Genomic DNA, 239,552 nt, shown 5'->3' on the forward strand with positions numbered 1-239,552 from the left:
GATTAAATCAGCATAGTAAAATTGTATGCCTTCAACATAAGAATTCTCACCACTCAACTAACAATTGTAAAAATGTTTTTGTCAAAACTCACATGCTGAAACATGTATGTATTGTATTATTCAGGAAAAATCCTGTGGAGTGAAGTTGTGTGTCAAGCTCTGGACTGACCATCTTCGCAGAAGGTTGATTCCGTCACAAAGTGGCTTATGTTAGACATAACCAATAAGTTACCCAGCACCAGTGACAAGCAAGGTTTTCCTCCTGGAAAGATGCCCCTTACCTGGCAAAGACCCTCCTAGACTGAGAGCTTCCCAGCTCTAATTGAGCATCTCCCTATCCATCGTTCACCAGGCTGCTGGGTGCCTTGCTCCGCGGATTATAGAAATCTCCAGGTAAGGCATCTTCAGAGTAGGTGTCTGTAGAAGAGACAGCTAAAGAAAGGGGCTGGTCAGGGTGTATGGAAGGGAGTTAAAGGAGAGGAAAGCAAGTCTGAAGGGAACTGACTAGAGGGAAAAGGAACAGTGCCTAGGAAGGAGGTTGTGGGATTAGCATCAGGTTTTTAGGAGGGAGATGGAAAGCCCAGAAGCTTCTCCAAAGTCTTAAACAAGTGTGACCCCAGTACGGGGCTCTCACCCTGGAAGTCTGAGCTGAATAGGGGGTGGTCTGTAGCGGGTATAGATGGAGCCTATTGGCATTAGGGCCACTTGGGACCAGAGGTGGAAGAGCTGCTGTGAAGGGCCTTGGAAAGCAACTCCGTGCCCCATTGTTTCCCCAGGTGGCCCAAGTCAGGGACCATTATCCCCCCAGTGCAAGGTAGGATCATATAGGAAGGCAGTAGAAGGCTGACTCCCTTCAGGAGGCATAAATTAATCAGAGACAGAGCCTGGGGGCCTGGCCATGCCACAGGAAGACCAGGGCCAATGGGGGTTAGGAAGAGGTCAGGGCCCCAGACTCATCACTAAATGTGAGTAGGGAAGAGAGTGGTTTGTCTGAATTCTTTACCAGCAGCGTGGTGTGCTCTATGTGTCCCCGAAGCAGCCATTTCAAAGGGGAAGAAGATCCACAACTAGAAAGGCTTTGGGGCTACCGGGAGACTGGGAGCCGGGGTGGTGATGCCCACGGCTCTAATGGCAACTGGTACATGAGAGGCACTCGCATAGTGAACGGAGGTGTTAATAAAATTCCAACAACTCACATTTGTATTAGTTTCTCTTCCTTCTTCCTCTTTGCTTTTTCCTCTCCAGCTCTTCCCTTTTTTCTGTTTTTAGGTTTAAAAAATATTTTAATTATAAAATATTTCAGGCATACAGAAAAGTTCAGAAAATATAACAAAAGTACGTTAAAACATTTTGCCATATTAGCATCAGGTTTTTGTTTTAGTATGGAAAGAACAGATTGAACTGCAGCCCCATGCTCGGTCTTTTCCCTCAACCCTGCCCAGAGGTAACCATTATGCTTAAGTTATTGTATATTATTTCTGTGTAGTTTATTACTAGTGTGTCCATGGTATCTACATATACACACACACACACACACACACATATATATGTATATATATGTAATTTGCTTTATGCCCCAAACATTATATTAGAGATTTTTTTTATGCTGATATTTTATTTTTTTTTTTTAAATTTTTTTAATGTTTACTTTTTTTTTTTTTTTACAAATAGTTTATTGTCAAATTAGTTTCCACATAACACTCAGTGCTCATCCCCAAAGTGCCCTCCTCCGTGCCCACCCCCCTCCCCCCCACATCCATCAGTCCTGTTTTTGTCAGCATTCAAGAGTCTCTCATGGTTTGCCTCTCTCCCTTTCCCCCACCATTTCCGCCCTTCTTCTCCCCCTTGTTCCTCCGTCAAGTTCCTCCTAATCCTCCTATACGTGCAAACATATGATATTTGTCCTTCTCTGCCTGACTTATTTCGCTCAGCATAACACCCTCAAGGTCCATCCATGTTGCTACACATGGCCAGATTTCATTCTTTCTCATTGCCATGTAGTATTCCATGATATAGATAAACCACATCTTCTTGATCCATTCATCTGTTGATGGACACTTAGGCTCTTTCCATGGTTTAGCTATTGTGGAGAGTGCTGCTATGAACATTGGGGTACATGTGCTCCTATGCCTCAGCATTTCTGTATCCCTTGGGTAAATTCCTAGCAGTGCTATTGCTGGGTCATAAGGGAGTTCTATTGTTAGTTTCCTGAGGAACCTCCACACTGTTTTCCAGAGGGGCTGTACCAATTTACATTCCCACCAACAGTGTAGGAGGGTGCCCGTTTCTCCACATCCTCGCCATATGCTGATATTTTAGAACTAATTAAGGGATTTCAGCTTCTGTCATCTTCTAAGCTATCAGATAATCTTTTCAATAGGTTATTTGTATGCCCCTGTGCCAATAATAGATTTTTGAGTGATCTAGCTTTATAAAAATCATCCTGGCTAGTTACAGCCCTTTATTCTTTCATGTAAGTTGTAGAATCGGCTTGTCAAAGTCCTTGAAAAATTTGTCACATTGGGATTTTGGGGGTTTCTTCTTTTGTTCCTTCCATTGGATTATTTTCTTCTATAAGATTAGTAGTTAAATTTTATCTTTTTGTTTTCTCTTAACATTCATAAGAGGCATTAATGCAGACTTTATTACCAGTAGAGGCTAGAACACTCACTGTGCTTCTCCTCCTCCCAGATTACATGTTATGGTTGTATAATTTGTCATTAATTTTGTTGTAAGCAGACAGTGCAAGTTTGGATTAACCTGCATGTTTGCTAGCTTCTTACCACAGCTTCTTGTATTTCCTCCTTCCTTGTGAATTCCATTCCTCAGCATCTCAGAGCAGAGGCAGTGTGAGCAGTGTGGTCAAAAGCACCAATGCTGCAGCCAGATGGCCTGTGGTGGATATGCAGCTCTGGTGTTGATTGCTAGCTGTGTGACCTTGGACCTGGATTCCTGAATTTGTCTCAGTTTTTCTATTTATAAAAAATAAGGATAATAATAGTATCTACTTCATGGAGTTATTATAAGGATCAGATGAATTAATATTTGTAGAATGGTTACAGTAGTGCTTGGCACATAGCCTTATAAAAGAGTTTCTTATAGAAGTTTCTATAGAAGTAAATTAATCCCTCAGGGTGTCTATGAGTAGTAAGTTCTTTATTTCTCCCTTACTCTTGAATTATAGCATAGCTAGGTAGAGAATTCTAAATTGACAATTACTTTTACTTAGCAGTTCTTTAGTCTCTGGGGCTGCTTTTTAAAGTCCATAATCTGGGCACCTGGGCTCAGTCAGTTGAGCATCCGACTTCAGCTCAGATCATGATCTCACGGTTTGTGAGTTTGAGCCCTGCATTTGTCTCACTGCTGTCAGCCTGTCTGCACCGAGCCCACTTCAGATCCTCTGCCCCTCCCCTACTTGTGGTCTCCCCAAAATAAATAAATATAAGAAAATAAGTTAACCAATTTATTGTTCCCTTTGAGACCATGTGTCTTTTCTCTGGTCAATTTTCAGCTTACCTTTATAAGAGGTTATTTTCAGAGTCATCTCTGCACCCAATATTTGGCCTGAACTCACAACCCCAAGGCCAAGAGTGACACATTCCACCAACTGAGCCATCCAGATGCCCCAGATTACCTCTTTATCTTTAAAAAGGCTTAGCAAAATCCTGAGAAGTAGAAAAGTATTCTGCCATTTTATGAAATGTGTCTAGGTGAGGGTTTACCTCTATTTTTTCTAATCAGGACATTTTGTGCTTCTACATGCTATTTTCTATTCTATTTTTTTATTCTTTATTACATCCATGTAATTCTTTGAGGTTTGTCATTTTTTTCCAGCTTCTTGAATTACATGTTTAGAGTTTATTTTTAAGCCTTTATTTTCAAATATTTTCTCTAGTTCAGTGGCTTAAATTTCTTGTGAATACTTTGGCACCATCTTTTCCAGAGTACAGAGGCCTTTAAGATGTTTATACCATTTGATTCCAATTTCACATCTAAGCTTCTATAGATGTTTTTTAAATTTAAGAAAATGTTTATTTTGAGAGGAAGAACATGCAAACGCAGGAGAGGGGGGGAGAGAGAGAGAATCCTAAGCAGGCTCCCGGCTATTAGCACAGAATCCGACACAGGGCCCAAACCCACAAACTCAGATCATGACCTGAGCCGAAACCAAGAGTTGGATGCTTAATGGGCTGAGCCACCCAGGTGCTCCTCTAAGAATCTATCTTAAGGACATAAACAGATGAATTATATATAAAAGGGTATATCTTGCCATGTCATTTCTACTGTTTTTTAAAAAGGATTTATATAATGCAATATTCAACAAGAAAAATGTTCTGGGTCATTTTTAATGACTTAGAAAAGTGCACACACTATAGCAGATGTAAAGACACAAATAGTTATTGATTCAACTTTTTCCCCCTCGAAAATATTAATAGTATAAATGGATGCTTTTTCTTTTCTTTTTTTTTTAATTTATTTATTTCTAGGAGAGAGAGAGACAGCATGAGCAGGGGAGGGTAAGAGAGAGAGGGAGTCACAGACTGAAACAGGCTCCAGGCTCTGAGCTGACAGTCAGCACAGAGCCCGACGCAGGGCTCGAACCCACAAACCGCGAGATTATGACCTAAGCGAAAGTCTGACGCTCAACCGACTAAGCCACCTAGGCGCCCCGGATGCTTTTTATTTTCTATTGTGTGCTTTTCATTATTTTGCAAGCTGTCTCTAATGCTTCCCAGTCCCAAATGCTGGTTCTTTTAGTTACAAAATGATACATGGCTGTCGTAAAATATATGAAGGAAAAGTAACTGGCTTATTATGGAGTGTCAACTCAATGGGGCATAGAAGATCATGAAATGGTTTTATTTTTCGCAGTCACGGTCTTCATTCTGTGAATTCTTCATTCATTGAATTCTGTTGAATTCCCCTGATTGATTGCTTGATTGATTCAATACTGAGTGGGAAAGAGAGACCCGGAGGGCTTTAGGAAAGAGGAGGATTCTCTACCTCACCAATTCCCTGAGGAAGAGTCCTAACTAGGTAAAGATTATAAACTGGTGAGAGTATCTGGTGAAATATTTGCAATCCATATCACAGAGGGATTCATCTCCCTATTTATGAAGAGCTCTTAGAAATCAAGCAAAACACAAAAACAATGGAAGAGATTATTAAGGGTCATTTATATTTTCTCTAAAATGTGCAGAGGTGTCAGACTTTTCTCATAGGAGAAATGCAAATCTAAACCATGCTGAGATACCACTTCTCAGCTAACAGATTTGCAAAAAAAAAAAAAAAAAAAAAAGGCAAAGTTAAATTCATTGTTAATGAGTCTATAGAGAAACAGGCATTCTCATACATTGCCTTGGGGATTACAAAATAGAACTCCTAGGGAGAGGCATTTGACAGTATCTACCAAAAATACAGATACTTTTACCTTTTCCCCCAAATATCCCATTTCTGAGAATCTGTCCCACAGATACATCTGCATGTGTGCCTTGAAAATATTTGGCATTATTTCAGTAGTAAAAAATGGAAAACACAAATGTCCATCAGTAGAGGATTGGTTTAATAGACTGCACATGCACCAGTAGCATAGTGTGCAGCTGTAATGAAAAGGAAAATTTTGTATTGAAATAGAAAGATCTCCAAGATAGAATATTAAATACAAGGTGGAGACAATGTATATGCATGTATATATAAATACATAAATTGTAGTGTGTTATATAGTTTATTAAAAAGAATGAGTATATCCATATTTGCATAAGGTTCCATGAAAGGCTAAACAAAGGGCTAATGAAATGGTTGTCTGGGGAGCCGGGGTCAGGGTGAGGGTCTTCTGTATTTTTTGTATTTTTAAATGTAGTTTTGATTTGAACATGCTATTTAAAAACATTTTTTTAATGTTTATTTTAAGAGAGAGAAATAGACAATAAGCAGAGGAGGGTAAAAGAGGGAAGATGACACAGAATCTGAAGCAGGCTCCAGGCTCTGAGCTGTCATGACACGTGTCATGACAGGCAAGGCTTGAACTCATGGACCACTAGATCAGGATGCGTAACTGACTGAGCCACCCAGGTGCCCCTGAACATGCTGTTTTTAAAATAATGCTGAGGGGCACCTGGGTGGCTTAGTCGGTTAAGCGTCCGACTTTCGCTTAGGTCATGATCTCGTGGTTCGTGGGTTCGAGCCCCGCGTCGGGCTCTGTGCTGACTGCCAGCTCGGAGCCTGGAGCCTGTTTCAGTCTGTGACTCCCTCTCTCTCTGACCCTCCCCTGCTCACGCTGTCTCTCTCTCTCTCCTAGAAATAAATTTAAAAAAAATAAATAAAATAAAATAATGCTCAATGGGGACGCCTGGGTGGCTTAGTCGGTTAAGCGTCCGACTTTCGCCTAGGTCATGATCTCGTGGTTCGTGGGTTCGAGCCCCGTGTCGGGCTCTGTGCTGACTGCCAGCTCAGAGCCTGGAGCCTGTTTCAGTCTGTGACTCCCTCTCTCTCTGACCCTCCCCTGCTCATGCTGTCTCTCTCTTTCTCTCTCTCCTAGAAATAAATAAAACATTAAAAAAAACAAAAACAAAAACAGAGCCTGGAGCCTGCTTCAGATTCTGTGTCTCCCTCTCTCTCTCTGACCCTCCCCTGCTCACGCTGTCTCTCTCTCTCCTAGGAAAAAAAAAAAAAAAAAAAATTAAAACAATGCTGAATGAAAGCCAATGGTTTTCAGCATTTATTGATATTACATTAGCTTCCCTATTTTATGTTATTTTTAATCAAATATTTTATACATAATTTTTGCACCTATAGGTTTGTCTGGGTGTTTGTTTTATTTTAGTCAGGATTTGTTGTTATGGTTTTACAGTCTCAAAAATGGGGTAACTCACCCAAGTAACCTATAAGAACAAATGTAAAATATACTCAAAAGCAAGCAGGAAAAAATAATAAAGTCCAGAAATCAATGAAATTGAAAACAGAAAAACAAAAAAATCAAGGACACCAAAAGTTGATTATTTAAAAAGGAGAGAGTTGATAGGTGTCTAGCCAGACTGACCTAGGAAAAAAAGACAAATTGACAAAAATGAGAGGACATTACTATTGTCCCTACAAACATTAGAAGAATAAGGAAATACTATGAACTCTACACATACATGCAACAAATGGAATGGACCAGTTCCTTGAAAGACACGAATTACCAAGGCTCATTCAAAGAGAAATAAAGCAAACAGTACTAAACCTATTACATCTAATTCATGGCTTCCAGAAAAGAATACTCTAGGTCCAGATAATTTCACTAGTGAATTCTACCAAATGTACAAGGAAGAATTAGCAGTCCTTTGAAATCTCTTCCAGAAGACAAAGAGGCATTTTATAAAGCTAAGAGTACCTTCATATCAAAATGAGACAAAGAATACTATAAGAAAACTGCAGACCAATTTTTACATATAGATGTAAAAATTCTTCAGTAAGTTATTAGCAAATCAAATTCAATATGTAAAAAGTAACACAAAACAACCAAATGGTATTTATCTCAGGAATATAGGACTGGTTTCACACTTGGAAAATAAAATAAATGTAATTCTCCACATTAACAGACTTTTTTTTAAAATTTATTTCTGAGACAGAGAGAGATAGTATGAGCATGGGAGGGTCAGAGAGAGAGAGGGAGACACAGAACCCAAAGCAGGCTCCAGGCTGAGCTGTCAGCATAGAGCCTGATGGGGGGCTCAAACCCACAAACCATGAGATCATGACCGGAGCCGAAGTCAGACGCTTAACCGACTGAGCCACCCAGGCGCCCCTCTCCACGTTAACAGACTGAACAAGAGAAACCACATGATTAGATCAATAGGTACAGAAAAAGCATTTGACAAAATTAACATCCATTCATAATAAAGATTCAGCAGACGAAGAATAGAAGGGAACTTCTTCAATCTGGTAAAGATCATCTGCAAAATAAGACAGCTAACATACGTAATAGTGAAAGATGGAATGCTTTCTTCCTATGATTGGAAACTAAGGCAAAAATGTCTACTGTCACTTCTATTGCATATTGCCCTGGAAGTCTTAGCAAACGCAGTAAGGCTAGCAAAAAACAAACAAACAAATAAAAGGCATTCTGGTTGAAAAGGAAGAAGTAAAACTATTCATAGCTGATGCGATTACCTTTGTAGAAAATCCCAAGGAATCTATAAAGCTTCTGGAACTAATAAGTTTAACAGGGTTGTGGGATACAAGATCAATATACAAAATCTACTGTATTTCTGTGCATTTCCAATGAGCAAGTGAAAACTGAAAAACTTAAAACTACTATTTGTAAAAGCTCCAAAAGAGAAAGAGAAATACTTAAGGATGTAACAAAATATGTGTAGGTTCTACACGGTTAAAAATACAAAGTGCTAATGAAAGAGGTGACAAAAAACTTAAAAATAAAATGGAGACATATTATGTTCATAGATGGGAAGACTTAATAAAGTAAGATATTGGTTCTTCCCAAACTAATCTATAGATTTAATGCAATCCCAAACAAAAATGTATATAGGGAGGTGAAGGGACTAGATTAGCCAACACAATTTTTCTAAAAGAATTTTTGTTTATTTTTTTAAAATATTTTTATTTATTTCTAGGAGAGAGAGAGACAGCGTGAGCAGGGGAGGGTCAGAGAGAGAGGGAGATACAGACTCTGAAACAGGCTCCAGGCTCTGTGCTGGCAGTTAGCACAGAGCCCGACATGGGGCTCGAACCCACGAACCGCGAGATCATGACCTAAGCAAAAGTCGGATGCTTAACTGACTAAGCCACCCAGGCACCCCTCTAAAAGAATTTTTAAAGTAATCTCTACACCCAGTGTGGGGCTTGAACTAATAACCCTGAGATCAAGAGTCTTATGCTCCTCCCATCTGAGCCAGCCAGATGCCCTTAGCCAAGACACTTTTTGAAGAACAAAGTTAAAGCACTTGCATATGATTTTAAGACATACTATAGATCTACAGTAGTCAAGACAGTGTGTTATGGGCAAAATGATCATATAGAATCATGGAAAAATAGAAAATCCAGAAATAGAGTCACATGAATATAATCAATTGATTTTTGACAAAGGTACAATAATAATTCAGTAGAGAAAGGACAGTTTTGAAAAAAAAAATGGGGCTAGAACTGGACATCTATATGCAAAGATATGAACCTTGATCTACACTTTACACTGTATACAAAAACTCAAAATGGATCACAGTGAAACCACAGTGAGATACCACTTTACAACCACTAGCATGGCAAGAGTCAAAAAGGCAGTAACAAGTGATGGTGGTGGAATGTAAAATGGTACAACCACTTTAGAAAACAGTTTGGCAGTTCTCCAAAAAGTTACCAAAAGACCCAGTAATTCAATTCCTAGTACATCCAAGAGAAATGGAAATATATGTCCACACAAAAAAATTTGTACACAAGTGTTCATAGCAGCCGCATTCATAAGAGCCAAATGGTTAAAAGGACCAAAATGTTCATCAACTGATGAATAAATAAAATATAGAGTATTCATACAATAGAATATTATTCAGCTATAAAGAAATGAAGTACTGATACACATTACAAGATGGACTTTGAAAATATGCTAAGTCAAAGAAGTCAGTCACAAAAAGCCATATATGTATGATTCCAATTACATGAAATGCTTGGAACAGGCAAATTTATACAGACAGAAAGTAGATTAGTGGTTGCTAGGGCTAAGGATGGGGAGTGGAGAAGGGAAGTGATTGCTAATGGACAAGAGGTTCTTTGAGGTGGGGATGCAAAGGTTCCAAAAGTAGATTTTTGTGATAGTTATAAAAATTGAATATACTAAAAATAAAAACTTGTAAACATTACATTTACACATTAAATGGGTGAGTTGTATGGTGTGTAAATTGTACCTTAACAAAGCTATTTTTTTTAAATGGAGCAGAGACCTACATGTAAAGCAGAAGATTATAAAACCCTTAGAAGAAAACATAGGAGAAAATCGTCATGACCTTCAGTTAAGAAGAGTTCTTAGATACGGTACCAAAAGCATACTCAAGAGAATCCTTGCTATCCTCAAAATTTTAAACTTTTGTTCTATGAAGGACATTGTTAAGAGCATATAAAGACAAAAATCACATACTGGGAGAAAACATTTGTAGGACATATAACAAAGGAATATATCCAGAATACATCTTTTAAAGAACCTCCCAAAACTCAACCAAATAACTCAATTTAAAAAGAGAGAAACAATATGAATGGACAGTACACCAGAGAAGATACAGATGCTCAGTATCATTAGCCCTTAGGGAAATGCTAGCTAAAACCACAATGAGCTACTATGCCATACTGTCTTAGGGATCTATTGCTGTAACAAATTATCCCCCAGTTTAGCAACTTCAAACAACATACATTTATTATCTCACTTTCTATGGGTCATGGTTTTAGGCACAACTTCACTGGGTCTTCTCTTTTAGTCTCTCATAAGGTTTCAATCAGGGTATTGGCTCTGCTGGAGGTGGAGGCAGCCTCAAATGGAAGCTCCACTGACAAAGGACCTGCTGCCAAGCATGGTTACTGGTAGGATCAGGTCACTTAACAGCTATTGAACTCTGGGCCTTAGTTCGTGCTGGCTCCTGGCTGAAGACTGCCTTAATCCTTTGCCAGGTGGATCTCTCCATCAGGGTAAGGTCTCAAGAAAAGCCAGAAGGAGAAGGTCAGCAAGATAGAAGTCACAGTCTTTTGTAATCTAATCACAGAAGTAATGCCCCTGTTACTGCTGCCATAATCATTAGAGAATATAAAGGGAATTAATGTTGTTAGTATTTCTCGTTCTGTTTGTTAGCAAGTTATTAGGTCCAACCTAAACTCAAGAGGAGGGGAGTATCCAAGGATGTGATTATCTGGAGAATGAACACCACGGGAGTCATGGCAGAAGCATCCTTCCACATACCCTTTCTAGAGGAGCTACAATTTTTAAATACTGACAATACTAAGAGCAAGCAAGGGAGGAAAGCAACAGCACTTTCATACATTGCTGGTGGGAATGCAAAATGTTACATCCATTCTGGAAAACTGACAGTTTCCTACAATGTTGAACATACAGTATATGACCCAGCAATTCCACTTCTAGACATTTACCCTAGAAAAATGAAATGAAAAGTTACACTCACACAAAACATGTACCAAATGTATAAAGCAGCATTCATAATTGCCCAAAGCTGGAACCAATCCAAACGTCCCTTAATGGGTAAATGGATAAATCAATTGTGGTATCCACAAAATACATACTATCCAGCAATAAAAGAGAATGACATGAACTATTGATGTATGCAACATGGATGAATCGTAAATGAATTATTCTAAGAACTCAGTCTCCAAAGGTTACATACTGTGTAATTTCATGTAAAGGACATAGGATATCCTGGAAAAGGCAAAAATAAATAGAGAACAGCTCAGTGGTTGCCAGGGTTAGAGGTGGGAGGAGGAATCTGAATACAAATTAGCCAGGAATAGTATATTTGACAATAAAAAGCACAGAGATGGTTTCTGAACCTGAAGAGAAAGAGGTAGTACCCAGACACTATAAGGAATCTTCATGTGGACTGACTGGACAATAGACAAATACCTCTTCTCTACCTGGTCTAAATCTTCATCAGTATATCACTATGCCTTACATGAACCCATGAAATTGTTGATATATTCCAAAATGAAATTGTTTATAAAGACAATTATAATTGTCTATGCAAAAAATATTTGCCAGGACAGTTGCAAATCCTAGATAGGTACTTCTCCTTGATGGAAGCAGAGCACATTTGCTGGGAGCAGAGAGACACAAACTTTATGACATAAGGAGCCCTACCTGAAGTACATAGAGACTTTGTACAGGGAAAGATTCAGTCTTCTAGACACTGAGAAGTGAATATATTTTTTGTAATAGACATAGAAGAGAAAGGGTAGAGACAGCAGTAGTAAAAAGTTGAAAATCATAGTTGCATCTATTGCTTGCTAACTACATACTCAGAATGATTTGAAGTGTTTTACCTATATTAATTAATTTAATCCCCCCAACAATCCCAAAAGGCAGATACCATTATTATCCATACTTTACAAATGAGGAAAATGAAGCACACAGAAGTTATACAAAATAACACAGCTAATAAGGATTTGAGATCAGGAAGACCTGGCCACAGAACCATGTTCTTAATTCCCCTTCTGTACTTCCTTTGCAATATAAGAAAATGAAAGGGAAATTGGTATTGTTAGTATTTCTTATGTACCAGCCATTGTGCAATATGTTTTATAATCAAACCATTTATTGTCTTCATTATGGCCCTAGTGGTGGAACCAGGCTGCTATTCCTTTTTTACTGAAAAAGAAATCCAAGGTACAGAGATTTTATACCATGTTATACTGTATAGTGATGGTTTCAGAATTTGAACCCAGGCCTGTCTTTGAAAGTTCATATCTTCCTATTCTCAAATACTAAACTCTGGGGGGTTAGGGGACAGGGGGAGTGAGGAAGGACTTACTTGCCCTCATTGATTCTCACGTAAGACTGGAATTAAAATTGTCTAGGAAATCCTCAAGTACCTTTAGGAGGTTTTACAGATACAGCTTTCTTGCCAGCAAATCTAGGGAAAGGTGACAGTCAAATAAGTCACAATTACATTATGACTCTTCAAGGGGAAGGATTTTAGGAACATAGAACAAGACCTTGCCCCCATTACAGATGGGAAGGAGAACTTGCAGAATCAAGAACATGTAGTGTCTGCAAGCTGATTCTAAGAACCTAGAAAACTAAGAGTATCTACCTTGAAAAATAGAGATCTGCCCACCCAGGGCCTTGTGTAAAATCCTATGTGACTAAAGATTAAAATCCATTCTTCAGGCAGCAAAGATTACTTTGGGACCCTGAAAAACTGTTGAAGGAGAAAATAAAATGGGGGGTAAAGAACATCGCTCAGAGAAGCTCCAAGGTCAACTGTTGCCTGAGTTTATAGAGCAAGACTCTTCATTGCATAATCGCTAGGTAACCTCATTCAGCTCTATGTATATCAGTATATGAACATTTGTAACTGAAAATCATAATTTATCATAAATAGGCACTCAGAGCTCACTTGGAAGGGAGGTCCTAAGTTTTTAATAACCGTGGAAAAATCCTTTATAATAACTCAAACTTAGGATATAAAATAATTCATAGAAATCATTATATATACACACAAATTGTATATATAATTATATGAATTATATATATATACATGAATGAATGTCTTGAATATAGCTGAGCCCCTTAGCACATATTTTCAAATTTAGACACTCCACAAGTGAGAAAAACACTGCAAATGTTTGAGTGTGGTAAGGGCTTTAGTTAGAGTATAGATTTTTTATTACATCAGACAATCCACACAGGGGAGAATGTGTTAAGAGCTTTAGCAGAATTTATCCTAGTTTACATAGTAGAAGGGCCTTACAAATGTGATGAGTGGGTTGTGGATGTCAGAAGTATGAAAATATTTGCAATCATGAAAGTGCCATGGGGGAAATGGTGGACTAGGAGGATCCCGAGTTCACCTTGTCCCATGGACATGCCGAAGGCAGCATCTACATCTATGCAACTCACTCTGTATAGGATCTGAAGACTGACAAACAGATCTTTCATAGCAAGTTGTAGAGGGAAAGCCATGTGGAAAAGAGTAGAAGGGGCAGAAGTGTGGTCAGGAATCCAGCCCCTCGCCTGACTAGCTATAAATTGGAAGGATACCACAAACATAGAAACAGGGGATCAGACTACACACTGGGAAGCCCTGGCCCTGGGAACCTATGCTGTGACGACTCCCTATAATGTCTGACTTTGGAAATCAGTAGGGCTTAACTCCAGAAGCATTAGAAATTGGTGCAGCTTAATTCAGGGAGAGCACAAGGGGAATAGAAAACGAAGTCCCCAACCTTTAAAGAGCCAGCAAGCTAAATAACTCAGCCTAGGGGACAGCACAGAAACAGCAGTTTGAAAAGTGCCTGGGATACAGGTGAAGGAGGTTTATTGACTCATCTTAGAATGTGTCAGATTCCAAAGATCTGCAGGTTTCTCGGGAACAAAATTGCTGGAAGGTACAATTTTCTTCTGCCCTCCCCCAGCCTAGATGGATGCTTACAGAGCCAGCTCTAACACTCTCCATCCACTGCTACCTTGCTTGTACTGCATGCCCTGCCCCAGCATTCCCCTACATACCCACCCTACCCAACCTACCTGAAGGAGCAACCATTCTTCTAAAGTGGCTTCTGCCCCGCCACATCTAGCAGGCATCGCTGGCCAGGACTAGCAGCGCTCCAAAGGGACTCCTGCCCGAGGGAAGAGAGGAGGTAACCTCATATACCAGTGCATCTTTAGTTCCTGCCCTTCCATGTACCTTCACCTATGGCAGAGAAGCTAAATGCAGATGACCAGGCTGAGTGCTGACCCCATCCACCAAAGAGCCCATGGCAGCAGTAGCTGGGCCTCTCAACAGTAAGGTGAATGAATCCTCTCAGTGCACCCATAGCAGACAAAGTTGGTCATTGCAACTAGGTGAGATGAAGGCAATCATGCCTCAGCCACAACAGGAAGGCACATGCAGCCCACACAGGGCACACCCCTTGGAAGCCTGGTGTTGGTGACCAGAAGGGATTGTGCTACAGGGCACCATGGGAACTGTTCTATGCAAGGGCACTACTTTCAAAACTAAGAGATGTAGCTGACCTACCTAAGTATGTAGAAACAAACAGAGTGTCAAACAAAATGAGGAGACTAAAGAATAGGTCTCAAATGAAACAACAAGAGAAAATCATGGAAGAGCTAAATGGAAGGGAGATAAGCAATAAACCCAATCAAGAGTTCAAAGTAATAGTCATAAAGATACTCAGTAGACTTAAAAAAAAAAAAAAAGAGTAGACAGGGGTGCCTGGGTGGCTTAGTCGGTTGAGCGTCCGACTTTCGCTTAGGTCATGATCTCGCGGTTTGTGGGTTCGAGCCCCACGTCGGGCTCTGTGCTGACTGCCAGCTCAGAGCCTGGAGCCTGTTTCAGTCTGTGACTCCCTCTCTGACTCTCCCCTGCTCACGCTGTCTCTCTCTCTCTCCTAGAAATAAATAAAACATTGTAATAAAAAAAAAAAAGAGTAGACAGAAAATACAAAAATAAGAACCAGACGGAGTTGAGGAATACAATAGCTGAAATGAAAAAATACACTAGAGAGAATCAACAGATTTGAGGATGCAGAAGAAGACAGGGTAATAGAAAGCAACCAAGCCAAACAGCAAAAAATAAGAAATGAGAATAGGTGACATCATCAAATATAATAAAATTCACAATATGGAGACAGACAATGATAAAGATTTGAAGAAATAATCGCTGAAAACTTCTCTTATCTGGGGTAGGGAATAGATATCCAGGTCAAGGAAACACAGAGACCCTAATATGAAGCCAAGGAGGTACATGCCAAGACACAAATTAAAATGGCAAAAAGTAATGATAAAAAGAGAATCTTAAAAGCAGCAAGAAAAAGGAAAACAGTTACATTTAAGGGAAACCCCTTAAGTCTGTCAGCTGATTTTTCATGAAAAACTTTACAGGCCAGAAGATATTGGCATGATAGACACAAAGTGCTAAAAGTAAAAAATCTGCAACCGAGAATACTCGACCCTAGAAGGTTATTATTCAGAATTGAAGGAGACATGAAGAGTTTCCCAGACAAAAGTTAAAAGAGCTAATCATTGCCAAACTAGCCTTACAAGAAGTGTTAAAGGAACATCTTAAAGTGGAAAGATCATAACTAGTAGAAAATCATGAAAGGAAAACAATTTTTAGGTAAAAGCAAACATATTGTAAAGAAAGTAGATTCATCACTTAAAAGCCAGTATGAAGGTTAAAACACAAAATTAGTAAAATCAATTACATCTACAGAAATTAGTCAAGGGATACACAAAATAAAAAGATGGGGCACCTGGGTGGTTCAGTCAGTTAAGCATCCAACTCTTGATTTTGGCTTAGGTCATGATCTTGGGGTTGTGAGATGGAGCTCTGCATTGGGCTCTGTGCTGAGTGTGGAGACTGCCTGAGATTCTCTCTCTTTCTCTCTCTGCCCCTTCCCCACTCATATGCTCACTCGCTCTCACTCACTCTAAATAAATAAACATTAAAAAAAAAAAAAGATTTAAAACATGACATATATAAAACATGGATGGGTGTAGTAAAATTTTAGTGCTTTTAGAAAGTTGTTCAAACGTAAGTGGCCATCAACTTAATAGAGGCTGCTCCCTACATAGGATGTTATATATAAATCCAGTGGTAACCAAAAACCTAAAATGTATACATAAAAAAAATAAAAGGAATTCAAGAGCATCACTAGAGAAAGCTATTAAGTCACAACGGAAGAGAACAAGAAAAGAGGAAATGAAGAGAAAAGGACTACAAAACAACCACCCCCAGATTAACAAATGGCAATAAGTAGATATTTTAATTACTTCAAATGTAAATGAACTGTACAAATACATACAAACACACACACACTAAAAACATTTTAATAAAGTGGACCAATTGCTCCAAAGACACAGGTGACTGAATAAAACACAAGACCCATATATGTGCTGCTTACAAGAGACTCAATTCAGACCTAAAAACCACATACAGACTGAAAGTGAAGGGATGGAGAAAGATATTCCATACAACAGGGGGAAAAGAAAGCCAGTATAGCAATACTTACATTGGGCAAAATAGACTTTAAAGACCGTCACAGGAGACAAATAATGACATTACATAATAAAGGGAGCAATTCAACAAGATATAGCAATTGAAAATATCTATGCACCCAACGTAGAAGCATCTGACTACATAAAGCAAATAGTAACAGACATAAAGGAAGAAGCCGACAGCAATACAATAGCAGGGAACTTTAACACTCCTTTTCCATCAATAGGTACATGATCCAGACAGAAAATTAATAAAGAAATGGTGGCTTTGAAAGACACATTAGACCAGATGGATCTAACTGACATACACAGAACATTCTATCTAAAAACAGCAGCATAGACATTCTTTTCAAGTGCACATGAAACAATCTCCAGGATAGAGCATTTTAGACCACAAAATACATCTCAGATTTAAAGACTGAAATCATATGAAGCATATTTTCTGACCCAAATGATATGAAATTAGAAAACAAGGGAAAAAAAACTGGAAAAACAAACACATGGAGACAACCAATGGGTCAATAAAGAAATCAAAGAGGAAATTAAAAGAAAAAAAAAAAACCCACACACCTAATGAAATGAAAACTAATGAGAGACTAATGAAAATGAAAACACAAGGTCCAAAATCTTTGAAACGCAGCAAAAGTAGTTCTAAGAAGGAGGTGATAGCAATACAAGCATACATAAAGAATTAAGAAAATTCTCAAGTAAACACTCTAACCTCACAGAACAAACAGAACCAAAGTTAGTAAAAAGAAGGACGTAATAAAGATAACAGTGGAAATAAATGAAATAGAGACAAAAAATAGAAAATATCAATGAAACCAGAACTAGTTCTCTGATAAACAAAACTGATAAACATTTAGCCAGATTCTTTAAGAATAGAAGAGACAAAGGGCGTCTGGGTGGCTCAGGCAACTCTTGATTTAGACTCAGGTCGTGATCCCAGGATTGTGGGATCGAGCCCTGTGTCAGGCTCCTCGCTGAGCATGGAGGTTGTTTAAGATTTTATCTCTTGGGGGCGCCTGGGTGGCTCAGTTAGTTAAGCATCTGACTTCGGCTCAGGCCATTATCCCACAGTTTGTGGATTCAAGCCCTGTGTTGGGCTCTGTGCTGACAGCTCAGAGCCTGGAGCCTGCTTCAGATTCTGTGTCTCCTCTCTCTCAGTCCCTCCCCATGTGTGTTTTCTCTCTCTCATAAATAAATAAACTTTTAAAGATGTATTCTCTCCCTCTCCTCCCTCTCCTCCCCCCCCTCTCTCTCAGCTCCTCTCCCCACTTGTGCTCTCTCTAAAATTAAAAAAAAATTTTTTTTTAATTAAGAATAAAAGAGAGAGGGGCACCTAGGTGACTCAGTCGGTTAGCATCTGCCTCTTGATTTTGGCTCAGGTTGTGAGTTTGGGCCGTACAATGGGATCGGTGCTGAGAGAGTGGAGTTTGCTTGGGATTCTCTCTCCCTCTCTCTTTGTCCCTATACCATGTTCTCTCTCAAAATAAACTTAAAACATGAATAAAAGAGAGAGAACTCCAATAAAATCAGAAATGAAGGAAAAATACCAACACTATAATTATGATACTACTATAAAATTATGTACAAAAAAATTGGATGTCCTAGAATAGAAAATTCATAGATACATAAAATCTTCCCAAACTGAATTTGGAAAAAATAGAAGATCTGAATGGACCAATTACTACTAGCAGAATTGAATTGGTAATCAAAACACTCCCAACAAAAAGTCAAGGACCAGATGGCTTCACAGGTGAATTCTGCAGAACATTTAAGGAACAGTTAGTACCTATTCTTCTCAAACTGTTGCAAAATATAGAAGAATAAGGAAAACTTCTAAATTCATTCTGTGAAGCCAGCATTACCCAGATACCAAAACCAGACAAGGACACTGCAGAAAGAAAACTACAAACCAATATCACTGATGAACATAAATGTAAAAATCTTTAACAAAATAGTAGCAAACAAAATTCAACAATACATTAAAAGGATCATTCACCACAACCAGGTAGGATTTATTCTGGGGGTGAAAGGGTGGTTCAATTTTTGCAAAATCAACACAACACAGCACCTTAACAAGAGGAAAGAGAAGAACCACATGATTATCTCAATAGATGCAGGAAAAGCATTTGACAAAAGAAAACATCTATTTGTGAAAAACTCTTGACAAAGTAGATTTAAAGGGAACATACCTCAACATAATAAAAGCCACATATGACAAGCCCACAGCTAATATCCTAGTCAGTGGTGAAAAACTGAAACATTGTCCCTAAGATCAGGAACAAGATAAGTATGTTCACTCTCACCACTTTTATTTAACATAGTACTGGACGTTCTTGCTACAGTAATCAGATAAGAAAAAGAAATAAAAGGCAACCAAGTTGGTATGGAAGAAATAAAACCTTCACTATTTGCAGTTGACATGATACTATATATAGAAAACCCTAAAAACTACACCAAAAACAACCTATTAAAACTCAATTTTGCAGGTGGCAAATTCAATATACAGAAATCTGTTGCATTTCTATACACCAATAAGTGTATAGATGTGTATAGAAAAGTGTCAGAAAGAGAAATTAAGAAACAATCTTGTTTATATTTGCACTAAAAATAAAATACCTAGGGATGAGCCTAACCAAAGAGATGAAAGACCTTCACTTTGAAAACTAGAAGACATTGATCAGAGAAAATAAAAATGCAAATAAATGGAAAGATAGAATGTGCTCATGGATTCAGAGAACAAGTATTGTTAAGATGTCCACACTATCCAAAGCAATCTACAGATTCGATGCAATCCCTATCAAAACACCAATAGCATTTTTCAAATGTTTTTGAACCAATAATCCCAAAATTCATATGGAACCACAAAAGACTGAATAGCCAAAGGAAACTTGAGAAAGAACAAATCTAGAGGTATCACAGTCCCAGATTTCATGATATACTGCAAAGATGCAGTAATCAAAATGGTATGTTACTTGCATGAAATTAGATGCAATGATCAATGGAACAGGACAAAGCCCATAAATGAACCCAAGTCTTCAGGGCCAATTAATCTAAGACAAAGGAAGCAAGAATATACAGTGGGGAAAAGACAGTCTTTTCTTTTTTAAAAATAAAAAGGTTTTTTTTTTTTTATGTCTTTATTTTGAGAGACAGAGAGCAAGCAGGGGAGGGGCAGAGAGAGATGGAGACACAGAATCTGAAGCGGACTCCGGGCCCTGTGCCGTCAGCACAAAGCCTGACGCGGGGCTCAAACCCACGGACTGTGAGATCATGACCTGGGCCAAAGTCGGACACCCAACCGAGCCACCCAGACACCCCAAGACAGTCTTTTCAATAACACAATGGTAGTGGGAAAATTGGACAGCTACATGCAAAAGAAGGAAACTCAACCCCTTTATTACACCATGCATAAAAATACACTCAAAATGGTTAAAGACCTGCATGTGAGACTTGAAACCATAAAACTCCTAGAAGAAAATATAGGCAATAATCTCTTAGACATCAGCTTTAGCAACATATTTAGGAATAGGTTTCTGAAGGCAAGGGAAACAAAAGAAAAAGTAAACTATTAGGCCTACATCAAAATAAAAAGCTTTGGCTTAGGAAAATATACATAGAACTTATACAATTCAACACCAATAAAACAAACAATAAAATTGAAAAGTAGACAGAGGACCTGAATAGACATTGTCCCAAAGAAGACATCCAGATGGCCAGACACATGAAAAGATGCTCAATGTCACTAATTATGAAGGAAATGCAAATCAAAACTATAATGAAGTGCCCCCTGGGTGGCTCAGTCAGTTAAGTGTCTGATTTGTTATTTCAGCTCAGGTCATAATCTCACAGTTCATGAGATCAAGCCCCGAGTTGTCTCTGCACTCAGCACAGAACCTGATTGGGATTCTCTCTCTCTCTCTCTCTCTCTCTCTCCCCCTCTCTCTCTCTCTGCCCCTTTCCCACTCCTGTGTGCCCTCTCTCTCTCTCTCAAAATAAACAATAAAACATTCTATTAAAAAACTACAATGAGGGGCACCTGGATGGCTTAGTCAGTTGAGCAACTGACTTCGGTTCAGGTCATGATCTCACAGTTCATGAGTTCAAGTGCCAGATTAGGCTTGCTGCTATCAGATCTTTTGTCCCCCCCCCCCCCCCCTTCTGCCCTTCCCCTGCTCATGCTCTCAAAAATAAAAATAAAACATTAAAAAAAAACTACAATGAGCTATCACCTCCCACCAGTCAGAATAGCTAGTATCAGACAAGAAATACAAGTGTTGTTGAGGAGGCAGAGAAGAGAGAATCTTCATACACTGTTGGGGAGAATGTATTTTTGTGCAGCCAGTGTGGAAACCAGTATGGAGGTTCCTCAAAAAATGAAAAATAGAACTACCTTATCATCCAGCGATTCCACTATTGGGTATTTACTCTAAGAAAACAAACACTAATTCAAGGGGTGCCTGGGTGGCTCAGTCAGTTGAGTGTCTGATTGTTGATTTCGGCTCAGGTCCCAAGCTCACAGTTCATGAGTTCGAGCCCTGCATCCAGCTCTATGCTGACAGTGTGGGGTCTGCTTGAGGTTCTTGCTCTCATTCTCTCTGCCCCTCCCCTGCTCACACTTGCCCTCTTTCTCTTGCTAAAAATAAACTTTATTTTTTTTTAGTCTTTTAAAATATTTTAAAATATTTTTTTTACAAATAGTTTATTGTCAAGTTGGTTTCCATATAACACCCAGTGCTCATCCCCACAAGTGCCCCCCTCCGTGCCCATCTCCCCCCTTCCCCCCAAACCCATCAGTCCTTAGTTTGTTCTCAGCATTCAAGAGTCTCTCATGGTTTGCCTCTCTCCCTTTCCCCCACCATTTCTCCCCTTCTTCTCCCGCATGGTCCTCCGTCAAGTTCCTCCTAATCCTCCTATACGTGCAAACATATGATATTTGTCCTTCTCTGCCTGACAAAATAAACAAACTTAAAAAAACAACAACACTAATTTAAAAATGTATGTGTTCCCTATATTTATTGTAGCATTATTTACAATAGCCAAGATAGGGAAGCAATCCAAGTGTCCATGGATAGATGAACAGATAAAAAAGATGTAATATGTGTACACACACACACACACACACACACACACACAGGAATATTACTCAGCCATAAAATAGAATGAAATCTTGCCATTCGCAACATAAATGGACTCAGATGGTATTATGCTAAATGAAATAAATTAGAGAAAGACAAATACCATATGATTTCACTGATATGTGGAATCTAAAGAATAAAACAAACAGCAACAAGAAAAACCCCAAAGACTCTTAGTTACAGAAAACAAACTGGTGGTTGCTGGAGGGAGACTGGGTGGGAGGATGGGTGAAATCGGTGACAAGAATTAAGAGGTTCAAACGTACAGTTAGAAGATGAATAAGCCATAAAGATGAAAAGTACAACATAGGGAATATAGTCAATAATATTATAACAACATTGTATGGTGACAGATAGGGACTACACTGGTCATGGTTTGCACTGACCAAGTTATTTTTTAAATGATATCAGTAGAGGAAGTCCTACATAGAAGTCAGCTTTTGTAGTACCACATGGCTGGCCCTCTCTCCCAGCCTCCTCCCCCCACCCTTGTTTTTTAACTTTTTTTTTTTTAATTTTGAGAGAGAGAGAGAGAGAGAGAGAGAGAGAGTGTTTCAGTCAGGCTCCATGTTCAGCACTGAGCCTGACGTGGGGCTCGATCTCATGAACCAGGAGACCATGACCTGAGCTGAAATCAAGAGTCAGATGCTCAACCTACTGAGCCACCCAGGTGCCCCTCTCTCAGCCAGTTCTGAATACAATTTTATTACATCCCTACAGTTGGGATACTGAGCCAAGCTTTGCTTAATTTAGTCATATTATTCTAAGTAAATGAATTGCAACCCTCAAAATGAATTTATGCAATCCTGATACTCATTTAATTCCAAATATTGTTAACCTCCCAGCCAGAAAGTCTTTGGAGCCACTTTACTCACTTGCTCTTAAAATGTCCAGAGCTTCAGTTACCCATTCAAATGGACTTAAATTCAACCATGGATTGTCCTTGACAGTCTAATTGGATGGATATATTTAGCAAATGTTCCTGCACTGAAAGCCATTCACGCATGTAACAGGCATTCATGGAGTGAGCACCAGTCCCGTGCCAGGAAATCTAATGGGTAAAGGCTGGCCTGCTCATTCCTCCTCCGTGCACCCCTCTGTGTGGTCTGGAAATGCCTGTCCTCTCTGTGAGTTGGCTAAGGTTGGCAAGTACGATGCAGATCACTTGGAGCATTCTGGAATTTCAATAAGAATTGTCATTTTTGCAGACATCAATAAGGATCAGTTACAACAGGATTCCATTTATTCATCTTCTATGACTGACTAGAGCTCAGATTTCATGGAAGGCGCTCAGGAGAGCGGGATAAAGTATGGATGGCCTAGAAAATTAGGTAGAGGTCTGTGACTTAAAGCAGCGAATAGGGAACCGCTTAAGGGTTTTATAACAGGTGTGGAATAAACAAAATTGGATGTTTCAGGTAGAAGATTTGGCAGAGACATTAAGATTACTCAGAAAGGGTGTGACAGCAGGAAGTCCTCCCAGGAAGTTGCATCTTTCCGTCATGGACTGATAGAGACCCAGCTCAGCTGCGTACAATAGGAAAGGACAGGATTTCCCTAGAAAAACTATAGAAAACGAGAAGAAAATTGAGGTGTACAATGTAGTATTTATTCAAGCCAGCCCTATGGTTTCTAGGAGAGAATGCTATGAAGATAGAAAGGTCAGAGTTATTCCAAGCATTCTGAATAGCAGACGGACAATGAACAAGAGACCAGTCTGCTGTCAGTTTACCAGCTTTCCCTCTTGGTGGTTCTAGGACTTTACAGAAGTTACTGGACATCACAGACGACCACCTCCTGTCTTTCCAGTTTGGGTTCTCTGGTATCCACATTCCAATAATTTTTCAATCTCAACTGGGATTTCCAGGACCTGACACCCACTGCTTTCCACTAACTGTCCTTCCCCTCCTGTCTCCACTTTCTACATTTCCCGGCATAGATTCCATGGTCCGCCATTATGGATCTTTTTCAACAACTTCAACCCTCTGCCCTGCTCCGCCCATCCTACCAATCTAGAAAAGCTCCAACCCTTGATTAGCCCAAATCTGACTTCTGGGCCTGTACTGAACCAGCCGATTGTTGCAGGAGAAAGGCCCACAGACCAGTGACGGCCTTCACCTTATCTCCCCAACTACAGATAGATGGGTAAGTACCACACACGGCATAAACAGATTCACCTCTTACCATCCCTTTAACATTTAGTGGGGGTAGTCTCCTTTCCTGGAAGAGAGTCCAAGAGACCTGTAGCTTTTCTTCTCTTAGCAAACAGACAGTCCTACACTCATTTCTGGCCCCAAACCCAGGCTGCCTACAGTGCGGAGAATATCCAGACATGCCGTGGTGTGGAGTCTTCCCACCTGCCCCAGGTGGGAACTGCTTCTGGTAGGAAGCTGGCCACAGGAAAGGGCTTCGTCACTGTGCTTTCTCCTCTCCTCCTGCTCACCTCCTCCCCTATTTGTTAACCATTGTTGGGGACCCACCAGAGTGTAAGAACAGAGGAGGAGGAATAGAAGTAGTATGTGAAGGAATGCTCTTGAAAACGGGTTTTAAGCCCTTGGGTGCAGCTGGCTCTATGGTGGGTCTGGTAGATGAAGAAAGCCAATGCTCTCATGGTGCTTTGGTTACTCAGAGAGGTTTCACATCACTGACGCTTCTCTCCTTCAGTAAGCGTGACTCTGGAATGCACTTCTGTTCAAGGTGGCTGCTTATGATTCCTTCCTCAGCCCTGGCACTAAGCACCACTTCTCAGCCTCTTTCCACCTCAGCCCTGGCACCATGCACCACTTCTCAGCCTCTTTCCGCTGAGGTCTCTTCATCCCTCCAGACTATGCTGTTGATGGGGACCCAAGAGAACACTATGACGGCTCCTCTCTAGCTTCTGGCACAGGAAACATTTGTATCTTCTTGCCATGGCACATCCAGGCATGGGATCTGTCCCAGTGCAGCAAGATGCCCTGACCAGTGCTGTCAGACAGACCTCCTCTGGCCCTCCAGACTTCCATGTCCACGGGCCACCGCACTGGGTGTCCCTTTCCCCAGGTGCGCCCCCCCCCCAGCTTCTTTGCTCCTGGCTCAGGTGGGGGCTTCAAAAGCATCAGAGGGGCATCCTCCCACCCTGCTGCCAAGGAGGAGGGAGAACCTTCAGCTTTGCCCCAAAGAAGACCCTTCATGGGTCTCCACTCTGCCTCCGTTTTCTTTCAGAAGGTGTGAGGAGTTCTGGGATAGATCCTTCCATCACTTTCTTTGTAGGTCTTCATAGCAGGACTTGGGCCCTCACTCTGGGATCTCACATGTCTTGCATCAACTGGACCTTGTTGCCAAGTCAAAACACCCATTTTAACAACTCAGTTTGCGTAGCAGAGGCCTCAGCACCCCCTGGGGAATTCTACAGCTCATTCATTAGCGTGCTGCCAGCTTTCCAAGACAACTGGAGAGTCGGGACAAAGGTGTCTGAATTACAGGGCTCTCTGCCCGCTTAGTTGCTGGCTCACCTCAGGCAGCTTATTTAACTTCTCTGTGCCTTATTTCCTCATCTGCAGAATGGGCTCAAAATGGCACGTACTTCTCAGGGCTGTTAGGAGGATTAAAGGAGTGGATGCTAGCAGAGTGCTTAGAAGACCACCTGATGTCTAGGGTGCCCCCAGTGCCAGCTGTTACTACGCTCTGCTCTTCCCGGCACCCAGCTGCAGCTCTTCCCTGTCTCCTGACAGCTTTCCCTCATTTTCCTGAAAGAATAAGGCAACTGGAAAGGGAAGCCCTCCTCTTCCCGCCACCAAATCTACTGGTGTGCCTGCGTCTGTGCGGATATTCTTTCCTTCCTCTGCTCATTAAAAATATCCCTGCTAAATCCCCCCACCCCAACCTGTGCTCAAGACCCCACCCTGTTTCCCTTCAGGGACCTGACTCACCCCTCTCCCCTCCAGTGGATGCAGAGAGAACTTTCAGAACAAGACCCAAAAAAACCCAAGCCCTTCCTCCACCCTGCATCCCATCCCATCCTCGGCAGCCTCCGTGGAATGGAGGGAGGAAGAAAGCAGGAGAGCCCCCCATCTCCCCCATGCGGTTACTGAAAAAAGAATAAACAATGTCAAGTCCTAGACACACAGCACCTAGCTTACAAGCAAGAGCATAAACGTTAGCCGCTAGTGTTCTCAGTGCTGTTATCATGGTCAACTTTGACATTGTGCTTGCTGCCGGGAGCGGAGCGGAATCTCTTCAAAAGACATTTTTTTAAGGCACGATTAGGAATCCACATCTGAGATACAATTCACCTAAGTCACTTCAGTATTTCCCTGTAGTAGAGCCAGTCCCACTTGATCAACCAGACGCCTCCATCTTCTGCCTGCCAGCTGGCTGGTTCTAATGAGCTCCCCTTCCCCCTCTTAGTATTTTTTTTTTCCATTAACGTGTCTGCTACTCTTTCCACCCTGACAAGGAGTAAACACTTTGGCACAAAAGAAGAGGTGCTTAGGGACAAGTCCTCCTTCTAGGTTGGGGCGCCCTCCTTGCTATCTCTGCCCCAGCACAGAGAAAGGTCCCCATGACCTGGGTGCTTTTCTCTCAAACCCAACTGACTGTTGGCGGAGGTGTTGGGGTGGGGGGCCCAGAGTAAGCAGGTTCCAGACCTCTATTTTGGGGTGCAGGCAGAGCAGGCCTGCCTGGAGGCTCCTAAGGCCAGAGATGGCACCCCCTCCCCCTCCCCCACAACTCCAATACCTGCTCTGCCATGTTTTCTCAGGCCCAGTGGAGAAACCTTCCGGCTCAGTTCAAATCAAATCCAAATCCATGCAAACCAGAAGGAGCTGAGAACTTATATTTCTTAAGATAAGCTCTCTCCTGCCTCAGGCAAGGAGCAATCTAGTGCAGAGTGAGCAGAATTCTAGAAAAGGAAGCCTCGGAGGAGGGAAGGCCCTTCCCCCGGGCCAGCACTCACCAAGCCGTGGGGGGCTCTTACACAGGGGGCGGTGGAGGCTGAGCAAGGGCTACATCTGCCTCCCCAGGCTGCCTCCCTTAAAAGTGGGAAGCGCTCTCTTCGATACACCTGGGTTTCTTGCCACCTTCTGGGAGTTCCTTGATTGGGTCTGGTTACTGCCAGCCTGAGAATTTCCATCACCTTGATTCGATTAGGGGTGAAATCTCCCCTAGCACACCTGTGAGGGCGGGCGCTCCATGGGTTATTTTATCCACGGAACTAATTTTCTTTAACTGTCCAGTGCAGGGTGGGTTCAAGTGAAAGGCAGGGTGCTTTCTGCTCACAGAGTAAGGTCACAAGATGCAGGCATTCTGAGGAGTTATGGGGATGTCACCTCAGCCCCTGACTGATTCCACCATGCACTGAAATTGCCTACTGTCCTCTGGATACAAAAAGTCCCTATTTTACCTCTCTGGTTACTCCTTTCATCTTAAAACACTCTCTTGCAGGGATGCCTAGTTGGCTCAGCTGGTTAAGCATCTGACTTTGACTCAGGTCATGATTTTGGGGTTCCGAGTTCAAGCCCTGCATCGGACTCTGTTCTGACAGCTCAGAGCCTGTAGCTGCTTGGGATTCTGTGTCTCCCTCTCTCTCTGCCCCTGCCCCGCTCACGTTCTGTGTGTGTCTCTCTCTCAAAAGTAAATAAACATTAAAAAAAAACAGTAAATAAAAAAAAATAAAACTCTCTTGCCCTGGTTCTCATGACACCCCACGCTCCTGGGTTTCCCCACTTCCTCTGGGGCTGCTCATCTCCAGTCCACTTTGTGGGCTCCTCAGTCTGTCCGGAGCCATAAATGCTCTTCCTGGCTCGTAGGTGCTGTCCCTTCTCCCTTAATATGCCTTTTGAAGAGTATATATTGGCAGAAGCCTCTCAAATGACAGCATCGCTCTGTTCTCTCCCCTGAGCTGCCAGCAGACCACCCAAATGCCAATCCATGTCCTACAGCGTGCTTGATTCTTAACAGCTCGAAACCGGGACCCTCCACCTTCTCATTGCACAAACCCGCTCTTCTTTTTTTTGTTTTTAATTTTTATTTATTTTTGAGAGAGAGAAAGAGACAGAGAGAGCAAGAGTGAGAGCTAGAGAGAGACAGAATCCCAAGCAGGCTCCATACAGTCAGCATGGAGCCCGATGTGGGGCTCAAACTCACAAACTGTGAGATCATGACCTGAGCCAAAACCAAAGTCAGATGCTTAACCGATGGAGCCACCCAGGTGCCCCAAACCTGCTCTTCTAATTCCCCATGCACCCTGGTGCCCAAGTCAGAAACTTGAGTGCTATGTGTCTCACTCCCAACACGTAAGTCCCACCCATTCTGCCTCCTTAATTTGTCTCACTGCCCCCTCCATCCTCACGTCCTGCGCAGCGGGGACCATACTACAAAGTCTGATTCTAGGTCCTGTGCAATAGCTTCTCACCTGCTTCCAGGCACTCCTTGCTTCCTCCTTGGGTGTAGCCCGCACGCAGGATCAGAGCAGGATTTCCAAGACACGATTCTAACCCTGTCTTTCTCCTTCTCACAAGCTTTCAGATTCTCCTACATTTCTCAAGATAAAGTCCATTCTCTGTAAGGGGGCTTTCAGAGCCCCGCCGAGGAGAGACCACAGCTCAGCTCCTCAGCATCACTCTTGCAGAAACTCTCCAGCCCTCCCCTGGCAATGACCGTGTAACCACAGGGCACTCTCTCTCTTTTTTTTTTTTTTTTTAAATATTTATTTCTAGGAGAGAGAGAGAGAGACAGCGTGAGCAGGGGAGGGTCAGAGAGAGAGGGAGACAGAGAGAGGGAGTCACAGACTGAAACAGGCTCCAGGCTCTGAGCTGGCAGTCAGCACAGAGCCCGACGCGGGGCTCGAACCCACAAACCGCGAGATCATGACCTAAGCGAAAGTCAGACGCTTAACCGACTAAGCCACCCAGGCGCCCCCACAGGGCACTCTCTTGATGCCAGGTCTTCTTCTGTGCTGTTTCTTTCCCTGGACATTGATGTCATAACCCCACCTCTTTAGCTCTGCTAGTTCTGCACCTCCCCCCCTTAATTTTGGGGCCCAGGCGAGAACTCCAGATGTGCTCCCGCCACTGTGTGCGCTCCACCCCAGCCATGTGTGCCCCACTCTCATTCTCCTTACAGGTGTCCCTTGGGAAGTCTCTGTCTCTTTCCAGAGCCACCAGTCTGGCTTGGCACCCTCGTATGTGCTTCTAACGGCACCCTGACACCACCCCCCCATCAGAACTTTTCACAGGGTTTCTGATGACCTTTTGCTTGTGTCCCATTAGATGGTAACCGTTTTGTGACCATAGAGCATTGTTTTCCTCTCAGTTCTGTTTCTCTGGAGAGCCATGACTCACACAGTCTATTCCGAGTTCAGGAGTTCATGCACAAACGTACGTACAGTAGTAGGACAGAGATTTAAACTCTGATAAAGCAGAGGTTCCGGTCCGAGGTGGGAGCCTTAGTAATTCTATCACCTCCCACTTCTGTCCTGAATCAGAGGAGTGAAAGAAACACGTATTTTTTAAGATTTTATTTATTTTGGAGGAGAGGACAAGCACAAGTAGAGGAGGAGCAGAGAGAGAGAGAGAGAGAGAGAGAGAGAGAATTCCAAGCAGACTCTGCACCAGAGCCTGATGAGGGGCTTGATCTCACAAACAGCAAGATCATGACCTGAGCCCAACCAAGAGCCACAAGCTTAACTGACTGAGCCATCTGGCCTTTCTTCCTCTGGAAGACCCTTAGAAATGGCGACTATTGATATCTTTGTTTAAAAAAGAAGTGCTCATGGCACAAAAACAGACACATAGACCAATGGAATAGAATAGAGAATTCAGAATTGGACCCTCAGATGCATGGCCAATTAATCTTTGAGAAAGCAGGAAAGAGTATCCAATGGAAAAAAGACAGACTCTTTAACAGATGGTGCTGGGAGAACTGGACAGCAACATGCAGAAGAATGAAACTAGATCATTTTCTCACACCATGCACAAAAATAAACTCAAAATGGATAAAAGACCTGAATGTGACACCGGAAACCATCAAAACCCTAGAGGAGAAAGCAGGAAACAACCTCCTTGACCTCAACCGCAGCAATTTCTTACTTGACACATCCTCAAAGGTAAGGGAATCAAGAGCAAAAATGAACTATTGGGACCTCATCAAAATTAAAAGCTTCTGCATGGCAAAGGAAACAATGAAACTAATAGGCAACCAACAGAATGGGAAAAGATAGTTGCAAATGATATATCAGATAAAGGGCTAGTATCCAAAATCTATAAGGAACTCACCAAACTCCACACCCAAAAAACAAATAATCCAGCGAAGGAATGGGCAGAAGACATGAACAGACACTTCTCCAAAGAGGACATCCGGATGGCCAACAGACACATGAAACGATGCTCAGCGTCCCTCATCATCAGGGAAATACAGATCAAAACCACACTGAGAGATCACCTCACACCGGTCAGAGTGGCTAAAATGAGCAAATCAGGAGACTCTAGATGCTGGCGAGGATGTAGAGAAATGGGCACCCTCCTACACTGCTGGTGGGAATGTAAGCTGGGGCAACCCCTCTGGAAAACAGTGTGGAGGTTCCTCAAAAAATTAACACTAGAACTCCCCTATGACCCAGCAATAGCACTGCTAGGAATTTACCCAAGGGACACAGGAGTGCTGATGCATAGGGGCACATGTACCCCAAGGTTCATAGCAGCACTCTCAACAATAGCCAAAACATGGAAAGAGCCTGAGTGTCCATCAACGGACGAATGGATCAAGAAGATGTGGTTTATCTACACAATGGAATACTTCAATGGCAATGAGAAAGAATGAAATCTGGCCACTTGTAGCAACGTGGATGGAACTCGAGGGTGTTATGCTGAGCGAAATAAGTCAAGCAGAGGAGGACAGCTACCATATGTTTTCACTTATAAGTGAATCAGGAGAAACTTAATGGAGGACCATGGGGAAGGGGAAGGGGAAAAAAATAGTTGGGGAGAGGGAGGGAGGCAAACCATGAGAGACTCTTGAATGCTGAGAACAAACTGAGGGCTGATGGAGGTGGGGGAGAGGGGAAGGGGGGTGATGGGCATGGAGGAGGCCACTTGTTGGGATGAGCACTGGGTGTTATGTGGAAACCAACTTGACAATAAACTAGGAAAGAAAAAAAGTCAAATAATGTTTAAAAATAAATTAATTAAATTTAAAAAATTAAATTAAAAAATAAAAATAAATAAAGAAGAGGTGCTCAGGGGCGCTTGGGTGGTTCAGTCAGTTAAGCCTCTGGCTCTTGGTTGAGGCTCAGATCATAATCTCACGGTTTTGTGAGTTCGAGTCCTGCGTCAGTCTCCACACTGGCAGCGCAGAGCCTGCTTGGGATTCCTCTCTCTCTGCCCCTCCCCCACTTGTGCTGTCTCTGTCTCTCTCAAAATATTAAAAAAATTTTTTTAATATATTATAATGCTGGGAACCAAGAAGGGGTTTCCTCAGTGCATCAGAAATGATTAGGAATCCCTGAAAGCCAGAGTTAGATTGGCTAACAGGGATGCATCTTTGACAAAGATGAGTGTGTGAGAAGCCCACACATTTGAGGAATCCTAAGATCATAAAAGAGAGAGGCACAACGGAGACAGAAGGGGTGGCTGAGGCTGCTGTCATTACATCCATGTCCCCTTATACACCCATCCCATTTCCTGATGTAGCCATTTAATGAAAAGAGCACAGAACCAGGTGTCCGGATTCTGGTTCTGGGACTGTTCCAAGGCTGTGTGGCCCTGGGAAGCTGTCTATCCTTCTCTGGGCATAGTTTCTTCTTCCTTAAAATGGAGGTAACACCCTCTCCCTGTGAATTTCTAGTGGGACAGAGTGAGAATGGTATGGGAGCAGCTAATGCGATGACCAGAGAGAAGCTCTGAAGTCTCCTCGATCCCTTCTTCTGCTCCAGGACCTTCTTCCCCCACTCCCCGTACCCAGGCCTGGACAGGAGCTCAGTGGCTCCTCAGTGAGTGGGTCAGTATTGCTTTTCCCTTCATGTTCAGTCTCTTTCCTGGGCATACGCAGCAGGCTTTCTCATGGTAGGGAGGTAAGGGGCTTTTTCTAAATTCTGGCAATGGCTGGGCAGGGACAGAAGGTGCCTGTCAAGGCTCCTTACAGGATGACAGAGAGTGGCCACCTCCCTCGCCTCCTAGGTTGGACCCTAATGGGCAGAGGGACCCCGCCACTCCCTGGAAGAGCCCTGAGCTAAGACCCACTGCCAGTCTGCATGGGACTGGTTTTGTGAGCCCTGGATTGGGTTCTGCCCAAACCGTATCCCTAACTGACTGGTGGGTGACTTTGGACCACCCTCTGGGCCTTTGCTTCTTAATCTGTAAGATGGAGAAAGCTGTACTCAGGGATCTCAAAAGCGCCTTCCATGTCAAAATGTTGTAGAACCTTGGACTCTCTTTTGATGGAATCTGAGTCACAGTGGAATCAAGCAGAGAAAGAATGCAGAACACGGAAGCCGTCACCCAGGCCCCTAGTTCTCACCTGCGAGCCGTGCAGAAGCTGCCTTGCCTCGCTCCTGCCCAGCGTCCTCCTCTCACACCTCCCCTGCCCCCTCGCTGCCCCCTGTCCTGCCTCTTGTCCCTAGGACTTCCCCGCCTCTCCAGGCTGTGTCTGCCTCCGTCGCCAGTCACTCAGACCAGCCTGCTTCTCTTCTTTGCCTCCTCTTACCAGTTTCACCCCTTCCCACCTCCACGCCTGGGGCCCCTCTGCTCCTCGCAACACTTGCCTCCCCCCCTCTCCCTCTCACCTGCATCGCCCCTTCCGGCTGGCCCCCCCTCCTCCCACACCTCTCCCCTTACCGCTGCCCCTCCTCCTCACCCTGCTTCTTCCCCCACCTGCACGGGCCTTGGATAGGCCTCCCCCCCTCCTGCTCGGACACGTGTCCCAACCAGCCCTCCCCAGGCCCAGTGATTCCCTCACTCCGTCGTGGAGGCCTCATGTCCTTCCCAGACATCCTGGGAAGGTGGTGCCCAGCATCCTGGTGAACATGGGGGACACTGGATGTGACCGGCAGGGACATTCCCCTCAGGTAAGGGTCTCTCTCCCTGTGCCCTGGTTATCTTGCTGCCTGAGGACAGCATAGGCCTCCGTGTCCATTCCTTACATGATATAAAATGAGGATCTTATTATTCATCGCAACACTTAAGTCAAGGACACTGGTACACACACAGGTACCTGTGCACACCCCCGGGGCCAGGTCAGCACGGGATCAGCACGGGAGGTCCAGGCAGCTTTGGCCTGATGATGGTGTGGATGGAATGTTCTGAGGCGTTCTGCTTTCCCGTCCTTTTATGCGATCTGAAAAACTTGGTGCTGCTCTCTCAGTTGGCTTCTATATCATGTTGATGGGTTGAAGTCCATTTGGTCATAGAACACATTTTTCCTGGGATGAGGAAGCTTTTTTTTTTTTTTCCAAGTTTGTTTGTTTGTTTGTGTAGAGAGGCAGAGAGACAGAGACAGAGGCAGAGAGAGAATCCCAAGCTAGCTCCACACTCAGCGCTGAGCCCATCACAGGGCTTGATCCCAAGAACCACGAGATCATGACCTGAGCCGAAATCAAGAGACGGATACTTAACCCACTGAGCCATCCAGGTGCCCTGAGGAACCTTTTTTTTTTTTTTTTTTTTTTTTTTTTTTTTTTTTAGGGCTGAGTTTTTTATTCTCTTTGGTCCCTAACATGCTTTTATCATTGGCCTGAGGAAGGCCCCTCTCTTGTTCTATTTATTCACTTTTATGCCCATTTCTCACTTCTCCTTCCCTCATGAAAACACTATTCAAAATATTTTGACACGTATGTGTATGTATTCTCACAAAATCTGTAGTGCTATTTTGTGAGCCATATTTTTAATTTTCATACGTGAGATTAGGCACGAGGCTTCATTCTGTTTACTACCTTTCACCCAGCACTCTATTTTCAAGATGTGCCTATGTTGTGTGTGTGTGTGTGTGTGTGTGTGAGAGAGAGAGAGAGAGAGAGAGAGATCTCCGCTTCTAACTTCTGCACTGTCTCCTGCCCAGCATCTCCCCGATTACGCTCATGCATTTCCCCAGGGGCAGCCACACGCCCAGATGCTCTGACTCTTCACCACTGTGGACAGTTCCAAACCAGCCATCCTTGTACAGGTACCACTTGTGGCACCATGTGAGAGTCCTCGGGGACGGGTGCCCAGCACTAGGAGCACTGAGCTAAAGGGTCTAATCTCCCATCATTCACATACAAGTGTTCTTGTCGGGATGAGAAATCGTTCATTAAGTATATTCAGAAGGTGAGTCCAGTAAGCTCCTTCTGGGCCGTTCTATGCCCAGGACCTAGGAATGATTTTATCAAACCTATGAGATAATTTTTGGCCTTTTAGAATCAGCCTATATTTCACAAATTTTCCTGGATCTCAGGAGACTTTTTTTTTTTTTTTTATAAGTTTCTGGAGTTTTGAGGCAAGCACACACACATATGAATCAAGACTGTTGACTCTCTACTTGATCGCCAGCACCGGCCACCATTAGCTAAGGGGGCTAACGCCCTATTGTCCGGCTTTATTTATACAAGAGCGGCTTGTCAGACACCTTCTGCAACTTCTTTGCAATTTGTTCTTAAAATTATTAGTCTTACTGATTACAGTCATTGCTGGCATTATGCCAGTCCATAATGCCTCACGCTTTCAGAAGCTGTCCGGATCTTTAGTACGTTCCTTTTCCTCAGGCAGGTTGCTTTCCCTGTGTCCCTAATCCTTGTCTGGTTGGTTGGCCCGTCTTGAAGGGCACCTCCCTTGGTAACTGTCCTCTTACACCACCTGGGCCTCTGGCTAAACCATGGAAGATGCAGGACTGGTGATGGCTGAGCTGGAGCGAATGCAGGGGCCCACCCTCAGAGAAGGCTGGGGGTTCCCGGGAAACTTCCTTCCAAGTGCACTGTCTCATCTGTATCCCAGCAAAATCCAGAATGATCCTCTGTGACCACCAAGGCTTTCGCACTCTGAGAACGCACCTGTTTCAGGAGGAGGGAAGGTTTCCAATGTTTTTTATTTTATTTTATTTTATTAGTATTTTATTTATTTCTGAGAGAGAGAGAGAGAGAGAGACAGCGTGAGCAGGAGAGGGTCAGAGAGAGAGGGAGATACAGAATCTGAAACAGGCTCCAGGCTCTGAGCTAGCTCTCAGCACAGAGGCCGATGCAGGGCTCGAACCCACGAACTGTGAGATCATGACCTGAGCCTAAGTCGGACGCTTAACTGACTGAGCCACGCAGGCGCCCCAGGTTTCCAATGTTTTAACCAAAGCTGTGATCTTTTCAAATGGCCCTTACCCGGAAATGTGCAAGGTAGCAGTGCTAAATGTATATGCATATGTAATTGCTACCACATCCAGATACAGGATTGCCCCCAAATGTCTTTGTGACCCTTTGCAGTCAATACCATCCACCCCAAATCCTCAAGAAACACCGATTGGCATTTTGTCCCTATATATTAGTCTCGTGTGGTCAGGACTTTCATATAACAGGATTTACCCTTTTGTATCTGATTTCATTCATTCAGTATACTGTTTTTGCCATTCATCCGTGTTATTTTGTATATCAGTAGTTCACTCTATTTAGTGCTGAATGGGATCTCATTATATTAATATACCAAATCATGTTTCCATTGCATTTGTTGCTAGATGTGACAGTTATTGATTCATTGCCTCTCAACTCCAAATCTACCCTTCATTACCTGCTCTGCAGTAGTAAGATAGCTCTTTGAAGCATTTCTCACTTGCACCGAGAACAATATTGAGTGATGGCAGTAGGTGGCGCTGGAGGGAAGCGGCAGGAGGAAGAAACTCCCCTTCCCAGGCCCAGGGTGCTTCTGTTTGCTTCGGTTCCTCTGACTGCACCTGCTGCCAGAGATGAATGCGTGGGGACATTCTCCGCCCTGCCCCAGGTATGCATCCAGAGCACACAGTGCCTGTGGGCTCACAGCCTCAGGCCTAGCCCAGAGCCCACTTCACTGCAGCCCTCCCATCAAGGACTCTGCAAACCTCAGGCCTCACATGCCCTGCTGGAGAGCAGACCATTGACTCCCCTGTGCGCAGGCCTGCTCGCCTCAGCCCTCCGGCTCCCGGTGGCCCTCCAGACACGGGCACATGAACCCCAGGCTTTCACCACTCTGCCTGCAAGTAGGTTCCTGACTCGGACCCTCCCGGAGCCCTCCCTGCCAGCCTCTCCCGCCAGCACCGCAGAGGGATATTTGATGCTGACCTGGAGACCATCAGCCAGACCTTACACATTTTTCAACAAGGTGTGAATCCCAGCTTGAAGGAGAGGACCCTCTTCCCATGCGTTCCCTCCCTGGATACTCTCCTGCCTTAGAATGATCTGTAGAGTTCTCTTAGCATGTCTCCAATGCTAGGGTAATAATTTTTAAAATTAAATTTTCCTTATTCAAATTACTGTGTGGTTCCTGTACTCTGATTGAACCTTGACCAGATATGTTAGATGTTTGTAGTGTTTCACATTTTTTGATTGTTATGAATAAAGCTGCCACGAACATTTTTGTCTTTGGGTGGACATACGTAGTCATTTCTCCTGATAAACACCTACAAGAGGAATTGCTAGGTCCTGTGGTAAGTGTATAAGAAATTTAAAAGAAATGGCCAAACCGTTTTCCAAAGTGGTTGTACCATTTTATATTTCCAGCTAAAATGCTGCTCACATCCATTCCAGCACTTCGTATTGCCAGTCTTTAATTTGAGCTATTCTAGTGGATATGCAGCTCCCTGATGAATAATGGTGATGAGTGGGGTATTTTTTTTAATGTTTATTTTTGAAAGAGAGAGAGAGGGAGAGAGAGAGAGAGCAAGTGGGGAAGGGGCAGAGAGAGAAGGAGACACAGAATCCAAAGCAGGCTCTAGGCTCTGAGCTGTCAGCACAGAGCCTAATGTGGGGCTTGAACTCACAAACTGTGAGATCATGACCTGAGCTGAAGTTGGACGCTTAACCAACTGAGCTACCCAGGCACCCCTTTTTAAATTTTTTTTAATGTTTCTTTAAGAGAGAGATAGAGTATGAGGAAGGGAGAGGCAGAGAGAAAGAGGGAGACACAGAAACTGAAGCAGGCTCCAGGCTCTGAGATGTCAGCACAGAGCCTGATGCAGGTCTTGAACTCACAAACCGTGAGATCATAACCCAAGCTGAGACTGGCTGCTTAACCGATGGAGCAACCCAAGCACCCAGATGATGAGTATCTTTTTATGTGCCAATTGGCAATTTGTATATCTTCTTTTGTGACACATTTGTTCTGACCTTTTGTCTGTTTTTACTTTGGTTCATTTATGAAATTATCATTTTATTAGGAGCCTTAATGGTGTCTTTCAAAGAGATTTTAGTTTTGATGAAATCCAACTTATATTTCAGGGTTAGTGCTTCTTATGTTCTAAGAAACCACTGCCTACCATAAAGTTATCAACATTTCCCCCCCACATTTTCTTCTAGAAGTTTTGAACTTTTACGTTTAGATCTATGACCGATCTTGAGTTAGTTTTGGGTACAATGTGAAGGGTCAAGATTCATATTTTTCCATGCAAATGCAGCACCATCTGTTGGAAAGATTTTGAACTATTTTGGCATCTTTGTAAAAGTCCATTGGCCATGCATAAGTCTATGTCTACACACTGTTCTGTTCCATTGGTCCATCCTTACGCCAGTATGCCAATACACTGTTACTTTATGGTAAGTCTTAGTCAGGTCACATAACTCTTCCAACTTGGTTCTTCTTTTTCAAAATTGCTTTAGCTATTCAAGGTCTTTTGCATTTCCAAATAAATTTTAGTATCAGTATGTCAGTTTCCTCAAAAAGCCTGTTGAGACTTTTACTGAAAGTGCAATGAATCTGGTGATAAATGTGGGGAGAATTGACATCTTCATAATTCTTGTGCCTTTCAATCCATGAACATGGTATGACTTACTCTCCATATGTCTTTAATTTCCCTCACACCACCCATCTCTGACCATTCCTCTGTAATCACCTCACTTTGATGACAGCTGGGATAAACTTCCACTTTTAAAGACCCAAGTGATTAGATTGGGCCCACCCAGATAATCCAGAGAGCAGACGTGGAAAAGAAATGAAAGGCAGAACCCTGGGAAGCACAAGGGCTCATATAGTGAGCCTGGTCTCATGACCCTTCCCTCAAGAGAGGGTTCCCCCTGGAACTGCAAGGTCACGGACCAGAGCCAAGGCAGTGGTCACGCTGGAGGACCCTTGGGGTGGAGGATGCCAGCCTTGCCCCTGGCAAGCATGTGACATTGGGACACTTCCTTTATCCATCTCCTGTACCCACAGACCCAGCCCCTGGAGGAAAATGGTACTGCCCAGAAGTGATTAAATATTAACATACCTTTCTGTCCCTTCCTGACAGGGAGGGGAAGGGGTGCTCCAGGGGTCAATGACTGCTGTAGTTCACAGTGTAGAGGTCAACTGCTATGTCTACTGCTGGTAACGAGTGTGGCTGAAATAAACAAGACTGTCCCCACCATATGCCTGAGCAGAGCTCCTGGACCTGAGAGCTCAGAAAGAAATGTACGAGGGGTCAAAAGCAGTGGTCTTAGTTCCGTCTTACCTCCCCTCTATTTGACTCTGCGCCTCCCTTGTGGGGTCTGTGGGGACAGAAGGCTTTGAGGGCCTGTAAGCAGGAACGCTGGGAACCAGCCAGGAAGCTGCCCAGCCCAGGCTCATGCCATGGCCCACGGACATCCCTGTGGCAACAGAGTTCCCACACGGGACTCAGAGGCCCAGGTTGAGGTTTCAGGCCCTTTTCCCAGACGTTCTGCCCTCTCCTGCCTCTCAGCCTTCGCAGCCTCCTCATTTCAGTCACCTGTTTCCTCTCTCCTAGAATGAAGAACCATCTTCAGAAAGGAACACACGAAACCATTTTCAAACTGACTTTAATCATGTGGTTTTTTTTTGCTGCCCAAATATTGTACATGCAGAAGCCATGTGAAGAATTTTCTCCTCAAGGGAATTGGCAAGAATGTTGGACGAAACAGCTGGCAGTCTTCCCAGCCGTCCACCTGCCACCTAGGAGCCACTGCAAGTTTGGGAAGATGCTGCACATAGAAAATGTATAGAGCGCAGATATAAAAGGCTAATTGCTTCTTATCTAAACAGTGTGCTTGTCAGTCCCTATCAGCTATCTCTTTCTTTGCAGGATGCATTTGGAAATTCTAAAAAAGGGGTTCCTGCCTCCTGTGAATTTACATTCTAAAGGAGTGGATGGAATAATCAGGCCAACTTTTCCTAAGGAAGCAGCCACTCTGCCTGCGGAGACGATGTCTGACGAGAGATTCTGGAGAGAGGAGCGGTTTTAAGAAGCAAAATACTTGGATGGGAAGTTAACTGCCCTCTCTCCTCCCATCAGAGACCATCGCCTTCAACATCCTCAGGTGTTCAACTCTCCCATGGATGTCATTCTAGAAGGGGAAATGAGGACTGACCCGGTCTCATCTGCTGGTGGGGATACTGACCTACGCAGGGTGCAGCTGAGGTCGTGACATCACATCAGCACCGTGAAAATTGTCCATTGTAGACAACCCTTAATTATTTCTCATCATTAGGCAAGAAGAAAAGAGGGAGAAGAAACCACGAAGAAGTGGGAGCAGAGTCTGATAGGATTCCCAGAGTTCTTGTCAGAAGCAGCCTCTGGGCATGGACGGGTGAGGACCTGCACCCGGCTGGGGCACCAGGGGCTGGAAGGTTCCAGCCTGTGGAACCAGGTGCACCAGGCTCCAAACCCTCCTCAGCTCCAGATCAGACTTTTAAAACCTGGAAGGAACCACGGAACAACTAGCAAATGCTCTGATTTTGCGGATGAGGAAGCTGAGGCCCAGAAAAGTGAGTCTTGCGCAAGGTCACAGTTTTGGACAAAACTGTATATAACAGCCTTTGTGTCCCTGTAGCCAGTCGTCCAGGCCATTGACCTGCGTGGTGGATGCTCTGTTGCCCCTGGATCCCCAGGGCCCGTCTCTGTTAGCCAAACTCTCTGGGCCCCAGTCCCACGGACCCTTGTTGATAGTGGGGTGAACTCCTTGGGAGGGGGGGCGGTGGGTAAGGCCCCTGGTCTTACCAGCTAAGTTTCCAACTAGAGCCCTGGAATGTTTTCCCCAAGCAGTAACACCCTTTTCAACAAGCACTTGCCCCAAGCTAGTCTAGGCCCCTGACAGAGTTTCTCTTACTGGTGTGGTTTTCCTCACAGGCACAGCCATGCTGGGCCCACAAAAGCCCGAGCTCAGGGTCGGGGGGAGGGGGGAGTTGCTTTGCTACATGGAAAGATTAAGCCCTTTGTCAGAGAACAAGGTCCCACCATGAGGCACGCCAACAGCCGCGCCGCGTGGGTGCAGGCCACGCGGGCAGAGTCGGTGCCCGGGGAGACCGAGTTGCTCTCTTTGGCATCACTGACATTGCTCTGAGATGCTCAGGCACTCTCAAAAGAACCCTTTCCCAGCCAGACCAGGCCAATCCAGCCGCCATCAGGCCTCACCAGATTGGGCGGGACTCCCCACCCCCTGCCTTCAATCATGAGAGTTTGGTTTTGCCCCGTCCTCTTCTGACCTGAGTGAAAAGCAGACTTGATGGAGAAGGGGGGGGGTCTACACACCCATCTCCTCCCTCTTCGTTCAGTGAGAGAGAATCCGGTACAGGAAGCAGCATTTTAAAGAACCTCCATACGGGTCAGGGTAGTGGAGAAAACGCCGAGGAGAGGGAGATGGAGGGAGGAGTCAGCAGGGAGGCAGGCCTCTTCTTCTCCTTCTCCTTGGAGACGCCACGGAAATGCTTGCTGGACACCCTGGCCCTGAATGATGCACCGTCATCTCCCTGCGCCCGGGCGGAGGGCAACGCATCTACATCGTCAAGCAAAGGCAGCCATGTCTCGCGCAGAGTTTGCACAGTGCAGGAAGCAATCAGAGAAACAGAAGAGCAGCCTTGCTGAAGCTCTGCTGCTTTCTGGGCCGAGGAAGAGAGGGAACGGGAGGCATCAAGAGGCCTGGAGCCCCAGGGTGGGTCGGTGGCGGGGTGGGGGGGGGGTTGGGGGTCGCTCAGCATCTCCTGGGCAGCAGGGTGCGGAGCAAGAGCCCTGGTCGCAGGTCAGGGCTCCTGGTAACGCAGTCTAAGATTGTGCTACATTTCATTTCCAAAGACGGACCTTGGAGGTCTCTAATGTCTTTAAGGTGGGGGAAGGGGCCTGCTCTCCTGGAGGCTGGCAGTACAGGGGGGCTTCGGCATGCTGGCCCTGGCAGGCGTCACGCCCCTGGGGGAACCAGCGATCCCACTCTCTGGAGCCCCGGGGCTCCGCCTCATGCCCCTGGAACGCCGGCGTGCCCCAGAGCACCTCCTAAGCCCTCCGCTCCTTCCCTGGGAGAACTGGGAGGTGGGAGAGACCGGATGGGGAGTCGTTTTGGAGATGGTTCTTCCCTGAAGGATCAAGTCCCCCTAGTCAAACCTAGACTTGGCCCCCATTTACTGGAGCCTGATTCATACCAAAGGCCCTCAGACCTTCCTGTAGGGAAGGTGTCTAAGAAGGAAGTAAGTAGGACACACTGAACAGAGCAGAAACGTGAAGACAGCTGCTCTGAGTCATCCGTCATGGTTCCTGCCCACAGCCCAGCCACGCCGCAGGGCCACCCCCGTCTCTGCCTCCATCCGCCAGGAATCCTGCCTGAGCAGAGGAAGGGGAATGACACGGAGTCCCGTCCTGTACTCAGCTCTGGATTTCACCTGGGGCGAGCAGGCCTTCAGAGCCAGGAGACTGCACCTGGCAGCGAGCCGGGCCCAGCTTAGGGAGGACTCTGGAGGAGACCCTTCCTTCCTTCCCCACCATCCCATCCTCAAAGATGCTGCCCTCCCCAGGGAAGGCCAGGAGTCTCGCACAGGCTCCCTCCTCTCCTGGGACACGCTACTCCCAAAGGCTTCTTGGACAAGCCCCTGGATCCAGGAGGATGGGAAACAAACCCTTAAATCCAGCCATTCACCATCACACACCCATCAGCCTCACATGACCTCACCATAATGGGGGGAGGAACCAGTGGGGATTAGTAACTTATTTGGTGCAAAGGGTTAAAAAGGATAATTCCCTAAGGTCAACCTGGGGAGAATTACTTCTCACTAGAGAGGTGGGAGAGTGAGTGGCCCAGTTCTTGGGCAGTTTTGGCAGCTAGGGACTGTAGGCAGGTCAGCCTGAGTCACCACACATCGGGCCGCATCTCTGGCTAGAAGTTCCACGGTGCTAACCAACCTTCCCCCAGAGGTGAGAGCACCGTGGCCTACAGCTACCCAGAGGTCATCGCTCTGCGGGCAGCCCTCCACCTTTTCTGTCTTCCTGGGCCCCTAGAGGAATGAGGGTGATACCCTTCATTGATATCCCCCATACCCTGGGGATGACTGCGTGATCTGGGTATCACCACTCAATGCTACATCAGCAAATGTCTACACTATCCTATGAATCGCTATGAATCCCACCATTCCAAAAGTGTAGAGTATATCCACACCGTCCTGAGGGAGACTGCTCTAAAGGTGAACACATCATAGACAAAACATAAAAACACCCTTCTGTGAGCGAGTTTCCTCCCTCTGCCCACCCTAGGGTCAAAGAGTACAGAGCCCTTCACCTTATTTTTAGAAACATGAAAAATGCATGCATTATCCGGTCCCGACAACGGGAGAGAATTTCTGCCTAACGAGAAAACTCGACCCAGCTGCCTCCTCCCTCGCTCTACGCCCACAACAGTCCTCATCTGGGATCAGACAAGAATGGGGGCTCCGGCGGGAGCCAGGAGCCCATTCGGTTCGTTTCTAACTGCCCTTACCCACTTTCTGTCTGTGAGCAGGACCGATGGGGCTTTCCTGGGAGAGAGGTTACCAGCCTCTGGCTTTAACCTGATGTGGGGTCCTGCCAGGAAAGGAGGCCCTTTGGGTGGAGATGCTTCTATCTCCAGGGAGTCTCCCCTCCAGCTTCCCTCAGAATCTGCCTCTCTGTCCATCCATCTGGCTTTGGTTACAAATGGAGCCCAAACACTCAGGTGCAGAGACCTCTCCACTGCTCGGCTGGGTAGCTCCCTTCCACCTTGAGTATGTGTGTCCGAGTCATCGCAGCACATAGGGCTGATGGCTGGGGAAGAGGCAGAGGGACGGTCTTCTCCATACCTTGACACCCCCCCCGCCCCCCCGCCCCCCCCCCTTTCCTCCCCTCCAGACACGGACCCAAGAGCTACCGTGTCCACCTCCTGGGCAACCTCTAGCCTTCTGCCCTAGACCTGAGGAGGAAGAGGACAGATTTGGGCATTTCTGAGCAGCCGTCTCACAGGGTGAGTCCAGGCCCTGGTCCCCGCCCACAGGGCCCAGCTGTCAGATGAAGTCAGGGAAGTGGCTTTGGGAAACTCCAACCAGACAAGGGTAGAAAGAAAGCAGAGGCAGGTGAGGCGCCTAGGGCAGGCCAGGACACTCTCCAGAGGACAGCTGGGGAGCGCAAGGAGGCAGGGGGGCAGAGGGGGAAAGTATTGCTTGTACAGAGCTGGTGACTGTAGCAGTCTAGCTGAGTCCAGAGCCAGGCTGTCCATGGGGCCAGAAGGCTGGAACCCAAGTGAGTCTGAGCTCCCACACAGGGACCCTGGTCTGGAAATGAGCAAACAAAGAGAGACCCAAATGATCAACCTCGTGCAGCTAATCCCCAAAGGTCAGACAGGATACTCAACAGGGGCCCAGAGCAGGTCAGCCCCAGCCCTCCTCATTCCAGTAAGCGGCCCCACCCCCAGAACCTCCTCCACAAACCAGGCCCGCCCAGGATGAGCCCAGGGGGACAGGGCCACCCCCAGGGCCTGGAGAGGGCACAGGTGCCTCCAGGGACCATCTGCTGTGGCAGATAACATCCCCCTCTGAGGCCAGCCCCCTGGACGCCAAGACCCTCCAAGTCTACACCTCCTGGGATCCACTGGGAGAGCTCCTTTGGCATGTTGGAAGTGAGGAGGTTCAGAGGAAGACAGGAGGTGAAGGACAATACTAAGGGAGGTGCCAGCACTTCCCTCTAAGGGGCCTGGCCAGCAACCCTGGGAACTAAGGCTTCCTAGCATCTCACCTATAGGAAGGAGGTGGCTCCGGCCCAAGGGAGAAGATGATCTCCAAGCCCTCTGCTCCCCGGCATCCTCTGCTCCCCAGACCCCTGGCCAGGGCCCTAGATGAGCATGCTACATGCTGCAGATGCATTCAGTGGGAAGAGCTGCTAGGGCGCTCAGGTGGGGAGGAGGGCGTCGGGTCCCCAAGGGGCCTCGGGGTGGCCAGCTGCAGTGGTCACTACATTCCTCAAAAAAGAGCAGCGGTGCTGGGAGAAGCCAAGGTGGAACAAAGGACAAGACAGAAAACTAAGCAGGGACCGCCAGGAGGCGGCCCCGGCGGGGGCATGTGGGCTCTGCCCCGGGGCTCAGGGCCAGGCAGGACGGATCGGCGGGGCCCACTTTCACCCCTGGACTCGGGGGGGATTGGTGCCCACACAACACTCCTTTGGGTTTCTTTTCAACACGACACAGAGAGATGTGGATTGTGGCCCATGTAGTCACCAAGACTGACTGTACCCAGACCAACAGACAGATACAACATGGTCACACACAGACATAGACGCACACACACACGCACGCACACACTACAGTCTCCACTGCCAGCTGGGACGGGCCCAGTAGCCAACAGGCATGCAGCAGGGCTAGGGGGCCGGAAAGACGCGAAGACTATGTACAGGGGAGGGGAGGCCATCAGGCACCCCTTCCCACACTACATCCTGGCCTCTTCCTGAGGTCCTTAGGAGCACGAGGGGCTGGTGGCACTCTCCAGGGAGGACTGGGACAGGCGCCTGGTGAGGGATCCGAGTGTAGAGTCTGCCACCGAGGACGTGGGGAAGAGTTTGTACCAGCCGGCAACCACGGCACTCAGGTCCAGCTCGTCCAGCATGATCTGGGCCATGCCCATGAAACATTTGTGGTCCATGCGGCCGTAGTCTCCCCAGACAATCACCTGCCGGAAAGGAGGTCAGGGTGGGTGGTGAGACAGGCACTGAGCCAACTCCCCGACGCCAGGGCTCCACAGTGGGCCCAGGAACCTGTGGACTTCATTAGAGCACTGATGAGACAGAGAGCTGGAATGGAGACTGCTCTGGGACAACAGCTTACTGGGCGCTTATTATCTCAATTGTTACAACCATCTAGGTAAAGGTGTTGTGCATCATTATTTTGACGAAGAGGACACTAGAGCTCAGAGAGGTTAATTACCCCAAAGATACACCGTAAGTGGTGGCGAAGCTGGGATTGGAACCTGGGTCCAACTTCTAGAGCCTCCTGGTATCCCAGATGACAGCCTTGCCCAGTAAGGGGTGGACTGAGAGTCCAGGACCTGAGTCATGGCTCCCAGTCTGCTGCTGTCTCATGGTGGAGCTTGGGGAGGCCCCTTGCTCTCACTGGACCTCAGTGTTCCCATCCATAAAACTGGAAGAGGGAACTAGATGAGCTTACTGATTTTCGCACTTGTATTTTTATCAGTGGATCCTTTTTTCAAAATGGAATCCTGATGTGTGTGTGTGTGTGTGTGTGTGTGTGTGTACATGTGAAAACAGACACCCAAGATCACCCCTTCCCCCCCCCACAGAAGCCTAGAATTCCACAGTCTTTGCCATTTGCAACTCTGAGGGCCGTTGCCACGCAACCACCTCAGCCCAGAGGAATAGCCCTAGATGAACAGTTGCGCAACCCAGACCGTCCCTGGCTCAGGCCTCTCCTCTGCCGTCCCCATGGCCTCAGGCAAGGCCAACAGCCACAACCACCACTGCTAATACCTAGCGAGTAGCTGTGTGTGTTCCAGGCGATATGTGAGGCCCTCCCCGTGCACCTCTCATTTACTTTTTGCAACATGCCACCCGCAGACCGTGCTGGAGTCAGGACTTGAACCCAGAGCCCAGCCCCACCATGATCTATCCCCACTTAACCTCTTGAGCACCTCAGGTGCCTCATCTGGGGCTGGAGGTGATGATCCCTCCCTCCCAGTTGTAGAGAGCACTGTACACTCCTGCAGTTGGGGTGAAGTCACCTTGGCCCGGGCCACCTTGACTGTGCAAGTCACCAGCTGAAACCTCACACGAGTCACTTCACCTTCCTGAGACTGTAAGATGGGGAACATCACACCTACTTCCCAGGACCATCTCAAGCATGAAAGGAGGTCAGGACTGTAAAGCACTTAACACAGAGCCTGGCATGGAGCCGATGGGCAATAAACATTAGCGCCGGCCAGAAAGAGAAGGCGAGGCAGTCACACCCTGCTTCTACCTACCAGCTGGGCAACCTGGGGGATGGTGGTTATCCCCCTGAACTCTGGTTTCCTTATGAATCAAGCAGGGGCAATAACACCTCCCTGGGCTGTGAAAACAAATGTGTAATGCCCGTGGTACAGCGCCCGGCTCGGGGCACATTGTATGTAAAAGAGATTTTAAATGACGACTTGCCGTTTTTGAGAATCACCCCATCACACTCACCTGCAGCACCTTGCCCTGGGGCCCCTCGTCGAAGAGCAGAGCCTGCTGGTATAGGGGGTCACAGGTCTTCTTGGCGACCTTTGTCTTCTTTTTGGCCAAGCAGGCTCCATTCTCAAGCAGGTAAACCTTGATATAGGTGGCTGCGGGGCGGGAGAGAGCACAACGGGAAGGGTCTGGGAGAGAACGCTATGCCCTGCCCCACCCCTTAACACCCAGCTGGTCCTGGAGGTGAGCAAGGTGAGTGGGATGAGCTGACCAGTGGACAGCAGCAGGAAAGATGGACTCAAACACTGGCTCATCCATCCTCCCCACCCCACCCTCAGCCCTGTCCGCTGGCCTTCTGGGCAACCTAAGAGTCAAGAATGCTACTCTAGGTCAAGGGGCAACTGAGGATGCGCTAGACCCGGAGCTCAGTCGTGCACCCCTCCCTGGCAGGACCCCGGACCTAAAACCCCTCTCCCTGCTGCTCTGCCTTACCTGGGAGGGATTTGGAGCCTGGTTTGGGGGTCAGACCCCGGGCCTCAATCACTTCCACCTCCAGCTGGCCGCTCCGGTCCGTGATAGCAATGTGCACGTCCCCTGAAAGGGAGAAGAGGGACGGTCGAGGCAGAGGCAGAGCCAGGGGCAGGCTGGCCAGCTGCTGTACAGAGGGCTGTCTGCAGAGGATGCTACGGCACCAGAAAGGGCACAATATGCAAAAAATTGCGTGTGCCAGGGCTGCCTTTGGGAAGCCACTTGAGAGCAGCTGTGAAATACTTTGACAGGTCTCCTGGGGAGAGAGGCAGGTGCATGGCCTCAGTGGGCATGCCTGAGTAACAACAAATGGCTGCTGGTTCCCGGGTAAGGGCTGCTTTCCTGGCGGAGCTTCTGTCTTACTGAACAGAACAGCAAGTTTGGGGACAGAACTTCCTGTGTCAGGAAGAAAGCGAAGGAGGCTGTTGGACTTAGAGGCTCTTCTTCTTCTTCTTTTTTTTTTTTTAACATTTATTTTTTTTTGGGGGGGGGGGGCAGAGAGAGAAGGAGACAGAGAATCGAAAGCAGGCTCCAGGCTCTGAGCTGTCCGCATAGGGTCCAATGCGGGGCTCGAACTCATGAACTGTGAGGTCATGACCTGAGCTCAAGTTGGATGCTTAATGGACTGAGCCACCCAGGTGCCCTGTAGCGGCTCTTCTCCGCCTTCTACACAGCAGCCCTCTGCCACTCCCGTAAATCTATTTTGTCAAACAAATATTGACAAAAGATCAGTTTGAAAAGATGCCAAGATGGGAGCCTGTGCAGGATGGGAGGCACCGCCTGGGGACCAGGGTCTGTCCGTTCCCTTGTCCAAGGAGAGAGGGAAGGCCTGCTTTCCCGGAAGCAGAGAGCTGAGAACTCCTCACTATGCTCCCACAAACGATTATCTCGCTGAGGCAAGTTCTGTGTGAAGTCATGTCAGTTATTTCTAGAACCCTTGTTCAACACCAGCTAGCAGCATTTGAAATTATGCATTAGTCACTTAGAGCATCCTTCAAAGGAGTGCGGAATCATGAGCCTGATGCAGAGAAATTAAAACGGGACAGACTTTGGGTTCAGGCACCCATTTTAGACACACTGAGCTATCGTGCAATTGTTTGTATTTGCATATTTGGGAAGATGGGGATTTATTACTTTCAGGAAACATCCTGGAAGTCATCGCCCTCCCTCTAGCTATTTCTGACCTCCCCATGGGGGAGTGGGGAGGGGGAGGTCTCACTGTAACATCCTTAACAGGATGAGCAAATGCAAGCCTGTCCTTACTGCTTCCAGACACCAGGGGGCACCACACACAAATGTTCTAGGCCTTGATGGTGCAAAAGCCTGTGGAGGTGGCTGGCTCCTCTCACTGTCCCCCAGCCCCCAGCTGGGCCTAGGACCGGGAAAAGCAGATTCTCCAGGCCTTTAAGAGCCTGTAAGCAAGGGCTGGGAATTAGCCAAATCCTACCCAAGAGCCAGAGGAGAGCTGATGCTCACCCTCTGAGAGTCCCCATGGAGCCCTCTTCCAGCAGACAAAGGCTCCTGTGTAAGCACATTAGAGCGAGACAGGGCAGTATGGTGGGATAGAAACCGGCTCCACAATTTGGTTTCCAGCAGAGCACTGTCTGAGCCCAGCTCTCTCATGGGCTGTGAGGTCAGCACTTTGGACCTCAACTCTTTGGACCTGTGAGGTCAACATTTGAACACTGTTCCAGTGAAGACTGAGTCCAGATGTCTGGGTCAGACTCCTAGGTAGGACTCATGGGGAAGCTAGTTCCTGGGAGGAGCTGCTTAAAGCCAATACGGTATCTAAGAGACAGAAAGGGGGGAGGGGAGCTCGAAGTGCAGCTAAAAGGATCAAGTATAGACTCCGGGAAATAGGTCCTAGCTGCAAGGAGAGGGGATGAAAAAGTCACTTAAAAGGCTTTCAGGTGCCAGGAACTGTTAATAACAAGTCAAAGAAGACACATCTTCCAAGGAGTAAATGAAATACTTCATTCAAAGCACCGAATGAATTGTTGTTAGATTGCAGAATGAAGGCAGGTATTATTATTATTCCCATTTTACAGATGAGGAAATTGAGGCTCAAAGAAGGGAACTGACATGGCCAAGGTCACACAGAGCATCAGTGGCAGAATGGACTTGGTGGACATCAATGCTGTGATGATTTTTGTTCACCATTTTCCACCCAGCACCTAGCACCGCCCAGCAGGCGGTGGGAGAGTGGGTGGGTGTGTGGTGAAGTGAGGGAGGGCATGTGCTGTAAAGCTGTTGCAGGGTAGACACCAGAGCAAGGCTGGACCCCCTGTCCCCTCTGAACTGAGGAGTGCCGGGCTAACTCCTTCTTGTGGCACAAAAGCCGGACTGAGGGCTCCCTTCTGCAGTTCACACTGCATCAAACAGGGCCCCCACTGGGCTCACCCCTTCCGCCCTACTTGCTCTGCCCTCGAGGAGACTCACCCATTGGTGGTGTCGCCAATGTCTGTCGCCCCACAATCTGGGCTGGTCCCAGCCCATCCAGGAAATCACTAAACTGGCTTTCAGCCCCGAGCCGGGTGGTGGGGAAAATGAACCTGGAGAAAGAGGCAGAGGAGTATGAGGTGGTCTGGGTGGTGAGATGTAGTGGCCTTGCCCCAAGGACACTGGGCTGTGCTCCTCTGTGCCTCAGTTCCCCCACACATAGTATGAGAGCACTACTTTAGCTGGGGACAGACAGAACTGCTCATCTCTGCACACTAAAGAAAAGTACTTTGATGTCTCTTGAGAAATAATAAACATAATAATGCTATTCAATCCTCAAGCACCAGGATTTCTAAGATAACCCTTAAAAGGCAGGGCTTGCTGGACACCTGTATCCTCCCCAGGGGATATGAATGCCAAGAACCAGAAACACAGGCCAGAAATTTCAGTGCCTGGAGCAAGTTCCAAGAACTGAGGTTTCGTTGACCATATGTTTGAAATCCAAGTCAATAATCTGAGGTGGTGCCCAAAACAGCAGCCGAGACCAAAATAACACAATTACAGGGTTGAGATAAAAGGCGAGTGATGGTGGGTGGTCCCTGGTCGTGGGGGCCTGGCAATAGTAACAAGCAAAACTGACAGTGATTGAAACTTGGCCAGACGCCAGCAGCACGCTGAATGCTCAGCATACATTATATCATTTCGTCCTTATAGCGATTTCCGTGCTCGAGGGGCTATTATTCAGTTTTACAGATGAGAAAACAGAGGCTCCAAGAAGTAAGAAACAGAGAGGATATCCAACTCATAGGGTAACGGTGGGGATTAGGGCAGATGAGACATGAAAAGCTCCAGACAAACAGGAAACGATAAAATGGTAGTTATTACGTTGCTGCCGTTAACATCAAGGGGAAGTGCTACTTGTTCATGCCCTCAAGCCTAGATGTCCTGGAGGTGGCCAGCAGAGAAAGGACAGATAATGGAGGGCTGGCGCCTGTCTTCTCAGAGGCTCAAAGGACCAAAGTTCTAAGACCTCCTAGCACAGCCTCCAATCCTGGCCTGAGAGATCAGACTGTCCCAGAAACGACTCCCTGTTGGAAAGTTTGGCCTTGAGTTCCCCTTGGCCAGTGACAGACAGGGAGAAAGGCACACTGCATTCGCTTGTTGAAGAGGGCCTGTATCTTCCTAACGAGGCTGGGCTCCACTTCGTGGGAAGGGGCTTGGAAGCCCACCCACTCTGACTGGCGAGCCAGCAATAGTCTCATGCCGAATTCTGGGGAAAATGGGATCTGCAAAGGTTACATAAAGTAACAGACTCTCAAGGTCACGGAATTACAGGGAGTGGAGAGGTTGTGAACAAAGGTTATAGAGTCCAATGGCCTTAATTCAAATCCTGACCCCACCACCACTGAATAGCTGTGACCTGGAGTAAAGTACCTCACCCTCCTCCAGTGCCTCAGTCTCCCCACCTGTAAAATGGAGACAATGGTACTGACATCCCTCAGTGGTGGTGTCGTGTTAAATGAGATACTCTTTTTGCTCTGATAGTGGCTGGTAGATCCCAGAGTAAGAGGCACTCACCTGACGCCCTGCATACAGTAAGATGCAATAAATGTCACTGGCCATTTGCATTCAGGGACGAGACCACTAGGGAAGCAAGACTGAGAGAGACCACTAGGTTGGCCTGAATTGACCTTGGCTGAGACCACTAGGTTGGCCTGAATTGACCTTGGCTCTGGAGAGGTCTGCAGAAGAACCCCAGAGGCCAGGCAGTGAGATCACAGAATTCTAAATAAGAGAGCCACAGGGTCCTAAGGTCAATGGGCCCTGATGAAACTGAACCAGAAAACCTTCGTCATACAACCCATTGCATAGATTTAGGAAAGACCAAGGAACTATCTAACCCGGGGACTTTCATATTGTTAAGCGTAACCCCCACACAAGGGGAGAAATACATTTAACACCACAGACCTCTGTGCATCTGTATATTAAAAAACCAAAAACAAAAGTTCCCAAGGTAATTCATCCTCACTCCACAGGATCTGTTTGAATTGCCCATTTCTTCTTCTAATGTTGGTTTTGACCCACTAAACTGATTTTACTTCCTGCCTGAGTCACCGCCCACAGTCTGAAAAACACTGATCTGGTCCAACCTCCTCCTCTAAGCCCCAAGCAAGACCACTTGCTAGAACTCCATTCATCTGAGCCATAACAATGGTTTCAGAGAGAGAAGAATTTTAGGACCACATTTCCCTTTCAGCCTCTCCTCTGGAGCAGGGCAGTGTGTAGGTGCTGGGGGGCGGGGATAAAACATACAGATACACTGCCCGGGAGCTGCTGGCGCCGGGTGGTATTGGGAGGGGAAACAGGCAGCCTGGAGCCATAGGAAGACGGGGGGCCCAGGCGGGGGATGCCCAGGGGAGGCGGGGACCAGAGGAACCCAGACCTCCGGACTGGAAACCCAGCAGGAAGGTGACCCGGCTCCGCCCCTGGAGGGTGCAGGAGGGTGGGGTGGGGACCGCAGTGGGCGTGGGCTGCACGCACGTGCCCTCGGAGCTGTTGCTGTTGGTGCTCCCGTCGGTAGACTCGCGGCTGCCCTGGCGTGTGACCCGACTCCGCATTTCCACGGCGATGCCTGTCTCCGTGCTCCGCCGGATGTTGCTGCGCAGCTTCTTGGTGGCCCCTTCTGTGACCCCCCCCCGAAGCACAGAAAGGGAACAAGGTCAGATCACTGAAGAGGCTTCTGAGAGTGCTGCCAAAGTCACCTCCTGGCAGGGGGCGGGATGGGCAGGGCTCTGCTGAGCTGGGTCAGCCCCGCAGTGCCTCTCGGCCTCATCCCTGCCAGGCGGCCTGATGGCCATCTTGCCAACTCAGTTCCAGCCTTTGCCCCCAAACGGTTATGTGCTCCTTTCTCTTCTGGAAAGTTTGCTTTCTCTAGCATTCCCAGATTTGCTTTCCCTCTTCCAGGTATCCTCATGAACCCTATCACACCAGGACCTCACAATCCACCTCTGTGATTCCTTCACAGAACCAATAAAAAACCCACGTGAAGCTTAGCCACCCTCAAATTAACCTACATTCTCAGTGCAAGTCTGAATGTGGAGAGGGACACGTGTGGCGGGCTGGAGAGGCCATTAGGGAAGCAAGACTGAGAGGGACCGCTAGGTTGGCCTGAATTGACCTTGGCTCTGAAAGAGAGGTCTGCAGAAGAACCCCAGGAGTGAGGCAGTGAGAGCTTACTCCACATCTCTGTACCTCTTGTTTGGAGGGCCCTCTACCCTCACCCCAGCCCCCCTCTTGAGCCTCGCAGGGAACATGGGGCACTTTGCCTCTCCTAGCAGCGCACCATCCTGCCTGGGTTTCCATGGCAACCTCCTCAGCATTGCAGCGAGGTCCCTCTAGACACCCTCTCCTCCTGGGCATGGGGGAGCAAGAGACGGCTGGAAGGTTTGCAGGGCTTTCCCCTGCTGGAGCCTTGCTGCCTAAGGAGCTTCATAGGGAGGAAGAGGCACTCAGATAAGGACTGTACCAAAGAGCCATTTGCTGTCACTGACTAGAGGCCTGGGCCAATTAAGAGTGGAGTTGCCGACAGGGATGGGGAGGCTGGGAGTGGGACCAGCCACACAGTCTCCAAAAGCAGTGGTGGGGGAGGGAGTTGGCTATGCTGGCAACCCCCTCTCCTGGTCACACCCACTGGTAGGTTGGGGAGAGAAGGTTCAAAATACCAGCCTGCAAAAAGGGGAACTTAATTCCTTCTGCTTGGTCCTACTTACCTTTCAGGAAGTCCCACTGGGAGAGGGATGGCTGAGAGGGAGGGCCGGCATCACTAGCAGATGGGATGGGGGTCCTGGAGTATGGAGGGGCTGGCAGTAAGGAGGAATGTCTTCTCAGATACCACCCCAGCTTCTGGGATATTGGAATAGCTACTATCCATGAGTCAACGAGACCACTGATATGCCTGTCTGCCTGCCTGCCTGCCTGTCTGCCTCTCTCTGTCACACACACACACACACACATACACACACACACACACAGTCACTTTAGCTCATACGTATTTCTTTCACAGACATAAGCAGATGTACACGCGTGCTAATGATCACATGTATGAGTACAATGATCTCACACACCAGGTCATGTATGTTCATATAATGGGCACACAGTCACAAATGGTCCTACCAGGTCTTAGTCATACATACACATGACATACTCTGCCACAGATATGTGAGCTTCATGCCCTAACACTTGGAGTTGAACCCATCTACTCGATCACACACATAGATACAAACTCATAAATGGTGTGTGAGCCACCACACACAGAGGGCAATAGTAGCGGGTGTAGGGGACTCATGCTGTCCCTAGCTCCTAACTGCCACATCTCCTCTAACCCAGTTAGGAGACAGAGGGTCTGTGGGAGCTGCACTTTACCCTCCCTTCTCATATCCCCCCCTCCCAGCACACACCCTGAGCTGAAGCCAGAACCTTACCACCCATGGCCCCAATGCCCCCTCTTCTAGAGCTTCAGAAAGCTTTGACCCACTTGGGAGAAAATTTACCTTCTTTTCTACGAGCCCCTGGGTAGGGGTGTCACAGAATCCTGAAGTGTCGGAAACACCTCATTGATCTCTCACTGCCATTTCATAGATGGGGAGCCCAAGGTCCATGTGCTCATAAGGCTAGGGCCAGACCCCAGGCCCACACTTTCCCAGTCTACTGATAGCCTACTTTTCACCCTCTCCATCAACCCCACATTGGTTTGAGAGGTGATTCAGCAGAGATTAAGTTCCATGTCCTCTGGGTGGGAAGAAAGTTCTTGCAACATCAGAGAAAATTCCTCTACTGGTTTGATACCTGTCCAGTCTGAATTCTGTCAATCTGGGAAGAAACTTTATGTAGTCTCTCTCTAGAGAACTGAGCCAAGTTGCTTGCAATAGTTCTGTGGTCCCTGAGGACTGAAAGACTAAAGGAACCAAACCATCTGTCCCACCAGATATAAGGGAGAGCTAGTCAGAGCCCTCAGCAGCACTCACAGGGCATTTCCTGGAGGGTCCCAAGCTCTCTCTCGACCCTGACCCAGAGCCTTGGTGGGAAGAGCTGCTGTCCCTGGTACTGAAAAGAGGAGCTCCATTTAGGCAGAGGCTGGAATAGCCCAGGGTGGGCCCTGAGTAGACCCAGCCTAATGAGAGGCCATAACCCAACTAGGATCTAGGACCCCAAAGCTCTGGCCCTATCTTCATCATTGCTCCCACAACTTAGAGCATGTTACATATAGCCAGAAGCTGGGAGACAGTCTTTATAGCTCCATTTTACAGAAGAAGAAATAGAGACCCAGTGGAAATGTGACTTTCCCAAGGACCCATGGAGAGTTACAGAGCCAGAACTAAACTCTAAAGTTTCAGAGTGAGTTTCTGCAAGGTCACTTTAGGCAAATGTGAGGAAAAAACTGGAAGGGGCAGGCAGGAGGCAGGAGAACTAGAGAGGAGGCTGGGGCAATAGTCTGGCTAGGTATCACAGGTCCTGAACTAGGACAAAGGCTTCGAAACAAAGAGAGGAGATGGGAGGGGCTGGACCAATGCAGAATATGGACAGACCAGGGGGAAGGAAGCCCCTGGGAAGGACAGACCTAGAGCTCAGAAGCTGGGGTCCAGGAGAGGAGTTCTCCCCACTTCACATAGCCCAGCCCTGCAGGGAGGTGAGCCATCCCATCTGGGGGCAGCAGGGGCACCCTGCTAGGATCTTTTCCCAGAATGGAGTTTCCAGGGCTAGTGTGAGGGAGCCCAGACTGGGGGCTCCAGCTCTGGGGCCAGACTCTCCTACCCAGGAGGGGGCTCCAAGCTGAAACACTGGCAACCTCAAGGCTGGGGAGAAAAAAAAATGGAGAGCAAGAATTACAGATCGGAGTATGCTACAGGTGAGAGGCAGAGCTGTGAGGGCTAGAGAACTCACTTCTTGTTTGGTCCTACTGCGCGGCCATGGGTAATAATAACACTGACAATTTACCAAGTATCTACTATGTGGCGGCATGAGACTGAGTGCCTTTGCATATCTGTCTCATGTAATTCCCAAGAAGTCTGCAAGACAGGTATCACTGTCCTTATTCCACAGTCAAGGAAGCAAGCCCAGTCAAGGGAGCAAGCTTGGAGAAGCGAAGTAACTCGCCTGAGTCACCCAACTAGCAAATGACAGGGTGCGGCCCTCAAGGGCAACTTGAGGCTGTTCTCCAGGAAAGTGCCTTCTCCTCTCCAGGCTCAGATGCCTCATCGATAAAATGAGTGTATTAGACTAGATGATCCCAAGACGCCCTCCCCAGTCTCACATTCAGAGGTTAGATGATTCACAGAGACTTTCGGTTAAAAGGGCATCTGGGCAATTTTCCTGGTTCAGGCCCCAGCTGTACCCACACATGCCACGGAGACAAGTGATCCAGAAGCCTCATCGTCATACATCTCCCCTCGAGGTTTGAGGTCTCCTTGGTGTTTACTCCAGTCCCTGCCTGTTGATTGTGGAGTCTGGGTAGGTGGACAGCCCCAGGCAGATCACCAGAACGTCTCCCAGTGACTCAGGCCTCGGCCCTGGCCTTGGAAAACCGTCTGTCCAAATCACTTGGGGCATGAAGAAGCCTTTGGGTCTGAAGCTGCATCAGCTGGATTCCTAAAGCCAGACTCCAGGAGCCCAATACTTCCTCAACCTCCTCATCTCAATCTTCCAACCTTGATCCTACCCCTTCGTTCTGCACCAGCCCAACTCCTGGGTCCCCATCCCCCTGATATCCTAGCACCAGGCCCACATTGTATACACAGAGGCCGTGCCCATCCCAGGCCACTGATAACCTCAACCCCCTCCCCATCTAACATTTCCCTGAACCAGAAAACACACTGCGGCTTGATTGCTGGAAAAGACCACGTGCTCCTGTGAAGGGCTTTGTAAAAATCTATTTTAAGGCCTGGAAAAGTCTCCCACCCTCAACCGGGAGTCTTGATGAGCATTCTCTCTGGATCCTCCGGCGCCCCCGCCCCCTCACCACCCCCATCCAGCTGCCTATTTGAAGGTTTCCTGGGGAAGTTGTTACTCTGAACAAAATAAGCAGGAAGAGATTTTAAAACAAAACCAGCTGGTGTCTGGGCCAATGCCACAAAGTGAGGAGGTCTTGGGAGGGGAGGCTGGCTCCTCCTCTGTGATGTGGGGTCCAGTGTGACTGTGTGTGACAAAGTGGGTCACCCCCCAAGTCGGAGCACCACTAGGATTCCAAAACCAGGTATCTGGGAAAATACGTTTTTCAGGATGTAGCTGTTTAGGTGTGGGTGAAGGTGGCTTCGTGTGGTATGTGCATCTACGTGTGCAACATGCTTCTGTGACCGTGGGCCGTTGTGTGCATGTGTATGACTGTGCTTTGGTGATCTGGGTCTGTGCACTAGTGCTCAGAGGATTCGCGTGACTGGTTTTACTGTGACCATGTACAGGTGAATGACTGAAATATGATTTGTGGCTCACCTGAGCACACTGTATGACTATACACAGTGTATGTGTCTCTCTTATAACTTTTTAATGTAGAACTGTAACTATATTTCCATGGTTATTTGGACTTGGGATTTAGAGAATACAGGTGAGACTGTGGATATGTGTTTGTGAAGCTGTGTCACTTAGCGTGCTGTCAGGAATATGATGGCTGTTGAATGTGTCAGTCTGTGCATGGAAAGAGAACCGTGGAAAGTTTAAAGTTTAGGAGCATAAAGCCAGAAGCTTGGCTGCTTTGAATTCAGGCTCCCATGACCCACTCGCTATGTAGTTGGGGGCATCTTACTTCCCTTCTCTGTGCTTCGGGATCTGCTTCATGGAGTTTGTGGGGATTCAATGAGTCAGGATGCGTACTGGACCCAGAATAGCACCTGCTATGCAGCAAGTACTCTATAAGTATTTGTGGGCATGAGGATACCCCCCAGGTACCCTGTCACTGCAAGGCACCCCACCCCACCCCCTCCACGTCCCACGTCCCCTCACCAGACTGGGGGAGCTGGAGCGTGCTCTTGCTCCACTGAGTCAGGCCCACGATGGCCACCATCTTGGCCCCAAGGCTGCTGCGCCTCTTCTTGGCTGTGGTGGTCCCGGGCCCACCCCCAGCCTGCTGGGAGCCACAGATCTCACCACTGATGCTGGAGCTCCGGACCACATTCCTGGAGGCTGCGGCCGAGGCCGGACCAGGCTCCCCGTTAAACATGGTCCGAGGGGCGGCAAGGCCTCAGGCAACCCTGTGGGGGGAGGGCAGGAAACAAAGGGGTGCCACATCAGGCCCTGGGGCCACTCTTACTGCAGCCCCCCACTTCCTAACCGTGTGACCTTGGGCAAGTCACCTGGCCTCTCGAGGCTGTGAGGATTAAATGAATAAATAAACGTAGAGTGTGCACAGGGTCTGGCTCAATCAATGGAATTATTCTTTTTTTAAAACTTTGTTTAAATGTTTATTTATTTTTGAGAGAGATAGACAGAATATGAGCTGGGGAGGGGCAGAGAGAGGGAGATACAGAGTCTGAAACAGGCTCCAGGCTCTGAGCTAGCTGTCAGTACAGAGCCCGACGCAGGGCTCGAACTCACAAGCCGTGAGATCATGACCCGAGCCGCAGTCAGATTCTTAACTGACTGAGCCACCCTGGAACTATTCTTATTAGCACCTGATTATCCTGGTAAGTGACCTGGTTTGACAGTCAAGGCAGAGGCTGTGGAGTCACATGGCCCACTCTTGAATTCCAAAGGCCTCTACACACTGGCTGTGTGATCTTGTGACCAAGCACCTTGGGGTTTCAGTGAACACCTCAGCAAAACAAGAAATAAAAGCACTCACCTCAGGATTGTGGTAAGGATTAAATTAGAGCATGTGAAGGCGCCAAAACAGTGTCAGGAATGGAGTAAATAGTAAGTGTGATTACTGTCATAGCCAATAATAAGAACAGAGATAGCAAGACTGGCCCCAACCTGGGGAAGGGGGGGCGGCGGCAGCGCTGGCGGCTACAGAAGGGGACCTCCTGCTTGAAGGGGTAGCACAGAAAAGTAGAAAGAAGCAGGCTCAAGTCGCCCTTAAGCGCATCACGGAGTGGTGGCCCCTGGAGGTGTTTTAATCTGATTTCCTCCCAGTCTTTTTTCTATGCATTTTTAAAAATAACTGAGCTCATAGTGCAGATACAATTTTATATCCTGGTATTCCTCATTTAACATCATATCACGAGCATTTCCCAACATCACGAACACTTGGTATAAATGTTTTAACACCACCGTAATATTTCATTGCATATAGGTAGCATAATAGACATGTATTTCAATATCGTGACCTCTTAGATTAGATCTGACTTCCTCCTCTCTCTCCTGTGTTTTTTAAATGTTTATTTATTTATTTTGAGAGAGGGAGAGAGAGAGAGAGAGAGAAGCAGAGAGAAAGAGCGAGAGCGAGAGCGAGAGCGAGAGAGAGAGAGAGAGAGAGAGAGAATCCCAAGCAGGCTCTATGCTATCATCACAGACCCCACACAAAGCTCAATCTTACAAACCATGAGATCATGACCTGAGCCAAAATCCAAGAGTTCGATGCTTAACTGACTGAGCCCCCCAGGCACCCTATCCTGTCTTTTAAATAATACGGCAATAAACATCATTCTACACTGCTTTGATCCACTTATTTCCTTAGGATTGATTCCCAGAAACAGAGTGACTGGGCTGGATTGGATACTGCAAGGAGCCTCCCCAACATCCACGCTCCCTTCCTGCTTCCTGACCGAGCACTGGTTTTGTGCAGGTACCACCCCATCCCTTTTCAGAGGCAGATCCTGATTAGTTCAAGCCAATCAGTGAGTGGCACTCACCTCAGTAACTCGTACTGGTACAAGGGCAGGCATATGACTAAGTTGGCCCGACTGACTTAAGGGGAAGAGTTGGATTCCATGCTTACCAGAGAAGTAGGGTCTCTCTCACCCCACTCCCCTCAAGACTCTTCCCCCTAGAGAGGGCCCAGTCCAAGGAGGAAGCCAGTGTGGTTGGGTGCAGCACAGTACAGAGACAGAAAGAACCTTGGGCCACCCTGGAGCCTGCCTTTCTTTGGCCTTCCAATTATGTGAGATAATGTGTTCTCTGTTGCTTAAGCCAGTTTGAATCAGTGTTCTCAGTTACATCGAAAGCATCCTACCTGATACCGAGGACATAAACATCTCATTGATTCTTGTAAGATATTGCCGAATTCCTTTCCAAAGCTGCATTCGACAAATATGTAAGCCCCTAAAATTCCAAGGCCTGTGCAAAGTGTGGAGGATACAGCAGTGAGCCAGGCCAACTTGCCCTCTCAGAGCCTCCAGTCCAAAAGAGACAGATGGCAAGTAACTGATTACATAATTAAATATGAACTCGGATTGTTCTGATGAGTGCTAGGGAAGACAGAGGGCGCTGGGAGCCACTCTGGGGGAGCGAGTGACTGTTTTGCACAGAGATGGGATCTCTGGCTGTCGGCCTCTACAACAACTTGGCTGAAGGTCAAGGAGGTGCCCTCTGCTCAGAGTCTAGGAAAAACGGCTGCTCTAGCAGGCTCTGCATGCAGCCCTTCCCAGCTCCATCTCAGCCTACAGAGCTCTTCCCAGGGAAGCCCATGCCAGGGCACAGGTCACTATGCTTGACCCTCTGCCCTCAGCCATGTCACCCTGAGGGAATCTGCCTTTCAAAAGGGCAGAGTTGGAGTGTCAGGTCGGGGGAGAAGGAGGGAGCTAGGAGGGGGCCACTCTAGAGGAGTTCAGTCCCCAGATAGCTATGAGTGGTGGCCATTTGGCTTCCTGTTCAGCAGGGCTCCTGCCAACCAGGTAGATGAGGACTGACTGTGGGGATGAGTCAAGGCTGTGTTCTCCCTTCTTTGTGGTTGTCTGGACTGTTTTCTCTCACCCTGCGATGTACGCAGAGTCCCGGATTGTATTTCTCCATCCATCCCCCATTAACCTTGCAGCTAATGGAAAGTCCCCCTGGACTTGGGCCTATGATGATCTCTTCTCTTCAGTTTCCAATTCTAGTGCCAGTGTGTGTGGTTTTTTTGGGCACCTGAATGGCCTTTTGGTGAATGGTGGGAGAGGGCTTGCAGCATAAGTCTAACTTACTCTTTAAAGTATTTTTGTTAAGGGCGCCTGGCTGGCTCAGTCAGTTAAGCGTCTGACTCTTGGTGTCGGCTCAGGTCATGATCTCATGGTTTGTGGGTTTGAGTCCCGCGTCGGGCTCTGTGCTGGCAGTGCAGAGCCTGCTTGGGAGTCTCTCTCTCCTCTCTCGGCCCCTCTTCCACTCATTCTCATTCTCTCTCTCTGTCAAAATAAATAATAAAATAAACTCAAAAAAAATTTTAAAGTGTTTCAGTTAGGTGTGTGGTAATCTCCATGTCACAGCTGAGAAACTGGAGTCTCAGAAAAGTCAAGGCCTTGCCCGTCCTACTCAGCTAAGAAATGGCAACACCTGGACTTGAACCCGGGTCTCCTCTTCCCACAAAGATGCAAGGACACTCAGCAGCTCCTGCCCCCTCGACCCAGACCTCACCCAAAGGCATGGGCCCAGCCCTCCCACTCAGGCTTTGCCCTGGGTCTCCAGCATTTTGAAAACCCTGCAAGAAAATGATCCCCGATGAGAAAAACCTCTCTGGCCCTGGTTTCCGCAGCTGGCATGAGCATCTGAGGGCAGTAGAGACCCCACCCAGACCACAGCTGGAGAAGCAAGCACTTCCCTAGTGCAGCCTACAGGAAGCTCACTCCTAGGAGTTGAGAAGGGAAGAAAGTACGGGACAAAATTCCTGACCCTGCCAACCCAGGGGCTCATGTTTCCTCATGAATAATGAATGACATTGACAAGCAGATGGTTTGACATCCAGGGCTCTGTACCGTCTGGAGCTACTCTCTCATCTTTAACCACCCAGGCATCACCCAGAGGGGACTGGAGAGCTGGTGAATGCTGCAGAGGACCCAGCCAGGCAGGCCACCCTCATGGGGACAGGAAGAACCAGACCCGAAGCAGTGGACCCAAGGTCTTAGGGCATGACGTCTGGTGCAGGGCAGCCTGGGAGAATGAAGAATCAGGAGTGGGATTAGAATGTGTACAGATTCCTTGTGTCACTTTCTCTGGGCCTTGGTCTCCTCATCTGTGTGTAAAATGAAGGGGTTGAATTAGGTGATCTCTACAAATCCTTTTAACTAGAGAGCAGAGCCTGTGAACACACTGCATTGGCAGGCTCAGAATGGGGGCTCCGGCTGTTTCTCTGACAGTCAGTCTAGCTCAGGAGGGGTAAGACAGAGGGGCACCTGGATGGCTCAGTCGGTGAAGTGTCTGACTCCGGTTCAGGTCGTGATCTCATGGTTCATGAGTTTGAGCCCCACATGGGGCTCTGCGCTGTCAGTGCAGAGCCTGCTTGGGATTCTCTTTCTCTCCTTCTCTCTCTGTCCCTCCCCCACTTGTTCTCCCCTCCCCAAATAAATAAACTTAAAAAAGGGGGTAAGACAGAGAGAGAGAGCCAGCCACCTGGCCCCCATGAGGAGGAAGTCCTCCTCACAGCGCCCTCTGAGCCATGAGACCACAGGGATGAGGAAGGGGCAGCTGGGAGAGATGGCGACAGAGCGGTGAGGGGCCAGCAAGCCATAGAACACAGCATCTCACATACTGGTGGTTCCAAGAGATTGCTAAGTGACCTATAGCCTTTCTACAGAAGTCACTTCAACAATTCCCTGCCCCTGAGCATGACTGTCCCTTTCCCAGCCCCGTTCATGGCACCCTAAGGAAGGGAGCCCTTCCTCGTCGGGTCATAGATACTGCATTCTGGAGCTCTCTCTGCTGACTCCCATCTACTGCCACAGCAGCATCTACTACTATGGCTCAGATGTCCCCTCCAGGGACGAGGACTACTGTCCCCACTCCTGCCAAAGTTCCATGCCTGCAGATACCTTTCAAGCACCCCAAGCAAGGAGGCGAGTGTTTCCTTTCCAGCTATAGGTGTTTGGCCTCTACCCTGGAGTCACAGCACCCTAAGCGCTCCCCAGACCATCTCTTGAATCCTGACAGCAGAGGTTTCAGAGCTCTGCCAGGCTACCCACGCCCGTCATGTGTCTAACCAGATCATAAGCCTGTTTTGAGAGTCATTGAGGCCATCCAAAAGCCCAAGATAAGCCTCGCTTCCCACTCTTTCAATAAGAGAGACCAAGGAATCTGTCATAGGGTGATGGACTGGTAGGTTGGAAGGGATGGCAAATAACTGAGGCTCTTACCAGCTCTCCCCATCTTCCACCTGTAGGAGACATCACTAACCCTTTTCTCTTTCCCACCAAGGACAGATTTAACCTCAGAATCCCTCTCAACACAGCTCCAGGACCCACTGGTGAACACTGGCCCATGATTTAAAATAGAGTTGTCATCCCCATCCCAGCCTGAGTCTTTCATTTTGCAGAGTGGGAAATCAAGGCCCAGGATGGGAAGGAGACACACCCAGGGTCACATAGAAAGTTGGGGACAAAACTGGAGCTCCAACCCAAGCCTCCTAACTCCCAGGTCCCACGTCACCTAACAGGTGCTTCCTCCCCACTCTGAAGAAAACCCAAACTCACCAAACTGATGAATCTGAGCGTGGTGACCACATCACAGGGGGCTGTGCCCCTACCAATAGCACACCCCTAGGGCATTTACACGAGGCTTCTGTTAACTTCTGCCCAGACACCAGTCTTCAAGAAAGGAGGTGAAGGCAATCAGGGTAGCTTCCAGGAGGAGGTGATGTAATACGAGTCTGGAAGGAAAGAGGGGAGTTTAGAGGAAGGGCGAGCGAAAACATCTGTCCTTAAGGGCTTCCAGGAGCTTGCAGAGTTAAGAGACAGACTTTCGAGATAGCTGTGTGATGTTGAGCAAATCACTTAAACTCTCTGATTCGTTTCCTACTTTGTAAAAAGCATCTCACTCCTGGGTCTCCTAATCTGCCTTTAGGCACTTTAAATGTCGACTAGCTGCTGAAGCCCCACCCACAACTTTAAGGCTTTTAACACAGGAGAGACTAGGGAGGTTCAACGGCCAGCCTAGGAGCTCTAGACCCTATTCTTCCTTCCTCAGTCCTCGATATGACTGAAGGGTTGTCCCTCCCCAGACACTGTGAGATGCCAGGAGGGGAGGAGGAGCACTTCTGGCTCCACCCCCACCCATGGGACTCTGAGCAAGTCATTCAGCCTCTTTGAACTTCCATCTCCTCTTCTATGTGAGGAGCCTACTCGCCACCTGGACGCAGCCCCACTCTCCAGGCTGGGCTCGGTGTCAGACGGGATAATAAAGAGCAGGCAAACACTGTGATTAAAAACCCAGGCTTTGGAGGCAGACAGACTTGGTTCAAAACCTAGATCTGTCACTTGCAAGCCGTGTGACGCAGGGCAATCTCCTTAACAAACCCTCTGAGCCTACTGTTCCTTATCTCTAGATGGGGATAATAATGCCTGCCTTAGGATTATTAAAAAAATAAAATTAAGGATCGGCAACGTGCTAAAAGCTCAGTTGGGCAATTACACTGTTACTACTCACAACGGTGCCTTAATGTTAACAGGGAAGGACTGCATGGGGCCAGTGCCCATTGGTCTGGACTGCACACCAGGCGCAACCACTTTGTGGGAAGGCTCAGAGACCAACAGGATCACCTCTCACCTGCTCCCACCCAGAGCGCAGGATAGTGTGGGATGCGTGTGGGGCCCTGTGCCTCTCAGTTGAGGTGGAGCTGGCACGTGAAGCTTGTTCTTCTCTGCCAGCATCTCAGCTCCTGGCCCCTCACTGGATGCTGGGTCTGACTTTGGAAAGCCTCGACCCAATCCTGGTCCAGCACCAGGGCTGCCCACTCCATCTCCCATACCAATGTGTGTCCATGTCAGAGGCCAGTGTCTGCATCCACAGAACGGGAGAAGGGTTCTTTTTTTTCTAGCCTTTCTTTATCCCGCCCCCAGGAAAAGATGGGTGGGTGACAAGGCTGGCATATGCTGGGGGAGGTAGGCCGGGCTGAGGGAGCACACCCAGCTTGCGTGGGGAGCACTATGCCAGGTCTCCTCCTTATTATGTGGCCTTTGTCTCCCCCAAGCCAGACACACATGCACAACACTATACACACACAGGGAGGGACACAGGGCACTGAATTTCAAATGTGTGATCACACACCACGCAGACCCAGACAGATGACACACACTTAAAGACATAATCACCTACGTACACAGATACACACATGCACCCACAAGACAAAGGCACACAGAAGCAGACACACTGACAGTCACAGGCGTTTGCAGACTCACATATGTGTACATACCCACACACGCTCAAACACACACACCCCCCTCCCTGGCCCCTGCCCAGCCCAGAGAGGCGGGAAGAGCCCCACCCCTTCAGTAGGCAGGGAAGTGGGAAGAGTCATACCTGGATCCTGGGTTCCCTTGGCTGAGGCACGCACACCAGCTCTGAGCAGGTGCCCGTGTGAGCTTGAATACGTACTTGCTCATCCCGGCTCCAGCCCCGCGTACCACCCTCCTGGCCCCCATCCCTGCAGGCCGGACAAAAGAGCTCATCGGTGAGGTTTGTGGTGAGGAGATGAGAAGGCTGGCAGGGAGCAGCTGCTGTCACCATGGCTACCAAGCTGACCCACTTCTCCTCCACCCAGCCTGGCCTACCCAGCCCAGGCAAGGGAGGAAAGGCAGCTCTGGGCAGGGGGGCCCTCTCCTCTCACACACAGTAAGAGTCTCTGAGGGTGTGGGAAGGGATGGGTTGGGCACCAGACTGGGTCCTGCATAGAAAGGCAAGAGCCAGACATTCTTTGAAGGGAGCTAGGTGCTCAGGAGATAGCCCCTGCAAAACCTAGCCCCCAGCCTTCCTCAGCTTTGGCACCTCTGGCCTCAGGGATCTACATGGGTCATGTGTCTACCCTGGACACATTCTCAGACACAGTCCTCATGGCAAGGTAGAGGGTGGGGCAGCCAGGCCCAAAGCTCTGTCCACAACTCCACAGGCGCGGGACACTGAAGGGCAAGATGACAGACCCAGAGCTGGTTGTGCCCTGTGTCCTGCTCAGATCGAGGTTCCTGAGGGCAGAGCTTGTCCTCCCCATTTGGACCAGGGGCTGCTGAAGACGCAGCCATGCCTTCATTCCTCAGACAGAGCTGCCATGTGTCTTTCCTCAGCCAGGGGGCTCCTGAGGACATGGCCATGTGTCTTCCCTCAGAACTGGGGATACAGAGGAACCACACAGCCTTCAGACAGCTCAGTTTTGTGAGGTCACTCACAAGGCAGAATGAATCACTCCTGTACAACAGCTTTCCGTAGCTCCCTATTTCCTTCAGGAGAAGGTGAAAACCCCTCGCACCAAGGTGCACAAGCCCAGTGAGCCAGCTCGGCCCATGCTCTCACCCCTCTTCTGTATTCAAGTGGCACTTGTCTTTTTTTCCACTCCTCAAAAGTGCCCTGTGTCCCATCTGCCTAGAATGCTCTTCTCCAGCCTGCCCCCTCCCTCGTGTTCTGATGCCCTGTATTTATCTGTGTGCCGCTTTTGCCTGGCTAATCCCTATGCATTGCTCAGTCCCAGCTGGAATGTCATTTCCTAGGAGAGTCTTTCCAGACAAAGCGAGTCCCCCTGTCACGCTCTCCCAGACTCTGTATTGTCCCTGCCCGTTATGGGTTGAATTGTGCCTCCCCCACGCCCCCACACCGAGAAAAGATATGTCAAGGTAGTAACCCTAGTACTTCAGAATCTGACCTTGTTTTGGAATAGGGCCATTGCAGATGTGATTAGTTCAGCTGAGGTCATGTTGGAGTAGGGTGGGTGTGGGTCTCTAATCCAATATGACTGGTGTCCTTATAAGAATGCAACGGCATGAAGGCAGAGGTGCACGGGGAGAATGCCACATGACAACGGTGGCAGAGTGTGGACTGATACAGCAACAAAGTGAAGAACGCCAAGGATTGCCAGCGGTCACCAGAAGCTCAGAGAGAGCCACGGAACAGCACCACCCTCAGAAGGAACCAATCCCACCAACACCTGTCTCCAGGACAAAGTTCTACTGTTTTGACCACCCAGTTTGTAGTACTTTGTGATAGTTGCCCTAGGAAACACATATACTGCTATTCTTAATTTGTTCAGTGGCTGTCTCCCCACACCCCAGCCCCTGGCTGCAAGCCATCTAAAAACCGAAATGATGTCTTCTTTGCCCTGAACCTCCCGTGTCTGGCATCGGCCTGGCACATAGTAGGGCTCTGTAAAAATGTGTTGAATGAATGACTGACAATCTCCAACAAATATTAACAGTATTTATAGCTGGGTAGTAGAATTATGAGTAATTTTTATTTTCTTCGTGTGACATATTGTGTTTTTCTAAGTCCCCACTTTAGAAACTGTATTGACGCTATCATAAAGAAAAACTAAAACACATATTTTTCTTTTCAAAACATACATTAAAATAAGAGTCATTTTCACCAGTATGTGTTTTGTGAAGAGGAAGAAATTCTGCTATATGCTTGATAACTACTTTTTCATTGATTAATTGATTGCTCGTTGTGTCACTAGAGTACTTTCTGGAGTCAGATTTACAGAGCTCGAGCTCTGGGGCCTTGGGGGGTATAGATTCCAGGCAGGAGGGGCCAGGCAAAGTATGCATGCTTCACAGCCATCTCAACCACCCACCTCTTTTCATAGCTCATGGGATCTGGTCAGATGTGCCACCTGTCACCTGATGGGGGCTGCTAGACTTGGCACTTAAGGACACTACAAGCCCCGGCTGGCGGCCATTTCCAAACAGAAAGATCTTACCCTGAAACTTAAATATTCACACAAATCACTTGGGGATCTTGTTGAAATGCAGATTCAATCCGATGGGTCCCAAGGGGAACCTGAGATTTTGCATTTCTAACAAGGTTTCAGGTGATACTCATGTTGTTGGTCTATGGGTGACCCAAGGCACTGAAAGTTAAAAATTAAATACTTTGGTTGTTCTGCAAGAGTGAATACTTCAGGGGGTGTCTGTGTGGCTCAGTCGGTTAAGCATCTGACTTTGGTTCAGGTCACAATCTCATGGTCCATGGGTTCAAGCCCTGCGCTGGGCTCTATGCTCACAGCTCAGAGCCCGGAGCCTGCTTTGTATTCTGTGTCTCCCTCTCTCTCTCTCTGCTCCTCCCCCACTCACGCTTTGTCTCTCTTTCTATCTCAAAAATAAATAAACATTTAAAAATTAAAAAAAAAAAAAGACTGAATGCTTCAGGATGAGGAGACCAGAAAAGACACATTGGGAAGTGCATTGCAGAATACCTCAAAAGATAGGTAGTATCAGGAGAGTTAGAAGTGACAGGAAAGAAATGGGAACTGCCTGGGAAGGACTGGAGAGGAAGTGTTATGTCCACAGGATGGTGAATAGGGCAGTGCAGTTGGAACAGGAGGTAAGTATAATTGTGGAAGAGAAGGCTAAAAAAGCAGGCTAGGAACAGCCAATGAAGGGCTCTGGATGCAGGGCTAAGAAGCTTGACTTTAATCCTGTAAGAAGTGAAATCTGACATGACTTAGATGTAATGTTTTACAGAGATCAATCTGACACTGACTGCAGAATCAGAAGAAAGCGTGACAGAAGGAAGAACAGTCAAAAAGCAGATAAGAAGGCTGCACTGCTTCAGATAATGCAAATGGGAAGAGGAAAAGGGTGGCTAGGAGTCATGAGAGGGCTTGGGGAGTTGCCTAGAGTTAGTGATGGGACGAAGTTGGGGAGAGGAAAAAACAGAATCCAAAGTGATTTATAGGAAGGGTAGAGACAGAGAGGTGCTATCAGCAAAGCTTGAGGTTCCAGAGGAAAACACTGGCTTAAGGGAAGGATGACTCCCATCTTAGATGTGATGAGTCTGAGATAATACTGCAACTCCCACAAAGAGGCATTGGGCAGGTAAGCAGATTCACTGGAGCTCAGGAGAGCAGTGTGAGTGGGCAGGATTTAGATGTGTGCCCTGAAGGGAAAAGTGGTGTACGGAAAGGAAAGAGAATGCCCAGAGGGGAGTACAAAGTGAGCAAAGGGCGAGGGGTAGGAGGAATATAGAATTCACTGAAAAAAGAAGAATCAGCAGAGAAGTCAGAGAAAATGCCATGAGTATACAGATGGCCAACCTGGAGGCCCTACCACACTGTGATATCAAAACCAAGGAAAAGCTTGCCCCGCCAAGGATGTAGGAGGGCAAGGGAAGCCTAGGCCTGAAAAAGCACAGCTTGAATAGACAGCAGGATTTGGATTGGTGGAGAAGAAGACCGGATTCCCTGGTAATGTCTGGGCTTCAGCAGGATCCCAAGGGGCCTGGGGCTCCCAAGCACTTATTCCAGATCAGCCTTAGCACAGGAAGGACGATCCCCTCACCTGCAAACACACACACATGACGCGTTCACACCCCCAGAACCTACAGAACCCCTCTCCCACCCTGGGGCAGAGAAGGTGAGAGAAGAGGTCTTTGGCGCAAAGCCTTATTGTGGGGACGCACGGTAATTTATCATCCAACTAAGACTCTTTTGAGATTGAGCAGAGATGCTACAGAGATGCAACAATAAAACTAGGACCACAGGTGTATATTAGAATTGTTTCTGCCAAATCCAACCCTACTCTTACCCTAGCCGCGGGGGGGGGGGGGCGGGGGGGGCAGCGAGGGGAGGGATGGGGGAAGGATGATAGATCCCCCAAAATGCCCGTTTGCTCCCTGTTCTCCCTTCCTAGATGGAGTGGCAGAATTGAGAGCCAGGCAGTAGGAGCCGGCAAGCTCATCCTCTGAGGCAGGGGCCCCCGCCATGGGATGCTGGTGGATGGGGAGTTTTCGCTCCCCTCTCCCGGCAGCACCATGGACAGCGGCCGGCCCAGCTCGCTCCCCGCCCCCTGGCCCCTGCTTCTCCAGAGCTGCTGCGAGGCCCGATCAATATTTCATGGGGGAAGGGGCTCCGGTTACCAGCCCCGCGCCTAGCCGGAAGGCGCCGCCCGCTCCCTCTGAGCCCTGGGGACCGTCCCCAGGAGCCCAGCACATCCGCGCCCCGGGCAGTCTCCACCTTCAGGCACGCTCAGCCTTCTTGGCCCACCGTGCCCTCCCCCGAAACCCTGCCCGGGGCACAAAGACCCGCGCACCCGCCACTCGGCTTCCCGCGGCCACTCAGACACACCACGTATTCAGATGCGCGCTGTACAAAGCCGGCGGCGACACAGAATAACAGGCACACGCCGCACCCGGCAGCAGGCTACCTAGACACACGGCACACACACAATATGCCTCACAGACACGCACCACGTGGAGACGGGTTCACCACAGACTCGCATGCACATCACAGCCTGCCACACATACACAAACTCACATGCTGCACAAAAACTCCCTCGCAGAGAACCTCAGATCTATACATTCACCACAGACGCACCTATCACACGCTGTGTGCGCACACACACGTAACACATGCGCTCAGAGTCCTTCAGATGTATTGTTCAGAAGTACATCACCACGGAGAGCTACATTCATCACACACAGAAACTTACTCTCTGTTACACACTCACATGCGCACACGCACACACACATAGTATGCCAGAGAGCTACATTCATCACACACACAAACTTCCTCTCTGTCACATACACGCACGCGCACACACACACACACACACACACAGAGTATGCCGGAGAGCTACATTCACCACACACACACACACACACACACACACACACACACACACACACAAATTTACTGTCACACACGCACACGCACACAATATGCCTTCATAGAGACCCTCAGACATTCACCATGGATATAGGAGCACACGCCTCACGCTACCCAGGCCCCCTGCCCTCTTGCAGCCCAGGCCTGCCCTCCTGCTGTGGACATGGGACTGGAGAGGGGTCAGGCGGGACCTCCACCCCTCCTGCCTGGCCCTGGTGTTGACTCTTGTGGATAAATCCTGTGCGTCCTCCGAGGACTCCCAGGGTTGCTGCCCAATCCCCAGGGGCAGCCAGACAGCAGCACAAAGGGATGGGAAGGGGGTCACAGGGGAAAGGGGACCTTTGAGACTCCAAAGCCTCCTGGCTATGTGGCCCCCGGGCCCCAATCTCTGGGGCATGAGGCTCCAGGGATGGCCTTGCCCTCACCTGCCACTCCCACAGCCTCTGTGCTCCCTGGGACTCCTGCCCTCTGGGAGGCCCTAAGGTTTGTGTTGTGCATGGGGACCAAGAGAACCATGGACTCTATAGCTGCTGCTCCCCCCAGGAGTGCCCACGTGCTGCCTCAGAGATGAGGGGGCATCCTACGCCCAGACACCCCAACTCCAAGAACCTCCCTCTAGCGGACTGAGGGGAAAATGGCACAAATTCTCCTGTCTGAAGAATAATCATGGCATGATTTTCTGAAAGAAACCCAAGATGAGGCATGCGGTGAGAAGGAAGCAGGCTGGCAGAGCAGGAAGAGATCCCTAAAATTTCCAGGCAGGTGGAAGGCACCTTCAATATTACCCAGGCGGACAGTCCCTGTTTCTGACGTCCCCATGCCACTTCCCAGCTTTGCACTATCCACATAACACTGTGTGCCCCCTCAACGATTTCAGCCAAATCTCCATACTCTTGTACTGCTCTGTATTTATCGTGCTGACATTGACACTTTTAACTTACAAGCATTTATAGTAAGTAGAAATTTTGTGTTCCCACTATAAATGCAAAGGCTATTATTGCTTTTAATAAAGAGAAAATGCAAGTACAATAAATACAGTAAAAACAAAGCTGTATTAATAAATTTTAGCTACACAGAGTTGCCAGTCAAGGCCTCTTTGTTAAAAAGGGAAGGGCGGCAGTGTTGGAAAGTTGTTAAAGACACACTGGCACTTTCTCCCTGGGACAGGTTTGGACCTGACGGAGTGGAAAGGGAACCAACTTTCTCACTACGGGAGCCAAGGCTATGTAATGACAGGTCCGTGAGCTCCTGAAAGTCACCTCGGGTCTCACTGAAGGTGCTACGACCCACGGGGGGAAGCTCTAGGCTTGGGCACAGTGGCTAGCTGGAGGCCTGTTGCCACAATCCAATCTGGTAACAACAATCCTTAGAAATCGCTCAGTTCTTTCCTGTTTACAAATTATCCTTAGAGCCACCATCTAGTATGAGCTGCACACCGGGAATTATCATCTCCATTTCCAAATGAGAAAATAGAGACTCTAAAAGATTAAGAGATTTGTCCAGAGTCACATAGCTACACAGGGCTGGTCCACAAGTGGGAGACCTTCAACTCTACCTGTCGCCATCTGTCCCCGCCCTTGTTCTGGGCTGGCCCCGGGCTGGCCAGTGGAGAGTAGAGGGAGAGTGGTAATCTTGTATCTGCTTGTGAGGCCCTCACAATCCTGAAAGGCAAACAGGCAAGCAAGTAGGTAGTTGAGAGTAAGAACTTTTACTCTGGAGTCACGCCGTTGTGTGTCCCTAGCCATAAATGTCACCTCTCTGAACCTCAGTTTCCTTGTCAGCAAGATGGGGATAATATCTTAAAGGGCGTGAGGATTCAATGAAATAATGCATGTGCATAGTGTTTGGCACAAAGGACTCAAAAATGTTTATTATGAGGGAAGTACAAAGAATAGAATTAATTCAAATAAAAAATGGCTGACGGTGGGGGTGGGGGGAGGTAGTCATGGCACTGTTCTTCCCAGAGGAGAGGAAATGAGTTCCATCTTAGAGAATGAATATGATTTTGGTAGAACTATCCTGTCTGCTCCTACCCTCCTCTTCCTTCTCTCCCCACTCCAAAGACAAGTGAGAAAATTTTGGGTCTCATCTATCTCTCTGCTCCGGCCTTTGAATGACAACTAACAGGCTCTTCAAAGCCTGCCCTGGCATTGCTGCCCCAGGAAAAGAAAGACAGCCCTTTAAGCCACAATGCCTGGGCTGTTTTCTCCAGGTGCTATCCAGATGGAAGGTTGGGGGCCAGGCACAGCCTGGAGCTCTAAGGATTCTAGCAGATCCTAGTCTTTTAAAGTACTTGCCCAGATAACAAAGACCCTCCCCACCACCACCTTTCTCTTAGGGGGTCAAGAGCGAGGTCTGCAAGTCTGACTTTGAGATCCTTCCCAGCAGGCTGCAGTTGATTGGACCAGGGTAGGCACCTGACCCACTCCGAGCCAATCAGATCCCCTCACACAAGTTTGGCTTTGGATCTGCCCAACCCTGGGCTCTCTCTCTGAATGTGGCGGGATCGCAGGACACAGTACAGGAACTATAGGTAGAGTAGGGCCCGGTAAAGCAGAAAAAACCCAATCCGTGGAGAAAGGTAAAGACGGCCAGCAAGGTGCAGAGAATGGCTGCTTCAATTTCTCCTGGCCTCCAGTTTCTGCCTCCCAGAAGCTAATGATTTTTCTGCCCCTCTCAGTTCTCAGGAATCTCTTGCATCCTGGTAATAAACCCTTATTTATTACTGAAGCTGGCCTGAGTGGGTTTCTATATACAAGCAGAGACCTAATTAAGACAGGGGAGAAGCTGGGCGCTAAGAGGCACAAAGATAGACAACCCTGGAGAAAAAAAAAAATCACTGTGCCCTCCCTGGGTGAGTTCAGCTGAAAGGAAGAGTCTACATCTGTAGAGATAAGGAAGAGCCTGTTAGAGATGTAGACTCTGTACAGATGTGGCCAAGGGAGGGTGGGTTAGCTCTGTCCAGGGAAGGCCAGGAGGCAAAGGTGGTAGCTAAGTCAGTTTTGAAGAGTGAAGGACGTTCTCCAGGGAGAGGAAGCTGGGGTGGGGAGGCATTGCAGGCGGAGGGAACAGAAAGTGCAGAGGCGCAGAGGCACAAAACAGCCTGACGTGTTAGAGGAACTGCCAGCAGTTCAAAGTGTGGTGGGGGAGCAGGGAAGACGAAGCTGGAGAGGCCGTTGGGTGCAGATCACAAAGGGCTTTGAATTCCATGCTAAGAAGATGAGGCCTTTCCTGTCAGCAATAGGGAGCTATTGAAGTATTTTAAGTAGCAGGGGGTGACAGGGTCAGTCCTGTGCTTTAGAAAGATCGCTCTGGGGCCACAGGAAGAAAGGGCTCGAGAAGGCAGGCCTGAAGGTAGGGAGGCCAGTTAGGGTACTGCAGCAATGATTCATCTAGTCCTTTCATCCACCAAGCAGCTCACTGTGTACCTACTGTGGGCAGGGGCCAGGAAAAACAGGACCCCTGATCCCACGGAGTTCACAGGCCAGCAAGACAGAGAAACAAGGAAAATGCAACTCAAGTGTGCTGAGCGTCCTGAAGAAGTATGAGGTCCTAAGGGGGGGTGGGGAGGGGGTGGCGTTCAGGCTCTGGTTTTTAGGCTTCACTATGGAAATGCTGAAGGGTAAGTAGGAGTTAACAAGGCACTAGGAGGAGTGCATTCCGGGATGAAGGAACATGTGTGAGAGTCCTGCTGCTGAGAGAGAGGAGAATGGTGCCAGATGATAGAAAAAGGTAGGCAAGGACCAGATCACACAGGGCCCTGTAGACTACGTCAGAGTCTGGCTTTGATTCCAAGAAGTCTTGGAAGGGTCTTACACAGAGAGATGATACACTCGAGCGCTGGTCTTTGGAAGATCACTCTGGCCACAGGGTGAAAAATGAAAGAGAGCGGGGCAAGAATGGAAACACGCGAAGCCCAGTCTAGGAGGCTGTCGCTGTGCTTTAGGTGGGCACCGACGGTGGGCTGGCATGGGTGGGCAGGGAGAGAGACACAGGAGAGCTAACACGACTTGCTGAGCACGGCTGTGGGCTGTGGGGGTGAGGGAGAGGGAGGTGTCCAGGAGAACTTCCAGCTTTCCAGCTTGAGCAAGTGGGTGGATGGTGGCAGCAGAGACGAGCTGGAGATGCTGGAGGCAGAGCAGGTGCTCGCAGGCGGAGCTGGGGACCTGGGTTTGGACCCTAGGCTGATTGTGAGACATCTAAATGTGGTTCGGCAAGCAGTTGGACCTGCAGGGCTTGAGCCCCGAAGAGATCCCTCAGCTCAAGAGAGTGAGGGGATTACTGGGCAGTGAGGAGCAGAGGGCAGTGCAGTGAGAAGGGAAGGACAGTGGCGAGGAATCCTGGTGGCATCAGGGCCTGGGGAAGAGGGTGACCAAGAGCTCGGAGCTTGGCAAGTCAGAACCACAAAATCCAGAGGTTAATGCCCTCAGCCCCCACGGGGCATCCAGCTTTGGCTCCCACTCTCCCGGCCAAGCCTCGGGCCTCAGCACAGACACTTTCCAGCAAAAACAGCCCTCTTCTTCCTCCGTGTTACCTTCAGACTTGCCGCAGGGGGCGCCTTCTCCTAGGGAAGGCTTCCCTGGTCTGGGCATGCATGGTGCTGTCCAACACCTGGGTTTGAATCCCAGTTCTGCCTCTTGATAGCTGTGTGGCTTTGGCCAAATTTAACCTCCCTCTCCTCATCTATATAACGGAAATAATAATAGGACCTACCTCATAGGGCTGTCTGAGGATAAGTACTTAGCAGAGGACCTAGCAACACAGTAAGCACTAAATAAATGTTACTTTCTTTTATGTTTTATTTATTTTTGAGAGAGAGATCACCAGTGAGAGAAGGGCAGAGAGAGAGAGAGAGACACAGAATTGGAAGGAGGCTCCAGGCTCTGAGCTGTCAGCAGAGAGCCTGATGTGGGACTCGAACCCACGAGCTATGAGATCATGACCTGAGCCGAAGTCGGACGCTTAACCGACCGAGCCACCCAGACGCCCCAAATGTTACTATTATTAACATCTCACCGACCTTGGGATAGTTAGTCATGCCTTTCACCTTATATCTCCTCCACTTGGGAACTATTTCCCCGTGTGTGTTTCTCCCTGCCTCTTCCTATCCCTACGTAATTTGTAGGGCTACATAAGATGGAGGGCCCAGTGCTAAATGAAAATGTGGGACCCCTTGTTCAAAATTAGGAATTTCAAGATGGTGACCACAAAACTGAGCGTGGGGTCCTTCTAACAGGGGGCTCTATGCAACCAGGCTCTTGAAACCAGCCCCGTCCCTGCCCCCACAGGGCCCTGGGCCTGGCCTGGAGCAGCTGTCAGCGCCATGCAACAGAGTAAACATGCAACTGACATTGGAATGGGTTCTGTAATTTCCATCTGGAATTTCATTTTATCCTTCTTATAGAAATGACATCGATTCTGTTTTATGGTTGAGGACACTGAGGTTTTTTGAGATGGCCGTGCCTTGCCAGAAGTCACCCACCTCGTGAACTGCAGGGCTAGGATGTGAATCTAGACCAGCTTGGTGCCAAAGCCCTGCCTCTCCGGGAGGCTGGTGGGGGAGGTAGGGAGAACCTGGCCCCAAGGGGCGAACGTCGTCAACAAGGCCCGGAGAGAGGGAGCTGGAGGGACTGGGACTGGCCCCCTCCCTCCTGGGGAGAGCCACATAAACAACCAGCTCCCTGGGCACCAGGGCTGCTACACAGAGAAGGGAGGGTGAGAGGGCAAAAGGGCAGGCAGTCCCAAGAAAGTCCTGCCCAAGGGCCATAGACCTGAGCCCACACTCTCTGGAAATGAAACCCTGCCTTCTGGTCTTACAGCCCTTTAGGGGTCATCACTGGCCTCAGGATAACTCCCAAGCCTTTAGTATCCTGCTAGACCAGGGAGGTCTGGCCTCTGCCACCTGAGCACTCTCTACCCTCTCTCCTCCACTGCTGTCCTCCCTTCCCCCATACCAGGTGCCTCCTGCCATCACCCAGGCATTACCCCACACTGCTTCCTCTCCTCATCCCTGCTTCTTTGCCTCAACTCCTGGTCACTCTAGGCTCCCTGAATCCCTCCCTTTGTCACACGATACAGGTGCAATCACCTGCCCTGGGCCTTCCTGGGCTAATACAGGTTCAGTCACCTGCGCTGGGCCATCTTGGGCTAGAATGCAGGCTCCACGGAGGCAGGGCTGCTTGGCTCACAGCACTTGGCACATCAGGTGTCTGAAGCATCCCCCTACAACAGAGGCAGGAGGGTCCTGCGCTCCGTCTCCCCTCCTCTCCACTCCCCACTCATCCTCTTTTTCTTGTCCAAGCATCTTGAGCTCAAGGTGGGAAAAGCTCAAACTTGCAAAGGAAAGAGAATCATCATAGAGTATCTTCCCCCTGCCACCCCAACCTGCCAGGCCTGGGTTATTGTATCTAATCTCCACACGCCTTCCAGATGGGGATGGGCAGTAAATTATTCCTATTTTCCAGAGGAGTCGGAGACCACCTGCCTCAAGCGGCAACAGAGCCTGTTAAGTGAAGAATGCAGGATTTGAACCCAGGTCTGTCTGCTGCCCAAATACCTGGTGTCCCCTCTGCCCGTGACTCACTGTTCAGAGCCAGCTCACTTCCAACCAGGGAGTGCTGTTTCTCACCCATGCCTTCAGTTCGCACACACCCCAGCAGCTCAGCCACCCTGTTGGATCAGCAAAAACCATAGTGCAGAAAGCAGCAACCCCGTCAGTGGGAGGCCAGTGTAGAAGTCATCCCTCCCCTGGGTCAACAAAATGCCAGTGCGGAGAAATGCCACCCCCCCTCCAGGTCAGCCAAACACTAATGGGGGAGACACTCCCATGGACAGCAAAATGCTGGTACAGGAGGTATACCCAGCACCCCAAGTCAGCAAAAAGCCAATGAGAGAGAAACTTCCCCACCCCTCTCTGCCCAGGGCCCATGACATGGGCTGGGGGTGCACAGAGTCCTCCAAGGTGGTGCTCTTGGGGTGGGGCAGGGGGAAGCAATGGGGCGGGGGCTCCCACTGCCTGGGGGAGGAGGCTGCAGCTGGGGACCAGGGCAGACTCGGGTGAGAGTTCTCACATGGCACTAATGAAATCAACCACCAGCCTGCCCCCCACTTCCCCAGGGACCCTCCAGGCTCCAGCTGATGCAATGCCCAGGCCAGATAATTGTTTTCTTCCCTCCTTAAAGGGCCAGCTGCTGTTGCAGCTGCAGACACCACCCAGACCCCTGAAAGACCCTACAGAGCGTAGCACCTGGTTAGGGAGAGGGGGAGCCCTGAAAGTAGCAGCTTGGCCCGGGCTCTGCAAAGGAAAATCCAATTAATGTCCGAGACCAGAAACGTCTGTGAGCAAGGAGGGAGAGATGAGAGTTAAGACAGAGCCAGCGCCTGGCCCACAACCACATGCCCCGAGGGAAGGGAACCTGGTCCCGGGCTGGGTACTCAGCACCTGGCTTCTGCCTGCCTGTCCTGTCAAGTCCTTGGCACAGGGGTGGCTAGTGAGTTCAGTAGTTCTCTCCCAAGCTTTCCTGAGTGCCAGGTACTGTGCAAAGCAGCTCCAATCCACCATTTCATTCACTTCTCCTGGCAGAACGGGAAGGTGGGTCTGTTTTACTGAAGGAGTGTGTGAGAGGGGAAGTGATTTCCCCAATAGCACACAGCCAGAAAGTGGCAGAGCCCGGGTCTGAAGTCAAGTTTGCCTGACTCTGGGCTTCATACCCTGCAGAAGGTCGAGTAGGTGTGGAACCCCAGGGCTAGAGGTCAGGTGGCCTGGTACTGAGGTCAGGAAGGGGGGGATGTCTATGGGCCCTAAACAGGTTCAGAAGGGCACAGTGCTTGGTTTAAGCACAGATTTCACGGACCCCTTCCCCAGTCGTCACCCCCACCCCCAACCAGAGAATGCCCCATTAGGCTGCCCACATGCCCCCAGGGACAGTTGGCATCTGCCTGATTACAGACTAATTGGTGGCTGGAAGCAACTGTTGGGGGGGGTGGTACGCGAGGTTAATTAACCCTTTGGTGACCAGGCCTAGCCCAAAAAGGCCCTCTCCCTGCCACTTCAGGCGTCAAACCCAAGGGCCCTAGACTTAAGAAGGCATCATAGGCAGAGGACAGGACCAAAAGGGAATCAGGCTTCCTCTCCACAGTCAGACAACATCCCTGGGGCTAGAGGTGGACACTGACATTCACCCAGGCTCCCCGCCCCAAAGCAGCAGCGCCGACCAGCACCCCTTGTTCTCTGGCCTTGAATATGGCATTGCCTACTCCATCAAGACCACAGGAGCTACGGGCCCTCCCTGGATTTCCAGGCCCAGGATACTGGGAAGAAACCCAGTCCTCTGGGCTGGATTGTCCAGACAAGGGGATGTGGGCATGGGTCCAGGCAGCCTGGAGGCTAGCCCGGGAAGTTACCCTCCCCCTCAATGAACGGGTGTCCACGTTGCCCACCAAGAGTCTGCCAAGCCTTCCTGAACTCCCCACCGTGGATTGACCAACTGCTTTTCCCAGTTCCCCAAAAGCACTCTCTTCCCCTCCTAAGGCCGGAGTGAGCACCATCCCTTTTCTTTCATGGACTGAGGGGGTCCTCTGGACACCACAATGGTGTTTCATTGGGAGGAAAGAGTGGCTGCTTTTCAACCAGGGCACAGGCAGGAGGGAGAAAGCAGGCTGCCTTCCAGCTCCCTTTCCAGGAGAGATTTTAAGCACTTTCCAAAAATGCCATGCGAGGCAATGCTGTTGAAGACCAGGGCCCCAGGTGCTCTGAGAATCAGCAAAGAACTCAAGACTCTGGGGTCCTCTACCCCATTTTCCAGGCTTCCTCAAACACCCCACGTTCCCCTCTCATACCGTAGCCCCCACCCCAGAGCCATCAAACACACTCTGCTCATCCCCTGAGCCTCCCCCCGCCCTCCAGACCCTGCACACTCACATCCTTACGTGGCGCCTCACGGCCCGAGCCCCCGCTCCCCCGCTGGTAGTCCCCCAGACCTCCGCAGCCCCCTCCCCACGTCCACTCCCAAGCGAGCAAGGCCTACTGACTTACCCGGAGGTGGGTCCAGGGTCCAGACAGGGAGGGGTCTCCGCCGGGCTTGGCGGCTCCACAAGGCGGGGCAGGTGCTGCCCCGGGACCCCGCCCCGCGGACCCGGCGGTGGGCGCGGCCCGGTCCCAGGCGGGCGGCGGACTCCGAGGGGTTAGGGGCGCGGGGCGGGGAGGGGCGGCGAAAGAGGCTCACGGGGGCATCGCCCGACACCGGGCCGGGCAGCTCCGCTACGCCCGCCTGCGCTGCTGGCTCCGCAGCCGCCACGGTTCTCAGCCGCCGCCGGGTGCAAAGCCCAAGCCCCGGCCGGCGGGAGGCGAAGAGGGAGGCGGGGCCTGACGGGGGCGGGGCCTCGGTAGACGGGTGGGGCCACTGGAGGGGCGGGGTCAATGGGGGCAGGGCCTTTGGTGGTGGGCGGAACCTAGGGGAATGGGGAGAGTCTGGGTTTGGCCAGTTGCAGGCCACCCAGGCTAACAAGACCTCCCTAAAAGGGCTGGGGTCTAGAGGACGCCTCAAGCCTCGTCTCTAGGACACTCTTGCTTCATGACTGGCCCTCCTCTCCACTACCATTTATATCTGCACTATTTCATCCTTCCTCCTCTCTGGGGAACCTCGCAGGACATCACTGGCACCATGATACCTCTACTCCATGCTGGACCAGATCCAGGAACGTCAGATGGTGGGAGATGGAGGAAATGACTTACAAACTCAAATCCAATGTACAGGTGGAAAAAGTGAGGCCTAGAGAGGAGAAAAGGCTTGGCCAAGTGCCTGCTGTGAAGAAAAAAACTTTACGTGACCCTAAAATGTGGAAGGCCTGAAGCTGGATCCCACAGCTGGCCGGAGGGGAACCCAGGACTCAATTTCATTCACCTGTTAATTAAGCTTTTGTTATCTAATCTACATCAGGCCTAGAGCCAGGGCCTGTGTTGTAGAATGAATGCTCTGAAGGAGCAAAGGGGATTAGATTGGAGGGACAAGACGGAGACCAGGGATGGGGCGCCTGGGTGGCTTAGTCAGTTAAGAGTCCGACTTTCGCTTAGGTCATGATCTCATGGTTCGTGGGTTCCAGCCCCGCGTCGGGCTCTGTGCTGACTGCCAGCTCAGAGCCTGGAGCCTGTTTCAGAGTCTGTGACTCCCTCTCTCTCTGGCCCTCCCCTGCTCACGCTGTCTCTCTCTCTCTCTCTCTCTCCTAGAAATAAATAAAGCATTAAAAAAAATTTAAAGACGGAGACCAGGGGAATGACTGGAACAATGGTAGAGATGAAGGACGGGGAGAGCAGAGCAGGTGAGGATGTGGGAGAGGAGGAAGAAATCAAGATTCCCTTGTGCTCTTCCCATGCACCCTGTCACAGAAACATGGAAACCAGGGCTCCCTTTGGAATCATGGTCCCTTTGCACAGTTGATGAAAACTTAGACAAATGTGCAAATGTACACTTTGCAAGTGATTTTGGGGACTCCAGGGACAAAGGATTGGGTGGAGGCTTTGATTCTTAAGTGCATATAGAAGAATAAACATGCAGGAATTTTTAAAAATCTAGAGGAAAAAGGAGTGGAAAGAGATTTTGCCTTACCTGATATTAAAACATAAAGTCAACGTATTTAAAGCAATATGGTATTGAAGCAGGACTACATGAATCCGTGGAACAAAATGGCTGAGATAAATGGATCCAACTACACAAAGGAATTCGGGTATGATAAAGATGGCACTTTAGGTAAATGGAGGAAACAGGCCTTTCAACAAATGGGTGAAATAACTGGCAAGTCATTTGAGGAAATGAGAGAAAGCTGTGTCCTTACCCTAAGCTGAAATAAATTCCAGGTGAAGAACATATTTATATAACAACACCAAATGTACCAGAAGAAAGCATGAATGAATGTTTTAATAATCCTAGAGATGGAAAAGACTTTCCTAAACATGGCAAAACCTAGAAGCCAAAGGGAAAATATCGATACATTTTTCAAATTTGACTATAAAATCTTATACAGAGAAGAAACTGTCATATTCAAGCTTGAAAGGCGAATGACAAACTGGAGACACCGAATCCCAGCTGCCCTCTACTACTATCCCCCGGAGAAGGGGGTGAGCAAAAGGGACGGCGGCGGCTGTGAGAGGGCCAAGCACATTGCGGAGGCTCCTCCCACAGCGCCCTGGCCAGCGCCCACCTGTTCAGGGGCCGGGAAGCCCCGGAAATCCCAGCCTGGCCATCTGGGTCCACAGCAGGTGCCTTAGCACAGCAGAGCCAGTCAGCCCTGTGGCTGCTCACCACTTCCCTCGTGTGGCCATCCTGGGAACTGTAATCCTGTAATCCTCGGTTCCAGTTCGTGCAGCTTTCAGACGTTAAGGCGGGATTTTTTTTTTTTTAAAGATTTTATTTTTAAGTAATCTCCAAACCCAAGGTTGGGCTTGAAACTACAACCCAGACAGAGATCAAGAGTCGCACGCTTCACCGACTGAGCCAGCCAGGCGTCCCATGGGATCCTTTTTTCTTAAAATAAATAAATAAATAAATAAATAAATAAATAAATAAATAAATAATAACTAACAGCTAAATTTTTGAGGACGCTAACGATGTTCCAGGCATTGTACCAAACACTTAACATACAGCATTTCATTAACGCTCAAAGCTGCTCTTCAAGGTCTGCTTTATCATCACCTCCATTTCACACACGAGGAAACAGGATTTGAAGAGAAGTGACTTGTCCGAATTCTAAGCAGCAGCATCAGGATTCAAAGCCTGACTCTTGGTCCCACTCGTGATATAACGAAGCCAGGGCCTTGGAAGAACTCAATAAAACAAAGTTTTTGTAAGTTAACCTTGATCCAGGCTTTGTCCCAAGTGCTGAGGATTCAGAACTGAGAAAAAGTCGTTAGGGGAGGCAGGCCGAGAAACATTTCTGACACATTTCTGAATCCTGGGAACAGTTAAGGACCTGTTAGCCACGGGAAGGGGTATGGGGAGAGAGGAGAGGTGCAGGCCCTTGAAGCTGAGTCTTGTGGAGTTTGAGGGAGGGGTGAAGGAGTGGGGCAACACTTCCAAATCTGGGTGGATGCAGAGTGGGGCTTGGGGGGAGGAGCAGCGGTCTGAGCCTGAGTCTGGGATAGGTTAGAGATGAGGCTGGACAAGTGTACTAGAGCCAAGCTCGAGTTTGGCCACAATGATTTTGAGAACTTTTCTGTGGTTCAGTAGACTTTGTCTAGGGGTCACCTGCTCTGCTGACCCAACCTGCCTCTTTCCTCCCAGATAGTCCCCACCTGAGTTCAAGGTACCAGTTGCTTCTGTCAGAAACCTGGGAGTCACCCTTGACTCCTCCCTGTCCTCACTTCCATCCAGTTAATTATCAGGGCCTGCCCGGTCTACCTCTTAAAGACGCCCCAGGTTCACTTGCTGCTATCCACCCCCATGGCCACTCCCCTTGTCCACACTGCTCTCCTCTCACTCCTGAACCCACTGCTGGCAGTGACTTGGTTTGGAGGCCTCAGCATCTCCCAACTTTCACACAAGAGACATCCTTCTAAAACAAATCTGCCCACATCTACTCTCCTACTGAAAACCCTTTTCATTGATCCAGTCAACAAATATCAAGCAAGCATTTGTTACATATTAAATACTGAGGACGCAACAATGAGCAAAACACAGAATTTAAAGTCTATTAGGATGGCAGACATCAATCAAATGACTCCCACACCAAAATAATACACAATTACAAACTGGAATATGTGCCCTAAGAGGGCTTGACCTAGTAAGGGAGGTGTTAGAATGCTCTCCAAGGTGCCTCATCTCAAGTGAATAGCAGTCAATTGGACCAGAGTCAAGGATAGGGTAAGAGCTTATGCAAAAAAGCCCTGAAGGTGCTTCTCTGACTCTCAGTTTCCTCATCTGTACCATGGGGATATTTATAGTTGTGAGGATTAAGTGAGTTAATATATAGAAAGTCCTTAGAACAGGTCTTGGGACATAATAAATTCTCCGTGTTAGCTATAATAACAGTAATTACTATTTAAATTTGCTTTAAGTAGAGAGCATTGAAGGTTTATCAGCAAAGGAGTGAAACCACAAAGAAGTATTTTTTAAGGGTCATTCTTGCTGCAGTGAGGAGCATAGTTTGGAACAAGGAAAGAAAAGATTGGGGGAATTAATGAGGGCAATTTTGCAGGGGCCCATTGAGAGCTGTGGGGCATTTAAGCCAAGGAGGCAGAGAGCATTTGGAGACATCTTACGATTTTGGTGGGCGAAACCACTGGCCTTGGTGTTTGGTGGTAGGAGGCTGAGGGAGGTGGCAAGGGGCTCCCAACATCTCGGCCCTAGCAACAGGGTGGGTGGTGATGTTCTTCGCCAGATTGAGAAAGCTTGGAGGAGGACCAGGACTGGGGGAGGTGCTGAGGCCAGTTATGGATGTGTTCGGGCACAGGCACTGTGGGGTGTCCTGGATACGGGCATGCAGAAGCAGCTGACTGGGTCTGGAGTCTGGCTGGGGGAGAAATAGTGGCCAGGGACACAAAGTTGAGAGTGTTGGCAAATAGTTGGAAAACTGGACCTCAGTCATCCCATCTGTAAGATGCTAGGAGGAAGGAGATAGCTGGATGTTTTTTTCTTTAAATGTTTTATTTATTTTTGAGAGAGAGAGAGAGAATGCAGAGGAGGGGCAGAGAGAGAGGAAGACAGAGGATCTGAAGCAGGCTCTGTGCTCACAGCAGAGAGCCCGACATGGGGCTCGGGTTCATGAACTATGAGATCATGACCTGAGCTCGATTCGGACGCTTAACTGACTGAGCCATCCAGGCGCCCCAATGGCTAGATGATTTTTAAGGTTTCTCCAACATGAGTAAGATTCCAATTGTTGAGGCTGGTAGGACCACAGAGACAAGGGGGAAAAGATCCACGGGGCCTGAAAGATTTGACAGAGGCTCTTTGGAGGTTCTTTGTTATTCTTTCCTCTGACTATCTTTTACCAAGTGGCTACTATGAGTCAAAGCTCTACTGGAGTTGGAAGAGTGAGTAAGACCTTGCCCTTTCCCGCAGGGAATTCAGTCTGGTGCTGGGACAAAGCAAAGAGCAATTACAAAAATGGAACCCAAGTACCCAGAGGCAAGCTTGGGAGACCAAGAATGCTTCCTAGAGGAACTGACATCCAAGACAACACCTGAAAGTCAGGCAGAAGAAAGCTGCGTGGGGAATCTGGGCTGGAGAAGGTTGATTATGTGTTATTTTAAAGATTTCCATCCCTCCTGAATTTTTCACTTTGGACTCTTCCCTGAGAGTCTATTTCAGGTGCAAGGGCCCAGATACTAGCAGTTGCATTTCATAGGCTATTTTGAATTGGTCTTCTTTGAGATCCTTCTCCTCGATGCTCCTTATGGTTTCAACTCCACATGCTAGCATTTGCTAGGGCTTGGATGAAGGCACGGCAAGAGAGGCACCTAGGGCACAAACTCAGGGAGGCACTAACTCTCGAGGGTGTGCAACGTGCCCCTGGCCCTGCTCCCATTCACACCCCCACTCCAGCCTCTAAAGTGCTCCTATCTTGCTGTCCACACACATGGCTCTGTTCACAAAGACCCTCCCCCACCCCCACTGGCCTGGTGAAAGCTCACTCCTGCTCCAAGGCTCAGCTCCTCCTGGAAGTCTACTGCTCTCACCACCCATCCCTGCCTCCACCCCAGGCCAAGGTGGTCCTCTGTGCCCTAACAGCATGGTAACGGCTGCATTGTGCAAACCAGACTTTGGCATCAGAGCCCCGCTGTGCTATTTATCATCTGTGAACCACTCTCTGAGCTGGTTTCCATGTGTGGAAAATGTGGTGCCGACTTCACAGGGGAGTTGTAAAGATTAAATGAGAACATGTATATAAAGTGATTGGTACAGAGCACTTAGTAAGCAGTAGGTATTAATATTTTGTTTATACTTCTTCTAAAGCACTCATGTATTCTAATTATTCTCCTGCCTTTATCTTCACTATACCATACATCCCTTGGGGCAGGGAGGAGGAGGAGGAGGAGGAGAGGAAGGAGGAAGAAGATCTTTATGAATGACATTGAACAGGCACTAAGTCATATCTGCTGCATAAATCAAAGAAATAACCAATTCTATGGAAAAAGTTCTGGGCAGGAAATCTGGAGCCTTGGGCTCTAGTCTCACGGTCCCAGGGATGGTACAGTGCCTGCCCAACTTACATTCACTTGGAAGAAAAGCTGCCCAAACCACAAACCCCATTGAGCCCGTGCTTTAGACCACTTGGCCCCTTCAGCTTCTAGACTTGAACAAATGGGGCCAGCACCAGAGCCAAGGGTTACCGTTTCAAATATTAGCTCGTGACCTTTAACTAATGGCCTACCACAACAATCTGAGAGAGGCCAATTAGAGACTCTCTTGAACCAAGGAACAGAAAGAAGCTGTCAGGTAGCAGAGGGAGTTGGATCAGGGAGGTCAGAGACAAGTGAGCCTTGGCCAGTAAAGCCATGTGCAAGCCAAGATAAGAGGGCGCAGAGACCAAGCAGCAGCAGAAGCTGGTTAGCAGGAAGAGGAGAAAAGGGCATCTCTGTGTAGAGATGGGGTGTCAGGGGAGGGAGAATGATTAGAATAGTGCATCCTAGAGCTGCCTCATTCCGCTGGCATTTCAATTCCAGTCCTTACAAGAAAATCCCTTATATTTGAGCTACATTGGGTAGATTTCTGTGCCTTGCAGCCCCATGAGGCTGACTCTACTTGTTATCTTGTTCAGTCTCTGCCCCTCCCTGCGCCTCAGTTTGATAGACCCTGTCTATGGTTTTCTCCAGATCAGTGTTTGCTTTGGACACCATGTAGAGAGAATGAATTTTAGGTTGTTGGCAACTGAGTTCAGTATTAGTTACAGAGTTCCATGACATCCTGGCTCCCGAAATAGCTTGGTGACCGGTTAAAGAGCCTGTGGGAGGATCCAACACGTACCTGACTTTGAACCTGAGCCCTGCTGATAGTCTGCCTCCCCCTGTCCAGTGCATCCTTTGTTGGATCACAAAGGAACTGAGAAACCAGGGCTGGTGTTTCTCCAGTGTCTTTGGCCGCCAAATGCCCTACCTACTGCCTTAACGCTTTCCTGGACCCACTTCAGCATTTCAGAGGAGTCCAGTGCCAGGTCTGCGCCAAAGAAAGTGCCACTCCAGGAAGATTGTGAACAAAGAAAGTTTCCTTCTTTGGTGCTAAGATTTCCTGCCTTCCAGCTGTTTGGCTCTCAGCCTGTGCCCTGCCTTCGTCTTTCTAAGCTAACAACTATGTTGATAATACTTCCTTGCTTTTGTGTGGTGCTTTGTACTTTTCAGAGCATTTTCATGCTTGTTGTCTTATTTGATACTCACAGAAACCCAGGGAGGATGGGCCAGAAGAAGGGCATAGAGGATAATACCTATCATTTCTCTCATCCCAACACCCCCCCTTAAAACAATTTATTTTAAAAGAACTTAAAAAATGATCCCTCCAGTCTCTTCAAAATAGAAGAAAATAATGAGACTGAGCCTGATTAAGTGACTTGCCCAAGATCACAGGGCAGGTAGATGGCTGAGTTGGGTCTAGAAAGTTTCCAATCATGGATTACACTTAAGTGGGACACGCCTTGCAAAACAATACTGGCCATGGCAGGGCACCTCTGAGAGACGTTGTGTTGTCCACTGCTCCCCACCCCCATTCTAAGGTTTTATTTACTTTTGAAAGAGAGAGCATGAGCGTGTAGGTGTGGTGGGAGGAACAGAGGATCCAAAGTAGGCTCTGTGCTGACAGCAGCAAGCCTGATGTGGGGCTCCAACTCACCAACTGCGAGATCATGCCCTGAGCTGAAGTCAGATGGCCAACCAGCTGAGCCAGCCAGGCGCCCCCACACTGCTGCCCTCTTGAGACCTCTGGGGACAATTTACCATCTTACCTCTCTTGTCCCTGCAGAGACCTGGCTACCCTACACTGGCATGGGTAGTGCCAGGAGCACACAGGGTTAGAATGCAAGCATTTGGTAACGGTTCCTTACATATTGGCAAAGATAAATGCTTTGGGAAGAGTCAGTGTTCTTGGTTTGATTACAGAGCGCTTCATGGAAGGCAAGACAGGAAAGGTTGAGAACCATGAATCCATCCTTCAACCAGCGCCTCTGAAAAAGAGGAAGCAGAAGTAATAGTTCCTGCCCATACCCCTTTCCTAAACTCTACTCTGCAGTGAGGACACCCTGCCCTGGCCCCTCCGTTTGGGGCCCCTTGCAAACTGTCCTCATTGCTGCACTGTCACCCGGTCAGAATGAGCCCACTCCCCCCAATCACAACACGGATTCAAGTTATCCTGGGAGACAGCAGTAAGTTCTCACCTCACAGTTCCAATAGTCAGGGGTAGGCGAGGAAGCAAAAGGAGTGGGAAGCTTTTTCTGTATTTTCTCCAGGCTCTGCCCTTGTTCCTTCCCCAGTGCCCCCAAGAGAGTAGTGTGCTTCTCTTGTGGCATCACCCAGCCCAGCAACTCCAAACAGCACAACTAGGAAATGAGTCAAGGCAGCCTATCCAATTGAACACAAGAGAACAGAAAATGTACTTGGAATTTCTAACAGAGGGAATTAATTCCAGGGGACAGCTTAGAAACCTGTTGGCTTGTAGGAGCAAAAGGGTAAGGTGGGGCAGACTAGAGATTAAGAGCTGCAGGAAGCTTCTACCAGGCTGGGAAGGTCAAATGGAAGGGTGTTCTTGGATCCTGAAGTGCACTTGTTGCTGACAGTGTGGGAGTTTAGCTTTTGAAATGATGCTGCTGGCAGAACTGCCAGAGGTCACTGGAGGGACCCACTGCTGACCCTCCAGGGCCACCAACACTGCTGGAGCCTGTGGCAGGAACCCACCACTGCTGGAAATCCCGACTGTCTCTGAGCCCATAACCACAGCTGCTGCCAGAGTCTCCAGTGGATGCAGAGAGAAAATGACTTTGTCTGTCCTGCTGCCGTCCCATCTCTTGCCATACAATTTCTCACCTGTACTTCCCGTTCTGACAGGAAGCCAGCTGGCAAAGGGGAGTCTGGGAAATGTAGTTTTCAGGGCCCAGCATTCTTCAGTACAAAGCAGAGCATGGAAAGGCTAGAGCAATAGACAAATGACCAGCACAAACGCTACTGAAACTTACACCTCATTTTGGCACCTTAAAGGCCATAGGTATTGGACGTTAGTTGATTACCTCATGACTCCATTTTCCCTTTTTTAGGATCCATGTGTTTCTAGGAAGCTGGCTCCCTGGGAGCAGAGCAGGGCTGAGCCAGTCAATCCCACTGGTCAGAATGGTTGTTTCAGGGTGGTCATATGAATCAGCCAGTCCAATCAGAGGGAATCTCAGGATTTTTGCTGAGAAGTCTGGCACACGGACTGTCTCTTCCTTGCTAGCAATGAATGAGGAAGAGGCAGGCTTGGGAGCTGTTGGCAGTCATCTTGGGACAATAAGAGGAGCAGGAACCAGGATGAAAGAGCAGCCTTGAAGACGACTGGGAGATTAATTTAGGGGCACATAGCCCACATGCTGTGGCCACTGCGTAGGAAGGTCTGGCATAGTTGATCAGTCTTGCGCCCTTTATGGTGCCTATTAGTAACCACAAAGCAAGACCAATTTTTGAACATCATGCAAATACCTGGGAGAGAAAGAAAGTTCCAGAAATCAGCCTCTTTTCCCATGGTCACATCTTGGACCAGTGGCATTTAAGCATTTTTTTTATTGTACCTTCAATAAGAAATCAATTCAGTACACATGTAGCTGTACACATCACTGAAATAAAGCTTCACAACATTTTTCACTGTCTTTGCCCTGCTATGTGCAATTAATTCAACTTTTTCAATTCTAATCCATTTTTAAATAAAGCTTCTCCTAAACTTCTAAATGATTTCATGATCTAAGGGTTACAACCTGCAGTCTGAAAAACATTGCCCTATACCATCCCATTACCTCTTGATTTTAAGCATGCTAACTTTCGTTAACTTTCCTGCTTTTGTACCCATAGTCCCTGTCTTCCTTTGCTCTGAAGGAAAGTTACAGTGTCCCATCACTTATCAGAGGTGAACCTCTTTCCAACCTGAGACAAGAACACCAAGGACTTACCTCTGTAGATAGTCTTGTTTGCATTGCCAATTTCTGCCTCTCTACTGGAACGTTTAGTTTATAAAAAAGCTCTAGAGTCTCTCTTTTTTTTAATTTTTAAATTTCTTGTATTTTTGAGAGAGTGAGTGAGTGTGGGAGGAGCAGAGAGATGGAGACAAAGAATCCCAATCAGACTATGCACTGTCAGCACAGAGCCCAAAGCAGGACTCGATGTCACAAAACATGAGATCATGACCTGAGCCAAAATCAAGAGTCGGATGCTTAACCAACTGAAGCCACCCAGGAGCCCCTAGAGTCTCTCTTCTTAAAACAAAACAAAACAAAACAAAACAAAACAAAACAAAACAAAAACAATAAATAAAAAGTCCCCTTTGGTCCCATATCAACAGGCACTTTCTTAAGTCAACCCAGAGTAGATACGGTTGAGTGGAATAGGAAGTAGAAGGGTGACCTAGGGGTAAACTCAGTAGAAGGGATGAAGACTCTGTCAAGAAGGCAAGTAGTGGGTACGGAAGGGAGGAGAAGGCATCACAATTTATGTGAAGAGATAGAAATCAGAAATTGAATTTTTTTTGAGGGAGAGAGAAAGAGGGAGAGAGGATGAGTGGGGGAAAGGGAGAGAGAGAATCTTAAGCAGCCTTTATGCCCAGTGCAGAGCCCAATGTGAGACTCAGTCTTATAACTGTGAGATCAAAGAGCTGAAATCAAGAGTTGGACCCTTAACTGACTGAGCCACCCAGGTGCCCTGAAATCACAAGTGAATTTTGGCTCAAGAACTGCCTTCCTTAAACTCCACATTTGAGAATCCTGCTCCCTGGCTCCTTTGTTGGTAGAGCCTGAAATCTGGAGTGATTAAGCTCAAAGTTCAATACTAGCTCTGCCATTTCTGAGCTGGCTAAGTTTGGATAAATTACACCTCATCTTTAATTTTTCTCATCTGTAAGATTAGTCTAATAAAATCCACTTTATCAAGTTGGCTTAAGGATTAAATTAGGATCACCTGAGTGGCTCAGTCAGTTAAGCGTCCAACTTGGACTCAGGTCATGATCTTGCACTCCGTTAGTTTAAGCCCCATGTTGGGCTCTGTGCTGACAGCTCAAAGCCTGGAGCCTGTTTCAGATTCTTTTTCTCCCTCACTCTCTACCTCTTTGCCACTCTCTCTGTCTCTCTCAAAAATAAATAAACATCAAAAAATTTTTAAAGGATTAAATTAGATAAATACATGTTAGCTCTTACTATGATTGAGGACTTTTCCTGTCCTTATACAAAACCTTACCTCTCCCCGTCTACTAATAATAATTACCATAGTGGCCACTTGTTGAGCAATTAATTCCTCTGTGCCAGGCAATATGCTAAGGACCTTACCAACTGCTTCCAAGCCAGGAAGTATTCCCTGGCCATGTTCTTACTGCAGAGTTTTCTTTCTTTGATAATGTACTTAATATTTATAGAGTATCTAACATGCATCAGGGAGTCAACTGGCTTACTCACATCTCATTCATTCTATAGATGTTAGGTATGCTCCTACTATGGTGCCAGGAACTTACTAGATGTTGTAGATACCAAGATGAACAAGGCTCTGAACCCTGAAGGACTCACAATCTAGTCAACAGTAAGTGTTATGTAATGAGGGGATGTATAGGAGATGTTCATTCCTTGTGGCTTCCTTGGTCTAGACAGCCCCATCTTTGACTGCAAACCTAATGACTGATAGTGTTTGATTCTGTGTTTCTGGCTTGACTTTGGAGCCCTACTTTCAGAACATGCCTTTCAGTTCTCAACTGTCCATGGGCCACAAGGATTAAGAGTAAATTTTTGTGTTTCTTATCTCTCCCTGCCTGCGATCCCCCTCCAGAGGAAAGAAACTTACCAGATGTCTAAAGGACAGGTAAATTGCTGGTCTGGATTTTACCCCATCATACTTTTAACACTTTCTGTCTGAATCCACTCAGTCTCCTAATGGCCAAATTCAATGGACATTTTGTGCCTTTGCAGATCTTTCTGGTATCACATATCATGTACTGTTCTTTGTATCTTTCACCTCTATAGCTCAGAAAGGTTAAGTAACCTGTTCAACTTATACCACTAAGAGGTAGAGTTGGGACTCGAACCCAGACTAGGCTGACTCCAAAGCACATGCCTCAACCAACATTCCATACTCCCTTCCCAAGCAGACCAGCAGTCTAGACCTCAGCTGTCCAGTATGTAGTCATTAAGTCATATATTATTTAAATTGAAATTAAAATAAAATGAAATAAAAATTCAGTTTCTCAATTGCAGTAACTTTTGTCAAGTGCTATGCAGCCCTATGTGACTGATGCCTACTATGTTGAACAGCATAAATAGAAACCATTTTCACCATTGCAGAAAGTTCTATCGAACAGCGTTGGTTCAGGAAAGCATAGGGTAGCAATGGGTTAGACTCCATTCTGTCCTCTGACTTATTCTCTTTACCCTCTGCCCCCTTATTTATTCTCAGAGGGTGGGCAGCCATTCTTTGATCTGCCCAACTCTCTACTCCCACTTTTCTGGGAAGTGTTATTCCATCCCTTGCAATCACATCGTTACTCATAGGGTCACAGTATAATGCGATCACATTATAGCCATGTTCTACATGACCCTGTGCCCCTCTCCACAATGTTGATTGCTTCAGGGGTGGACACCTGGCCAAAGCTATAGCCCAAGCAGCAACACCTCTCCCAGAAATTTAGAATGGAGCCTAAAAGCTTAGTCCCTTGGCTGATATCTTGAATGCAGGTGACCCGGGATCCACTGGTGACCATGTTTTCTTTATTTTTTTATTTTTATTTTTTTAAATATTTTTATTTATTTCTAGGAGAGAGAGACAGCGTGAGCAGGGGAGGGTCAGAGAGAGAGGGAGTCACCGACTGAAACAGGCTCCAGGCTCTGAGCTGGCAGTCAGCACAGAGCCTGACGCAGGGCTCGAACCCACGAACCGCGAGATCATGACCTAAGCGAAAGTTGGACGCTTAACCGACTAAGCCACCCAGGCGCCCCTGACCATGTTTTCTTTAATCTTGGTCAGGAAAACCTGTCTTCAGAGAGATCAAGAAATGACAAAACAGTGACACAGATTGGGGAGAGTTGGATCTAGAAACTCAGAGGATGTCAGGGCTCTCTGTCCCTTCTCTCTCTCTCTCTGAGCTTTGCCTTCCTCTGTGATCCCTTCATGCCCATGCAGGCTCTCTTCATGAAGCAGAAATGATGGCCACCCACAGATCCTTATGGCTCAAGATCTCCAGAAGAAAAGTCCTGTCTCTACTGTATCTATATTTCACATCTTTTAGAGGGCTTGGCTTTGCTTAGTGTGGGTTATGTGCTCATCTGTTCAGAAACTGTGACCTGTCTTAGCAAGGGTTCCTAGAAAACAAAGCCTGAAGAACGGATTATGTACTAAAGGCTTTTGTGGATGCACATTTCTAGGGCAGCGAGAATGAGGGGAGAGGGGAAGCAGGAAAAGATGGGAAGTCATGCAAGGAAATGTGTGCTACTTATTCACAATCACAATGAGCTGTGAAGAGACACGGCTACTCTCTTGAGAGGTCCACCTACTTGGCCATGCGGAATGTCTCTAGACAGGTTGTAGAGAGAAATTCCATCTTAAAACAGTCCATCAGAAGAAGGAAAAGAGAGCGGATTTTTCTATCCTGCCAATTCCTGTCTCGTCTCCCAGTGATCACTTTGCCCTATGGGTAGTTAAATCTCCTGTACTTCTAGGTTGCTTCATCAGCCCCTTCAGGAAGCCAGAGCTTCTGTTCTGTGAGGAAGTGTGTCACCAGGGTCTGGAAGTTGCAGAAGCCATAGAATACACGTTTGTGATTAGTTGGCCTCAGGTAGCAGAGCTGTGAGACCTCACTCAGAGTTGATCAGCTGTGCCTGTGGGTGAGGTGGACCAAATAACTAATGCCATGAGAATGGATGACACTGAGAGACTGAGGAAGCACTGGGCCAAGATGTGGGGATCATTGTGATCAGTCAGACTGGGTCATATGCCTGTCCCTATGACTGATGGGATATGGAAGGTACACCGTGGAAGGAAATATCCCATCCTCCTTCCCCTTATGCTAGTTCAGATCCTCAGAAAATCAGATATCAAGGCAGGATTAAGTGCAAGTAATTTATTATGAAAAAACACCTGTGAGAGGAAATGGGGCAGAAGCTGAGAAAGACTGAGCGAGGACCACCAGACAGTGATGTAGATCTGACCCTGAGGGAAGGTGAGAGAAGGAAGGGGTTCTAGGTGGAAGAGTTTTAGTCTGCAGTGCAGTTTTCAGGAAAGTGTGCCAAGGCCATTGAGGAGTCCTCGAGCCAAAGTCACTCATCAGAAGAGTATCCATTTATCCTGGAAAAAAAAAATCCCATCCTGAAACTCCTGCTGGGGTGTCAGTGGCCAGGACCAGCCCATGGGGAGTGAAGCCTGGGAGTGAGGGGTGATAGATTTCATAGCTCAGCAGTGTGGCTGCTGCTGAATTATATTTCTCCCAGTTGGAGATCTGAAAAGTGCATTCTCATAGCCACACACTGACCCAGCCCAGCACTACGTGCAGATAAAGAAGGATGGTTCTACAGTCTAAAAGAAGAAAAGATGTACAGGGCCACTCCAGTTGAAAGGGCAAAGACCTTGAGCAGGCAAGATGACGAATGTCCACCCATAGCCTACAATGTCTCATTTATAATTCAAATTCTACATGTTCCAACCTGAACTCATGACTTCTCCATGCTCTGGAAAAGACCAGAAGTCTTCATCTGGCGACCTCCATCCTCCTAACTGTGAAACCTAGAAGTCATACTAAACACCTCTTGATCCCCTCTCCCCCATCCCCTGAAATAGGCAATCAGAAGTCCAGTCCTTCCAATCCTACCTTGGAAATATCACCTCTACACTTATACCCTCTTCCCTCCATTTTCATTGCTACTGATGTATTCAGGAGCTCATTGCATCTTTCCTGAACTACTGTGAAAGTCTCCAGTGGTTATCTTACAATCCTGTTCCCCGTTCCACCTTTTTTTTTTTAATGTTTTTTAAAAAATTTATTTCTGATGGGCAGAAGATATGAACAGACACTTCTCCAAAGAGGATATCCAGATAACAACAGACACATGAAACGATGCTCAGCATCCCTCCTCATCAGGGAAATACAAGTCAAAACCACACTGAGATACCACCTCACGCCAGTCAGAGTGGCTAAAGTGAGCAAATCAGAGAACTCTAGATGCTGGTAAGGATGTGGAGAAACGGGCACCCTCCTACACTGTTGGTGGGAATGCAAACTGGTGCAGCCCCTCTGGAAAACAGAGTGGAGTTTCCTCAGGAAAGGGATACAGATATGCTGATGCATAGGAGCACATGTACCCCAATGTGCACAGCAGGACTCTCAACCATAGCTAAAACATGGAAAGAGCCTAAGTGTCCATCAACAGACGAATGGATCAAGAAGATGTGGTTTATCTATACCATGGAATACTACATGGCAATGAGAAAGAATGAAATCTGGCCATGTGTAGCAACATGGATGGACCTTGAGGGTGTTATGCTGAGCGAAATAAGTCAGGCAGAGAAGGACAAATATCATATGTTTGCATGTATAGGAGGATTAGGAGGAACTTAACTGAAGACCAAGGGGGAGAAGAAGGGGGGAAATGGTGGGGGAAAGGGAGAGAGGCAAACCATGAGAGACTCTTGAATGCTGAGAAACAAACTGAGGACTGATGGATGTGGGGGGGAGGGGGGAGATGGGCATGGAGGAGGGCACTTGTGGGGATGAGCACTGGGTGTTATATGGAAACCAACTTGACAATAAACTATTTGTAAGAAAAAAATAAAGATTAAAAAAAGAATAATAAAATTAAATTAAATTAAAAAAATTTATTTCTGAGAGAGAGAGAGAGAGAGAGACAGCATGAGCAGGGGAGCAGGGGAGGGTCAGAGAGAGAAAGAGCTACAGAATCTGAAACAGGCTCCAGGCTCTTAGCTAGCTGTCAGCACAGAGCCTGACGTGGGGCTCAAACCCACAAACCGTTAGATCATGACCTGAGCCAAAGCCGGACACTTAACTGACTGATCCACCCAGGTGCCTCAATCCTGTTCCATCTTCTTATCTCTGCCAGATTGTCTTTAAATGCAGATTTGACCATGTCAATCCCTTTGTAAAAGCTTCTATTACTGGGATGTAAAATGGTGTAGTCATGGTGGAAAATAGTATGGCAGTTCCTCAACAAATTAAACAGAATTACCATATGATCCAGAAATTTCACTTCTAGGTATATACCCCAAAGAGTTAAAGGCAGGGTCAGATAATTGTACACCAATATTCACAGCCAGCATTATTCACAGTACCCAAAAGATGGAAACAACCCAAATGTCCACTTAGGGATAAATGATAAACAAAATGTGTTATATATACATAACAAAAAATACTACATTCGGCCATAAAAAGAAATTTTGGTGTGATGTGGATTAGCCTTGAATACATTATGCTAAGTGAAATAAGCCAGACACAAAAGGACAAATATTGAATGAGTCCACCTACATGAGGTATCTAGAGTAGTCAAATGCAAAGAGATGGAAAAGAGAACAGTTGTTACCAGGAGCTGGAGGAAGGGAGGATGGGGAATCACTGTTTAATGGCTGTAGAGTTTCAATAGGGGATGATGGAGATGGACAATTCTGGAGATGGATAGTGCTGGTATTTATAGAACAATGTGAATGTACTTAATGCGAATGAACTATATACTTAAAAATGGCTAAAGCGGACATAGCAATGAGAAAGAATGACATCTGGCCATTTGTAGCAATGTGGTTATTATGCTAAGTGAAATAAGTCAGGCGGAGAAAGACAGATTCCATGTTTTCACTCATATGTGGATCTTGAGAAACTTAACAGAAGACCATGGGAGACGGGAAGGGGGAAAAAAGTTACAGAGAGGGAGGAGGCAAACCACAAGACTCTTAAAGACTGAGAACAAACTGAGAGTTGATGGGGGCTGGGGAAGAGGGGAAAGTGGGTGATGGGCTCTGAGGAGGGCACTTGTTGGGATGAGCACTGGGTGTTGTATGGAAACCAATCTGACAATAAATTATGTTAAAAATTGGCTAAAGTGGTGAGACAAACAAAAACAAAAAAAATTCCACACTAACTCTACTTAGCAGAAAATAAAACCCAAGAGCCTTACTCTGACCATATGTAACTTTCCAGATGATTCTCCTTCCTTTTCCTCACACTCTATGTTTCCTCAAGTGATCTCCTGCTGCCTATATTTGCTCCAGGGGCCACCTACAAAGAGCATGCTCTTCCCCTAGTTCTCATATTTTCAAGACCCCGTTCAAAGGTCACATCCTTGCAAATCTTTACTGAACTCCTCTCTCTGTTTCATACAAAGTGGAAATAATCACTCCCCTTTTTTGAACTCCTATCGCTTGTGAATTATGTCTGTCTTTAACACTTCCTGCTTTTCTTTTCTTTTTAAAGTTTATTTATTTATTTTGAGAGAAGCAGAGAGAGAGAGAGAGGGAGAGAGAGAGAATTACAAGCAGGTCCCTTGCTACCTGCGCAGAACCTGAGTGGGGATCCATCCCATGAACGGTGAGATCATGACCTGACCCCAAATTAGGAGTCAGACGCTCAACTGACTGAGCCACCCAGACGCCTCATACTGATTTCCTTTTGGGTCACAGAAGGCACACAGGGAGATAGAGAGGTAAGCAGAGGGTAGCCTAGCTGGCCCTCGAGACAGGTCACTCTATAGGGCTATAACTGCAAAGAATTTACCAACATCCTAGAACTGGTCTTCAACTTTGCCAGTCCAGAAGCCTGATTTTAATAATTAAGCAGTGTGAAATCTCTCTCAAGGGGCCTCTTGTATCCACCAAGTTCACAGAAACTGACACTTATAGAAGACAGAATCCAATAGATAAATAGAAAAATAGAAAAATGTAATTATCCTCTAGGTAGTAGATCACGAAATTCTGTCCCCACAGGTGAGATATTTGCTGGGTGAGCACAGAATCACATCAGGGAAGCACGCTGACCTTAAGAATTTCTTAGCTGAGGCAGCCTGAGATACTCTCACCCACTGTAGGGATGACATGGACAAGGAAATCCTAATGTATTGGTCAGCGTGATGGAGGTAGGGCTTAGAAGGGCAGTGCTAATGTTCCCTTCTGTGACTGCCTTGTTTTGGGCTGGCATGGCTGATTAAGCCCTTTGATTCACAGAATCTGTCTCCAAATAGGATACAGAAAGATTGGGTGATGAGATTGACTAGGCATATATTTATTAAATTACAATCACATTTGCCTTCACGAGATTCCTCCTGTATGACCTGGCCCAGAGTTTGGTTTGCTTTTTGATCATGTTTGTAGAGAAGCTCTCCGCTTACTGCCAGAGAGCTAATTTTAGGGTTGTATTAGTCAGCTGAGGCTAGCTAGATTCTGCTACAGTAACAAGCAGCTAAACCAGTTTCATTGGCTTACAACAAAGGCTTATTTCTCACTCACCTTACATTACAGCTCATGTATATCAACTGTGGCTCTGCACATCTTCAGTCTGGGACCAACCCTGGAGAAGCAGTTCTATTTGGGACACGCTGCTCTCATGGCAGAAGAAAATAATATGGTGGAATCATTAGATGGCCCATACATTTCTGCTCAGATGGATTCACATTTCATCGATCAAAATAATGCCAAGCTTGATGACATTAGTGTGAGAAGTATGATCTCCTAGGGACAGACCTGACAGGCAGGGTTTTAGAAAGGCAGGGGCAGAGAATATTGATGATAATAGTCTACAAGGACTAGTACTCAGTCTGTGTACCAGTATGACTGGTACCAGTTGTACTACTATTAAAATACTGAAATGGTTTTGTACTGACAAATGCTTGCTGTCCCAAGCCCCCAGAGAACTCCCCACTCCTGGGAACTACTATTCACAAATTAGCAACTTTGGTTAATATCTAGCACAGAAAGCTCTCTCCAGGATGGTTTATGGACTGCAAATCTGCTAGAGCAATGCTTGAGCACTACTTGTCGTTCAATATGTTTATGATTACCTTTGGCTGATTTCTTCTACTATGGAAATTCTTATTAGTTTAATTCTCAGGGCAACCTGATTTCCAGGTTCTTGGAGAGAAACTGACTGCAGCCCCTATGTGCTGTCAATACTTAAACAATATCTAATAATACTAATTTATGCTGGTTCCTACACATATTTACTTTGCAACAAAGTATATGTAATAATTAATAGGTATTTGTAGAAGGACTCACTTAGCTTTTTTCCATTAGCTAAGCTCATCTTTGTACCATCTTAACATACTGTTTATTTTGGATCTCTCTGTTTTGAAAATTTTTAAATGTTTGCTTATTTTTTGAGATCCAGAGTGCCAGTAGGGAAGGCACAGAGAGAGAGGGGGACAGAGGACCTGAAGCAGGCTCTGTGCTGAACCCAGAGAGCCCCAATGCAGGGCTTGAACTCACCAACTGTGAGGTTATGACCTAAGTGGAAGTCAGACGGTCAACCAGCTGAGCCACCGAGGCGCCCCATCTCTGTTTTGAATTTTTAATGCCATTTCTCATGTCTGAAAATGTCATCATTATCACTAACTTCTTTATGACACTTCTGCAATTTGCAAAGCACTCTCCCTTACACTATTTCATTCAATCTCCCCAACACTCCCAGGAGATAGGAATTAGATCATTTTACAGACAAAGAAATTGAGACTCAGTGAAGTCAGGTGTCTTCTAGCTAGTTAGGTTTTGTTCATGCATTCATCAAATATTTATTGAGTGCTTGAAGTGAGATTTATTCAGGTTGGATCTGAAAACAATTTTCCTGAATTCAAGTCAAGGGCTTATTCCAGTACACTCAACACCTTTATCACCAGGGTCATACACTCAAAGGGAAGAAATAATAATAGTGTCTTGATTATATTGTTTGAAGACCCCTGCAACCCTAGTCTCAGTAAGGCTCCAAGGTCATTTATAAAATTCAAGGTAACTACTAGCACGAGTAGTTTCATTTCTCTCTGTGCTTACACCTAACGCGTAGGTTCAATGTACATAGTTCCATTCAATACATATTTGGTCAATTTATCTACAGGTATTGGAGCTACTTAAATTGAGTTTTGACACTTACTAGATGTGGGACTTTGATCAAGTCACCTGACCCTTTGAGTATCAGTTTTATCATCTGTAAAGCAGAAATACTAACGCCTTGGGATCCAGTGGTTATGGAGATTAAACGGATAAAAAGATGTAATGTCCACCGAAGTTGGGGTTTTCAATTGTCTTGATGAAGTTTTAAACTGCATTTAAATGAGAAAAGCAGTGTCTATGTCGATGTACGGTTACAAGCTAACAATTCCTGGGAGGTGCTGTTCTTTACTCTGGAGTATAATATTTTAGTTTGGGGGATAAATCCCCTTTTTGGTACTGGTAGCTATCTTCTTTACCCGCGCACGTAATCTGGCATCCCCATGTCGTTCTTCGTCCCCCAGCTCTCTTTCCTTCCAAATTAAACAAACCCCAAAAAACAAAACAAAAATACCCTCCCGTATTTCCTAACATTCAAGGGCGCGAACCACATCAAAAGTCCGCAAGCTTAGAACGCTTAGTGGAAGTCACCAGGAGACGCCTCCGTATCCCCTAGAAAGGGGTGGGGTCAGAAGGCTCTCGGATCTCACTCCGCCCCCCAGGTCGTCGCCCCTTCCTAATTCTCGCGAGATTTCAAACAACTCAGCTTCTGCGCATTTCAAGATAGAGGGAGTCAAGGCGCCAAGGGAGGGGGAGGGGAAGAGGGGTAGACAGTGCAAACGGCGTGGCCGCCATCTTGTTTGTGCCCCCGCTTCGCGCGCGCTCCGTTCTCGGTGACGCACGCTTCCCCCTCCCCTCCGCCGTGCCCAGGCCTCTGCACTGCCCGACTCCGTAGGAGCGCGGGGGCGGCTCCTGCTCTTTCCTGGACTCCTGAGCAGAGGCGTGTGAGTGTGCGGGAGCGTCTGTGGGAGGGAGGGTGAGAGGCGAGCGGCGGCGGCTGGGGGAGGGGCAGCGCTTCCCGCCTTCGGTGGAGACCTCACTTCCCTCTCGCGGCCGCCGCAGTAGTTCGGTCCGGCCTGCCCGCCGCCATGTTGTGTTCTCGCCAGGCCCGCCGCTGTCTCCGCCGTCGCGCTCCTGGGGTCCGTGCGCCTCGTCGGCCCGGCCCGCGGGCTTTCTCCCATTGGCGGATGGCGACTGCGGGGGGGCTCGCTCGTGATTGGTCGGTGGCGGGGAGGCCGCGGACCTGGCACCTTATTGGTCGCGCTGGCTCCGGCCTGGGGGGTGATGAAGGAATCGGAGGCTGCGGGGATCCGCGCGTCTCGGGCTGGGGCGGCCGGGAGGTGACCCTCTCTGATGCAGGCGTGGGGTGGAGGCCCGGGGGCGAGCCTAGAGACCTTAAGGGGAAGACTGGGTGATGGCCTGGCAGGTGCTGTGGGGGTAGCCTGTGCACGGCCCGGAGTGGGAGGCACTCCTAACCTCAGAGGTACCCTCCGTGGAACATGCGTGGCCCAGTAGAGTTGCGTACAGACCCCGAGGGTGCCATCTTTGGCAACATTGAAACCTCAGTTAGGGGCTGAGAGGGTCTTTGAGATCCAAGAATGCTAGACTTGGAGATGTTTTTTAAAAAATTCTAGTATAGTTAGCATACAGTGTTACATAAAGTTTCCCAGCACCCAGTGCTCATGACGGGGAATGCACTTCTTACTCCCCATCACATAATTCACCTATCCTGCCACCTGTCTCCTCTCTGGTAGCCATCAGTTTGTTCTCTATATTTACCGTAGACTGGAGTTTAACACAGTCTGTGAATGACCTTGATGTCCATGGTATAGGAAGAAAAGGCATCAGGGCCTTAGGGACCTATCTAAAGGATAGGATGAGATCAAGGATTTTGCTGCAGAGTGCCAGCATTGAAACTGAAGTTTCAAAGTCACCAGACCTGGGATGCGATATGAGGAGAAAATAAACAGACCCAACCCGAGAGATGGATCCTGTTAGATGAGTGTGCTGAGTGTTCACCAAGTCTAAGAGGCACAGCATTAGGTAGTGACAGATCTAGAAGAATGAGGAAGTGCGAAGCATTGGGGGAACATTTTCAGACTTGGGAATTATAGTAAGGGAGCAATTATAGATTATTGGGTCTCAGGACCATGCAGCTAATTTTGAGATGTTATTATATGAAGTTTTCCTGTATTAGGAAGGGTACATGTCAGGGCTGAGTTTCTAAAGCTTCACTTGCTAACAGATATTAGATACTTGGCATTTATTTGTTGAATAGATATTGATAGGTTCCTCTTTAGTGGAAGAGAGCTTAACAGAGATCCTGGACCTTGGCTTATTTGTTTTCTTTCTTTCTTTCTTTTTTTTTTTAAAGTTTATTTTTGAGAGAGAGAGAGAGAGCAGGCGCATGCAAGTGGGGTTGGGAGAGAGAGAAAGAGAGAATTCCAAGCAGGCTCTGCACTACTCGTACAGAGCCTGACGCAGGGCTGGAACTCACGAACTGTGAAATCATGATCTGAGCCCAAGTCAGACACTTAGACTAAGCCATCCAGCGCCCCTGTTTTCTTTCATATATACCTAAAAAGTATAATCACCTTCATGTGCACTTAAAAAAACTTTTTTTAAAGAAATAAGCAGACTGGAAGGAGAATAAACTAGTGCATAGTTTCTTGCATCTTGTTTTGAGTAACAGGACTTGTCAGCCCTTTCTGGATTGTATTTCACTTTTGTTCTAATCAAGGGTTTAGGTTAAGCTTGTTGGAAGTATTTTATCATTTTCCATTTTACTATTATGACTTGAATTGTTCTACATTTGCTCTTCCCAAGATTTAGGGATCATGGAAACACATTTATGTTAAACCTCTCAGTTTCCTAATTTGTTTTTCCTTGTCTATGTTAGGTGGTCCTTTCTAGTTTCTAGTTTCTAGATGGTACACATCTGTTTTTGTATCAATTTCAAGAAATTTCTCCGTTTTTGAAACTTGCTCAGTTTATGAATGCAACAAAATTTTCAAGAGAGAAGGGGAAAGTAGTAGAGGAAGGGAATTGACATTTGGGGGCACATTTTTCCTGTTATGTAGGCATTATCATTTACATACTGCAGAGGAGAAAATTGAGGATCTGAGAGGTTATGTAGCTTGTCTAGCGGCTGTGTGGTTGAACTGGGATTCAAATCCAAGTTGCCCAGTGGCAAAGCCTATAGTATTATCTGCTATGTCGTGTTATCAATATAAACCTGATGAGTCAAACTTCCAGATAGCATTCTATTTATTTGTTTGTTTATAAAATGTAATTTATTGTCAAGTTAGCTAACATACAGTGTATACAATGTGCTCTTGATAGATAGCATTATATTATAAAGTGGGTCATCTGTCTTTGATTGCTGGGTGTTAGGAGTGTATTGAGTGAGGAGAATATCTTTAACAAGAGTTTGTTGTACTGTTTCAAAGATTCAGACCACAGAGTAGGAGCCATGTAGAATTTAGGTTCTTCAACTAGGTATTTCACTATCTCTTGTCTTGTTTTCTATTGTGTAGAGAAAGCTTAAAAAAATAAACTCTTGGAGTTTTTCTGAAGTCAGGTAGATAATAAGGATAAATATGTACAGAAAGTTTAAGAATCTGCATTCTTTAAAACCAGGCTTCAGAATATTGCTGATACAGTCTTTCTATATATAGAAGTGATTAATGCCAAGGAGTGAGGAACTATAAGTATATAAAGAACTCACCTGGGAGCTTTTTCAAATATCACTAGTTCTTTAGATGTTTGTCTCCAAACCCTGAGATCTGTCCAGAAGCCTAGTGCCTTCTTCAAAACCATGGGATAGTGACTCTAGTATTTGCTTATCCTAAATGATGTGTAAAACTAAAACTGGATGCAAAATATTTGCAATCCCAATTTTACATGGAAATCTTTAAGTAATTCAGGTTTCGAGGGAAGACCAGTGATTTGGAAGTCTTGAGTTGCTTTGTGACTTGATGCAGTTAGGTGTGGGTCTCCTCCCTTTTATTTGCAATTACATTGCAGTGTAGGAGATAGAGTTAAAAGAACAAGGGGAGTTAGGACTTGCCATATTTTGGACATTGGTCATCTCAAGCTTCATTTGGCTCAGTCATTAAGTTAGCCAAATATGAAGAATGTTATGGCATCCATAACTTAGTTCTCTTTTTAGTAAGTCTAGACAAGGTTGCAAAACCAAACATACACATATTCAGCAAGCATTTCTTAATTACCTGCCCTTCAACAGTGGCGATCATCTTTATCCCCATTAACTCCTTACATCCATGGCCAGTTGCTGGGCCTTGTTATCATCTGGTATTGACCACCCTAGAAATCTGGAACTCCCAGGAGGTCTGAGTAGATCTGAGTTTGTGTTAAAAACTTGAGAACATCAGCTTTGTCTTCTACGCAGACATCATACTAATGTTTAATACTTAACAGACTGTGTTCATGTCTTAATATCTAAATCCTTATAACAGATAATTCTGTTATCTCATGTGTACATATTTTCCATTTGGTCAAAACTGATTCATTGTATTAGAAAAGTACAATGATACAGGGTTTCTTGTCCCCATTTACAGAGATGCAGAGGCAAGGTGAAATGAGGAGCCAGGCTAGGTGTCTCTTTGAGGCACTTTTGAAATTCACATCTCTTTTAGTTAAGAGGCACTGAGCCACTAAAGATCTATGAATCAGGCTCAGGAATAATATCATAGTTACTACCTTTCATTGAGTGCTTACATTGTACCAACTAGGGTTTAAGTGTATTATATATATTATCTGCACACTGTATGTGGTAGATACTGTTTTACCACCTTTATTTTTATGTGTGAAGAAACTGAAGCATTAGGTAATTTGCTCAAGGTCGCACAAAGTGGCAGAGACCAGCTTCAAACTTAGGTCTGTAACTCTCTCTCTCTTTTTTTATTTAAAAATTTTTAAAATGTTTATTTATTTATTTATTTAGAGAGAGGGAGAGAGACAGAATGCGAGCTGGGGAGAGGCAGAGAGACTGGGAGACAGAATCTGAAGCAGGCTCCAGGCTCTGAGCAGTCAGCACAGAGCCTGACATGGGGCTCAAACTCACAGACTGTGAGATCATGACCTGAGCCAAAGTCGCTTAACTGACTGAGTCACCCAGGCACCCCAGATCTGTAACTCTTAATTCCTAGAAAATTTATGGAACCCTTACTTTTAAACACTGGGTTCTTTTGTCACCATAAAATATTATGAGAAAAGAATAATTCCTGCATCTTTGATCAGGAAGTGACCTTCAATTTCTTTCAGGCAGGTACTTTTTTACTGAGCCCTAGAGTGTGATGACCTTGACAAGGTCACTTGGCTATTGCAAGGGGAGAGCCAGGTCTAACCCAGATTATTGGATTCCCAGACCCATCTCATTGCACTGGACAGCATTGCCTCTTCTGTGGAAACACTGACTTGATGATAGGGATGACTCTAAGGCACCTTTTATATTTTGACAAGTTTGCCTCATTCATGGGAAGGAGAATGGCAGAGGACGTTATTAAAGACACAAATGACCTTCTTGAGGTTTATTCTAGCCTCAGGCATACAACCTAGGAAGAACATTCCTTAGCCAGCAAGTTGTTCTTTTCCATTCAGTTTCTTGTACTCAGAGCAGACTGATTATGAGTTATCTGATGTCTTCCAGTCTCTCTTTTCATTTTGTTTATTCAGTTTTTCATGCTTGTGCTGTGACTAGTTAGGAAGGCTACAAGGTCACTTTAGTATTTTCCCAGCGACTCAGAATACCTAACATAATTTAAGTGTATTAATTATAGGAGGAAGTGGATTTAAAATACTTTGGCCAAAAAATGCCATTGGGAGGGGGTAGTGTAGTTGCTGACGCTGGAGTCAGACCTGGGAAAGAATTCTGTCTGCAAAGCATTTACCCTCTGTGTGAGCTTGGGGTCAGGTTCTTAACCTGTCTGAACCGTAGTTTCTTTCTATGTAAAGTAGTGGTAATGGTGCCTCTCTTACAGAGTAGTTCTGAAAAATGAATACAGTAGCATATGGTAGGTGCCTGTCATCAAGTAGACCTTAGTGAGGGAGCACATCACTTTCTTTTTAGCACAGCATAAAATCTGTCAGTCTGGTAAATCTTCCCCAATGAAGAGGCCTTTTGTAACTGTCTATTCTTTCATGTACAGTAAGATTTCTACATGGGAGAGCAACCACTTGATGTGAAAGAAATAACCTAATTTAGTTGTGTTGTGATTCAGAAGCTGATTTATAGTGGATCTCTATTATTATTAGTGTGTATTACTTATGAATGCACAAAATAGTAGGGTCATCTGTTTCAGAGTTAGGTTGTCTCCTGATTGCCTCTGTTCATTCTCAGGTGCCGAGTGGTAGTGATTTTGATGAGATGAGAACTTTTCCACATTTGCCAAGTAGCAATAATTACTAAAATCAGAACGACCAGTTTTATCCTTCAATCCACAAAGATTTGCATTATAGTCATTTAAGATTTTTTCTAGGGGTGCACGGATGGCTCAGTCTGACTCTTGATTTTGGCGCAGGTCATGATCTCCAAGTTTGTGAGCTCGAGCCCCATGTCAGGCCCTGCACTGATGGCGCAGCGCCAGCTTGAGATTCTCTCTTTGCCCCTCCCCTGCTTGCTCTTTCTCTCTCTTTCTCTCTCTCAAAATAAATAAATAAACTTTAAAAAAAATTGTTTTTCTAATTGTAGAAGTTGTCAGTTGAAGTAGGACTGTCAGTTTGGCTTGTCGTCACCTGGTAACATTTTCTTTGAAGTAAGCAGGAAGACAGCATTGTAGAATGGTTCAAGAAAAAAATCTCTCTGCCTGCAGAAATTTTTTTGCCAGGTTGCGATATTTGCTGCACCCTTCCCACACTTTTCCATGTTTTAGCAGTGATGTACCTAATAACAGTGAGACAACATTTGTGCTCATTTTCAGTGTGAGAGTTGTATTTTCTGTTTTGGGTTAAGTCCTTACTTGTTTGCAGGTGGATTACTTCTAAATTCAGTGTACTTTTATACTGTGAGAGCTTTCTAATGGATAAACTTCAGGTGCAGTTTAGAGAGAAGGACTAGGCTAACCTTTGCATTTGAATATTTCTAGTAGAATAGGTTTACCTTAAAGGTTCAGATCTTAATGTCTACGGTATATAAGGTGTCCTAGTTAGATGAATACTCTCCACTTAAAATCAACAGTATATTATTATAGATCAGATTTAAGAATTAATCTTAAGTGCATTCATGGGTATGAGCTATAAATAGTGATCTTGACCAGTGCTTCAGTAAATGCCTCAGTGACTCATAGGGAATGACATTGGAGTATAGAATATTTTGTATGATGTCTTTACTTAAATCTATTAAAGTAGTCCCACCCATTACCTGTGGTTTCGCTTTCTGCAGTTTCGTTACCCATAGTCAACCATGGTCCAGAACCAGATGGTCCTCTGACTATTGTCAGAGGATCAGTAGTAGCCTAATGCCGTATCACAATACCTGTCCTTCACCTCACTTCAGCTCATCACATAGGCACCTTATCATTTCACGGAATCACAAGAAGGGTGAGTGCAGAACAATAAGAAATTTTGAGAGAGAGTGAGAGAGACCACATTCACATAGCTTTTATTACAGTATATTGTTATAATTATTCTATTATTGTTAATCTAATTTATAAGTTAATTTATAAGTTAAACTTTATCATAGGTAGGCATGTGTATATGTATGGAAGAAATGAATTGTAAATAGGGTTTGGTACTATCCGCAGTTTCAGGCATTTACTGGACAGGGGCCGGGTAGTGTCTTGGAATGTATCTCCTGTAGATAAGGGGGAGTACTGAAGGTTTTCACACTTTCTATTACTGCTCACCCTTTCCTCAGGAGCTGCAAATTGTCCAGTGATCTGTATGAAGTGCGATTCATTGCCCAGTGTTAAGAAGACCTGTCACCTCACTAGTGGCATGATCTATCCATTTAAAAGAGGAAAATGAAAGTATGCGCAATCTGCACTGTTGAACATCTTTGTCATTTTTAACTGTCTTAAAAATTATTGCTGGGGCGCCTGGGTGGCTTAGTCGGTTAAGCGTCCGACTTTCCGACTTTCGCTTGGGTCATGATCTCGCGGTTTGTGGGTTCGAGCCCCGCGTCGGGCTCTGTGCTGACTGCCAGCTCAGAGCCTGGAGCCTGTTTCAGTCTGTGACTCCCACTCTCTCTGACCCTCCCCTGCTCAAGCTGTCTCTCTCTCCTAGAAATAAATAAAACATTTAAAAAAAAAAATTATTGCTGTACCCTGAAGGGTAAGTGGCTTAGAATTTGCTCATTATCAGCTGACAAAGTTGTGGCCTTTTTAAAAAGCACAGCACACTTGGTTGGCAATAATTGGGGAGGCAGAGGATTGCTATTTATGGTGATATTTAATGTCATTTTTAGTAGGACTAAATTAAAAGGTAAATACCATAATGTGTAAAACTCCAGCCAATTTGGAAGGTGGTCAGAATAGAGTTGCCTGTAATCTTTTCATTCTACTAAAATCTGTAAGGCAGCTTAGAGCAGCATTTCCTAAACTGTTTCATTGGACATTAGTTCTTACACAACGTAATAAATGTCCTCTGGAGTTGAAAAAAGGATCCTTGACAAAATGATGGCTAAAGTGAAATGCGTTTCTTTTCTGCAGAATTAGTATTCTGGGCCTTTGTGTTTATATGTCTTATGACCCTTCCAGAGAGAGGATATATAATGCAGTGTTTCTTGAATATATTTGGCCATGGAACCCTGTTTATGAGACCATCTAAGTATTTCATGTTATGACTGGTGTGTAGTGGGGCCCAGTTGAGCAGTTCTGGTACAGAGAGTTTATGAGTAAAATATGAATCTTTTTGTATAGGGTGGTGTGGCCAGTAGTGGAAAAAGATTTTTCTGGGAATGTACAACACAGGTCTCCAAAGTAAAATAGACTCTTAGGGGCGAATATGATTTCAAAAGTCATCTAACGCAGTTGCCAATATAGGTAATCTTGGGGGACTAAATTGTCATTGAATTGAATTGTCAGGGTGGTTAAGGCCAACTTCTGCCGTAACTCTGGTCCTTCAGTCGTTGCTCAGGATGGCAGATCAAGAGCTGTTCTGGCATCAACTTTTTATGTTCAGGACCTGGCTTTTGTTTCTCTCATTTACTCTGAGGCTCTTGCCGCAGTGGACTAGTATTTCTCCATGGCCTTAGTCAGTTGGAACTGAATAGTAGCTGCCCCTTTAGATGGGACATACGCTCTCCAGTTTTCCTCAATCCCCATTGCTTGTTATTTCATTGACACTGTGGCTAAGGTTGGGTTTGATATACCAGGGATATATGTGGATAGAAATGAAACACAGCCACTGACTTCAAGAAGGCTTCCTCTGGTAATAGAGACATGGTTAAAAGTAATTATAATGTGTGATAAGTGCTATAGTCAAGTGTATATTTAGGCATTGAGTATCTACCACATGCCAGGTGTTAATGCTGAGTGCTTTAACCTTATATTGTTTAAACCTCTACACTCCCATGGATTGGCGTTATTTTTTTTTCCATTTTATACATGAAGAAGTGAGCTCAGGATGGTAAGTAACTTAGTCTGGGTCATACGGCCAGTAAATAGGTAGCTGTGATTCAGAACCGGTTTTCTGACCAAGAGCATCATTTCCCACCTTGAACCAGGTAACCAGAGGCCGTCATTTTGCCTTATAGTGATCTGGGTGTTTTTTAGGGGAAGACAATGCAGTTCTCTGTTATAGAGGGCTGCTGATATCCAGGGCCAGGGAAGAATGTGAGTTGGAATTACAGAGATCCCATGAGGCTCTTAGTCCACAGTAACAACAGGCTCTAGAAGGGAAAGCTATAGTAAGTAAGTATAGTATAGTGAGCCGCCAGATGGAAATTCTAGGATAAATTCAGTTCTCTTCCCACTAGTAGCTTGAATTCTAGTAACGTGGCTGTTGATGATGAGATGAGATGAGAAATAGGGGTTGGAGTGGTTTTCTTACAAACTTTCTAAGAACTAATAAAAACTATGCCAAAGGCATTCACAGAGTATTAAGGGACATGTTTGGGGGTACATCAAACACAGAATCAGACGATAGGCATGTGGAATAATAACCAAATCAATGGGTGGTAAAAGGCATGGGGAAGACTTTGTAGCAGCTGGGAGTCCTCCCACACTGCCCTTTATGGCTTAGTAGCTGCTTCCTGCAGGGCTGCAGGCTAGGCTGGAGATAGAAAAGAGACAGGCCCTCCTAGTAGCTTTGGGACCTTAAGGAGAGAGACCTTTCTGAATAAAAGAAGGAATTTGGACTGGATGACTTCTAGCACTTTACAGTTTTTCAGTGCTTATTAGGCACAATACAGTGTACTTTACATGTATTAACTCATATAATCCTTACAGTGGCTCTCTGTGATACAGGTGGTAATATCCATATATTACAGATGAGGAAGCCGAGGCTCAGGGTTAGTCCAGTGTCATACAGTTAATAAGCAGAGGAGTCAGAGTTTGAAATGAGCTCTGCCTGATTCTATATCTGACTTATACGGGGTTAAGATTCAGAAAGGTCTCTCTCTTTAAGGCCCCAAAGCTACTAGGAGGGCCTATCTCCAGCCTACCCTGCAGCCCTGCAGGAAGCAGCTCCTAAGCCATAAAGGGCAGGTGCTTAGTTGCTTTGCCATAGTGATACTAATTGTCAGCGGCATGAATGTTCCCCCTCTTCCTCTGCTTTCCACCTCTCCTGTGAGCTTCTTTGCTTCCTTCCAGCTGACGTGACACACACCCCTGTCCGTGTTGAGGGGTTCAAAAGACTCTAGTGTGGATGAGATACACAACTGGCTTTTTGGCCTTCTGCCTTCTCTTCTCAGGCTGGTAGCTATTCAGAATGTGGAGTCTAAACTTTTGAGCAAACAACTATATATAATACCTGTAGCTTCGTAGCTTCAGCCCCTGTCCTACAGTGCACCTTGTATAACTAAACTCTTATTTAGAGCCATAGTAACATCGCCACACAATTCCTTAACGTTTTATTTTATGTGTTAATGACTTTTTAAAAAAATATTTATTTCTAGGGGAGAGGGAGAGAGAGGCAGCGTGAGCAGGGGAGGGTCAAAGAGAGAGGGAGACACAGACTCTGAAATAGGCTCCAGGCTCTGGGCTGGCAGTCAGCACAGAGCCCGACGCGGGGCTCGAACACACGAACCGTGAGATCATGACCTAAGTGAAAGTTGGACACTTAACCGACTAAGCCACCCAGGTGCCCCTGTGTGTTAATGACTAATCATTAGTTGTTTCAAGTCCTGATAAATTATAAGTGTGATTTGCTACCAGTTAAATGTTCCAAATACTTAAGTAGTAAAATGTGTATAAATTTATAGGGTGCTATTTTGTCACATACTCGGCAAGGTCTCTGACCATCAGGTGAAGTTCAACATCAGTCAGATTTCTAATTTTTAGATTAATGAATTGGGTTTAATGGTTTATGCTACCTGTACATATATGTGACCCCTAAGAATTTCCTTGGATGTGCCCTGGGATGCCCCATGTCTTGGTGTCAGCCTTGTAGTAGAAATAGAAAGAATACCACCCTAGGTTGGGACCTGAATTTGCATTCTAGATGTATGGCTAGGGAACAGTTGTCCAACTTTCTGAACCTTACTCTTTCTTGCATAAAAAAAAAAAAAGGATAGTGAGGATTGGAGGGGGATAGTCTGTAAAATACCTAGCATAGAACCTGGCCCTAACTGGTGTTCAGAAATTAATTCATTGCAGGGGCACTTGGGTGGCTCAGTCAGTTAAGCGTCCGACTTCGGCTCAGGTTATGATCTCACAGTCTGTGGGTTCGAGCCCTGCGTCAGGCTTTGTGCTGCCAGCTCAGAGCTTGGAACCTGCTTTGGATTCTGCATCTCCCTCTCTGCCCCTCCCCTGCTCGCTCTCTGTCTCTCAAAATAAAGACATAAAAAAAAAGAAAAAGAAAAAAGAGATTAATTCATTGTAATGTATGAGTAGAATGTGCGTAGAGAAGTTAATATGGCAAAGTGATTAGGTGGACTACCTTGCTTTTTAAAAAATTCTTTTTAAATGTTTGTTTATTTTTGAGAGAGAGAGAGCACAAGAGTGAGTGAGCACTGGGGAGGGTTAGAGAGAGAGGAAGACGCAGATTCTGAAGCAGGCTCCAGGCTCTAGGTTCTGAGCTGTCAGCATAGCCCAGTGTGGGGCTAGAACCCATGAACTGTGAGATCATGACCTGAGCTGAAGTTGGAGGCTTAACCAGGTGAGCCACCCAGGCACCTTGACCACTTTGCTTCTATTTCAGGACTGTGCCAAATCTCTGCATATGCCCATGATGACTTTTCATGTAAGGTCAGCTGAGGTATTTCTAGAGAAGGTCTCCTTCTGACAAAGCAGTTTTGTTTAGTCCTGGGATGCTTTGTTTTTATGGGACGAAGCTGTTCTAAGGAGATTGTTAAAAACTTTCGGTAATAGTGCAGTGTTTCTTTTGAATATTTTGTAAAAAGAAAAGAAAAAAGACCTTTTTAGGAGGCTCCTCTTAAAAACCTCAACAGTTGGGCCCAAAATCCATAAGCAAATCTTTGACCACCGCTGGTAAACATTAGCACCTCAGAATGTCTTCTGTGACTGCAGTTCTTACAGTATCTCTCCTGAGTTCACCCCTGTTACTTACTTTTGAAGATGTGGTAGAAAACTTTATCTTCCATGATATCAGAACTCTAAGATTAAAAGCTAATCAATATTTTATGACCATCCTAAATAAATTAATACAAACTATAATGTACTTTAAACCATATAATCACTGGTGTTCCATCTCTGCCAGTGGTCCCTGCCCTTTATCATTGTATTACTCTCTTGGGTTCAGCATAGACTTTTTGGAAATGCCACTGCCCCTGTCACTACCTTCTTACATTACCGCAGAGTTTTCCTCTTTAGGTTAGTTTGTGTTTCACGGTAAGGTGATTTATCCTAGTACTGATAAAGTGGTTTTAAAATTACCAGGGACATGATGACAGATGCCTTTTTAGAAATCCTACACAAGTTGTATGGTATCACTCTTTGTTACAGTTAAAGAGGTTTACATTTTCTTTGGAGCTATTCGATGAGCCCACCCTGGTTTCTTTTTCTTCTTTTGTTAATGCTCAGCAGAAAACTGTAGGTAGTTAAGTCACAACTTTCAGATCTTGTGCACATTGCTTCTCTGGTTTACTGCCATAGGATACTGTAGCAATATCTTACAGACATCTTTGGTGGCCAATCAGAAGCAGTTAAATTACCTTAAATTTTTTAAATGGAACTCTGACAGCCAATAAGAAATCCTTTGGGTGGGAACTGTAACAGCCCTTTCATGTGATTTTAAGAACAATTGTAAATGTGCAGTTTCCTGTGTTTTGGAAGCACAAGAGGCCCTAGTGCATCTGCTGTGTGCGTTTGCCAGGCATTTCCAAGCGGTAAGTCCCCTGTAGTTTGAAGTCTGGATCTGACCCCTGTTCTGCTTCTCAAGGTAACTTTAAAACAGGAAGTGTACAAAGGAGGTAACTGATGACGTGAACAACCAATCATGGCTTTGTGTTCTTAGCTGATAAAGCAGCTCAGCCAATGGGACCACTCCGGAGGCAAGGTTTGGTGTCAAATAGCAGGCTAGATTGAATGCCTTTGACTGTTAAAGTGGAAGGAGGCTGCAGGGCTTCATTGGAGCCTCGGAGTTTTTCACTGAGGCAGGGGTCAGCTGAAAGACAAAGAAAAATGGCGAATAGTTTGCTGGGGGGTGGGGGGACAGCTGTTCGGGTTTTCACTGGAGTGGACATTCCAGACTCAGGTTTCTGCATCTCCTGCTGCCTTTTGTTTCCTCCGTCCTTTTGGGGGGGAGGGCTAGGAGTGACTTAAATTCTCCCTGTCCGAGGAGATATAAATAACTACATGTAAAATTAATGCAGTTCCCGGTAAGTTTAATTCTTTGTTTTGTGTTAAAATGGTAGAAACTGTTTAGCTTCAGAGAGTGTAGACAAGTTGCACTGTTTCAGAAAATGGCCACTTTACATTCCATGCATACCTTTTGGTGCACCTAGAATACCTTGCTCTGTTTAGATTTTGCATGCCCTTCACCTAGGATTTCTTTTCCTAGTTGAGTATTGACAAGATCAGGTACATGAAGAAAGGCTGATCATTTTTCAGGGGCACACAGAAACAAGGCACTTTCTCTTTGCATTGGGTAAACTTAACTGTTTTCCAAATAATTTTCCTTTGTTCAAGTGCACTGAAGCTTTCCTACAGAATAAGCTGAGTTGTTGTTAAGACTTTTTCTGTTTCCATGCACTTTGTTGACATCTGTGTTTTCAGAGGTGGAAGCAACACTATTGCTGTTCTGAATTTGTGTGAAAATATGGTTTGCACGAATGCAGCTTCTAACGGTGAAGGCCCACATGCCACTGTAAAATTCTCCTGGTAACTTTCTTGATTTACCTGTCTGCTTCTATTCTGATGCGTGGCAGTTAATTAAATAACAATCTTTGTTTTTAAATGCACATTTGAGCTTAGAATGCTCGTGAGGAACATACTTTTCCACTATATTGGCAGTGACAAAAGCAAATCTTTTTCTGTCAATTTCACACACTTTTGTCAGGCATTGATTTGGTTCTTTAAAATGATGTGAGCAAAGTGCTTTTCATTTTCTGTATGAAATATTTCGAATCCTGATTTACCTGCAGTTTGTGAATAGGAAAGTTAAGAGTACAGGCAACCCTATCTTTTTGCCCTTGATATATTTCCCCCCCTCTTTTAGGGATACGAAACTAACGCTGGTTGCTAATCGGTAACCAGCCAGTTTTTGTGAGTAGTGCACTCTTCTGTCCCATGTACTAATATCTATAATACACTTGATTTTAAAAAGCAGTTCTTTGTTTTCTTCTTGTTTGCAAATATGGAATGAAGGTCATTGGAACATTTCTGCAGCAGACTCAGCGTGGAGCAGTGAGCCAGCAGTACTCAGTCTCTGGGTAGGGAAAAGGAGCAGGCCCTAGTAGAGAAGTTTGGAGGGTGCTGATTTGCCTTCCCCTGGCTTCCCCTCCTGTAAGGGATTTACCTGAGAGGATCGATAGGGTTTTAGATTCTCGGGGCTCTTTGAATGGGAGTGGTGTAGCAGTCAAAGTTGCTAGATGCAGGCCTCTGTCGTTGCTTGCAAAAGTGACCTTGAAAAACTGCCGAGGAGTTGAAAGATTGAAGGACAAAGTTTGTTTATACAGATTTAGACTGAAAAGCTCTATTTAAGATGAAAAGAGACTGTACTTCTGATGTACAAGTTGAGTGGTTAGTAGGAATATGTTATAGATTCAGATTAGTTTTCAAGCAATAAGACAATGGGGCTGTATTCATTCTCTCTCCCACTCTTCTCTGTTCCTTCCCCCAGAAAAAAAATTCTAAATCCTTTTGGTATGATAGTTGAGTGAACTGCCTAACAGATTCAGAATTCCTTGCACGCTACCTTGTCTTCTGTGTAATCTAGAGGGTTCTTAGTGAAGAATGGCATTTCAGGAGTTCAAAGCAGTTAGTTATGTTTGTAAAACTTCTTTGGGAGAATTGGAATGCTTATGGTAAGAAGACTGTCATTCTGGGAAGTTAAGTCATAAGAGAAAGGAGTATGTGTTAAGGATTACATTTTAACAGGTAATTAATTTCCATTTATTTTTTATAAGTCATTGATTTATGTGTTACCAGTTGCTCCAGGTTTTATGTATGATTTAAAACTCTTGTTAGCCTGGAGAAGGCCTGGAGCAGGCAAGGCAGACCGTAAGTGGGGCACAGTGTGAAGCCTTGATAAAAACTCTTCCTATTGAGAACTTTGTGGATTTAGCTTCTTGGAAAGATATCTAGCTATTGCCTCTAGTTTGGGTTCTTAACCTTTTCAGAGTCATGGACTCTTGAGAATCTGACCCAGTACCTGGAAAAATGCAAATAGGCATGCCTGTGCAGAGCCCCTGGTGACTAAGAAATCTTCCTGTATATGCCAAATGGTCTTTATGTGATCTCCTCGTTTAATACTTTAGCCAGATAAATGTTTCCCAGAAAAATGAAGGAAACTCCATAGCTAACTATAACCTAGACTAGGGGTGGGTGTGTTGGGATGGGGGAGGTTTAGATGGGGTCTTAGATTTGGGCATTTGTTTACTCTGATTACAGTATATGAGGTAGCATGGTACAGTAGCAAAAGCAAGCTATTTAAAGTCAGAAGACCTGTGTTCAGGTTCCACTCAGCTATCACCAGCTTTGTGAGCTTGGGCAAGTCAGCCATTTAGTGTCAGCTTCCTCACATGTAAAAATGGGGCCTAAAAATAGCACCTTCCTATTTAGTGGTGAGTCTTAAATGAGCTCATGTATGTCAAAAGTGCTTTGCAAATTGTGAATTGTTACGTAAATATGTTGTTACTAATCCAGACCATTGAAGGGGGGTGTGTGTTAAATATTCAGGAAGATAGATGGGGCATCAGAGAAGAGAAAAGAAATGCCAGTATTTTGTTAGGTTTACAAAGGAGTTTGCTTAAATTGGACACATGTCTTTGTAAGCTGGTTCCACATGCCTTCACATGCATATCCCTGTTTGTGCTGACATGATCCTGTGTAATTCATATGTTGAGACCATCCAGCCTTCCCTTACCAGGGTTCCTTTGAAAAAATTTTTAACCCCTTTGTCAAAAATTAAGAGTCTCTCCGAGTAAGATGAAACAGGAATGCTGATTTTTTAAAAACCCGTACCAGATTTAGGAACCTTTCAGAGTAAAAACTGGGAACCTGTTCTGATTTGTGTTATAATGCAGGTAAGTTCTTATAGTTAGTTGCAGATGTTTACTAAGCAGAGGTTACATTTTTAGTTTGTGCACCAAATATTTATAAAGTAAACAGGAGCCATTTTTTTGTTGTTTGCTTTGTGGTCATATGATTTTATTTTTTTGGTCAGTTTTCAAGCTTGGGAGGTAGTTCTAGCTTGCAAAGTAGTAGCAAACCAGTAAACGTTGGGATAAAAGCTAAAAAAAATATTGGTCTCTCATCAAAATATAAACACTGGCATGAATTTCCCATAGCTGATACATATTGTGACAGAGATGCATTTCCAAGATAAATGGTGGAAACCGGGGGTGGGGGGAGGGGGGGTTCTTCCTCACCCATTTTACTTGCCTGGTGTCATCTATTTTTAGCACTCTTTTTCTTCCCCTGGGGTGGGGTGGATATTTTGTGATCTGTTTGATTTCCTGTCCTATTAAGTCACTTCCTCTCAGGCGTGGTCAGTCAGCATTGATGTCTGCCTCCTTTCTGTGCATTGAAAGAATCATTCACACAGAATAAGGTTTGCCAAAGTTGGCATTGGCCTCTCCAAATAAAAGTCCACTTCCTGGGATGTGTATATTTGAAAGCAGCAGTCATGGTCACTGTGGGCTTTTTGTTCCTAAAACAGGATGAGATCTCCTTTTAGAGAAGCTATATACTTTTGTGGAGGCATCAGTAACCCCAAAAGCATTCTTAAAGCTAATCATGTATACATGGTCTTCTTCATGAATAGATTTATTTTTGCCTATTTCTATCCCCAATAATATAGGCATACAAAGTTTTTATACTCTTAAATTAAGCTGATGGAAATCATTTAGGGATCTAGTCTACTTCCCTTCTTGTAAAGTGGGGAAGTTGATGCCCAGAGAGGTTTGGTGCCTGCGTCTGTCAGCTTTTTTTTTTTTTTTTTAAATTTTAATGTTTATTTCAGAGAGAGAGAGAAAGAGAGCAGGCAGGAGAGGGGCAGAGAGAGGGAGACAGACTCCGAAGCAGGCTCTGCCAGAGCCCTATCCGGGGCTGGAATTCAAACCATGAGATCACAACCCGAGCCGGAGTCAGATGCTTAGCCAACTGAGCCACCCAGGTGCCCCAGTCTGTCAGCTTTTTAATGACTGGCCTATACAAATTCAGAGATTCAGCTCCCATTTTAGTTCATTCCAAGTTTCTTTTATTCCTCTAGGTTGTTTTTACTTTTTATTTTTCATATTTCTCTTCCTTTTGGCATATCCATACAGGTTTGCTGTTTGAACACAGAAGAACAGAAAATGGGCTAGCTAAGAGGTCCAGAAGTCTCCATATGGAGTGTGTTGGTTAGAAAGTCTGCTGTGGCAGCAGACTTACAGTCCCTTCTGGGATATGAAGATTTCTTGCCTCAGCCAGTTGCTTATTCAGAAAGTAGAGAATCAGCTAGGAAGCTAATGGTGTCCACCTGGCTGAGGTGTCCCAGAGAGCTGGGCTACTTCTATATATTACAAGGACATAAACTAGGGTGTATAAACACAACACCTGCAAGCCAGTTAATTGGGGTTTTGTTTTGTTTTTGTGGTGGTGGTGGTTAATACATCTTACGAACAAGCTAACTCCCAAACAAGTTTGGGCCTGGTTTTTCAAGTGAGTCAACCGTATTTGACAAACAAAGGTCTCAGGATCGTTTTATTTTATTATTTATTTATTTATTAACTAACGTTTATTTATTTATTTTGAGAGAGAGAGCATGAGCAGGGGAGGGGCAGGGAGAGAGGGAGAATCCGAAGCAGGCCCCATGCCATCAGTGCAGAGCTGTGGGCCTCAACTCAGGAACCATGATCATGACCTGAACTGAAATCAAGAGTCCTACGCTTAACCAACTGAGCTACCCATATGCCCCTCAGGATCATTTTAAGCATTTGACAAGACTGAAATAGGAATCGTTATCTATACACTCCCCAAATAATAGTTTAACTATATTGACACTAATCTTTACCACCAACAGAGTCGTATTGTGTGTCTGCACATGTGTGTTTGGGTAGTTGTGGATTTGGTTTTGTTCTTATTTTGCATATTCTCTGATAGACTGTAATCTAATTGAAACTTTCATTTATATATTTTGAGATGTTTGTTTATATTTTTGAGGAAGAGAGCACGCGCAAGCAGGGGAGGGGCAGAGAGAGAGCGGGTGACACAGAATCTGAAGCAGCTCCAGGCTCGAAGCTGTCAGCACAGAGCCCGACACGGGACTTGAACTCGTGAACTGCGAGATTATGACCTGAGCCACCCAGGCACCCCTGAACCTTTAAAAATTTTTTCTTTGTAGTTGGATCTCTTTTCACCACCTACCTATATTTGAACTAAAGTTACAATTCGTTGAAAGACTGAGAGCCTGAATGATGTGCATCTTATGTAATGTTTAAGTGCTGAGGCGCACCGTGTCTGAGAATTAGAATAGACACAGCTGGGTAGTATAGTATCTTCCTCGTGTCTGAATTTCCCAGAGGCTTAGTTTTCTTTTAATCTCTTCTCCCTGCTGCCTCACTGCGGGACCCAGGTGTCTAGAGCGCGGTCAGACTCTGTGTTATCACCCTTCTCTGCCGTCCCTTCCCTTGGTGTCCCAAAGCCAGCCCCCACTGTTCAAAAACGACCAAAAGTTTTCCTCTGTTGAGTGTTTGCTATAAATTAAGTTACAGTGCTGCACTCTAGTGAGAAAGGGCACTTGAAGGATAAGAAATAAAGGTAAATTCCAGTGTAAATGTAAAACTAAAGAAAAAAATTCTAGTGAATGTTTAACTTTAAAGTGGCATAACAAAGCTTGTGACCTTGTGTTCTTTAGTTCAAAGGAGGAAAGGAGACAAACCACAGCAAACAGCAGTGCTGATTCGCTTGGTTACCTTTTTTCTTGGAAGTATTATCATTTGGTCTGTCTTCATCATTTCATTTACATAGAAAACTAAAGCAAGACCTGCTTGACTGAAAATACCCAGATAAAACGAATTTTTTCCTTTATCTCTCTAACCTGTATAGTTCTTACCTATGAGGAAATGCCGAAGGTGTATGCTTTACACTTTCTTTCACTAATACAGTACGCACACATGTCTTATATATGGAGACTTAAAAAATGTGCGCAGGGGCACCTGGGTGGCGCAGTCGGTTAAGCGTCTGACTTTGGCTCAGGTCATGATCTCACGGTTCGTGGTTCGAGCATCGCATTGGGCTCTGTGCTGACAGCTAGCTCAGAGCCTGGGGCCTGCTTCGGATTCTGTGTGTGTCTCTCTCTCTGACCCTCCCCTGCTCATCCTATCTCTCTTTCAGAAATAAATAAAACATTAAAAAAAAGATGTGCACAAATAACATTTTACTCCAGAATCGAACAATCTGGTAGAAGAGACAGGGTGTGTATCAAGGATATGAAACTGCTATGGAAAATACAGGCAAAGTACACAATTCAGAGGAGGGGAGACCTTCTTTTACTTCTGACTTAGGAATGAAGGAAGGCAGTGTAACTGGGCGTTGGACTCAGGGAGGTAGGGACAAGGACATTCCAGGCATGGGGAAAGGAGGAGCAAGGTCATTGAAAAAGTGCAGCATGTGCTGCAGAGAGCAGTAAATGGTCCAGTCTGCTTAGACCATATAAGGAGATGAGTTAGGGACTGGAGGGAGTGGAAAAAGAAGTCTGGAGAAGTAAGTTGGGGTCAGCCGTTGGAGGGCCTTGACTGTCAAGTTAAGAAATTTGAACCATCTCTGCTTGAATTGGTGAACCATTGAAGATCTGGGGTAAGAGGCTGATGTGGCATTGTCAGAGGTGTGCTTCTTTAAGACTTATTAAGAGATTTATTATGTATTTATTATGTAGAGATGAATAGAATTTGATAGAAGGCATCAAGAACAGTGAACAATGCAGTGAGTTCACATACTGGGTGCATGACCCTTACAGGATTGTTATGAGGGTGAAAAGGGAGAGCAGAGCCAGTATCTGGCACACAGCACTAAACGAGTATTAGGTGTATCATCATCATTTTTGTTATTATATGGAGATGGTGAAGGTCTGAACAGAGATAGTGGCCGTGTGAAGAAAGGTCAGGAGATGGACACTGTTACTACAGAATCTAGAAGTTGATTAGAATCGAACAGCAGAGTCTAGGACGGCTCTGAGGTTTCAAGCCTAGGTGACTGAAGGATAGAAACTGAAAAGTTTGAAGGAGTAGGTTTGGGGAAAGAGCAGGAATTTGAACACATGGAGTTTGAATTCTGGGTGGTGGTCTAGTTGGAGAGGTCCAACATGCAGGACTGGAGAAATAGCAGAACTGGTAATGTATATTTTGAATTTAGGCTATAACGATTGTAGCTGAATGTGGGGAATAGGTAGAAGAGAATTAAGGGAGAGAATAGACAGAAGGACCAGTAGAATACAGCTTCATGTCAAAATTGGAAATAAAAGGTTGGACCCTCAAGCTGAGACCCATAGAAATGAACATAGTGGAGTCCTCTAGGTCAGTGTTCTGTAAGCTTTTTTGATTGTGCACCCCTGTTATCTGAGCGTGCAACTCCCATATATGCATTAGTATTCTTTAAAGTTGCTTGTTTCTTTTTTGAATGTTAGTTTAGTTAAAATGAGAGAATATCTATAGCTTCCCTATTCCAGGCCTACATAACGAAGTAAGGTGTCATTGTTAGCCCACATTTTTCTCAGAATATTTAGAGCACCATGCGTGATACATGATCTTGTGACAAGTTAAACGGAATGAGGGCGTCAGTATCAGCCCATAGCTTAAGTATTCAGAAAGCTAATATTAACATTTTCAGGGTGTGCTTTGATATGTAGAAGATTAGAAATACTGCCCTAAAATCTGGTGGCCTTCCTTTCGTCTGAAAATATACAAGTATTTCCTTGAAATGTTATTCACTAGTTCCTTGATGTTAGATTTATGTTTCTGTATATGTGTGTATATATGTATAGCCTTAAACTTTCTTGTTTAAGTTTTAACTATATACACACTTCTATCCAGTACGAAAACTAGGTCATTCAGGTGCCTGGTGGCTCAGTTGGTTAAGCATCTGACTCCTGGTTTCGGCTCAGGCCATGATCTCACAGTTGGTGCGTCCAAGCCCCACATCAGGGTGTGTGCTGACAGCATGGAGCCTGCTTGAGATTCTCTCGCAAAATAAATAAACTTAAAAAAAATTTAAAACAACAACAAAAACTAGGTTGTTGTTTTTTCTGAGTTGCATGGGGCTTCATCTGCACTGGTGTTAACTTTATAAAGTCTCAAATGGCAGCCTGTGCATGAAGCATAAACACGCATGTAGGAATTTGGGAGCATTTACTTAGCAAGTGATTTATAGCCACATGCTCATGGTAACACTGATGAGCAGCGTCCAATATAAATTACCAGCAATAGGATAGCCTTACCTATAGGATTTAGCAGAACTTTTAATATAAGGCACCTATATTTAGTGTCTAGGCTAGGTATGTTGTAATTATCCTCAATTTAAAATAAAGGTAATAAACTTTTCACTAGAGAAGTGGTAAATTTCCAGCCATCCTATCTGATTATTAATTTATATCCTGAATTCCATGATTATGTCTCTCCTGGTAATTAAATGGCCAAATACCCATGAAGCTACCCCTGAAGGTAGTTAAGCAATGTAATAGTATGTAATGTTTATATGAAATAGTACTTTATGGTTAATGGAGTGATTTTATATTCATTCTCTCACTCGGTATTTACTTAAGGTAGATAAGACTGAGAATTATTATCCACATTTGGTGGGTGAGGAAACAAGAGGCGGAGCCGAGTGACATAAGCCCTGTGCTCTTTGCACTACACCTTGTTACTGTGTGTGACAAACAAGCTGTAGCTGTGTACATCTTACAGGACTCATTCTTCCTCTACCTCCCCTTGTGTGCGCTGCTCTTCCCTAGAAAGGAGACACATAAAAAAATTTTTTCCCCAGAAATCACACATGAAATGACTAAACAGGTTGATCACAAAAGGAACAAATATATAGTCAAACTGAATTATTATTTTTTAAAAATTTAATGTTTATTTTTGAGAGAGAGACACACACAGAGCATGAGTGGGCAAGGGCCAGAGAGAGAGGGAGACACAGAATCTGAAACAGGCTCCAGGCTCTAAGCTGTCAGCTCAGCCCCAGCGTAGGGCTCAAACCCATAAGCTGTGAGATCATGACCTGAGCCAAAGTCCGACACTTAACTGAATGAGCCCCCTAGTGCCCCGTGAGTTATTTTTTTAAGTTTATTTATTTTGAGAAAGACAGAGACAGTGTGGGTAGGGGAGGGGCAGAGACAGAGAGAGAGAATCCCAAGCAGGCTCTGTCCACACTGCCAGCACAGAGTGTGACTTGGGGCTTGATCTCGCAAAACTGTGAGATCATGACCTGAGCCAAAACTGAGAGTCAGACACTTAACTGACTGAGCTACCTAGGCACCCCTATTATTTAAGTATTGTCAAACATAGCCACCTTTCTTTTATCTTTTTTCTTTTTAAATGTTTATTCATTTTGAGAGAGAGAGATAGAGCATGAGCTGGGGAGGGGCAGAGAGAGAGGGAGACACAGAATTTGAAGCAGATTCCAGGCTCTGAGCTGTCAGCACAGAGCCTGACGTGAGACTTGAACCCACAAACAAGATCATGACCTGAGCCAAACCAACTGAGCCACCCAGGCGCCCCAAAACATAGCCACCTTTTCAGAACACAGCACAGTGCAAATAGATAGGTACTAAATGAGTACCACCAATATGGTAGGAAATTGTCTTTCCTGAATCCTAAATCCACTAAGGTCAGGTAGGTAGTTGAAGGACTTTTTCCAAATGCATATGAGGTTAGAGTTGTATTATGTGGTGTTCCTTAGTTGTGCAAATGCACACATTATGGTATGTATTGGGCACCTCCTAGATTTGTGTTCTTATTTGGAATGACAGAGATTGGTATTTTTAGATGAGTCGTGGTGTTCTTAGATAATCAGTTGCTTTAAATTTCCTAGCTGGGATTTATAATCCTTGCTTTACCCCTAGTGAGGTAGTTAGAACAAAGGAGTTTTGATTTCTTGGAGTGATGGCTGCACAAGTAAAATAACATTGTCATCATGTTCACAGTGTGGCAGTAGCTATAATTTTGCAACACTGAATAATACTGAGTCAGGTGATGTCTCCTGTGAGTACACGCCTATGGAAACACCTCCAGCCAGAGGACTAGGCTAAGGCTATTCCTCTGAACTAAAGGGAAAAGATAGAGTCATTCCCATCACCAGGCCCCCAGAGAGTTAACTTGACCTGCCAGACTTTTTCATCCTCACTCTTGGTTAGTGACCAGATAACCCCAACTACCAGCCCCTGTGGGCATCTGCAGCGTTAATAAGCTTGAAAACCTTAAGCTCTCCACTTTGAAGTGTGTAAGAATCTAGGATCGTGGTCTTTTGGGGTACTTCTTCCAGGAGAATGATGGACTTCTTTATGTTGCAGGCTTCGAAGACCCATGCATTCTTAAGTTTTTGGTCCTCTGCTGAATTATTAATTCTACAGGGGGAGGTGAACACACGGTGTCAGAGCACAGAACTGAGTATCGGGATGTGTGGATTTTCATTTGTGCTCTGGTGTGTACTTGCCCTGTGCCCTCTGACAAGTCCCGCAGTCTGTCTGAATGAAGTGTCTCTGTCAGATGGGAATATTAGTACCTGTGCTGTGTTTATAGTGAAAAACAAATGAGATGACAGAGAGCTACTGTACAAAGTGTACTTACAGCATGTACAGATGGAAAGGATTAGCATTACCATCTCAATTGCTTTCCACTCTGAGGTTGTCTTTACATTCTCACTTCTGACAGCTATATACCTAGAGGTAGGAGGGTCAGTGCTTGTTGGGTTGGAGGATTTGTTTCTTCTCCTGCTCTTTTCATTTCCTTCCTTCCTTTCAACATTTAAGTCAGTGATAAAAGACACTAAGCAGAGGGCTGAATTTAGTGTGTCTGTGAATCAGCAGAATCCATATAGCCAAATCAGTACAACTAAGCTCACATTGACATTCTTACAACACCCTGCAGGTTTTTAATTAAGAATTCTTCACTCACCGGCCCCCCCCCCCCCCCCCCCCCCCCCCCCCCCCCCCAGTTTTTAGGTGGATTAACTCATCGGCACAATCTCCCATTTTCCAGTGGAGTCTGTGAATAGAGAATTATCTACTTTCATGGTACAATTTCTGAAGAATGGGTTTCTCTCCATCCATACTCTTTTTTTACTTTTCTGTTGGATTATTGCACAAAAGTTATTGCACAGCAGAGTACAGGTGCTTAAGAAGGGGGTTCCCCATATGAACATTTCAGAGAAAAGGACCCAGAGTGAGGCCAAAGATACTTAGAGTCTTAAAATAGTTCTTGGGGAGCTTGTATTTGTTAAGTAGATTTGTGTTGAATTCCTACTATGAGCAAGGCATGTTTCCCTTGAGGATGTGCCAGAAACAGACAATTACATAAGAACTGGGGAGAAAATAGGAGCAGGGAAATTTTAGGCTTAGGAAATAATGTGCCAAATAATAATAGGCCACACAAGTCTGAAGAAAGTGAATATGTTAATTGTAGAAATAGATTTCATTGGATGCTGGGAATGGTTTCTTGGGGAGAAAAAAATTTAGTGGTCACTAATTAGTGAACATGTATATTTAGTTTAATTTGTTATAGTTGTGCTGTAAAAAGCAAGCTTCCTAACAGTGCTGTTCCCAAAAAAACCTTAGAAGATTGGTTTCAGTCCATGAGATAGTCTGAACAGTTCTTGCTTTCAGAACATGTTCCCTGCTCTAGGATTTGAGATGGAGATGGAAGGAGCCAGAGGTCTCTTTAGAGCTCACAACAGAATCTTTTTCTTAGGCCATGGGGCCAGGTAGGGTGGAGGCTGCCTCGACTCTACGTCCCGTCCCCTCTAAAGTAACAAGATTTCTTCTAAAGGACAAAGCAGCCACACACACCCCTATCTTAAGAAGTCTGAGGTGTCCAAGGAGACATGTTCTAGGAATTTAAATGTTTTTGGCTTAGTCTGGAGAGGACACCTGCTACTGGTCATTGACATTCTCAGGGATTTAAATTTGGAGCACTCCTAGTCATTTCCATTTGAATTCTTTGCTTATTTGGATCAGTGTACTCATTCTAAATTTAATAGTTTAAATTAAAGTTTAAAGGGCTTTACAGTTTATTTCATGTCTACTAAAAGAGACGGGAAAAGATTTCTCTGTACTTATTTCCACATATCTGAAGCTGGACTTTTAGAAAATATATTAAAAATGAAGTAAGTCTAAATTAGAGGATGAAGCAAGTTGGGTTACTTGCTACTACAGTACCTAAGGGAGATTGGACTTTGGACTTGATGTTCTGTATGAGACCATTCAGGCCAGGATAGATGTCTTATGTAGCTCTGAGAAGTGAAGATGATATATCATCTAGCATTTGTGTAATGCTCGGTATTTTTCAAGTCCTTCTAGCATGTATTGTCCCATTTGTGTGCTGCAGCTGCCCTGTAAGGTGCTCTTGCTGGTGAACAAAGGCCCCCAAGAAGTTAAGAGATTTGCCCAAGATCATAAACATAGCAAGTTAGTTGTCAGAGAGGCAGGACCTCCAGGTCCAGTACGGTTTCTTTATGTATTTACCTTGTACTTTACTGCCCCCCACTGTTCACAGCTGAGTATTCATAGGTGCTACTGACTGACCTGGAGACATGCAAAGGGGAAAGGTAAAATAGGAAAGGAAAAAGCGACAGAGCTTGGAAAGAGAGAACAGAAATAAGAAAAAGATGTTTATAGGGGCGCCTGGGTGGCTAAGTCGGTTAAGCGTCCGACTTCGGCTCAGGTCACGATCTCACGGTTCGTGGGTTCGAGCCCTGCATCAGGCTGTGTGCTGACAGCTAGCTCAGGGTCTGGAGTCTACTTCAGATTCTGTGTCTCCCTCTCTCTCTGACCCTCCCCTGCTCACGCTGTCTCTCTCTCTCTCTCAGAAATAAACATTAAAAAAAAAAAAAGATGTTTATATGGTAGTAGATAGGAGTGCTATTAGCATCTTCTATTATTGTCACAGAAATGATGGGAACAAGTGGATAAAAATGATCATTTGGCTTAAGGATTTGAGTCATCGATTCAAGCCAAGACTACTTATCTCTCTGAACAGTTTGAATATACACATACCTTAAAACAGTGCAAAAAGTGAGGATGAACAAGCCGAATTAAGGCAAGAGCAGAATTTTAGAGCTCCACCGTTAACTATATTGTGACCTTGAGCAAGTAACTTAAGATAACTAATCCTCCATTGTTTTTTTTTTTTTTGTAAAATTGAAATAATATTGATACCTTTATCACTGAACTGAGTGAAGGTCAATTGAGGGTAATGAATGTGACAAGTACTTTGTGAAGTCAACAGCTCTTAAGTTGGCGTTGAAACGTTCTTCAGAATCCTACTTCTCACCTCTCCTGGGCACACAACAGCACACAAATATCAGATCCTGGTGGTTCTCAGGGTTTCTGAATCTCAGAAGGAATCCAGTAAGCAAAATGCCTCTTTGTTTTAGGATACAGTTTAGTAGCTCGGGCTACTGGCACTGTTTCTGTCTCCAGCTCATGTCAGAATTCTCTTTCAGGCTCAGAACCTGAAAAACCAGTAGCTCCCCATTCTTCCTGCAAGAATTTATTTACTCTCCAGAGGTTGGAGAGCCAGAGATTAACAAATATTCTTGTGGGGCGGAGGGGGTTGGCCCAGCTCTCTCCTTCCTGATGGAGGCTGAATAGGTGAGGGAGCTGAATGACAGCTGTGTGATCTAGGGCAAGTTTCCCCACGTCTGGTGCTCAGTTTCCCCATTAGTAAATGAGGGCTGACACTCTTCTGTCATGGAAGGATTCATTGAAATAAAACACTTAACAGTTTCAAACGGAGTTCTAAATGTTATCTGATCCTTTTTGTGTAAAGGGCCAGATCATATTTTTGGCTTGCAGGTCATAAGGTTTATGTTGTAACTGTTCAATTCTACTATTGTAGCATGAAAGCAGCCTTAGACAGTGTAAGTGAATGAGGGTGCAGTCTTCCAATAAAACTTATTTTATGAGAACAGGCTGCAGGCTAAATTTGGTCTTTAGAACTTCACTAAAATACTTGATTTTTTTTTCCCCTCCATCATACAAAACTGTGTTTTATTGCTGTTTTATATGCAGGGATGGTTTAAGTTGAACATTAATGAAGAAATGAGGAAAGTATGTGAAGTAAGATGTTTACACATCGTTTTCTGTTCCACAGAAACAAATCTTAAAATGTGTTGTTCATGCCTTCTATCTGTTTCATTGCTTATGTCAGTTGCTGTGCCTTCATTTTTTTTCTAGTTATAATTGTGTTATGATCTGGCCCTTGTTTAAAAGATTGTTGTAGTAGATAGCAAACAGAAACATGTTTTTGTTTTTGAAGGCAAAGTGTTTCTGCTGCCAATTTAAAAATGTGTCCTTGTGAACAAATCTTTGGGAAGAGCAATGCGCAGCCAGTTCCAACCCCAACCCTTAGTCTTTTGGGAAGCGTGGTTTTCCTAGTAGGCAGTTTGAAAAGCGACTTCATACGTAGCCTCTTGGAGCTAGAAACAGACACACCCTCACACATTGAACTTGGCATTAATCAGGGTTGGGGAAAGGTTCTTTAGTTAGGCTACATTATTCATTCTTAGAGTACTGGGTACTGCATAATAACCTGCCAATAGTAAGTATGACTAGCTGATACACAGTTAAGTAAGGGTTTACAACTTAAGTAATAAGGTTTCTGGCACTAAGCTTAGTGTATTCTTGCATGATTAAATAGAAACCTTAGATGAGCTTAAATAAAGATTTTTGACCCCTCTTTTCTCTCTAGTCACCCTGCCTTCTTTTGTATTCATTCATTTATTGCATCCTCAACTAGTGAAGTGTGGGTCTTCCATACCAGACCACCCCTTTGGCCTGTATGGTCAGTATGCATTGCTTCTGGAGTGCCTTAGTGCAATGGCTGGCCCAAGGCCACCAGGTAGTTGGCAGTAGGCCAGTTTGCAAACCCAGCTCTTTTAATTTTCAGAGTGATGGTGTATTTCTCCTGAAATTGTGGATTTGAGATTCGTTTTATGGTAGAGAATGTGTGCCTCTTTAAGGTTTGACATCTTTAGCCATGATTGATGACAGGTCCATCTGTACAAACTTGAGAACCAAATTGATTGTTGGTGGAATTTGTTTCAAAAGTCTCAATTTTCAAATGTTGTTTACACTTTTCTTTGTAGTTTAGAAGAATATCTAAAATAACCACAAGTAAGCTGAAATCCTACCCCCTTTTTATCCATCTACTTATTCATATTAATTTATTTTTTTCCTTCTGCATCTCTCTCTCACCATTTGAAATATAACATTTCAGCGGTTTTGGCTATTTCAAATAAACTTGGAACCAACTCCAATAAAAACCTGAACAGTACTGGAACATAATAAAATGCATGCAAAACTGCTGGCAGTTGGGCAAAATAAAAAACATGTCATCTAATGACAGAGGAAGACATGCTCAAAATGCAAGTCACAAAAAGGGAGTGAAGAAGGTATGGGCTTGGAACATAGAGAGATATCTTGATATATGTTAAGTTGGACACACACAGGAATGATTGGGGTTGCTTATAACCTAAAGGTTGGATTGGGGGGCGGTCATAAAAAGGAAACATGGTACCAATGTTTAGATTTGTTTTTCAGTCAAAACTGGGCTAAGATATATTTGCATTTGACGGTAAGAGCATTGTTTTTAGGTAAAACCCAACTGACTGGAATGGGTCAGCTCTAGTACTTTAGTAGGAAGCACAATTGGTCAAGGATTGGGTTTCATTTCAAGGAAGCTTTCTTTGATCTTTTTTCCTTGAACGGTTGTTCAACGGTTGTTATGTTAGGGTGTTAGGTATTATCTCCCAACAACATCTATTTGGTTTCAGTTATTTCAAAGAGTTGTAAAGTGGGTTTAGGCATATTGTAAAGGACTTTCATAGAGAGAATGAGGTTATATGCCAAGAGAAGAGAGCTAAAGTCTAAAGGTATGGAGTTTCAGAAACCAGGGCATATTGCAGTAAAACCTCTTTCTTTGTAATTGTGATCTTTTTGATACATCCTGTTTCATGTCTAGGCATATCACTGAGGGAGGATTTGGTGAGCCATGGTGGCTGGTCAAGAGTAAGAGCTTGAAATATTTCCAAGATCTTAAAAAGCGGAACACTCTGTTCTGAGATGTTTTGCAAACTGCTTAGGTCTCTTTTTCTCTCTTCATCAATGATACAGTAACTGGATATTAGAGTGACAGCTAGCTTTTCCATCCTTGAATGGTCTGATTGAATCATCTCGTTTCCTCCATGATTTTCTCCTTATCTTCTTGCTAATGTATGGCCAGAGATACTTGCCCTCCTCCTACTTACCTATTGTCATTCATTTTTCAAACTTTTCTAATCTATCCTGGTCACCTTTCTGACAAAGTTCTGTGTTTCAAAAGATTTACACTTGGGAATCGTATGCACCCTTGTTTCCAGGCTTCCAGTCTGCCTGGCAGCTTGCATGAGGTGTGTATTGGTGTGTGTGTGTGGCCTTCCTATCCTGCCCTTTTATCTTAAATTCACTTTAGTAAGTTTCAGGTGAATTTCTGATTGTCCTCCTTCTTACTTTAAAGGCCCAGAGAGAAACCTCCTTTATTCTGAGCTTCCCAGAATAGCTAATATAACCACTTCCTTTGGTTGTTCAAGCAATCCCATGAAGGCTATTTCAGGGCCACCCTTTCCAAGAGACCTCTTTTTTTCAGAAAGGCCATACCCAGCAACTGTCTTGCCTCTTCATTCAGAAGTAATCAAACTGTGCCAGATACTGTGGGGAATCCAGAGATAAATCATATCTAGGTCCTACCTACAAGGAGCTTGTAAACCAGAAAGAGAAATATGATAAGACATACACATAAATAACGATTATACAAGATAATCTGGTGAAGGCAGAAAGAGGTGCATGCAGATCAAGGGCCCTGAAGGTTCACAGGAAGGAGTGATCATGTCTGGATGGGGATGTTTAGAGAAGACTTGTGGACACATTGCAGTTAAGTTGAGCATTGGAGAAACAGCCTTTTTGTAATGGACCTTGATTCTTCCCTTTCTAGCTTTGGAAAACAAACTGTTTTCAAAAGCAGGTAAATTAATAGATATTGGGAGTTGAGATTACTTCTGACAACAACCATTCAATACTTCATCTGGTCCTTACGTCTTTATTAAATAGTTAAACATCTTATTCAAGTAGTATGAAGTAATTAACATGAATAAATCTAATATTAATGAATTAAAGTGGGAAATTCTGTGCATGTCTCATGAGTGATCTAAAGCTAATACAGCTTGGTCTTAAAGCAGTTTTGTTGTCAACTGTATGTAAATAACTTTGTCCTGTGATGAGATAGCAACGTAACATGGAATAAAAAGGATCCTGGCATATAAATCTTTCTTACTTTTAAACACATACCGTCTCTCATTACCCTAGAAAATGAATCTGGCATGTATTTCATGGGCCGTAAATGTTATGAATAAGCTGCTTCTGTAGCAGAATCAACTCAGTTGCAGTTAATGCATTAATTATTAAAGTCAGAAGTAATAAGATTAAGGTCGGTTTATATTTTTTTAACTTGTTGGGGTGTTTGGTGAGCAAAATGATTGCTGATTAGGTTTCATGATTTTAATCCTTTGCCTCAGTGGGAAAATATTGAAAACACCAATTTGTTTTTATAAAATCTGTCAGCTTGAGATTTGGTCTAATTTTTTTTTTTTTGAGAGAGATAGCAGTCGAGGGGCAGAGAGAGGGAATCCCAAGCAGGCTCCACACTGTCAGCATGGAGTCCAATGCGATGCGGGCTCACACTCAGGAACTGTGAAATCATGACCTGAGCCAAGTTCAAGAGTTGTGTGCTTGGGGCGCCTGGGTGGCTCAGTTGGTTAAGTGTCCACTTCAACTCCGGTCATGATCTTGCGGTTCCTGGGTTTGAGCCCCGCATCGGGTTCTGTGCAGACACAGCCTCGGTTTCTGTGTCTCCCCCTCTCTCTGTCCCTCCCTTATTTGCTCTCTGTCTCAAAAGTAAATAAATGTTAAAAAAAAAAAAAAAAAAGTCATATGCTTAACTGACTGAGCCACTGAGGCACCTGGAGATTTGGTCTAATTTTTAAAGCCCCATGTAATGACCAGATCAGCTTTAATGAAAACCTTCTGAATAAAAGTAATCACCTTTTCTCGGATTTACAGTAACAAAGAGGTATTAAAAGAATTACCTACTATTCGTCTCTGTGCAAAGATCCTAGAAATCATGTTCCTAATGAGAGCCTCTGTTTCTGATGAGAATACCTTTGTTTTTAAAGTCAGGGATTTATAGAAAGAGGTTTCTGGATGGAAAAATCATAAAGGCTTAACTGAGTCCAAAGCTCAAGTAGAACTTTGCAAATAAAACCTAATGTAAAGAAGAACAGTGAGAGCTGTTCAAAGATGGAAAAGAATTCATTACCAGTAAGCCATTTTCCCAAAACTGAGGAGGGAGATACTCATATTGTAGTTGAATGACCACTTGGGATGGGAGTGAGGGGGTTTAGCAGAGGTTGGAGTAGAGCAGGGAGTATTTTTTAGAGTGATGGGCCTTGGTGGCTCCTGATGTCATTTTTATTTTTATTTTTTCACACCTAAACTTCTATGATGCAATAGATTACCAAGGACATTATTATTGACTTGCATATTATACCATTGTCCATTTGTGATTTTCTAATGCTAATGGGCATCTGAAGTTCGATATTTAACCTTTAATACATTTTTCAATTCTAGAAAGATTTGACAACTTCTGTTTTGTACCTAACCCTCATTCCTAACAGTGTGTGGCTCTGAGCCAGCCAGGTTCATTCCTGATCTATTGACTGCGCAGATGTTTGGGAACTGATCACACCAGCACATCCTTAGTTGGGATAGTTAAATTTTATTAGAAAAAATTTTTTGTAATGTCTTTATTTGATTTTGAGAGACAGAGAGTGAGCAGGGGAGGGGCAGAGAGAGAGGGAGACACAGAATGTGAAGCAGGCTCCAGGCTCTGAGCTGTCAGCACAGAGCCCAATGCGGGGCTCGAACCCACAGACTGTGAGATCATGACCTGAGCCGAAGTCGGACGCTTAACCGACGGAGCCACCCAGGCGCCCCTGGGATAGTCCAAAATTTAAAAGCAGACTGTCCACAGACAAAATTTAAAGGTGCTTCTTGAATTGAGCGCCTTTGTCATGTTTGTGGGAACAGATCACAGGACAACTAAAACTTGTTGCCGACTTTCTAAATCTCATAGGCCTTTGTTCTCAACTGAACCTACCTATCACTAGCGAGTATACAAAAATATCACACTGGCGAAGAAGGTTCATCATCCTACTTTGACTGTAGCAGTTTGTATGGTAAATTTTGCTACATCAGGCCTGTCCATGGATCCTTAAGATAAAAAGTTAGATTCTTTTTTAAGTTTTTTGATACTTATTTTTATTTCTGGAAAGATTTTTTTATTTGCTCCATTTTAAAAGGTTATAGTCTTTCTTCATTGTCATGAGTACCTTGTAAGTACCTGTTAATAAAAATAAACTTCTCTAGGTTACTTTGATTGCTTTGTTCTCAGTACATCTAAGAGAAGAGTGTATAGGCCATGTGCAGACGGTGATGGATGAAAATGTATGGGAATTGAGCTGAGAGCACCATACTTGGTTATTGAGGACTAAAGATTTTATCTAGTCATTTCAGCTGTGATTCAACACTCTTCACTTTAATTCCCCCCAGAAACTCCAAGATCATATTGCTTCCTAGGACTCTGAGTTCCTGTTGATGTATAGAGCTGCTTGTTGGCCTCCACCACCAGAAATTGGCTTCAAATCTTTTCCCATTACATCATCACCCACTAATGTCATTACACCAGAGTGAAATTTGCTTTGAAGATTGTACTCTTGTTTTCCTTCCATTTCTTTCCTCTCATCATTTCCTTTAGAAAGAAAAAGGAAAAAAAAATTAGAGACCTCTAGGACAATCTCAGGCAAATATTTAAGAGGGAATCAAACACCCTCACAGTCTAAACCGAGATTTATCAGTCCTCATTCCACTCAGCTGACGGAGAGTGATCTGCCCAGTGTGTGTCCACACAGGGTCTGGAAAGGAACACATTTGGTCATGTGATGCTTGGCTTTGGTACTTTCCTTTCAGCCCTTCCGAATTAGGTCTTAATGATTTACATAGCTCTCTGCCAGCACCCTGTCACTGGCGTGTTAAACCTTTTTAAATAATTTCCCAGAATAGAAATTCTTAGTACATCACTAAGTTTCTTGTTCTTTGTGTTTAATTAAACTGTTTCTTGCATTTAAGTATTTGCCAGATAAGCATTTATGCCATCTGGAGTTTTTTACTTTCCCACCGTAAATCTTTTAAGACTTTACAGTATCATCTACAGTTCTGATGTGGGGTTCTTACTCATCTTCCCTCCCCCATCGCAAAAGCAGTTGACTGCATGCTAGTTTTGACCCTCTTGTCTTCATCCTAAATTTAATTCCCCGTTATTTTTCATCCATCTTTAAAGCTTTCGGTTGACAGTGTGTTTTGTTTGGCTTTGTTCCTAACAGAAAGCTTCAGGTAAGGAAAGAACTGGGAAGTAGTTCCAGTTCGGAGACTCGGTGCCACCCACTCAATTATTGGCCAAGGCTTTAGTGCTTCTGTGACCTTTGAGACAGATTAGCTTGAGAGTAGAAGGAATAATAATCATTAGTAGCCTTGAAGAAATGGGGCCATGGTGTCTAAAACAAAAGAATAAAATGGGCTCGCTCTTTTAAGACTTGGGTTTACATATCTATACAGTGATAGTCACTGGGATCCTCAGTGTCTGCTTCAGGCTATGACATGGGATGTGAGAATCCACGTTGAACTTGAAAAAACATTGAAGGAAATGGCATTGAAAATTATGGAGCAGACTAGAGCACCAACCAAGTGCCCTTTTTGCCCCCTCCTAAGATAAGATATTATAAGGCCTTGATTCACATTAAGATTTCAGTTGGGATTTCTAGTAATTTTGGACTTTCTAGTTAGCGCTCCTTGTTAGTGTCTGTGGTGTAAGTTGGATAGAAGGGAAAACTTTTTCCATATGTTTTTGCTGACATTTAAGTCTGTGTTAAAAACCTCCTCGCAATTATATACCTTCTCAGATTGAAAAATTGAATGAATTTGTAAAAACAGCCATAAGGAATGATATAAATAACCTGGATAGAGAGTCTGTCTTTATTACTTCTAATGTATCTTCTGTATGTGTTTATTTTCAGTTGTCAGAATGTCCACAGAAGGAGGATTTGGTGGTACTAGCAGCAGTGATGCCCAGCAGAGCCTACAGTCCTTCTGGCCTCGTGTCATGGAAGAAATCCGGAATTTAACAGTGGTGAGTAAGAAGGAGAAACTTGTAGAGTGTAAAGAGCCAAGAGGTGAATAACCAATACTTAGAGTAAAATATTTTTAATTTCAAGTACATTTACAAAGGCATAGTTCATTCCTGACCTTTGGGTGGGAACATGAACATATAACTTAACTCAGGTGAGGTAACTACAGGGATTTTTTTTTTTTTTTGAATCTTAGTGGCCTTCCTTAGGCATGTGGGTGTCTAGTGGATGCTTTGACGCAGAGGTAGCCTAATGTAAGGCCTGTCTTGTAGAGAACGTGGAAAAACAGAGCTCTCACCTTCCTTCAGGAGCTGTGGCTCATTTCTTAGTCCTGATTCAGTGGTCATGCCACATTTTTAGAATCATAAATGCTGTCGGGCAATGTATTCAGCAACAAATCTACTGTAAGCAGACACCCCTTCTGGGTGTTAAAAGATACACTTTAGATCAGGGTTTTTCCCCAGCAGCTTTATTGACATTTAAGCTGGATCATTCTCTGCTTTGTGGGGGTGAGGCGAGGGCTGTCCTGTGCATCAGAGGATATTTAGTAGCATCTCCGGCCTCGACTCATTAGATGCCAGTAGCACTCCTCCTCCAGTTGTGACAACCAGAATCACCCCCGTAATGTGGGCGGGTATGTCCTGGGGGCTAACGTCATCCCACTGAGACCGATTGACTTAGAAGAATCAGATCTAACCCTGGCCCTTGAGGGGCTTACAGTCTAGTAATTACAGCCAGAGTAATTTATTCAGTGACTATTTATTGAACACTTACTGAGTCAGGCACAGTGATGGGTCTAAAGCAGTGGAAGTCAGATTGCTACGGGATTACAGAGGATGTGGTGCTTGTTCCTCCGTGGTTGAGTTAGGGAGGCTTTGGATAAGGGGGGCATTGTTTCGGATATTGAAATATGAGAAGCATTCACCGGATGCTTCTGGATGGAAAGATGGGTGAGACTAAGGCAGAGAGAATTGACATTCGTAAAGGCCTGGAGGCCCAGAGGGGAGGGCCTTATGTTTCAAGGAACAGCAAGAAGTTCAGAGTGGCTGGGGGTTACTTTGTGAGTAGTAGGGGTGAGGGGAGGAGTAAAGTGGTATGACAGTGGTAGAAGGAGGTGGGACTCATTAGAATTAGGATATTTTAAAAGTAGTGTTATCTCCTTAGTGAAGACGGTTCCATTTGGTGTCATTTTAGCAAATACTGAAGGATCTGTCTGTTGTAGAGGTGTCGTTCCCGCCCGGAAGGCATTAAGCATCCTAGCAGACCAGATACTGGACTCCTTCCTAACATAGAACTAATGTTGCACTTTCTTAGAGCTAGTGTCCTTTAAATCTCAGACGTGTGAGGTCACTTTATTTGCTTACTCGACAAATACCTGCTCTACACCTACTGTAGCTGTGCTACGTAATGTGGACCCAGGAGTGGGCCAGAGGAGGTCATTGCACTCACAGCACATATGTTCTGGTGGGAGAGATAGACTATAAACAAGTAATGAATTAATAAAATAAAATAACTTCTCGTTATGGTAAAGGCTCCATTGACTTCAGGGATAAAATAAAAAAACAGATTCATATTCTGAATGTACCTGTAGATCATGTTTATTTATATAGGACATTTCAGCAGCTGATGTGGCTTGGGTTTTCTCAGAGTGAGCTTGCATTCACAATGAGTTTCCACTGAAAAGTCATTGTTCCTTTAGTGTAAAGGTGGTCGTTATCTATACTGTCTCAGATACAAGAGACAAGGAAAGGAAATGATAAAGTAAAACATAGGGTATTTTGTTCATATTTTAAGTGGGTAATCTCATGGTTAAGCTTACCAGGTTTTGGTGCAGGAATCAGCCTAGCACAAAGCTAGTGCCCTCCTGGGCTGTGGTGGAATTAGGCTGGTGCCACAAGTCTACACCCTAGTTTGAGCATGGAAACAAAAATTCAGGATCAGGCAAGTTGGCTGGATGAACTCTGAGGTTCAAGCTCAGCACTTGAGTTTTGATTCTTTTTTTAAATTGTGGTAAAGAACATATAACAAAACTTATCATCTTAACAATTTTTTATTTTATTTTTAATGTTTTTATTTATTTTAGAGAGAGAGAGAGAGAGAGAGTGTGTTAGCAGGGGAGGGTCAGAGAGAGAGATACAGAATCCGAAGACAGGCTCCAGGCTCTGAGCTAGCTGTCAGCACAGAGCCTGATGCAGGGCTCGAACCCACGAACTGCGACATCATGGCCTAAGCTGAAGTCAGATGCTTGGCTGACTGAGCCACCCAGGTCCCCCCATCTTAACAATTTTAAAATGTATAGTTTAGTAGTATTAAGTATATTCACATTCTTGTGAAACAGATTGCCAGGACTTTTTCATCTTGTAGAACTGAAACTCGATACCCCTGAAACGGCAACTATCCTCTCTCCCTCTCCCCAGACCCTGGTAGCGACCATCCACTTTCTGTTGCTGAATTGACCACTGTGAATACCTCACATAATCATACAGGATTTGTCTGTTTTATGGCTAGCTTACTTCACTTAGTGTAATGTTGTCACTTATAACAGGATTTTTTTCCCTTTTAAGGCTGAGTAGCATTCTGTATATATGTGTATACCAGGTTTTGTTTATCCATCTGTCAGTGGGTATTTGGGTTGCTTCCACCTCTTGGTTGTAGTGAATAATGCCGCAGTGAATGTGTGTATTCACATATCTCTTTGAGGCTCTAGGCTTTGATTTTTATTCTCCTTGATTTAATTTGCAAGTTTGATTGCCAAAAAAGCAGATGGTGGTGTTGACCAACTTTTAGTAACTAGACAGCTAGTCCACCTGAGGTCCAAAATGGGTTACTTTGAGGGATTCAGTTTTAATTCACATTTTATAAATAAAGAGAAAGACAAGCAAGGAGGACATTTGTCTTTAATGATTCTTCTAGAGATGGCTAAAGCTTTCTCCCCCTTGAAAGCGACTCCTAGACCGCTACCATGGGACCTCTTAGATCAGATGCTTAGAACAGCGGTTGGCATTTGATAAGTGCACAATAAATATTTGAATGAATCGGTTTCCTCCATTTGAGATTGAGTGTGAAGCAGCATCAGTGGCAACTTCAAGCGGGGATGCAATCTACTAAAGTTGGGGAGCTCTTTCCTTTGGTAAGACAATCTTTCTCCTCTGCCTGCAGCACACAAAGGCATCTTCCTCCCTGATTGCACCTCTGCCTGTAAATACTTAAGTGTTTGATCTGTGCCTTTCCAGAACTTAACAGCACTTACAACCAGACTTCTTCAGATATGTCAGAGCCTCTTAGGTTGACATCTCAAAATGTCGAACAGATTTTTAAAAAATCCATATGTTCAGACTATCCAAACATAAATAAAATTTTTGAGAATATTCATAAGGTGTTGTAGTCTCTCTAAGACTGGGACAAAGATCGTTCTAAAAACAAATTGAAATTTGCTAGATGATCTGTTTCATGATGTATTGGGAACACTGGCCCCAATCATTTTGGTCTCAGCTTTGCAAAAGCAATTTATCTTTCATCTCAGCTTGGCCATTATGTTCTCCTCGCTCTTAAAAGGCTCTGTAATTGTCCATAAATCCAGGTGATGTTCAGTTGGGATTGAAGTTGGTTCAAAATCATACCAAAATGATGTACACCAGGATGATTGTGCAAAGTACTGTATTGCTGCTCAGCAGAGCTCTGGGAGCAATAATTAACAGACTTCTTGGCATTGAATTTTATCTTTCTAGACCTCTTTGAAAGTGGGGAAGAAAAAGCTAATTTCATATTTTGGGGGGCAGGTGGGGAGGCGCAACAATGCTGAATCTTGAAAAATCTCCTCCCCTTTATTCCCTCCATCCCATTCAGCCTTTAGTTAGCTGTAATTTGATGCTTAGGCCACTCTCTTTTAATTGCCAGTTGCATCTTATTTTTTGGTGCCTTCAGATTGGACAGTGGCATTTCTAACATTACAATCAAACCAGATAACCATTTAAACGAGAACTTGGAGATGAAGGTTGGTGGACTGTTACAAAACAGGTCTTGTGCTGTTTGAGCCCTTCCTGTAGAGCAGCGCCTCTTTAAAGGTTATTGTCTATATGAACCACGTGAGGATCTGGTTAAAATACATTATTTTGAGGGGCGCCTGGGTGGCTCAGTCGGTTTCACATCCGATGTCGGTTTAGGGTCATGATCTCTCAGTTCGTGGGTTTGATCGCCCTATCGGGCTTTGTGCTGTCCGTGCAGAGCCCACCTCAGATCTTCTTACCCCCCACCCCCCTGCGCTGTCTCCGTCGCTTGTGCGCGCGCGCGCTCTCTCAAAAATAAACTTTAAAAAAAAAAGTATATATATATTTCGATTTAGTACATTTGGAGTGGAACCTGAGTTCTGCATTTCTTTTGAGTTTCCAGGTGATGCCATTGCCTGGTCTAAGGACCTTGCTTTGAGTAGCAAGGCTTTAAAGCAGTGGTCCTTACCTCTCACTGTGGGTCATAGTCGGAAGTTTGCGAAACACTGATGCCCCTTAGAGTTTCCTGTTCAGTTAGTCTGGGGTAGAGCCCAGGCCTCTTGATTTTCAGAAGCTCCCCAGGTGTTTCTAACATGCAGCCAAGGCTGCAAATCAGTGCTTTGGAGAGGATTAGAATCTGGACTTTGCTGGAGTGCCAGACTGGGTAGGCCTGGAAAAGATTCTCATCATTATTTGTAACTCTGGATGTTCTTTAGTGCAGCCTGAGACCCACTGACTTTTCTTTGGCTCCATATTCTCATTGAGTGAATTCAGACTTGAAACTCGGTGGTTTCAGATGGCACTGTTTTTAATGTAGTTCTTTGGTTGTGGTCAGGATCATGAGAATTTTCTGAGAGTGAATCTGTTCTTCCCCCTTGCTGATATCACTCCCAAGGGCACAGAAGAAAAGTCAGAGCGTGTCAGTTGTTCTTCCACTTGGATCAGCATCAGGAGAAGTTAAATGTTATTCACATCAGTTGCATGGTTGCCAGTGACAAGGCGAGCATAGAATTGAAAGGCAATTTAGTGGACCTTAGCCTATTGCTGGTGGAAGGGCTCCCGTCTCCAGTAAGCTTGTCCTAAACCCTTCCACGTGACTGGAAAGCTAGCATGAGATTAGAGAAGACTGGGCTGTTGTCAGCAATAACAAACCATACACGCACATAGAAAGATCCACTTTTCACACACTGCCCCTTGAGATCTCAAGGTCTGGGGATATGATAAAGTTTCCCAAAAGGAAAGACTTTTTTCCCAAAAGGAAAGACTTAGAGCAGAGTTTTTTGTAAATTTCTGCCTCATTTTATACCTCTCCAAGGTGAGACCCTTTTTTGTTGCTTTTGATTGAAGACTAGTCTCATAGAAATACTAGAAGTAATACTCTTCTCTTTCAAGTTGGGGACAGAGGTCTTCTTATCAGCTTTGGTCTTTGGCTAAGAAATTTTCGAACAGTCATGTGGAAATACATTAAATAACCAAGCCCAGTGAGAACACACTTGCAAGAGAGTGAAACCTTGTGGTCATCATCTTGTGCTGTATGTGCCACCCTGGGAGGCCTTCCAGAGGAATTCTCCCCAGCATTCTCTTTGGCATTTCTGTTGATCAGCAGCATTTTGTGTGATCTGCCACATAAGAAGGAAGGCCAGTGATTGATTTCTGTGGTTAAACGTTTTTTAAAATCCCTTTAGGGTCTGGCCCCAGTCCAGCATTCCCTTCTGCTGCTCCCCTCTGTAGTGAGATCATACATCTAAAACTTAAGTAGGCCATGTTTTTTTGTGTCACCGTACTTTTGCTTCTGAGCGAATAACGTTCTCATCCTTTTTCAACAAGCAAATTCTGTAACATCCTTTAGACACAGTTCAGATGTCGGCCCTTCTGTGGGACATTTGCCAGGTCCTCTTGTTCATTCCAGCCCCTCCCCGTGCCCCACCAGCTGCCTGTTTCCTTTCTTGTCGCTGTGGGATTTTACACCCCCATCCTAGTATAGCATAAGGGTTATAATGTTTTTTATGTGACAGTCTCTAACAATTAAACTATAAATCTATTGAAAGGTAAGAATAGACTTGCATCTTTTACATCGTAGCAGGTATCCTATGTTCACTATTAGCTGAGTTGCATGAATGAGTGAATGAAAGAGGAGAAAAAATGAGAATAGATGGAATGTATGTGTCCTCCTGTCTTTTTCTGGTGAAATTTCAATAATCTGGACTTGTAAAGCTCTGCCACCCCAGGGTTAGTTTTAGTAGAAATCTCATAGAGAATGTTTTAAGTTGGAAAGGGAAAAGGGAAAAAATTGGTGTTGGAGGTTTGTAGAGGTGGCGAGTGGTCCCAGGCAGCTTGATGGGTTTATGAGGAGAAATCCAGTGTCTCTGTGCATTTTATCCTACTAAACTCTTCTTTCTGTAGCCATAAAGATGGATTCTGGGAAGGCTGGTGATGTTTTTCTAAAATCCCTCACTGCCTTCTTTGACTTGTAGTTGAGAGTTTCTTTGGGTCTTGGAATAGAAAGTTCACTTATGCACCTTCATGATTCCAAATCTAGAATAATAGCTGCTCCTTCCATAATGTGATGATGCAAATTCCCAGGTGAGCGCTTTGGGTTTGGTGAGTCACATTTCAGACCACTTATAGGATCAGTCACTTGACACCTGGGCCCTGTAGGGGTTTTGCTGATTTTAGCCAATCTCTGCCTTTGCACCTTTCTCTTCAGTGCAGCTCTGAAACCCAGAATTGATTTTTATTTCTAGAATTGCATCCATCACTGGGCATGTGTTTGAGTACCCGTAGTATCAAAAAAGGACCTAAATCGCAAATAGTTGAGTAGTGCTGGTCAGAAAGCCCTTTCCCAAACCCTAGCCACAGTAAAGTTACAGTGGTTTCCTTCCAGCCCCAGGGCAGTTCCTAAAAGGCAGCTGATAAATTCACCCATTTTTCTCCATGATCTTCCACTCCCACCCCAACCCCTATCCCCGCCCCCACCCCCCACCTCCAAGCAAACTTTGGAGACCAAGCCTTTGCTTCTGTGATGGGACAGGCCCTCCTCCCCGATTTCTGGTGTCAGGTTAGTGCAAAGGTCAGAAGTCGCCCATATCAGCCAGTACTGACTGAAGACAACTGTGGGTCACTGTGGTCAGGTGCTGCTGGCACCTTGCCCGTGTAGGCCCAGAATAGAAGAAAGAACTGGCAACTCAAAGGAATGCGCCTGAGGCAAAAGTCTCATTTTAATCTGCATATTGCAGACTGGTATGCTTTGTGGGGCTGGGGGTGGGGGTGCGGTGGTGGGTACTCATAATGCACCTCTATATTGTGCTGGCACAGAATCTGATACTGTTTGGGGCTGCTCTTCATGAGGGCGCTATTAGATGGCATTGTACGTTTGAAACCTTGAATTGTTTGAAGCTCTGCATGGGTAAAGAAGAATTTTGCTCTGAAATTTGTATTCTCTTCATTTAATCTCTAGCTCCTCTCCTGCCATATTTTTTGAAAGGAGGGACAGAACCAGTCACGGTGTTTCATGATGCCTGTCATGCCCTGTTGATTGTCCCCACCATTTATGTGCCTCTTGTTACTCATTTCAGAAAGATTTCCGAGTACAGGAACTCCCACTGGCTCGTATTAAGAAGATTATGAAACTGGATGAAGATGTGAAGGTGAATTCATATTCATTTTATTATTCATAGTGAAGTTATAATGGTGGGTAGGCTGTTGCTCATTTCTGTAGTGCTCAAAGTTTAATTAAACAAAATGAAACTTTCATTATTATTTCTTGATTTATTTGGTTCCTGTCCAAAATTGTTAAGTGAGCTGAAATTGAACAATTTTAATTATTATATCATGCTTCTCTGGAAATTAAGGATATCTTGTTTTCCAGATGTTGATAATATGCTGTTTGCTTCTTTTTTAATTTTTTAATTTAATTAATTAATTTATTTATTTATTTGTGAGAGAGAGAGTGCAAGCAGAGAAGGAGAGAAGGGGCAGAGAAAGAGGGAGACACAATGCAAAGCAGGCTCCACGCTGTCGGTGCAGAGCCTGACATGGGGCTCAGTCCTATGAACTGTGAGATCATGACCTGAGCCGAAGTCGGTTGGTTAACCAGCTGAGCCACCCAGGCGCCCCACTGTTTGCTTTTTGAATCACCCATCCTTGTCCCTGGGTAGGGTAAACACAAATCCTCATATCAGCAGGACAGTGCCATCTTCTCAGTTAGCATTTTGTTGCAGTCTCTAGTTTGTCAATATGAGCTCTAAGAAACGCTTGATAAAGATACTGCTCTTGTTCTAACTTTTCAGTCCGTGAGTGGTTTTACAATGCTGACAACCTGTGAGGTTTCCTTGCAGGTGGCTATTTCTGTATCCTAGGAGCCCACCTCCTGTTTCAACTCTCAGGAAGAGGGCAACACTCTCAGCTTTTTTTTTTTTTTTTTAAGTTTATTTATTTTGAGAGAGAGCATGTGCACATACACGTGAGTGGGTGGATGCAGAGAAAGAGGGAGACACAGAATCCCAAGCAGGCGCCACACTGTTGGTGCAGAGCCTGACGTGGGCCTCAATCCCATGAACCATGAGATCATGACCTGAGCTGAAACTAAGAGTTGGACACTTAACTGAGCCACCCATGTGCCCCTTCATGCTTCTTATCACTCAAAACTAATCATCCCTTGTATTTGTATAGAAAACTAATAGTCCATAGCAGTTTTTGCTTTTATTAGCTCTCACTTCTTCCTTAATTCCAGAGCTCTTTCCATGGCTCTGTCCTGCACAGACCACCCCACCAAGGGTTCAGAGCCTTGTTTGACCAAGAGCTTGAACTTTGAAATCGGCCATGGCAGGGCAGCTTACATTACTTGAGCACTTACCAAGTGCCAGGCCCTATGCTGGGTGCTTTTATATATATGACCTCATTTGATTCCCACAGCAACACTGGAAGGTTGTCTTCTTTTTCAGTACGTGAAAAATAAAACTCAGAAGGAGGGGAAGCCTGAAATTTGACCTAAATCCATTGGCTCTCAAACTCATTATCTTTGCCCACATTGTCCTTGGATTAGAACCTAAACCCTGCCACTTACTGGCTCTTTGGCTGTGGGCAAGTCACTTTACCTCTGGCAAACACTAGTTTCTTTGAAAGTCTCTGATAAGAATAAGAAAGTACATGGTAGTTGCTAGAAGAGTAAGTACTCTTTTTCCCTCTTCCTTTCTTCTTGCTTTCTGCTTTGTCTGATTTTTATGGATGTATTTTACCTTGGAATCTCTTAGGGCTACCACCTTCTCATTTTCCAACCTTTGCCCCATCGTCCATGGCGGGACGTGAGGCAAGGGACAAGTGGGCTGGTTTGAATGGGATGCTGGTGATTGACAGTGAGGGCCTACGTCTGTTGCAGATGATCAGTGCAGAAGCCCCTGTGCTCTTTGCCAAGGCAGCCCAGATTTTTATCACAGAGTTGACTCTTCGAGCGTGGATCCACACAGAGGATAACAAGCGCCGGACTCTACAGGTAATATTGTGGACGTACGTGGGGAAACTGGATGAGCAGCTGCCTTGGCCTTTGTCTGCTTCTCTTGCATGGTTTTGGACCAAAGATTGTTCTTCTTAGGTCTCTGTCAAGCCAATGTGTAATTGGCGTCTTCCTCCCCTTGTTGGGAGGCAGGCATGATAGTATTTCCCCACCGAGAATCTTAATTGCCAATTCTCATGCTTTTCACAGCTCAGTGACTGAACCTCTTCACTTGGTGAGCCCTGACTATAAACAGAGGCTAAAGTAATATTGATCTATTTCCAGAGGTAAACAACTTCTGGTTGGAAGCCTTGTGAGACTCCAGGCGAGGGCAGTCCCAGGAAGAATCCATCTTGCTTACCTCATTTGCCTTTTTGTTCCTTGTCTGCCTTTCTGGGAATTCTTTCCTCTTTTTCATTTTCCTTTAATTTTAAAAATCAACATTCATATTGCATGAAGACCCTTGGTCATTGGCTCTAGAGGCCTCCATCTTAACACCACGGCCTAGTTCTTGGAGGAGAGGTTTCCCAGACATAAGAGGAAGGGTGTGACAGGTAGAAGACACTGGCAGTATTTCAGCAAGAAAGCCAAGAGAGTAAATTGTTTTCTCCTTTGTTTTCCTTTACCTCCAAGTTGAAGACGCATGCGTATTTATTCTGCAAATATTTATTGAGCACCCACAGTGTGCCAAGCACTGTTCTAGGCTCTGGGGATTAACAAACAAAGCAGAAAGAACTCCCCCCCACCCACCCTTGGGAAGCCTACATTCTAGTGCAGCTGGACACTGAGAGCTTACTTGATGCTGCTGTGAAGGAAGCCTATGGCTCTAGGGAGATGCAGTTAAAGCTATCTGCAAGATCAGTTCAGATTAACAAATGAGCAAAACACTTGGACAGTGTTTCAAAAAAGATATCCAAATGACCAATAAGCATATGAAAAGGTGTGCAACATCATTGTCACCCGGGAAATAGACCTTAAAACAACAAGACCCTGGTTTACACCCACTAGAATGCCTAAAACAAAAAGGACTGACGATACCAAGTGTTGGTGAGGGAGTGAAGTGAGTGAAATGCATATGGTACTCACTGCTGGTCAGAATGTGAAGTGGTACAGTTGCTTTGGAAAACTGTTTGGCACTTTCCAATAAACTTAAACGTATCTCCACTGTGTGACACAGCCACTTCACTCCTGCGTACACACCCTGAAGTGTGGATGTTACTGTATAAGAATGTTCATAACAACCTTACTTATAATGGGCAAAAACTGGAGAAAAGTATCCATCAAGATTGGGATATAGAAACAGAAGGTTATAGTCATAAAGTGGATTAGTACTCAACAACAATAACAAAAAACTATTGTTCCATACAACGTGGGTGAATCTGAAAAAATTATTATGTTAAGCTAAAGAAACCAGAGGGGAAAAATTACATAATACATGATACCATATACTCTCACCATTTATGGTGAGTGCTTGCCTCAGATTCAGGGGGAGGGCAATTGATTGGAAAGGAATAGAAGGACACTTTTTATAAATGATCTGATCTGGGTGAGAGCTACGTGGGTGCATATATTTATTATAATCCGTCAGTCTGTGTCCTTAAGATAATCTGAATATGACTATTCAGTAAAATACTACTAGCATTAACAAAGGCAAAATAAAATGTTAAAAAGACCAGTTTAAGTATATTTGTATTTCCAAAATACTGTAGTGCACTTCGGTGTATGTTTGGAGGTAATTATTATTTTGTTCCCCACCCCCACCGCTCCCCCAGTTCTGTCCATAGATGAGCTGTTCAGATAGCTTTGGGCGGGTGACATCATCAGGAATGTGATACTATATCGTACTGATCTTAAATGAGACCTGGCAGCCTTAAGATGCGCCCCGCTTCGGTCGGAGGGTTATTGTCAGGCTGGTGGTTGGCAAGAAAGGTGGATTGGAGTTTTGCATTTCAGTGGCTTGGGGCCATCACAGAGACAAGGGAAGGAAAAACCAGAAAATTTCCATCCCCTTTTAATTTGTCTGATGAATCACCTGTCTTAAGATGTGATATATAGAGATTGCTAGGGATTTCTGTTATCATGTTTACTTACCCCCCAACATTTTATTATGAAAACATTCAAACATAAGCAAAGTTTACGTGTATACTTTCCACTTAGACCCTACCGTTAAGTTTACTTGCTTTATCCCCGTATCTATCTGTCCCTGTGTCCATCAAGTCATCTATTTTTAAATGCATTTCAAAGTTTACTTTCCCCTCAAGACTTCAACATGCATATCATTCACTGGAGTTCACTACTTTTTCCTGTTTGTTTGTTTGTTTGTTTGCTTGCTTGCTTGCTTTAAAACTTTCATACAATGAAGTACACAAATCTTAAGGATCATAATGTATTAGTTTTAAATTAAAAAAATTTTTTAATTATTTAAAGAGAGGAGTATCACTCTTAGAATTCCATTGGAACAGGCCTTGGTTTCAGTATCATTAGTCAATTCTAGTAGCTTCAGGCTTCCCTTATTCATAGCACATTAAACAAGATTTAAACCATGAATTTAACATTGTGACTTCGAATTCCAAAATAAAAATTATAGCCTTGTGGGAACTAACATTATATAGATCCAGTGACTAGAAGATAATTGTAAAAAGTTATTGGGATTTCAACAGAGATTCAGAAAGGTTATAAGATTGAAAAGTAGGCTAACCTTGAAACCTGCCAGGTGAGATTGCTAGATTTGTACAAATTTCACTGGAGGATGATAATTTAACAATTGTGGGGCGGGCCCGGGGTAGCATCCGGCAGAGGTGATGGTTGTAGTGGGAGCTTGTGGAGCAGGAGCTACATGTAGATCTTCGTCAGTGTCTCTCTGTGAGGTCTGATGTGAAGTTTATGAGTTTGGCTGTGCTTATTTTAGCTATAGCCTTGGCTGTGGTTATTGAGGTTGGCTTTAGAAGTCATCATCTTACCTTACTTGTAATGTGGAGGGTGTAAAGCCAGGTGAACTAGTTTCTCCAAGGCTAATTTTTTGCCCTGCTTTTCTTTGTTACAGAGGAATGATATCGCCATGGCAATTACAAAATTTGATCAGTTTGACTTTCTCATCGATATTGTTCCCAGAGATGAACTGAAACCTCCAAAGCGCCAGGTGAGCCGGGAAGGCACTGCTGCTGCTTCTGACCGAAGAGCACCTCGCGTGCTGGTGTCAGATATGCTCCTTTTCCTCTCTCAGCTCAAGTCATTTGCTGTTCCTTTTGCTTTTCTTTCTCTAGACCAGATCCATCCTTAACATCTCCCTCTGTTTCTCATTTATGGATACTTTTAACTCAGTGCCTCTGAGGTGGTATTTCAGTGGAAGTAGACAAAATGCAAGTTAAAGACAAGTTACAAACAGGAAAGTGAAGCTCATTCAAGATATCCTAGGGAATCTTTCAGAGTTCTTAATCGGGGATGGGAGAATATTCCCAGCAAGACACAGATATTAGATTTTCAAGATTTAAAGAATCAGCTTCTCTCTGTGCCCAGTGGTATTTGGAGTGAATGGACTTTGGTTTTCTCTTACTCTGGTTTGCGGTTCTCTGTGTAGTGCTCTGGCTATCCATTAGATCCCCTGTTAGGGCTTAAAAAATACTAGTGTCCGGGCTCCACCCCACACCAGCTGACTCAGAATCTGTGAGGGGGAGGCCCAGGCATCAGTGCTTTGTAAAGCTTTTCAGATGTGTTCAATGTGCAGCCAAGTTTGAGAACCACCACTTAAACCATTTTCTAAACAATCATGAGAAAGAATGTGAATATCTGTCTTTACCTCTCTTCTGCCTGCCCCTCTCCAAGGGCCACACCGATTGTCTTTTCAGCACCTTGGGTGCATAAAGCTCTTAACTGCAACTGTAATAGACTCCTTTCCCGTAGAGCTCATTGTTTGAGGCACACGGATTGCATGACTCAAGTCGGTGTGGTAGAGACACTTGGGGAACAGTGGCAGGGTCTGACGGGAACAAAGCTGTGCCTTGTTCTCCTCGCTTTATTTTGTTAATAAAATATTAAGTGTTTTTAATGAATTATTTCATAATATATTATCCTTAGGACAGAGTCATTCAGTGACAACCATTCTCCTATGCTGTCTCGTACTGATAACCAGTCAGGAAGTGTAGAAGTGGGCTTCTTAAAGGACACTGTAATCCTGACCCTGCCTGGGGGCCTTTGGCTGAGCAAATCCTCTGTCCGCTTCTCACTAGAGCAGGGTGCCTCGCTGCGGCTCTGTTCTTTCTGGGCAGTCTTTGCTACTGTAAACATCCTTGACTGGAAGCTGTAAGGTGTTCAGAGGAGCTTTCAGTCGGATGTTTACAGCGGCAGGCTGCCACGGTCGTCCCCAGCTGCACATCGCCTCTGAGACCATTGCAGGTTTGTGCCCGTGGGCTCAGTTCCTCCTCTTGGGGTGGTATTTCCCTCCTCTCGGAGAAGTCACTGCAGCAAGGACGCCGACTGCTTCTCTTCCTCCAGAACAAATGCTACCACACCCCTGCTCTCCTTGTTGGAATTTGTCCCAGAAGCCCCCTTGGAAAACAAGGTGGTGAGCTCTGTGACAGGGTTGGGCCTTGTGCTCACTCCTGCTTGCTGTCTGTGGGCTGTCTGCTGAACCAGCTGGCTGGAGGGAGGGCTCGTGTCCTGTCCCTTCCTCAAGTCCTCAGTGCCTGGCTCTCTCAGGGTGTCAGACAGCTCCTTGTTCCATCCTAGCCTGATTCAAAATGCAGTGATCCGTCTGCTTTTAAAGTGTGTCTAGCTGAAGCAGCTCCTCGCTGCCTGGATTCAGGTCTTTGTAGGTGTTCGGGCCATTGATTGGTGTCCTATCGGGGGCAGCTGCTGCCTGGCCTTTGAAAGGTTGAGATTGCTGAAAGCTGGCCTGAAATTCTAAGATAGCACTTTTAATCCTCTGTAGACACGAAGTTTTCCCAGGCTCCAAATTGGCTGGCACCTCCTTACGTCCTTTAAAAGCGCCTACTCTCCAAAACTCACCCTTTCTGAAGGAGGCAGCAGTTCATTTCTGGCTACTGAAGCAAGAGTACTTTTCTCAGTTTGGGACTGGCTGCACAACTCTGTAGCAATGGCCCCGGGATGCTGCTCATTCTCTGACGTTTGTCGGTCACCACGTCTGAAAAGATTGCAAGCGCAAGCCCTCTGGTCTGGGAGGCCACTGCGAGAGCTGGGCAGGTGCCCTGTTGTGGATTGATCCAGTCGTTCAGAGACTGTTCTAGCGCAAGGGGTGATTTCCCACTGCTGGGGAAAGAAACTAGCCAGAAATAGTGAATCGTAGATCTAAGGTCCTTGACTTCTCAGAGATGCTTGGAAATTTCTCTTGTTCTTCTGGGAAGCAAGTAAAGGCTATTCAGAAGCAGAGGATAGTTGAGGCTGACTTCTACCCCACTAAAGCTATGAGTTGAAAGTTCCTGCCCATTGAAATGTCATTTTCTCTTCACCCATTTCTTTAAACCAAGCATAATCATTCCCTTGCTAGCTTGCCCTTCATTGGCCGGATGAGTCTTCATAATGCAGAAGAACCTTAGATACGCCTCTTTCCATTCCAGTGATTCAAGAACAGTCCCACCTGGTCCTCACAACACAAACCTAGGCGCCTCTCCTGGTACTCCCGGAGTGACCTAGACACCGCCTAGTCCATAAACAACTTAAGAGGGTATGATGGGCAGTTTAGGAGAAGCTCTTTACCTGCTGTCGCAGTTATTGGCAAGGAGTATTTTGGCTTTTGAGAGGGATCCTTAAAGGGTTTGCTTTTTGTCTGGCAAAAAGACTGTATTCACTTGCAAAGCAGTTGCAGTCAGAGATAACTGGAGACAGAACAATCACAGGTCAGGGGCTGGGAGGTGCCACTTTCTCCCTCCTCCCTGACTTCAGGTTGGTTGTTGGGGGTCTCAGTCCTCTACACCCTCTCATTACCTGAGAGCTTTTGTAAGTTAGGTCTAGACTGCAGTGATGGATGTTTTTTTATAAAATGGGAAGGGCATTCTCAGTGGAAAATAAATACGTTGAACCTATTTCAAGAGCTTTGAAAAGAGCTGTTGGCCTTTGTTTCTTGGTTAAGGGAGGGGATCCGTATTTATCCCTGCCACAGCCAAGAGCTAGTTGACAGGCTGGCCTTTATTTAAAATGGTGAAAAGTTGAGTTGAAATGGAGACGATGATGTTGTCACAGTTACATTGTTCTGGAAACTGAGGCCTCAGTGAAAATAAAGGGGACCTCCTTTTTCTTCTGCCTCAGTGTGGTTATGGTCAGGGTACAGACTGGGTCTAGAGCACAGACTGCATTAACCTAGAAAATTTGTTCATGTTTGAAGAACTAGCTTAGAAACCCATGTTAAAAGTGTCTGCTGAGGCTGGGTGGGTGGCTGTTAGGGAATCTTGTCGTGCCAAGACCCCAGTTCCTCAAAGCCTGGATGTCAGCAGTCCTAGGATCCTGGGCCCCCAGTCATCAAGCAAGCCCTGTTCCATAGGGGACATGAGCTTCCTTCCCACACCATGACCACAAAATCCTAGAGGCAGCAAAAGAGAGTTTAGATACTCTTTCTTGTTGGTAATAGCTGTTGGGTTCAAGAAACTGTCATACACCAACTTAAGTTAAAAAACACTTTCCTGGGTGCCTGGCTGGCTCAGTCAGTAAATCACGTGACTTGATACTGGGGTCTTGAGTTCAAGCCATTCTGGGTATAGAGCTTACTTTTAAAAAAAGAAAAGAAAAAACATTTTCCTACCTGCAGCTGTCTGCTTGGCTCTGTATATCTATTCATCATTCAGCAACCTCTTATTAAGTGCCTACAAGGGAGTGAATGACTGGAACAGTGGAAGGCAAGAGAGTTAAGCCCTCCTGGGGCTTCCACTCGAGCAGGGAAGGTACTTGACAAGCTAGTAAAGCAAAGTGTAGTGAGGAAAGAACTGTGCACCATAGATTGGGGCACCTAACCTAGTGAGGCTATGGGGTCCGTACCTGCTGTGTCACTGTCACTTTGGGGGAACTCTGAGGCAGCCCACAGCGCCTCTGTGCCTTGGAGAAGTGTCTCTTCCTCTCTCCTTGAACCTGGCAAACTTAGCCCAGAACAAGGAAGCGGGTAAATTAAGCAAATTTTCTGCTCAGCCAGCCCAAGTGGTTGTATGTTTCTGTTGTTTTTGTTGTCCCAGGCAGGGGCACCGTGTCGCAGGGCCCTCCGGAGCAGACGCCGATCTCTGTGTCAGTGGTCAGGGGCCGGTCAGCCCCAGACCCTCAGGCTCTAACCATGCCGTAGTGTGTGTAAACATCCTACACTCTCAGCTGTGAGCTCAAGGTGGCTGGGAGAGGGTTGTTTACTCCTTCTGCCATGGAAAACGTCAGCTGAAGAAGGAACAGTCTCTTCACCCTGCAGATTGGACAGAATGCGACCTCCCTAGTCAGCCAAGACCGCCCCCCAGCGGAGAGCTGTCCCTCCGGCCCCCTGGGTTGCGCTTCTGTGGCTAAGTACAACCAGAACCAGACCTGATGCTGGACAGTCGTGTCCTCAGTGACCACGGAGCTCTTGATGTGCTGTGAAAAGCTGGGCATTTACCTACCAGTGCTCTCCATCCTGACACTCAGTTCTAAAGCTCCAGGCCAGGGAAAGCCCCATTTCCCATTCCCCTGCTCTGTCCCTCTGGAGCTGGTAGAAACCAAATAAGGAGAGTGCTGCCTGCTGGGGACATTGGGGGCTGGCCTGAGAGCTTGATGTTTGGGTAGCATCTTCCCAGCGCTTGCAATTAGCACCGTCTGCAGATCACAGGCCTTGACAGCGTTTACTGACAAGCACTGCTGGTGCGTGGTTTTTAGTTACGGTAATTATTTGCCCATTTGCAACTCATCACGCAACGGGTGATTACTCTGTACTTCAGAAAATTGGCTGTATGTTTTGTGAAGCCTATGGAATCTGTTATTTTTAGTTTGATTTAGCACAACTGGTCTCTTCGAATTCCACTTTCCCTTGGCTTCAAATGTGGAGAGCTCAGCATTCGGCAGGCAACTGCACAGAGTCCGTTTGGGGGAAGAATGGAAATTCACTGTGGCGGCTGCTGACTCAGTTCTTCTCCTCTTACCTGCTTCTCCTTCTGCCCCGCAGGAGGAGGTGCGCCAGTCTGTGACTCCCGCCGAGCCCGTCCAGTACTACTTCACGCTGGCTCAGCAGCCCGCCGCCGTTCAGGTCCAGGGGCAGCAGCAGGGCCAGCAGACCACCAGCTCCACAACCACCATCCAGCCCGGGCAGATCATCATCGCGCAGCCTCAGCAGGGCCAGGTCTGTGCGCTGTGGACGGTGCCCACGAGCAAGGCGGCGCTGCTTCGGTTTGGGAAGGGGAGAGTGTGGCCGGGGTGCAGAGGCAGGCCCGTCATCTTACGGCACTGGGTTTGGAGTCTTGAAACTTGGGCTTCTCCCCAGATGCAGCCACCAAAGTGACATGTCACCCTAATGTCTCTGGGCCCTGGTTTCCTCACGGCTCAAGTGAGGAGAGTGCAGTGAAGATGCTCTCCAGGATCCCTGTGAGCCAAAACATGTGGAAGGGAAAATATATCCTGCCCCCATGAAGAGTAGTAACCTCCCCGTAGAAGGTGTTATAAGCAGACTCCCTGCCTGTCTGTGTCTACACTCGAACTAGGATTTGTTGTACCTGTAACGAGATCAAACATCATTACCAGGAGAGTGCTGCCTGCTGGGGAGATTGGGGGTTTGTACTTCTCCCCTTCTCCCTGTCATTTCTCTCTCGCACCATAGTTGTGTCAAGTGGTCTTTTCTTTTTACAGTAGCAACCAGAATACTCTCTCCCCAATGGTATTGTTATGAGAGCAGCAACATCCGTGTGTGTTGGGGTTCACGGGAAGCTGTGGAGAACTTGTTCTCTGAGCTCTGACTTCAGATTCCCTGAGAAGCATTAATTTACTCACCAAAAATTGAATCCTATCCTATGTGCTGGGAATACAAGCATGAATAAAATAGTCCCTATTTTTATCACAATTGGAGTGCCTAGATGGCTCAGTCGGTTAAGCATCCGACTGTTGATTTCAGCTCAGGTCATGATCTCACAGTTTGTGGGATCAAGTGTCACACACTGGCCTTTGTGCTGACAGTGTGGCACCTGCTTGGGATTCTCTCTCTCTGCCCCCCTGCTCATATGCTCACTCCCCCTTGAACCCTCTCTAAAATAAATAAATAAACAACGTTAAAAAAAATTTTCCCCCCACAAACTAGTAGGGTACAGACGCTTAAAGGTTATATCACCACCTGAGGATAGATGTTCTCAGGGTTGTGTTGGATATCCTGAGAAGGATAGATGTTCTTAGGATGTTGAAGGATAACATCAAAAGAGATTCCTAACAAAAATGTGAGAGAGGTGATAGAAGTGGATGTCTGAGAAGGTTCCCTAAAGGAAATAATACAACTTTTAGAGGGAGAACAGTGGCAGTGAATCAGATAAAGAGGGGAAGGAGGGCTTTCCCAACAGAGAGCACAGCACAGGCAAAGGCTTCCAGGGGGAGCCCGCCCAGGGAGCAGTGGGGGGGTGCAGTCAGCGTGGGGACGTCTCAGCAGGGGATGCCTGCCCAACAGCCTCGTGTGTGCTGGTAAGGAGCTGGGTATGCCTAGAAGGAAAAGAGATCAGGATGGACATAGGTTTAAATATGATTAATTTAATTATGATTTTAGGATTTAGTCTCTGCTCACTTTTTTATCCATATAACAAGTTTTAGGGTGTTTGCTCTTTTGCCAGACACCGGGCCAGGCAAGAGGGGTTCAAAGGTGATCACAGCCCAGTCCCTGCTTCAAGGCGTTCGCTGTGCCCTTGATTCCTAAGGGATCTTCGTTGGCTAATGCTTGTGCCTCTGCATTGGTGAGAGCTTTACCTGTCAGAGGCTTTATCCCTTCCCAGAGCAAACTTCGAGGGAGTCCGTGCCACTGCTGGCTCTGATTGGCTCAGTATCCAAAGAAGCTCATGGCTGTTGTGTCCTGACAGCAGGGCGCACACCATACGTGATTTGACAGCTGCCATGCTAACACAAGCCTTCATTTTCCTGAAATGATTCAGAAATACCTTGGAAATCCTCTTGGGGAAATGGAGTTGATGAAGTACAGTGATGAGTTGGCAGTATACGTTTTATTTCGTCAGCAAGAGTTTCATCTCTTCTCTTTGCCCCCCAGACTTGCTCAGCTTGGAGCCAGTGAGGCTTGTGGGGACGGTGAGGTTGGCCTGTCCCTGTATCTCCCAGCTGTCCTGCTGGTTCAGGGTGGCCTTGTGCTGTATCGCCCCTCCCTGGGCCTGTAGTAATGCCTGTTTCAGGTGGGGTTCCCATAACCCCTTTGCGGGACAGAATACATAGCAGAGTTGGAAGGAAAGCATAGTTTGGTTGAATCCTGCATGTTCTGTCATAAAATTGGAAACTTCTATTCTTGGAGGTTGGGGGAATAGGCTGAGTTGAAAATTGTGGTGTGGCAGAACGGGAGGTGTTTCCTGGCGTCCTAGCCTACTCCATGTATTTTTACAGAGGTCCTCTGTCCTCTTCCTCCCCCATGTCCAGTTCATAGTAATTTCTCCGTCCCTAGAGATCCCTTGCATCTCCTCTGTAGTTCTGGAACATATCCCCTTCCCCTGGAACTAGGTGCATAGTATACCTATGCAGGCAGTCTAAGAGCATCAGAATAACAACATCGATAGAAGCCCAGATTCACTGAGATTCCCAGAGTCTTTCTACTGAGGTGATTCCTAATTCAGGGTAGGGTGGGATCATACCCAAATTGGGGCATTGAGAGTGTAAGTGTAGTTTAAAAGCTTCCACCCTCTGCCTGCTACCATGACCGCCTCCCCTACCACCTCCATTGCCGTGCCCCACTACCGCCCACCTGCCCACCACATTATAGCTGGGCTCACTGCTCTAGGTAATCTATAAAGGTCACATCTGGGGCTAAAGTTTTGAAATTTTGGGCAAGTGACTGACCAACCCTTTTGACAGGTCAAGTCTTCCGTCTCTCAAAGGAGTAAATCTCACAGGACCGCGAGCCACTAAGTCTGTGAGAGACACAGAATCTGCCAAGTCATGTGCGCTAGACAGAATTTTCTTAAATCTGAAATTCTTGCTTCCAGAAAGTTAAACTTCTCACTTTATTAAATTGTTACTTAGGGGCAGCCTCGGTTAACATCCAGGTCCTGGTGCTGTTGGCCTCTCCCGCGGGAGGCCGTGCTGGATCCAGAGATCCAGCTGGCCGGTGCGGGCCACCGCTGTTCTGCTGCTTGAGAGCGGCCGGCGCACTTGGTTCTCCTCCCGGCGGCCTGTGAGTCTGGAGTGGAGTCCGAGGTCCTGGACCTAGTACGTTCGTGCTGGCCCTGCTTCCCATTCAATTTGCTCTCCAAATTCACCTGCTCCGGACTTGACTTTGGCCTTCTCTCAAATGAACTGCCACGATTGCTTTTGATTCTTGTGTATCGGATGTGCCTTTCTTTCTTTCGTTCATTGAAAGGCTTCCGAAAATTTGGGGTATCTGAAGCATAGGGATGTTTGGGGCTGAGGCCAGTATTCTGTACCATGAGTCTAAACATCTGTGTGACTTTCTCGCATCTTTTATTTTGGAGAGTGACTTTAGTGGTGCCCTAGGCCCAAAGTATTCTGCAGGGTGAATATTGTTCATTAGTGTTAAGGTGAGCTCAGGCGTCCATGGGAGGGGTTTGCTCCTAGGTAATCGGTCGTCGGTAAGCCCAGCGGCGCTGATCTAGAGCTGAATCCTCTTCCTTAAAACTCTTCTTTCTAGACCACACCTGTGACCATGCAGGTTGGAGAAGGTCAGCAGGTGCAGATTGTCCAGGCTCAGCCGCAGGGTCAGGCCCAGCAGGCCCAGAGCAGCACCGGACAGACCATGCAGGTGATGCAGCAGATCATCACAAACACAGGAGAGATCCAGCAGATCCCGGTAAGCCCTGCTCTGCCCCGTGCCCGCAGGGCGCTGCGCCCGTGTGGCGACCGAGTGCCTCTGGGTCGCCCACACGGAGCGTTGTGTACACCCATGTGTGTAGAGGTACACACGTTTTTTTTACACCTATATCCCTGTTAGCCCAGACCACAACTTGCTTCCCTCTATGCTGCCTGCTTTCCTTTAATCCAGTTCCGGTTCAGCACCACGGGACAGCGCCTTTGCATGGCCCTGCACTCCAACTACACCGAGAATGTGTGTAACCTGATGGCCCTGGGAGGCAGTCCTGTCTTGATTAGCAGAGAATAAGAGGGAGGTGTACGGGGAAGACCATAAATACACTTGTTGCATATTCATGAGTCAGTTCCCAGTGGAGCCTGCAGCAAAATGTATTTTTGGCTTTCATTTAACTTACCCATTCCTTCACTGTGGACTGCTGCTTCCTGTGTGCCTTGAGGGATTTCATTTCTTAGATTTGTTGGCTTTTTCACTTGTACTTGCTCTTTTGCAAGAAATGTCTTATCTTAACACTTGCCATCTATACACTGGTCATAGTGCCACCTGAAAACGTGGAGAGTGAGTGACATGGAGCAGTCCTTCTGCTTCTGCCCCTTGGTCTACCTGTTGTAAATGACATGGAGGCAGATATGGAAAGTCATTTGGACTTGGCTAGCCACTTCCTCTTTGCAAAAAGCTCTCTTTTTGGAACTGTTCCTATTAAGTTAACAGATAGACCATGAGAGAGCTTAGGAACATGGAGTGCGTGTGTCTCTGCTCCTGTCTTTGGCCTCCTCTCCCTCCCTCCCTTTCTTGCGCTTTTGGCGCACTCTCCTTCTGCTAGAGTTTGGACCCTCTCCCTTCCTCTGTCTCTTTCCCTCCCTCCCTTCCTCCCTCCTTCCCTCCCTTTCTCTCTCTCTCTCCCCCCACACACACCCATCAGCTTCAGGTGCCTTGCGTCACTGTGTCAGCCACTAACCCCAAGACCTCTCTTGAATGGTTCTCTGTTTTACATGTAAAGGCACCAAAACAAGTTTACTTAAGCGGAGAAGAGTTCCTGCTTTGCAGTAACTTTAACTCAAGTCTTTTTAACCCTTGGGTAAGAACTTTAGTACATAGTTGTTGCAAATTCACTATTTTCAGATACCTTCTATAGGAGTCTGCATTTCTAAACTCCTCAGGAGTGTTCGCCCCAATAGAGATGACCTTCAGGAAGGAAACTCAGCTTCTGTTTTGAAAGCCCAAAGAGCAGGCTTATTTATCCAGTAATTAACGTCAGAAAGCTGCCAGGTGCTCCAGACCTGTCCTTGTGGTAGAGGACTGAGGGCAGAGTGTCACCAGATGTCGAACCTAAGCCTGAAAGGGGAACTTCTTCTAAGAACTGCTTGCAACTCTCTGGCTCAACAGTTTTTCAGCCACATTGGAGTTTCTGCAAAGAGCTCTTCCCAGCTGGGAGATGTAAGATCCCTGTGGCTGTCAGTACACCATCCCTGTTCTTGGGACAAGGCTGTGGTCTTTCTTCCTGGTTCCTGGGCTAGATTTCTGGCACCCCTGGGACCAGCCACCATCAGTCTCGGCAGAGGCAGCTTCCTGAGCCTTCACACAGCTGCCTTCATCCCCACAAGGAACTTAGTGTTGTTGCCCGGAGGGGCTTAAGGGGGGCGCACTGGGCCTGGCATCACCACTTCCCAGCAGCTCTTCTTGGCATGTTCTCGGAAAGAAGACCGCAGGTCACAGTGTCTTGCCCTGGCTCCTGTGAACCAGGTTCTTAGCGTGTTTAGATTTTCTATGCCTCCGTTTTCCATAAGTGGACAATTCTGGAATGGTCTACCAAGAACTTCCAAGATCTGCACTGACTACCCAGTGTTGGTGTGTTCTCGGTGGTTTGGACCCTCCTGAGACCGCGGTCGCAGAGAAGCATTGTGACATGACACTGCCTGCACGCGGGTGGCTCCATTCACCGGCGCTGTCCTCACCGAGGTGAAGGTCCCCGCCAGGGAGTTATTAGCTCCTGAAGGCAAGGGGAGAACTCACTGCGGGATGAGGAGGCATGACTTGCCTGTTCCCCTCAAGAAGCTCACCCTTGCAATGAAGGCAGGCTGGACAGCCAGGGAGGGTGGCGTCTGGACCCCCAGGTGGAGAGAGACCAGTCTGTCCTCCTGGTACCTCTTTCGTCCCCCCAATCACGAGTGTGGCTGTCCGCTTGCCCTGCTGGCTCTCTTCTGCTGAGCCACAGCTCCTCGCGTGCAGCCGCCTTGATCCCTCCGTTCCCGCTCGGGCACAGAGACTTCCGTGGCACCCTGGAGCGTTAAGAAAGAGCCTGAGTTAAGGCTTTTAGTGCACAATTAAATGCAGCATGTGGTATTATTGTATTATCTGAGACTTAATCTTAAGCATGAGGGACTCTGAAGGCATTTTTGTAGCTTTGGTTTCTCATGATAGGGTTTTTTCTGAAAGGTTTATTGATTCAACTTCCCCTTGGGAGGAGTTTGGCTAGAAGCTAGTGCTGAACATCAGGGATCCTAAAAGCCCCACAGACCCCCCATTGGTCCTGGCGCTTGGGGACAGAGGTACTGAAGCAGGCCAGCTTTCTCTTCCAAGATGTGCGTGCAGCATGGAGCTGGGCAGGACCAGGGCTAGGGCACGGAGTGACGGCCAAATACCGTGGGCTCCTGGCAGATGCTGGGTCTCTTGTCAGTACTGGATCAGCCATCCTGGGAACTGGGGGGTGGAGTTTGGAGGTGGAGGGGAGGAAGGCCCACCCTTTAGGGACAAAGCATTCTCATCATGTCTGATAGTCTTTGGGATAAAATCCTAAGCTAAATGGAGCAAACAGCTAAGGGCCAGTGAATGTTGAGGGTGTGGCCATGCTGTTGCTCACATATGTGACCAGATCCTCTGGGAATGCTCTCCACAGTCCATTCAGGGAACATAGCTTCTTTTGTGTGCTGGGACTTGTGGGGAGGGGGTGCTCTGGTGTTGCCTCTGTTGACCTCTGTTAAAGAGTAGTTTTTCAGAGTCAGCTGCTTTGGAGAACTCGGGGGACTGGAGACGGTCACCACCTCTGGTCAGGGGAAGCTTGCCTATTGAGGCCACACTCAGTCCCCTGCATCTGTCTGTCTGTTTGTCTGCCCCGCCCTAGGTGCAGCTGAATGCCGGCCAGCTGCAGTACATTCGCTTAGCCCAGCCCGTATCAGGCACCCAAGTTGTGCAGGGACAGATCCAGACACTTGCCACCAGTGCTCCACAGGTACGTGCCCCAGAGGTGCAGGGTTTGGGTAGGGGGCCGGCCCACGCCTCTGGCTGGAGATGAGGACTCAGCAGTCGTGCTCTTGATGCCTCACCTTCAGCAAGAGCCGCCTCTACACCCTACACATCTCGTCACCCCAAAGGAAGGTTGGATTCAGAGCATGCCACTTACCATCTTGTTCTCGAGAGACAAAGAAATGCAAAGGAGGGGAAATCTCAAGGACACTTGAAGAAAGCCTGATGTATGTGTGTGCCCATCTGGCCAGAGAAAGCGCTTCGACAGACTGCCTTGTCGTCAGCCTGAGCTTCCTTCTGTGAACCTGAATAGCTCTTGTGTTCTGCCAGCCCCTGTGCCCTTTGGACACTTTGCCTGGACTTTACTGCCCCATGCACACCTAGCCAGAGACGCCCCCTCGTCTCCTCTCATGCCCTGAGAGACGGACGACTGTCAGCCGCAGGTGCTGCGGGGGCAGCCGTCCCGGGCTTGAGGATAGGGGTTTGGGGAGTAAGGGCATCGCTTGCAGGGGATGGGGGCGCTGTTCAGGGGGAGGCATTGTTAATGGGTTCTTTTGCCTCAGACCCAAAAAAAGCAGCGATCGTTTAAGAGCTGGACCCGTCTGGCCCAGTTGCATTTCTGGTGATGTATCTATTGACAGTGGTGGCAGGGCGGAGTTTGTGGAGCAGGTCTCCAAAGATCTCATTTGGGAAAACAGGAGGAATGAGCCAAAAGCGAGGCTTCTGAGTTCCATATAGTCTGTGGGGTCATTAAAGGGCCCGTTCCAAACCCATGCCTTGGCTCCCATAAAGGGCTTGGGCGTTTCCCTAATTTCTTCGGGGCTGACTGGCATGGAGTCACATCTTCAAACTGGGCAGGTCACACCCTTAGGTATCCCTCTTTTTAAAAAACAAAAATGAAAAAGCCTTGTAAGATCTTAACCTGGGCTCCAAAAGCTTTTCATGGCAAGGGTGGGGGAGGAAATGAGAAGGAAGAGCTTTTAGTTCCTCAGAGGTAGGTTTGGACACTAGAAACTAAAGCTGCTAAGTGGGGAGAGTCGGATTGTCAGGAGGGGGAGAAGCGAGAAGAGTGCACCGTTACAGCAAATGTGTCACAACAGGCTGTCACTGTGACGGCCTGACCCGTGGTAGGTATTTGGTATGCGTTTGTTGAGTGACTGCTGAATGAAAAATATGTAAATGGAATTTAAAGGTAAAGGAAACTTTCTTCTCAGCTGGGGTGAAGAGCAGTCCTCCTGGCCACGGGGCACAGCTGGCCTTCCCACCCATGAAGAATATTTGCCATTTGTCTCAGGGTCATTCACTCATTCTGCAGATAGTTCTCGGATACTTAACTTTGCACTGGAGGCTGTGGAGACAGCCACTGAGCCTGGTAGACTGCTGGGACGGAGGCCCTGGCACAAGGGACAGCAGTAAGAAACTGCCACGAATCCCTTTCCTACCTGTCCCCTTCTTCCTCCTGACGGCCTTAAGGGCAGGCCTGACGGGGTGTTTTTGGCTGTTGTGAGGGCACTCGAGAGGGGAGCCGGCACCTTGCAGGTTGGCGGTGAGGGTTCCAGGAGGCGCTTCCCAGTCAGCTGTTGCGTAGACGCACGTACCCACGGGAGCTTGCTCCCGTCTCCTCACCGCTCTGCCAGGCTGTCTTCAGCGGCTCGCACCCCAGCGGGCACTTCCGCACGTCAGCACATTGCTTTTCCAGTGTGCTTAAAATCCCCAGTAAGGTTGTGAGCACATGTGATAAATGTTCTCCTTGCTGCAGCCGCCCGCACCCTCCCGCCACCCCCGCCCTCCGCTTGGCCCGGAGGACTTCACATGGCCTGGCTCGGAAAAAGGGCTTCAGCGGTGTGCCACGAGGGCTTCGGGGCCAAGGCCACCTCCTCGCCAGGGTGTTTCATATTCCAGTCAGATAGTTAGGTGATACTGGTTTGGTTGGGAGCCCACCTTCCAAGAATGAAAGGGACCACTTGCCGCCTTGTCCGGCGTTCTGCAGCCTGCGTTCGTGGCTGAAGGCCTCTCGGGGTTTCTGCCCGAGCCGTAAACATTGTCCTTTAGCACCTCGGAACTTGCAGTGAGAGGCGGGCGGGAAGCAGCTGGATGTTAAGAGAGAGGGTCGGGGAAGTTGTGTGTATTACAACTTGGTGGCCCTCTGTCTCGGAGTAGCCATCAGTCGTTGGGGGTGGGGAAGGACCCTTGCTTTCCTATGACTCGTTAAGCACCTGCTCTGTGCCGGGCCTCGTGCTGGGCACTTTCTGTGCATTGTCTTGCACCGTCTTCACGACCCTCTCCCAGCTGCGGGCTGCGGAGCGGTGGGCCAGACCCGGCAGCTGACCCTTCTCTGCCATCTTGGTTCCCGCAGATCACGCAGACGGAGGTGCAGCAAGGACAGCAGCAGTTCAGCCAGTTCACTGACGGACAGGTAGGATGCCCGGCCGGGGCAGGGGCTGCCGGGAACAGTGGTGGTGGGGGGACGGGGAGGGGGAGTGGGTGAGATCTGTGGGTCCGGATGGTTGGGGCAGCGGTCCTAGTTTCCATTAATGAGCAGACAGAAATTGTTAAAGCCAGTTCAGTCTTGAATTTGGAGTGCAGATCCTTTAGATTTAGATTTGTGGGAGCTGAAAATAATCTCAGACGTTCTATAGTCCCAATCCCCATTTTACAGATGAGTCACCTGAGTCCTAGAGATGAGAAGCGTCTTGTCTATGCTCACTCAGCTCTTCGTTGCAGAACCAGGACTAGAATGTGGGCCTCCTGTTTCCCCTTTAGGGCTAGTTCTTTTCTAAGCTATGCTGCTTTTTAAGAGCATGGGTTAGTGGAACCGCAGGGACCAGGTGACGTCTCAAGCTCTCTTGGTGCCTGGCATTCAGTAGTTCTGAACTCATGTGAGGAAGGAATCACCCTTGCCCTCTGCCCTTTCCCTTACACGAATGGCTGCAGAGACCCCTGATGAGGTGGTAGGATGATACACGCAAGTCTGTGTTCTCTGCTGCCCGGAAGGGAGAGGGGCCGGCCTCGGGGCCCACGCCTGGCCTCTGCCTGCACCGCACGCTAGCTCGCGTGGCAGGGGGTCTTCGTGTGTGGGTGTCCTGGAGGGGGAGGGTGCCTGAAGAGTCACGTGTCCAGTTGGCTCCGTCCTCCCATAGTGGCTACGTGAGCTGCTTTTCCATGCCCCACGGGCCTTGGCTCCGGAAGGGTTTAAACCCAGGCCACCTCCTCAGCAGGGCCCGTGTAGGAAACGCGGGTTCGCTGTAGCCTCGGCCGGAGCCAGATCCTCTGAGGAGAGGAGGAGGAGAGGGGGTCGTCCTACTGCTGCTGCTAGTGAGGGTCACCGAGAGTTGGGGAAATGCTGACTTCCAAGCTGCTGGTACAGTGGTCGAATTGCTTGTGTTTGTCACAGAGGAACAGCGTGCAGCCAGCTCGAGGCTCTGAGCTAACGGGAGAGGCAGAGCCCAGAGAAGTGAAGGCCACAGGAAATGCAACTCCCTGCACCTCTTCCCCGCCCACCACACACACCCGCTCACACCGGGCCGGAGCCTCCTGCGTCTGCTGCTCCCAGCCCCGGCAGGGCCCCACATCCCCTCCTCCCTCCGACGCCTTACAGTGGGTGGTGGTTGAGGTATCCGGGGCCCCCCACCAACTCGAGGCCCGTAGGGAGCTGCCTACCCCTCTCCCAGGGGTGACCTCACTCTCTCCTCTCCACCCCTCGCAGCAGCTCTACCAGATCCAGCAAGTCACCATGCCTGCCGGCCAGGACCTCGCCCAGCCCATGTTCATCCAGTCAGCCAACCAGCCCTCCGACGGGCAGGCCCCCCAGGTGACCGGCGACTGAGGGCCTGAGCTGGCAAGGCCAAGGACACCCAACACAGTTTTTGCCATACCGCTCCGGGTGAAGGGCACAGCCTCCCTCCCCAGAGGACCCGGCCGACCTCAGCGCCTCCTGCAGGCTAGGACACTGGTGCGCTGCGCCCCACGCCTGGAGGCTGAAATTCTCCAACAGAAAGATGCAATATTTTTTATTTCCTTTTTTTCCATTTTTTCCTCCAAGGAATCAATATTTCAATATGTTGAGCTGTGTGTCCAATGCTATAAAATGAATATTAAATAACATATTTATGGCATTTTCTTGAAGAGTGTGGTTGAAGAAATACTTCTTTTGTTTTCCTTTTTTTCGATTCTCATCGCCACTTATTTCCAGGAGCGCATCTCCTGGGAGGGCGGGGTGGGTTTCCTGACTCTCAGAGCTGCCGCGGCGCTAGGATTTGCCACCTTGCATTGCCCGCAGGTTGAATTGGGTGACCACGTGGCTTCTTGCTCACTGGTGGTCTTCTTCCCCACCACCCTGCGCTCGCCCCAGAGCTGTGTGTATGTGCACGCAGAGGCCGTGGAAACATTCCTTGCATTTAAGAGACGAACTCATTGGCCATGGAGAGTGGATGGTTTCATTTCCAAACCCTTCTCTCCCAGGGACCCAAGGAGACTAGAAGTTTGTGCATTTGCATTCCGACCCCCATTTTTTTATTTTTAAAATGCGTTAAAAATTGTGCTAGTCTCCTTTGCTGCATGGACTTCAAACTGCATGAAATGCAATAAATCTCATTTTAGATAATTTAAAGTCTGGGTGTCTGTGTCTGGGAGCATTCGTGGGGCCACTTTGCTTGGGAAGGCTTGGAAATGAGGAAGCTGTCTGCCCTCAGGTTGGTGTGTGGAGCATCCAAAGCTGAGGGAGCTAATGCTGCATTTCTGGTTCACATGGAGATCTTCAGGTGATTTTGAAAATGAACTCGATCAGAATCCATTCGCTGCTCGGAGATGCCTGCCTGCCTTCCTAGACTGCCAACGTGTGGGCCAGAGGCAGCTGTGTCCTGCTGATCGGGCGTCAAGAGAGCATCTCTCGTGGAGGAAAGTGCCTCGATCCTTCAAACAAGGACCCGAGTCTGTCCCTCCCCTCCTGCCTTGGCACAGGCTGGCATCCTGAGCTGCCTGCTCTGGCCGTGCCCATAATCACTGGCACAGCATCTGCTGCGGAGGGCACCCCAAGCCCCATGTTAGCCAACAGGTTAGAAGGGTTCTACAGCCAGGGTCTGCTTCCTGATAATCGAAGCAGGAAGAATAGAGCATTCCACTTCCTCACTGGCTTTCGTTGGCCACAAAGGCCAGCAGTGAGCCACTTTCCTAACCCTCACCGTGCCGTCCTCACAACCTCAGTGAGGCTTGCTGTCATGGGCAGAGCGGAGAACTGAGGACCAGGAAAAGTGGGTATTAATTACTTCTCTGATGGTAATGTGCCCTGCAACCTTGGGCAACTCCCTTCTCTTTGGACTGTCTTCAGGGGTGAGATGGGGATGGGGAAGGGGCTTTGGTATGAGGTGATCGCAAGTCTGACCCTGATACCCTGGTAATTCTCACACCAAATGTCCCTTGCTGTCAACCTCACTGGTAAGTACTTGGACATCTTACCTATTTCATTTTCAATCATTTACCTAAGCACCTTATGTCATTCCACAGGAAAAATTAAGATGGCTTGTGTAGAAAACTTATACAATGACATGATAAAATATGACAAATTACGATTAAGAATATAATTGAGTAGGGAATCCGGATCATAAACAAGAACACAGATACTCTGGCCATGAAGAGCTACATAGCTGTTCAGATCCAATTTCACATTTGGTCCTGGGCTCCCTGGCCGCCAAGGCAAAAAGAGAGGAGACCAGGTAACAGATTCATACTATAAAGGGAAGAAAAATAACACTGTCTTGCAAAAGCAAAGATTTTCTTAGTTGTAAGGTTTTGGATACATGGTCGGCCTCCGGTGACTTCTTGGTAGGTGAAGCAGGTGGTAAGTACAAGCAGGCAGTAGGTCTGCCCCATGAGTCAGGGGCAGCCCAAAGGCTCCTTTCTGACTCCCAAGTTTAGTAGTTTAGTGCGCGCCCCGCCCCCCCTCCCCCCGCCCGTGTCCAGTTGTCTTCATTCTAGCTCTGGACTTTCTCCGAAGGAAATCATCCGGCCTTTGCCACTGCCCTGTACCAAGTCTCGGTGCGACATGCGAAAAGTCCCTGAAAGCCCAGCCCCACACAGAAATGCAAGCTCGAGGAGCACTGGCCTCAGAGGAACAGTAGCCGCTCAGCGATTTCGTTTCCTTGCCAGCCCCCCATGTTGAGGCCACAGCGCTGCCCCGCCTTTCCGCTCTTCAACTCATTCTTGAAAACCCAAGCAGTTGGATTTTCACACCAGCTGGAGGGTCCCTGTTTCCCATGGACTTCCATTCTCGGTTTGGAGAGGTTTCAATCAGTTGTGATTGGCCAGCAGCCTCCTTACAGAGCACGTTCCCTTTAAATTTCCCCGCCAGCAGGGCCCATCTGGGTGTAAACAAACACTTTAGTGCAGCCCAAGAGAGCCCCTGTCTAATCCCCAGCACGATCCCCTTACATCCGGAGCACGCTTTCAACATTTCTCCCAGCATTTGCAGCATCCGATGATCTTCACGGTGACCCCTGCAGGGGAGACAGGAAGAGGGATCATGACTCCCGTGTTAACAGATGCAGATGTGGGAGGCCTAGCAGAGTGCAGTGACTTGCCCAAGGTCACTCCATGAATAGGGGTGGAGCTGAGGCCGAAATAGTGGTCCCCTGACCCCTTGTGCATACATAGTGGCTTTCTGGCCAAAGGTGGTGGTGCTGCTGGTGGTGGTGGTGTGCGTGCAACAAGACTTTACTAAACGTGAACAGTCTCCTTTTGCTCTACCTCCTCCAAGCCATTGGCCCAGTCTTGAGTGGAGTAAATAAAACAGTTGGATCTGGTGTGTGGCCAGCTGATGGCTCTCGGAGGCTGATGCCAGAGCCTGGGGGCCCCTGGGATTGTGAAGACCCCTGGCCGGCCTCCTTGCTGTCGAATTCTGCTGAGGCCACAAGGGGGCAGCACGCAGCACTTCCCCAAGCCTCAGGAAGGCGCCTGTCTCACCCACCCTTATCCCGACTTGAGGCAGTTCTAGGAACTGCAAGGGGCTATGACTGTCCCCGTTTTCAGTGGGTCCTAAGTTCTTAACCCCATCCCATCCCTGCCAGGACCCTTCACTTTTGAAGGCAGGGGCATCTCTAGGGCAACTGAGGGCTGCAAACATTGTCCAAGTATTACATCAGGGTAGCTTCTCAGATTTTATTTATTTTTTAAAGTAATCTTTTCACCCAACATGGGGCTCAAACTCATGACCCTAAGGTCAAGAGTCACATTCTCTACTGACTGAGCCAGTGACCCCAGTTCTCAGATTTTAACAAGGACTTTCTGGCAACCCAAGTTCATTCAAGGCTCTTCTTATCTCCCTAGGGTTGTGTCTTTGCACTGTCCTCTCTCCTCTCTGTGCACTTAGTTGCCCACTGGTCCCTGACCTCACCTCCACGTTTTCCGAATGTACCGGCCCCCAATACCTGGAATGTTCTTTTACTTCCTTTTCCACTTACTGATCTCCTATACATCCATCGAGGCCCAGTTTAAATGGCCCTCGCCGGGAAACTTCTAACTCCTGGGGCAGAGTCAGCAAAGCCCTCTTCCGTGCTCCCACGGCAACGTCTACAGCCAATACGGTTTGCGCTCATATTCACCGTCATTCAACAATACTTCCTGGGCACTTTCTGTGTGTCCGAAATTGTTTTGGACGTTGTGAAAACAGCTGACAATTAGCCAGATGAGGTTTGTGCTACTGTGGAGCTTATATTGGGTTGGGGGCAGAGGGAGAGGATGGATGGGAATAAGAGAGAGGGAGAGACAGTAGCAGAAATCCCCTATCGCTCTGTTGGAATTTTCTGGATTTGGCTGTCTTCTTCACAGATGGTCCTCCTCCAGTTCAGAGTCCCCCCTGCATCTCCAGAGCCCAGTACAGGGCCTGAGACCAAGAAGATACGAGTGACTGATGAAGAGTGAATGAATATAAGCCCTCCCCTGAAAACGGCCATGACGCCCGCATGCATCCCCACCTCTACTCGTTTGCTCTTGCTATTGTTTTCCCCTTGTTCACAATTGTTCTGTTTGTTTTATTGAACACTGATAATATGCTAAGGCAGGGATATCCGATGGAGATTATTCTTTAAAGAAATTTCTATGTAGGAAACTATATTTAAGCTCGATCCCTAAGAGATGATCTCATTTCATCTTCACATCCTCATAAGGTAGGTATTCTCATTTTATAAGTGAGAAACAGAGGCTCAAAGTGGTTAAGAAAGTACCCGAGGTCACCAGCTGGTCGAGAGCCAGATGCTTCAAGAAGCCTCCTGTCCCAGCCAGCTCAGCCCCATTGGTCTCCTCCCCTCTGTGCAGGATCCTTTTTGCTCTAGAGAATGAGAGGTCCCACACTCCCCCACCCCCCGTAAGGACTTAGATTTTGTCCCACTGCTCCAGCATCTGTCGGCCTCTGTACGGAGGCATCTGACCTCCCACGAGGGATGGTCCAAAGTGTCCGGTCCCCCTCTGCAGCCTGGAGCCCTCTCACCTCTCCAGCTCCCAAACCCTACCCCCAAGCCCCTGGGCCTCTCTCTTTCAAGTGAAATTCTGAGACAGAAGCTTTCTAAGATCTCGTATGTGTCAAATGTCTTTATTTTGCCCTTTATTTAAATGATGGTTTGGTGACACATGCAATTCTAACTTCACGATTATTTGCCCTCAGCACTCTGAAGATACTATTCCATTGTCTTTTGGCATCTGTTGTTGCTGATGAGATGCTTACTGTCAGTTCAATTATTGGACCTTTGTAGATAAGCTATCTTTTCTCTCTGGTGGCTTTTAGAATTTCCTTTTTATTCTTGATATTCTACACTTTAGCTAAAAGGTGTCCAGATGCAGTTTTGTTTTGTTTTTAAAGATATCTTACTAGGCAGTCTGAGCCTTTCCAATCTAGAAATTCATGGCTTATTTCTGGTAAGATCTTAGTCGCTCTTTCCAGTATCTTTTTCTGGAGATAATACATGCTGGGGTTTCTTGTTCAATCTTCGATGCCTCTTTCATGCCGTTTAATCTCTTTATTGTTCTGTGCTTTGTTCTGGAGGATTTCCTTGGCTCTAGTGTCTAATTCACAAATTCTCTCTTCAGCTGCATTGACTCTACTAACCCATCTATTGATTTTTTTTAAATGTCAGTGACTTTAGTTTTCATTTCTAAAATTTCTAGATAGTTCTGTCCGTGTCTGCTACACGGTTTGATTATCTTTCTGTTCTTATGTTATAGATGCTATTCCTTCTCTTATCTTCTTGAGGATTTTAACTATATTACACTTCCTTTCAGATTGCTCCGTTATCTCTAGATCTTTAAGTATGAAGTCTCCCATGAGAGAGAGAGACGTCTCTCGAGATATTGTACTTACTTTTTCTTACGTGTTGTGAAGTTTATCCTTGAGATAGTTATTTTCAGCACATTTTCCTGACCATATTTTGAGATCCACCCTTAGAGCTGATTTCTCTGCTGAATTTGCCCAAGCCACGTGGATGTGCACCAGCCCCAAACTAGTTCTTATATTAGTGTCCTGGCTTGGGATTTTTCTACCCAGAGCCAAGACCAGGAGGCCAGCAGGCAGAGATATGTTAGTCCTGTTTACGACAGGCAGCACTTTCGCAGACCCAGCATTAGGCAGGGAGCCTCCGGTAGCGCCTGCCCCTGGTAGGGTTTGCTATTCCTCTGTCCTGCTGAATGCCTCCTCAGAGCTATAGCCTGAGGAGCTATACTCCTACTCACCGGGATGCCCTCTCATTTCTGGCCCTTAGAGACTTCTCATTCTTGCTTTTGAGTTTGGATATATTTTTGTAAGTTACCCAGAAGTTATCTTGTATATATCTAATATTTTAAGGAAGAGGGACTTTAATCCATGTTCAATCAAGTTCGACCTGGAAGTCCCACCCTCTGGGCCTCGCCCCCTGTCGTCGAGCCCCCAGGCTCCCTTCTAAGCCACCCCTCATTCTCCTCCCTGGACCCCTATCTCCTTCACCAAGTCTTATCACTTTCCTGGACCCCCTTCTCTGCCACTCCATCTGCAGTCCTGTCTGCTAACATCATCTTCTTCCCTGAGCCCTCATCGAAGCTTCTCCCACCAGGGAAGCAGGGAGCAGGGAAGGTTTCTTCCACTGCACTCTCAGCAACTCAAATGTCCCTCCTCCTCGGTCTCCAACCAACTCCACAGTCCCAGGGGCTCTCACGGGGAACATGGAGTCTACCAGCACACCCGCAGCGCCTTCTGCAGTGGTCTTCCAGGAGTTGGGGGGCAAGAAGGAAGAACCCGAAGGTGGAGGGGAAGCCACAAGAGAAGGGATGGTTTTGATTTTCAATTCCACACCCCCTTCTCCCTCAGTGTCTCCTCTTTGTGGGCCCCCCTCCAGCCCTGAGGATCAATGGGGGTTCACTTTCACTGAGCTCAGCGACATGGCTCCCTCCCTACTTCTTGCGTCTCTGAGCTGACTGGCCCTGAAGGCCTGCGTGGTCTGTGCTGGGGACAGCTCAGTGGCACACCGAGATCTGGGAGGATAGAAACTCCTCTGGCCCTTCCAATACCTCCCACCTGCCAAGTGGCCTAAGACTCTTGTTCTCTCTGGCCTCACTGGAAAACAGAAGGAGACCCGATCTTTACACTTCCTTCTGCTCGCAGTGGAGTGGAGCCCTAGAGGTAAATGATGCTTGTGATGCCATTACCCCTGGGAGCACCCCACCCCGCGCTCCAAGCGCCTCCTCCTAGGAAGCCTTCCCAGATTGAGCAGAGCTGCTAAGACTCGGAGCTTCTCACAGCATCTCGCCTGCCTCCCTGAACACATACCCGAAGAGCGGTAAGATGAATGGTTCACATGTGTACAGCTCCGGGCACAATGTGTCTTTTGTGCGTTCAGTTCTCCTGATAGCTGGACAAGGCGGGGTAGAGGTGGAGTGACTTGCCCAAGGTTACCAGCTGGTCCAGAGGTAGAGCCAGGAAGTCCTGCCATGACTTGTAGTTCAGTATTCTTTCTGCCCCTGGCACTGCCAGCCTCCTTGGGTGCCAATCCCTCCAACTCCACCCCTCCTGAGCCCTCTCCTACAGGGCCCCAGCCTCTGCAGCATGGCCAGGCCAAGCCTGTGGCCACACTGTTTCCTATAAGGCCAAAGTGGACTCTCCAGCTTAGCGTTCAAGGTCCCTGGTGTCCCCCTTGGCAAGCTTGCCCTTCCTCCCCTCTGTTCTATAACTTCTTCTCCATCCCCACATCCCACCTACACACACACACACACACACACACACACACACACACACACACACACACCCTACAGCACAGGGGTAGAGAGCTAGATTAGACGAGTCTCTTCACTGCCCCTCCGTCTTCTTGTCTGTAAAATGGGGTGTAAGCAGCATTACATCACAGGGTTGTTGGAGGTGCTGAAATAAGACAATGCAGGCGAAGCACCCTGGACTTAGGACAAAGGCTTAGCATTTGGCCCGGACCTCATTCATGGGGTCTGCAGGCATCATAGGCTGCACGTCTCCACCCCTTCCTGAGTCGCCCCTGTTCCCTTTTTGAGACATTGCCAGTGGAGACTTTTGCCTTGTTTGACCTCTGGCAGCCCTGAGAGCTGTAAGAAAACTGGGGGGCAGGAGGGTTTGGAGTGCAGAGAGGGAAGAGGGTGGGTGGAACCTTGATACCCCCCTCACCCCGATTCTAGCAGAACACCTCTGCTTGAATACTTTTTATAAGTTGGGGTGCTACTTTACAATTCTGTCTATAAAGAGGATTCCATTGGTAATAAAGTCCGAAAACCACTGACTTAAAACCCGCTTCCCACTCCAACAAAAGAATCTGCACCTTTGGTTGCCCTGAGATCACACTGGTGGGCTGCTATAGCCAATGACGGGCTTGGGCCTGGCCCTGGGACTGACGTCCCAGCTACTTCTAGACCCGAACCCTTACAGGTCTGGGAGTCTCCACCCCTGGCAGGGATGGGCCCTGGGGAACAAGGGTCAGGCCATCTACAGTTCCCCTCGGCCCGCAGCACTGGCCCTGGGATCCCAGTGCACGGCAGGTGCCAGCCAGCAGACAGGACAGGTCACTGACAGTTCTGGGGTCACCCATGGGCTGTGCATCCTTCAGTGAGTTCCTGTGTCTCTCTGAGCCTCAGCTTCCACACAGGCAAATGGCTGCTTTCCGTCTCAGACGGGGCGGGGCCTGGCACACAGCTGGTGCCCTGCAAATGGGAGCTCTCCCCCGCCACCCTTCCTCTCAATCAATACTTGCTCCATTGATGGCTGGTGGTGACAGTGATGAACTACAGGAGATCCTGGAGTCCTGCCCCCTTCTTCTTGTACAGATGGAAAAACTGAGGCCCAGAGCCGGGAAGGGACCCGCCCAGGTGGGTCTGGGCAGAGTGGGAACATTCCGGCAGTGTTACCAGGGAGAGATGCAGGGGCTGGGGGCTGGGAAAGAAGCTGCTGAGGGTGGGGTGCCAGGAACAGGTGGGAGGGAGGGAGAGAGGGAGGAGGGTGGGAAGCCACTGCACCCCCCCCCTCCCCGCAGCAGGGAGGCGGGCTGAGAGAGCTGGAGACAGCTGTTTGCTCAGAAAAGTCTCTTAGTCACTAAAGGCTGTGGTGGGGAAAGTCCACCCTCCCAGTCATGTCCTGGGAATCCGGATGGGGGCAGGAAGGCTGCCGGGTGACCCTCAAAGTGGCCACCTGTCCTCTCTGAACTGGACTTTCTCCTCTGCCTCCTCCAGTCCCTACGCATGCGTACACACACACACACACACACACACACACACACACACACACACACACACATCAAGTAAACTTCTTATGGCCTCCTAGGATCCTCTTCTTCATTCCCCTCACCCCTTAAGAAAAGTCCATGTCTTTCCATTCTCAAAAGGAGCGGGCCTGTCCCTCGGTTCATTCCACACACCCCTGCAGGAGAAACAGACGAAGTCTGTGCCCATGAAAGTCCTTCCTGAGATCTAACTTCCATCCCTCTAGCAACTGTGGTCTCTTTCCTTTCCGTGCTGCCTCTGAGGGGGTTGTCTGGAGCTGGAATTGGCAAAGATGACCAGGGGCCCTCTCCTGGCAGTGAGGGCTCCTCACAAAGAGAGGAGGAGACTTTTCCAGCCTCTCAAATGGGAAGAGAAGTGTGGGGTCCAGAGGTGATGCTAAGCTTAAAGATCGGATTTCCAACAACAGACCCAATTTCAGGTATTCTGGGTATTGACAAGGGCCACCTGGGTTCAAGCAGCATTTCTGCCACAGAAGAACCCCGGATCCATTAACAACGGCTTTTCCTTCCACCTACCATTCAAGTCCCCAGATCTCCTTAGTCCCACCCTCCAGGACCCCTCCCTGATGGATGCAGCCTAGACAGACAATCCCACAGAGTCCGGGAGGGCCCTGCCGCATCCCTAGGGGGTGCTAGCTTCAGCCGCAGGGAGAGAGGATGGGTGCAGTGCATGTGGAGCTGGGCCCTGGGGTCCAGAAACCTTCCCCAGCTACCGGTGAGGGCGGGGCATGACCTGCCCAGAGGCGCCAGGCTCTGGCCCTGGGCACACCTGGAGCCTCAAGGAGCAGCAAGAAAGATTCAGGTCAGAGCCCAGAAGGCACCCCTTGTTATGCAGAGGGAAAAGGCTCACTAGCCGCGAACGGGTGGGGGCCAGATGCCAAGCTGGACTTGGGGATCCCCCCTCCCCAGGTCCCCCGCAGCCCCTTCCCCGCCGCCTGCAGCTCTGCCTCTCTCCCTCCCCCACAGGCGCTCAGCAGATCAATGCAGCCTTTGCTGACAGCTGAGAATCGAGCTCGCCTTCCCGCCCCCTGCCCCGCCCCTCCCGCTCGGCTAGGTCCCCCGAGATCCTCCCGGAGGAACGAGAAGAGTTTGCTGCGGAAGCCTTCACCCCGGGGCAGGGCCTGCGGAGGGAGCGGCTGGTGGGGCCGAAGCTTCCATCGGGGGAAGAGGGAACGATGATCGGGAAACCCAAATCACCACTCCGTGCAGGGCCCAGAGGGCTAAAGGGAACGAAAGGGCTGCCCCCTACTGCTGGGGAGAGGAGGTCAGGCACCAAGAACTTTCCAGCTGGAGAGGGAGTGCGTGGGAAAAGTCTCCGGTATTGGGGTGGGATTGTGGGCCTCTGGGGAGAAAGTTGTCCAGCCCGCAGCGCGGGTTCAGAGCTCACCTCCCAACACGCATGTGCCCTGACCTGGGAGGGAGGCCAGGTAGCGGTTCAGACGGGGTTGGCGGGGAGCAGGCCCCTAGATCAGAGGCGACTCTTCGCAGGGCAGGGTGGCCAGCCAGGAGGCTCTTTCCCTAACATGTAGAAGGGAGGCTCAGACGTGGGGGTGGGGGGAAGAACGGACACAGCCGGGGTCCCCTGTGCAACACACTGTGACACAGCTCGGCAGCGCCGGACGGCTGGTCTTTCAGGTAGGAGCTGCTCACCAAGCCACACGCGCCACCGGCACACTCTACACACGCCGCCCAGCGGACTAAGGGCCCGACCCGACGGGGCACACCTCCTCGCTTCCACCGCCACCACCTAGCGGGGCCTGGACCGTGCACACGCCTCTTCACACCTATCCCCGCCATGCCCACGCCCCGCACCTGCACGGACTCCATCCCATCCCCGCGCGCACCCACAGCCACCGGCTCTGCACACACGCAGCACGCACTTCTGCATCCATTCACACCCTAACTCCACGGGACGTCCACGGCCGCGGCCACAACTCCACACTCCACGCCCCACTTTCCGCAACCACACACCGGGCGTCCCACCCCCGCCCGGCCTTCGGGGCCCGGCAGCCCCTCGCGGCAGCCCGCGCCACTTGCACGCGGCGGGCCCCCGCGGGGGGGGGGGGGCGCCGCCTCGCTGCCGGGTCCCGGCACCGACTCGGCGGCCCGCGCGGCCGGTGCGCCCGTCCCCGCCGCCCGCTCAGCACGCCCCCCTCCGCCTCGCCGCGCCCGCCCGCTCGCTCCCTCCCGATTTGGGAAGGCGGCCGCGGGGCGGGCGGGGGCGGCGGGGGAGGGGCGGGGCGGGGGAGGATGACATGTGAGCGGCGCGCCTGAGGCAGGTGGAAAGGCGAGCGGCATGGAGCGCGTAATAAGAGAGTTGGAGTCGGAAAGAGCCGCCCCAGTCGCCGGGGAAGCGGGCGGTCAGTGCGGGCTCCGCCGGCCCCCAGGCTCCGCGCGTCCGCCCCCGGCCCCCGCGCCTCCCCGGCCCGGCCCCTAGCCCCCGCCGCCCCGCGCCGGCCCCGGGCCGCCCCGCCGGGCCCGGGTCCGAGCCATGCGCCGCTGAGCGCCCCGCGCGCGCCCGTCCCGGACCGTAGCCGGGCCCCGGCACCCCCACCCCCGCCCGGCGCCGCCCATGGCCGAGGCCCCCCCGCGCCGCCTCGGCCTGGCCCCCCCGCCCGGGGACGCCCCCCGAGCCGAGCTGGTGGCGCTCACGGCGGTGCAGAGCGAACGGGGCGAGGCGGGCGGGGGCGGCTCCCCGCGCCGCCTCGGCCTTCTGGGCAGCCCCCTGCCGCCGGGCGCGCCCCTCCCTGGGCCGGGCTCGGGCTCGGGCTCCGCCTGCGGCCAGCGCTCCTCGGCCGCGCACAAGCGCTACCGCCGCCTGCAGAACTGGGTCTACAACGTGCTGGAGCGACCCCGCGGCTGGGCCTTCATCTACCACGTCTTCATGTGAGTTTGCGCCCCCGCGCCCCTTGCCGCGCGCCCCCGGGCTCCGACCCCGGCGCGGCCCCGGCCAGAGTCCGGGGCTCCCCGGGGATGGTCGGCCGCCATGACTCCGCCCCCGGCCCCCCGTTCCCACGACCGACCCTCCTCTCTCCCCTCCCAGGCCTGAGCCCGATTTGTGATCCCGCGGCCTGACCTTAACCCTGATCCCCAGGTCCTGACCCCTGCTTGACCTCGCTTCTGACCTCCCCACCGCAACTCTTTCCTTTCATCCTGATCTCCAACCCCTGCTCCTCTGTCCCAGGTGCTCCCCACATCCAGCTTCGTGTCCCCCCATCCTCTCTGCAATCTGGAGCCACTACAGTGGGGTCCCCTTTCCCCTTCCCTGCCTGTCTCCTTGCGCCCCAGACACAAAGGGGACCCACTGGCCCCCACACACTTTCTGTCACCATCTCCCCAACTTTGTTGGCACAGTGGGCTCCCGCCGGGACCCTCCCCCCCCCACCTTGGAATGACTCTCTCCAGGAATGGCCTCCACCCCAGTCCAGGGCTGGTCCCCCACTGTAGGTGTTTGGGGGTCCCCATGAGCCACCTGAGCCCTGACACTTGTGTGTGCTGTATGTCTGGCTTCACCCAGCCTCCTCTCCACCGTCAACTCCCCAGTGGCAGCAGCCAGGCGGCCCTGCCTGCCCTGGTGGCTGGCCTGGCCAGCTCGCTCGCTGCTGCACCAGGCCTGGCTCTGGGCGCCCTGGGGAAAAAGAAAGAGGAGAGGGGTAGGTTTGGAAACACTGACGCCGCGGGCCCCCTCCTCCCCCTTGCTGGGCTCCTACAACTTTCAAAAACACTGACCCCTCTTGGATGTAAAGAGTGAATTTTGGCAGCTTAGAGCTCAGTCTTGGGGGACGGCCTGGCCCAGCCGGGAACATGAGAGGCCCCGCGGATATCAGTTGAAGGGCCAGGCCTCGCACTGGGACGCCCGGAGGTGCCCGAGAAAGACCTCCGGCCCCTGGAAAATGTACCGATATTAATCCCTTCATGCTATTCTCAGAGAGGGCTCTCTGATCTTGGGGTCTCCTGGGTGCCCCCCTGGCCTGTCCACCTGACTGACAGTCTTTCTGCCTTTTCTGGCTGGCCCTCTGCTGGCATTTCTACCTGTGTGTGGTTGGCCCGTCTATTCATCTCTCCCCTTAACTGTCCCGCCGTCTTTCTGCCTGTCCGTCCCCCCCCCCCCCCCCCCCCCGCCCCGTGTGCCTGTCTGTCCAGGGGTCCATCTGCCTGTCCGCCCGCCTCACTCTTCTACTTCTCTTTTTCTTCCTGTCTTTTGATCTGTCTTCCCGCCTGCCTCTGCACCATCCTATCTGGGCCCACAGGATTTCAGAGGTACAGGGGAGGCAAATGCTAGCAAAAGAGCCCCCGGCCACAGGGAGGGTGGGGGAAAAGAACTCTCTCAGCCCGTATGCTCCACTCCGGGGGGTGGTAGCCTTGACTTTGTGCTGAGACCCCCACCAGGCTAGGCCAGGGGCAGAGTTGAGTTTGTCAGGACGTGGGGTCAGGCTTAGGGTCACGGTCAGCTGTAGGAGTAGCTCAACACCCAGTGCCCATTGGGAGGGTCCGAGCTGACTATTTTTGGCTGCAGGGGGGACTGTTGGAGTGATGACAGAACAAGGGACGGTGGAGTCAGGTGAGGGAGCCGGGGGACTGCTAATTAAGGGTGGTTGTACTGCCCGATGCAGCCTGGGTGCCAGGGAGGCTGAGACAGAGAGCGCTGCGCCTTCCAGGGGCTCCTCTTGGGAGATGACTTTTCCAGGGCATGGCTGGGCCCGGGAAGGTCAGTAGGCCTCTGAGGTGGGGGTCTTTCGTCCTGAGGCCTGGCCTCTCAGCCCCCAAGGGGGTCACTGGAGGTGAAGGGCCAGCCTCATGTCACCTGGCCAGCCCCTGTCTTCGCCTCCTCTGGAAGGGCCTCTCCTTCCTCTCCAGGAGCTAAATCCGCTGGCACCTTTGCCCCACATCCTGCCCTTTCTGGATGCCAGGAATGCCCTGGCCAGGGGCACGCCTGTTCTGACCACTTGTCCCCGGGAGCCCAGGGATGAGGCGTCTCAGAGCTTTGAGGGAGGAAATGCTGCGTGAAAGCACCCGGACGTGTAGGGGCCATCTACCTTAGAGGTCAAAGGGAGTGAGGGGTCCGGAGCCCCACCTCTTGTGTGCTGTGTGATCTTGGGTTGATAGTTGAGCCCCTCTGAGCTTTTAGAGGTCTCCGCCGTCCGTGTGGTTAGAAACGCCAACCTCGTGGACCTCCCTCTTGGTTAAGGTAATAGGTGGGAAAGAGCACGGTGAGCTGGAAGGGCCCGAGTGTAAAAGATGGATGTTATCACCTGGGCTGGCCGAGGGGGCCACGCAGGAGGCCTCTCCCATTCTCGAAGCGCTCCAGATGTGGGGTTTCTCGGTCACTCCCTGTAGGGTCTGCTCCTGCCAGGAAGTGCTTCCTGCTTTTGGACTCCTCGCCCTCCCGCTGCACTTTTGGTCGGATCCCTTCCCCGCTCCACAGTGGCGCTTGGGGTTCCGGTGCACGATGTGGGCAATCCGCAAGTACCCCCTTCCCCGAGACGCAGGCCCTAGGAGGAGGGTCCCGGCAGAAAAGCCTGGAAGAGGAGGGCTCAGGAGGGATGGAATGGGGATGAGCCGGGTCTGTTCCCCCCAGGCGACACCGGCCTCACACCTTCCAGGGAGGTCCCCCTGGGCCCCGCACCTTTTCTGGCACCGAGGCGTGGGAGATTTTACCCAGAAGACAGGTCCCCCGATTCTACCTCTCCTGTGAGCGCAGCTGTGACCTCTGGGAAGCGGGAACCGCTGACTCTGTCTTCTTATTGAGGTCCACAATGAGGGATTGCGGGCCCCTCTCCGAACTCTCTCACCTCTCCTTAGGCCCCCGGTCCTGTCACCAACCCCTAGTCCCTCCTTGGCATCCCAGCCTTTGACTTAAGCCTTCAATCCTTTAGAGGCCCTGCTCTCTGAATTTTGAGAAACACCGCATCTCTGCCCATCCTGCTCTTCGAGCCTTTGGGAAGAATGCTCACCTCCTCGCTGGGCCCTCTCAAAGGCCACCCTAGCCTCCCTTTTGAAGTCGGAGGGCTGGACGGAGCAGATACAGGGCAAGGCCCCACCACTCCCCATCTTCCCCGCGCCACTGCGAGCCTCCGGCTGCTCCCAGCCCCCAGCCGCCCAGCACTTTCTCCATGTGAAGGTTTACGCTCTGTAAACATCCTCCTCAGCCTTGTCCCTGGGGTCAGAAGCTGTGGGAATGGGGAGGGGAGGAGGTGGCCGCCGCTCCTGGGGCCCTCAGACTCCTAACCCTGGAATCCTCCAAACTCCCACCCTGACCACCTGAGAAAGATCACCCCCTGGGCTGGAAAGAAGCTCAGCAGAGGGGGCCCAGAGCCCTCGGGCATCCCCACATGGTGGGTCCTCGCATGAGGCCAGCCCATTTTGCTTATGAGAAGGCTAAGGCTCCCGAGGCAGACAGTGAGCGAGAAGCGAATGCAGAACCAGACCCAGAGACTCCTGACTTCCCACCCAGGACCACCCCCTCCTCCCCGCAGCCCCCTGGGTTGGCTCTTGGAGTCTGAACTGAAATTTCCGATCGCGCAAGGAGCATCCATTATGTGGCCAGGCACAGTGCTAAGCGCTCTCCGTAAACCACGTCCTCAAGGAGGGTGCTGTTATCCTTCTCATTTGACAGATGGGGAGACAGAGGCTCGGGAGAGGTCACCCAGGAGCCCACTCAGAACCGTCGTTCTTCTGCGTCTCGGCTTCGGCCAGCAGCTCAGGCGCAGTAGTCCTGTGTCATTTGTTTCCCTGGCCCCGGCACCCGGCACCCGGCACCCAGGCAGCAGGGGGTGGGCAGTGACCAGGGTTTGTGGGATTGGATGGAAAACACCCAGTGACACTTCTGCGGTTTGCGGCTGGGCACGCGCGGCCCCGCAGCACGCTCACCTGTCTGTCTCGTGCACACACTCACTGCAACTTGGACACACGTGGCCGCGGATGTCACAAACACACCTGTGGCAGACATCCAGTGAAAGGAACCCTGATGCACAGCTGCGTGCACTCTGCACTCACTTCACAGACACACCCCTATGCTGCGGCCTCGGCCCGACCCATAGGACAGAACCAAGCTGACCCCATTCCTAAGGATTTTGCCAACTCCTCCTTGCCCCCCCCCCCGCAACCCCCGTCCCTACTGCGGGGCTGCCCTGACAGGTCTGTGTGTATCTGTGCGTCCGTCTGGGGGGCCAGCCTCAGGCCCACGAGGGAGCAGCATGGGTGGCCTCCTAGAATTTTGCTGGCCTTTGCGTCCCCCGAATGGCCCTCTGCGGCCCTCCTGCCCAGGCCTGCAGTGTGCTGCCAGGTACACCCAGGCACGGAAAGGGGCAGATCGGTGGCATGGCCGTGCCAGGAGCCCAGGCCTTCTGCCTCCCAGGTCAGGACTTGAGATGACACTGTCCCTCCCCCCAGCTGATGCTCCAAGAACTTGGCCTTATGCTGGGGAAAGTCTTGGAGTGTGACCCAAATGTTTCGTGCCGCTGGGTTTTAGTTCTTACTCTTTTGTTTGGTCTCTGTAAGAGCGGGGGGAGGAATGGAGAGACCATCTTGCTGGCTTTCTACCCCTTCTTCTATTCCCCGCCCTCCCCCTTATGCCCCTGTGCACCCTTCTGCCCGAGGGGACCATCCTCCCCTCCTTTGGGGGTCACCTTTGGGGGTCACCAGAGCCGGTTAGAACCCTCACTGCTACCCCACCCCAACCCCACAGTACCTTCGTTCCTGCCATTGAGGAAGCCCCGCTGAATGTCTAACTTCAGTCCAAGTTGCTGTGGAAGCCTCTGTTCTCCAGTGTTAGAGCCAAGAGGGTTTCGAGAGGTCATTATTCTTGGGCTGACGGCAGCACTTTGAGTGGGTGATTAATTTAAGATTCTCTGAGCCAGTCGAGGGAGCCGAAACTGCCTGGGGGGCAGGAGAGAGGAAGGCCGTGCAGAGTCTGCGGCCAAGGCTTTGCCCCTCTGCTCCAAAGGAGGCCACGCAGGGAGCTTCCCTGACTCGGAGCACCTCCTCGCCCTTCCTCGCTGGCACCACACGCATGTGGGCCAGTATGCAGGGCTGACTCTCCTGTGGGCTAGGGGGCCCAGCGGGGAATTCTGGGGGCGGCCCCGCCCTACCGCCCCCAGTGTGGGAGTCGTGGGTGGGGCTGGGGTGGAGAAGAGGGTGACTGACGTGTCATCTCTCCTGTGGCTGCCCCACAGAGGGTTAAGGGCACGGGATCTGAGCCTGACAGATTCGGGTGCACTTGTCGTTCCATCCTCAGCAGTTATGTGCCCTTGGGCAAGTTACTTAACCTCTCTGAGCTGCCATTTTTGTCGTCTGAAAGCTGGGAATGACCATACCAGCCTCTGGGATGGTCAAGGCCAAGCGGGTTAAAGCGCCTGCGCTGTGCCCTGCACGGGCGGCAGCCACAGTCACGGGCACCGGGTTATTGTGTTGTCATGTTCACTGTTCTGCCTGGGGAGGGTCTGACTGGGTGCTGGCCCGGTGGAGGGCAGGGTGTGAGCTCTCTGCGGGGGTCCTGGGGGCTTCGGCCCGAGCCTCTTCCTTGTGGTCCCTCATCTAACCCCCATAGCCATTACCGAGTTCACATCTGAGGAAAGTGAGGCTGGTGAGAGATGCCACCCACTTGGACAAGGTCACATAACTAGTGAGTGGTGGCGCTAGGACTCTAACCTGGGTCCTTAGGACGCTCTGTACCAGGCCTGGGGGCGCACAGGGAGACAGACCTGGGACTGGGGGCCCAGGGAGAAGGCTGCTGAGGCTGCCCAGCCACTGGCCTCTCCTGCTTCCTCTTCCAGGGACTGGCGGAGAGGTCTGGGGGTAGGTGTGAGCATGTCTGTGTGGTGCGGGGGGAAGGAGGGTCTATGCGTCAGGGTCACTGTATGGCCAGGTCCACCGAGGTGTGGGCCTCATTATCAAACCCTGCAGTGAGCCTGGCCCTGGGGAGATGGAAATAGAGCCACGGTGCTCAGGGGGACAGCGGGGAACCCCTGGGAGAGGAGGGCAATATCCCGCTCTATCCTGAGCATATCACCCTGGGGAATGGGGACAGGGAATCCCCAAGGAGATTCAGACATCTCAACACCTGCTGGGAAGGTACCCATCCCCACACACCCCCAATCCCCGAGCCTCACTCTCTCCTTCTGTAAAATGGGGCTAATCTGGAGAGTGGACCATTCCGGGCTACCAGGCACAGAGTGATTCTGGAAGACCGGGAAGAGCCACTGTACAGACCTTGGGTTTTGCCAGGCGAAGACGGGGGCAGTCTCCAGCACCTTCTCCCTGGGCCCCTTGGAGGACTGGGAGCACTTAGAAGGGCACCCAGGAGGCTGCCTGCCCCCAGCTGGGGCTCTAAGGGGCTAGGGAGAGGGTGCTGGTCAGACCTCTGGGGCTCCCTGAAGTGCCCCTAGGACTCCAGGCTTTCTGGGCAACTCTCTCCCTAGGGCAGGATCTTTGTGCCCTGGGGGTTGGCACCTGGTGGGGGGTGAGGAGGGAATGGGAGGGGCAGCCCCAGGCAGCAGACTAATTGGGCTGGGAATCCGTGGGCAGAGCCGGAGCGAGGGAGGCGAAGACAGCCGGGAGCTCAGCGATTCCTTCCCTCTTCCTTACTTCTTGGAGATTTGGGGAATAGTAGGTGGCGTGGGGTCTCTGGCCTAAGGGCCCTCCCCATCCCTGCAGGGAAATCTGGGGGGGCACTTTCTCCTGATTCCTCAGAACTCTAGGCCAGGCAGGTGGGGGAGGGGGAAAGCTTGCTGGAGATAAACGGAGCACGGTTCCCACTGGAACATACAGGATTGAGGCCAGACAGCAAGAAGGACTGCCTGGTAACCTGGGGGTAGTGTGAAATCCCCTGGGGTGCTCTTTCTAAAACTTGGGGACCCTTCAGGCGCCTGGGTGGCTCAGTCGGTTAAGCATCCGACTTCGGCTCAGGTCATGATTTCACGGTTCGTGGGTTCGAGTCCCGCATCGGGCTCTGTGCTGACAGCTCAGAGCCTGGAGACTGTTTCTGATTCTGTGTCTCCCTCTCTCTCGGATTCTCCCCTGCTCACGCTCTCTCTCTCTCTCTCTCTCTCTCTCTCTCTCTCAGAAAGAAATAAAACATTTATTTATTTATAAATAAATAAATAAAACTTGGGGACCCATGTCTAGCTGGACTGGACAAGATTTGCTCTTGCTAATGATCCTCATCAGGCAAGCGGCACCCCTCCCTAGCAGTGTGAGGATGGAAAATAGAGACTGCTCCCTTGAGCCCATCTCGGGGGGCTGGGGGAGAGGGGTCCTATCCGGTATCTTTTGGCTTTGGTGGGGGGTGGTCACAAGCTGCCTCTCTGCCACCCTTCCTTCCCTGCCGCTCCTCCCTGGCAGCCTCAGGCCCGTCCAGGTCACCGTCTTTGGGTTTATTTTTTGCCGGGCTCGGCTGTCCCCTGGGAGGGGAGGGGGCAGGGAGCAAAGGAGAGGAGAAGAAATAGCTTTGTCAGCACAATCCCTGGCGCCTCCGCTCCTGCCCTCCTTGGCCCGGCTGCCACCCTCTGCCCGAGAGACCAGTCCCTGGGCACAATGGGGACACAGACCCCCATGGGATCTCCTCTGCTGGGGCACAAGTAGGCCTTTCTCCCCTTACCCTTTCTCATTCCGTCCTGCGGCTAAGCATCAGAGCCAGAAGGGCCCCGGAGATCGAGCAGAGCCACGGCTTCTTTTCACACATGGGGAAACTGAGGCCAGGAGAAAAGACCCGAGTGCCCAAGGACACAGCACATACGGCCCTCCTCAGTAGATGGAGGTTGTGCTGGAGTCTTCCGGGACTGGGAATGCCTCCCTCTGCATTCCACCCCCGATTTCACTCACTCATCTAATTTTCCGACTCCTGGGGATTGCTGGCACTCTGGTGGGAGAGACAGAGGAGGGAGGAAAGTGTGGCGGGGGGCCGGCAGAGGGAGGGAGGCCTGGGGATGCAGTGAAGGCCGCCCGAGCGTGTGGGCCCTCTCCCCCCTGCCCTTCAGCCTCCTTTCTGTAAAAATAAATTAGCCCTATTTTACAGATCGGGGAATGAAGGCCTAAAAGGCGATGTGGCTAGTAAGTAGTAGAGGTAGGATTCAAACCCAGGACGTGGCTCCCTGGGACCCTGCCATATCGCCCCTGACGGCCTAAGCCTGTTGGGCCTTCCTTTCCAGAGCCCACCCTTCCCTTGACTCTGCTCAGTCGGCCTCTGCGGCTCTTCCCTCTCTTTCTTCCTGTAAAATGCTGGGGTTCCTCAGGGCTCTGTCCTGTGTCCTCACTGTACAGAGATTTTGTGGAGGGGGGGAGGGGGGCTCATGGCCTCCTGTGTCCCTGGGAGTCACCTCTGTGATGACAGCCTGCCCCTGAGCAGTTCCAGCCCTGAGATTCGGGTAGATGGGAGCCTTGCCTCCTCTTGCGGTGGGCACCTCGAGCTCAGCCTCTGCCTCCAGCCTCCCCTTCCCCAGCCTCCCCGAGAGTGACTCCCGTACCCTCCCTGCCCAAGTTGGGAACCCCCTTCCTCAAGCATCCTTAGTTACCCCCCTAAGAAGCAACTTGTAGCGTCCCCAGACACGCTCTGTGCTTTTCCTTCGCCCTGAAACTCCCTCCCCTCGCCCCTCCGTCATCTTCTATTCATTCCCTTCTCAGCTCAAGGACCCCCTCTTCTTGGAGTCCCTCCCCGCACCCCCCTCCCCAGGCTCAACAGGGGGCCCTTCCCAGCTGCCCCTCCAGCCTGGTGCGTTGGTTGGATTGTGAGGTCTGGCTGGTGGGGGTCGAGCACAGGGCTTGGTATGTGACTGGTAATTTGTAAATGGTTGCTGAGCCAGGGCATGAAGGTGCCATTGAGGACAGAAGGGTTTGGCCAACTAGAGAGAAGTTGGAATGCGGACCCCAGGTCCTCCGTGCGCGGGCACTGAGCTGAAGCTCTCATGGGTTTTATCCCAAGTGCGTTCCCCGCAGCAACAGCAACAGTGAAAACAGAGGCTCTGGGGTAGAACTCTCTTCCTCTACCCTTTCTGCCCCAGGGTCTGCGGAGTCTGTTGTGTCCAGGGCCCTGAGGGTGGGGCCTGGATCATCAGGCTAAGGAGGTAGACGTTGCCCTGTGGGCGATGCAGGGAGAGCCGCAGGCAGTGGCGGGACAGGCCGGGAGCCTGATTTCTTCCCAGGAGCTAGTGCTTTGCAAACACTATTGTTCCCATTTTGCAGATAGGAAACTGAGGCCCAGAGAGGAGAAATAACAGGCACCAGATCACACAGCCTGTCCACAGGGGAGCCAGGATTGGAACCCACGTCTGCGTGGCTCCGAATGTCGCTCAGACACATCAGCAGACCCATGCGGTTCTCAGTGGCCTAAGGCAAAACTGAAGGAAATAAGGACAATGTGGTGACTTTTTCATAAAGCTAAATTTATGCCACTTAAAGGCGTTTTAGTCTGAGATTATGTCCTTTCTTTTATGAAACGATGGGGCTGGGAATTTTTTTCCAAATGTCCTTACTTGGCAAAATAGAAAGTTGACAGCCAGCCCCCAAGTGTTTTTTGGGAATTTTACCGGTGCGTGAAATCCTTGAGTCCTGCCTCCTCCCTCCTGAGCCCAAGGGCCAGAAGAATCTGGGTGGGGATGGAAGGATTAGGGGGATGGAAGAGTGGTCAGTCTCCACCACCCACTCCCCCGGGGCCTCAGGCCCTGCGTACCCGGAGTGTAACGAGGACCAGCCCAGGCTCTAGCCAGGACCGGGCGGGGCATGAGTGGGGACAGGGTCAGCCACAGTCAGGGTTCACCTGTCAGTTAAGGGAGCACTGGGGAGGGGCACCTGGGTGGCTCAGTAGGTTAAGCCTCTGCCTCTTGATTTCAGCAGAGGTCCTGATCTCAGGGTTGTGAGATCGAGCCCCGAGTCAGACTCTGCTGAGTCAGACTCTGCGCTGACAGCACAGAGCCTGCTCAGAATTCTCTCTCTCCCCCTCTCGCTGCCTCTCCCCCTGCTCGTGCTCACACACACTCTCTCCAAATAAATAAATATATATTTTTTTAATTTAAGAGAAATAAAGGAGTCTTGGGGCAAGAGTCAGTAGCTGGCTCTTCGGCTCCTGCTGCTGCTTCCTAAAAGGCTGTGTGACCCCAGGTGGGTGACTCAGTCTCTCTGAGGCACCAGCTTCCTCCCATGTGGAATGAGCGTTACCCTCTCCCCCTGGCGGTCTCACAGGGCTGGCTCCTGCCGCAGTGTCTCAGAGGGTATAAATGCTGGGCCAAATGGAGGGTTTGTGGTGCTTTTTCATATTCGTACCTCAGGGCACAGCCTCCCTCTTTTCTCCAGTCCTGGGCCGCTCCCCACACTCTCGCCTGTTCTGGTTTGAGGAAGGTCACCACAAGGGAAGGGGAGGTCACGGGGCCAGGTAAGAGCACACCGACCAGAGGGCAATTCCTTTTCTCAGGAGCCCCGGGCAGGGGGCCCAGCCACACTCTGCCCTCACACACTTACCAGGGGCTGGCCCCGAGTCCTAACCAAGTTTGTCATAGATAATAACACACTGTGGGGCACCTGGGTGGCTCAGGCGGTTGAGTGTCCGACTCTTGATTTCCGCTCCGGTTATGATCTCACAGTTTATGAGTTCGAGCCCCGCATCAGGCTTGGTGTTGACAGCGCAGAGCCTACTTGGGATTCTGTCTCTCTCCCTCTCTCTCTGCCCCTCCCCTGCTAGCTCACGCTCGCTCTCTCTCTCAAAATAAATAAAAGTGAACTTTAAAAAAGAAAAGAGAAGAAAAAAGCTCACGTATTGTTCCAGATGTTTTCCAAACTTACTTCATTTAATCCTTCCAAGAGCCCTAAGGGGTAGGGACTGTCATTACCCCATTGCACAGAAGAGGACACCGAAGGGTAAAGGTTAAGCGTGTGCCTTTGTCACACAGCCAGTAAGTGCTGCGTGCCCAGGAGGGTGGGAGTTTAAGCCTGAGCGTGCAAGGACTCTGGGGTGAGTGCGCCTTCAGGGCCAGGGTCAGTGTGTGTGAGGGGGCGGGGAGCACTCACAGCATACATGTGGATGTGGGTTGGGATGGGAAGGCCACCTTCCTGCCCGCTGGGCTGGCCTCCCGAGGTCACCCTCCTCTCTGAGCCTCAGCCTCCCTCTCCTGCTGTGGCTCTCAATAATAAGAGAGATAATAGCAGCAAAGGCTTAATGAGTGCCGACCTTGCACCAGACACTGCTCTGAGAACTCACCACCGTAGCTGTTCTCACTTTTTCCTCTCAACCACCTGATGAGGTGGGTACAACTGTTATGCCCATTTTCCAGATAAGGATGCTGAGGCACAGAGAGGTTGAGAAACTTGCCTGGGTGTAGGTTGAAGGGCCGGCATCCAACCCCCAGAAGTCCAGTTCTAGGGGCTGTGTCCTTACCCACCATATTTAAAAGAAAAAAATTTTTAATGTTCGCTTATTTTTGGGGAGAGAGAGAGCATGAGCAGGGGAGGAGCAGAGAGAGAGGGAGACACAGAATCCAAAGCAGGCTCCAGGCTCTGAGCTGTCAGCACAGAGCCCGACGCGGGCCTTGAACTCATAAACCGTGAGATCATGACCTGAGCTGGAGTCGGTTGAGCCACGCAGGCGCCCCTTTACCCACCATATTATGCCTACCTGGCCCTTGTGGTCCTGCAGCCAATGAGAACCACCTGAGCCTTAAATTTCATGGTCTTGTCCTCCACCCCAGTCTGCACTGGGAAGTTGCTCTCTCATTTGGGAAGCCTTCACTGGCATCCCTTGGGGCCAGTCACTGTCTCAGATGCTGGGGACAGAGTAGTGAATCAGATCCTCCCTTGGTCCCTAGGGAGCTGCGCCAGGAGCTGACGGTTGTCGGGCCAGTGCAGAGTCCTGTAGGAGCCCAGCACAGAGGGCGTGGCTAGGAAGGCTTCCCAGAGGAAGAGGTTTAAGTTGAGCCCTGCAACATGAGTAGGAGTAGCAGTTAACCAGGCAGAAAGGAGCATGGAACAGCATTCGGAGCAAAGGGACTAGCATAGGCAAAGCCCAGAGCTGCGGTTGAATGTGGTATTTGCAAGGACTTCCAAGAGGTCAGGAGAGTGGGAGCCTGGGGGGGCAGGAGGTGTGCAGAGAAGAGGCTGGGACACGGGGTGAGGGTGCCAGGCTGAGGAGCAGTGACTTCCTGGGGGAGACTGAGTTCAGGAAGGAAGTGAAGATGGGAATGCCCTGGACAGATTGGCATTTTAGAAACACCTCTGTGGATCTCCAAGGAGGATGGTAAGGGGGAAAGTTCTGGCCGGGAGCCGTGGGGATGCCATCCACTTGGCCTGTTTTTACCTCTGCCTTCCCCTCATGGCCCATCCCCCCTGAGTGGCTTCTCTGGAGTTGCCCACTAACTCTGCCAAGGCCTGATCAGACCTGGCCTGAAGCCCTAGGACTTTGCCTGTAGGGAAAGTTCAGCTGCTTATGCAAAGCCTGGCCAGGGGGAAGGTGCATGTGCCTGAGCTCAGGGGGCCTTTGGAAGCAGAGGGGATGGGTGCGGGCGCGGAAGCTGTCTGCATGAATGTCTGAGGATACGGGCTTAGGGTCTGTGGGGGTCCCAAGAACGGTGGCCTTAGAACAGGCTTGTGAGAGCCCCCAGGGTTTGGCCCCGCTAGTAGTGCAGCGTCCTGGAGAAAGGGGCAGGGCGTGGGTGGCTCTGCCTGCCCAACCTCCTTGTCCCCTCCCTTTCTGGCAGCTCAATAAAGTGTGGAAATCTCTGGTCTTGCCCCATCCCCTCATTCTACTGATGGGGAAACTGAGGCCCAGGACAGGGCAGGGACTGAACTTAGGTTGGGGACAGAGCCCAGATTGTAGCCCGGCTTAGCTCAAAAGTCTCAGTTGTCTCCAGTACCGATAAATAACAGTGAAAACCTTTCTGCAGAGCTGACCTGGGCCCCGGTCCCTTCTGGGTGGTCTCGGGCAGGCCTCCTCACATTCCTGAGCCATTCCTGAGCCTCAGCCTCTGGGTCCAAAATGCCACTTTGGGGTGCCTGGGTGGCTCAGTCCATTAAGCGTCTGCCTCTTGGTGTCAGCTCAGGTCACGAGCTCAGGGTTTGTGGGATTGAGCCCCGCGTCGGGCTCCACACTGTCAGCGAGGAGCCTGCTTGGGATTCTCTCTCTCCTTCCCTCTCTGCCATTTCCCTGCTCATGCACGCTCTCTTTCTCTCTCGAAACAAACAAATAAACTTTAAAACAAAATGAAACAAAAATGAAAAGGCTACCTTGTCCTGGGAAGCACACCTCTTCACCACTGGATGGTCCACAAAGCACTTAAGGCCATGCCTGGTCCGTTGTGGGGCTTAATTCATGCTTGCTCGGTGGATCTCACTGAGTTCTTCCAACAGCCCTGGGGGAGATATTGTTACACTATTTTACACTGAGGCTCAGAAGGGAGAAGTGACTTGTGCAAGGTCACTCAGCTGGGAAGTAGCTGATATGGGGCTAGAACCCAGGAGTCCAGGCACCTAAGACCCCTGGTGGACACGGCCCCGGTTTTGAGCCTCTGCTCTCAGTGCATGTGAGTTTAGTGTCCCAAGCAAGACCCATCAGTCAGTTGGTGTGTGTGTGTGTGTGTGTGTGTGTGTGTGTGTGTGTGTGTGTGGTAGGCTGAAGGCTGGAACTCACTCAGCTCATATCAACCCTGTGCCTTCATGCTTGAGCAGAGTGAAGCTGCTGTCCCATGGGGAACGGGACCCACCTGCCCTCCTGCACTGAGGGTTTTTTCTCTTGGCCTGGCTGCCTAGGGAGAGGAGCTGGCCGCAGTGTCCCCAACAGGGCACCTGCCGCCCTTCCCACCCTGAGGTCTGGCCATCTAATGCCCTGCACATGACAGGCATGGGATGGGCACTGGACTGGGGAGAGGGATTTGCGCTCTCCTAATCCCGGGGTTGCAGCCCTCCTCTGTCTTGGCCAGGGCCGTGGGAGAGGTCTGTCTCTGCCCCCTTGCCCAGTGGTCCCAGCTCCTCTGCGTGGGGCCTTTCTCTGCCATCCTCCTGCCCCTCACCCTCCCACAATATGAGCAGGGTTGAGAATTAACGGGGTGAGGGCACAGGCTGGGGCATTTGGGGCTCGTGGAGATGCCACGTTGTGCAGCATTCAGGGCTGAGCAGTGGGGGTAACGTTGAGGGGTTTAGGAACCATGTCAGACAGAGTTAGCAGGAGGACCTGATGGGGGTGCAGAGCTGGAGTGTTTGGGGCTAACCCTGGGCCACCCCTTCCTGGAGAAATTTGGCTATAAGTCAGGGAGGCAAATGTGTGGGCTGTGCCCCCCCACCCCCCCTGCCTCAGGCAGTAAACACAGCCGTAGCCCAGGAGACAGGCCCAAACATCCCGGCCCCCCACGGTTATTTATACCAGGACTCCCTCTCCTTCTCAGGCCTGGTCTGGCCTCAATCTACTCCTGAGCTAGGCAACCTTAGTTGAGAGTGTAGACCCCTACCAAGGGAGGAGGCTACAGCAGCAGGCTGCTTGCACCCCACCAGGGGCTGGGCACTCATCGCCTCCCACTGGCTTGTATTGTGGGTCTCATAGATCATAAATGTGCTCAAGGAGGCCAAGGCCCGGGCAGCAGGCTTTACTCTAAACTGCTATATGACTGTGGCCCCATGACGCCCCATAGCCTCAGCCTCTGTGATCAGTAGGAGGGAAGGGGCTAGATTAGTGCTTGGCAAAGTGTTTTAAGCAGTAGCTCTGGTTCCTTAGATGAAATGTGACATGGGAGCACGATATATATAAAACATATCCCAAGCATCGCCGCCCTGGGCGGATTCGAAGGTAGGGGCCCAGAATCCTGCCTGCTCAGCCTGTTTGGCTCTGCATACCACCAACGCGGAGCCCCTACATGGCCCTGCTTATTCGAGAACACATTCCAGGTAACCCTGAAGTCTCCCGACCCCTAGATCCCGGTGTCTCCTTCCAGGGTGTATCCAGGCCTCCTTCCTGGTTCATCATCCCAAGGCCAGAGTGGCATGAGCTCTCCTAAGAACGACGGCAGCTCTTGGCAGCCAGTGTAGATGGAGCCTGGAAGAGCAGGAGGAGGCAGCCGCCGGAGTGGGCCCCGGAACCCCTGTTGAGGGATGAGAAAGAGAAGAGGGCACACCGTGGGGTAGCACCCCCTCCCTGCCAGGTTCCAGTATGGAACGCCAAAGAGTCCAAGATTTTAAATTCAAACCTGGCTTTCCAGGCCGTTATGAAGGTATATGTGTCAGGAAGGGTAAAACATAGTTTATCTAACAGCTGCTTAGCTTGATTTAAACTTTTAAATATTTAGACTGTGGGTCCCCATTTGGACTTCTTCTCCAACCTTGCCAGTGTTCAGGATCGGCTTGTCTTGGCCCTCCTTCACCTACCCCCATCTGCAGCCATCCCCAAATGCCCTTACCCAGAGTCCTCAGGCTTCACAGGGCAGTGGGAAGCCCTGAGTCACTGATGCTCAAGGTCCTGGTGACTTGGGTCTTCTTATTTCCTGCCAAATACTGTCAGAGCATCTACTCAGCCAGCTTGCGGGATGTGGGGGAGTCACAACTAGCCTTGCCCATGGTGGATGGATTCTAATGAGGTGGTGGGGGAGGAGTGGGAGGGGGTGGTGGACAGAGGCAAGAACAGCCTCAGCACAAGGGAGTCCTAGGGTACCTAGAGAGGGCCAGGAATCCTAAGGGACTGGGGAAGCACTTCTCCCTGAAGCAGATCAGGGATCCTTGGGGAGGAAGGGCGACCATCCCCAGGAGAGGAGAGAACACAAAAGTCACCAAGGTAGAAAATACAGGGGTGGAGTGTGTCTGATACTTGTGTGTTTCCAGCCTCAAGCTCTGGGCTGAGGAGCTTGGATTTTTAGATGGTAAATGGTAAGGAGCCATTGTAGGATTTTAAATGGCGGAGGAGCCCTCAGACTGACAATGGACTAGGGGTGGGGATGGAGCTGGAATCATGGTAGCAGTCAGTAAAGAGGTAGCTGGAGGGAGGAAGAATGGGGATAGTCCCTGGCTGGACAGGAGTGGGAAGTGGGAGGCTATGAAGAAAGAGTTGACCTCCTTTCTGCCTTCTGGGATCTCTTCTTCTATCTTCTCTTCCTTCTGCCTCCATCTCTCCCCTTCTATGGCCCCGTGTCTCCATACTGGAGAGAGAAGCACTAAACCCCAAACCCACCTCCCTAAGGAAGACCACTTCATACCAGGGGCGACTGGGAGGGCACAGCTGTATAAGAAGGGACGTGTGCATTCATTCCTTCACTTACTCACTCAGCAGATATTAATGACCCACAATGCACCAGGCCCTGTTCTAGGTGTGGGAGAGAGAGTAGGGAGCAGGATAAAGTCGCTGCATTCATGGAACTTAGGTTATCGGGGACCTGGGGACCAGAAACTGTAGCTTTCCAGGGTGTCTACCGTCTGGCTCATGTGGTCCATGCCCGGGAGAGAGGGCTCTCTCCATTGCCCACTCATTTGTCCCAGCTGCTGTCGTATCAGCACCATGTCTCACGATACTGACAAGAGAGGTCTGATGCCCAGGGCCCTGACCCCAGAGACTGTTCAGCTCCATGAGTCCAGGCCCCGGGGTCAGGTTCTGGGCTCAGGCCCTGATTCTTTTCACTCACAAATCACTTGGAGCCCCTTACAAGGACCTTCCTGGCCTCAGTTTCTTTACCTGTTAAGTGTGGCTTTGGGGAGGCCCTGAGGAAATGAGGGGAGGAAAAGACCAGTCAATTCCAGTATTCCCCACTGGTGGACAGGATGCCAGAGACTCAATATCGTCATAATTATCAACCCAATAATGGCTGCTCCCTGTCGTTGTTCACTGTGGGCCAGCCTCAGGCATCTTCTCAGTTCATCTGCTCCTCACCACCAGCACTGTATCTTCCCTCCCCATTCTTCAGAGGAAGAAACGGAGTCTCAGCAAGGTGAAATGACTTGCTTGAGGTCACACGCAAACCTAGCTGACTCTTGGAGCCCTTAAGGACGGTGCTGTGAGGGTGCTGCCTGGCACCTGCCCTCCTGGGCATTCAGCCTCGAGAGTAGTAACCCAGCCCTGGTGCCCCCCCCCCCCCTCCGCCAGCGCCCTCGAGGGCTGGCACCACCCGGAGCCTGGGCGCTGGGTCCTGCGACGCTGGGCCAGGACAGTACGAGGGGCTGGATCAGGCCAGGACCCAACTTCGAGGCCTTGGTACCTTTGTGCCCTGGGGCGCTCAGAGCCCGCACCGGGCATTGGGTGGGCTAGCCCCGGTCCGTAAGGGTGTTGCGCCCCCGTCTCCGCCCCCGTCCTCGGGGACGCGGCGGCACCTTCACACTTTCCGCTTGGCCCGCTGCTCGCCTTTCAGGCCGCCGCGTTTTCAATTGTTAATTTGGAAACGGAAAAAGAAGCCGGCGGGGCGGGGGAGGCCGCAGGGAGGTAACTGGAGCCGCGGCGCCGCCCCCGCCCCTCCTGCGCGTGGTGCCGGGTGTCGGCGAAGCGCAGCCCCTCCCAGGGACGACCTGGAGCCCCGCCCACAACGGTGTCCCGCCCCCAGCCTTGGCCGTCCCCTTGTAGTAAGCCCCTCCCCGCGCCCAAGAGGCGGGGCCGGCTCTGCAGACCCCAGAGTACGGAACTGCGGCGCGTCAGCGGCCCAGGAAGGGGCCCCTGCTGCGGAAGGGGGTAGAGGGCCGTCGCGAGGGAGGAGTCCCTCAGGAGCTCTCCTCCCTAGAGCCCCTCCCTCTCCCGAGGAGGCCCGCCCGGAGTCAGCCTCCTCTGTGTCCCTAAGTGAACCCAAGCCTTTCTGCAACCCCTCAGCGCTGGTTCCGCCCCCAGACTCCAGACTCAGATCAGGGATCCCTGGCCCCATTCGAGAGACGAAGAAACTGAGTCCCGGAGAGGGACAGCTTACTTCTCAAGGTCATACAGACAAGGCTGAGTTCTTGAGCCTGGCAGAGGTCAGGGTCTGAGCGGAATTCAAGCCCTGTTCCTTTGGCTCTGATACTTGTAGGGTTTTGTCATCCTCTGCTAGCAGAAGAGGGGGAGTCAGGGCCAGAGATGCAATATGTCCCTTCCCTGACCGCCAGCACCCTTTCTGTGGTTAATGAGCTATTGAAAGTTTTGCTTTGGTCTACCCTGACTCCTCCTTGCTATTATTATTCAATTATCGGGGGAGTTTTGGAGGTTGACTTTCTATGCAAATGAGCATCATGCAAATGAAATGTAAAAGATCCTCTCCGCAGACTCTAGAAGTTCTTCAGGACAGGCAGCTTCTGTCTGGATGGAGCTGCTAGGGCCTCACTTTCCATTCCAGAAGCTGAAATCACCAGTCCCAGATGGATCAGCGAAAAACAGGGCTCTCAGAGACCCTTCCTCGGGAGTAAAGCCAGACTCGGAGATGGCTTCCCCAACTCCTTAGCTAAGCGGTGGCAGAGTCAGGATAGAGAACCCACTGACCCAGGTTCTAGCTCTTGTCCACACCCCTGTGCCTCCCTTTCTGCAGCCCCCACCCTGACATATAGCTCAGAGCTACCAGGCAGGCTCCTGGCTTTCAGAGGACTCTGAATGAGCGCGAACTAGGGGCTGGACAGCCTCTCCCATTAAAAGCAGAGGAAACTGAAAGGATGTCTGTGAATGTGCTTCTGGCTTCCAGCCTAAGTAAGACCCTCCTAACCATCTTTCTACCTTGGCTGTGGAACAGGCTCAGAGAAGTTGTGCTCCTGGCCCAAGGACATACAGCAAGCCTTTCCCAGCTGTCAGGGCCCACTGAGTCTGTCTTGCTGGATTCAGTCTGGCTGGCCCTGGATTTGGGGTTCCCCTGGGGAGCAAGGCTCTCAGGGCAGCTGTAACCCGCCGCCCCAGGTGTGGCCCATGAGTTTGCATGCTGCTTTGCTTACTGGTAGCAAAGGCATGGAAACACCCCCGCCCCATCATGCCCCCTAAACCTCCCACTGGGTGGGATGCTCAGTGCCTTGGACCTGGAGCACTCCCAGGCTGGGCTCAGCCTTGGGGCCTGTACTCCCCAGGGGGCCCGCCCCCCCACTGAATCTCCTGTTCCACCCCGTCAGCTCTTGGTGCCCTCTCTTCTCCCGGAGTGCTGACAACCAAGTGTTGGGAGCTAAGCTCTTTCCCCTGGTTTAGATTCTTCCCTTCCTCTCTCCTCCCCCCTTTGCGAAGGTTCTGCTGATTCAGAGGACAGAAGGCTCCTTAGAGGTGATCCTTACCCCTGCCAGGCTCACATAGCTGGAGGCCTGGGCAGTCCTTGAACCCAGTGCCACCCTGTCACATACAGCAGGAAGGGCAGAGGCCAGGCCCGAGTCTGATGGCTGGATGAGGGAATTTTTGTGGTTGGGGGTGGGGGAGGGGCAGGTGCCTGGGTCCTGCTACCGGAAGAGGAGAAGTCAGAAGAATATCACCTTAGGAATCAGGACATCTGGATGCCAGACCACCTGTGGCTCTGATCTACCATATAATCACAGGTAGATCAGGCCCCTCTCTGGGACTCAGTTTCCCCTGTTTAAATGAGAGGATTGATTCTAGGGGATCTTTCAGCGCGAAGAGTCAGTATCTGCTCACCTCTGCCACCTCCGTTCCCCTAGCGCCAGTCACCAGCATCTTGTGCTTGAATCACACAACTGCCCCCCACCCGATCCCTTCTCTGCACTAATGTCTGTTCCTACTCAACAGCCTGTGCTGTTGCAAACGCGAGTCAGATCGTGTTACTCCCTGCTCAGAACGCCCCATCTCACTTGGAGTAAAAGCCAAAATCCTCACAGGAGCCAGTAGATGATCTGCCTCCCACCTCCTCTGCCCTCACTGCCCACCACCTTCCCCCTTCCTAGCTCTGCGCCGGGGGCACTCCTTTCGTGATGTTTTGGAACATCCCAGGCAACCTCTGGCTCAGGATTTTGCTCTTGCTTTTTCCCTCTCCTCGGAACCCGATTTGCCCAGGTACCTGCATGGCTCACCCCCTCATTTCCTTGAGCCCTCTGCTGAAAAGTCACCTTCTCAATGCTACTTTCCCCAACCAGCCTCTATAAAACAGTCCCCAACTCCCATACCCTTGTTCCTTCTCCCCTTTCCCCACCTAATTTTTCTCCATCATCAGCTCACATTTTAAACCTTTACTTGCTTATTATCCACCTCCCCCAGGAGACTGAACACCCCATGAAGGCAGGGACCGTGTCTGCTTTTGTTGTCTGGTTCATGGAGAGCCCTCAGTAAATATTTACCGAGTTAGCAGTGAATCAGCCAGTGAGTGACTACTCCGTGGCGCTGGCCTGGGAGCCGCTGCCTACCCTGGGTCACTCGCTCCACCTACCGCAGCCGAGATGTGCAGCCAGGAGTGGCCAGCAGGGTGGCGTGGGCACCCTGGAGGGTGGGTGGTCCCTGGGGTCCAGCGCCTAGGTTGTGCCCTCTCTCAGGGAGTACCGTTCTGAGTTGGGCACAGGGCATTCCGGGGCAAAAGGACAAGACCTCAGCCAACTCTTGGCCTGTGGGAGGAGGCAGTTCCTCAAACAGCTTTTCTTGAGTTGAAGTCATGGCCACGACCGAGGTAGGCTTAGAGATGGGGGTGGGGGATTAAGGGAGCCCGAGGTGGGCTCCCACCTGACCCAGCCAGGCTGGTGGAGGGGCAGACGTGAGCGAAGGAAGATTGGGAGGGGAAACGTTGCTTGCTTTTTGCAGGGTAGAGCTCTGACAATGGAGCGTCAAGTGCCAGCTTGGGCTCTGCGTGGTGGAGAGTGAGGTGGGGGGTGGTGGTGAGGGCCTTCCTTGCTTAGGAGCTTGGGCCTGAGCCTGTAAGTCGGTGGATTTCACACTTTTTAAAAAAGCAGCAAAGCTCTTCGTTCAAGTGAAATCTTTTGCCAAGCCCAGAATGTGACTGAGTCACCCAAATCCACATGGAGCTTTCTCAGGTGGAACTGGGGAAGGCTTCCATTGGCCATCTTGTTTAAGTTTTCAGAATTCAGGCTGCCTGTGCTCCACCCCTTACTTCACTTTCGGTTTTTTGGCTGGGCTCCTGCCGGGGGAGCCCACGCTCCCTGTTTATTTGAGGAGTCGGCGCTGCCTGGCCAGCCCTAAACAGATGGATGGCCCCTGCTTCCTCCTTGTTCCCGCCCTTGACATGTTGCTCAGCCCACTTACCTGGTGCACCAGGTAGTCTGGCTGGCACGGACAGAGGGAAGCAGCCAGAACGAGTGGGAGGGTTTGGAGCCAGCCCAGGTGGGAGAGGACGAGCCTATGACTCATTAAACACCTTGTCCAGAAGACACTGCCTTCCACATCCTAGTGGGACCGATACCATTCACACCAGCTCAGGAAAAACTGGCATGTGGAGGCGGAGGACACCTCCTGCCAGGAAAGGGAAGAATTTCGTGGCATCGTGGAGGGAGGCGCGCTCCTGGGCTTCACCAAATAGAGAAGGGGAGTTGAGGTTCTGGAACAGTGGCCTCGTGTCCATCTCTCCCCGCACCCCTGCCAACTTTTCTCTGTGGTTCTTAGTTCTGTTCCTGAGAAAGATACCCTGACTGGCTGGGCTGTTAGGGGGACCTTTCTTGCTTGGGTCAGTCGCTAGCTCTAGAGGAATCCGTGGTGGCGAGGAGAGTGGGGCCATGTGGTCCCACGTAGGGTTGGCCCCTCCAGGGCTGTGGTGGCTGTCAGAGCCACCTCTGGGGCTGCCCACATCCTGGGGACTGCAAAGGGGCCTGGCCGAGAAGACGGCAGTGGCACTGAAATCCAGCCCGTGCTTAGGGCTGGGTCAGCCTGGAGCAAGGGATGCCTGTTTCTGGTGGGTCCGTCCAGAGGGGTCAACTTTTTATAATTTTTCAGGCTAAAGGGGAACGCCTTTTTCTAATTGCTCCTCCAAGAGGGGCATTTTTTTCATATTTTGTGCTGGGCGCTGGCGGCGGCTGTCCCTCCCGGGACACCCTCAAAGAATCTGGAACTGAGCTGAGGGCTCAGCCCTCTCTCCTCCACCCCACTCGAGAGAGTGCTAAGGCTGAAGGGACTGTCCCCCTTTACTGAGCGACCCCCACCTTCATATGATGGACGGGGAAACTGAGGCTTCACTAAGACCTCATCCCTAAGCCTGAGCCCCCAGCATAGGCCTCCCGGCCCAGAGAAGCAGCGGCCGCAGCAGCAGCCCTGGTGTGGGGCCCTGGGTCACGTGCTTTTGCTCCCTTTGCCATATTTAGAATCGCTGGATCAGGGGAAACTTCTCGTCCCAGCCCCTGAGGATTCTTGGAAAGAGCTTCGCTCTGAGGCCTGGCTGACTGCCCCTCCCCTCGATCCCCCTGCAAGAGAAAGTAAGAGCCTGTTCTCCCCAGAGGAGACTGGGGTCCTCCAGACCACACGGTACCCCCCACCCCCATGTCAGGGGGAACCTGTCAGGTCTGGCTGAGGTCCCTTCTTCAGTATCAACTCTGGTTTGGGGTTTAAGAAGCCCTTTTCTGCTGGAAGGTGGTGGGGTAATGGCCTCTGTCCTCCAGGAACCTTGGCTGAATGGGGACAGGCTGGCCCTAGCTGTCCCCGGGGGGAAGACAGAAGCTTGCCTTTGGGGTCCCAGTCTGGGGGGGTGAGGAAGCGGTCACATACTTCCAAGGCCACATGAAGAAATGAGAGAGCCAGCTGGTGGCCAAGCAGGGGGCAGACACTGGCAGAGCTGTCTGGGAGGAGGGACACTGGAGAGAAGGAAGGAAGCCCAGGAGGAAGGAAGGGGCACCGCCTGGTTCTGCACTTACTTTAGCCCGATTGGGGGCTGGGTGTCCCCTCATCCCACAGGGCTGCTTCCTCCCTCAGGAGCATCAAGCCTTAAACACAAAACCAAAGGGGGCACCTGGTGGGCTCAACCATTGGACATGTGACTTGTGATCTCAGGGACACGAGTTTGAGTCCCACATTGGGTATAGAGATTACTTAAATAAAAATTAAAAACAACAACAACTCCCAAACCAAATCAAACCAAACCAAACATGCACGTGTGGAGCACCTGTGCTGTTCTGGATCTTTTCTCCCATTCTCACAGTAGGGACTAATGGTCCTGTGTTCCCAAGGAGACCCCTCTCCAGGGCCTGGTCAGTTCCCTCCACACCAGCTGTTTAAATGCTCCGCACCTCCCCCTGCAAGGAGGCCTGACTCCTCTGTCACAGAGGAAGTGAAGTCAAAGCCCCGAGGGAGCTCTCTGGCTTCCCGGGCCCCCAACCTCGGGTCCCACCTAGCCCCTCCCCCTTGCCGCCTGTCGCAAGCTGGCGTGGGGTCCTTTCTGCTCAGCACCAGCCCTGGCTGGTCTGGATCCCAGCCTCCCCGCTGCCCCGGGGACTTCATTCCATTGATCACTCTCTCTCTCTCTCCCCCATCTTCAACTTCCCTCTCTTGGCTCCACTCTGGCTTGAATCTTAAAATAAAAAACAAAGCCCAGTCCCTGTGCTCCGCATCCTTCTCCAGCTACTGTCTGTCTCTACTCTGTGCCGTCAGACTTCTTTAGCCACCCGTATGCTCTCTGTTTCCTCTTTATCGCCGCCCCTCTCCCTTTCTCGTCCCACCTGGGCCTGTGCCAGGCCTCCCCTTGGTCTCCGCTGCCCTTGCCAAGGTGCCCAGGGACCGGCTTGTCACCAAATCCAGTGGACATTTTTCAGGCCTTATCTTGTCTGACCTCTTGGCAGCATTTGACACCGGCATTCGCTCCCTCCTTGAAACCCTCTTGCTTGGCATCCCTGCCGCTTCTTTCTCCTGGTTTCCCTCCCATCTCGCTGGCAGCTCCTTCCGAGTCTGGGTGGAGTGTGTCTCCTCCCTCTGCGCCTCTGGGCTCCCACTGGGTCCTTCTCCAAAGGTGCCACCTGCTCTCTGAACTGTCCTGGCCACTCTCAGGGCCTCTACCCTGAGGTGCCCCACATCTGCACTTCTGGCTTCGGTCTCTCTTCATGCCCGGGAGTGTCTGCACAGGGTGCCGCAGCCCTGTCTGTCTCCACGCGTCCCAAATGGAGCTCATCGCCCACAGCTGCCCCTTCAGCGGGGTCTCTCCTGTCTGCTCTCTCACGGTGCCTTCACCCACCTGGTGCCTGCACCAGAAATAAGAGAGTCATTCTCCCTCCTTTGTCCCCATTGCCAAATAATCACCAAATCCTCTTCCCTGAAACCTCCACCCACCCACTTCTCTTGGGCGCTGTCCCCTTCATCTCTCATCTGAATTATTGGGGGACTTTATACCTGCTTTTCCCGATCAGTCTCCCCGCCTCCAGTCCATGCTCCACACTACCCCTGAGTGGTGGTCCTGGGGCACATCGCACACAGCGTCATTCCTCCCTTGAAAGGCTCCAATGGCTCCCCCTTGCCTTGAGGATAACATTCATAACGCCTTAGGGAGCACCCACTGGATCTGGCCCTCTGGTTTGTCCACTGCCCCTTCACTTCAGCCCTGCATCACCCAGAACTGCTGGGCCCCATGCCTCAGGTGCCCGCATATATCCTGCTTCCCCTGCTGGGGGCAGTGGCTGTCACCCCCTCGAGTCTTCACTGATCCCTCCATGTTGGCTCTGTGGAAGCTGTCTTAGGGTCCCCCCAACTCCCGTGGCATTCTATTATCCCCTTGTTCCATCCTATCACCGCTTGGTAATAGTTGTTAATTTCTTGGGGGGGGGGTTGGGTTATTCATTTCTGGCTTTACAATCAACCTGGCTGGGTATAGATAGCAAAGAACATTTCTTAAGTGAACGTGGCTCAGAGGTTAGAAGATAAACCCTTTTCTGCTGTGCGACCCCCACCTCCTATCCCCACCTCTTTAGCCTCCAAGCATCTGTCTCTCAGGGGACATCCCCAGAGAATCTGGAACTGAGCTCATGGCTGACCCTTTCCCTTCTACCCCTCTGATAGAGAGTCATAAGGCTGACGTCCCCTGCTTCATGTTACAGATGGGGAAACTGAGGCCCGGAGAGGTAGTATGGCTTGGTGGTCCAGGTGGACTTGGGTTTAGGTCCTGGTTTTATGACCTTTGGACAATCTAGTGTGCCTTTCTTTTTTTCCTTTTAAAGAACTGCTTTATTGAGCTATAATTCACATGCCGTAAAAATCTTCCCTTATAATTCATCATAGAGTGCCTTTCGGGGCCTATGTTTTCTCACTGATAAGCCTTGGGTGATTATGATCCTGCTCTCACGGGGTTGTTGTGAGGAGTAATTAAAAAACAAGCATGGGGAGGGCTTGGCCCAGTTTTTGGGGATCGCACAGTGAATTGGTGGTGATGTTGATGGTGGCATGAGACCCAGCTCCCCAGTAGGGCTTTCCTCACTACCTCTGCCCTGTGGCTGTCTCTGGGCAATGATTTCAGGAAGGTGGTGGGGGCAGGTGAGGCGGGGAAGGCAATAATTGCAGTTGTTAAAAAAGCCGTGAGTTGGCTAATAACCGAGTCCGCCACAAGCATGCCTACCAGCTGAGCCAGTGATTCTCAAAGTGTGGTTCCCGGAGGAGCAGCACTAGTATCACCAGGGAACTGTGTGGACATGCAAATCCTCAGGCCCGCCTCATACTCACATTCTAGGAGTGAAGCCCAGAAGTCAGTATCTTAACAAGTCCTCTGGGTGATTCTGACACCAGCTGTGGTTCGAGAACCACAGAAGTAAGCAAACCAGCTACCTATTCAGTCCCTAATCTCCTCGCTGCCCTCCTGAATGAGCGGGATAGTCACAGCATGGGGGTGGAGGTGTGGAAGGGCTGTGATGAGCCTCAGGATAAGCCCAGCCAGGGAGAGCCAGCCAGGCAGCACCCACCTGTCCCAGCCCTGCCTCCTGGGCTGGGCAAGGGAGGACACGGGCCCCAATCGCAGCCACACATGATGGGCAAAGGTGCTCCAGAAGGAGGCTGTCAGTCCTACCTCTCTGTTGGGGCAATTATAGATGGCCCAAGCCAGCCAGCTCCTGCATACCACCGATAATTCTAGACATAGAGAAACTGGGGTCCCACAGGGGGCCAGAGACCATCCTTAGTCCTTATTTGTTGCATGAATGAAACCACACGGTGGTTCTAGGAGACACAATGAGACTCTGGCTTAGGGCTCCTTCTCCCTGTCTCCTCTCTGCCTAATCTCCAGACAGTGATCGCCCTTCTGCTATCCCAAGAGTGGGTGTCTGTGTGAGGACCCCTCAGGAGGACCAACGTAGCCTGAGAGATCACACTGATTCACTGATTTGGAGCAAGTCTATCCCTCCTCCCTGGGCCCCATTTGTTCATCTGGAAGATGGGGATAATTATTCATTCGGGTGCCTTGATATTTTGGACAAAGATGTTCTTTATCAGATTTAGCATATCTGTTCCACTGTATTGAGCATCTAGGGTGGAGAGACTCCCATCCAGTGTATGAAGGCAGAGGAGGTGAAGTTCAGGGGCTTTTTAAACAGTCTACCACATGAAGTTGGTCAAGGTCAGAGACCTGCCTTCTCTTCCCTGAGGATACTGGGGGGGGGGGGGGGGGGGGGGGGGGGGGAGTGTCCAACAGGTCAGGGATGGATGTGCTTAGAGCTTTGGGACCCTTTTCAGTGGGCACAAATCGGGGGCTTTGGCAACATGGTGCTTTAATGTTTGTTTCATGTGAATTTCTGCTATTCATTTACTCAGTCTGTGAAAAAATAAAGCAGAGCAAGGAGAGAGAGAGTGGGGATGGGGCTATTATTTTGGAGAGGGGGTGGTTGGGGAAAGCCTCTCCAAAGAAGTGATGTTTGAACAGGGACCTGGATGAGTAAGGGAGCAATAAATAGGCAGAGGAAGCAACAAAGCAAGAGCAAAGCCTAGAGGTGGAAATAAGTTTGGTGTTCCAGAAACGGCGTGGAGGTCAGGATCATCATCGGGAGCGAAGGGATGGAGGTGGGGGAGGCGAGGGGATCCAGTCTGAGAGGTGGGGTGGGGGCTGGAGCTCACAGGGCCTTGCTGCACATGCGGAGGAGTTTAATGTTCACTCTCAAATGTGTTGGGAATTTGGAAGTCAGTAGACTGAGTCTGAGGACAGTGATGGCTTCCAGCTTTGCATTGTAGGAAGATCACCCCAGCTTCTTTGGAGAGAGCGGGCACAGTTGGGCCAGAGTAGAGGCAGGGAGGTCAGTCAGAGGCGAGGTGGTGGCAGCTTGGTCAGGGCGGTGAGCTGTGGACTGTGCAGGGATTTATTCTGAAGGTAGAGCCAATAGAAATTGCTGAAGGACAGGATGTGGAGGGTGAGGGAAAGGGAAAATCAAAGGCAACTCTTAGCTTTTGGCCTGAGCCCCTGGGCAGCAGGTGGTGCCATGAAGTGGGATGGGGAGATGGGAGGGGAACAGGATTCAAGGGCAAGCTGAATTTGGTTTTGAACATGTCTGGTCTGAGAAGCCACCAGACCTCTGAGAAGGGAAGCTGAGTAGACAGCTAGACATGTGAGCAGTACCCCTGGGGAGAGGCTGCCACCCCTGACTCCTGCAAGATGGCAAAGGCGGTTATGGCAAAGAGGTGGGGGCAGGACTGAAGGTGGCTCTTTCTCTGTATTTTTAAGGAAAGGCAATTAAAAATTCCCATTAGTTTGTTATTACCCTTGTTTATTCTCATAAAATATGAGAAAATGCAGAGAAGCAAAAAAGCAAAACAAAAGCCAAATCACTCTTAATCTAGCCACCCTGAGATAAGCCCTGCTGACTCTTGGTATGAATATAAAAAAATCTCTATATTTTATTTTTTATTTTGAGAGAGAAAGTGCATATGCACGGGGGAGGGGCAAAGAGAGAGAACCCCAAGCAGGGATCCTCCTCATTTTAAAAATGTAGATATTTTGGGGCCGCCTGGGTGACTCTTCAGTTGGGCGTCTGATTCTCTATTTTGGCTCAGGTCATGATCTCACAGTTCGTGAGTTCAAGCCCCGTGTCAGGCTCTGTGCTGACAGTGTGGAGCCTGCTTGGGATTCTCTTTCTCCCCCCCCCCCCCTTCTCTGCCTCTTCCCTGCTCACACTCTCTCAACATAAATAAACATTTAAAAATTTTTTAAAATTAAAATTGGGAGCACATGGCCCTTCAGGTTTTATAATCTGCTTTCACTTAGCCTACTGTGATGTGTCCATTTTATAGACATGTAACTACAGACATAGAAAGAACAGTGTTGAGAAAAATAAATCCCTGAAGGTCTCAGCAGGAAGCCCCTAGCGTGGCCCACTCACCTGAGGCTCTGACGTCAGCAGAGCCCTGGGAAGGAAGGATTTCTGTCCAGGGCTGGGGTGAAGGACCATCAAGATTTGGCTGCAGCCCTTCCCAGGAGAGGGGGCTGAATGAGATGACATCAGCGGGGTGTGTGGGGGGGACAGGCCCTCTGCCCCTGAGCCCTGGGTCAGCGGCCTTCCCCCTCCCTGGGGGATTGTGGCTGCTGCCTTTTCTGTGGTTAATTATTGAACACGAGGAGCCGGTGCTCTCCCCCCCGCCTCTGCCTGTGCCTTCTGTCTTCGCTGACTCAGCTCTCGCCGGGAACTGGCCAAGGAGGCCTCCTCCTCACCCATTCATTCAAAACCCTTTCCTGACATCTGCCACCTGCCTCCTCTACCCAGGAGCGGGTGCTGGGATGCAGCCCTAAGCCTGCCCTCCAAGCAGGCTGGGAGCCCCTGTCCAGGGAGGTAGATCCATGCCCTTCACAGGTCTATCTTCCCATCATCTCCCGCTGTGCAGATGTGGAGACCGGCTCAGGGAAGGGAGGGGACTGTACAAGCTGGCCCAGGATTTGAACCGAGGTCTCTCTGCCCCTGAGCCCATGCCCCTGGCGCCATGACACATGAACACAAATGAAGCCATATAGGAAGTTTCGTGGGCCACTACACTCAAGCAAGCGCCGGGAAGGGGCGCCCTGAAGAAGAAACAGTAGCGTGGAGGGCACCCCGGAGGCTTCCCAGAGCAGAGGGTGAGCAGAGACTCAGCAGGCTCCAACGCTGGGATGTTTCAGCGGCTCCAGCTGGGGAGACGCTGCGGCCCTTTGGGGAAGGCTGTGGGTCAGTTCATAAGGGTTGTGTTTCCCGAGACGCCCATGCCCCCACCCCGAAGTCTCTTCCGGGGCACCTGCGTGTCCGCCACATCCCCCTCCCAAAGAGGCGCGCTTCCGCTTCCGGGAGTCCAGCTTCCTCGTGTTGCCCCTGCACGTGATCACATACTGAGGCCGCCAGCCTCCCTCCTTGTGCCCTTTCCGCATCTTCCCATCCACTGGGAAGTGGGGAACCTCGGCTCTATTCTCACCTCTGTCCGGGACATACTGAGTGACCTTGGGGGAATCCTTTTCCCTGTCTGGGCCTCAGTTTCCTCATGTGTGCGATTGGCGTTGGGGGGAGAGTTGGATGAGCTGGGCTCTCTCTCGGCTTCCCACAGCCCTCAGGGGAGTTCCAGGCCTCCATGGGGCCCGGTTCCCCTTCCTACCCCACTGCATCCTTCCCTCCTTCCTTATCCTCAGTGCCCTTTCCTTTCATAGTTATCTCATTATTTAATTACTTAAGAGCCCACGACGGCAGAGGCAGTTGTCCCCATTCTGCAAATGAAATGATGCTCCTGCCAACCTTGAAGTTCATAGGGAACAGGGACCCTTCCCTCAGCTTCTCACCGTCCCTGGCCCCCCAGCCGACCTCTAGATACTTCTCTCTGTCTCTCTTTTTTTTTTTTTTAATAATTTTTTAAAATTTATTTTATTTCTAGGAGAGAGAGAGAGAGAGAGACAGCGTGAGCAGGGGAGGGTCAGAGAGAGAGGGAGTCACAGACTGAAACAGGCTCCAGGCTCTGAGCTGGCAGTCAGCACAGAGCCCGACGCAGGGCTCGAACCCACGAACCGCGAGATCATGACCTAAGGGAAAGTCGGTCGCTTAACCGACTAAGCCACCCAGGCGCCCCTAGATACTTCTCTTAAGAAGTAAGGGCGCCACTTGTGAATGGCTGAGCCTGGAGGCGCTTCCTGACTGTGGTGCCTTCAACCACCAGCCCAGACAGACCTGCGGCCCCCCACAGCGGGGTGACCACCTCCCTAGGCAGCAGCCTGCATGGAAGGGAACAGGGAGGCCTGTAAGGTGTCTGTGAGTTCAGCAGCCCAGACCCTGGGGCTTCTTCTCCCTTTGGTGCCTAGCACATTCTCATTCTGCCTTCCAGATAATTCTTCCCAAATAATGCTTCTCTCCTCCTGTGACGCCACGGCCCCCCGCCAGGGGCTCCTCCGCTGTCTTGTCTGTGCAGCAGTCTAACCCTCCCCGTGCTGCTATTGCAGATTTTTGCTGGTCTTCAGCTGCCTGGTGCTGTCCGTGCTGTCCACAATTCAGGAGCACCAGGAACTTGCCAACGAATGTCTCCTCATCTTGGTGAGTGCCAGGTCTGAGCGAGGCTGTGTAGGGTAGCACCTTGGTTCAGGGTAGAGGTAGAGAGAGGCTTCTCATCCTGTGGCTCAGAGAGTGGCTTGCTGTGCTGTGTTCCCTGAGTTGATGGCTGCCCCTCTCTGGACTTCGTCTCCTGCTTCATAGCAAGTGCCAAGGGACGCCCTGCCACAAAGCCAGGGCTGATGTTGGGCTCAGATAAGAGGTGAAAAAGCCCCACTCCTTCTCAGGACTCCAACCACTAACTCAACCCCTGGTGTGATTTTTTTTTCTCTCTCTCTAAACAGAAGCACCTTGGAAGTGGACAGCTGACAGCAAGCCACCCCTTATGTCACCCAGTCAGGGTTACTGAGTCTGGGATAGCTGGGAGGGGGAGGGCAGAGTGAAGGTCAGAAAAAGCCAGACAGCTGGTGGACAGGAAATGGAAGACAGACTTGGGCCTTTGGGTCTGTGGAAGAGGCCACGAGCCTTCTGGAACTCTCCTCGGGTCCAGCCAGGTGTAAGAACAGCCAGGAGAGGTGGTCTGAGGAACTCCTGGTACCCCTGACCCAAGGACCCCGGGCTGGGCCAGTACCTTGGGACCTGGGCCCTCGCTCCTGGAGGATGGAGCCGAGAACTCAGGCCCCTGGTCCCACAGGAATTCGTGATGATCGTGGTGTTTGGCCTGGAGTACATCATTCGCGTTTGGTCCGCGGGATGCTGCTGCCGCTACCGAGGATGGCAGGGCCGCTTCCGCTTTGCCAGAAAACCCTTCTGTGTCATCGGTAATAAGGCCTGCCCTGCCGTCGCCTGACCCCTGACCCCGAACCCCAGGGTTGACGCCCTGACGCCACCCCTGACCCAGACCCTGGCTGCTGGCAGAGATTCCACGGATGCTCCCGATCCTCCCCCGCCACGCCCCCACGCCCCTCCCACTTCCCTCCACCCCCCACCCCCCACCCACAGACCCAGGATTCCCCAGCCCCTACCGCGGTCCCGATGCACGGTGGGCGACTTGGCTCCCCAGCAAGGCTGTGACCTCGGCTGTCCCGCCCGTGCAGACTTCATCGTGTTCGTGGCCTCGGTGGCCGTCATCGCCGCGGGCACGCAGGGCAACATCTTCGCCACGTCCGCGCTGCGCAGCATGCGCTTCCTGCAGATCCTGCGCATGGTGCGCATGGACCGCCGCGGCGGCACCTGGAAGCTGCTGGGCTCCGTGGTCTACGCGCACAGCAAGGTGCGCTGGCGGGGCGTCTCCCGGGGCCGGGGCTGAGGGCAGACGCCGGAAGTGGCGGGGGCAGGGCCCGAGCCCAGCCCCCAGGGTAGGGGAGACTGTGGACCCGGCAGGGGCCAGGCCGCAGGGGAAGATCTTTGAGGCCAAAAGGTCCGGGTCTGCGGGGGGGAGGGGAGGAGGGCAGGTGCAGGCCAGGAGGCGGGGCTTGAGGGGCTAACTCGGAAGCTTCTGGGTTCGGGGAGTCTATGTGCACAGCAAAGTGGGGAGCTAGGCGGGGAGAGAGGGGAGGGACTAGATGTCTGGTGTGTGGAGTGTTGGGGGGCGGCGGGCCTGGGGACTGAAGTCTGAATGTGGAACCTGGAGGGGAAGTCAAGGGCGGGGCCGGGGGCGTACCCTGAGGCTCTGTGAGGGCCCGGCCATCGGGAAGGCGGGTCAGGGTCTCCCAGGAAGGAGGAGCTGGGAAAGACAGAGACGCCCCAGGCTCTGGGGAGTGGTGGGGAGCCTTAATCCCCCCTCCAGAACACCTCTCAGGGGCCATTCGGGGAACCTCCCACCCTCCCCCCTTTCCCAGGTAGGCACAGTGTTAGGCGCTTCCTTATTCCGCTCTGGCTCGGCCCTCCTAACATGTTCACCCTTGCTTCCCCCGCAGGAGCTCATCACCGCCTGGTACATTGGGTTCCTGGTGCTCATCTTCGCCTCCTTCCTGGTGTATCTGGCCGAGAAAGACGCCAACTCTGACTTCTCCTCCTATGCCGACTCGCTCTGGTGGGGGACGGTGCGTGAGGGTCTGTGCAGGTCTCCCTTTCTCCCTGGGACCTTCCCCTGTGTGACCACTGTGACCCTGACTCAGGGTAGAGTGGGCCTGTCTCTGTCCTCTCTGCTAAGGCTGGGGCCCCCTGTGACCAGCCCCTGTGTTAGTCCCCAACCTGCCCCAGTAGATCTGCTTGAGCTCCGTGTAGTTCCCCACACGGGAAGCCCTTGTGACCTTACCCCTGACCAGCATGGTGGAGGGATGGGGAGGGGTCCATCTATGCCCCTAACCAGCCCCTGTGAGCGGCCATAGGGCACCCCCCTCATGATCAGTCTCCCACCTGCCGGGCCCCAACGGGCCCCAACGAGCTCTTGCGGGTGGCTCCCGAGACCAGCCCTGAGGGTAAACTGTTTGTGTCCCCAGATCACACTGACAACCATTGGCTATGGTGACAAGACACCGCACACATGGCTGGGCAGGGTCCTGGCTGCCGGCTTCGCCTTACTAGGCATCTCCTTCTTTGCCTTGCCTGCCGTGAGTCCCCATCCACCTAGGGTCTCCCATCCTGGGGAGAGAGGTCCTGGGTGTAGAGCCTGCTAAGCCCCTATCCTGCATTTGCATGGATGGGAAGGGGACATCCCAGATGGGCAGTGATGGAGACCTTCTCTGCCTTCTGCTGTCCCTACCCCCCACATCCCCTTCCCCAACCACACCTATCCCCCTAGGGCATCCTTGGCTCTGGCTTCGCCCTTAAGGTGCAGGAGCAGCACCGGCAGAAGCACTTCGAGAAGAGGCGGATGCCTGCAGCTAACCTCATCCAGGTGCGAGACGCCAAGGAGGCATGACATGAGCTGGTGTGTCAACTCTATGCTGACCCAGGTGTCCCAGTTTTGCGATCTTGGCTCCACGTTGAGGCTCAGAGAGCAGATGTGACTCTTCTGGGGTCACGTGCCAAGTCAGTGGCAGAGCTGGGATGCTAACTGGATGCTAACTGGGACTACTAGAAACTTCCCTTACTCCTCGGGCCCAGTTCAGGACTCCCCAGAGCTGCCCCGCTGTCCAGCTCCAGCCCCAGCTCTAGATGGCCCGCAGTGGAGAGGGGCCTAGGGCCCCTTGTCCTGCTGCCCAAAGGTGCAGCCATCAGTAAGCCTGTGCTGCACCCGACTCTGGTTCCTTCCACAGGCACTCACACGATGAATGTTGTAGCTATAGACTGAGGTAAACACTTTGAAAGAAAGAAACAGTTCTCTGAAGAGTGTTTAACAGGGTCCTGGCCTGATCTGACCTTGAAGGGGGAACTCAGGGATGATGACCCAGGGAAATTGACACTTGAGTTGAGAGCTGGAGGACCAGTAGGAGTCAACTAGGTGTAGAGGTAAAGGGGGAGCATTCAATATAAGGAACAGCATGTGCAAAGGCCCTGTGGTGGAAGGGAGCATGGCGTGTTTGGTCAACTGGGAGGAAGCTAGGGAGGCTGGAACAGAAAGCTCAAGGAGGAAGGGTTTGGGTAAGTGGGTGAGGCCAGATCTGAGGGCCACGGGGAGGGGTTTCACATTTTCCTAAGAGCACTGAGGAACCACGGACAGGTATGAAGCAGGAAGAATGGGTGACAGGATCAGATTTGTGCTTCGAAGAGAGGTGAATGGATTGGAGGGTGACCCAGGTGCATGTGGGAGACGACAAGAGGCTCTGGCGACAGTGTGGGCAAGGCAGGGCGTTGGGCGACTCAGACTGGCATAGCAACAGACAAGATAGGAAGAAGTGGGCCGATTCTGCGTATTTAGGAGGTGAAATTAGTGGCCTCAGGAGTGAGGGAGGTGTGTGTGGGGGTGACTTCCAGGTTTCTGGCTTGCCCAGCTGGACGATCGATGGCCTTCCTCAGTGGAGGGGGACCCGATCTGGGACATGAGGGATATGAGTTGGGCTGGAGCTCGTGGAGTCTGACAATGTTGGGGGGGGGGGCAGCTGCGCGTGCGGGGGTGCAGCTGAATGGAGAGGGGCATGCAGGGCGGAGAAGGCTCGGAGCCATTGCACTACCACAGTAACGAAGCCCAGGGCACGGATGAGCTCACCCAGCAGGGAGAGGAAAGACGGAGGAGACAAGATGTCCAAAACTAAGCTTTTAGGAACCTCATCGGCCTTTAGTGACTGGGCCCGCAGAGAAGGACTGTGGGGGAGGAGGGGGATGAAACCCAGGAGCGTGTGGTCTCGGTTTCCCCCACTGTTCTGAAGCGTTCTGATAGGGCATGGGCTGAGGCGAGGTCCCCGATTTTATAGGACTCTGTGACTCAGCCCTGGCTTCTCTCTAGTGAGGGTGTGTGCAGGAGAAGCCCCTGCGGGAAGTAGTTCAGGGAATACTGGCACATCCCCGTTTGGCCTGCTCCCAGTGTGCCAGCCTCGAGCTCCCGCAGCCAAGTCTGACTCACCCCCACTTATCTCTCCTCCCCAGGGTAGAACCCCCTCCCCATCCCTGCTATCTCCGGCCACCAGCCCAGCCTTTCCTTCTCAGCCTCCCTTGGGGCACAATGGCCCTTGTCCCCTGGGAGCTGGCCTTCCAAGGGGCATTGTAGGGGCAGGCGGCTGGTGCTGTCCATGCCAAGAGACAGCTGGCATTGTGGTGCCCATAATTAATGAGACAGCTCTGGCAGCTGCTCCCCCAGCTCAAGCCAGGGGCCTAGGCAAGCAGGAAGTAAAAATATTCCTGTCCGAGGAGGTGCCTGGCCAGTGAGGTCAGCAGTGGGCAGTCCCTTTAAGGACAAGAGGCGCCCGAAGGGGGGGCATCCAGGGCTCAGTTATCCTTTGTCCACGCCTCCCTGCTCCCCCCATCACGCCACTCACAGCCTCTCTTTGGCTCTTCTCCTTACCTGGAGGGAGAGGGACAATCCTTCCTCTTGTCCAGCCCTCCTCCCTCCTGCTGCAGAGGAGATTCTGTGAGTCTGTGGATGCTGAGGGGGTTGGTAGGTGATGCTGTGACACTCTCTCCTTCCCTCCTCAACCCCGTGGGCAGTGAGCGACAGGCAGCTGCGGAAGATGGGGTGGACGCGTTATTAGCAATTATAACCCGCTCAGTCAGTATTTATTCCCCTAATCTTTGCAGAGCACCTATTATGTGCCAAAGGATACAGCAGTGACCAAGACACAGCTTAGAGTCTAGGGGGAGAGGAAGTCACTAACCAAGTACACAATGAATGGATGTTTACTAGCTGCGGGAATAGGAGGAAACAGGAGTGTTCGACAGGGGAGCCTGGTATTAAGCGCTTTCCATGTACCAGGCGCTGCACTTGGCATTTAAGAGACATTTGCCCTTTTAGTCCTCATAACACCCTGTTAGGTAAGGAGTGGTATATTCAGTTTACAGATGAGGAAACGGGGGTTCAGCTGCTTTTCTTCATTTGTCCATGCCAGTAAGGGGTGAAGCCGGGACCAGACAGCCACATCTGCCGGGCCACACCGGCTCACCGCCTTGGGGAAGTCTGTCGGGCCCTGCTGGTGGCTGTGGAATTGGAGCTGAGTCTCCGTCAGCTGACCCAAGGACTGGGTTCCTTGGAGGGCAGAGGGCCGGTGAGGGGCTGAGAGGCTTACCTGATGCCTGTGCCTTGTTCTCCCCCCCCCCCCCCCCCCCACCTCCCCCTCCTTTAATGTATAGAAAGAACATGAGCATTGTACTCCACCGACAGACCTGGGTCCTACCTGACGGCCACCTGGTACTACTATGACAGCATCCTCCCATCGTTCNCTGAGTCTCCGTCAGCTGACCCAAGGACTGGGTTCCTTGGAGGGCAGAGGGCCGGTGAGGGGCTGAGAGGCTTACCTGATGCCTGTGCCTTGTTCCCCCCCCCCCCCCCGCCCCCACCTTCCTCTCCTTTAATACGACCAGGCTGCGTGGCGCCTGTACTCCACCGACACGAGCCGGGCCTACCTGACGGCCACCTGGTACTACTATGACAGCATCCTCCCATCGTTCAGGTAGGCCCTGCCCCCGGGGGAAATGGGCGGGTGTGGGCTGGCCATGACTAGTGGCTGGGACAGAGCCTTGGAGAGTGGGAAAGGGGTGAGGGCTCCCAGAGGACTTACTGGGCTGGCTCTGCGAATCCAATGTAACGCAGAGCCCAGAGTGTCTTCCCTCGCACTCTGCTCTACCCCAGGGAGGCGCTGGACACTGGGCGCAGGGCGAGCGACGGAGCCCTGCCCCGTGGGGCTGCACCCCGGCTGGCAGTCCGCATGCTGACCCACATGCTGCCGTTCAGGGCGGTGGACAGCCAGCTCCTCTCCCCTCTGAGCTGAGGGTAGGGTTAGCCCTTGCCGGCCGGGCACACTGCGGCTGGGTAGAGGAAGGGTGGTATGGGCAAGAACACGTGTGCCAGAGCAGGGTGCAGGCACACCCCTAGCACCCCTGTGTGTGAATATGTCCCTATTTTTACTGGCCCAGCAGTGGGCTTGTCCCACCGGCCCAGGCCAGGGTAGGATTGCACCCGGGGGTGGCTCCGCGAAGAAGGTTATTAGTAGCCATCGCCGAGGTTTGTGTGGCCAGGTGCCTGGCCAGGCCCTTGGGCAGGAGTGGGGACCACGGAATGTGGCTCAGTCCCGCGGGCAGGCGGGCATCAAGCACAAGGCTGGGCTAGGCTGCTGTGCTCAGCGCTCCTGCGGGCGGCGGCTGTATCCTTGTTAGTCTCCAAGAGCAGCTGTTGCGTGATTCTACTCACCCCTCCTCCCCCTCCCCGCTCCTCCTGCCTCCAGGGGCTTCCTAAGGGAGGAACGGGAGAGAAGGGGCTGGGAAGGGGGCCTCCCAGAATCACACTGGGTCGCCCCTGCATCTCCGCTTGACAGAGGCAAGCTCCCACCTCAGACACCGGGGTCGTAGAAGGAGCCTCCCTTTCCAGGGGTAGCCTTGGGGGGCGGGGCAGGGGCTGGTTTGTTAGAAATATGATGTATGTGAGGGGGAGGGAAGATTTGGGAGTAGAATTGGGCCCGCCAGCAAGAGGAACAAAGGTTGGTTTGGAGATTCTAGGTCCATGGGCCTCCTGCTCCTTGGAGCTCAGTTTCCCCATCCATACAATGGGAAGGCACAGGGGAGATGTCCTCCTTGGCTTATGGAAACAGGAAATAGCCTGGAGGGTCAGGAAGAAGCTGAGCCCCAATCTAGTCTCCAAGAACACAGTGGCAGGAGTGGGAAGCTGGGCTAGCCACCCTATCAAATCTCTCTCCCGAGACTCAGTTTCCCCCTACAATCCAGTTGGGTCTAGAGGGTGAGGGTTTCAGGGCTGCCGCTGGCCTCCAGGGAGGCACAGCTTCATGTCTGGGCACTCTGCTTGATGGGCTGAGAATGGGCCAGATTTGAGCTTCCACTTGGCCACCTTCTGAGGGTGCCCTCACATTGTGCCCAGCCTGCAAAACCGTACTTGGCAGCCCTGAGGATTTCCCAAGAACCGTGTGCAGAAAGGGAGGGAGGGAGGCTAGTCTGTCCCACCTGCGACCCTGCCTGTTCTGGCTTGGGGTGTTTGCTGAGCACCTCTAGAGGCAGAGCCTGGCAGGATCTGCGCTCTGGAGCTCGGCGCCCACCAGGTGAGAGGGCGGTGCCACGGCCCTGCCCGCCGCTGACGGCGCCCTCTCCTGCAGAGAGCTGGCCCTCTTGTTTGAGCACGTGCAACGGGCCCGCAACGGGGGCCTACGGCCCCTGGAGGTGCGGCGGGCGCCGGTACCCGATGGAGCACCCTCCCGTTACCCGCCCGTTGCCACCTGCCACCGGCCGGGCAGCGCCTCCTTCTGCCCTGGGGAAAGGTAGGGGCCCCCCGGGGCCGCCACCTCCTCTTGCTTCTCCTCTTCCTCTTCCATTCTTTGTCTCATCCTCTCTCAGACCTGCCTGCAGCCACCATGTGGGTGTCTGGGCCTGTTCTGGGGGCTCCCCCGGCTTCGTCATGAGGCCGCATGGCCTGACAGGTACAGACGGAAAGCCTCTCTGCCGAGGCCAGGCTGGACTCACCTGTTTGTCACCTGGGGCTCTAAGGGTCTGAGTGGGGGAGCTCTCCGCACTGTCCTTGCCCAGCACCTCCTCCATTCATTCCATTGTCCTCTTTCTTTCTCTGTTTCCGCGTCCCCCTCACTCTTCCATCCCTGCACCCCCATCCCTCCTGGGCAGCTGGAGAGAGGAGGAGGCCGCGGGCCACAGGTGCTTACGGCTCAGGTAATCGTGGGCCCCTTTCTGGGGCATGAGGGCAAGGGATCTCCCTCCCCCTCTCCCCCTCCCCCCCAGCATGTTCCTCTAGAAGGGGCTTGGCCCTGGACTTGACCCTCGGGAATGAGGAGCCAGCTGCAGAGAGAGCTCTGTGACTAAGAACCGCGCTAGGATCTGCGTAACCAGTGACTAATGCTCTTGTCTTGTGCAGCCCTCGTCCACAGCTTGGCTAATCCCAGAGGGTCCTCTTGGGATGCTCCCACAATGCCTTTCTTCCTTACTGAGGGACATTTTGCTGCTCCTAACAGTCTCTTTCCCCTTGACCTGTCTCTCCGGAGCCTTTGCGTCCTGAAAGAAGAACAAAGAAAGAACAGCGCTTACCCCCACATAAACGTTCAGAGTAGCGGAGTTTCAGGCGTTTTTGGATAAGGGAAGCTCACTAACTCACAGTATGGGAAAGGGGCTGCTACCGTAGAGGTATAGCTTTGAGATCAAGGATCCAAGCCCCCCCCTCATTCCTCCCCTGCCCCCTACCCATCTCTTTCTTTTGTTTCATCTTCACACGTCATCCCAGGTCAGCCAGGCAGACATCTGGGCGTTGGGGCGCAGTTGTGATTCTGAGCCCTGGGCTCAGAACAAGGGAGGGGACAAGAAGCCAGCCGCTCAGCGATCAGGAGAAGGTGGCATGATGAGAGTTCATCCCTGCTACCTGACACCTGACGCTGTGTGTCCTTGAGAAAGTCATTGAGTGACTCTGGGCCTCTGGGTCCTAGGCAGAACAGCAGCAATGTTTAGGATGATCAGGGGCTCTGGGTTTCTGGACTTAAAAAGCCTGAGGAACAGGGAGGAGGGGGTGCTCGTGCAAAGGATGCTGGGAACAGCATTTCTTCCCTGTTCTCAGTGGGAGCGTTTCTGGCCAGGGGTGAACAGGAAGCAGGGGGTGTCCTCCAGGTCAGGGGCTAGAGGGAGGGGAAGCATGACTGGCCAGACCAGGCTGGGAGCTCCGTGGAAGAGAGTGCATGGTGCGGCCCTAGTCAGAGTCTCTTGTCTCTGCCTGACGGCCCTTCACTGTTCTCCCCCACCCCATCCAACCACAGCTTATGCGTAAGACTCAAAAGTGGTGGTCTTTGAGCAGCCCTGCCCAGGGCCTGAGCCAGTGCTCTCTGGAGGGTGCGGTTTGCTCTGGACTAACCTGGAGCACAGCATCTCTCCCTCCCACCGCTGCTTCCAGGCTCTGGGGCCCCCAAAGCCTCGGACCAGATGACTGCTAGGGGCGTGCCCATCACTAACTCCCAGCCTTGTGTCTGTCTACCCTGGAGTGTCTGTGCGGCCGGGGCTCATGGTGATGGTGGTGGAGTGTCCCTTCTTCCCAGGGACCCCAGGGGTTTGAGCTGTGACTTCTAGGCTCAGGCCAAATGGGCACACCCTCTCTGTTGGCTGTCTGGGCGTATGGGGTGGGTGCTCCAGACAGGACCCCCCTCTCCACACGCACATACACATATACACACCTCCTGGTTGGCCATACCCTTAGTGGTGCTTGTGGATGGACCCAGGCTGAGCACGGTCCTGGGGTACAGGAGCTGGACTTCCTGGGGGATGGCACTGCCAGGGTCAGCACCTCCTCTCTTTGAGGTTTCTTGATGAGGCGCTAAGATGGTGTTTCCCAAGGCATGGTCCACTGACTTCTTAAATCAGCACCTGTGGGGGGTTTGTTCAAAATGCAGATACCCGGGCCGTCTTCCCGAACCCACAGAACGAGAGAGACTCGCTGGAGAAGAGGCACAGAATTCTGCATATTTAACAGGCTCCCCAGGAGATCCTTACGCAGAGCTTGAGAATCTCTGTCTGCATCCTGGGGCTGCGGTCTGGAGGATGATTTGGGTGGGGGTTCTTCTCTCCCAGCAGCCACAGGAAGCCAGCCCCATCCTGGCAGCCCCCCATGCTCTGCCCACGTGCCCCCTCCCCACTAACCTGTTTGTGTCTTGTTCTCAACTTCCAGCCAGATGTTTAGTAATAAACGGAGTTTCTTTCGGATCCACGCCAGCTGGAGACCGAGGTACCCCCTCGCCTGCTCCTCCTGTCCCCACTCCTCCTTGCCCCACCCAGTTCGGGGGCTGGAGAGGGGGACAGGATAGGCCAAGGGCAAGGTGCATGTGCCTGCCGCCTGCCGTCTGCCTTGGGGCCCTGAGAGCCTCTTGCCTTCCTGGGGGTGCCTCTGCCAGGTCTGGGGGGCAGACTCTGGAGGGACTCTGCAGGAAGGACATCTGTAGGAGCCTTGGGATGAGTTCTGGCTCTGCCGCTGACCCCCGTGTGATCTCGGTCAAATTGCTTCCCTCCTCTGGACCTCAGTTTCCCATCTGTGGAATGGGCAGATTGAACTAGAGGCTCTCTGAGGGTCCTTCCCACTCTGACTTTAGCTGGGCTTTGGGTTTAGCTTCCTGGCTTCCCACTGCCCACGAAGGGACCTAGAAGATGCCTGAAGGAGCTGGTATGGGCACCTCTTCTGCTAACTTTAGAGCCCAACTCTTATAGCTGCATCACCACTACCTCCCTTAGCACCCACCCTGTGCCGGGCCCTGCACTAGGGGACCCAGTGATGGTTAAAATGGTGCCTGGAGCGTTGCAAAGAGCAACTGCTGTTCAGTGTGATGAATGAAACAAAGGGAGGAAGCAGAGGGGCTTGGGAGCCAACGTCAGGCACTTCGCTCCCAGAGGAGGTGCAAAAAGGAGTGGACGTGAGGGAGGGCATCCCAGGTCAAGGAAGCAGCGTGCACCTAAGGAGGGGAGAGAGAGCACAGCCATGGGAAGGGAGCAGGCAGCCCAGCATGGCCACCTTTGAGAGTCGGAGGTCAGGAGTGAGGTTGGGGGCAGAGCTGGATCACCAAGAACCCCAGAGCCCTGCATGAGCACCATCGTGTAGGCCCTGCCTGGCAGCCTGGGCTCACTGAGTCTCCAGTTTCCCAAAAGTGCGTCTGGAGCCTTGTGGGTCAAGGGGCCCGGGAGTAGACAGGTGACAGAGCTCCTGGCTTCTAATCCAAGAAGCAGTGCTTCTTAGGAACTAGCGTTCTGGATCTGAACCCGGCCGCCACGCACTAGCTAGGGGCCCGTGACCATAAGCCCTGGGTGCGTCAGTTTCTCCCGAAGTGAAATGCAGACAGTAATAGCATCTGCTTCCGCTCAAACCGTGCCTGGCTCCTAGGAAGTGCTATATAAATGGTTGCCTTGTTCGATGTGGTATGTTGCGCAGTTAAGAACTTATTTAAAAAATAGCTTGGAAACCAGGGCTGAAGGAAATGGGGATACCACTGGTGGGTTAAGCCAAAAAGTCTCCAGGTTAGATCTCCCCCTTTGCACGGTGACTTCAGTTATGTGGGCATGATGGGCAGGAAGGGCAGGGCCAGGGCAGAGGGGCCAGCATTGAGGCTGCCTCCACAGTCCCGAGGAGAGGGGCCGCCTCTTCCCCCCATAAGCTTGGCCTTTGGTGTCAGAATCCTTAGAGTCACTCCTTGTGGAAGCGAGCACAGGAGTGGGTCCAGCCAGGCAGTCAGAGGGCAGCTTGTGCCCAGAGCTTGCCCTGCCCCACAGGATAGCCCCCGTCGAGCCTACCTACCCCACCTGTGTCCCAGGCACCAACCTCGACACCATGCAAGTTTGGTTCAGATAATTTTTCACTGGTCGGGGGTGGGGGCTGTCACCTGCATTAGGTAGCGTGGTTTAGCAGCCTCGCTGGCCTCGACCCACTAGATGCCGGGAGCACCCTCCAGTAGGGCAACCAAAGATGTCTCCAGACTGTGCCAAACGTCCCCTCGAGAGCGACGCTGCCCTCAGAGAGCCACTGCCCTAGATGCTCTCCTAATCGCACAGTCTCTGAAGTCAGAAGGGCCTGGGGTCTGGTCCTGGCTGCATCCACAGGGGCTCTGTGACTTGGAGCAGGTGGTTTTGCCTCCTTGGCAGTCTGTAAACTTAGGACGGTAAACGTGGAGCCCGGCATACAGCGTGGCCGAGAGAGCTGGGAGGGCCAAGGCATTCCGACAGGGTCTCGAGTGTTCTCAGGAGCCTGGGAAGGGAAGGAGCTCTTCCTGATGTCCACCGTGGGCCAGGTTTCTTTCCACTTTGAGCATTTAGGCTCCAGAGAGGCTGATGTGAGCCATTTCCTGGGCCCTGCCCCAGGAGCCGGAGTCTAGGGCCACCCCTGGGAAAACAGGGCCTTCTTATGTTGCAGAGGAGCCTGGGGCCTCTGGCTGGCAAGTTACAGAACCCCACAAACCAGGCTGGAAGCTCCTTCAACCATCACAGAATCAGAGCTGGAAAGGGACCTTTCAAGGCCTCTAGTGCAAGCCTTCAGACCCCTTCCTCCCTAAGCCCTGCTGAGAGCAAGCTCAGTCTTGCTTGCATACTTCTCATGACAGGGAGGTCACCCCCTTCTCCCAGAATGTCACTGGAGTGATGTACCAGGTGCAGAGATTCGGAGTTCCAAGCCCTTGGCTAAGTGTCAGGGACTTCTCCACCCCCCTCTCACTCTCCCTCTTGGAAGAGTGGAGGACAAAGGGAGGGGTTGCACGGGCTGGGCGGGTGGGGGGTGCTTGCCAGCATGAGGAGAGCCCGAAGGAATGGCTCTGCAGATGAAAGTTTGGGAGAGCCCACCTCAAACTTTGGTTGGAATCTTTGGGATATGTTGAGGGGATCCTGGGCCAGCAAAAAGCATGCTGGATTGTGGGGGCTGCCTCGTCCTTCCCTTCCGATATCCTCAGGGCCCCGATCCATGACCTACGACCTCTCCCTTCTGGGCAGAGGCGCCGACGCCTAAGGATGGCCCTACATCCTGGCTGCCTTCCCGAAGGTGCCCCTGGTTTCGAGGTTTTCCTCACCTCAGCACCTTGGCTCTGTACCCTGCACCCCATGCCCCGGGCATGGAGGCCCCTAGCTCCCACCCAGTCCTGAAACCAGAATCCATCCTCTGCTTAACTCTTGACCCGAAAGTCCCTGACGGTAGGCGACACAGTTTCCTCCCCCAACCCTTGCCCCACCTTAGGCCTCCTCCAAGACTGGCTGGTGCTCTCCTGAGCCAGGGCCCCAGACATTTGGGGTGGAAGGGCCCCCAGCCTGGGAAGGTCCCCACAGCAGGAAGGCAGTGCTGACACCCCCAGGGCATGGGATGGGGGACATTTGCATACGTCCTATTCAGACAGTGGTAACATGGTCCTTGAAACTCTTGGACACAGAGTTACTGTACCAGGTACGGGCTAATGAGGGCCTGTCCTGGACAGCCTCAGGCCTCCCCGCATCTGTCTTCCTCCAAGGTTTGGGGGGTGTGGTGGGGAGCTGGGGTGGGGGAAGGGGGGTCTGAGCACACGCATAGACACGTATAGGTGTTGTTGAAACGGAGGCTCATTAGGCAGGGGGGTTGCGTATATGGGAGAGAGGACATCAGTCCAGGTGGGCAGAGCCCAGGCAGGGGAGACCACAGAACAGGTTAGAGACCTTCACTGGGAGGCTGGGCACCAGAGACATGTGCCCATGTGCCAAGTGCCCATGCGTGTATGAGGGCCTGGTAGCCGGACCCTCTGTAGCTGGCACGCTGCACCCCCAGGGGCACTATTTGCTCTGAAATCTGTGTGAGGCAGACCTTTGCACTGCCTGCAAAGCACAGCCTAAAGCCCTGACCCAACCCGCGTGGGATCAGAGAGCTCCAGCAGGAAAGGAAGAAAATGTAGACACGTACACACATTGGTACCTGGGTACCCACGCTGTCACATGTGCGCATGCACACACACACACACACACACACACACACACACACCCTAAACTCCACACAACCTGCCTTTGTGTATAGTGAGGGCCCGGAGGCCTTTCTCTCTGTGCATGGCCAGGTGAGCCTCTCCATCCCTCAGCAGCCTGCCTGTGCCCAAAGGGGTGGCCATCTCCACCTCCACCCACTCACCTGAGCCAGACCCAGCTCTCTCCTCCTCCTGTCTGTCTCTGACTCCCTTCTTGGGTCTCTCTCACTCCTTCCGCTATGACATCTGTCTCCTGTGCACCCCTTATCTGTCCGTGCAATGAGGGGTGGGAGGTGGGGGGTAGGGAGGGGATCGGCTCCAACTGACCCTGCAACAGCCTCTTGTAGGAGTCAGGGTCCCCCTCGCCACATCCTTGTTCCATCCGGAAGTCTCCATTTGGTGGAGACTCAAAACCCAGTAGCCACGCCCAAGTCCTAAGTCAGCTGTGTCCCCACGCACACCCACCCCCAGCTCCGGCTAATTTAGCTCCCCCCCCCCCCGCCAGCAGCCGGATGGGCATCAAGGACCGCATCCGCATGGGCAGCTCCCAGCGGCGGACGGGCCCCTCCAAGCAGCACCTGGCGCCTCCACCAATGCCCACCTCCCCGAGCAGTGAGCAGGTGGGTGAGGCCACCAGCCCCACCAAGGTACAGAAGAGCTGGAGCTTCAATGACCGCACCCGCTTCCGGGCCTCCTTGAGACTCAAACCCCGCACCTCTGCTGAGGGTGAGTCCCTGAGGGTCTGGGGCCCAGGACCTACCTGCGTGGGGGGTGGGGCAGGGTGGGGACCCAATCTGGGCTGGGGGGTGGAAAGACGGTTCTGATCCCAGCTCTATAACTGATGGATTGTCTTTGGGCTCTGGTCTTCTGGTCTATGAAATGGGTTGTCATAACACCTGCTTTGCTGGCCTCCGGAATCAAATGAGAATTCAGAGGGTGGCACTTGGTAGTGGTGACAAGTACAGGCTTCGGAGCCAGGCTGCCTGAGTTTGAATCCTGACTTTGCCACTTACTGGAAAGTTACAGAATCCCACAAACCGGTCTTGGGAGGTGCTGACCTATGGGAGTCTGGGCATGGCTGGTTCCCGGGGCCTCCTCTTCCCTGCCCAAGAAGCTGCCTGGCCTTCGCCCAGTCCTGCCCCCCCAAGGAACAAGGATAGTAACCCCTCTCCATGCAGTGCAGCAGCCTGGGAGAAGCATTTTTCTCTCCCGGGGAGAGAATGACTTGCTTTCCAAGGCCTTTCTGGGTAGCGGAGCTGGGCACAGGAGCCAGCCCCTTAAGCTTCCTGCCCTCTTGGCTGAAGGATTATGTGCAGAGGCCTCAAGCCCTTTGTCTCTGGGGCTCGCTGTCCTGGTGGGACCATGGCCTTCCTCCGGGGCTGTGTGCAGCTCGCCTCTGGCCAAACCGGATGTGCCCTAAACCAGCTTCCACTCACCTGGCCACCCAGCAGGCCCTTACCCTGACTGGTCATAGGGCAGGTGGACATGCAGCAAACCAGGGTTTCCCACCCCGGGCCAGGCAGCTAGGGAGCCCGGAGCTGGTCTGCCTTGTGCCCCGAGGAAGGTTCTGGACTCTTTCTGAGCCTCTCCTTATTGCTATCTCTAAGGGTGGTTCGGCAAGTGGTGGTAGGGATTGAGAGTGGCCCCCTTCTGCTGCCGCCATTCACCCCCCCCCCGACTTTGCAGAGGGCCCCTCGGAGGAAGTGGCAGAGGAGAAGAGCTACCAGGGTGAGCTGACAGTAGACGACGTCATGCCTGCCGTGAAGACGGTCATCCGTTCCGTCAGGTGAGACTGGGGCCTGAGGCGGCCCCCCCTTCCGTCTGCCACCCATTGCCGCTCCCCGTCTGGGGCCTGCCCTCATGGCCAGGCCCGGCCTAGCTCCCGGGCACACCAGCTGCTGCCCGCCTGGCACCCTTGGCGGTGCTGGCTGGCGGGGACCCTGGAGCGTGGGTGGGGTGGGAGGTGGCATATGGCTCCCAGCAGGGTTTGGTCATGCTCTTCATGTCTGGAGGGAGGGCTCAGTAGGGCGGTAGGCTCGGCTGACCACCGCGGTCCCTCTCCTACCCCTGAGGTGTCCTCTCTGTGTCTCTCCCATCCCCCCACTGTCCCCCCGCCCCTCTCGGCCCCCAGCTGTGTACCAGCTACCCACTCGCCCTGCGTCTGTCCTGTGTGCTCTTTCCCTCCGTCTCTGCTTCTCGGCTTCATCTCCCTTTTGCATCTGTGTCTCGAGGTTTCTGTCCCTCCTTGGGTGTGTTGACCTCAGCTTGACTGTCTCCCCCAGAGGACTTCCTCTAGAGCGGCACTTTTCAAGCTTTTCGAACCACGGGTCACAACACTTTGAAGGCAACTTAGTGAAATCGATTTAGTGGGTCACGCTCAGCATTTAAAGAAAAAAAGAATAGAAAATAGCGGAGGGCATCCCCGGTAGGAAGGATAAATAATGTTTATGAAACCTACATTTCAGTTGCGTGCGCCCACGCCCGTGTGTGCTGGTTTCTGATGTAAAATGTATCAATTATAGTGGTTCTTGGTTAAGCAAGTTTGAAAGCCCCTGCCCTGCTGGCTATATTGGCTCTGCCTTGTCAAGAGTGGGCCAGGGTACCCTGAGCCCTTTAGCCATGGCCCAGCCATGCATCTAGCCCCCAAGCTTCTTGGCGTGGAGTCCTGGCCTAGACTCGGTCTCCTGCCTGCGGCTCTAGCTCCAGGGAGCCCCCTTCATTCCCAGGCCTTCCAGACTCACCTCCTCTCCTCTCTGGTGGATGCACCTACCCACAGCCTCCTTTGTGTTCCTTGGTAAAACCAGACTCAGCTGGGTCCCCCTCTCCTCCCCAGAGAGTCTGAGCCCTCTCCCCACATCCTCTGTGTACATGCTGCCTCTCCCCTCCAAGTGACCGGCTTCTGGAACACATCACCCAGGCTGACATGTGACCCAGCTCAGCTCTCCTTGGCCACCCCCCAGAGCCCTCACGGCCAGCATGCCCCACACCTGCTCCTCCTCCCGTGTCCCCATTTCAGGCAGGGACACCACCATCCACCCTGTTGCCTAAGCCATGGGCGTCATTCTGGACTCAGACGCCTTGAAGTCCCTTTGTGTCCTGAATTGCTCCAAAGCTGGCAGCTCCCTGCTGAAGCCCGGCCCTGGGTCTGGTCCTCTTGCCCAAGACTCTGCCCTTCCAAGGCGTTCTCCACATAGGCTGGCAGAACCGTGATGCTAACACAGAGGAAACCACAGGGCCCCTTCCTCACCACCCCAACTGCTCATCGCCTGATCTCTGCCAGGGAGTCAGGGCTCTTAGAGCCCCTCCTCCCCCTGCCCACCAGTCTCCCTGGCAAGGCCAATCTCTTTCCCTGTCCTATATGCCACCCCACCTCCTGGGGGGTGGGGTGGGGGTGGGAATTGACCCCTTATCTTCACATTCTGTTCCGGCTACTTTGAATGGAATCTCACCCACAGGCCTCCGTGTCTGTCTGTGTCCAAAGAGCCTCCCTTCATCCCTCTCGTGCCTTGGGGGTGGAGAGTATCACTCCCAAAACTTGTCCTCTGATGTCCCCAGCTGAGATCCCCCTTCTCATCGTGCCAGATGATGAGAGGTCTCTCCATTCCTTGACGCAGCCCTGGTCTCCCCATAACTGTGTGTCCTGTCTCCCACCCCAGACCAGGGCTCCTGAGACCTGGATTGGATCTGATGCCCCTTTGGGTGCTCGGGGTCCAGCACAGTGGCACTAACAAGCATTTGTGGAGTGAATGCAAAAATGTCTTCCCCCAAGCCATCTTGATCTCCAGTGTTCACAGATGCCTACCCCGTGTCCAAGCTAGCAGAGAGAAGCCAGGCCCAGTTCCTGACCCCCGGGGCAGATACAGGCGCATTAAAATCAATCAGTCAATAAATCAATCAAACAAACAAACAAACAAACAAACAAAAAACAACTACCAGACCTATGCGGGCTGGGGGTGGAACGCGGTGGGTTGGGAAGGAGGCTGGGAGAAGCTGTTTGCAGTGACCCAAGCAGAAGGTGTCCTCATGGTTATCAGGCAAATGGTTATCAAAGGGATGGAAAGGGGGCCCATCCCTTCCTGCTGAGACCGCCTCTTCCGACAGGATCCTGAAATTCCTGGTGGCCAAAAGGAAATTCAAGGAGACACTGCGACCTTACGACGTGAAGGACGTCATCGAGCAGTACTCGGCTGGGCACCTGGACATGCTGGGCCGGATCAAGAGCCTGCAGGCTCGGTGGGTGTGCCGGCTGTGAGGCCGTGGCCCCAGCACCCACGCGAGGACTGCTCGCGGGAGCCCCTCCGCTCACGCCCGAACAGAGCCCAGGGCGCCCCCTAGGGACCGCAAAGGGAGCTGGAGTTTGGGGCCTTGGGCAAGGCCTCCAGCTTGCAGCTCGCCACTGAGGCGGGAACCCCCACACCTGTTTTGAGCATGAAGAAGGGCCCAGGGGCAGATCCTCTGTGTGAATCCTCCTGACCTGCACTCCTCAGGGGGCGTCTTTAGATGACTGTTTCCTGGTCCTCAAATAATAGGATTAAAGTAATCAGGGATCTCCCATCTTCCAGGGGAGAGGCAGATTGTCAGATTGTCCTCAATGTTACCCACCTCTTGCTTCTGGAACCCTCTGGCACCTCCTCTCTCCACCTAGCATATAGGAAGAATTCTTGCGCCAAGACCCTAATCACTTACACCTTTCCCTTCTCCTGTTGTGGGCTGCATTCTCACTCCCCATTCATTCATTTGTTCTGTTAAATGATCGTCAGGTTTTTGTTACTTGCCAGATAGTGGGGCTCTGGTGGAAAGCAAAATTCCCAGCCTACATGGAGCTTTCATTCTCGTGGAAGGAGAACAGATGATAAATAAGTGAAGCTAGGCAATATAAGATGATGATAAAGGCTAAGGAGAAAAATAAGGGTTAGGGTGTTGGGGATTGTAAGAAGCTAACATTTGAAAAAAAAAGAATCAAGGTGGGGCAACCAGCCCTGTGGCTGTTTAAATAAAGAGTTTTCAGGGGCGCCTGGGTGGCTTAGTTGGTTAAGCGTCCGACTTTCGCTTAGGTCATGATCTCGCGGTTCGTGGGTTCGAGCCCCGCATCAGGCTCTGTGCTGACTGCCAGTTTGGAGCCTGGAGCCTGTTTCAGTCTGTGACTCCCTCTCTCTCTGGCCCTCCCCTGCTCACGCTGTCTCTCTCTTTCTCTCCTAGAAATAAATAAAACATTTAAAAAATTTTTAAAAAAATAAAGAGTTTTCAGAGAGAACAGCAAGAGCAAAGGCTTGGGCAGGTGTCTGGGGTATTGTTTTAGGAACAGGAAGGAGCCCAGCGTGTCTGTTCTGGCCCGAGAGAAGTAGGCAAGATTAGAAGGCCAATGGCACTTCTGTAGGGCACTGCAAGCACACTGTAGTTTAATTTTTTAAAATTTTTATTTTTGAGAGAGAGAGAGACAGACAGAACATGAACAGGGGAGGGGCAGAGAGAAAGGGAGACACAGAATCCAAAGCAGGCTCCAGGCTCCAAGCTGTCAGCACAGAGCCTGATGCAGGACTCGAATCCATGAACTGGGAGATCATGACCTGAGCCAAAGTCGGACGCTCAACCGACTGAGCCACCCAGGCTCCCTTCAAACACCCTGTAGTTGAAAGCCCTGTAGGCCACCGCAAACACCCTGGCCTTCATCCAGGGTGGGGGATGCAAGCCTTGGAGAGCTTTGAGCAAAGGACTGACAAGATCTGAGTTATATTTTAAAAGGAGCACCCTAAGTGCTGTGCTGAGAATGACCTCCAGGGGAGCTAGGGTGGAAGCAGGGCGACCAGTAAAGAGGCTTCTTCAGATGTCCAGGCAAATGATGATGGGGACTTGGACCAGGGTGGCAGCAGTGGAAGTGGGGAGAAATATGCAGATTCCAGATATATTTTGAAGGTAGAGTTGACAGGGTTTTCTGATGGGGTATAAGAGAATGAAAGAGTCAAGGCTGAAGCCAAGGTTTTTGGCTTGAGCAGAAGGAAAAAGCTGCTGTTTCTTGACATGGAGAAGGCAATACATACAGCAGGTTTCACTCAGGAGAGCTGGGGGTGTTGGGTTATGACGCCCATCGGACATCTAAGTGGAGTATTGGCTGTTGTCAGCTAGAGGAGTGTGGACTTTCCAGGAGAGCTGTGGGCTGGAGATACAGATTTGGTATCACCAGTGCACAGAGGAATTGCAAATATGGAACTGAAGACATCGCTTAGTGAGAGTGAATAGAGAATAGAGGTCCCAGGAGTGAGCCTTGGGCCCTACAATGTTTTGTGGAGGGAAAGGAGGAGAAGTCGGTGAGGAGGGAGAACTGGGAGAAGGTGGTGTTTTCGACCCCAAACGAAGTGGAGGAGGAAGGGTGATCAGGTGTGTCTGAATGCTGCTAAAAGGTCAAGTTTAATGAGGCCTAAGACTTGATCATGGAATTTAGCAACATGGAGGTCATTTGGATTTTGAAAGCAGTAGTTTTGGTGAGATAGTGGGAATGAAAGCGTGACTGGAGGAGGTTTAAGAGAGAAAGGGAGGAGAGAAGTTGGAGAAGCGGACAGAGATGCCATTTTCAAGAATCATGCTGTAAAGGAGAGCAGAAAAATCAGGTGGGACCAGCTCCAGCCCTGTCCACCTTATAACCCACACCCTGGCTTGTGTCTCTGCCTCCTTTACCTGTTCTCCCACCAGGCAGTGGCTTTACTTGTCACGCTTGTGTGTGATGTCTTTGCTCGGCTACTCTGAAAACCCTTAAAGCAGGGACCCGGGGCCCTGCATCCAGCTGTCTCCATTTGTCAGGGGCAAAAGGGCCCACTCTCCCAGTGCAGGCTGTGTCTCCCCGTTCAGCAGGCAATCTAGATATTTTGAGGGAGGTGGCGTGTGACTGGGCGCTTTGACAGGTTACCTTCTTCCACAGGGTGGACCAGATCGTGGGCCGGGGGCCCGGGGACCGGAAGGCCCGAGAAAAGGGAGACAAGGGGCCCTCTGACACGGAGGCAGTTGATGAGATCAGTATGATGGGACGCGTGGTCAAGGTGGAGAAGCAGGTGAGTATGGGATGGAGTTTTCGCTCGTATGGCGGAGCCGGTCGTTGACCGCGAGGTCCAGCACAAGGGGAGGGTGCACTTAGCCGCAGTCTACAGCACCCTCCAGGGAGACCCCAAGTCCTGGGCCCCACGGATCCCCGCCCCACGGATAAGCACCGCCTCCCAGGAAGCCCGCCCACTCCTACCTGACGACCCCGATAAACCCCGCCTTCAAGTTGCTAAGGTCTCAGATAAACCCGTCTAAACGTCACCTGTTTCCATATAACCCCGCCTCAGTTGTCTGTCTCTAGCTCCCGGACTATTCCAACCAATCACAACTAAGTTTCCCTCCGGGAATAAACCCGCAGCTTCCCACCTTCGTCCCGCCCCCCTGCCAAGCTCCGCCTTTCCTGTCGCAATCTCCAGCGGGAGGAGCCGCGTCTCCCAGAATCTCCCGACCCGGGCCGAGCCCCGCGTCCAGGCCCCGCGCTCCTCCCCAAGCCCCGCCCCCGCCCCAAGCCCCGCCTCCAGCAGCGCCCCGCCCCCAGGTGCAGTCCATCGAGCACAAGCTGGACCTGCTGTTGGGCTTCTACTCGCGCTGCCTGCGCTCTGGCACGTCGGCCAGCCTGGGCACCGTGCAGGTGCCGCTCTTCGACCCCGACATCACCTCCGACTACCATAGCCCCGTGGACCACGAGGACATCTCCGTCTCCGCACAGACGCTCAGCATCTCCCGCTCGGTCAGCACCAACATGGACTGAGGGGCTTCTCAGGGGTGGGGCGGCACACGGCCAGCCCCTGGGCCTGGCGCTCGGACCCGCCCTCTGAGGCCTCCGGACTCCTCTCTTACTTGAACTTGCTCCCTTGTGGGGAGAGAGGCCACACGCAGTATTGAGCTGCCTGAGTGGGCGAGATACCCGCCGTGGGGGTGCCAGCGACCCGCCCCACCTCAGGAGCGTGAGATGCCAGGCCGCACGGAGGGCAGCAGCCGCAGCTGCCCCGCGGCCTTCGGGCCCCGCCCAGTGCCCTGCCCGTTCCAGCCAGGCCCGACATGGCCCACCTGGCAAGGGCACCGGCCCGGGAGTGAGAGTGGGGCGCTGGGGTCCTGGGCCCTGGCCCAGCTTCCAGCTATGCAAGGTGAGGTCTCTGGCCCGCCCTTCGGACAGAGCAGGGAAACCTTCCCGCCAAGTCCCCGCCCCACGTGGGGGTGGGCCCAAGGTGCCCATAGGTACCGACTAGCATAGGACCCTGCCACAAGGCAGTTGGGCACCATATATGCAAACTATGTTAAATATGCAACTTTGGGGACCCCCATGGGGTCCCTCTGCCCCTCCCTCTTGGGAGATGGGCCTCCAGCAATAGCTGGTCTCAGGCTGCTTGGCCGTGATCCCCATCCCTGTTCTTTGGCTTATCACCCACTCCTCACCCCGCATGGGGCCTGTTTCTCCCTTGCCTCCCCAAGGGCAGTGCTTGGGCCTTTCTTCCAGTTTGCAGTTACTCCCTCCCAGGGGCTCCTTCCTTCCACTGGGTGTCCACTTCCCTCCTTGGGCGCCCCCCCGCCCCCCGGCCACCTTTGACAGCACAAGTTTCTGTACTTGCCCCCAAACCTCTCATGGACAGTGCCCCATGGTCACACAAAGTTTCCCCAGACATGCAGAGAGTCTCACACTCACAGTGACCCACACAACCACATACCTTGGTGACATGAGCACACAGCCATTCAGCCTTTCTTGGGCCCCTGTGGCTCATGCCAGCGGATGGGCCTTGCAGGGTGAGGGAGCCCCCCATCTGGGGAGGGGAGGGACCCCGGGCCTCTCTAGGCCTCACCCCAGAGTTTTACCAGCTCCCCTTTCTCAAGATCTACTCACTGGTCCAGGAGCCCTACCTGCTGCTTCTGCTCCCAAGGGCCCTCCTTGGCGTCTGTACAGCACAACTCCAGCCCTGAGCCCTGGGGCCTGGACTGCACTAGAATGACCCCAGATCCTTCCCCAGGGTGGGTACCAGGCCCTTCCACCTAGGCTTGTCCCCTTCCTGGTCTCCCTCACTCCCTGTGAGAAGAATAATGCATTTCGCAACTATTGGTCGGGCACCAGCTGTGCCCCTGGCCCTCACATGCACTGTTTCCCCTCGGTCCGCACCCCACTTCTCCACTTCAGTGGGCAGCACCCCCCCACTGGCATAAGTCCTCCCCCATCCACTCCAGGCCCGCAGCACCTCTTTGGTATTCCCTCCCCCCCCCCCCGCTCTTCTTTTGTGAAGCCAATGCAGGTAGCAGGAGGGGGACAAGTAGGGGACCAATGGTGACCCTCTGTGGGGTGCCAGGGGCCAAGGGGCTCAGGCCCAGCCACCTGCATCTCATGACCGGGGACCTGCATGCACCAGCGCCTGGGCTGGGGTTGGCTCTTGCCCAGCCCCACGGTGCCCAGCCTCCGCCCCAACATACCCTCTGCATGTGACCATCATGCCCCGGGTGGAGCCTGTCCTGGCTCACCTCACCTGCACCACACTGCCCCCAGACAGCCACCCCCATCCCCTCAGAGACAGAGCTGTGGAGAGGGGCAGGAGAGCGGGATTACCCTCTGACCAAAGGAGACCTGGGATGAAGCCCTCTCTCCTTCCACGATCAAGGTTCCCCCACCAACCCTGTTCTCAGATATGCAAGTACCTCACTTTGTTAACTTATTAACTTATTGGTTTCATTAAAGTTTTCAGTAGGAGGTGGTTGCTTTTGGCTGTTCAGTGGCTGTGGTGGGGGCACCTCATCTGGGGGTGGGGATGAAGAAATTTGGATTAGTCAGCACCCTTTTGCTTTTAAACATGAATCGAACCCATGATAGTGTAAGAAAAAAAAAAAAAAAAGAAAATGGAACTTACTAACTCAGATAACTAAACTGTCCAGAGGATAGAATGGTTTTGGGCACAGCTAGATGTAGGTGCTTTAACATGTCAGGGATCTGTCTTCTGTCTCATCCTCCCTCCCAGGCAGGCTGCCCTTTCACGGTGACCCCTGGCACTTACAAATTTACTTTCTCTTGGCTTAGGGCCCCAGTGGAAAGTGAGTCCCAGTTTCCTAATTGTTTGTGTCAGTCAGGGTCCGATTAGGAAAAGAGAAACTACACTGGTTTTTTCCCCCTTTTTAATGTTTATTTATTTTGAGACAGACAGAGACAGAGCCAGAGCGTGAGTGGAGGAGGGACAGAAAGAGAGGGAGACACAGAATCCGAGGCAGGCTCTAGGCTCTGAGCTGTCAGCACAGAGCCCGACGCGGGGATCGAACCCACGAACCGCGAGATCATGACCTGAGCCGAAGTGGGTAGCTTAACCGACTGAGCCACCCAGGCGCCCCCAAAATTCTCTTTGTTAAAACCTAGTGTAGGGGCACTTGGGTGGCTCAGTCGGTTGAGCGTCCCACTTCAGCTCAGGTCATGATCTCGCAGTTCGTGGGTTCGAGCCCCACGTCGGGCTCTGTGCTGACAGCTAGCTCAGAGCCTGGAGCCTGCTTCACGTTCTGTGTCTCCCTCTCTCTCTGACCCTCCCCTGCTCGCGGCGTCTCTCTCTCAGAAATAAATAAAACATTAAAAAAAATTCAAAGAGAATTTTCAATAGGGAACAGATTACATTGATGCAGGTATGCTTGAACGAACAAAAAGAAGACTAAGATAACTGAGAGGAAATCCCTGCAGGAAGCAGCTACCTCTCCTAAGGCTGCAGGAATGGAGGGGAGAGGTTGGGGTTAGCAGAACCCACAGGCTTGACTGGGGGAGTCCTGTAGTGCTAGGGCTCAGAAATCTGAAGAGAGGCTGTTGTCTGGCTGGTGCTAGACACTGGAGGCTAGTGTCTGCCCACTGTTTCTTAGGGGAAACAGTGAAGCTTGTCTGGGAGTGCAGAAAACAGCTAAGGGCTGGCATCGACTGTTGCTATTAGGCTGTTGCTGTTAGGGTTAGTGAGCAAAGGAAGAAGAAAGTCTCCACTCCTCCTGCCTTCCAGTCCTTCCCGAATACCCCTTATTGTCAAGGCCAGCTAACAAGGTAACGTAGTTTGTGGAGTCCCAGCCCCAGGAGCACAGAGCTGAGTATAGAAGGCTGTGTTTGGAACACTAAGACAATAGCTTCGTAACTGGTACAGTCCACCCTTTTGGGCACTTGGTACCCACACACATCAATCCACAAATACTTGAACCTCCATATAACAACAGTAGCTTCCATCTAATAACGTGAAACTGCCTTGCAAATGAAGACACTAACCCTCTCTCCCCAAATAGGAAGACACAAAGTCCCTCTGTCCAATAGGTTTCTCCATCTCCAGGAGTTAGTTGTTGAATCCGTATTTGGATGATGTTAATTACTACTCTAATTAAGTCACCTACAACTAAACAGTAAACTGTAAAGTTAGCAATCCTTCCAGTCCTTATATAAAATAATAGGGGAGAAGGAGGAGGGAGGCAAAAATTAAGTACTTAATATACGGTACACACACCAGGCACAGAAGATATGCATACCTGCGAGCAACCTCCTTTGGGATCACACTGCCAGAGTTGATAGATATTTATTTGTTAATTGAGTGAATTGGGTCAATATGTGTGTGAGTGTGTATGTATTTGCAGTTCCCTTATATGTAATTGCTCTTAGCCAGGACATCAGCTAGTTGGGGTTCTTTACATGGTGGAGTGACCCCAAAAATCATCACTCCTGAATGGTCTGAATCTTCCGTGGTCCTGCGCAGTCTGGGGGTGCCATAGCTCTTTGCTAACTTTTACTATTGCCCGTGAAAGTACCAAGTGGGGCCCTGAAGGACCTTTGGGTTCTAGACGTAGTTCTCATTCTTTTTTTTTTTTAATGTTTATTTTATTTTTGTGACAGAGACACACCATGAGTGGGGGAGGGACAGAGAGAGGGAGACACAGAATCTGAAGCAGGCTCCAGGCTCAGAGCTGTCAGCACACAGCTCGATGTGGGGCTCCAACTCGTCAACCGCGAGATCATGAACTGAGCTGAAGTTGGATGCTCAGCCGACTGAGCCACCCCGGCGCCCCGACGTAGTTCTCATTCTTACTGGGTAGCAGTATCCCGATTTCCCTTTGGTGATGAGGACCAGTTGGGTAGGCAGCACAGTAACTTTTTTCTGTGCTTGCTGGTTTAGTGGCCTGAGAAATCCAAAATGACCAGTTAGAGGTTTCAAATTCCAGGTCAGTGAAAACTGTTTCTTCCCTCCCTTTGAGAATTAAGACCTCCAGCCTGGTGGAGCCCAACGCTGCGGGGACAAGAAGCAAATGCTTTGTGAGTGGGTGCAGTAGGCTGAATAATCACCACCCAAAGATATTGGATCCTAATCTCTGGAATCTGTGAATGTTACCTTATAAGGAAAAAGGATCTTTGTAGATGTGATTAAGTTAATGATCTTGACGTGGAGGAGATAATCTTGGATTATCCGGTGCGTCCTAAATCCAATTGTAAATGTCCTTTTAAGAGAGAGAGGCAGAGGGAAATCTCCCACACACAGAAGAGGAGGAGGCAATAAATTTTCTCCTAGAGGTTTAGAGGGAGCACAGCTCTGCTTGACACCTTGATTTAGGCACCTTGTGAAGCTGATGGTGAATTTCTGGCCTCCAGAACTGTGAGAGAATAAATTCTGATGTTTTAAGTGACCCAATTTATAGTAATTTGTTACGTTCACTACAAGAAACTAACACCGTGAGTTACTTGGTGTAATAGGACTAGAAGCTATTCTCACTACCTCCCACTGACGCCGGGGACTGTGTATTTTAGCAGCATTAATGAGGATAAGTCACTGTCCTCTCCATGATGGGAAGGATCCAGGGAATCAACCTGGCACCAGGTGGCTAGAGGAATCTAGCAGATTTGTGGTATATTGGGTATTCAACATTTGTCTCTCCTGATGGTAGATTGGGCATACTGTAGTGGCATTAAGCAGGCGAGCTTTGGGAGGGGATGAGTCCATATTGTTGAACCTGTAAATAGTCTCCCTTCTTGCCACCATGACCACATTGTGCAAGAGCATGTAGAGCAAGCACTGGAGGAGTTGCAGATCGAGGCCAACTGGTGTCCATGGGATGCACCATCTTGGCCATCTGATTATCAAGAGCTTTGTCTGCCATGGGATGCTCTTTGGTGAGATTTCACTTGGGATAGGAATATCTTTACACTCTGTGCCATTTCTGAAAGTCCATCTAAAGAAGTCCACCTCATCCCAAGTCCTCCTTGTCATCAATCCTCCAATTCTGTGCCTTCCAAGTCCCTGACCATGCAGCCAAACCATTAGCCACCACCCAGAAACCAGTGTTGATCCCGTACCAAATGTACTGAAGGGTGAGTAGGACTCAGTTTTAGGAACTGGGAGGTGGTAAATGTTCCAGCTAGAGAGTACAGCATGTGTAAAGGTCCAGAGGCACCAGGGAACATGGTACAAAGCAACAGAAAGAGATCCCTGTGGCTGGGCTCAGAGAGCAAAGGAGAGTGTGGTACAAGATGGGGCTTAAAAATTAGAGATCAAGGTCTTCAGGATTCCATAAATCATTCCAAAGAGATAGGACTTAACCATGAGGGGATTTGGGAGCCACCCAAAGATTTTCACCAGGGATGAAACCAGGATAGATTTCCACTTTTAGAAAGTTTTCTTCCTAGGTTGGACGATGGATTTGAGGGAGCAAGCCCGGCTGTTCCCAGTTTGGAGACTGCCGCGGTAATCCAAGCAGGAGATGTATTAGCCTAGACAAGTCCCACAGCATTTCACTAATTGAGTAAATGTCTACAGAGCACCTGCCGTATGTCAAGTCCTGGCTCAGCACAATACACAAGATGAACAGACGCAGGAGACCCGGGTCGGGCCCTGAGGTCATCCTGCCCCTGAGGGAAACAGATGCACAATTACCCAATGCACACGCCGCTCTTTATCTTCCGAGTTTGTCTGGCTCAGCAAGGAGTGTTTGCAGGTGGCTATGCAAGTCCCCAAACAGTCATCAAACATGGCCTCGAGAGCAGATATGATTTTAGCTTGGTGTGTCTTTATCTATTGCTGTGTAACAACCCACCTTACACCTTAACAGCTTAAAACAATAACGGTTTTATTTGCTCTTGATTCTGTGGGTCAGCAATTTGAGGGGGACTCAGCCGAGCCCTTCTGCTGGTCTCACCTGGGATCACTAACGTGGTTGCAATCATCTAGCATCTTGGCTGGGGCTGGATGGTCTCAGATGACCTCACTCACTGGCTGTCAGCACCCTGGTTGGTCCGACAGGACGGATGGCTTGTCTTTGGTCCACGTGGCTTATCATCCTCCAGTAGATTCAGCTGGGCTTCTTTATATGACCAGAGGGCAAAAGCAGAAGCTAGCGCCTCTGAAAGGCTGTGGCTCAGAAGCTGTCCCTAGCAGCCTGGGACTGCCATGCCACAAGGGCTCAGTTCCTATGCGGTGCTCTGACTCTTGCAATTTTTACACTCTTGCAGATCAAAAACAAACAAACAAACAAAACCCATGCTACATATGTCCCAATTTAGATAGCTTATTTGATGTACTTTGAACAGGCCCAGTTGCTGAAACAACTTGTCTTCCCTCTGAGAAGTTGACGGACACATTTTCCCCTTTCACGCCCACATCTTGCGGGCAACAGGATTGTGAACGCTGCCATAACACATCCTAGCCCCGGAATCTTTGTTTAGCCCCAAAATAAATCAGATCTGTCTCCAGGATGCTCTAACAGTTGTAGTAGAGAGTATTATTTGTCGGAAAAGTCTTTCTCTCTTCCTTGTTGCCATGGCTACCTTTGGGCGGAGTGTACGTCCCCACCTGTCTTACAATGGCTTTCCTGCAGATTCTGGGACAGAGTGGTGGGCGGAGGTTCACTGGGGAGTGCTCCCAAGGGAGTCATCTGTGGGGATGTCAGGGCTGGGCAGAGTTTGATCTGCAGTGTAATTTCAGCTGAGGCATCTGCTGACCTTCAGGAGCTCTGGAGCTTTGGTAGCCGTTCAGGGTTTTGCCAAATTGAGGAAAGGAGACAGATCTTTGTTTCTGTGCTTCAGCCAATGGCCATGAGCTGCCCCGGGGAGGGCATGACTTTGGGCAAGGCAGTTCCTTAACGGCCAGGGGCAATTCCCGGTAAGTGATGGTTGGGGACCAGCAGCTGGAGAATGGGTGCACTGGCCTTGAAGGTATCTGTGCATCACAGTGTCCACTTCACTACCCCAATGACTTTGGGCTTGGCCATGGGATTTACTTTAGCCAGTGGAATGTGGTGGGGCCGGGGGGAAGGACAGAGTGCTTGTTCTAAAAGAAGTCCATAAGAGGCAAAGCAAATTCTGTCAAACCCCTTGGTGCGTCCTTCCTCCACCATGAAAGACTCAGACAGTTATTGTTCCTTCATCCTGGGTCCAGAATGCAGACACGAGCAGACCTGAATCAGACTCAAAGTCAGGAGTCCAGCTTGACCCAGCCAATATCAGCTGAACTGCAGTTGATCTACAGGCTCAGGACTATGGAATCATACTCGATTTTCTTGGACACTGAGATTTTGGATTTGCTTGTCTCACAGCATTATCACAGCAAGAGCTGACTAATACAGCTCGTAAGGTGGATTTTATAGGAAGCAGTGAGGTTGAAGGTTTACAATGCAGATTGCAAAGCAGAACATGCCTTGAAATCTTGCCATTTGCAACTACATGGATGGAACTGGAGGGTATTATGCTAAGCAAAATTGGTTGGTCAGAGAAAGACAAATATCATAGATTTCACTCATATGAGGAATTTAAGATACAAAACAGATGAACTTAGGGGAAGGGAAGCAAAAATAATATAAAAAGAAGGAGGGGGACAAAACTTAAGAGACTTTTAAATGCAGAGAACAAACTGAGGGTTGCTGGGGGGGCTGTGGGTGGGGGGATGGGCTAAATGGGTGAGGGGCATTAAGGAAGTCACTTGTTGGGATGAGGACTGGGTGTTATACGTAGGGGATGAATCACTGGGATCTGCTCCTGAAATCATTATTGCACTATATGCTAACTAACTTGGATGTAAATTAAAAAATAAATACTTAAAAAAAGCAGAACATTCTTTTTGTGTGTGTGTGCATGCAAAAAAAGTTGATTTTATTAGAGCACAGGGACAGGACACTTGGGCAGAAAGAGCTGCCCAAAGCAGAACATTCTTTAAACTCTCCTTACACACATTTATTTTTGTACCATTTACTTCTACGGGCATCAAGACACTTCCTCCTCTCCTCCCCCTCCTCCCTTTCCTCTTCAAAAATTTTTTAAATGTTTTATTTACTTCTGAGGGGGGCGGGGAGAGAGTGAGTGAGCATGAGCAGGAGAAGGTCAGATACAGAATCTGAAGCAGGCTCCAGGCTCTGAGCTGTCAGCACAGGGCCCGACGCGGGGCTCGAACCCACAAACCGTGAGATCATGACCTGAGCCGAAGTTGGCCGCCCAACCAACCGAGCCACCCAGGCGCCCCTCCTTCTCCTTCTCCTCTTCCTCCTCCTCCTTCTTCTCGTCGTCCTCTTTTAATTTCCCACATAGCCTCTAAAGTGGGCGGAAGATGAGGAGGACTTCTTGGAAGAAAGGAGGAAGATTGCAGGAGGAGCTGCCCAAATACCCTGAGAGGAGACTCCTGAGGCCCAAGACCCAGGCTGCCCTGCCTGCTCACGTGGGTGGGTTCTGCCCTTACCTCTTGCCCTCCCTCCCACTGAACTCTCCCCTAGCTCCTCTCCTGGACCTAATGACTCATGCCCTCCCTCCCTTTCCCGGTGTCTTTTCAGCTCCTGGAAGGCAAGAAGCACATCTACTTCTTACCTGTGGTCACCACTACCCCCCCCCCCCCACCGGCCTGGAGACACAGGCGATGGATAAATGCTGGTTTGCAGGCAGGGAGGGAACAAGGGCCACCTGAGATTGACCATCTCCTACCTGGGAAGACTCCCAGCCCCTGTTATATGTCTCCATGGCCACAAGGCGTCAGTAGAGACCTTGGCTTGGTGTTGTAGCTCCCGCCTGGAGCCAGGAAGGAGGCTGGATTTTGGGGGCAGGACACACCACGATGAAGACCCATTAGTTAGGACCAGCATGTCTGGAAGAGAGAGAGGTGTGGCAGAGCTGAGCACTTCATTGATTGAGAAATGGGGTCTCCAGGACCTGCCTCAGAGAGTAAGGGGCTGTGTCCTCTGCCCTTCATTCATTTGTTCCACAACTGTTTGTTCATCTCAACCATGTGCCAAGAACTCTTTTAGATGCCAAAGTCATAGTGGCTCTCCCAAACTCACAAAGTCCCTGCTCACATGGAGTAGACAGCAGATTACTGTCTAGACAGAAAATAAACTAAACAGGGCACCTGGCTGGCTCAATTGGTAGAGCATGTGACTCTTGATCTCAGGGTTGTGTGTTCAAGCCCCTCATTTGGCATGGAGCCTACTTTAAAAGAGAAAAGAAAAGAAAAGAAAAGAAAAGAAAAGAAGAGAAGAGAAGAGAAGAGAAGAGAAGAGAAGAGAAGAGAAAAGAAAAGAAAAAAAGAAAGCTAAACAACAAAAGCCAAACAAGATAATTTCAGAGAGTGTTAAGTGCTATGAAGACAAGACACTGGGAATAGGGAAGTGACGGCATTGAGGGGAGGCAATTTTAGGAGGGTGTCAGGGAAGTTCAAAGGGAAACAGGGTCTTGAGAAAAAGTAAGGGCTTCCAAGGCTCCCACGGCTAGGTGGTCCAACCGTCATATTTTGCAGATGGGGAAACTGAGACCCAATAATCCAGTGAGGAGCCTAGAGCCAAGACCAAGTTTCTTGAGCCCCAGGTTTGTCTTTGGGTGGTCTTCCTCCCCTCAGGTCCTTAACCTGGGCAAAGAGTAGATGCGGGGACTCTCTCACAACGTGCTGGTTAAATAGGGACCAGAAGAGAGGGACGCCTTCCAAAGCCCTAAGTGCAGAAAACACAAAACCACTTCTGTGTGGTGGCAAAGAAGTCCCACAGAGTTTTGATTTCCCCATGATGCAATTTCAATGCTTTGAAAATATTTTTAAAGTAACATTCTTTTTTCAAATATTGGTATTGATGCCTTTGCCAGTGTGAGGGGCATGAGCCTGGAAAAGTCATTTCCCCACTCTGTGTGCCTCAGTTCCCTCCTCTGCAAAATCTGAGCCCAGCTTTCCTGATTCCCCAACCATTGCTCCGTCCAGTCCTTGTTTGAGCTCATCTGGCTGGGGTCCCCTCCCTCTGCTTCTGAACCTGTGCCCACTGTCCATCCCTGCCCTGAATCTGTCTATAAGACACAACCACACCCATTTAGAGATACCCAGTGATCCCCAATGCAGGTTTGGACGTGTTATCACCCCCAGCTTGCCAGCTAGGAGATAGGACTTACTCAAGGTCACACAGCACAGTAAGTGACACTCAGGATTTGAACCCAAAATTCCATTAAGTTTTCTTTGCTCGAGGCTCTCATACAAGATGGCGAAAACCCCCAAAGTTTTGCTGTTCTGGGAACTAAGCTTCATTTCCCCAAGAATACATTTATGTGAAATGTGTTGATCCTGGCTGTGTCACGTGGTGTGGTGCTGCCACCTCTTGAGAAAAAGGGGGTATTGCATCCCATCTCCGGATCGCACTATCTGGGTCAAACCCTGGGAAAAACCCATCCAAGAAGCCCCAGGCATGCGTCACTTGACCCATGAAAAACGCTGAGGTCCAAAACATGACCCAACCAAGCCACTGACCTTTGCTGACCCTTAACCCTTCCTCTTTCTCACCTTCTGCTGACCTGATGACTAACGCCGCGCTATTCCCTTGAAACTGCGTTGGTAAAGTCGGTTTTCTCTTCCTGGTTGCCAAACTCAACAGCCTCTTTTCAGCCCTTATCTGTCTGATATTTCAACAGCATTAGACGCTGCTGGCCACATCTCCTTTGGTGGCTTTCGTGACATCTTCTCTGCTGGTTCTCCTCCGACCTCCCCAGCTGCTTCTCAGTCTGTTGCTCCCTTCTCTTTCTCTTTTTTTAGTTTGTTTATTTTTTAAAGAAAGAGAGAGCAGGGGAGGGGCAGAAAGAGAGGGAGACTCAGAATCCAAAGCAGTCTCCAGGCTCTGAGCTGTCAGCACAGAGCCTGACGCAGGGCTTGAACTCACAAACTGTGTGCGAGATCATCCAAAGTTGGACGTTCAACTGACTGAACCACCCAGGCGCCCCACATCCCTCCCTTCTCTTCAATGTTTGCGTTCCCCCAAGGTTATTTCCTTGGCCACTTTCTTTATTACTCTGCATGGCCATTCCTATGCCAATCGCTGGTATGCTAATAACTCCAAAACAGAGTTATTCTCAGTCCAGACCTCACTACTGAACACTTGGCCCGTTTATCCAGCCTTCCTCCAGATGGCCATCAACCCCGGATGGCTCGGCATGTCCATTCTGGTCTTATCCTACACTCTGCTATCCAACCTTCTCCCGCCTCTGGCAAGAGCCACCTTGTCCTCCAAGCCACACTCCTGGGAATCGTTTTGGCGCCTCTCTTTCCTCTAGCCTCCACTTCAGTAGCTCATTACTGAGACTTTAGCTCACCCCGAATATTCATTCCCACTTCCTTCCTAGAACCCCAAATCCCAGCCACTCAGAACAAAGGCAACATTTCTGACTCTTTTGTGGCTAGGTGTGGGTAGCTTCCAGAAAGTGCCCTTCTCCTTCTCGTTCCTCCTCCTTTCGGGCTGGAATGTTGATATAGTGGTCGGAGCAGCCTTTTGGGACCACGAGGGCTAACCCATGAGTGACGCAGCAATAGGGTAGAGAAGCCTAGGTCCTGTGATGCTATGAGAACTACACTGGGACCACCTACCTGGTTTCTTCTATTCAAGCTGATGTTATCCTGGCACTTAAAGCCACACACCTAATCCTAAATAATCCTAAATCACAGTTCATTCAGCAAGAGGGTCTATCTACACCAGACGTTGTGTGCCAGACTTTTTCAAAGCAAATCTCTCTTAAGTCTCATTCCTTCTGTGTTTACCATGCCTCCCATGCCCCCCACCTTGCCACCATGTGTCCTGCGGTGCTCATCTGTACCTGAATCAGCCCCTCCCTTTCTCCACTGCGCCCCTCTTGAATTCATGCTACTCAGAGCAGTCAGGGTAATCCTTCCAGAGTACAAACCTAACTCTTGTTCCATCCTGCACAAAGACTCCATGCCCCTACCCCCATTACTAACAGGATCAAGTTCAAGCTCCTCATCTTGCCACTCAAGGGCCATCCCTCTTTTTTTTTTTTTAAATATTTTATTTATTTCTAGGAGAGAGAGAGAGAGAGAGACAGCGTGAGCAGGGGAGGGTCAGAGAGAGAGGGAGTCACAGACCGAAACAGGCTCCAGGCTCTGAGCTGGCAGTCAGCACAGAGCCCGACGCAGGGCTCGAACCCACGAACCGCGAGATCATGACCTAAGCGAAAGTCGGACGCTTAACCGACTAAGCCACCCAGGCGCCCCAAGGGC

At 49.4% G+C, this 239,552-nt stretch overlaps 3 protein-coding genes and 3 long non-coding RNA genes across 14 annotated transcripts; 3 read left to right on the forward strand and 3 right to left on the reverse strand.

The window, feature by feature from the left end:
• Positions 1-32,691: 32,691 nt before the first annotated feature.
• LOC120247888 lies at positions 32,692-36,279 on the forward strand. 2 transcript variants are annotated; one of them, XR_005532441.1, is made up of 4 exons: positions 32,692-32,887; positions 33,910-33,981; positions 35,512-35,774; positions 35,860-36,279. It is a non-coding gene; the product is annotated as an uncharacterized LOC120247888 (long non-coding RNA). The 2 variants fall into 2 exon arrangements; XR_005532442.1 differs by lacking the exon at positions 33,910-33,981.
• A 6,797-nt stretch (positions 36,280-43,076) lies between these two features.
• RIMS3 (regulating synaptic membrane exocytosis 3) lies at positions 43,077-63,079 on the reverse strand. 2 transcript variants are annotated; one of them, XR_005532428.1, is made up of 8 exons: positions 62,925-63,079; positions 57,334-57,581; positions 51,883-52,024; positions 49,342-49,454; positions 46,867-46,968; positions 46,390-46,529; positions 43,957-44,882; positions 43,077-43,496 (listed from the first exon to the last, which is right to left on the reverse strand). XR_005532428.1 is itself a non-coding variant. In XM_039255916.1 (7 exons), exons 2-7 carry the CDS (start codon positions 57,548-57,550, stop codon positions 44,670-44,672), a joined length of 927 nt encoding a protein of 308 aa, XP_039111847.1. In that variant the 5' UTR covers positions 57,551-57,581; positions 62,925-63,079; the 3' UTR covers positions 43,077-44,669. The 2 variants fall into 2 exon arrangements, 1 of the variants encoding a protein (XP_039111847.1); XM_039255916.1 differs by having other exon boundaries at positions 43,077-44,882.
• Positions 63,080-87,064: 23,985 nt separating this feature from the next.
• LOC120247863 lies at positions 87,065-97,743 on the reverse strand. The gene is made up of 3 exons (XR_005532430.1): positions 97,662-97,743; positions 88,235-88,679; positions 87,065-87,178 (listed from the first exon to the last, which is right to left on the reverse strand). It is a non-coding gene; the product is annotated as an uncharacterized LOC120247863 (long non-coding RNA).
• Positions 97,744-99,902: 2,159 nt separating this feature from the next.
• NFYC (nuclear transcription factor Y subunit gamma) lies at positions 99,903-163,279 on the forward strand. 7 transcript variants are annotated; one of them, XM_039255919.1, is made up of 10 exons: positions 99,903-100,135; positions 134,351-134,463; positions 142,023-142,094; positions 143,825-143,938; positions 146,982-147,077; positions 152,058-152,231; positions 155,727-155,885; positions 159,025-159,132; positions 161,503-161,562; positions 162,541-163,279. In XM_039255919.1, the coding sequence occupies exons 2-10, from the start codon at positions 134,359-134,361 to the stop codon at positions 162,970-162,972; spliced, it is 1,320 nt and encodes a 439-aa protein (XP_039111850.1). In that variant the 5' UTR covers positions 99,903-100,135; positions 134,351-134,358; the 3' UTR covers positions 162,973-163,279. The 7 variants fall into 7 exon arrangements, with proteins under 7 accessions (XP_039111850.1, XP_039111856.1, XP_039111855.1 ...); XM_039255925.1 differs by having other exon boundaries at positions 99,910-100,135; positions 162,856-163,279; XM_039255924.1 differs by having other exon boundaries at positions 99,914-100,135; positions 162,853-163,279.
• An 11,188-nt stretch (positions 163,280-174,467) lies between these two features.
• KCNQ4 (potassium voltage-gated channel subfamily Q member 4) lies at positions 174,468-228,791 on the forward strand. Its single transcript, XM_039255918.1, has 14 exons — positions 174,468-174,781; positions 205,048-205,138; positions 205,788-205,914; positions 206,191-206,366; positions 207,013-207,138; positions 207,538-207,648; positions 207,840-207,935; positions 210,992-211,080; positions 212,731-212,892; positions 219,569-219,789; positions 220,750-220,849; positions 223,165-223,296; positions 225,977-226,106; positions 226,634-228,791. The coding sequence occupies exons 1-14, from the start codon at positions 174,468-174,470 to the stop codon at positions 226,844-226,846; spliced, it is 2,088 nt and encodes a 695-aa protein (XP_039111849.1). The 3' UTR covers positions 226,847-228,791.
• On the reverse strand, positions 185,661-191,691 carry LOC120247864. The gene is made up of 3 exons (XR_005532431.1): positions 191,520-191,691; positions 188,099-188,223; positions 185,661-185,688 (listed from the first exon to the last, which is right to left on the reverse strand). It is a non-coding gene; the product is annotated as an uncharacterized LOC120247864 (long non-coding RNA).
• Positions 228,792-239,552: the final 10,761 nt, after the last annotated feature.

The sequence above is a fragment of the Hyaena hyaena genome, unplaced genomic scaffold (assembly GCF_003009895.1).
Source record: "Hyaena hyaena isolate Hyena2069 unplaced genomic scaffold, ASM300989v1 scaffold_551, whole genome shotgun sequence".
NCBI classification, from domain to species: domain Eukaryota; kingdom Metazoa; phylum Chordata; class Mammalia; order Carnivora; family Hyaenidae; genus Hyaena; species Hyaena hyaena.

What these genes read in the sequence shown, in the direction of transcription:
- KCNQ4 (XM_039255918.1), top strand. Translation starts at nt 174,468, where the DNA reads ATGGCCGAGGCCCCCCCGCGCCGCCTCGGCCTGGCCCCCCCGCCCGGG. An exon ending in ACTCGCTCTGGTGGGGGACG is followed by an intron (nt 207,139 to 207,537) that starts GTGCGTGAGGGT and finishes TTGTGTCCCCAG; the next exon opens with ATCACACTGACAACCATTGG. An exon ending in ACCCCGCACCTCTGCTGAGG is followed by an intron (nt 219,790 to 220,749) that starts GTGAGTCCCTGA and finishes CCGACTTTGCAG; the next exon opens with AGGGCCCCTCGGAGGAAGTG.
- RIMS3 (XM_039255916.1), bottom strand. Translation starts at nt 57,550, where the DNA reads ATGTTTAACGGGGAGCCTGGTCCGGCCTCGGCCGCAGCCTCCAGGAAT. An exon ending in ATTGGCGACACCACCAATGG is followed by an intron (nt 46,969 to 49,341) that starts GTGAGTCTCCTC and finishes TCTCCCTTTCAG; the next exon opens with GGGACGTGCACATTGCTATC. An exon ending in CCCAGGGCAAGGTGCTGCAG is followed by an intron (nt 44,883 to 46,389) that starts GTGAGTGTGATG and finishes CCTTTCCGGCAG; the next exon opens with GTGATTGTCTGGGGAGACTA.
- NFYC (XM_039255919.1), top strand. Translation starts at nt 134,359, where the DNA reads ATGTCCACAGAAGGAGGATTTGGTGGTACTAGCAGCAGTGATGCCCAG. An exon ending in ACAAGCGCCGGACTCTACAG is followed by an intron (nt 143,939 to 146,981) that starts GTAATATTGTGG and finishes TCTTTGTTACAG; the next exon opens with AGGAATGATATCGCCATGGC. An exon ending in GAGAGATCCAGCAGATCCCG is followed by an intron (nt 155,886 to 159,024) that starts GTAAGCCCTGCT and finishes GCCCCGCCCTAG; the next exon opens with GTGCAGCTGAATGCCGGCCA.